Source organism: Scyliorhinus canicula, chromosome 11 (assembly GCF_902713615.1).
Source record: "Scyliorhinus canicula chromosome 11, sScyCan1.1, whole genome shotgun sequence".
In the NCBI taxonomy this organism is placed as follows: Eukaryota; Metazoa; Chordata; class Chondrichthyes; order Carcharhiniformes; family Scyliorhinidae; genus Scyliorhinus; species Scyliorhinus canicula.
Genome location: NC_052156.1, coordinates 151,415,259 through 151,668,221, shown reverse-complemented (window position 1 = coordinate 151,668,221; position 252,963 = coordinate 151,415,259). Strand labels below are relative to the sequence as shown.

Genomic DNA, 252,963 nt, shown 5'->3' with positions numbered 1-252,963 from the left:
GTGGAGACAGTCAGTGAGTAGAGACACAGGGTTGATTCAATATCACTCCCACCACGTGGATTGTAGCAGACTGGGTAGCTATAGAAGGATTAACAATAGTGTCGAACCCGAGTAATAGAAGTGTAAATAGTTTAATAAACGTGTTGAAGTTATCTCCACATCTGAACCTTCCTTTGTCAAGTGCACCACAAGGAAGCCGCTTATGCTACACCTAGAGCAAAGCAAGACACACCCCACCCCCAACTTCCACACCACCCTCCCGCACTTCTACGCAACCCCCCCCCCCCCCCCCCCCCCACACACACACACACACCCTCTTCCTTGTCTGCCGCATGTTTTTCTTTTGAAGACAGCATTTTATGTTTTTGTTTCTCCAAAATATTTGCTTGTGCCTGCTTTTTCAAAAAGAAATAAAAATTCTGTGTGATTCAAAAGAATTATACTCAGTGTTTAACTCTCCTACCTGTTTCAGGGTTTTCACACTATTGTGGATGGGTCTGGGCAAACCCACCAGGGTTTCAGTGTCACTGAAAACAAAGCGGAAGAATATTTTAAACAATCATTTGGTCGGTCAAAGAGAGAGCAGGCACAGGGGAGAATCACAACCACTGAAAGAAACAGGCCATTTGGCCCATCTCACACATGAATGCTCTTTTCGCTCGAGTTTCTATTCCAATAAAATCCAATTTTACATTTTTTAATATCTGGGGAACGACGTTCTGCTAACTTTCCCATCGTTCCGTTCCTGCTGATCCACAGCCTGTACCTCCCTGTAATCAGCTTTCAAAGCAGAGTAATCAATCTCATTGTCTACCTTTGTAAAGTCTGCCTTTATAAAGCTAAGAAAAGCTCAGTTTGAATCACTAATCTTCTCCGTTCCAGTTTAAAAATACACTCAATTTAATAGTCCTTTCTTTGTTACTATGTCCTCCCCTCCTTCCGGATTTATTTTTAAAGTATCTTAATAATAATAATAATAAAAATAAAATAATAATCGCTTATTGTCACGAGTAGGCTTCAGTGATGTTACTGTGAAAACCCCTAGTCGCCACATTCCGGCACCTGCTCGGGGAGGTTGGTACTGGTACTGTGCTGCTGCCTTGTTCTGCATTACAAGCCAGCTATTTAGCCCACTGTGCTAAACCAGCCCCAGTCCCTTTCCACGGTTCTAATATCCTCCCTATCATGGAGTCTCCAGAACCCATGTCTTGTACAAACAAGTGCTACTTCAATTGCCTTTGTGTTCAGCGGCCTTTTACACAAAAGACAGGGACCCAGTTGCTATTTTTAATGGTCTTTTTCTGTCTGCATTCCCTATGCATCTGCAGCCACTGATCCCTGCATTCCCTACCCATTTTAGAATCTTATCACTTCTGGTGTACTGTTGTTGATCCCAGCCTGACAATCTGCTGAACTAACTACCAGCAGTATTCGGTCATCTCTCTTGGGCTTGTGTCCAAAGCATTATATCAATGATGGACAGAACAGGAGGTAGGAACTCCTCTCCCCCACCCCCCCCCCACAGTGACGGGCAGGCCAGGAGGCAGGAACCAGGGAACCCCCCCCCCCCCCCCTCAGTGACGGTCAGGCCAGGAGGCAGGACCCCCCACCCCCCCCCCCCCCCCAGTGGTAGACAGGTCAGGAGGCAGGAACCAGGGAATCACCCACCACCACCCCCCCCCCCGGTAACAGACAGGCCAGGACCCCCACCCCAGTGACGGTGAGGCCAGGAGGCAGGAACCAGGAACCTCCCCCCCATCCCCCTGTGACAGACAGGCCAGGAGGCAGGAACCCCCCCCACCACCAAAACTCTCCCGGTGACGGACAGGCCAGGAACCCCCCCCCCCCACCCCCCAACTCTCCCGGTGATGGACAGGCCAGGAGCAGGTGTCAACTCACATTTGCAGTCGGCCCCATCGTCACTGCTGTGTTGACGGACAGACAGACAGACGGACACATAGATATGTATAATTCACAGGTACACAAACCCAGGGTGGGATTATTCGGTCGCCGACGGCAAAATCACATTCGGCGATAGGCCGGAGAATACCTATTCCGACCAAATCGGGGTCGGCGCTTTCACAATGCTCTGCCCCCAATGCTCCGCCCCCTCCAAAGCGACATACGCTCGGAGCCCGTATCGACGGCCTCAGGACATTGTCTGAGGCCCGTTCCCCGATGTTGCGCCCCCGACTGGCCGAGTTCTGAACGGCGTGGGACACGTGTGGTCTCATCAGTCGGGATCTTGGCATGGTGGCTGCGGACTCAATCCAGCACCGCCAGAGTCAGGGGAGGGCCCATCCGCGGGCAGGGGGAGACATTATTCGGGATTGGGGGCACTGTGGGAGGAGGGGGATGGGGGGGATGGTCAGGGGCGCGCCTGCCGACCGAAGGGTGGGACTATTTCGCGGGTTGGGACGGCAAGCGGCCTTCGCCATGTAGCACGGTGCGTCCGTTGCATGCCGCCTCTGTGCGCATGCGCGGCCACAGACCCGGCAATTCTCTGGTGCACATCAGCAGCTAGAGCCGGGTGCTCTATGCTGCCAGAATACTAAACCCCAGCAGAACTGGGAATCGCTGGCCGTTTTGCGCTATTTGTTTTGGCGTAAAACGCCACCGTTGCTACGCCGGCACGGGGACATAGGCCCAGAATCGGAGAATCCAGCCCCCAATATATAGAACATCACATATATACATTGAACACCAGGTATACATAAAATCCGCACACAGACACGCAACGCCACTTTCTCACTCACTTTCCCAGAGTGAATCCAATGAACTTGCACCTACTGACTTCCAGAAACTCTTCAATGTCCTTCTCTCTGCAGAAGTGAGTAAACAGAACTGAGAGTTACATTCACATTGGAGGTGATGAGACTTTAAGTTTTTTTTTTAAATTTAGAGTACCCAATTAATTTTTTCCAATTAAGGGGCAATTTAGCGTGGCCAATCAACCTACCCTGCACATCTTTGGGTTGTGGGGGTAAAACCCATGCAGACACGGGGAGAATGTGCAAACTCCACACAGACAGTGACCCAGAGCCGGGGTCGAACCTGGGACCCTGGCGCCGTGAGGCATCAGGGCTAACCACTGTGCCACCGTGCTGCCCGATGAGACTTTAAGTTGAGAATGTACAAACACATTCCTATGGAAACAAATCTTCAGGGTATTGGGGAGGTTAGGGTGTGGTCACCTGGGGACGAGGGGGAAAGTGACGGATGTGGGATGATCCCCTGGAATACTGTGGTGCTCAGCCAGTTAAATGGTCTGTGATGACCAGGAACCAGTGATCAGCCCTTGTTGCTGTGGGACATGTCCTCCAGGGAACTACCGACCAGTGAGGAGGGGGCTGGGTAGGGAAGGGTAAAGATGAATGTTCTTCACAGAAAAGATACATAACCAGACAAAAATTTTTTTTTAAGGAAAAGTCTGATATATGCTGTCAATAACTAACTGTCATTAAACACACCTGACTTTGGTAGCCCAGGGCAGGCAGCGAGGGAATAACCATCTCTCTGGCACCAGTCCAGGGGGAGGCAGCTCCTGAATCAGTGCCTCTCTCTCCAGTGGGTCCACTTCTCCCTCAATCCCACCGTCTCCATCATCTGCCTCGTCTTCTTCTTCCCGAGTCTCATCCCTCTCACAGTAGATGTCCAGGCTGTCCTGTTTCACCAGAACCTGCCAGTCAGACCAGATGGTTAACATTCCCCAGCTGACCATCGCCCCCGCCCCCACATCCACCATCACTGTAGGTGTCCCACCCACCCCAAGCTCATCCGTTAGTTCATTCCCCCGACCTTTCTTTCCAAACTGAGTGCGATCGACATGGGCCCAAGACAGGCAAATGGAGTTAAGATATTGATCAGCTGTAATCTAACTGAATGGACCACACTGGCTTGAAGGAGCTGAATGGCCTCCTCGTGGTTCCCCGATAAGAACAGAAGGGGATCAGTGGCTCTGAAGATGATCTTACCCTCCTGCCCCTGCGACCTCTCTTCTGCTGCTGCTCCAGGATGTCCATGGCAGATGCTGGTGGAGAGGTGGCTCGCAAAGTCCGCATCACCTGGATACTGTTCTCCAACAGCGGAGGGAGACCCAGCTTCGCCCGCTTTTCCACCTTCAGCTCCTGAAGTTTTTCAAAGCCTCCGAAACAGAACTGGGAACAAATGGAAACGGTTAACCAAATGACCCCACACATTCAATGGTGTCAGGTGCAACTGGAGCACCGAGGAAGCGAATGGTAAATGCAACAATCACAAAGCAGAGAACGATACGAAGATTTTGGTGCGAATGCAGGAGATTTACTAGAATGATACCAGGGATAAGAGAGGGAGAGACTTGAGTTGCTGGGATTGATCTCCTTAGAACAGAGGTGATTAGGGGATGAAATGTTAGGGGTGTTTGAAAGTATCATGGGGTCGGACCAAAGCGAGATTGCATTATTTTCACCCGTGGGAGGGTTGCCAACCAGCGGACACAGATTTCAGTTAATTGTCAAAAAGCACCAGAGAGGTGATGAGGAGGAATGCATTTTTAGGGAGCAGGTTCTAAAAAAAAAAACTTGTCTGAAAGGGTGAAGGCAGCAGATTCAATAAGGAACTTTCAAAAGGGAAATGAATAAAAATTTGGAAGAAAAAAAAAAGTCCACAGGGTTATAGGGAAAAATCAGGAGGGAGTGGGACTAATCGAATAGCTCTGCCAAAGGGCTAGCACAGGTTTGAAGGGCTGTAAAGAAGCACAACATTTTTTTTTTACTGGTTGTAACCCGCAGATACAAGTGTTTGGTTTATTCATCTACGTCACCATGAAGAGTTACATTAATACCTGGAACTGAATCATTAACACACTTGCTCTTAGTATGTACAAACTTTATATTAAAAGGTACAATTCATCTGTGACCATTTTTCTGCCCCCACAAGATCTCCCTTTGCACATCCTACATGGCCACTGAGGGAGAGAGAGGTGCATGGTCTGGATTGTTGATGGCAGATGGAATAGGTTAGATTCAGAGTCCTATCTGGTCAGTTACGATCGACATATCAAAGGAACACCGAAGGAGAGAGGGTTTTTGAAGGCAATGAAAAGAGAAATAGTGAGGGAGGTGTGGAGGGCAGAAACAGCCAGCCACTAACTGATGGAGTGAGAAATCAATGAGTGACCCAGTGTAGAGGGTGCATGTAGATTCAGGGAGGGCGGGGAGGGACCAGCCAGGGATTTAAAGGAGCACCTTCACTCCCTTCACACGCGGGATTCCAGATTAGAGACACCAGTCTGTGCTGTTAGCCAATCTCGACAGGGCTGGAGGTGGTGATGGACATTGGCCTCAGGGCCCCTGTGAGGGTAGGAAAAATCAGCCATGGTTCCCATTCCTGACAGTTAACCTGATGGGAGGTCCTTGCAAACGGATTTCGGACAAGAATAAGACCAGGGTTAGATTTGGTTAGAAGGCTCTCCACGGGGAGTTTGCACATTCTCCCCGTGTCTGCGTAGGTCTCACCCCCACAACCCAAAGATCTGCAGGGTAGGTGAATTGGCCAGGCTAAATTGCCCCTTAATTGGAAAAAAAAGAATTGGGTATTGTAAATTTATATAAAAAAAAAATAAAGCGCTCCACAGGCAAGTGTCTGTCTGAACCGCAGAGAACAGAGGGCTGGTGGGGCTGAGACACCCCATCTTCCAGCAAGGGGCATCACCCGAGGCAAAGGGGAGGGGAGTCAACTGGGTGGGGGAATGGAGATGTCGGGGAGAATACTCGTCTGTAGCATGCACCATCTATAGGACACACCGCAGCAACTCCTTAAGAGTTGCTCAGCTGCTCTCAAACCTGTCACCTTACCACCTAAAATGACAAAGGCACTCCCTGGGAACACCACCGCCCTGCAAGTTTCCCAAGTCGTGCTGCATCTTGACTTGGACACACAATCGGGTTCTTCCTTCACTGTCGCTGGACGAAAATCCCGGAACCGCCTCACTGACTGAGTGCACCACGCACACTGCAGTGGCTCAAGGCAGCTCATTACCACTTTCTCAAGAGCAACGAAGGATAGACTTTAAATGCTGGCCTTGCCTTATCCAGAGATGGAACAAATCTGAATAAACAGAAAGCACAATGGAAAGAGCACGAAAACCTACCAGAATTGTTTTCCAAAGCAGCAGCAAGACCTTCTTAATGGGGCAATGTGGAATGTGCCCATTACAGTATTTATTAACCAGGGAGAAGAGAAGAACTGCAAAGGGCTCACCATTATACACCAAGGAACCTAAGAAACATGATACAATTCATCAACACAAGATACACTTAACCTATCACGTGAACGCTCTGAGAAACCGTCTGAGCCAGCTAGGGCTAAATCCATTTTAATTACAAACTCCATTCATATAACTGTAACAAACCTCTGGATTATCTGCAAATTCACAAGACAGTGGGTCTGGGGGTGGATGGGGGGGGGGGGGGGGGGGGGGGGGGGGGTATTTCAGAAGGACAGAGGGAGTGAATCCCGTTTAAATTCACACCGGAATCATCCTAAATATTTGGTTCTATCCTGCGCGATCGGCAAGAAGCAACAGCAGCGATGGAAGGTACCTTCAAACCTTTTTACAAACCAGCGGCCTAACTTGGACTAGGCAGCCATGGAAATGGCCTGGTGTGGGGTAGGGTAGAGGGAAATATCGTCTCAGCACCCCGGGATGCCTGCTGGAAGAGTGGATCACAATGAGGACATGGCAGGACTCAGCTGACAAGAATTCTGCAGTCGAATAGCTTGCCAATCAACACCAAGTCTTAATCATGCTGTGCTTCAGTTCTGAGCATGTCAGTTAACTTCCAGCATTCATTGGCAGCACGGTGGCGCAGTGGTTAGCGCTGCTGCCTTCGGTGCTGGGGACCCGGGTTCAATCCCAGCCCCAGTTCACTGTCCGTGTGGAGCTTGAATATTCTCCCCATGTTTGCATGGGTTTCACCCCCACAACCCAAAGATGTGCAGTTTAGGGGGATTGGCCACACTAAACTGCCCCTTAATTGGAAAAAAAATGATTGGGTTCTCTAAATTATTTATTTTTTTAAATTCCAGCATTCAGAAGTGGTCAATCTTCCTGCGTGCGAGCCCAGCAACAAGCTATTCAATGTCAGGGTGCATCACAGACAAGCCAGACTCCCACCCTAACTTGATGATCAGCCGAGGTCACTGGATAGCAATCGGGGCAAGACATTAGCTGACCTTTGCCATCCCTAACCCAGGGACACAAGAACCAACTGTACTTCTTAACAACAAAATCACACCACAGTTGTAAAATTAAAATTTTTAAAGCTAATGATTCACAGGAACACATTTAAAGCGACATTGGAGCATTTACAGCACAGAGACAGACTAAGTGGTCAAACAGATTCATGCATCACATGAACCTCCTCCGACTCCCCATCAGCATATCTGTCAATTCCTCGATTCAGTTCCTCCATGGGTTTTCTACGGGTGCTCCGGTTTCCTCCCACACGTCCCGAAAGACGTGCTGTTAGGTGAATTGGACATTCTGAATTCTCCCTCTGTGTACCCAAACAGGTGACGGAATGTGGCGACTAGGGGCTTTTCAAAGTAACTTCATTGCAGTATTAATGTAAGCTTACTTGTGACAATAACTTATTTAGCTTCTCCTTACAAATATCGGTGCTCTTTACTTCAATGCGGTAATGAGCTCTGCTCAATTCTGGAAAGCAAGTTGCTGAAGGAAAGTACTGGAAGCCAATCTTTTACTGCAACCTTTACATTTATTTACAGAGTGGAACATAACAAGCATACCTCTCCTAACTCAACAACACCACAGTTTCAGTAAGTGTCTCTTGACAATGTTATTTCCTCCTGATTTATTGGGATGTGGGCATTGCTGGCTGGGCCAGTCTTTGTCGTCAATCCCAAATTGCCCTTGAACTCAGGGACTTGCTGGGTCATTTCAGAGGGCATTTAGGAGTCAATCACATTCCCGTAGATCAGGAGTCACATGTAGGTCAGATTCTCTCCCCCCCCCCCGCCGCTTAAAGGACATTAGTGAACAATGTCAACAATGGTTATCGTTAAACTTTCAATTCCAGATTACTAATTGAAATTTCACCATCTGCCATTATACTGGGTCTCTGGATTACTAGTCCAGTGACACACCACCTTCCCCATGTGCTCAAGTGAAACCCCAATTAATGCCCTTCTCCTGCATAAAATTAAAATCAATTGGTTTACACCTAACGAGTTCTGCATTCTTAAACACTCAGCAAAGACATTTTTACTCAATTCCTCGTTAGATTTATTAGATATGATGCACAGGTGCTAGTTTTGGTCTCAACACCGTGTCCTGGTTATGTCTTCCCAAATTCTGTATACAATTTTCTGGGTCAATACCTTAGAGAATACAACTTTTATCAGATATAAAATCCAGGACATTACTTGTTTTATAATTGGTGAAACTGGACTAAATCCCCGTAGTGGGCACCTTACATTTATTTTTAACCAGTTAACACAGTTTCTCGTCTCTCTATTTCTTTCCTCCACTCCTCCCCTCATCCCAACCAGCCACGGTGCCTGGGAAAACATCAAGACAAACAGCGAATACTGGAAATTTGAAATTAAAGTAAAAACGAAATGTTGGAAACAGAGATGTATAGTCAGCACCCATATGCAGTGAAATGTTGGACATTGATGATTTAGATGCATACCCCTTCGTCAGAACTCCCAAGGGGTCAGATGAAGGGTCTACATCCAGGTCATCAATAAGCTGCCCTCTGTAATCGCTGCTGACTGACCCGCTGCACATTGGCAGTCATTTCTAGATCTCAGGGAAAACGTTAAAGTTACATCAACTGTGAATAAATGTGGGGCGGCACAGTGGTTAGCACTGCTGTCCCATGGCGCTGAGGACTCGGGTTCGATCCCGGCCCAGGGTCACTGTCCGTGTGGAGTTTGCGCATTCTCCCCTTGTCTGCTTGTGTCTCGCCCCCACAACACAAAAAGATGTGCAGGGTAGGTGAATTGGCCATGCTAGATTCCAGGCCTGTCTCCACAGTAAAATGAAACTAGGCCCAAGTTTTGCTTTTTTAACCGACAAATAAAGAGTATAAATTAAACTTAAACTTCTTAATACCCATAATACAATCTCTAATTGCTAACACTGCACTTCAAAAGTACTTCATTCCTGGGGCGGGATTCTCCGACCCCCCGCCAGGTGGGAGAATCGCTGGGGGTCGGCGTGAATCCCGCCCCCGCCGTCCTCCCAATTCTCTCGCCCCCCCCAAAAACCGGCCCGCCGTGAGTTGCGCCGCCCGCCTGGGAGAATGGCGGGGTCCGGCGCGACTCAATGGGCGCCGGGGCTGCCCGAATTCTCCGGCCCGCAATGGGCCGAAGTCCCGCCTGTTCTATGCCGGTCCCGCCGGTGTAAATTGGAGTTGGTCCCTTACCGGCAAGACCTGGCAGCACGGTCGGGCTCCGTGGTTCTTTGGGGGATCTGGTCCCGGGAGGTGCCCCCACGGTGGCCTGGCCCGCGGTCGGGGCCCACCGATCCACGGGCAGGCCTGTGCCATGGGGGCACTCTATTCCTTCCGCAACGGAGGCTGTGGTCCTCCGCCATTCCCGGTGTGGAAGTGACTCCATGTGCGCATGCGCGGGGATGATGCCACCACGCGCTGGCACTCCCGTGTATGCGCCAACTCGCGCCGGTCGGTGGAGACCCTTCGGCGCTGGTTGGCATGGCGCCAGGCCCCTACCTCGCCGACCGGCGGGGCGCCAACCCCTCCGTGGCGGGCCCAGCCCCTGAAGATGCGGAGGATTCCGCACCTTTGGGGCAGCCCGACGCCAGAGTGGTTCACACCACTCCGTCCAATCGGGATCCCCCGCCCCGCCGGGTACAGGAGAATCCAGCCCCTGAAGTCTGAACATCATTGTATAGGAGCTGGCACCATAGTGGTGATATCAGTGAACCAGCAATCCAGAGGCCCAGACTATTGCTCTGGGGACTCAGGTTCAAACCCCACCAAAGCAGCTGTGGAATTTAAAACCTGGAATTGACAGTTAGTCTCAGTAATGGCGCCATTGGGAGCAGCATGGTGGCGCAGTGGTTAGCCCTGCTGCCTCACGGCGCGGAGGTCACAGGTTCGATCCCGGCTCTGGGTCACTGTCCGTGTGGGGTTTGCACATTCTCCCAGTGTTTGCGTGGGTTTCACCCCCACAACCCAAAGTTGTGCAGGCTAGGTGGGTTGGCCACACTAAATTGCCCCTTAATTGGAAAAAATGAATTGGGTACTCTAAATTTTAAAAATAAATAATGGTGCCATGAATGGCCTTTGGTTGACCAATGTCCTTTAGAGAAGGAAATCTGCTGTCCGTTTCTGGTTTGGCCTATATGTAACTCCAGACAAACAGTAATATGGCTGACCCTAGACTGACCTCTGAAAAAGCCTAGCAACCAGTTATACCAAATCACTTTAGCAAAGTCAAAAAGGAATAAAACCTGATGGATCAACTACCATCGACTTTGTTGAAAATGACAAAGGCACATTGAGTGCTGTTGACCCTGTAATGTTCACCTTCGCTTGTGTAAAATTGGGAGAACTATCCCACAGACCTGCCAACCAGCAACAACCTGGTATAATGATACCTGACAGGCAGTGTCCCGACTGACTGACAGGCAGTGTCCCGACTGACTGACAGGCAGTGTCCCGACTGACTGACAGGCAGTGTCCCGACTGACTGACAGGCAGTGTCCCGACTGACTGACAGGCAGTGTCCCGACTGACTGACAGGCAGTGTCCCGACTGACTGACAGGCAGTGTCCCGACTGACTGACAGGCAGTGTCCCGACTGACTGACAGGCAGTGTCCCGACTGACTGACAGGCAGTGTCCCGACTGACTGACAGGCAGTGTCCCGACTGACTGACAGGCAGTGTCCCGACTGACTGACAGGCAGTGTCCCGACTGACTGACAGGCAGTGTCCCGACTGACTGACAGGCAGTGTCCCGACTGACTGACAGGCAGTGTCCCGACTGACTGACAGGCAGTGTCCCGACTGACTGACAGGCAGTGTCCCGACTGACTGACAGGCAGTGTCCCGACTGACTGACAGGCAGTGTCCCGACTGACTGACAGGCAGTGTCCCGACTGACTGACAGGCAGTGTCCCGACTGACTGACAGGCAGTGTCCCGACTGACTGACAGGCAGTGTCCCGACTGACTGACAGGCAGTGTCCCGACTGACTGACAGGCAGTGTCCCGACTGACTGACAGGCAGTGTCCCGACTGACTGACAGGCAGTGTCCCGACTGACTGACAGGCAGTGTCCCGACTGACTGACAGGCAGTGTCCCGACTGACTGACAGGCAGTGTCCCGACTGACTGACAGGCAGTGTCCCGACTGACTGACAGGCAGTGTCCCGACTGACTGACAGGCAGTGTCCCGACTGACTGACTGTGTCCCGACTGACTGACTGTGTCCTGACTGACTGACTGTGTCCTGACTGACTGACTGTGTCCTGACTGACTGACTGTGTCCTGACTGACTGTGTCCCTGCCGTCACCATTACTGTTCCTGGTACGGACTCAGCAGAGGCTGTGGTATACAGTCAGGATGGAGTTACCTGGGGAGTCCCCAACATTGACTCTGGACTCTATGAAGTCTTGTGGCATCAGGACAAACAAGGGCATGGAAACATCATGCTGATTATCACCTTCCCTCGACTGATGAAGCCGCACTCCTCAAACGTTGAACGCCACTTGAGGATAGGAAGAGCACAAAATGTACTTGAAGTGGGGGACTTCAATATCCATCACCAACAATATCTTAATAGCACCACTACTAACCAAGCTGGGCAGGTCCTGAAGAACATAGACTCGGGTTCTCAGCAGGTTGTGAAAAAACCAAAGAGAGGGAAAAACATACTAGACCTTATCCTCAACAATGTCCCTGTCGCAGATGCATCTTCCCATGATTATATAATAATAATCGCTGATTGTCACAAGTACATAGAACATACAGTGCAGAAGGAAGCCATTCGGCCCATTGAGTCTGCACCGACCCACTTAAGCCCTCATTTCCACCGTATCCCCGGAGCCCAATAACCTCTCCTAATATTTTTGGTCACTAAGGGGCAATTTAGCACGGCCAATCCACCACACCTGCACTTCTTTGGACTGTGGGAGGAAACTGGAGCACCCGGAGGAAACCCACACAGACATGGGGACCCAGCGGGGAATCGAACCTGGACCCTTGGTGCTGTGAAGCCACAGTGCTACCCACTTGTGCTACCGTGCTGCCCCAAGAAGTAGGCTTCAGTGAAGTTACTGTGAAAAGCCCCTAGTCGCCACATTCCGGTGCCTGTTCGCGGAGGCCGGTACGGGAATTGAACTCGCGCTGCTGCCTTGTTCTGCATTACAAGCCAGCTGTTTAGTCCACTGTGCTAAACCAGCCCCTGACAGGAGTAGCAGGAGCAACCACCCTACCAGCACCGTGGGTGTACCTGCATCAGATGGACTGCAGTAGCTCAAGAAGGTGGCTCACCTCAACCTTTTCAAGAGCAATTGGGGATGGGCACCAAATGTTGGCCTTGCTAGTGACACTGTTGCTGGAGGAGGTGCTGATGACAAGGGGATTGGAGAAGGGGGTAGTGTCAGCGGTGTATGGAGCTATTTTGGAAGAGGATAAGGCACCACTGGAAGGGATCAAACCAAAGTGGAGGAAGAATTGGGAGAGGTTACAGAGGAGGGGGTCTGGTGTGAGGTGCTCCGGAGAGTAAATGCCTCCACCTCATGTGCGAGGTTGGGGCTGATACAGCTGAAGGTGGTATACAGAGCACATCTCACGGGGGCGAGGATGAGCCAATTCTTTGAAGGAGTAGAAGATGTGTGTGAGCGTTTGGGGGGGCGGGGGGGGGGGGGGGGGGGGGGGGGGGGGGGGGGGGGGGGCTACTCACATTCATATGTTTTGGTCCTGTCCAAAGCTAGAGGAGTATTGGAAGGAGGTGTTTAGGGTAATTTCCAAGGTGGTGCATGTGAAACTGGACCCGGGTCCCCGGGAGGCCATATTCGGGGTGTCGGACCAGCCAGGGTTGGAAACTTGTGCGGAGGCAGATATTGTAGCCTTCGCCTCGTTGATCGCCCGAAGGCGGATCCTGCTGGGATGGAGAGCAGCCTCTCCACCCTGTGCCCTGGCGTGGCGAGGGGACCTGTTGGAATACTTGACCCTTGAGAAGGTTAAGTTTGAACTGAGGGGAAGGACGGAGGGGTTCTACAAGTCATGGGCATTATTCATTATGCACTTTCAAGAACTGGATAACATCGAACATTAGTTGGGGGGGGGGGGGGGAGGGGGGCTGTGTGTATTAAGGGTGACTATGGGTAATCCCTGATTCCTTTTTGTCATTTGTTTATGTAAACATGCGGGCTGATGTTTGGGGTTTGGTGGGAGGATGGGGTCGTTGTTATTGTTATGGGGATTGACATATCTGTTGCTGATTATTGTTTATTGTTGGTGGGTGTAAATTCGGGAGAAAATGTGAAAAAGGAGAATAAAAATATTTTAAAAAATAAATAAATAAATAGCAATTTGTTTCAATTTACAAACTGTTGACTGTAATTATAGGGCAGCTAAGGGCCAAAGACTTTGGGTGTATTTCCAAGAATTATTTATTAATTCCAATTGTGTTGCGACTCCTGGTCATGTGGGGCTGGAATTGACTGCGCACAAGCCCAGAGGGTCACATCAGCCACATCTGATAAAATAAAACAAAATGCATGTCTGTCTATATAAAAAATGGCGAGTCACTTGGTGTTAGTTGATCAATTCTCACCAGGAAGGTTAGCAACCGTACTCACTTAGTTCAGTACGGAATCCATCTCTCACTAAACTCCACTCTGGTCTGTCATCTTCCCCCTCTCGGCGCATGATCTCCACCATCAGGTACATAATATTGAGCAGCACCCTAAAATGTCAGCCACGCACAAAAGTCAGGGTTTGGTAAAACTGGAGTCATACAAACACCAAATGGCAGAGTACTAACGGAGATGGCTGGGGAGGAAACCTTCTCTCGATAGCCAGCAGGCAAATGCAGGATGGAGGGCCGAAGGGCCTGTTCCTGTGCTGTACTTTTCGTTGTTCTTTGAAAGCTCTTCCTTTATTGGGTCATATCAATCAGTATACAAGTACAGCAGTCAGACTGCGTCAGCCGGAGCAGGGTGTTTGACCCCGGTCAGTTAGCGGAAATGCCACAAAAACTGACCTCAAACATCTGTCTTTAGAGGAAGAAAAAGGAAATGGAGTCAGCAACCACTTGCCCATTGTTCGATTGCTGTCCACCCATTCCTGCAGGATTCTGGGCACGTGCGGATGTCTGGATTATGCCTAGCTGGATCAAACAGCCTGGCACCACTCATGTTCCAAGGGCACACCTGTCAGAAGTGGATTTGGGAAAGGTACCAGATGGTGACTGCCAGCACAATGTGAGCCAGTGCCTCCTGGACAGGAGATGGATCCGGGATTAGGAACAGGCGTGGGCAATAGCTGAAACATGCCTCCATGGTACTCAAAAAGTATCGGGCGTATTCTATGACACATGCTATCGTTTCTTGTGTGGATCCAATGCAATAAGAAACAGGTGTGTAATCCTCTTACCTCAGCTCAGTGCTGTCCGCCAGGGAGATGGCTGGTTTTCTCAGGGAACTGCTGCACGCCTGGCTGTGACTGCATTTAAAGAGAGTTACATTTACATCCAACTGTAAGCTTCCATTAGCAAGATGACAGTCATAAACCCTACAGGGTATACAGGGATCAGTCTAGGTGTTGATCACTCCTTTGGACAAATGCTTCCTGACATCATTAGGTCTATCAGCAACTTATATTTGTGACTCCTTGATCCTGGTTTAATGTGAAGCTGTGCTCAGGGTTAACCTTTAGAGTCACCTTCCTATCTTGTGCAGTTCCTCAAGATTCCTCTCCTTGCCAATCACCTATTATCAAAGCTGAGGGATTTTCCAAATTTTCCTCATGACTCAATCCACAGACACCAGGGATGAGCTCCATGGCCCTTCTCTGCATGGTTTCAAGGTCTTGAGCGTTTTCCTTGTGCCCGACTAACTGGAATTAAATACCTTGTTCGAATTCTGGCCTGAACATCACACAGAGCATCAAACATAAACTCGGGGCCCAATTTCGAATTTCCCTTGTTAATGGCTGTTCTGGAGTGATTGGATACGATTACTGTTGAGTCCACTATCACTACAGATCTTTTTGCCCGAGTCAAGCCAGTAACATTACCTGCCGGAAACGTCTCTTCCAGTTATTAGGCCTTACAAAGGTTTAAAATTCCTGTCTTGGCTCTGTACATTTGCAAATGTTGTCCAGGTGCATCTGTACTTCCCTGTTTCACCAGATCTATGGTTTAATGAATCCGGACAATTTACGTAAATCAGAAACAGTACAGGCCCCAGAATCAAGGATATATGATTAGTACTTTTCCTTATCCCAAAATCACGTCCCTAATTGACACTTGCTTATTTCACCCTCTTCCAGCCATATCCTTATTCACCGCAAGACTTTTGAGTGGAACTTTTATGAAAACCTCCCTGGTATCTAGGAATAATATATTGCTCAGCTTTTCAACATCCACGTAGGATGTCGCTTACTTTAACAAAAGGTCAGGCAGGGTGAGTTATTCCTGGCTACCATTAGCTGGACAATGGGGTCCAATTTGATTCCAAAAATGCTCAGTTACGTTACTTTGCCAGTTATAATAATAATCTTTATTATTGTCACAAGAAGTCTTACATCAACACTGCAATGAAGTTACTGTGAAAATCCCCTAGTCACCACATTCCGGCACCTGTTCGCGTACACAGAGGGAGAATTCAGAATGTCCAAATTACCTAACAGCATGTCTTTCGGGACTTGTGGGAGGAAACCGGAGCAGCTGGAGGAAACCCACGGAGACATGGGGAGAACGTGCAGATTCCGCTCAGACAATGACCCAAGCGGGAATCGAACCTGGGACCCAAGCGCTGTGAAGCAATAGTGCTAAGCACTGTGCTATCATGCCTTCCCGTGCCGTTACTGATGAAAGATTAATGAGCCGGCAGTTATTTTATCATTTTACTTAAAAATAGGTATCATGTTGTCTTGTTGCTAATTCAGAGTCAACACCACCCTGGGTCTCCCACCCGTCTCACTGTATTCAATGACTCCATCATATTGGTGGCCATCACTTTGCAGATTCCATCTGTAGCCTCACATTTCCCTTTCGGGATAGACAATTATCATCTGGAGGTCTACCGCTCGAGTGCCAGTCTGTGGTTTTAGTGGGCCCCAGCTGAATTCCACTGGGCCTACAAATCTAATCGTACTTCATGTGGAAAGGTAATCCACAGGCAGACCATTACCACTGCAACCAGTCCCCTCCTTCACTCACTCGACCTCCATATTGAGGAGCTCCACCAATGCTCCAAACATGCCCATTTCATAGAGAAGGAAGACATTGTGCCGGGCCCAATGCACCACTTCAGTCTCCGTGTAGCAGTCTTCAAACACACCTATAGGGATCATCAAAACCGAGGGGTCAGGTACAGCAAGCAGGAGGAAAAGAAAAACCATACATTTTATTTTTTACTTCTTGTCGGGAAGATGATTGCAATGAGTCCTCTAATTTTATTTTAGGTTTCTCTGTGGCTTGTTCATACCATGAGCAGTGCCGTCAAATTTTATTGCAAGGTATCTTAACGGCAACAGTTTGTGGGTGGCCTGCAAGTGCGGCACCTTCTGGACCTCTGTCTGCAGCTTACCAGGAACACAGGAAGAAGGTGCAGTTTTCTCTTCATTATGAAGTTATGCCAGCACAGTGGGGGTGGAAAGTTGTGTAATTCTAGTGCCGAGAGTCAGTGAAAATGTTTTCAAGTCATTGGCAAACCAGACAAGTATCCACCGCCACTAATTCAGGAAAACATCTGACACCACTAGTGGACTGTCTGCAGTAAATTGGCATTTTCTGACACCGAGTCATTTTATGTTATGGTCCCAACTGCCCACTGGCAACAGTGTTCACGGTGTTCCAAACTGTTTCAACTGATCTCCTCTGGCACTTCACTAGCCGACAAGGAGGTGGTGGATGGGTGCCTGGGTGTGAAAAGGGGGAGAGGTGCACAATCTCCACTGGAATAATTTCATAAAGAAGTTTGTAAGTGGCTATTAAGTAATTGCCGGTTAATTATTTCCAGGAAATCTTCCCCTCTGTAGGCACATAAAAATAGATCGCACATAAGGCAATATGTTTCCACTTCTACAGGGGAGAAAATCCTCATCATTACTGGCCACCTAAACAGCAGTTTGGTTCAGTTTATGTCAGAACATTGTAGGCTCATAACACAAGGCAGGACATCAGTGCATGATCTAAATTGACACTCCTGTGCTATACCAAGGAAGGACACTTTTGTCAGAGATACAGTAATCTAGCTGTGATGGGCAGCAATGAGATTAATGATTAGGATTCTGGCCAGGGCCTTTTGGGGAGTACTCCCTACTCACTGACTTCTACAATGGGATCAAATATTTGTTATAGGCCAGTGTTTAGAAAACTCCAAAGTATATAATGGAATTCACCTGACCTATAACTGTTTATTGATTTTGGTCATGATGGGCACAAGAGCCTGCCTTTCAGGTTTTATTCAACAGTTCTTAGGCGCTTTTAATCAAAAAACAAGCTTTATTCTACAAATGTAATTAACATTTCTATAAACACACACTTAATCAACTATAAACGTAAAGATGTCACATAGCTACAGTAATCTATGTATAGCACTTAATGAATCCCCCCTTAACTGTTCCAATTCAATAACAAAATCCAAGTAAAACCTGAAACCCCTTTTCAAAGGTGTGGCCCAGAACACGGTATTCTTACTGGTATAAGACTTGTTATTGGTACTCTGTTCTCCTTTTCAAACAGCAGGAAATTCCAGAAAGCAATTATCTCTTTTTAAGTTATCAAGCAGTCTAGAAACAGTTGTTCAAATGAAGAGACGCACTTCTTTCAACCAGTTTGTGCAGTTCAGAACTAGTCCAAACTCAAACCGAAATTAAAAACTCTCAGAGAGGGGGCAGCACGGTGGCACAATGGTTAGCATTGCTGCCTACGGCGCTGAGGAACCGGGTTCGAATCCCGGCCCTGGGTCACTGTCCGTGTGGAGTTTGCACATTCTCCCCGTGTCTGCGTGGGTTTCACCCCCACAACCCAAAATATGTGCAGGATAGGTGGATTGGCCTCGCTAAATTGCCCCTTAATTGGAAAAAATAATTGGGTACTCTAAATTTTTTTTAAAAACTCAGAGCCACAGCCCAGCTCCACCCACAGAATGACATAATTGAAGCCATGTGATCAGACAAAAACATTTCTTAAAGGGACACTCCCACGGCAAAAGGATGGAGAACCTTCCCTGTCATTGATTTCAGAGATTTGAAAAATGAAAAAATTAAAATCGCTAATTGTCACGAGTAGGCTTCAATGAAGTTACTGTGAAAAGCCCCTAGTCGCCACATTCCGGCGCCTGTCCGGGGAGGCTGGTACGGGTATCGAACCGTGCTGCTGGCCTGCTTTAAAAGCCAGCGATTTAGCCGAGTGAGCTAAACAAGCCCCTTTGTTGAACTAAATCATTTTTTCATTAAAAGAATGCGAACAATATGAAGTGTTGACTAGTTAGGATGATAAGACATCCTTGTGCAGAGCTAAGGCTGCATATGTTTGCGTTTTAACTTTAATTGAATCCATTCTGTTAGCTTAACTTTCCCCACTAGATTTACATAACAGAACACTGCCCATGGAGGAAGGCAGTTCAGAAAAGTAAGGAGTTATATTGTCACTTGCTAATTACCTTGGGCCAGGTAAAGAATTGCTCTGGCAAATTTGAGTCTCCTCTCCCTGCTTATTACTTCCAATCCATCCAGTAACCTCATTAAGTAGGATTTATGTTCATCCTCTTCCAGTTCAACCCATTTCTTGCCCTTCCCTGTGAGAGACAAAAAGTGTTAAATTATACTGATGCCAACATTCACGTTCCTCACCTCTCCCAACACGCAACAGGTTGAACAAAGCTCTCTGGGTCCCTGCTGGTTTTTAAACCCAATTCAATCCATTCCCCGGAGAACAATTTGACCCCCATGCCGGAACTGGAGACACGTTATAAGCAAAGTAAAAACAAAATAATAACGAGAGAGAAACCTCTGTTGAACATATTACTCTGCAAAAAAGAAAGCCGTATTTATTACCTAACTGGAACCTGCCACTGTGGTCTCTTTCTTCTCAGCCAGGAGGGAAATGTTAATTCACCTGGCTTTAACTGGGCTCTTGCAGTCTGTGCTTGTTTATTACCACATGTCGAGACCAACAGAAACCAGCCAATTGAACCAATGTGGGCTAGGAGCACTGCACTGATATTGCTGTCAGAGCTAATCCTACTGAATGTGCCACTCTCAGCACCTTTCTTAGCCTTGATCACCACCATTTACATTCCCTTTGTCTTTCAGTCCACAATATCTTTGCCAATCTCCCCTACTGCTGGCCCTCTATCCAACCCCACTGGAAATAGGGTGAGATTTATACTGTTGCTGGGAGGCTGGGGGGTGGCCAACAATAGGGGAGACTGACAAAAGGGGGAGGGGGGTAACAATAGTCAGGGGAAAACAGATCGATGGAAGAAATTGCTAGAAATAAAAATGAGCTGAAGGTGGAGGAGATTTCACAGCCTGAAGTTGTTCAATTCATGTTAAGTCCGGAAGGCTGTAACGTGCCTAAATCGGAAGATGAGGTGCTGTCCCTCCAGTTTGTGTTGGGTTTCACTGGAATACTGCAGCAGGCCAAGGACGGACATGTGGACGTGAGAGTAGGATGGTGTTGAAATGGCGACAGGGAGGTCTGGAATTTGCTGTGGACGAAGAGAAGGTGTTCTGCAAAACGGTTACCCAGTCTGCGTTTAGTCTCTCCAATGTAGACTACACCGCGTTGGGTGAAGCGAATGCAATAGAACAGATTGAAGAAGGTGCACGTGAAAAGAGTGTTTCGGCCCTTGGATGGTGAGCAGGGAGGAAGGGGCAGGTGTTGCACCTTCTACGATTGCATGGGAAGGTGTTGTGGGAAGAGGGTGAGGTGTTGGGGGTAATGGAGGAGTGACCAGTGTATCCCAGAGGGAACGGTCCCTGCAGAGTGCTGACCGGAGCGTGAGGGGAATAAGTGTTTGGTGGTGACATCAAGCTGGAGTTGGTGGAACAGACAGAGGGCAATTTATCGAATGCGGAGGCTGGTGGGCTAAAACATCAGGACAAGGGGGACCCTATCCTGGTTCTGGGAGGGAGGGGAAGGGGTGAGAGCAGAGTTGCAGGAATGAGGTCAGACACAGTTGAGAGCCCTGACCGGCAGGGAAACCATGATGGAGGAAGAATGAAGACTTTTCAAAATATAAATTTGAAGTGCCCAATTCGTTTTTTCAAATTAAGGGGCAATTTTGCTTGGCCAATCCACCTACCCTGCGCATCTTTGGGTTTGTGGGGGCGAGGCCCCACCAGGGAGAATGTACAAACTCCACATGGACAGTGACCCGGGGACGGGATCGAACCCGGGTCCTTGGCGTCATGAGGCAGCCGTGCTATCCACTCGAAAGAATGAAGACATGTCAGCCGCACTGTTTTGGAAAGTGGCATTGATTGGGCCTGTATTCACTGGAATTTAGAAGAATGAGAGGGGATCTAATTGAAAGGTATAACATTCTGACAGGCTGGAAAGACCACAGCATGGTGTTGATTCCCCCGGCTGGAAATCTGGAAGAAGAGTCACAGTTTCAGAATACGATGACAGCCATATTGGACTGAGAAGAGGAGGAACCTCTTCACTCAGAGGGTAGAGAACCTGTGGGCATAGCCTAATCTGGGCGGGGAACACAGGGCCCGTGGGTGAGGGAATGATCGCTGACACCAAAGTGCATAAAATGGTTGGTGTCTTAGTTATTTTCTTGCCTGCATCTCTGCTGTTTGAACTCCATCCGTTCAAAAGGATTCCCTCACCCACCGCTGCACCCCCAATTTTCACTCTGGCGTCGCACCAAGTGTGAAGTATTAAAATGGGGTCATAGCAGAAAATGCTTGGGAATCACTAGTTTACAGCTGATCTCCAGGGCTCAGCTTCCTCCCTCCAAATCTGGGATATCAGCTTCATCAAAACCCTGCTCAAACTTCAGAAAACGTGCTGAGGCTTTTACCGACCCCTCTCACTGTTCTTCAAGATTGTCCATTACCATGAATCGCAAAATCCTCTTCAAAGCAATCCCTGTTAGCAGCAAATTCAGGTTCTTCCGTGTAACTGTACAGCTCTGTGGGAAGGGAAGAGGAAAGATTGTTTGACATTGTGCAGCGTGACGGCTCATAAGCTTAAAACAAGACCAGTGTATGTGCGTATAGTGTGCTGGATGTCTAGAACTCCGCTCACACATACCATCTACTTCCAGGAAGAACCCACTCATCCTGGTCAGATGTGCATCATGCACCACCTTGAACTGAATCAGGCTGAGCCGAGCGCACGAGGAAGTGGAGTTGACTCGGTGTAGAACCTCACAGCCCCCCCCCCCCCCGGACCCTGTCCTCCAACCCCTGGCCCAGCTCCCCCTCCTCTTAATCTCATCCAGTGGAACCTGCTCCATCGATACGAGCCAACTATAAATGTCCGATGTCTTCCCCTTCCTCTACATCCACCACTGAAAGAACCCTATCCATCAACGAGGGCGGAGGTGCCAAGAGGATGAGTTCTCCTTGCATCCAGAGGCAGGTACCTGAAAATACCGAAACAGGTGAGCTCTCGAGAACTGGTACCTACCCACCCACTCCTTAAAATCAGCCAACTTCCCATCTATAACCAAATCTCCAAACTGCTCCAACCACTCCTCCCTCCATGTCCCAAACACCGAGTCCGAGGCTGCCGGTACAAAACTATGATTCTCAACAGACTGGGGCCAACAATGACATAGCACCCAGACTAAACGCTGCCTAAACGGTCTCCATTTTTGCAAGATGGCCACCACCACCGGATTGGAAATCCATTTAGCCGGTGAGAATGGAACAGGAGTCGTCACCAAGGTTCTCAAATTGGAGCCCCTTCAGGCACTTCCTTCCATCCATCGTAGGTTTGGAAGATGCTGTCTAAGGAACCTTGGTGAGTTATCGCAATGCGTCTTGTAGATGGTACACACGGCTGCCACTGTTCGTTGGTGGTGAAGGATTTGAATGTTTGTGGAAGGGGTAGCAATCAAGCGGGGCTGCTTTGGCCTGGATGGTGTTGAGCTTCTTGAGTGTTGGAGCTGCATTCATCCAGGCAAGTGGAGAGTATTCCATTGCACTCCTGACTTGTGCTTTGGCCACTCTTCCCACGTCCCCACTGCTCCAAAATACTCAACTACTCCTCATTAGACTCATGCTTCACACGTTCAGCTATTATACACCCTGCTCCTAAACAGGTCCGCAGCTATCCTCCGCAATGACTACTCCATCTTAAATCTACCCTTCTTAAGGTTCTGAAAAGTATCCTCAATCAACCACCATGTCCACCTTTCTTTGTTCAAATATTTTCAGTTCAGTTTCTGTCCTTCTTATGACACAACATGACCGTCAACATGGAAAGTGACAATGGCTATTGCGTCTATATTTCATTTGTGGCTTTGAACTCCTCCATGTTCCACATGTGTGATACACAGGCCCTATAGGCTTCCATTCCACCTTTCCCATTGCAGTCTGCACACTTCTTGCAACTGTGTGTCCTCACACCTGGAGGGTCACCTGTGGTTTGTTGCAAGGTGCCATTCTAGGCCTCCTCTCATTTCTAAGTTGGCATCCCATCAATATTACCAACAGGCAAGGGGGCTGCGCCTCCGTATATATACACACCAACAATTCCTCACCACTATGAAGGATTTAAGGTTGCCTTTTGGAGGAGAGGTTCTGTCCACTTCATATACAAGCATAAACAATTTCTACTACCTCGATCAATGCCCTAAGCTCTGGAAAATCTGCTCCCCTCCCTCCCCCAAAATTTATCTCTTTCTTCCTCTACAATTATCCTTAAGACCTCTCTCTATGACCAAAGTTTAGGTCACTTCTAATACTTCCACACGTGGCTCTGTGTCAGATAACCATACCCTTGAATCAGCTCGAGATAAATACTAAAACGGAGTATATAAATGTAAGTTTATCTAATCATTTGATCACATTGCTGTTTGTGGAATCTTGCTGTGTACAAATTAACTACTGCGTTTGCCCTATTACAATGGTGACTATATTTCAGAGGTCCTTCGTTGACTGAAGCATATCGGGACATCTCGAGGCCATGCAAAACGTTGTACGAATAAAAATTCTTCCAAGGTGGAACACAGACACAAATTATTTATTCTCCCCATCAAGCACGTTCATTGTAGCCAACTGCATCAGTCTCTGTGAGCAACATTTCAGTGGAATTTTAAAAATACCAGGCTTGCTCCAGCTACTCGCTAAAGGGCACACTAATTAAGAGAGGACTAAAATATAGAGTATTCGAGGTGAAATTCACCTTACCTGACAGTTCTGCAACAATACTGTCTGAATCTCCATATTCAAACTCTAGGTTAGGAAAATCCAGAGAACCCTAAAAATTGGCGAGAGGAGCATTCTGTTGGTCTCAACTTTGTCATCACCACTTTAAGTCTTAAAAGTATCGTAACCACAAACAATGCATTAAACACACTTTTCATTCATGGGAGTAAAATCCTGGCCAAATTGAACTTGGCCAAACAGAGATTAATTGCTACCTACTTTTGGGATGAGAACTTTAAAATGGGAACCATTGGCCCATTTGGTGCCCTGGTTTGGGATCTGTGCAGGAGGAACTCTTGCAATAAACCAATGGCTTGATCATGTATGATTCATTCTACGTAGTTCATGGTGTTTTCACGAGGCAGGTTCTGAAGAGTTGCCTCGAGGACCCCAAGTAAACAGGTTTAGGATTACTATAGACCATGTACCTAACCGTACATCCTCCATTGCACAACCTTGTTGCTTAATCTGTTTAGCAATATTGGATCAATTGAAAAGGAAGCAGAGATTCTTCATCAAAGGTGGCACATCATCACTCAATTGTACTTTAACAGGCATCAGTTCAGAGACTGACAGTACCATTGACGTTAAGCTAAATCAACACCTTTTTTTGTTGGATAAAGGCATTAAGGAATTATGAGCAAATGGAGATGAGGTACAGATAATCTGTGATCTAACTGAATGGGAAAACAGTTGGAGTGACCTCCTCCTGCTCCCATGTTATCAAAACATGGGCACAACGCACCGTGGCATGGCACTGATGGAATAACAATGAAAGCTGGGAAATAAGCATTATATAATTTTCCTTTTCTTCATGAAGCAAACCGTCTAAATTTAACAGCCATGTCACAATCTTCATATGAGGAACGGTTGAGGACTCTGGGTCTATACTCGTTGGAGTTTAGAAGGGTGAGGGGGGATCTTATTGAAACTTACAGGGTACTGCGAGGCCTGGATAGAGTGGACGTGGAGAGGATGTTTCCACTCGTAGGAAAAACTAGAAGCAGAGGACACTATCTCAGACTAAAGGGACGATCCTTCAAAACCGAGATGAGGAGGAATTTCTTCAGCCAGAGGGTGGTAATTCTGTGGAACACTTTACTGCAGAAGGCTGTGGAGGCCAAATCACAGTGTCTTTAAAACAGAGATAGATAGGTTGTTGATTAATAAGGGGATCAGGGGTTACGGGGAGGAGGCAGGAGAATGGGGATGAGAAAAATATCAGCCATGATTGAATGGCGGAGCAAACTCGATGAGCCGAGTGGCCTAATTCTGCTTCTATGTCTTATGGTCTTATGTCAGCCCTTGTTGTCCACTTCCCAGCCACCCCCTGGAACCCTTTATGAATGCAAAGTGGATCAAAGAGATACAGGCTAGCACCCACCTTAATCCAAACAATATCAGATGAGCAATCTTTCCTCAACCAACTCTTCACTTCTCCTCTGTGCTATGGTGATAACAAGGGGCAAATGAAAAGTGACACCAACTTGGCTGACACGAACACAAACCTTCACGCATTAAGGGCAGCATGGTAGCACAGTGGTTAGCACCGTTGCTTCACAGCTCCAGGGTCCTAGGTTCGATTCCCGGCTTGGGTCACTGTCTGTGCGGAGTCTGCACGTTCTCCCTGTGTCTGTGTGGTTTTCCTCCGGATGCTCCGGTTTCCTCCCACAGTCCAAAGATGTGCAGATTAGGTGGATTGGCCGTGCTAAATTGCCCTCAGTGTCCAAAAAGGTTGAGTGGGGTTACTGGGTTATGGGGCTACCGGGGAGGTGTGGGCTTAAATTAGGTGCTCTTTCCAAGGGCCGATGCAGACTTGACGGGCCGAATGGCCTCCTTCTGCACTGTAAATTCTATGTAAACTATTACTGGCTCTCTCTGCAGGAAACAAGTCACAGTAGTTCCTCCAGCGATGATGCATTTTAACAACACACATTCAACCGGCAAGCTACAATTGTTCCACAATCTGGCAGGTTGACATTGCAGGTCTGCACTCAGGATGCAAATGGAATGCAAAGTGGATCAAAAAGATACAGGCTAACACCCACCTTCATCCAAACAATATCAGATGAGCAATCTTTCCTCAACCAACTCTTCACCTCTCCTCTGTGCTATGGTGATAACAAGGGACAGCTTCCCAAAAGGTCAGCTGCCGATCGCATGTTAAACAGGGACAGTGAAGGCAGAGTGGGGGGGGGGGGGGGGGGGGGGGGGGGGGAAGGAAGTGTGAGAGAGACAGTGGAATGGAAGAGCGAGGTAAGAGGGTGTGGGACAGAAGAGGAGGAAAATTAATGATGGTTGAGGAAAAGAGACAGACGAGGCAAGAAAGAACCACAAAAAAGGGAGAGATATTAGATTAAGAAATACAAAGCGGGAATGAGAGAGTTAGGGCAGGATAGACTATCCAGATAAGGATACAATCCTGATTTCAAGATGTCAGTTAACTGGCTTGGTTTCAACACAAGTCATACATTTTTAAAAATAAATTTAGAGTACCCAATTATTTTGTTTTAATTTTTTTTTTTTCCAATCAAGGGGCAATTTAGCGTGGCCAATCCACCTAACCTGCACATCTTTTGGGTTGTGGGGGTCAAATCCACGCAAACTCAGGGAAAATGTGCAAACTCCACATGGACAGTGACTCGGGGCTGGGATTCGAACCCGGGCCCTCAGCACTGCAGTCCCAGTGCTAACCACTGCGCCACATGCCACCCTTACAATTCATAAATTAAACATTAGTTACAATGAGCAAGTTTTCCAAAACACTATATTTCAAACCTGAGGCTTTATTGATGTGTTAGTGTGAAGCACTACTGTCCTGGAGTCACAAGGTTCAAGACCCACTCCAGGGCTAGCACTGAGGGAGCGCTGCACCGTCTGAGGTTTGTGAAATGGGGGGGGGGGGGGGGGGGGGGGTTCCCATCCTCTTTGGGTGGATGTAAAGGATCCCATGTTATTATTTTGAAGAGGAGGGAGTTGGGCCCAGTGTGTCAGCCAATATTTATCCCTCAATCAACATCATGAAAAACCTGTTTTATAAAAACAGGTTACCTGGCCTACAGTGTGACTGTTTGTGGGTGTTCATTCTGCACAAGTTGGCTGTCACATTTCCTACATTAACAAAAGGCATTTTTTAAATGTTATAACCTTCCCGGATCCTGTTGGCTAGGGACAATTGGTTTCAGGCAGGTTATAACAATACCGCACATCAGACTTCAGTAGAGTTTTAACTCGTGGAATAAAATGGACAATATTGACACGGATGTGAAATTGGCTGAGTGACAGGCAACCGAGCGTAGCAGTCAACGGATGTGTTTTGGACTGGAGGAAGGTTTGTAGTGGAATTCTCCAGGAGTCAAGGTAAAAGTAGTCGCCACAGTCCCAGATGACCATAGGCCGTTTTCCCCTTTTGAGTGGGAGAGCCGACTGGTGCCGATTTAACCCAAGGATCACCACACCTCAAGCAAGGCTGTGAAGGCGGTCTTCCACGAATAACCTCAGCCGGTACAGGAATTGAACCCACACTGCTGGCCTCGCTCTGCATCACAAAACTGTCTAGCCAAGTGAGCTAACCTGGGTGCATATGTGCTCCGTCATCAGAGGAGGAAGGGCAGGTTAAGAGGTTAAAGTAAGTAGTATTTTGTTAATGGGGCACAGAGTACAAGGTTATGTTGAACTTTACAGCACTGGCTCGATCTCAACTAGGATACTATGTCTAGCTCTGCGCACCAAACATTAGGAAAGACGCAAAGGCATTAGAGAGAGTACAGAAAAAATTCAGGAGAATGGTTCCAGGGATGAAGAACTTCCGTTACATTGACAGATTGGAAAAGTTCGGTCTGTTTCCTTGGTGAAAAGAAGGTTGTGTGGAGATCTGATAGAGGTATTCAGAATCAGAGGATATTGGGGGAAACCTGTTCACATTGGTGGAAGGATTGAGAACGAGAGGACACAGAATTAAAGTAATGACCAAAAGGATTAAGGTTTGATGAAAAACTTTTTTCATGCAGTGGATGGTTGGGGTCTGGGATGCACTGCCTGTATGTGTGGTGGAGGCAGACGTTTGAGAAAGAATTGAATGATCTGCAAAGGAAGAATGTGGAGAGCTGAAGGCAGGGGAGTAGCACTGGGTAAACTGCTCCTTGGGAGAGCCAGTGCCCTAACCATTCTGCCACTGCAACAGTGACTACACTTCAAAAGTACTTCACCGCCTGGAAAGTGCTCTCAGACGTCGCCTGCTCAACTAAAGGGCAACATAAAAAAGGCAAGCCTGTTTTTCAGTGCAAATCTTGAAAAGTTGGGTCAAACCTGGTTCTGTTGCTTAAAAGCAAAGAGAAAACTTGGGCTTCTGACAGAGTTGTATTTTGGGGAAGTTGTCCGGATCCATTCTCACCGCCCCGTGAGGGACAGGGACGGGCTGCCTGCCTGCTGCCCTGGCCGGCCACTGTCACCCGGCGGTGCCGGCCGTGCCCGGGCTTCACACTCACCTCCGAGTCCCTGCGCTGGTTTCCGAAGAGCTCCTTGGCCCGGGAAGCGGCGCTCCCGCCGGCCGCCTCCATCCTCCGGCACTCACTCCGGGGACACTCTGCAACCAGGCGCCCGCCCGCAGAACCCGCCCACCCACTTCCCATTGGACAGCCCACCTACGGGGGGGCGGGGCCTGGAAGCTGGCTAGGCACCTGATTGGATGGATGGGACGTCAGTCAGCTCCCATTGCCCGCCCCCTTCAGCTTTAGAATCGGAGCAGCAGAGGCCGTTCGGCCCCTTTGTGTCGATGCCTGCCCTCTGCCAGGTCAATTTGGTTAATCCCACTCCCCCCACCTGCGACTGTCATCACAGTGGGTTATGGCTGGTTTAGTACCTGTGTTGGAGGAATGTGGAATGTTGGGGGCACAACTAAAGCAGAAGCTTACCCAATTCCTTTCCGAAATCCAGACTGGTATCTTCCTCCACATCGTTCTCTGGCAGGGCATTCCAAATCCCAACCAGGCGCTACAGGAAAAGTATTCCTCGTACAACTGTTGGTTCATTTGCCTGATCGCAGCTTTGCTTTTACTGGGCGGCACAGTAGCACAGTTGCTTCACAGCACAAGGGACCCAAGTTCGATTCCCGGCTCGGGTCACTGTCTGTGCGGAGTCTACATGTTTTCCCATGTCTGCGTGGGTTTCCTCCAGGTGCTCCGGTTTCCTCCCACATGTCCTGAAAGATGTGACGTTAGGTGAATTGGACATTCTGAATTCTCCCTGTGTGTACCCGAACAAGCGCCGGAGTACGGCGACCAGGGGATTTTCACAGTAATTTCATTGCAGTGTTAATATGAGACTACTTATGACACTAATAAAGACTATTGTTATTGTGCTGCCATATCTAGTCGTAAATGGTGATGGACAATTGAACAACTCACTGGAGGAGGCGGCTCCACAAATACCCCAACTCGCTACCAAAAGTGAAATACTGCAGATGCTGGAAATCTAAATTCAAACAGAAAATGCTGGATAAACTCAGGTCCAGCAGCATGTGGAATATTATGATCCCAGAGCAGACCCCAACAGTTGCTTGGATACCGGATAGAAATCCCAATATTTAAATTTAATTTGTAAGACTGTGAGGAAAGGGCACTTTGCTACAGGAGTGATGACATGCATAAATATATTAAAACAAACTTTATTACCAACAAAGTATTAACTTTATCATAAAAACAATAGCTTACAACGACCAGTTCAACAATGTTTAACTATACAATGAAGCAAGACCCTACTTTGAGAAATAGATATCATTCAGGAACTAGCTTGAAGATTCTCTTCCCCGTCTCAAACTACTGTTTAACCTGCCAGCCTTTGAGAAACTGCTCCTCTCCATTCACAGGCAAGCCATTATCTCACTTTTTTTTTAGAGAAAATGCTCCTGTTCACAGATCTAAACTCAACTGTTTTCAGCGAAGCTGCTTGACTCTCCACATCCCAATCTAAAACTGAATTTCAAATTTCAAACAGTGGCGTTAATGCATTTCGGAATGCATGTACAGTAGACACCGTTTGCATATCATTAGTGGGCCCGACCCAGTATTCTCTGGGGCCTCCACGATTCTCCATCTCTGATGGGCCGAGTTCCCGATAGCGTGCTTCACTTGTACTTTTAAAAATCATGAATCCGGCATGGTAGCTGCTAAGGGGGAGAGAGGGGGTACAAAATGTGTCCAACAACACCATAGTTGGCTGACTGCTGTGCTGCTGGCCAGGGGGTTCTACCAGGGCTGGGGTGGAGTAGTGGGGGGTGGTCAGGAGGTGGGCTGTGCGGTCAGGGTGGACAGGCACAGAGCACCATTGCCACAGCTGGCAAGGCAGCCATGCAGCTGTGCACAGTGCTAACAGCCCACTTTGAACCTAGTGTCACGGGTCATATAAGTGTCCCACCAGCCCCAGCCGACCCATCAGCTGTATGGGCGCACTCCGCACAACCAATGCCACCTTTTTGGCTGGGATAAGTTTGTGTAGGGAGTGTAATGTGAATGTGCGGCTGCAGCTTGTCAGCCTCCCGTGTGTCGATCACGTACCCTGCGAATTCCACACAGTTTTTCCATTGGAATTGATTGTGTACCAAGCAGCACCGGTGCTAGCCCCTCAATGGTTGTGGAATCAGTCTAGGTGCGGCGCCAGATTTACTGTCGTAAAAGTCCACGGATTCTGTGTTGGTGTCAACACTTAGTCTGAGAAATGGAGAACCCTGCTCAATGTCTCTAATTATCAAGTCCCCAGAGAACCCTCTTTATATAAACAAAATTCTATTGGCCCAACTTTTACGATGATTTAATTGTACCCGTCTCCAAAAAGCCTGGTGCCTTTCAAACCAGGATTTTAAAAAGAAAAACATGACTGCAGCAGTCACACACTAAACCAGGCTTTTAACCCTTACTGCACCAACTACCTACAATACAAGATATCTGAAATTCCTACATTCATCACAGTAGAGAACAAGAGTTAACCGTTTGAGTCCATATGACCCTTCCGCAGAACCTATACCTGTAACTAAACTGTTCCAGTATAGCTAAAAGACTGGCATCTACCTGGTAGTTTGGAAAATTGCAGATACATGTCCTGTCCACAAAGAGCAGGGTAAATCCAACTGGCCTATTGCCACCCCAAAGTCTACTCTCAATCATCAGCACAGTGATGGAAGGTATTGTCAACAGTACTATCAAGCAGCCCTTGCTTCGCAATAACCTGCTCACATATTCTCAATTTGGATTCTGCCAGGGTCACTCGTCTCCTGAACTCATTGATCCAAACATGGGCAAAAGAGCTGAAATCTAGAGGTGAGGTGAAAGTGACTGTTCTTGACATCAAGGCAGCATTTGACTGAGCGCGAACAAACCTGGAGTCAATGGGAATCGGGGAAAACTTTCCACTTGTTAGGGTCATATGTAATACAAAGGAAGAGTGATGCGGTTGTTGATAATCAATTATTTTACGTTCTGGAATATTGCTGCAAGAGTTCCTCAGGGTGGTGTCCTCTGCCTAATCATCTTCAGCTGCTTCATCAATAACCTTCCCTCCATCAAAAGGTCAGAAGTACAGATTTTTGCCAAAGATTATACAATGTTTTGCAACATTGATGACTGCTCAGATACTGAAGCAGTGTCCGTATGCAGCACAGTCAGGACAATATTCAGGCTTGGGCTGATAAGTGGGAAGTGAGAGAATCTTCCCATGACATTCAATTACATTAACATGGTTGAATCCCCCACTATCAACATCCTTGGGGTTACCATTGACCAGAAACTGAACTGGATCAGCCATATAAATCCTGTGGCTGCAAGAGCAGGTCAGAGGCTGGGAATATGGTGGAGAGTAACTAACCTCCTTCCTCCCCAACGTCTGTCCACCATCTACAAGGCACAAGCCAGGAGTGTGATGGAATGCTCTCTATTTGTTTGTATGAGCACAGCTCCAACAACACAAGAAGCTTGACACCATCAGGGGAAAGCAGCTTGCTTGGTTGGCATTTTATCGACCACCTTAAACATTCACTCCCTCCATTGCCAATATACAGTTGCAGCAGTCTGTACTATTTACAAGATAGAGTGAACGTGGAGAGGATGTTTCCACTAGTAGGTGAAACTAAACCCAAGGGCACAGCCTCAGACTGAAGAGACAATCCTTTAAAACAGAGATGAGGAGGAATTTCTTCAGCCAAAGGGTGGTGAATCTGCAGAACTCTTTGCCGCAGAAGGCTGTGGAGGCCAAGTCACTGAGTATCTTTCAGACAGAGATAGATAGGTTCTTGATTAATTAGGGGATCAGGGGTTATGGTGAGAAGACAGGAGAGTGGAAATGCAAACCCTATCAGCCATGATTGAATGGCAGAACATACTCAACGGGCTGAATGGCTTATTTCTGCTTCTATGTCTTATGGTCTTATTATGCATTACAGCAACTCACCAAGATTCCTTTGACAGCACCTTCCAAAATTACAATCTCTACCATCTAGGACAAGGATAGCATCTGCATATTCCTCGCCACGCACATCCCATTCTGACTTGGAACCAGTAACCTCTGGTTGTGAATCTTTCAGTCAATAGAAACAGTTCCCCTCTACTCTGTCACCATCCCTTTAAGGTTAATGAGGTGATGGTATGTTACAGTTCCCTCAGCAAGTTCCAGTTTCTGTGGCAACACACATTATTACATGCACATTGTAAGCTGGAGCTATGAACAGCAATGACATAAGATCCAATATTCTTTCCATCACATGGCTACCCAGGAATCTCTCCCATTCTTACCGCCCGCCATTGGCATTTTTTTTGTAAAATATTTTTATTCTCCATTTTCACATTTTCTTCAGAATTTACACCCCACCAACAAACAGTAAACGGTAACAAATACAAAGTCAATTCCCTTATCAACAACAGCGATCCCATCCTCCCACCACTCCAAACAACACCCCACCTGACAATATAAGCATCAAATAAAACAAACCCTCGCAAAGGAAAAAAAAAAGAAAAGGAATCAGGAATCGCCTATGGTCTCCATTGACCTAGAGAGTCCAACCCCCACTTACATTCAATGCCATCCAATCCCCGAAAGAGTACCGTAAATGACACTCATGAATTGTAACCTCCCCCCTCCCCGACTCCTCCCCTCCACTTCCTCTTATAAAACTCCTCCCCAACCTCTGTTCCTTCCCCCAACTTTCCACCCCGGCTAGACTCATCGGAACCTATTCTGCCAGGATCCGATGGCCGCAGCCCCTCCCTCCACCTCACTCCCGCTCACTGGCCAGTTTAAACCGGCCAATGTGGAAGCCCCCGCCCGGGTCTCTTTCCCCCTTGCCCGGTCCCAGGAAAACCAAGAAATCCCCTTTAGCACACAAACCCTGCATACACACCCAAGCTCCAAAGAACCATCATTGCAAGTGAAAGTCCCATCTCTTCCCTTGTCCAAATATATACAACGTTGGCCCATTTAGCACATACACCAGCACGCAGTGATAAAATACAGTTACATGAGGCTACATCAGTACATGACCATTTCTCAATTCAACCACAGTCCTTCTGCCTTCGCAAACTCCTCCGTTGCTTCCGCCGTCCCAAAATAAAAGTCCTTGGATTTGTAGGTCACCCTCAACTTAGCTGGGTATACTATGTCGCACTGCACCTTACTGATGAACAGTGCCTTCTTCACCTGGCTGAAGGCAGCCCGCCTCCTCGACAGCTCCACCGTAAACTCTTGATATATGCGTATACCAGCTCCAGCCCATTGCACCTCCCGCTTCTGCTTTGCCCAGCACAGGACCTTCTCCTTCACACCGTACCTACGAAAACACAGAGTCACTACTCTTGGCAGCTCACTCTCCTTTGGTACAGGCTTCCACGACCGATGAGCCCGATCCAGTTCATATCGGGAGGGATCATCCCCCTCTCCCAATAGCTTTGCCAACATCGTGGAAAAATACTCAGTCAGCCTCGGGTCTTCCACTACTTTGGGCAGACCCAAATTCCTCAGATTCTGTCGCCTGGATCTGTTTTCCAAGTCGTCCATTTTGGCTCGCAGACCCTTGTTGATCTCTATCACCTTCCGCATCCCCTTCCCCATCAAGGTGAGTTGATCACTGTGCTGCGATAATACTTCTTCCACCTCCTTTAGCGTCTCGCCTTGCTCCCGCACCTCCGCCACTGCGCTCAATATCGCCGCCCTCACCGGGGCAATCACCTCCTCCAGCAGCACTTTCAATACCGCCCCATCGCCTCCATGTGTTTTGTGAACAGCCTTTCGAGTTCCACGGCCATCACCTTAGTCATTTCTTCAGCCGTGGACAATGCGGCCTCCCCTGGTGCCCCAGCCTCCACTTTTCTTGCCATCCCCACAGTGACCTTTCCACTCCCCGACGGACTTTCAGCCGCTTTTTTTCACGGCCGTTTTAAAATTGTCGACATTTCCTTTCACTGTGCCTTCTCCCTCCTTTTGCCGCCTCCGTTGCCCCAGGGACCAGGCCGGCTGGTTTAGCTCACTGAGCTAAATCACTGGCTTTTAAAGCAGACCAAGCAGGCCAGCAGCACGGTTCGATTCCCGTACCAGCCTCCCCAGACAGGTGCCGGAATGTGGCGACTAGGGGATTTTCACAGTAACTTCATTGAAGTCTACTCGTGACAATAAGCGATTTTCATTTCATTCCATTTTCAACCCTAAAAATGCCGTTCCCGAACGGGAACCCTCCAATGTGAGGCCGCCTCCCGCCCGCCGTCACCGGAAGTCCCATTGGCATGTTTTGGATGTTTTTAAGGTTGATACTCAACCTGCTTGGCTGCGTTGTGAACACGCCTTCCCTGACCAACAAGTCCTCGGGTGGAACTTAACATAGAACACATAGTGCAGAATGAGGCCATTCGGCCCATCGAGTCTGCACCAACCCACTTAAGCCCTCACTTCCACCCTATACCTATACCCCCTCCATCCTTTTTGGTCACTAAGGGAATTTTATCATGGCCAATCCACCTTACCTGCACATCTTTGGACTGTGGGAGGAAACCGGAGGAAACCCACGCAGACACGGGGGGAACATGCAGACTCCGCACAGTGACCCAGCGGGGAATCGAAACTGGGACCCTGGCGCTGTGAAGCCACAGTGCTATCCACTTGTGCTATCGTGCTGCCCGAGCTTTTGCTTTAGAGGCAGTGATATTGCCCACTGCACCACAAGACCTCTTGAGTTAGTGTACAGAGCTGGAAAATCAATGGGTTTAATTCATTTTGGGCTATTGTTGTCATCTGTGGGGTATAGCTTTGACCAGACTGACCTTCCAACCATGCCACGTTGTTTTCCCAATATTAGGACTTTTACCAAGTTTGGGGCTTGGGAGTAGTGCTGTATGTTCATATACAGAAAGCCAAATTTCCTGATTTTTTGCAATGTAACAGTAAGGTGATCAATTGTGAGGCATCATAGCCAAGCTAAATTCTACTTTCACAGGCATCTGTGCCCCAAAAATATTACAGCTGCTGGAAATGAAAGCAGAAAAATACTGTTGTAAGTAACATGTCAGGCAGGTTCTGTAGAGACAGGGTTCAACGTTTCAGGTCTAAGTAACCTTCCTCAGGACAGTCTGCACAATCTCCCCCAACTCCACAGCCATTTGCTCTCCAAAATCTAGTGGTGCCAAGGACAATTATTTCCTAATGTGATACAAATCAGCTAATTCAGTGCACAGGCTGGGCTCTGAACCTTCCACTTTGCTCATCTGTATTATTGGGTTAATCATCAGAAAGATCACAGGAGAGTGGAGATAATGAAAGATGCAGAGTGAAGAGCGCAGAGGCTGGAAGTCACGGGGAGTCCGCATAAAGTGGAGTGGATGGACAGGCGTCACAACCTTAAAATTAGAAGTTGTAACCTACCTTAATAATTTTTTATACTTCTACAGTGCTAGTAGCCTTGGACTGAATTATATTTTCAAAGTGCAAGGTTTCCTGGTGGGAAGAAAGTACCGTGAATATCCAACCTGTCCAAAACTTACTTACAACTGCTGATCTTCCACAGTGAATATTTCACACATGCCTCAGTTTTGGTCTCCTAATTTGAGGGGGGATGTAGTTGCATTAGAGGCAGTTCAGAGGTTCTCCAAATTGATTTCAGAAATGAGGAGTTTGTCTTCTGAAGAGATATCGCATAGTTTAGGCCTATAATCTCAAGTTAGAAGAATAAAAGGCGATCTAATTGAGGTATATACGATGATAAAAAGTATTGAAAGTGTCCTTCCCGTTCATTCCCTTATTTCCACTTTATTTTGCCATTATCATTTTAGACCCATTGATGCTTAATGGCCATGTATCTTTAAGTCAAACACAGTAAGAAGTCTTACAACACCAGGTTAAAGTCCGACAGGTTTGTTTTGAATCACTAGCTTTCGGAGCACAGCTCCTTCCTCAGGTGAATGAAGAGGTGGGTTCCAGAAACATATATATGGACAAAAGTCAAAGATACAAGACGATACTTTGAATGCGAGTCTTTAAGTCAAGCAGCAGAGAGAAAGCGGAATTCAAGAAGTTGCAACACAGTATATGGTGCTGCTAGCTTTGGACAACAGAACCCAGACTTTGTGGCTCCTGAGAGATGGGATGGGACTCAGTTTGATTGGTTGACTGGTGGCCAATGAATTGGTCAAAAGGCCATATTCTGCCTGGTAACAGGTGGTGATTGGATCCCATTTGAGTGGCATGGCTTCCAGAGACCTCAAGAAAGCAGAGTTGAGATCAGGGTCAAAGACCTGCTCCCTCTCTCCTCTCTCCAGAAACGGTGTGTTAAATGTATTTCTGAACTGACAGAGAACCTGAAGGAATTAATCGACCATGAAAACCATTACAGGCTGCAAAGAGGCCTGGATCAGAAAGCTTACTTTCATAAGCAGAAAGACAAACATCTGAAACAAAGACTCTTTTTCCTTTTACTCATTATTTTCACCCCTCTCCTGTCTGTCTTGTGTGTGTGTGTGTGTGTGATAGCATGGGGATTAGGAATTAGTTGATAGTTAACCTGCTTGCTGCATATTTCATTATAGTTCTTGTTATAAGTAAAAAGTAATTGTGTTTAAATTTACAAACCAGGTGACTGCAATTATTGGGCAGTCAAGGTCCAAGGGCGTTGGGTATTGTTCCAAGAATTATTGGTTAATTCAATTATTATGACTCTGGGGAAGTGGGGCTGGAATTGACCGCGCCCTAGCCCAGGTTTCCTAACAGTACTGACAAAGTAGATGCAGAGTAGATGCTTCCTCTTACAGGGCAATCAAGATGGGGGGGGGGGGGGGGGGGGGGGGGCATAGTTTTAGGATAAAGAGTAGCAGATTTAAAACAAGAGCCAAGGAGAAACTACTTTGCTCAAAGTGTCATGAATCGGTGGAATTCGCTACCCCAGAGTGAAGTGGATGCTGAGATATTGAGTAAATTTGAGGAGTTAAGACAGGTTTTTAATTCCTAATGGGTTGAGGGCTATGGAGAGCCGGTGGGAAAGTGAAGTTGAGGCAGAGATGAGATCAGCCATGAATGCCAGAGCCGGGCTTGAGGGGCTGAATTGCCTACTCCTAGTTCTTATGTAACCAGGGGTCTGCCTGAGAAGCAGTCACACAAAAGGACAACATCCCACTTTAAATCTAGTTACCTCAAATTGTCTTTTCAGCACAGAACACTTTGTTCATTCTTTCTTGAATTCTTCTGAACAATATCTTGGTCTCTGTTCACTTAGCTCCAATCGTCTTAAGCATTCTTTCTATGGCAATTTCCTGGTTATCTGGCCTGTAACTTGTACTTTAGGAAGCCTGCCTCTTTGTGGTTTCTGTTCTGCCCAGTCTTTCTTCTGGCAGAGTTGAGAGATATTCTCTCCCAGAGGTCCTGCTTCCAACTGTCCTCAAATTCAGCTTAAACTAAAACTGAAAAGCTTTTTTAATCTTACAAGCATCTCCAGTTGCTAAGCAACCCCCATGAGTTCTACTTATTCTTCACGGCATAACCCTCTCTAAACAGAATCTAATCACAGTTGGAATTGAAGCTAACCCCCACACATACGAACACATTTGTCCAACGTGACTAAGTTTTACCCTACCAGGCACAGAAACATTAATCCCACTTAAAACTATGGGCGCGATTTTTTGGCTGTGTTGCGTTTGAGCGAGAAAACAATGCGGCCGGAGAATCCCAAGACAGACCTGGGGTGGCCACTGCCCAACACAAAATGGAAGATTGCAAGGAATGCAGGGAAAATGGACATGTTGTAAAGCAAGCAGCTTGCAAAGCGCTTGTATATTGGGATGGCTGCAGAAACCAGTTTTGACTGCTGCAGAAACCAGACAGCACCGTGAAAAGAAACCAGTTAACATACTAATGAGGCGATACCGGGCGATCCCCAGATACAATGGAAACAAGTTTAACACAGATCGATACATTGAATGGAAGGCCAGACCTTTCGGCGCCAGAGAAGCCCAAAACAATAAGTCCCAAGAACCGCCCCAGTGACCGAGGAACTGCCCCATGATTGGGGGGTTCAAACATATCGATTGGGAAGAGACCCAATCGATTCCAAGCAGGTAAGGGAGTCCGCCCAAAGGGGCGCGGATCCCCTGGGACCTATAAAAGACAGGTCCCACACATGGTTCAGTCTTCTTGTCCAGCCCTCCTCTCTCTTTGACCAACACTCCTCCGTGGACCAGCTTTTGCCAAGAAGATCTTGAACAAGAGAGGAGAGGGTTCAGACAGCAGCCTCCAACAAGTAAGTGCCTCATAACGATCGCTACCAGAGATAGGCACTCCTGACCCCTTTTAACTGATACCAACCTGAAGTCTGCAGACCAGAGCAGAGCAAGAGGCCTTGTTCCCTGACCCAGCAGTTCCTTCGAGATAAGTATTAGTTTATTTAGCGGTAGGAATAAGTTTAATCCTTTTAGTGTGTGCATGGGTAGTTATTATAATTGTATTATAATAAACTCAGTTGTTTGGACTTACTAATTGGTGCATGGTTTTATTGCTTTGAACTTCACCTTGAAGCTTGTGGCGGTGTCTTAACGACACCTGGCGACTCCAGAGCTAAGTAACGAAACAGAGCCAAATTGAGTGTTAAGCACACTCACCCAGAATGACCAACATTTAGTGGCAGACTCCGCCGGGACTCGATTAGAAGTGGCCCCCCCCACTCCGAGAGAACCCAGAAATTTGAATTGGAAATCCAATTGGGAAAAGGAAAAACCACAAGTGTTCAAGGAGTTCAAATCAATAGTCATAACTCGGAAGTGTGTTTTTGCATGCCTAACTAACAGGGTTGTAAGGTTAAACCGAGAGATTTTTGTTGCGTCAAACTGTCGTGAGTTTTATAATCGGAACATAGCGAAAGCCGTACCCGTATTTTAAAAGCATTATCTTATCATCCCTTGTTCCAAATTAAAGAGAGAAAGAGGAAATGGCCATGCAGGCAATGGAACGCCTCATGAACCCAGAGCAGTTCGTGGTCGCAGCGACCAACAGTAGCAGAGTAGGCCAGTGTCCCGTATGGGAGCTGGAACTCAGGAAATATCTCAAAGGGAAAGGATGGCCCCTTTGGAGTGAGTTTTGTGTGAATGAGGAGACAGGTCCCGAGAGTATAGGACATACTCGGTGGGAGAACCTTTCTCAAATTCACAAGAAGAATTTAAGTAAAGCACGCAAACCGATGGCAATTGTGTCCTGCTTGGCACAATTGCGAGGCACAGAGGAGGTCGTTCGGACGCTCCGCAAAGAATTAGAGGAAAGGAATAGGATGAGCAAAGTGGATGTCAGGGACATCGAAAAGGAAAACCTAGAGTTAAGAAGGAAGCTGGCAGAGAAGGATAGAGAGGTGGATGATGCCAAGAGGGCACATCAGTCTTGTCTAGCCCATCTGAGCAGTTCCCAAACCTAGTATGAGAAAGCCTATCAGAATGTGCAGCGAACAGTTCTGATAAGGGAAAACTCAGAGAAGCAGGTAGAGGCACTGCAAAGGCAATGCTCTGACCTAAAGGCAGCTTTATGAGCACTCCATGCTGCCACCACTGAGCAAAGGCAAAGCACAGTGGATCACGCGAAGTGCAGGAAGCAGATTGCGCAGCTGCAATCTCTGCTTTCTGTACAGAACGGGTTCCAAAGCACCTTTGGAACACAGTTAGATGAGGAAAATGCCCAAGATTGGCAAGAATTGAGCGAGACAGCGCAGCGCTATGTTCAGGGAACATGTGCGCCAGCAGCGCAACAGAAAAGGAAAGCGCCCCAACCCCCCACAGATCAGATAGCACCCGCACCTATGAACCCAGTCACCACCCAAAGAAAGGCAACCACAGAAAGCGCACCCGACATCACCTACACCACCCCCTTAACCGTAACACAACTAAGGGGCGCATGTGAGAAAATCACCCCGTTCCTCCCCACTGCAGACCCCCACCAATTTTTCGCAAAAGTGAAACAGCAGGCCACCATGTACGGCCTGGATGAGCGAGAGCAAGTGAAGCTCACAGTTTTGAGTTTAGACTCATCGGTTGTAGCAGCCCTCCCTGACCCACAGAACGTTGGAGGAGGCACACTAGAGGAGATGCATACATCTATTTTAGACGTGATAGGGTACAATAGAGGAGACCCAGTCGAAGGCCTAAATAAGTGTAGGCAGAAGAGGACAGAGCATCCCACAGCATTCGCAGGAAGGCTGTGGATTTATTTCACTGCCGTTTTTGGCGATTTAGACCGAGCGCATTTAACCCGCGATAATATGGTTAAATGGACCCGCACCATAATCTCCCATGCCACAGATGCAGGACAGAATGTCTGCAGTAGATATGACCCCTCAGAAGAGGCCCATAATGAAAAGTGGGTTTTGAAAAGATTGTCCCACGCTTGGGAACAATCCATCCAAGGCAAGGTTAAAGTAAAGACCCCAAAAGAAGCTCAGGCTGCAGCAGATATACAGGCAGTAAGAGCGCACCAAAACCCCGCATGGGTAAATGAAGGAAAGAACAGCCCCCCACAGAAGTCGCAGGAATGTGACAACTGCGGACAGTTAGGGCATTTTGCGAGGGAATGCAACGGCCCACAGAGATCTCAGAGAGATCAGCAGACAGGCACTCTGAACAGGAACAAAGCAAAGCCTATCCATAGTATAGGGACGCAGTCAGGACAGACCAATGTGGACGGAGCGGACTGACGGTGTTCGGGCTCCCCCACTTGGGTCTGTGACATCCTCTGGGACCGATCCGGAAGGCCGGTGGTCACAGCAAAGATTAGAGGGAAGCCCATAGAATTACTTTGGGACACAGGAGGGTCCCGCACAACCATTAACTCATCCACTACAGCACAGGCAGACACGTGGCCCACCACATCCACAATTACACTCAGCGGATTTACAGGTCACTCGCAGCAGGGACACATTACAGCCCGTGTATCAATTCAGCTAGGGAACATCTCCACCAGACACCCCATTGTTTTAGTTAATCTGCCCCGCACAGCAGAACACATACTGGGTATTGATTTTATGAATGCCCACAGCCTGTCGTTCGATCCAGTAAATCAGTGTGTCTGGAGAATGGCAAAATCAGACAGAGCACCCGCAACTCTCACAGTAGGAGAGTATGCAAACAGGATTAGCGCAGTAGGCGACTATTGTTTCGACCCAACCACACTTAGCACGGACAAACAGGTTAGGGCAGTTTTTAACTGACACAGGACAGCATTTGCCAGTCACCGGCACGACTGCGGCAGAATGACTGGACAAGTTCAAGTTACTGGACCTGACCCGAGACCACAGCGACAGTACCGATTTCCCCTAGAAGCAGAGGGAGAAATTGGAAAAGTTATAGAGAGCTTATTAGAGCAGGGTGTACTTAGGACAGTAGCCTCAACTAATAATGCACCTATTTGGCCAGTGAGGAAGCCCGACGGATCATGGCGTCTGACCATTGATTATCAGGAACTCAACAAAGTAACACCAGCAGTAGCCCCCACGGTAGCAACAAGTCCCGAAACCATGCTCAAGCAGGGACTCCACTCCAAATATTTCACGGTATTGGACATTAGCAATGGCTTCTGGTCAATCCCATTGGCAAAGGCGTGCCAGTACAAATTTGCCTTCACATTTAAAGGACAGCAGTATACGTGGACATGCCTCCCACAAGGATTCCACAATTCCCCCTCCATTTTCCACCGACAGCTGGCAAATGGATTAGCCAAATTTTCCCGACCCGAATGTCTGGTACAGTATGTGGACGACCTATTACTGCAGACAGACACCAAGGCAGAGCACATCACGCTTCTGACGTGCTCCTGGAAATTTTACAAGAGATTGGATGTAAAGTTAACCCCAGAAAGGCCCAAATATTAGAGAATCAAGTGATGTATTTGGGTACAGTCATCACGCACGGCAAACGCGAGATCGAGTTCAAAAGAATTGAATCGATTGTCAAATTGCCCCTTCCCCAGAATGTTTCAGCCCTCCGGTCGTTTTTAGGACTAGTTGGGTACTGTCGGAACCATATGGATGGTTTTGCGACAAAGGCAGCCCCACTCTCAGACCTCCTTAAGAAAGGAGCCCCTTGGGAATGGCTTCCGCAGCATACAGAGGCTGTGGAAGAGTTAAAAAAGGCAATAGAGGTAGCTAGCACCGATCTGCCTCACGACTTTTAGACCCTGTAGAACAGGGATTTTCAGCCTGCGAGAGGCACCTACTAGCAGTTTTTTGGGCAGTTCAGTACTTCTCGTACATTACCGGACTTAATCCCATCACCATTTTGACCGAGCACACCCCCCACACAGTTACTTTTAGACGGTCGACTGAAGGACGGTTCAGTGAGCCAGATAAGAGCAGCTAGGTGGACGTTACTGTTACAAGGACGGGACATAACAGTTAAACGGACCGAAACACACATTTTTAGCGGACAACCTCCAATATCCAGGACAACCCCATGAATGCGAGATTGTAGCACCCCTACACAACACAGGACCCTTCATTGCAAAGACGTCTCCCAGGAAGATAGGGAATTCAAGCCAGAGCCCCCAGCACACAGACACGTGTGCCCCATTGAAAATATATGTGGACGGTTCATCCACAGTTTTAGATGGAGAACGCATCACTGAATGCGGGATCTATGTTGAGGATGCACAGGGTCACGCACTAGAAGAGATTGCATTAAAATTACCAGGTCACTTCGGCGCGCAGGCAGCAGAGCTCGCGGCCATTGATTATATAGTGGACCACCCAGATTCGTTCCCCAGCCCAGCAGACATGTATTCGGACAGCTTATATGTCTGTAACAGCCTGACCGATTTTCTACCCCTGTGGAGGACAAGAGGCTTTGTCTCCGCAGACGGGAAGCCCCTTCCATCAGCCCCATTACTCCGCCATATCCTAGAGAAGGCAAAGGATAGGACGTATGGCATTATTAAAGTTAGAAGTCACCATAGGTAAAAGCCGATGCACTGGCAAAAGCAGGTTCCAGGCGAGGTCACCTTTGGACACCCCCAGCTAGCGCACTAGCTAGCGCCCCTGTGAGTGCAGTTCAGGTCTCACAGACAGAAATCAAAGATTTAGTACAGGCACAGAAGCAGGACGAAAATCTCTGGGAGATTTTTAAAGGAAACTTTGTGGCCCAGTACGATAGATTCAAACACGCTTTGACCACACATGAGGGTGTGATCATTAAAGATAAATTGTATGTGGTTCCTAAACAGGACAGGAATCAAATGATTGCCTTATTCCATGACAGTCATGGACACCAAGGGATCGACCCTACCACATGACACCTTAGACAACTCTGTTGGTGGCCCAATTTACGACAAGATGTGACCCACTATATTGAGAATTGTTTAATTTGTGCACAGAATAACCCGGAGAGGTATTCAAAGAAGGCACAGCTCAGCCACACTCGCCCAGTTAATGACCCCTGGACAAACCTCCAGATCGATTTTATAGGACCATTGCCCCCTTGCAGGAATGGCTATAAATATGTTCTGGTGGTCATAGATACCTTTACCAAATGGGTAGAGGCATTTCCTTCATGCACCAACACAACAAAGACAGCTGCAAAGATCCTGACCCACCACATCTTTACGAGATGATGTCTCCCCAGAAGTATAGAGTCAGATCAGGAATCTCACTTTACAGGACGGGTCATGAAGAACGTCCTGACCATATTCGGAATAAAACTGAATTTCCACACTGCGTATCACCCCCAGTCAAGCGGGATAGTAGAACGCATGAATCGGACCCTAAAATCGACCCTTAGGAAGATGGTACAGGAGAACAATTCGACTTGGGATTCAGTGCTCCCATTCGCACTAATGTTCATCCGAAATACAGTTTCATCATCTACAGGTTTCACCCCACACACACTCATGACCGGACGCCCTATGAAAGGATCAGAATTCCTTTTAGGACTGGACATGACCAGCCCAGAAGTGACGGCTCTCACACACGAGAAAGCAGTCAAAGAATTAGTTGAAACTGTGAGGTCTGCACAGTTAGCAGCCGCAGTAACATTGGGAAAACAACGGAAACAGAGCAGGGCCTGTTTCAACAAGAATGTACACCCCACAGAATTTTAGGTTGGGCAACAGGTTATGCTATCTGTTTATAACCCCAGCACGTTTTTGGCTCCTAAATTTTCCGGCCAGTACTCAATTTCGGACAAAATCAGCCCCTCAGTATATAGGATAAAGTACCCCAACGGTAAGACTGCGTGGTTTCATATTAACCAACTAAAGGCTTATGGAACGCAGTCAAACCACTCGCACCATGTCCTGCTGGATGTAGCAGAACATCTCGCCCTGCCCACAAGAGACACATTTCCACCCTCCCCCTCACAGACCAGTTCCTCATCGGACTCGACCTCGACTCCGCCCACTGACTCCAGACCACGCCCCGGAACGCCCACAAGCTGCCGCAGCAGAGACAGTGAAACTGAGGACAGCCACAGCACTCCACCCTACAGCCCCCACTTCAGCGACTACGACCCCGACTCCAGTGACCCCATGGAGATCACCTACATTAAAAATCCGGACCCACACCTACACCCCCCACCCAACACTGACGACCCCGACTACGCTCCTTCAATTTTAGACCCCACGATTTGGCACAGGGACAATTCTTGGCGACTTGTCCGCAATGGCGAGAGTGACCTCCGGTCACACAATGCGAAGATTGCATGCCTGATCCATACAAGGGTATGGGATCCAGGAGATGAGGATGACTTGATGTCTGACTCCCGACACGGCAACCCCTTTGTTTGCAGAGCATGAGGAGAAGTGAGGTGTCCAGATGATGTAAAAAGAGGAACCGCTTGAGAGAAGCGCTGTCCTTTCTGATGGAACCTGCACGGATGTTTGTTTGTTTGCATGTTAAATGTTTGATTTGGAGATTGGCCACTTACTTTTCAGCTGAAAAGCTTGTGACCACTTCACATGCACGTTAGTTTGTCCGCCGATATTTCTGAGAACTTCACTCAGTTGAAATGTCCTCTGCTGAACCGACAATGTTCACGACTGGTCTTCTGTTTACAGATGTTGGAGCATCTTGGCTCCTCCCCTTTTTATTTAGGTGCCCCTCTATTCTGGGAATAGAGGCTGCAATTCCATATGACTACATTCTTGCCCGTTCATTTCAGGTTGCTCAGGCAGTGGAGAAACGGCATTGAGGACCCGCCCTGTCTGAGGACCCCCCTTTGGTCAGCTAAGCTCGGGTACAGCACAGCACGCCCTACCCGGATTCCATACAACTCTTTCCCGTCGCGGCCCATTTGACCTTTTTGTTTCTAAACTTTGGTTTCATTTTTGTTTAAGGTAGCCCTTCGGCCGCCATCCCATATGCTATTTACATCCAGGAACATTCGGATGGTAAATCGCAAAACCTGCGAGACGACTCGCAGTGGCACAGTTGTTAGGTGTATGTCTGGTCCTAAATTCGCTTTTGAAAAAAAAATGAGGGGAGTCACAGGGTGTGACTTGGCCATTCATTTAAGGGACAATTAGAATGAGAGGACAGATACACTAACATTACAGGTATTAAACGAATTATTGACAGGTACTGTGCTTGATCCCATAGCCTTCGAACGTTCGAAGGAAGGATCAAAGCAAGATCAGCAATATAAAAGGACAGAAGGAAGAGAAGGAAGAAGACCACGATGAAGAACTACATGCTTTTAGTTACTGTTTTTGTATTTTTGCACGCGGACGCAAACCATTTTTCCCCTATGACCCCCGCCGTTAATGTTTCCCACACACCGACTTCTCAAAGCCCAGTAATGAACAGCAAGGACCAGACCTGGTGCACAAAATTCATGAACTGGTTCTCACTTTCGTACGTCATTGAATCACTTTTGGTGATTGCAGTTCTCTGCATCATAGTGCAGACCCTCCGGTTAATAAAATAGAGAAGGAGAGCCTCCCGCTCTTGTGCCTCAACCATTTACAGAGTACAATCCCCTATTTTCGGATTCCACCAATCCCCCCTACCCCATGATGTATAATAAAAGATTTAATTTTAATACGATCTGTAAATAAAGATTATTGCGGATGTATTATAATGTTCTGCGCTCGACTGCCGAGTCAGAAAACGAAATGTAAAGATGCTGTTGTATGATTGAGTAAGGGTTTAGAATGTTATAGGATGTTTTAAATGTGAGATGAAAATAGTTTATTGAGATAGTTAGAGGTTCCCGATTCGAATTGGTAATGCATGTCCCCTTTGACATAGCGCCAATCAGAAAATGTTAGTTAAATTTTTTTTTTGCCATAGTTGAGGAAAGAATAGAAGCCATGGAACTCGCTGAGGTCAGGGGACCCAAAGACACCGTACCTAGGTGATCCTTCATGATTTCTCATGAGGATCACAAGGAGGGAGTGTAGCCACCTGGGGTGGCCACTGCCCAACACAAAATGGAAGATTGCAAGGAATGCAGGGAAAATGGACATGTAGTAAAGCAAGCAGCTTGCAAAGCGCTTGTATATTGGGACGGCTGCAGAAACCAGTTTTGACTGCTGCAGAAACCAGACAGCACTGTGAAAAGAAACCAGTTAACATACTAATGAGGCGATACCGGGCGATCCCCAGACACAATGGAAACAAGTTTAACACAGATCGATACATTGAATGGAAGGCCAGACCTTTCGGCGCCAGAGAAGCCCAAAACAATAAGTCCCAAGAACCGCCCCAGTGACCGAGGAACTGCCCCATGATTGGGGAGTTCAAACATATCGATTGGGAAGAGACCCAATCGATTCCAAGCAGGTAAGGGAGTCCGCCCAAAGGGGCGCGGATCCCCTGGGACCTATAAAAGACAGGTCCCACACATGGTTCAGTTTTCTGATCCAGCCCTTCTCTCTCTTTGACCAACACTCCTCCGTGGACCAGCTTTTACCAAGAAGATCTTGAACAAGAGAGAGGAGAGGGTTCAGACAGCAGCCTCCAACAAGTAAGTGCCTCACACCGATCGCTACCAGAGATAGGCACTCCTGACCCCTTTTAACTGATACCAACCTGAAGTCTGCAGACCAGAGCAGAGCAAGAGGCCTTGTTCCCTGACCCAGCAGTTCCTTCGAGATAAATATTAGTTTATTTAACGGTAGGAATAAGTTAAATCCTTTTAGCGTGTGCATGGGTAGTTATTATAATTGTATTATAATAAACTCAGTTGTTTGGACTTACTAATTGGTGTATGGTTTTATTGCTTTGAACTTCACCTTGAAGCTTGTGCCGGTGTCTTAACGACATCTGGCGACTCCAGAGCTAAGTAACGAAACAGAGCCAAATTGAGTGTTAAGCACACTCACCCAGAACGACCAAAAACGGCATAACCCTCTCTAAACAGAATCTAATTACAGTTGGAATTGAAGCTAACCCCCACACATACGAATACGTTTGTCCAACATGACTAAGTTTTACCCTACCAGGCACAGAAACATTAATCCCACTTAAAACTATGGGCACGATTTTTTGGCTGTGTTGCGTTTGAGCGGTAAAACAATGCGGCCGGAGAATCCCAGGACAGCCCTCTCCCTGGCTTCCCGGCAGCTTCCGCTCCTTGCAGGATTCACCCAAATCCTGTGAGGCGTTGGAATCTGAACTCCGCCCAGAAGAGGTAGGGCCAAACAGCCTTCCTGGAAGTCTTCCTACTCAAGACCTACTCACCCAGGATAAACTGGCCTCCCTCGATTCAATGGCCTCTCCAGGGAGGCTGCAGCCAGGTGCCGATCAATGCTGGCCCACAAGAACGTGGACCAGGCGGAACGGCACCTTGGGGGCAGGGGGGTTCTTCCGGGCCTGAGGGAGTCCATGCCCATTACAAGAGGGTGGGGTGGGGGTTGAAGGGTGGCTGTGTGCAGGTCAGGGGTCCTGGGAGGGGTTGCTGTTCAGAGGGCGGCCCCCAGGTACCCCATCTCTGAGGGAATTTAAGAGTCAACCACATTGCTGTGGGTCTGGAGTCACATGTAGGCCAGACCAGGTAAGGACGACAGATTTCCTTCCCTAAAGAACATTAGTGAACCAGATGGATTTTTTGCGACAATTGGTTTCATGCTCATCATGAGACTTTTTAATTCAAGATTATATTTTTATTGAATTCACATTTCACCATCTGCCATGGCTGGATTTGAACCCGGTCCCAGAGCCTTACCTGGATCTTTGGATTACTAGCCCAACAACAATATCTCTACGCCACTGCGTTCCCAGGTCCTGTACTGAATTGATATGCCAATGTTATTTTATATTAAAAGAAAATTGGTTCTTCAAAAATAAAAATTAAACAAATAAAAGGCTTTGGGACTATTGGATTAATATTTTTAGCTTTTTCCTTTTCACGTTAAGCTTCTTTTCTATCTCACCTTTCCTGGGCCTATGCATCTGTTTATCAGTTGTGTCAAAGATTAACTGGTCTCCTTGTTTTCACTTGTCAGGGGTCAAAGGTAACAGTGGCAAAGGTGTCACAACTTCATGCTTACTCTTACTTGGAAATTAGTGCATGTCAGCAGTGTATGCATCTTGTAGGGCAACAAAAACACACAATCAAGGGACAGGTTTTCAGGAGACCTTTGAAAAGCAGATAAGCAAGGTAGAGGGATTTAAGGATATCATTTTTTAAAAATTTAGAAAACCCAATTGATTTTTTCCAATTAAGGGGCAATTTAACGTGGCCAATCCTGCACATCTGTGTGTTGTGGGGGCAAAACCCATGCAAACACGGGGAGAATGTGCAAACTCCACACGGACAGTGACCTGGAACCGGGACGAACCTGGGACCTCGGCGCTGTGAGACAGCAGTGCTAACCACTGCACCACCGTGCTGCCCAGATTCAAGGATATCATTGAGACAAAACGACTAAAGACTTTGCAAAAGTCCCGAAAGTCTTTGGGAATTCTGAATTTTTCCTCTGTGTACCCGAACAGACGCCAGAGTGTGGCGACTAGGGGATTTTCACGGTAACTTCATTGCAATGTTAATGTAAGCCTACTTGTGACAGTAATAAAGATTATTATGAAGGTGCAGCAGATATAGAATTGCAAAGTTAGCCAGAGTTGGAGTAAATCACGTTTGCATTTAGGGTTGGAGTATATTACAGACAGAGGGATGGCAAGGACATAGAGATTTGTAAACAAGGATAGAAGTTGTGTAATCAATGAGAGAGGAGAGAAACAAGGAGCCAGTGAAAGTTGGTGGGGACAGGGGTGAAAGGGAAGTGGGACAGGGTGTTGGCTGATGAATTTTTAAAAGTCCAGTGAAAATGCTGGCAAGATTCGGCCTCTTGCTGTTCAATTTACATAGAGATTCCCAGGCCTCTACTCAAAACGATTGTAGGCCACAAACTTACAACGTCTTAATGGAGCTTTAAGTCTTTAATTCACTTCTCATCATCAAACTTGCTCTTGAAGAGTTTGGAAAGCTTCAGCAAGTCAATGCTGAGGTTGGAGAAAGGTGCGACTTGCACTGCAAAGGCACAAACTCTAAGATGGATTGGCTAGAGATTGTATCCTGAAGAAAAATATCAGTGGGCTGATTTGTTTCTCTCCAAATATGGATCTGGGGGAGGATGGGGATGTGGAAAAGGAATTGAAATGATGGAAATCAATGCATGCTTCATTGAAAAATATGCACGATGCAACAGAAAAAAAAACAGAGAACGTAGTTTGAATTTATCAACACTTTATTTGGGTTTAGGATTACAGATTCATTATTGCTCATCTACTACAATACTTAACCATTAATACAGTACTTAAAATAGTTACCTCAATTTTGAAACTCAGTTTGTGCAGATAAACAAGTGATTTTTTTTCTTTTTAAAAGTTGATTTTTCTGCTCTTCTGAACAGGTTGCTGGTGTCCTTTTCCCCCTCAAACCTTTATTGGTTATATATGATAATTATTACATTCACTAGCACCCCTTCTTCACGATCAAAACAATTAAAAATCATAAATCACTAAAACTGGCTGGGAATTCAAATATGAGCATCAGTTTCGGGTGACCCCCCCCCACACACACAAATATAGCAGCTTGCAGAAATGCATAGGATCAAGATATTTGTTGGAATCCTAAAACAGATGTGATAAATGTTTAAATAAAACAGCACTTGCTTAACACACAAAATATATTTATGACAAATAATTAGACTGGTAGCCATCGATAGGGCAAGTGATTTGTCAGAGTACAAAATAGGAAAATGTAAAACAGGGAGAGGAATGGTGCAACGTATATAGATCAGAGAGCTGGTAGAGGGCCAATGGGCCAAATCTGTGTTGTAAAATTCCAAGGTTCTAACCAGTGATAAATTGCACAACATTTCTCCATTTACTTCCTGACCAGGAGATTTTCTGCAGCACAACATGAATGGAAATCCCCAAATCAGTGAAAATGCTGGTCTGAGAGAGGGCAAATCACAAGCCCTAGCCATCAGCTAACAGTTTGTAACAGCTAGTACCATTTGGAGCTTCTGAGGATGGTGGGAGAGTTAGAATAATAAATTAAATCAAAAACACACTGGCATCAAAGACACCAAAGTCTCTCTTTCATGGTGTTCCCACAATATAAATCCACTGTTATGCAAACAAATGCAGCTTCTCTTTTTAAAATAGCCGGCAATTCCCCTCTTCCATTTAAGAGCTGCCGAGCCAAATGCAACTTTATTCTGCTCTAATCCAAAACACAGAATAACTGTACAGCTCACTTTTTAAACAAGAATAAAGAAGGGTTTGCAGATTACCTGTGCAACATTCGGTGACCCAATCAGTCCCAACACACGTTCTAGTCTTCACGCGCTCCACCAACTCGAAGCTAATGCCCCTGCTGCGGGCAGAAGCTGATGTTCGCAACAGGTGAGACTGCCAGGGGCCTGAGCCAAGAACAGCAGTGCTGTCAAGGAGGAATTTTAAGTGCTACACTACCTGGCCAGTCAGACAGAACCTAGTCTGCCAGACACTGTTTTTTTTTGTAAAGATTAGAAAATGGAACATAAATGACAAGTTATAGTTTGCGAGTTCTCCAGCTTATGCCGCTGGGCTTTGTTTAGAAAAAATCCTTTGAGGAATTCCATAAAGATATTCTAATGATGAAGTATTTAGCCGTTCTTTTACTATACCCTATTACTCAAAATGTTTTTTAAAAAACAAAAAGAAAAAGACTGGAATATGTGCACCTTAAAACTTTTAAAACAGCTGACGGTTTGATTTTTCGTTTATGTATTTTATTTTCCACAGTTAATAGCTAGGATTTTCGAATTAATTATTTTAAAACACTAAGGCAATAGAAGAAAAAAAAAATCACATTTAGCAGAAACACTTTTTTCATCTTCTAGTGCAGTAAAAACCGTCCGGTGGGATTATACACATTCTATTTAAATAAATAAATGACTATATACCTAAAACTACTTAATCAAGGCCAGCTCTAAATCAGAGGTTTTGATCCTGTACAGTAGTGATGAAAGGCTCCACCTCTTGTTTGTTGTTCTTATTGTTTTGCATTTAATACCTAGGACAAAGAACATAAACAATGCATCAGCAATGCTTCACTAGGTTCTGCCCTCACTGACCTGCAAAATAGTTCAACACAAATTTCCTCATCCCACCTTTCGGCATTATTGAGCCTTTGCAAACCTTCTGGAGTTACAAACTAGATACTTCCTTTTCCTATTTTCCTTCTGTCATTATCTATAGTCACTTCCTTACCTATGCATACAAAGGTGCAGCTTTGTTGGATTTCAGGCCACATAATCAGGCAGTCCAGAAGTAGCTTTGCTGTGTACCGAACTCAAGCTGTTTATGACTTAAAGGTGCTTACTGAGCTACTACAGGAGATGCATTTTGTACAAGATCCATGCTGTACCTTAATGTTTATAGTGCAGCAGGAGTTTTACTTTAAATCCAACCTGTCCTATCTATCTAAAGGGCGTTTTATGCTGGCTCATGTGCAAAAATAATAAATTTTACACCTTGATCAATTCAACAATGTCACCAACCAATTGAATGGATATGATTTATAATTAGAAAATGCACAACACCATCATCTCAAAACTGATCTGAAACCTAACTGCTCTTTACTCTTCTAGATGTTTGCAATTCCTTGTCTCCCAAGGACTTGAAAAACAGCTTGCTTCATCCACAGTTCTAGTCAGAATGCCCAGACAAAAATCCTTTCTTTCACTATTTTCAAGCCTGCCACCTGTTAATAACTGAACTTAACATTGTTGCTATAGGTATTTTGCGCATCTTACCGATAATAGTTTGGCTTGAAAGGTCCATTCTTGTTCAAACCCAGGTATTTTGCCTGTTCGTCTGACAGTTCTGTGAGATGTGCATCAAATGTGGGCAGGTGAAGACTTGCTACATATTCATCTGAAAAACGTGAGTTAACAGCATGTTCAGCAGCAGAAATCCCATAAAACAAATACAATGGAACACTTTGTAAAATAACTGTTTTCTTAAAATCAAATTAAGTCTGAAAAGTTTGAATAACTTCTAAGTTGAGAGCAGCTCAATATGAATTCAATCTACAAAGCTGTTGGTTAAATTCTTCTGGTTGGCCTGTGGAATAACACTGGTCACAAATCACTAGAGGACTAGCTTCTGATATTCACAACGCCTGTCTCTGGTGCCTTTGTGAGTGCTTGTCTGTGTGGGTATCTGTCTCAGGTGCCCCGTTTCTCCACATGCGTCTGCATGTGTCAAGCAGTTTTCAAATAAGGATAAAGTAATTACCTCAGACCGTTTCTTATACAATCAATTAACAGTTGCAGAGCAGCACTAGCCGGGGAGCAATCTCTCTCCTTACCCTCCCAGCTGCCGCACAAGGGATGGGGAACTAAAAATGGATTATTTTTCCCTTGCAGTCAGTCAATGAGAACACACAATGTCGGCATTTCACAAATAAATTATTTCTTGCTTGTATGGTGTTCTATCATTCGATTGATTCTATTTTGTAAATTTATTTTAATATAGGGCAACATGTGGCGCAGTGGTTGGCAAGGAGACTGCGGCACTGAGGACCCGGATTTGAATCCCGGCCCTGGGTCACTGTCCATGTGGAGTTTGCACATTCTTCCCATGTCTGTGTGGGTTTCACTCCCACAACCTAAAGATGTGCTGGTTTGGCCAGGTGGATAGGCCACGCTAAATTGCCCCTTAATTGGAAAAAAATAATTGGGTACTCTAAATTTAAAAAAAAATTATTTTAATATACAGGTCACTTCATAAGAAGCTACACCATCTCCAAAGGATCCGATTTGCTGCATGTCCATCATCTTTGGCAGATGGGGGGTACCAATGTCAAGTCACTCAAAGCTTTTAAATGTTGGATTCAATCCTGAGATCTACTGTGCCAGGTCACCTTAAGAGCACGGAGTACAGCAAAAGCATACACACGTTCTGGAACGTACCCATTTTCTTAGGCAGCAAATAGACATCTTGCTTATACCGTCCCTCCGGGGCATTGTACAGCTCTATCATTGCCAGTGCCTGAGGACAACACAACAAATATTAATTTCTGTACTTTGTACAGACAGTGAAAATACAGGTACAACAAACTGACTAGGAGCCCAAATTACCTGACTTGAACCAGAGTAGCAGTTGAGACATAATACTGGCCACAGTGTCATGTTGGCTACAGGCATGGGTAATGAATTGACTAGGGCCCATGAGTAGGGCTATTGAGAAAAGTGTGTTGACATTAGACTAGAGCAGGATGGGCCTCAGCTACAATCCCTCCCTCTCCTTCAAAAAGCCTGGTCATTACCTCACCCCAAACAAGAAATGGGTAAGATTCCAGTGGGCTGCTATTGTCTACAGAACTATTCTTCAGCAAGAGTGAGAGAGTGAGCACCTTGAAGACAGCAGAGGAAAAATTTTAGGTAGAAAAAACAATTACAATTTATTGTAGTTCAGGTTAATGTGAGAAATCGGACAAGAATGCAGCAATAATTGTACTAAAGTTAAAACTTGGAAAAAAAGATCTGCATTAAACTGGGGCAGACATTTTCATTCAACTGCAGGATAATAGCCATGGGAATTGCAGCCTGTTTCAGCTCTGCCTGCTCCACTGTGTAGTCCTCCCTGACATACTCTGGGATAGAAAACTTTTAACAATTAGTCATTAGCACAAAGCTCATGGGTACTGGATACACTCAGGAAGCCCTTAATGTTTCCTTGAGAAAATAAAGAACTCAGAATTTGAGGTAAATGTTCAACCACTATTAACTCATTATTTTGCCCCGTACTCCAATACAATAATATAATACAAGTGTTGCATAAAATAATACAAAATGAAATTAAACCTAGAAGGAATATTCTTATTTATGTTTTCTTCCTCTATCATTGAAGGTACGAACTCGTATTTGGGTACTGTTGTCTGCTGTCCTGTAAAGGCTTCAATGCGGTAACCATTCTTCACATAGGAGCACAGATGGCAAGTGGTAGGATTTTTGACAGTGAAAGTGTTTATAGACAAGCCACAAGTACATTTTTCTGCAGGGGTCTACTAGAAAACAATCAGGAGTGGAAACTCTTGCTGAGATTTATTTTCTTTAGCACAGGGATAGTGATGCCACCTGTTGAATTCCTACTGCCATCAGCTGGCATCACAAAGACTGGCAATTAAACATATGCTCCAGGTAGAAGAAAATCACAATGGGCAGTGCATCTACTAACTGTATCATTGGCTCAACTGCCATCTGGGTGCAATCAGGTCTGTCAGATAAGTAAAATGAATCAAGCATCATACCGTGAACAATGCTGTGCCATGTGATTGGAAGTATATATTTAAACAAACTGATCTGTCAAACAGGATCAAATAGGTTTTATTGTTACAACTCCGGTGGATTTGTTCAGTAGCATTGCTGGCAGAAAGCTTGTTGACCCACATTTGGGAAACCCCGACTGATTACTCTTCACGCTGACATAATCAGACCTACTGCATAGAATGATAAATAGAGGTCTGGGTCTATCAATTCTGGAGAATCATATGGACCACAATTTAAAACAAGTTTATATAATGTCTCTAATGGAGAAAAACATCCTCAGGTGCGGCAGAGAACCATTATGAAACATAGTGAGGCTTGGAGGGAGCCTCTGCACAGGGTCAACTCCAGGTCCTCCCACGTGCCCGGTTGAGCTCAAATTGGTTCAAGGTGATACACAGGGCGCATTTGGCCAAAGCAAGAATGAGTGGATTTTTTCCAAACATTCAGGACAGACGTGATCGCTGTTCGCTTGCCATAGTTAGGCATACATAGATATTTTGGTCCTGCCCCAAACTCGCTAGCCTCTGTGCTTCCTTTTTTAGGAATATGTCGAAGATAATCTGGGTAAATTTAAACCCATGGTGGCCATATTTAGGATTTTGGATTCACCAGCATTTCACTCTGGGGTGGAGGCAGACGTTGTCGCCTTTGCCTCACTGATAGCCCGGTGGTGAACATTGCTCGGCTGGAGGTCTCCCATGCCACCCAGGTTAGGCGACTTAAAATCATTCCTACACTTAAGAGAAAATCAAATTTACCATTAGGGGGGTCAGTGGAGAGGTTTTACCTGAGATGGCAACCATTTATTTCCTTTTTTAAGGATCTGGACACTGTCAGCTGCTCGGGGGTTTAGTTATAGTGCTTAAGTTAATTATGTGTTCTTTTTTGCTTGTAATTTCTTGCACTCTTGCGTTCTCATTGGTTGTTTATTTCATGATGTTCCACACCAATCAAATTTATGCATGGCGTGGAATATGAGGGATTCCCAAAGAATCCAACCATCGGGCCATCAACTTGAGCCCACGGCCTGATAGCGAGATCCTGCAGCCGACCACTCCCAACCCCGCACTGGAAACCGGCCCTCCCCACCACGTAGCAGCCCCGACCACCGGCCCCCCCCCCCCCCCCCCCCCCCCCCCCCCCCCGACCCCCAGATTGCTTGGGTGCCCACCCCCAGAGGCAGAGGCAGCTAATTGGATGGTTTCAATTTGTTTAAAAAAAAATATTTTATTAAGGTATTTGAAAATTTTTATAACAGTAACATAAACAATGACATCAACATGATAAAATAAACATTTCCCCCCCAGCCCAATCTTCATGAACCTCAACCATGCAACAACAATCCGCCCGCACCCCCCTTTGGAATACTGCATCTGCTGACATTTTTAATTTTCCCCGAGAAAGTCGACGAACGGCTGCCAGCTCCGGGAGAACCCTAACATTGACCCTCTTAAGGCAAACCTGATTTTCTTGAGACCCAGCCATGTCACTAACCCAGGTCTCTACACTCGGGGGTTTAAGAGTCCCTCCACATTAACAAGATCCGTCTCCGGGCTACCAGGGAGGCAAAGGCCAAGACGTCGGCCTCTTTCGCCCCCTGAACCCCCGGATCTTCCGACACTCCAAAGATCGCTACCTCCGGACTCGGCACCACCCATGTTTTTAGTGCCGTGGACACTGCCTTAGCAAAAACCTACCAAGCTTCGTGCATGCCCAAAACATGTGGACATGATTTGATGGTTTCAATCTTAATGACAAAGATGGAGAGAAAGGTTTAAGAAGACAGTTTGCAGTCAAGGAAAGAAGCTGGCAGGAGTCTATATTTGCATTCAAGGTTGATTCCGGAATAGTGAGCAGTTTTAACAGATGAGAGCAGGTTGGGTGTGTGGCTGTGCAAACTGGTAGCTGTAGAAACATTGTGGGTGGTGGAGAGAGGGCCAAAGGTTAAGTTGCTTGGGATTTTCAAAGTGAAGTTGTATGTTAACTGGGGAGAGACTTTTCCAGGAGTGGATATAGGTGGTGGTAGGATCGGATGTAGAAGCGGGATGTGGGTTGAGAATGATAAAACAAAGTTGGCCTTTTCTGTGGTTGATACGATGGGACTAGCAAGACCACGAGATGGCAAGAACAAGGGGTGGCCGTGAATCTAGGTTAGGCTGTTTATTAAGACAATATACAACACAAACCATAACCACTTTCAAAAATACCGATTTGAGAATTTATCATTTTACACTTTGTAATAAAACAGTGATAACCCCCTTTCGAATCAGTTTTGGAATTTATTTACTAAGGCGTCCAGCGCTCCTGTGTCACAGGACACACCTCTATTCCACCGTTAACAATTCAACACTATAAAAGTTACCTTACCTGTGTGGTAGCAGTAATAGACAGCACAAATGTAGGGACTGTGGAACAGCTCAAGTTAAGCAATCGCCCCTAGATGAAAAAGTGGGACAGCCAGTTACTCATCTGCTAATATTTTATCCTGAAAGATAGAGTAGAGCACAGAGTACACCTCAAGAGCTAAGCTTCAACTGCACAGCGAGGTCACTTCTATTCAGTCCTCAGTTTTCATAACCAGATCATGCTGCCTAAAAGCACGATTTTGTATCACAAAGTTAGGTACAAGTGAAGGACGTCATTCTGCTCACCCTTGCCATCCATCTAGGAAGAATGTACCGACTCCATTACAGCTGCAACAACACCCGATCAGTCAACTCTTGAAGAGAACCAGGCTGATTTACTTGCCAAAACACCTTCTCAGCTGGGTGCATTATCCAACTAATTGTAGCCGAAGTATCACTTGCAATGGCTTCTCTTCCTGCTCCCGTAAGACTAGGTGGTGTTCTCCAAAAATCTATGCTTGGCTCCCTCCTCTTATCTACATGCTGTCCTTCAGCAACATAATCAAAAACACAATTTTTGCAGATATGTACACTGACAACACCCAGCTCAAATCTCACCTCCACCTTTCACAACTACTCCACTGTTACTAAACTGTCAGACCACTTGTCTGGCATCCAGTACTGGATGAGCAGAAACTTCATTCAACCAAACAATGAACTGTCTATGATCCCAGCCACAAACTCAGTTTGTTAGCTGTCTGCTCCATCCCTCTCCCTGGCAACCATCTGAGACGAAACCACACTATTTGTAACTATGGTGTCAGATCTGAAGCAGAGACCAGCTACTGACTACACATTCAAGGCTACGTATTTCCATCTCTGTAACCTGCATATCCCTATATCTGCGTGGGTAAGTGCTGCATAAAGTCTTTATAAACAACCTAACCCATATTCACAGCCTCCACCTTGATCCTGCCATCTTATTGGTTTTGCTAGTTCCATCGTATTAAATCACGGACAAGGTCATCTCTGATTGTTTGCATCACTCTCCACTCACATCTCCTCTTCAACTCTAACATCTCCGACATCCATCCCTGGAAAAATCTATCCCACAATTAATTGACAACTGTACTTTCAATTGTCCTAACTGACTAACCTTTGGCACACCCCACATTCACCACATTTCTACAGTTACTCATTTGCTCAACTGCACCCTCATCACCACCTTTGATGTCCTAGTCCCAAAACAATCGCCACTCTCTCCCCCGAGCCATTGCTCCTGTATGTCCCTCATATCTGCCCCCCCCCCACCGAGCCATTGCTCCTGTATGTCCCTCATATCTGCTCCCCCCCTCGAGCCATTGCTCCTGTATGTCCCTCATATCTGCCCCCCCCCACCGAGCCATTGCTCCTGTATGTCCCTCATATCTGCTCCCCCCCTCGAGCCATTGCTCCTGTATGTCCCTCATATCTGCCCCCCCCCCCCCGAGCCATTGCTCCTGTATGTCCCTCATATCTGCCCCCCCCCTCGAGCCATTGCTCCTGTATGTCCCTCATATCTGCCCCCCCCCCTCGAGCCATTGCTCCTGTATGTCCCTCATATCTGCCCCCCCCCTCGAGCCATTGCTCCTGTATGTCCCTCATATCTGCCCCCCCCCCGAGCCATTGCTCCTGTATGTCCCTCATATCTTCCCCCTCCCCCCGAGCCATTACTCCTGTATGTCCCTCATATCTGCCCCCCCCCCCGAGCCATTGCTCCTGTATGTCCCTCATATCTGCCCCCCCCCCCCGAGCCATTACTCCTGTATGTCCCTCATATCTGCTCCCTTAAGTCCAAGGGATGCAGACTTGAAAGAATGTGACGAAGAACTAGTTTAGCCACCAGTGTCAGACCTGGCTGGACCACGTTAAGCATCATCAGTCCTGGGTTTCAGGTGATGCACCTGTAGAAGGGTAGCGTGCAATTGGAGACTCTCCTTAGAGCTGCATTTTTGTTTTAAGCACAACGAATAGCCCAACTTATTTTTAAAAAACCAACAAATTTACATAAGAAAGGAGAAAAGCAAGGAGGTTTTGGGTCATAGTACGTCTTCAGACTCGGTGAATAGTAAGATGGCAGGGGTGAGCTTTCCTTCTCCCCTACCGACCACACCACTGATGGCCGGCGATCTTGGCCACATAATAAGAGCATAAGAACTAGGAGCAGGAGTAGGCCATCTGGCCCCTCGAGCCTGCTCCGCCATTCAATTAGATCATGGCTGATCTTTTGTGGACTCAGCTCCACTTTCCGGCCCGAACATCATAACCCTTAATCCCTTTATTCTTCAAAAAACTATCTATCTTTACCTTAAAAACATGTAATGAAGGAGCCTCAACTGCTTCACTGGGCAAGGAATTCCATAGATTCACAACCCTTTGGGTGAAGAAGTTCCTCCTAAACTCCTAAACTGGTGGCTAAACTAGTTCTATAATGGTGATAGAATTGGGAAAACATTGCCAAAGTCTGGCGATAGATCTAAAAGGATCACTGAACGGCATTGAAACAGCCCTAATGATCGGATCATATCTTTGGAAGCCGACCTAACCTCAGTGGTCGAGAGGAATAAAATTCTAACGGCCAAAATAAGTGATCTTGAAAACCAATCAAGAAGGCAAAGCATCATGGGATTGCTGGAGGGGATAGAGGGCCGCACCCTTACTGATTACTTTGCAGGCATGTTGTACAAAATGGTGGGTGGGGTGTATTCACATCCCACTCAGAGTTACACCGGGCACATAGCTCTCTGCGGACAAAGCCTCGAGCTGGAGAACCATCGTGTGTGGTCATCATTCATTTTCACAGCGTCGCTGGGCTAGGGAGCATCGGGATATAATATGGGAGGTCCACTCTGTCATGCTCTGTAGACTGGCCAAAATGAATGATGAGCTACAGAACAATTAAATAATTAATTGTGGAACAACTGCGTGATAAGAAAACTAGGATAAATAAAATACTAAACTAATAACACTAATCAACTATGGTAGCGCTACTGCCAAATATGTCTATCTTCCAGCAGGAACTACTCCCAACTCCCCAGCCACAGGGTCACGTGGTGGGTTTACACTGCCACCTAGTGGTTGGAGGTTGTGCATAACATTACGTACAAATTTGCTTTATGCATATCATCCCACACTCCTTTTGACTTTATCACGATCAGAGTGCAGACCTGGCAAAAAGAAGAGCTGCCTTCAACACGATAACTCCATCTCATACCAAAAAGGATTCAGGTTTATCATGATCTACCCAGTTCGTCCCGAGTGACTGTTGGGGAGAAAGACTGTCTTTTGGATTGGCGAAGCAAACTCGTTTATTCAAAAACTTAAACTTAAACTCTGTTTAAAACACGTTCATGTTTATTCTATTGTGTGACCGGGAATTTCATATTTGTTTTCATCATGCTTGGGATTTGTACTTGCTGTTAAGTTTGTAAGCGTTATTTTTATCATAAATTAAACAGGATTTTATTATAGTGGGGAGTCTCTTGGCTAATTAAATTAGCTAACGGACAGTGGGGGAGGATTTACTCCAGCTCTTCACAGTTTATGAATTATTGCATAATTAGTGGGGCTTTGTTAATTGGGGGTTCAGGGACAGGGTATTGTATCTTAGTGTTATAAAGGGTGTTATTTATGTAAAGAGGGGCAGCACGGTGGAGCATTGATTAGCACTGCTGCCACATGGCACTGAGAACCCGGGTTCGATCCCGGCCCTGGGTCACTGTCAGTGTTGAGTTTGCACATTCTCCCCATATCCTCATATCTGCGTGGGTCTCACCCCCACAAACAGTGTAGGTGGATTGGCAACGCTAAAGTGCCCCTTAATTGGAGAAAAAGAATTGGGCACTCTAAATTTTAAAAACATTGAGGTGGAGAGGGAAGGGCGGAGTTTTAACGTGAATTGGCTGGTGGTGTTTGAGTGTCCTTTTTTAAAAAAAATCAAGTCGTATGACTTGGCTCAGTGGCGGTCTTGGGTGGGTCTCTTCACTTTATCTTCCAGAGATCCCTTGCCTGGTATTCCTCCTTGGAAATGGAATGGCTCAATCTAGGCAATGGGGGGCCTCCAAATTGTTTGGTCACCTGGTATGTTCGGGCTCTGAATGGCCCAGTAAAAAGGTCTAAGGCTTTTGCCCATTTCAAGAATTTAAATTCTGACGTTTTCTTTTTTACAGGAAACCACTTGCGTGTAAAGGACCAGACAAGACTACGTAAGAATTGAGTGGGGCAGGTCTCCCACTCCAGTTTTAATGTCAGGGCCAGAGGCACAGCAATCTCAATTCATAAGAGAATACAATTCTCCACCACTCTGGTTATAGCTGACCCTAATGGCTGCTATATTATTGTTTGCAGCTCACTGGCAAACACTCCAGTAGTCCTGTCAACATCTGTGCCCCAACTGGGATGACGCAAACTTTATAAATTCTCGTGAATTCTCTCCCCAACCTTGATTCACACGGATGATTCTAGGAAGCATCTTGAACTGTGTCTTGGACCCTAAATTGGATTGTTCCAAACCAAAATCTCTTGTCCCATCTTGGATGGCCAGGGCTTTGTCCTCTTTATGGAGCAGATGGGTGGGGTAGATCCATGGTGTTTTCTGCACCCAAACAATAAAGAGGTTTCTTTTTTTCCCGCATGTCACTGTGCATGTTCTCAAATCAACTTTTTTATTTTTGTTGAGGCCTTCCTCTTCCCTTTGGTAGTTGCAGCTGTCTACTCAGTGATGGTCATCTCGGATCACACCCCACATTCTGCTGATTCCGGCCCTTCCCAATGCCCACCCTGGAGACTGACACCACTCTTGCTATCAGACGACTTTGTGAGCGTTTGTCTCCATTCACACAGGATTTGATTAAACTCAACAAATTAGATTCAATCTTTCCCTCGACATTTTGGGAGGGACTCAAGGCTGTTGTAAGGGGGGAATTATTTTATATAGGGCTTATACCCTGAAAATGGAACAGTTGGAGCAACAGAGGTTGGTGCATTTCATCTTGGAGATGGACTGCCGATACTCACTCGCCCCAACTCCAGGGCTATTGACACACAGAGAAGTTACAATTTCAATTTGACCCGGTGTCTACTAGTAAGGCTGTGTATCAGTTATGACAATCCAGGAGTACATTCTATGAGCATGGGGAGAAAGCCAGTCATCTTCTGGCACATCAACCCAAGTGGCAGACTGCCTCTCAAGAGATCCCAATGATTTGTAATAAAGGCGGCAATCTGGTTTCTGCTCCAGGTCAATGCAGCTTTCAGTTGATATTACCATGACCTGTAGGAGTCAGAACTACTTGGACAAGTCAAGTACGACTAGATTTCTGGACGTTTTTCAAATCCTGACTACCGAAGAGAGTAGGAGACAAGAATTGGATTCCCCTTTATGTCTGGGAGTGATTTTAAAGTGTATTAAGCTACTGCAATGTGGCATAGCCCCAGGTCCTGAGTTTTATAAAAAGTTCTCAAAACAGCTCATACTCTTCATAATGGATATGTTTAATGACTCACTGTCTCAGGGTTCATTGCCTCTGACTCTAACTTGGGCCAATTTTTTTGCTCCTTAAAGGGGATAAGGACCCAGTAGAGTGTGGTTCATATCGACCTATCTCACTTTTGAATACGGTTGGCAAGCTGCTGGCTCAGGTCCTGGCGCTCCAGCATAATATCAGAGGACCAAACGGCTTTTGTGAATTGCTGACATATGTCAACCAATATTCAACGCCTTCTGAACATCATCATTTTCTCCCTCCAGTGTTCCAGAACCTGAAGTGATAGTATCTTTGGACGCAGAAAAAGCATTTGATAGTCAGGGTGGAATGGGACTATCTACTTGAGATTCTCGGGAGATTTGGATTCGGCCCCAAATTTGCCTCCTGGGTTGTTCTGTTGTATAATACTCCCATGGCCAATTTTCACACAAACACTGTACACTCATTACTTTCCCTTGGGTAGGGGCACAAGGCAGGACTGTCCTCTCCTCCCTCTGCTCTTCGCCTTAGCTATTGAGCCCCAAGAGTTGATGGCCTCTGATCAGTGGAAGGGCATTTGCTGGAATGGAGTGGAGCAGTGGGTATCACTTTATGCAGCCGACCTATTTCTGTACTTACAGACCTGACATCCTCCATAGATAGCATAATGAGGACGATCACTACATTTGGTACCTTTTCCAACTATAAATTAAATGTAAGAGCGAGTGTTTTCCAGGGAATCAGCCTGCTTGAGGAACTCAATTTAGTTCATTGCCTCTTCATCTCTCTGACACCAGTTTCCGTTAATTGGGCTTCGCTATACGAATTAAATTACTCAAGCCTCATTAAGAATGTCAGAACGGATCTGTGGAGATGGGGTAGCCTCCATCTGTCCCTGGCAGGTAGAATCCAAATGATCAAAATTAATGTGCTTCCTAGATTTCTGTTTTTCTTTCAATGTATCCCTTTTCTTTTAAACCCAAATCATTTTCTTTATTACGATCAACAAACTGATTTCTGCTTTTATTTGGGCGGGTAAGTGTCCCAGAGTTCGCAATTCTGTGCGTCAGGGAGACAGAGAGTCAAAGGATTGGGACGGTTGGAATTCCTGCATTTTTTGTTTTACTGTTGGGCTGCCAACATTCAAAAAATCCTGCAGTGGCTTAGCGACCCTGACTCGATTTGGGGCAAAATGGAGGCACGGTCATGTATCACCTCCTTTCTCCACACTACAATTACTGCTTTTCTCCCCAAAGCGATTTTTTTTACAAATCCTGTGGTGATTTCTTCCCTAAGGATTTGGAAACCGTTTCAGCAGCATTTCAAACTTCTCTCCAAGTCTGCTTTATCCCCCATTTGTAATAATCATCTCTTTTTGTCATTGGGCCTGGACCCTTCATTTAAGTCTTGGAAGGCAAAGGGACTTGTGCATTTTGGGGATCAATTCGTAGAAGGGATATTTGCCAGTTTTGAGGAGCTGACTGACACATTCTAGTTGCCCAGTTCTAACCTCTTTTGTTACTTTCAAATACCGGTATGTGTTTTTTCTCACGAGATGTTTCCTTCTTTTCCCTTAGCCCCGCCCCCTCCTTGCAGAGGAGGATTTTGTCCTTGGCGCAGCCTGGCAAGGGGTCTATTTCAGATCTGTATGGCCTTACTCTTTCGTCCGATCCCACTCCTTTAGATGGGGTATGGGAGAGGTGAGGGGGGGAACTGGGTCCTTTGCTTACAGATGAAGATTGGAGAAGCCCTCTACAGGATAAACTCCACTTCTTCCTGCGCCCGACTGAGTTTAATTCAGTTTCAAGTATTACACTAAACACATTGGACCAAGGATGAGTGGGTTTTTCCAGGATGTGGAACACAAGTGTGATTGTTGCTCATTTGCACCAGCTAACCACACTCACGTTTTTGGTCTTGTCCCAAACTTGCTAGCTTTTGAGTTTCCTTTTTTAAAATACCATTACCGTGATTCTTCAGGTGGTTCTAGACCCACGTCCACTCGTAGCTATATTTGCGTCTCGGACTCACCAGCATTTCACTCTGGGCTAGGGGAGGATGTTCTCGCTTTTGCCTCTTTAGCGGCCAGGAGGCAAATATTGCTTAACTGGACATCTCCCACATCGCCCAGTACATCTGCCTGGTTAGACAATTTAATATCATTTCTGCACTTGGAAAAAATTAAGTATACCATCAGGAGGTCGGTGGGGAGGTTCTACCCGAGATGCCAACCATTTATCTTCTTTTTTAAAGATTTAGCCATCGTCAGTTGTTAGGAGGTTTAGTTTATAGGGAGGGGTTAAGTTTTATGTTGCAATTTTGATGAAAGATTTATGTATAACCTTTTGACATTGCACTTTTACATCTTTGCTGGTTGTGTTTGGTTATAAAATTTCAATTGATATATTTACAAAAAAAAACACAAATCAGGTCCTGCTCTCTTCTGTTAAAACTGCTCACTATTCCCAGATCACGCTGGAATGCAAAAATATACCACCTCCCCCTGCTGCTTTCCTGCAAGAAGACTGCAAATCATCCTCTTAAACCACACTGTCTCCTTCATCATCACCTCTACCAGCAAATGCGAGAAGCTCATGGGCTTCTATGTCATTAGGATTGAAAGCATCTGATCAGTTGCCTCTGCTGCTTCCATTTATCAGCTGCTTAAATCCTCACCTACGCACGATATCTCCAGACCACTCTATTCAAATGCACTCCTAGTCAGTGTCCAAACTTTTGCCCTCCACAAACTTGAGGTAATCCAAAACTCGGTTGCCCATTTCCTTACTTGAGTCAAGTTCCAATCACCCATCCCACCTGTTCTCATTGACCTACACTGATTCCTAGTCAAGCAACTCATCAATTCTAAACTTTTAATCCTTATTTTCACGACTCTTCATGGTCTAGCTGTACCTATCTCTGTCATCTCCTCCAGTAACACACAAACTGTACAAAGAAGCAGAAAACTGAACAGTTTGCTAAAGGCACAATTACCTCAGCTAGCAACACAATCCTCTTCCCATCCGGCCAAATAACGTGATCCACTTGTGACCGAACACGCTCCCACGTGAGCTCTGGAGTTCGAAGGCTCGCCTGAAAGGACAGAGGGGAAAACAATAGAATTTTTGAGGCAGCAACATATAGTAGCTGTTCTCTCTGAAAAACATTTGGCTGTTGGGAGGCTACATTGGCAACAAGTCTGGGTATTCAAATTAAACAAACACCTGATATGCCAAAAGAATACTGGTATCCATAAAACTATTGACAGCAGGGTCAGTGACACATCTGGCTGGAGCGTGGAAAGTAATTATGGAAAAGTAATAAGCATTAGGAATTTGTTCAACAGCTAGGTTGACGGGTTACGGGTATAGGGTAGATACGTGGGTTTGAGTAGGGTGATCATGGCTCGGCACAACATTGAGGGCCGAAGGGCCTGTTCTGTGCTGTACTGTTCTATGTTCTAGCTTATTGGTTTGAGTTCTTATTAAACTGAAATGTTGAGTTATTTTACACTTGGTATGCGTCACATGGGTTTCGATATTGGAATAATTTGGTTCAGTTATTTCACATCTTGTTAAATTCCACATTGATCAAAGTATTGGAATATTGTACGTTGAGTTACATACCACATCAATCTCAGTATTGGAATGTCCCATATTGCAGACGATGCAGCCATTCTTCATGCGATCCAAGTGTTCTCTGGTCACTACATTTTTGTTACCTAAAAGCATGGTATATATCCAGCATTAAAACTCACAAGACAGGTGCTTTATCAAGATATAGTTATGGAGTTGTAGATGAGTAACATTGTGGATGTGCTCTGGATGTTGAACTGATTACAAGAAGGCCAAGTTCTAGGTGACTCAAGTAGTGAGCTACTGTATACAGATTGCTTTTTGGCAACTTTGGTTATTTCAGAATGGGAAACGAAACAGGTGAAGATTTGTAAAATTTTCCTCGTTTCATGTTGAAGCACAGAACCCAAGAAATTTACTACAACCATATTCCTGCACCACAGTTCAGCCAAAATTACAGATTTCCTTAGGATTCTTCTAAATTTAGTTTAAAATTTTCTTTGCCGGTCGTTATGGTGGAAGATACTTTGACCATCCTATTAATACTAAATAATACATGGAAGAAATTAAATACCATCACCATCACTAGAGAAGTAGTATTAGACAAACAAATGGGGCTAAAGGCAGATAAGTCCCGGGCCCTGATGGCTTGCATCCTAGGATCCAAAAAGAAACAAGGACAGAGGAAATTGATGCATTGACTGTAATTTTCCAAAATCCTTGAATTTTGGAGAAGCACTGGAGGATTGGAAAACTGCCACGGTGACATTCCTGTTCAAAAAGGGAGAGGGGTAAAAAGTGGGCAGCTGAAGGCCGATTAGCCTAACATCTATTGTTACGAATCAATAAAAAACTAATGGCAGCAGATTTGGAAAATCATAATCTAGCAGAGTCAGCATGGCTTCATGAAAGGGAAATCATGTCTGACAATTTTTTTTAGAAGAAGTCTCAACCAGAGTGGATAGAGGGGAACCAGTAGATGTGATGCATTTGGACTTCCAGAAGGCGTTCGACAAGGTACCTCACAAAAGGTTAAGCTGCAAGATAAGAGGCCATGACGTTGGAGGCTGTATATTGGCATTGTTGGAGAAATGGCTAATGGACAGGAAACAGAAAGTGGGGATAAGGGGTTATTTTTCAGGTTGCTAACTTGTAACCAGTGGGGTTCCACAGGGATCAGTGCTGGGACCGCAACTGTTTACAATATATTAATGACTTGGAGGAAGGAAGCAAATGTACAGTAGCCAAATTTGCAGATGGCACAAAAATAGGTGGAAAGGCCAAGTTGCAAGAGGAATACAAACAGTTTGCAAAGAGATAATGATAGGTTAAGTAAGTGGGCAAAAAAATGGCAAATAGAGTACAATGTGGGAAAAGGTGAAGTTGTTCATTTTGGAAGGGAGAACAAAAGAACAGAGTATTATTTAAATGGAGAAAAACTGCAGAAAGCTGCAACACAAAGGGACTTGGGGATACTTTTGCATGAAACACAGAAAGCTAGCACACATTTGCAGCAGGTAATTAGGAAGGCTGATGGAATGTTGGTCCATATTTCAGGGGGGGGGTGATCTCTGGAATGGAGGGATTGTTGGATTGTTTTATAAACAAAGGTCAAACCAGTTGGGACTCAACTCATAGGAATTTAGAAGATTAAGAGGTGATTTAATTGAAACTTAGAATTCTTAAGGGGCTTGACCGGATAAATGTTGAGAGGATGTTTCCCCTCATGGAAGAGTCTAATACCAGAGAGCATAGTCACAGAATAAAGGGTGACAATTTAAGACTGAGATGGGGATAAATTGCTTTTCTCAAGAGGGTTGAGAGTCTTTGGAACTCTTTACCACAGAGCTGTGGGGGCAGAGTCCTTCTGTACATTTAAAGTGGAGATAGATTCTTGACCGGGAATGGAATCAAGGATTACAGGGAAAGGGCAGGAATATTGGATTAGCCTTGATCCTATTGAATGGCAGAGCAGGCTCAAGGGGCCAAACAGCCTACTCCTGTTCCTATTCCTTACGGTCTTTCGGTATCTAAGATTAAAGCATCAAAAATAAATCAATCCAGCAAAGTAGACTTTAATCTGAGTGGTTAACTGTAATTCCAACTTGAACTTCTGTTCGTTATATTGAACCTATACCAACATTAACCTATGTTATTAATACTTCACCTGTGCAAGTAATGACAACATCCACCTGTCTGATGACTTCATTTAATTTGACAAGTCTGAATCCATCCATACTGCGAAAGAAAGGTAGAACTGCGTCAATGTGTACACGAGCTGAGTCACATTCAGAAGGGACAGAGTTCGTAAATAAGTCTGCCTGATTTGGTATTTTTGCTTTGAAACCATCACAGTCCGTTTGTTTTAGTAGTGTCAGAACACAGAACACTATTGGCCAAACAATGAGCTGTGCCTGGGGGTGGGGGGATATAGGTGGGTTATAGGGATAGGGGCGGGGGATTGGGCCTAGGTAGGGTGCTCTATCGGAAGCAATGGCCAGTGCAGAATCGATGGTCGAATGGTCTCTCTCTGCACTGCAGGGATTCTATGATTCTAGGAAGATTTTCAAGTGAAGATGAGATGCTTGACGTCAATTTCACTGGGAGACAGGTTAATCAGTATAGCTCAGCACAAACCAACAATAGTGATGTGGATGAGGACCCAAGCTGCAATATCCTGAATCAGTTAAATGACTTGGACATGTTTAATTTCAATGTACCTAATTTCCAGGCTTCGGGTCAAAGAACAATACAGCACAGGAACAGGCCCTTCGGCCGCCAAGCCTGCGCCGGCCACGTGGCCTATCTAGACCAACCGTCTGTATCCTTCTATACCCTGTCTGTTTATGTGCCTCCAGAAAAGTCTTAAAGGTCGCTAGCATATCTGCCTCAACCACCTCATTTGGCAGTGCATTCCAGGCCATCACCACCCTCTGTGTAAAAAAAACTCCCCCCGCACACCTCCACTGAACATTTTCCCCCTCACCTTGAACTTGTGCTCCCTTGTAATTGCCATTTCCGCCCTGGGAAAATGCCTCCAACTGTTCGCCCTATCTAACCCCTTCTATCAGGTCCCTATGTGTTGAGGCGACCTGATAGAAGGTCGGATCCCTGGAATCTATCAAATCCAAGAGACCCTAAAAGTGCTGTGCTATCATCGTCCCTCCATAAACATGTCAAACTGATGAAAAACATATTAGGCCTGTCCCTATTTAATAAAGCAACAGGCAAATGGTTTAAAATCTACCCTGCAAGGTTTAAATTTCAGAAATTACTGTACTTTCTTATCCTGGCCCTGCTGAGAGAACCCTGTACAGTATCAAAATACCCGTCAAATTGTTAATTGAAGTTTTATTCAGGCTAGCTACAGCCATGAGCTATTCAATCATTTGCAATTAAACATTAGGACAAATTCTCCTTAATCTGCAAGTTTTCTCAATAAGAATACAATTGTCTGTAATCATGTTACTACAAAAGACACTGGTTGCAGTGAATGTTATTCAAGTCATTGGTGTCAGGTTAACACCAGCTGCCATCTATATTACAGACATGCACAGACATGGACTAAAGTGACTTAACCATGACAGAATGCATTGTCTGAAGAAACCAAATGTGGGATTCTCCCAGTCATGAGTAAGCAAATTAAACCACAAGTCCCTGCATGTCTCCATGAACAAACCGGTGTACAAATATACTCAACATTCTAATTCGAGGTACTTACCAGGCTTGCAGAGCACAAATTGGATCAATCTCTGTGACATACACTATGGACCCCATCGCCTTTAAAGCGGCACAACAGCCCTTTCCAACCTGGAAAGCAACATCGGAAAAGTCTGCATGGCAATGAAATGGTCAGAATAAACAGAGCATCATTTCCCACTCAAAATTACTGTAGGATGATGCCCTTAATGATCAAACTGTGTACGTTGCACCAATTTGGTAGTTTCAAGGTGATACAAACAAAACCTCCATGCTGCAAAGTCAACATTGTTACGCTTAGTTTTAGTTTGTAAATCCATTTGGAAGCGGAAATTGAATTATCTCCTCAGACACTGCCTGACTTGCTGAATATTTCCAATTTTAAATAATTCTAGCACCAGCAGTTATTTCTTTCGAGCCCCCAATTTTCACTGCTCATGCTCTCCCTTTAAGTTTTACTATTCAGTCATTTGGTAGGATGGAACTCGATTACTGCTGAAAAAGAAACATGCTGTTGAAGCTTTTGTCTGACACTCATCAGGACAATTCTCAAGAATACCACAGAATAAGGGCAACACGGTGGTGCAGTGGGTTAGCCCTGCTGCCTCACATTGCCGAGGGTCCCAAGGTTTGATTCCGTCTCTGGGTCACTGACCATGTGGAGTTTGCACATTCTCCCAGGTTTGCGTGGGTTTCACCCACCCACAACCCAAAGATGTGTAGGGTAGGTGGATTGGGCATGATAAATAGTCCCTTAATTGGAAAAATGAATTGGGTACTCTAAATTTATTTAAAAAAAGATACCATAGAATTTACAGTGCAGAAGGAGGCCTCTCGGCCAATCGAGTCTGCACTGGCCCTCGGAAAGAGCACTCTACGTAAGCCCACACCTCCACCCTACCCCCGTAACCCCACCTAAGCTTTTTTGAACACTAAGGGAAATTTAGCATGACCAATCCACCTAACCTGCACATCTTTGGACTGTGGGAGGAAACCGGAGCACCCGGAGGAAACCCACGCAGACACGGGTAGAATGTGCAGATTCCACACAGACAGTGACCCAAACTGGGAATCGAACCTGGGACCCCTGGAGCTATGAAGCCACAGTGCTAACTACGGTTGCCTACCGTGCCACCCCTGTGCTATTGTGCCGCTCAATAGTAAAGGGAACAACAATTTATATTGTGCGAGACGAGAGTGTTGTTTGGTTGGCAAGTGAAAATGGATTGGTCAGGGCATTGCCATGAGGAATGAACCAGAGAATTGCAGCTCCCCAAGATGTGGCTTACTTGCGTATGCCAGAAGCTACATATGTTTACACACATAGGACCTTGTCCGTTGCAGACAGAAGGAGCAGATCCACGCATTGCACCTTTCTCAACTAAACAAAAGCTTGGGGTCAGGTATTCCCTGGTACATGGCAAAATTCTAGAATCCATCGTTAAGGATGAGATTTCTAAATTCTTGGAAGTGCAGGGTCGGATTAGGACAAGTCAGCATGGATTTAGTAAGGGGAGGTCGTGCCTGACAAACCTGTTATAGTTCTTTGAAGAGATAACAAATAGGTTAGACCAAGGAGAGCCAATGGATGTTATCTATTCTTGACTTCCAAAAGGCCTTTGACAAGGTGCCTCACGGGAGACTGCTGAGTAAAATAAGGGCCCATGGTATTCGAGGCAATGGTACTAACATGGATTGACGATTGGCTGTTCAGACAGAAGGCAGAGAGTTGGGATAAAAGGTTCTTTTTCGGAATGGCAACCGGTGACAAGTGGTGTCCCGCAGGGTTCAGTGTTGGGCCACAGCTGTCCTCTTTATATATAACGATCTAGATGACCAGGACTGGGGCATTCCTGGCCAAGTTTGCTGATGATACAAAGAAGGTGGAGGGGAAGGTAGTATTGAGGAGGTGGGGAGGCATTGCAGAAAGATTTAGACAGTTTAGGAGAATGGTCAAGGAAGTGGCTGATGAAATTCAACGTGGGCAAGTGCGAGGTCTTGCACTTTGGGAAAAAATAATAGAGGCATGGACTATTTTTCTAAACGGTGACAAAATTCATAATGCTAAAGTGCCAAAGGGACTTGGGAGTCCTAGTCCAGGATTCTCTAAAGGTAAACTTGCAGGTTGAGTCCGTAATTAAGAAAGCAAATGTAATTGTTGTCATTTATCTCAAGAGGCTTGGAATATAAAAGCAGGATGTACTTCTGAGGCTTTATAAAGCACTAGTTAGGCCCCATTTAGAATACTGTGAGCAATTTTGGGCCCCACACCTCAGGAAGGACATACTGGCACTGGAGCGGGTTCCAGCGGAGATTCACAACGGATGATCCCAGGAATGGTAAGGCCTAACATACGTATTGAAGTCTGAGGATCGTGGGATTATATTCATTGGAGTTTAGGAGGTTGAGGGGAGATCTAATAGAAACTTACAAGATAATGAATGGCTGGATAGGATGGAAGTTGTTTCATTAGCAGGGGAGACTAGGACGCGGGGGCACAGCCTTAGAATAAAAGGGAGTCACTTTAGAACAGAGATGAGGAGAAATTTCTTCAGCCAGAGAGTGGTAGGTCTGTGGAATTCATTGCCACAGAGGGCGGTGGAGGCCGAGTGTCTTTAAGACAGAAATTGATAAATTCTTGATTTCTCGAGGAATTAAGGGCTATGGGGAGAGAGCGGGTAAATGGAGTTGAAATCAACCATGATTGAATGGTGGAGTGGACTCGATAGGCCAAATGGCCTTACTTCCGCTCCTATGTCTTATGGTCTTATTTCCCATGGCAATTCTTTTTTTAATTATTTTATTATTTTTATTTTTAAATGAACATTTTATTGAGGTATTTTTTGGTATCATTTTTTGGCAACACAATAAACAACGTACGTGAAACTATAAACATAGTGTAAAAGCCGTCTCCCTCCCTTACAGGTCCCACCTTCATTAACCCCATATTCTAAGTTAAACTACCCCCCACCCCACCCCTTCTGCTGGCGATTAATTTTCTGCGAAGACATCTCCAGGCGAACCCAAACAGTGACCCTCTCAAGGCGAACTTACTTTTCTCCAAACAGAGAAAGCTAGCCATGTCCGATAGCCAGGTCTCCGACTTCAGGGGCTTTGAGTCTCTCCAAGCTAATACTATCAGTCTCCGGGCTACCAGGGAAGCGAAGGCCAGAATGTCTGCCTCTTTCTCCTCCAGGATCTTCCGACACCCCGAAAATTGCCACCTCTGGACTCAGCGTCGCCCTTGTTTTTAACACCGTGGACATGACATTTGTAAACCCCTTCCAAAATCCCTAAGCTTCGGACGTGCCCAGAACATGTGGACATGGATCGCTGGTCCTCCCGCACATTTTGCACACCTGTCTTCCACCCCAAAGAATCTACTCATCCGGGCCACTGTCATGTGTGCCCGGTGAACGACCTTAAATTGTATCAGGCTGAGCCTGGCATGTTGCAGACGCGTTGACTGTACTCAACATGACCGCCCATAGACCATCCTCTATCTCTCCTCCCAGCTCCTCCTCCCGCGTCTCCTCTGACCCCATAAGTTTCTTGTAAATATCCGAGATGCTCCCCTCTCCTACCCACTCTCTGGAAATTACCCTGTCCTGAATGCCCCTTAGCTGTAGGAGCGGAAAGGCTGACACCTGTCTACGTAGGAAGTCCCGCACCTGCAGATACCTGAATTTGTTTCCCCTTGCTAACCCAAACTTCTCCTCCAGTACCCTCACACTTGGAAAGTTACCCTCTTATAAACATATCCCTCATCCTCTCAATCCCTGCTCTCCGTCATATCCGGAACCCCCCCAATCCATATTTCCTGGGGCAAACTGGTGAACCGGTGATTATTACAGATTGGGGACCAGACCGATGCTCCCTCTGCTCCCACATGTCTCCTCCATTGCCCCCAGACTCTCAGGGCTGTCACCACTGCGGGGCTGGTGGAGTACAATGCCGGTGGGAACGGCAGAGGCGCAGTTACCAACGCCCCAAGACTGGTGCCCTTGCATGAAGCCGGCCCCATATGCTCCCATGCCGACATCCCCACTACCACTACCCACTTCCTGATCACGGCTATATTCGCCGCCCAGTAATAGTTACTCAAATTTGGCAGTGTCAGCCCACCCTCTCCCCGACTCCGCTCAAGCATTACCTTCCTTACCCTTGAGGCTCTCAAAGCAATTGCCAACAGCTCCATAGCTAGCACAATCAACAGTGGGGAGAGGGGGCATCACTGCCTTGTCCCCCGGTGCAGTCTAAAATGGTCCGATATTGTCCTATTTGTCCGTATCCCATGGCAAGTCCTTGACCAGAGCTGACCTTTTTGGTTTGAATTTGAACAAAAGCTTGGAAACTAGCTGTTTTTGCATGCACTCTCTTTGGCAATGCCTCTACCAATCAGAATCCATCTGCCAACCAATCAGCACTCTCTTCTCATGCAGTATAAATTGTTGTTCCCTTTACTATTGGTATTATTGTGAACTATCCAGATGAGTGCAAGATGAAGTTTCAACAGCATATCTCTTTTTCAGCAATATTAAATGATTTTCTCTCATTTTTCATTTCAAAATGCATTATTTTTCTCTGCATCAGATTATAAGTGAAATCTTTCGAACAATCTGCCAATGTCTGTTCCCCACTGATGTTGTTGATAGTCAGCTTCCCAGTTAACCATGCTCTCCACTTTTGTGTCATTGTGTCCATATCCAGACTATTTGAATACTGGGTAAGTGGCAAGAGCAGAGGAATAAATAAAAACTCCAGCATTCATCAGTGCTCAAGTGCATTGTTCAGATAATCGTTCTCCAAATTTGAATATTACCGGACACATTTTAAGCCCAATGTTGGGCTGAATTGAATATAACCTGCTACTTGATGTAGGCTCTGCTGAAAGATGCTCCAGACTCGGAGATAGGTTTAATGTATTTATTGAACGATTAACAATGCTCCTAAATAAGTTCGACACTCTGCTAATCTCTCTCTCTAGTAACTCAGTCTATTCTGCTAACTATAAAAGCTTGCTCTTGACCACGTGCGAGGGTGTGATGTTGCTGTAATCAACCCTATCCTACTCTCTAGATCTCTTGACGGTGGAAGAGGCAGAGCCTGTGTGCCGTATCCTTTTTATATGGGTCATGTAGTGCCCCCTTGTGGTAATGCCATCTCTGGGTGTCCTGATTACCCACTGATTGTGTCCTGTTCTAATGACCCATTGGTTGCATGTCTGCATATCATGACATGTCTGGTGCTCCCTCTAGTGGTTACTTAGTTGTAGAGTATTTACATTAACCCCTTGTGTATATAGTGATGCATATCGCTACATAGAGTTTTTTTTTTGGCCAAATACCATTATCTCAGCCCATGCTTACTGTGAGAGTGTAAATCATTTTAAAACCTATTTCAGAACGAAAGAAATTGTATAACACAGACAAACATCAAAATACAATTTAGAACAATGTTTCAGATGTTGAACATACTAAAATTTGTTTACATCGGTTATATTTCTTTCTACTTGCAGCAGTGAAAACGTCCAAGATAAACGGACACTATGGCCTGTTGAAAATACATGGGGAGCACTGGTTGATGCCAACACACCATCATTCTGAAGTACCATCAAACATGGACAAACACCATCAAAATCACCGAATCTCTGTGGCTGCTTTCTTTTCTGAACTTGCACATAAAATCTGAAAGACTGATGATTTGATCAGAACACCTGTTACTTTAATGCGGGAAGTGATCATAAAATGGTGTTTAAAATTCACTGAAGCTTAGTAATTGTGAAGAAACAGACTTCAGCGTGGTCTACCAAACAAACGTCAGCAAACATATCAACTAAAATAGCAGAGATGGGAAGCAGAAGCCACTGACATCACAGCCCACTGTGTAAAGAAAAAGAAAGCCAGTTTGAGGCTGGGAGGGAAACTCCGGTTGAGGAAGTTCACATGGACAACAAGGGTCTCAACAGTTGAGAACAGCAGGTTGGAGACTAGTCCGAGAACCCCCTCCCACCCAAAAAAGGGAATATTTACCTCCCCATATCCACAGACGACAACTTGTTTTCCTCCAAACATCACATCTGTAGTCCTCTTGAGTCTTTTGTTAAAGATGTAAAATTCACACAATTAGCTCTCAAATTAATGTAACACACTGAGCAAAAATGTATTATAATCACTCACTGTTATGACAATAGAAGCGATGATGTGGAGATGCCGGCGTTGGACTGGGGTGAGCACAGTAAGAAGTCTTCACCTGAGGAAGGAGCAGTGCTCCAAAAGCTAGTGATTTGAAACAAATCTTTTGGACTTTAACCTGGTGTTGTATAACTTCTTACTATGACAATAGAAAGCATCCTATCTGGCTGAATCACAGCCTGGTATGGGAACTGCTTGACCCAAGAAACTACAGCGAGTCGTGAACACAGCCCAGTCCATCACTCAAACCTGCCTCCCATTCACTGACTCTGTCTACACCTCCTGCTGCTTTGGGAAAGCGTGCAGCATAATCAAAGATCCCTCCTACCCAGCTTATTCACTGTTCCAACCTCTTCCATCGGGCAGGAGATACAAAAGTCTGAGAACACGCACTAACAGAATCAAAAACAGCTTCTTCCCCGCTCATAGAACAGTACAGCACAGAACAGGCCCTTCGGCCCTCGATGTTGTGCCGAGCAATGATCACCCTACTTAAACCCACGTAACCTGTATACCCGTAACCCAACAATCCCCCATTAACCTTACACTACAGGCAATTTAGCATGGCCAATCCACCTAACCCGCACATCTTTGGACTGTGGGAGGAAACCGGAGCACCCGGAGGAAACCCACGCACACACAGGGAGGACGTGCAGACTCCACACAGACAGTGACCCAGCCGGGAATCAAACCTGGGACCCTGGAGCTGTGAAGCATTGATGCTAACCACCATGCTACCGTGAGGCCCCCAGACTCCTAAATGATCCTCTTATGGACTGAACTGATCTCTCCACAGATCTTCCCTACTGCATAGTACTGCACTCCTGTATGCTTCACCCAATGTCTGTCTATGTATTTACATTGTGTACTTATGTATGCCCAATGTTTTTCCTGTATGGAGTGATCTATCTCGGTTGTACGCAGAGCAATACTTTTCACTGTACCCCAGTACGCGTGACAAATCTAAATCCAAATCATCTGTGTTTTTCAAAGGTGAACTAATTCCCCCCCCCGGATAAAAAAAAAGTGTTTCCTCAATCCCCTGCCTCTTACCTTAAATCTATGCTCCCGGTTATCGACAACTCCTATCTCCCCTATCTATATTCTTCATAATTTTGTACACCTCAATCAGGTTCCTCCTCAGCCCTCTCTGCTTTAAGTAGAACAACCCCAGCCTAACCAGCTTCTCTTCATAGCTGAAATGCTCCAACCCAGGCAACATCCTGGTGAATTTCCTTTGCACCCTCTCTAGTGCAATCACTTCCTTCCTACAGTGTGGCGACCAGAACTCTAGCTGTGGCCCAACCAGTGTTTTAAACAACTTCCTCATAACCTCCCTGCTCTTATATTCTATGCCTCGGCTAAAAAAGGCAAGTACCCCATATTCCTTCTTAACCACTTATCCCAAACTCTGCAGCTCTATCCAGGACTAATCATATGGTGAAAGGGGTATGGTAGGGAAGCAAAGAAGTATCATATCTCTCCACAATAAGAACCACTTCCAAACATCTTGCTGAACCCAAAAAGAGTAGATGGTGGCACATGTACACCTGGTTGAGAGTTAAGATCGGTTAGCGAGATCAGAGATTGCAAAACACATACAATGCATGTAGTTAGGGGAACAATGTGATCTCTTAAAATAAATAGAAAACCCAACATTATACCGTCACTCTATGCCAGGTCAAGTGAAGGATTTAGTAAGAGAAACTGGAAATAAAATATATTACAGAGCAAACCTTATCCATTTGAAACTAGAATAACTTGTTGGGATTCAAATTTTCTTAGAAAGGGTCAGTCACTCATTGGCAAAGTAACTTTTCACAACTTCAGTTCTATTGGCTTTCTGCTCATTTCCATGGGCCCCTCCCACTTTGCTTAATCCCAGTAAAAACACAAAGCCCAGGGACACTATCCCAGATCATCAGGAGATGCTGGATACAGTTCTCCGGAAAGCTTCCACTTCCTTTGGGAAACTATTTGGCTCCACCTGGGATCTTCCCACAGATATACAGCAAAAAACAGTGAAGGCACAAATTAGCTTCCTACCACTTTGTGAGGCTGAATGATTAGTGTTTGATATCCTTACTTGGTCAGGATGAGGACTTGAGAGCATTAAAATCTCTGGATATACACATTGCCATTTATTGGATCATCATTACTTCACCATCAAATGGATGAACATTACTGATCACCTTAATTTAAAGCTGGTTCACAGCCAGTAAACTTGAATTACATACCCATCGAGTATGGACTCTCTACAACAATAGAGATTATCAAACTTTTGCTTGGTTACGGAGTCGTTTACATTCATGGCTGGGACACAGAGCTTACCAGCTTTAGACAACTGGTAAAGTCTAAAAAAGAAACAGAGAAATAGTGCAAGTCAAATACCAAGAGCTCCAAAATTGGTTTGCAATATATCAACTGAGCCTGATAGAAAGCTTTTTTAAATTGTTCACGTATCTACTTTATTCTGCTCGATAACATGGGACTGGAAATTCTTCCAGATACTTTCAACAGACTACCTGTCATCACTCCCACATCGATTAAAGGTGCAATGTGACCTGATTTGGTGCCTGCTAGTCTTCCACCATATTAACATTCTGCATTGGACTTTTTATAACTCAACACCAGGATATATGCCTTAATTGCAAGACCAGATAACTGCAAGAGAGCTATAATGGAATCAGCTGACATAAACAAGACAGAAGAATTAATTACGTAGTACAATGAAGCCCAATAAAAACCTGAAGACTTGAGGCATGAATGGCATGTGCTGAAGGACCTTTCACCCAACTATGAAAGCAGAACTTTATTTTTTAGCCAGAATGAATCAGGTTGAAACGCTCGCAAATCAATCCCCACTTATTTGACAACTTTGCAAGAGTCCCCTAACTTTGGGATGGTATAATCATCCCAATTATATTCTGGAATTGTCCTCAAGGCAAATACAAAATTCAACTAATCAAAACCAATGAAAGACATACTTCAAAACTTTTAATGGGTTAATTTCAATATGACACCAGGAGATGCAGTGTAACATAAAGAGGTGAGAAATCCTGATCAATGCAAGATGAAATGCTTCAAAAGTCTCTTGTTTCAGCAATGCTCAAGTTCTGTACCGCCAAGTGACTATTTGAATAACAAATATGCTTGTAAGGTTTAATTAGGTAGTCTAGAGGCAGGGCTGCTGCATAGATTGATAGGTCAGTCATGCTTCCTGTAATCTCTTGCAGTGGTGTTAAGAACTCTGGAATGTTGGGAGGTGGGAGAAGAGAAGCACCCAGAACTGACAGTGTCATATATTATTGCTCAAAACGGTTGTGTGTGCGGTGTGAGGGGGAGGAGGATTCAGCAAAGAGGAAGCATATAGAATGACACCTAAAATGTTAGACGGAATCAGAGAACTCTAGTTAGATCAATAAAACAGGGATAAAGAAGGCTGGCTAAGTCTTGTGTATACTAGAGTAATACTCACCGGTGAACACCAGTCACACTTTCTTCCACTATGCCCTTTATCTTCTTGAACATATTAGGATATTTCTTGTAAATCCAGTGGGTGAGGTCTCCACCATCATCTAGGATCTATATCAAAACACAAATTAGCAAAGGCAATTCGATAGCCAGCATAATATGTGGTAGAACCAGACCAGAGCTCAGTGATACAGGGGCCACAGGAAATCACTGCAAGTCTAGACCCCAGTGTCAAAAGTCAAGCCTTTGAAGAAAAGCACAGAAGAAACAGCAGCTGTTCCCAATCCTCAGAACTCAATCATTGCACAGGTTTGTATATCCCATCCACTATGGAATCTACCTAATCTGGGTAATCTCTTCAAGTGAAATTCTACAAAGATGCTCCAGACACCACCCGTCCAAACAAGATAAAGAGAGATCAATATCTACTCTGCCAGTATGATCTACCTAGAGTGTCATGGAAATGTCACTTTAAGAAATGTTTGTCTTCTCAAGCAGCTGCATTGATGTTATTGTGTGGGTGGAGCTGGGCTCTGGCTCTGCTTTTTACTTTTCATTTTGAGCTGGAAGCTGTTTTTGGCTCTGGGTTTTAGTTTAGTTTTCAGTTGGAGAGCTGCATTCAAACCAAGGTGGTGTATTTTGGTCTCTCTCTGCATGCTAAAGAATGGCTCCAAATCACTTGATGATTTCAAAGTAATACCTGTTTCTGTAAGGAATGCAAGCCTACTGACTTTGTTAAAAAGGGTCTTTGACTGATGGATGTTGTTAGGAAAGTTACTAAGTGTTACCTATAGAGTACTGTATTTTTGGGGAGGGTATCAGTGTTGGTAGTTGATGAGATGCTTACTGTGTGTTTATAAATGTTAATTGGATTCATAGAACAAACATTGTTTTATTTTAAAATACTTTAGATATCTGTTGCATCACACCTATAAAGTGGGCCCTTGTGCTCCCCATAACCAAAATCTATTCAAAGTTGTAGGTCAGGTGAACTCCATGATATACTTTGGTGTTCTCTAAACCCTGGCCCATAATAAGAGACACAAAAGCAAAGATTTAGTTTGCCTTTTTATGGCCATACCCATTTCTACTACCACCTGTATTGGCTTGTGATTCAGTACACCAAGATCATAGAATTCCTACACTGCAGAACGAAGCCATTCAGTCCATCGAGACTGCATCAACCCGCTGAAAGAGCACCTTATCTAGACCCCTCTCCCATCTTATCCATGTAACCTCATCTAACCTGCACATCTTTGGACTGTGGGAGGAAAACTGAGCACCCGGAGGAAACCCACGCAGGGAAAAGTGCAAATTCTACACAGTCACCCAAGGTCGGAATTGAACCCGGGTCAATGGTGCCGTGAGGCAGCAGTGCTAACCACCGTGCAATCTACTTCTCTAAAATTTTGCTAAAGTTTCCAGTATTCTTTCTTCCATTTCACATTTTCCGACATTGAATCTATCTTTGCATCATGCTAACTCTTCAATATCCTTTCCATCTTTCAGTCCTTGTGAAAATGTGTTATTCCTTGCCTACAATTCCCAAATCAATTTTAATATTTTTATATTGTCAGCAGGTTTCTTCGAGAATGCCTAACAGGAGTCGCTGAGAACTGGGGTCAGTGTCAAAAGTATGTAAGATAGGCTAGGGGCAGGCACTGGAGGCTTCAGTCACTTCCCATTGTGTAAATCAGGCATTGTCAAACTCAGGGGCGAGACCCGCGGGCGGGTGTCGGGAGGGCTGCGGAGCCGTCCGTCGTGGTGCTCCCAATCGTGCAAATCCGTGCGCAACAGCCGGTTTTTAACTATGCCGGCTGCGAGCGGCCTTCAAAATGGCCATGAACCTTTTTTAAAAATGCTGCACTGCGCATGCGTGCCTGATCATCGAAGCCCATGCGGAAAAATACGTGCATGCGCACCGATGATCGGGCACGCATTGCAGTGGGGCCGCATTTCTTTTTTATAAAGGTCACAGCCTTTTACAAGTTCGGGGAGGTCAAAGGGACCATTGGGGCCAAGAGGACCCAAAACCATTTCCTATATTTCATTAGCACAAACAAGGCAGAGAAAATGGTTGGGTCGCGCAGGTCAGCCGGCGTGGGCCATTAAGGTCTGCCGGCGTGGGTCCCGAAGATTGGCCGGTTGGTAAAATGGGTCCCCGGAAAAAAAGTTTGAAAAACACTGGTGTGAATGATCTCTCAAACACGATGAGCATCAAGACCCAAAGGAAATATATTTAATTTTTAACTGAAATCACAAGCCATCCAAAAAAAACAGTAAAAAGAGACCACCTACTCAGCTTTGAATAGAGTCATCAATTTTAATTTAATCATGCAAACTGATCTAACTCTGAATGATCACATTACAGAGTCGCTCTTCATCTACCAACATTCAAAATGGGTGAAGAGCAACAACCGGTCTTTACCATGTTTGGCTGCCATCCTTCCACATTCACACAGCGATCAATGCACCACCAGAAATCGTCTTCGGATTCTCCCTTCCAAGCAAAAACTGGATAACCTGCCACGGGGGAATAAAGAGGCAAAATTTTCAGTTACTACATGGAAAAACAATTATAAATCACCTCTACTCACTTGAAGTTTAAACATTTATGAGGCCAGACGCTAATCAGGAATTCACCAAAATTGCTTTCTTGTAGGATCAAAATGTAAACAGAGAAGGGTGGCATGTGGTGCAGTGGTTAGCACTGGCACTGCAGCGCTGAGGACCTGGGTTCGATACCCGGCCCTGGGTCACTGTCCGTGTGGAGTTTGCACATTCTCTCCATGTCTGCGTGGGTTTCACCCCCACAACCCAAAGATGTGCAGGTTAGGTGGATTGGCCACGCTAAGTTGCTCCTTAATTGGAGAAAGAAAATGAATTTGGTACTTTAAATTTATAAAACAAAAACATACAGGCACCTGAACCAAACGGAGGTCATCTACCCTTTTAAATGCAGAACTATAAAATTAAATTTACTTAAAACTATGCCTTATTTGTAATACCCACAGATACATAAACAGATTATTCTGTTTCCCGAGACTGAAGGATTCACTGTTTTGAATGATACTCAAATAATTTTAAATGGATTTCAGCTACTATTATGAACTCGGGAGTGAAGCTCAAATGGTCTGTATTCAACATCTAAAACCCACAGTTATTGCTCTGTAGTATGATTCATTTTCAAGTTATTTTGGAGATTCCTAGTCTGGGAACTTTCACTCTATTTATATTTAATCTTGTCAGAAGCAAGAACCATAACAGAATGAACAGGGACTCCAAAGAGGTAATTCATAATTCAGAGGGATTGTTCAATCACAGCACAGATATTCTTCAAAGACTTGCACTATTGGCAATGAGACAAGCTCAAAATGGCACCATACACTCACGTATTGAAAACAAAAATTCACCATCACCTGCCATTTAAAAAAAACAACACATGCCCCACAGTGACATCAATATGAATGCCAACTCAGCACTGAGTGAATTAGTTTGCAGGGTAAGGTCATTCATTCTCTTCACTTCTGATTCCATTATGGCAGCAGATCAGAGATTTCCCTCGTGTGGTGTTGACTGAAGTACACATTTATCAGCTACATTTGTCACTTACGTCAAACAATTTACCAGACTACAGAGCACCTGACATCCTTAAAACACCATGATAAATATGAAGCCTGCAATATAAAACTTTCCTCACAACCTTCATGGTAATTTGTCACATCCAATCACAGAGTAGATTATGGTCAAGTGATCTGTAAGATAGACTCCAGCCAACGTTAATGTTTGTTGGATATTGTGTCTCCAACAGGTAAGGCTGACTCAAGAGTTTACAGTGATTCCAGCTCAGCATTGTAGCCAGTAGCTCTCAATTTTATAATAGAACTGGCTCATTGTACTGAAACTAGATGCAGTGGAAGCAGAGTCTGTGAAGTCTTCCTTTTTTTTAAAAAAATGACCCAAATAAATCTGTAATACAGCATAACTATTCAGGAAGAGTGTAGATCAGTTGCAAAAGGATCCTGTGCAGGCTGGAAGTTTAGGCCACAAAAATATCATCTGCTATTCAACGCAAAGCTGAGGAAATGAAGTGAAGTAAGCGTGAGAATGAAAAATGGAAACAATCTGCAGGATAGGATTCTTGAGGATCTGGGGCTTTAGTGAAAAATACCCCATAGCTGGCGCAGCAGAGCAAAACTCCACCGTCACCAGTCCAGAAAGTGATTGTCAGTACAAACCATTGGTCTTCCTTTCTCTTTAATACTGTGTATGGTTCCGGACATTGCCCCACAGAAGGCCATCTTGGCTCTGGAGAGGAGAACCAAGCTAATTTTCACCATCTTGCAAGTAGATTCCACAACCTCACTTGTCACACCTCAGAGTGGCAACCAAGTGAAATGGCTGGGGGAGTGATAGGTGGATGTCAAGGCAACCAAACTTTTCACCCCCTGTTGCATAGATGCTGCTCGTGGTATTCTGGCACATATCATTACCTCAAAGGAATTCAGATTATGTGCAGAACAGCTTTCAAATTAAATGCGGTTTCAATACTATTTTTATATTTAACATTTTCCACCACTAGCACAGAAGTATATTCAGTGCCCAATCAACTTAATTAAATGCAGCATATTTTTTCAACTTTGTAAAGTTTGAAAGTGAAGAACTGTTCTTGAACTGACACATGACTGGATCTTTGGAAAGGCTCATTTCTAACATGAGGTTGTCAGTTATAGTATCTTGATTGGTAATCAAGCAACAAAACCATGTCTCATTATATTAATGTACAGCAACAACATGCATTTATACTGCACCTTTAATGCAGAATCCATCACAAGGCGCATCACAAGCCTTAAATCTATCCATGGTCGTTTTTTAAAGCAGGGAGAAAGTAGCAAGGTCAAAGGGGATAGTTTACAGGAATAAGGCCAAGACTGTTGAAGGATTTGCTACTGATTAAAAATCTGTTTCTTAGCCAGATTTTTGTGTTCAAATTCACCAGAAAATTACACCTTAGTAGGTTAGCTTCACTCTCCAAGATGTTCAAAAATGCTGCCTGCTTAATGCAGTGAATGCTCATCACACAGCAGCTAGCCTTGGTTCTGTGTTGAGGGTGATGATGCATACTGAATGTCTTCCTTCAGTGTTATTCTTAAGTGCTGAAATCCTCTGCAATTGAGCACTGAACAATAATATTTGTAAATGGTCTGCTGAATCAGAAAGTTAACAGAAGATTATAAAAATAAACAAGATATTTTTGGAAAGGCTCAATGAAATTGACAACTGGATTAATTCTTTAAATGGATTTATTTTGGTGCTAACAGTTTCTGTGAAAGGTTTTTTAAAAAAAACATATATAAATAGGAGGAAATAATATATCAAAATAACACGAAGCCCAATTAACCTCACCATTATTTACATGGAAATAGCGCAGTAACTTCAGGCACAGCAGATGCCAGAATTAAGATACAACTGAGATGTGCTGCTGTGATGTTTGCTTTGAAAAAGTGGCATCTCACCACCTGGCTCACCACTGAAATGCATACTTGCAAGATAGATCTGAACTAACTTGTGACAAGGTCTGAAATGACACCAGGAGCCTATTTTGGAGGCATTTTAAAGTCCGCACGTATTTAATTAAGCCTCGATTAGCTATCAGAGATTTGTTTGAGAATGTTCTAATTTTAGTTGTTGCCAATGAAACCACTCTGGAACTGAAAATCACCTTCCACAAATGTTGTGTCCTATTCTCAGTATTTAGTTGTTGTTGGATGTTAGAAATGTTAATTTTTTAATACATTCTTTATTTGGCTCTTTTCTCTCCTTCTCTTAATCCAATCTTGTTTATCTTCAAACTTTATTTCTCTCTTTGCACTTGACTGGCTTTCTAATTTCAGCCACTCGAATTTATGCTTCTTTCTCAGTCCTTGCACTGTTTATTCAACAATCGATAAGGAGATACACAGGCACAAGCATAATTCACTCGGGTCCCAAGCGCCCGGTTTCCCTGGTTATACGTTTTTCAGTTGTACTTTAGCAATTTAGATTAAATGAGCACAGGTAAACCTGCCTCATGGCAGGTGCCATTAGATTCACCCCCACAACAAATTATGACCCCATTGTGTACCATTTTTTAGTTGTACCACTAAATCACTCACAACATAACACTTTACTTAAAGGAAGGGTACATTATGTACTTGTAGAACAATAGAATAACTGGAGGGGGAATCACTTGCACATGGCCCGTAGTCCACCCTCTGAGCTAAGGCATGTTGTGTTGACTGAGAGAAAAAGGGAGAGAGACAAAAGGCAGGGAAAAAGGCATGAACAGATGCAGAAAACGGACCACTTGAATACGGCAATTATTTTAAATAATTTCTCCTTTACCGTTCTCAGCCAAAGCAGCAGCTACTTCATTCTGGGTGGAATAAATGTTGCAGGCTGCCCATCTACATTGTGCTCCAAGGGCAGCGAGTGTCTCCATCAGCACCTACAGCAGCAGGAATTAAAACAGGCAGAGTGGTCACCATAAATTGTCACTCCCAACTACTTAGCTAAAGAAGAATATTTAAACCCCAGGATCAGTATATGCATAACTTTGTGCATTAAAGTTTACAATTCCTTTCACTCCCAAATAAACACAATTATTCAACAAACTGCACAGTCTGCCTCTGGAAAGCATACTTCAACATCTCTTTTTAAACCGGAGATAACTCACTTACAAGCATTTCAGTCAGTCTGGTGTAACAGACTGGAGTAAAGGCAATTCAGCCCATCACATTAGCCTCAGTGATCTCCCCACATATTAACCCCAAATGTGCAGTCATTGTATTTACTGTCAACAAAAATTCTGGTTAGAAAAGGTAACTGCATATGTTTCGGTTAAATCAGGTTTAAGGAAAGGCATTACTGTTTATATTAGCGGTTTGTTACACAAGGTCCAAAAAAATCATACTAATCATATTAGCCAATTATGCAAGGAAGTCACTAAAAGATCATGCTGCTAGAGAACTATAAACTTTACCATCAAAATACAAAGAACCACTTGGGATACCAGTTAAGTCGGATCCCACAAGATCACAAATCCCCATCCAGTGACTCGTGCTGGAAAGGAATGGGGGCATAGACATCTGGGGCACACAGTCTGGCTTGTTTGTTTGTTTGACCATTGCAGGTAATATAGTCTGCCTATACTGTCCAGGGTCAAACTTAGACATAGACATAGAATTTACAGTGCAGGAGGCCATTCAGCCCATCCTGTCTGCACCAGCTCTTGGAAAGAGCATCCTATCCAAGGTCAACACCTCCACCCTATCCCCATAACCCAGTAACCCCACCCAACACTAAGGGCAATTTTGGTCACTACGGGCAATTTATCATGGCCAATCCACCTAACCTGCACATCTTTGGACTGTGGGAGGAAACCGGAGCACCCAGAGGAAACCCACGCAGACACGGGGAGGATGTGCAGACTCCGCACAGACAGTGACCCAAGCCGGAATCGAACCTGGGACCCTGGAGCTGTGAAGCGATTGTGCTATCCACAATGCTACCGTGCTGCCCACAACATGGAAGAATAGTCAATTGAGTGAGCTTTTCAAGGGCCACTGACAATCGGCCACAACCACCAACCATCCCCACCCCCACCTCTTATAGGCTAGAAATGTACCCAGCATATATTATCAGCTTGATAAAGTATGAAAAAGAAAGAAAAGGATCACAGAGTTGGTGGTAGTTTAAGAACAAAAGCCAGTCTATTATTGCGGGCAACCATAGAGTGCTTAAATGGTTGTATAGACTCTGCTGTAACAGCGAGGGGATATGCGAGCACTACTAACCCAAATGCTGTCAAAAAGAAAAAAATCGAATGCTAGATGAAATAAAGGGAACTGTGGATGCAGTACACAATTAATTGTCTGCTGGTGGTGCTGTTTCTGATAGCTCAGTAGTGCCACCTGCAGGAAATGCTGTGATACTGCGGTTTGCCACATAGCTCTTGAAATTATTTTTATTTTTTTAAAAACTAAATATAAAGTACCCAATTCTTTTTTTTCCAATTAAAGGGCAACTTCGCGTGGCCAATCCATCTACCCTGTGCATCTTTCGGTTATGTGGGTGCCGTGAGGCAGCAGTGCTAACCACTGCTCCACCATGCAGCTCTTAAAATTAAAAGTGGAATAGTTGCAAGTGAAAAGTATTGAACTGCAACAGTCTGGAGATGAATGCAGCCTCATAGGAATAATCACGGCACACCTTCACAGCATGGGGTAAATGACACAACATTCATTTTACCTAGTAAATCAGTTAAAGGTGCTGTGGCTGAATGCAGAACAGATGGCACATGAACCTGGTGAGGAACATTATGTTGGCAGTTGTTGAATGTACTGCTGGTTCCTGCCTTTACTTCAGCTCCCTATTTCTGACTCTAAACATAAGAGGTTCCAGTAGAGGAAATATTCGATAGTTAAAAGGAAGGAAAATAAAGATTTATAATTAAATGAGGAAATTACATTTTAAAGAGCGGAGAGATAATTTCTAGTCATGATGGTGCTACAATTGAGAGGTTAATCAGATTCTTATGTTTTGGGACTGTGTCTTCAATTTAGGGCAAATGAAGGGGGTCAAGTGACCTGTGCTGAAGTCTGCCTGACAACAGACCTGGGTGATGGGGCTGTTAAGATGAAAGGTACAGAGAATGAGGAAGTTTTTTTGGGGTAGAAGACAGTTGTACGAGGTGCAAGGGTAGCCCTGCAAACCATGTCCACATGTTTTGGGCATGCCCGGAGCTTAGAGAGTTCTGGCAAGGGTTCGTGAGGGCAATGTCGAAGGCACTTAATACACGGGTGGTATTAAGTCCAGAGATAGCGATCTTTGGAATGTCAGAAAACCCGGGAGTTCAGGGGGCAAAAGAGGCCGACGTCTTGGTCTTTGCCTCCCTAGTAGCTTGGAGACGGATTTTATTAATGTGGAGGGACTCGAAGCCCCCCCGAGTGTAGAGACTTGGGTCAACGACATGGCTGGGTTTCTCAGCCTCGAGAAAATAAAGTTTACCTTAAGAGGGTTTACGCTAGGGTTCTCTCGGAGGTGGCAGCAGTTTGTCGACTTTCTCGGGGAAAATTAAAATGTCAGCAGCAGCAATCCGTGGGGGGCGAGTGCTTCATTGGGATGGTGTGGGAAGACTGGGTCGTGTGGGGTAATGTCTATTTAATTGTTATTGTATATTCTCTTTTTACGCTACATTAATATTCACTCTAGTTTGTTTTGTTATTATTGTTACTACTGTTTTATTATGAAAGATTCTGCGAAACCTTAATAAAAATACTTTTTTTTAAAAAGATGAAAGGTACAGACCGTTTTACTGGGATGTTGTAGGACTTTCGCAGTAGGAATCAACTGCAGAAACATCTGTGTTAACAGTGTTCAGACTGCTTGTTTCCAAGCTCCCAGGGAGGTTTAAAATATCATGTTGTGTTTTAAACAGTCCATTTGATTGCACAATAAAACAGAGTTGGGGTCTAAACAATCAGCATTTCTACCTGCGTAAAAGGTCTATGCGATTCATGTTGCTGTTGTGCTGGACTTTGAGAGGGGAACGGCACAGAGAAAATCATTGTGATGCCGGGTTACAGGATTTCGTAAAATATCCCTGAATATCACAGAAAGGTTGGGTAGTCTGCTAGGTTGAATGTGAGAAAGAGCCTTTATGGGTAATCGCACAGCAAAGTAGGTGAGAGCTCGTGTTTGGATTGGAAAGACCAAATTTATGAGGAGTTAGAATGAGGCTGGAAGATTTACCCCATCTTAGAAGAGTCTCCGTGGGGTGGGATTGAGAAAGAGAGAAAAGAGACCTCACTGTGGAAGACAGTCCTGAGGTTAAAAGTTACCAGACTGAGAAATCAAAAGAACAGAAGAAACAGGAGCTAGAAATCTCTTTAGACTGTTTACAGGAGAATTGCAAGGACCATGTAAAGTATAACTGTGAAGTATATTCTTTCCATTTGTGCTAAAAGTAAAAAAGGAGAAAGTTCTGTTATATGATACAAGATACGCAAGTTGCCTACAAAGCTAGTCCTTAGTCAAAAGTTTTTTTTGTTACAGTAAAGATCTTAAAATGAGAAATCAGCTATCAGCTGGAAGTTCAAATTTCTTTTTCAAAGTTATATTTTAACAATGGCAACAGTCATCAGTACAGAAGAAGGATTTTTTTTCTACTTGCATCACTAAATAAGGTGCAACTGATGGTTAAAGCTCTCCAAACAATGCCCCTCCATTCTAACCTCAGAAGAGTATATTCTGCTGTACCACTATTTTTTCCTAGTTATTCCATCTAAGAGTTGGGTGTGACAATCAAAATCTGATTCATACAGTAACCTACATAAAAGTTTCATCAGGTTGGGCTGGATTGGAACAGGGGATCTGAACATTGCATTGCGTTAATTAAGTCACTCACCATTCACCCCTTGGATTTTAATAACTAGGGATTTAATGTTGGACACTCACCGCAGTCTGAGCTGTAATATGAGTGCAGCCAACTATCTTGGCTCCAGCTAATGGCTTTTCTCCTTGGGCTCGTTTTCGAAGAGCCATGAGGGCTGGCATCTCTGCATTAAAACAACAGTAAGCACAAAATGAGTGTTAAGGACTTTTATTACAACACATAATGCTTGGTTAAATCACGAAATTACAAAAAATCACGAAAAGACAGAGCTCAGGAGAGGTTACGATAGTCCCCATCTCACAAAATATGACACAGTGTATGGAAAGGCTCAGTAAACCAAGGTCCACCACACTAAGAAAACAAAAAGGGACAGTCAATAGGGAATTAAAGGTGCTATATTTAAATGCCCGCAGTGTACGGAACAAGGTAGATGAGCTTGTGGCCCAGATTGTGACTGGCAGGTATGATGTGGTAGGCATCACAGAAACATGGTTGCAGGGGGTTCAGGACTGGCAGTTAAACATCCAGGGATTTACAACCTATCGAAAAGACAGAGGTGGGTAGAGGGGGCGGGGTTGCCTTGTTAATTAGAAATGAAATTAAATCAATAGCACTAAACGACATAGGGTCAGACGATGTGGAGTCTGTGTGGGTAGAGTTGAGGAACCACAAAGGCAAAAAAACCATAATGGGAGTTATGTACAGGCCTCCTGACAGTGGTCAGGACCAGGGGCACAAAATGCACCACGAAATAGAAAGGGCATGTCAGAAAGGCAAGGTCACAGTGATCATGGGGGACTTCAATATGCAGGTGGACTGGGTAAATAATGTTGCCAGTGGACCCAAAGAAAGGGGATTCATTGAATGTTTACAGGATGGCTTTTTGGAACAGCTTGTGATGGAGCCCACGAGGGAACAGGCTATTCTGGACTTAGTGTTATGTAATGAGCCAGAATTGATAAAAGATCTTAAAGTAAGGGAACACTTAGGAAGCAGTGATCATAATATGGTAGAATTCAGTCTGCAATTTGAAAGAAGGAAGGTAGAATCAGATGTAAAGGTTTTACAGTTAAATAAAGGTAATTACAGGCGCATGAGGGAGGAACTGACGAAAATCGACTGGAAGCAGAGCCTAGTGGGAAAGACAGTAGAACAGCAATGGCAGGAGTTTCTGGGAGTAATTGAGGACACAGTGCAGAGGTTCATCCCAAAGAAAAGAAAGGTTATCAGAGGGAGGATTAGGCAGCCATGGCTGACAAAGGAAGTCAGGGAATGCATCAACGCAAAAGAGAGAGCCTATAATGTGGCAAAGAGTAGTGGGAAGTCAGAAGATTGGGAAGGCTACAAAAACAAACAGAGGATAACAAAGAGAGAAATAAGGAAGGAGAGGATCAAATATGAAGGTAGGCTAGCCAGTAACATTAGGAATGATAGTAAAAGTTTCTTTAAATACATTAAAACAAACGGGAGGCAAAAGTAGACATTGGGCCGCTCCAAAATGACGCTGGTAATCTAGTGATGGGAGACAAGGAAATAGCTGAGGAACTTAATAAGTACTTTGCGTCAGTCTTCACAGTAGAAGACATGAGTAATATCCCAACAATTCAGGAAAGTCAGGGGGAAGAGTTGAATATGGTTGCCATCACAAAGGAGAAGGTGCTAGAGAAACTAAAAGGTCTGAAAATTGATAAATCTCCGGGCCCAGATGGGCTACATCCTAGAGTTCTAAAGGAGATAGCTGAAGAAATAGTGGAGGCGTTAGTTATGATCTTTCAAAAGTCACTGGAATCAGGGAAAGTCCCAGAGGATTGGAAAATCGCTGTTGTAACCCCCCGGTTCAAGAAGGGAACAAGAAAAAAGATGGAAAATTATAGGCCAATTACCCTAACCTCGGTTGTTGGCAAAATTCTAGAATCCATCGTTAAGGATGAGATTTCTAAATTCTTGGAAGTGCAGGGTCGGATTAGGACAAGTCAGCATGGATTTAGTAAGGGGAGGTCGTGCCTGACAAACCTGTTAGAGTTCTTTGAAGAGATAACAAATAGGTTAGACCAAGGAGAGCCAATGGATGTTATCTATCTTGACTTCCAAAAGGCCTTTGACAAGGTGCCTCACGGGAGACTCCTGAGTAAAATAAGGGCCCATGGTATCCGAGGCAAGGTACTAACATGGATTGACGATTGGCTGTCAGACAGAAGGCAGAGAGTTGGGATAAAAGGTTCTTTTTCGGAATGGCAACCGGTGACAAGTGGTGTCCCGCAGGGTTCAGTGTTGGGGCCACAGCTGTTCTCTTTATATATTAACGATCTAGATGACGGGACTGGGGGCATTCTGGCCAAGTTTGCCGATGATACAAAGATAGGTGGAGGGGCAGGTAGTATTGAGGAGGTGGGGAGGCTGCAGAAAGATTTAGACAGTTTAGGAGAATGGTCCAAAAAGTGGCTGATGGAATTCAACGTGGGCAAGTGCGAGGTCTTGCACTTTGGAAAAAAGAATAGAGGCATGGACTATTTTCTAAACGGTGACAAAATTCATAATGCTAAAGTGCAAAGGGACTTGGGAGTCCTAGTCCAGGATTCTCTAAAGGTAAACTTGCAGGTTGAGTCCGTAATTAAGAAAGCAAATGTAATGTTGTCATTTATCTCAAGAGGCTTGGAATATAAAAGCAGGGATGTACTTCTGAGGCTTTATAAAGCACTAGTTAGGCCCCATTTAGAATACTGTGAGCAATTTTGGGCCCCATACCTCAGGAAGGACATACTGGCACTGGAGCGGGTCCAGCGGAGATTCACACGGATGATCCCAGGAATGGTAGGCCTAACATACGATGAACGTCTGAGGATCGTGGGATTATATTCATTGGAGTTTAGGAGGTTGAGGGGAGATCTAATAGAAACGTACAAGATAATGAATGGCTTGGATAGGATGGACGTAGGGAAGTTGTTTCCATTAGCAGGGGAGACTAGGACGCGGGGGCACAGCCTTAGAATAAAAGGGAGTTACTTTAGAACAGAGATGAGGAGAAATTTCTTCAGCCAGAGAGTGGTAGGTCTGTGGAATTCATTGCCACAGAGGGCGGTGGAGGCCGGGACATTGAGTGTCTTTAAGACAGAAATTGATAAATTCTTGATTTCTCGAGGAATTAAGGGCTATGGGGAGAGAGCGGGTAAATGGAGTTGAAATCAACCATGATTGAATGGTGGAGTGGACTCGATGGGCCGAATGGCCTTACTTCCGCTCCTATGTCTTATGGTTAACATGATGCGTTTACTCTAGGAATTTCATGTTCTGCTTTAATCTACAACTGACAATAAAACGGAAAAGACTGAGAGGTATAGTTAGATCACAAGTGAAAGTCTAAAAATGTTGGCACGTAGGAAATATTTGGATTTTGTACAAAGCGGAATTTGGAGAGAACACGGAGTAATTCTGAGAAAATAACCTCATACTCCCCTCTGCCATTACTGAACCAAAAGGAGCATCTCCAGCAAGAATTATGTACACAGGTTGCTAGTTTTAATGTTAAAATTGCCTAATCCAACCGGAAGAGACCAGCTGGCCATCAGGTTTGCCCCACACGGATGAGTATCAATGGCCAGACACAAGATACCTAATGTCCAAGGAGAGACAGAAGAATAAAACAGCCAAGGGAGAAATCCTATAGAAAATTCCTCTCCAATATCTTGAGGCAATCAAAACCAGTTCAGAAGTTCAACTGGCCAGGTCTTGCGTTAATTCACTTACCTCCTCTATGATGCAATCTCTGCCCCAGTTAAGAACCAGTCGAGCTCCCTATTGAAGGCATACAGCGTGTCAGCACCCACCGCACCAGTCAGAAATGCATTCCAAAGGCTCACTATTCTCTGGGAAAAGAACCATCTAAAATCCAGATCTAGTCCTATTTTTGCTCAGTTAAAATGTATGCATTTGGTCCTTGACAAGCTGTTAAATTAGAGTAAATTAGAAATCTGTACACAGTGTAGTCCTTTCATCATTCTATACATTTGAATACCATACCAAATACTCCAATACTCTGTCTCAGCTGACATTGCCAGTTGTTACTCACAGCAACCTGGAAGACTCATGGAGATAAGCAGTGAACCCCAATAAACTCAGTTTGTGCTGTGGTCAGTATAGTTCAGTCAGTAGTTCATTCCATAGTAGTTAGTATAGAGTGAGGTTGTGTTTTGGGCGATAGTCTCTCACAACAAAGCGATTATCTGTGAGACATGCTACCAACAAACACCAGCTTTCATTATCCTGTTAAAGTCTGAACTCTCTGATTGCCACTAAACAATCATTTTTTAAAAATCGAATCCTCAAGAGAAAATATTCACATATTTTTATGAAGTTATTATACCTATTGACTGCATGGTACTTTGCATGAGGTGTGTATTGTTGCACACAGATTTCTTGGTAAACCTTTTTGAACAGCATGAAGCAAGGGACTGGGCAATTGCTTTGGTCTTACTTTCTACGTCAAGTTATATCTGGGATGAAGAGCAGTTGGGAGTTCCTGCTTGTTACTATACTGCTTGGAGTTGTTTGCCTTCGCGGCAAATCACTGTGCTGGGAATGGCAGAGCAGTTTATTCCCACCGAGCTTCCAAGAATAGCTCTCAGATTTCTTGATACCTCTTGGTTCCCAGGTGAAGATTGAAAATTACTCGTTTTGATTAGAGTAGAATAACTGGATTTTACATAAAACATACAACACAGAAACATGCCATTCAGCCAAACTGGTCTACTCTTGTGTCAAAAAGCATCCACAGCATTACCCTAATGTTTTTGCACGTTCCTCCAGTCTTGTGCCCCGCAACACATAATTTGTTTCTCTGACTCTGCTCCCTTCCTTCACCCCAGCACTGGCAGCAGTCTCCAGAATACCTCAACCCAATTCACTGGAACTCTTAAATTTCTATATTTCTTCACTTTCTCGTCTCCTTTTTAACCATCTCAAAATCCTTTCAACCAAACTTTTGACTCACCCCTCATAATCCCACCTTCCATGGCTCAGCTTGCTTTTCTCTATCAGTATTTGTGAAAAACCTTAGAGATGTTGAAGGTTGCATTTGAACTCAAGCTATTGCTTTACTTGTATCTTATCACAATGTAGTGTTGGATGCATTGGATGGATCAGTGAATGAGCTGACGTGCATTAATGAAATTACTAGTTGAACCAAAGCCCTTACTTGCTCCCGTTCCAAATAAAACTCAGGTTTCCTATTCCAGTCAGGTCATCAGGGGAAAGATCCTTCATTAGACCCAACAGAAGCCAGCTAGCCTGCTTATTTCAGGGAACCCTGGCTTGTCAATGATGGTCAAGTATGATTTGTCATGAAAAACAAAATTAAGTGAAAATGAAATGAAAATCGCTTATTGTCACAAGTCGGCTTCAAATGAAGTTACTGTGAAAAGCCCCTAGTTGCCACATTCCGGCGCCTGTTCGGGGAGGCTGGTATGGGAATTGAACCGTGCTGCTGGCCTGCCTGGTCTGCTTTAAAAGCCAGCGATTTAGCCCTGTGCTCAACCAGCCCCATGGATTTACTGCATTACAAGAAACCAGCTCAGAATGCTGCAAATGGGCAAAATGTACTAGAATTGATGACCGCATAGTATGATTTCTCACCTTGTTCTGCAATTTCAATCTCCCTGCGCCCAAAGTCTGCCTGTTTGATATTTTTGATGCAAAAGTCACTGCTGGCTTTCGAATTTTTCTGCTGCTTGTCACGTGGTGATGTTTCATCATCTGAGCTATCTGTGTAAGATGCCGCTAGGGACAAATGAAAAACAGTGAATAATCAATGCAATAGATAAATATTAACACCTTAATACCATGCCCTATTCAGTGTTAATCTGGGAAAGAAGACACTGGGCAGTGAACCCCTCCGCACCTTCATTAATGGGATGGTTCATATACACAAAAAAACAAAGAACATTTTGAATGGTACAAATTGCTTAAGCAGTTAGCCCTGATTAGGGAGGCCACGTTGCAAGGCCAGACTGCATAGGTGGGTGTCTAGTATTTTGATCTTTAGGCTATTAGCACCAGCTCATAGCTGAGACTCTGTCAATTAATGTGGACACAGGTCATCGAGTGTCACCATTGGATTCTCAAAAATATTTGAAACAATGCACTTCTACGCAACAGAGAGCACGTGGCTAAAAGAAAAACGAGGAGTAAACTGACTAAAGCTCAGGTGAATGACTATAGGGTTGACCACACTTAGCAGCATCTCTCAGTCACCTTCTGTTACTGCTTTTTATGTCTTGACACCTTTCCTTTGAGACAACATAAAGAAATTTTGCACTTAACTGGAATGGAGGTCTGTGGACAATATCCCCGTTACTCCTACACACCTCAACATATGGAAATCAGCATCTAAACACAGTCAACCCTTGTTGCTCTTTGCTTCCTCATAACCACCAGGATATGAATACTGCTTGCAACTCTCACTAACAAAGAAACCTTAGAAAATAAGTATCAAAGCTAGCTTTATAAGGTGGTTTGATACAGTACACTGTTTAGGACAGATACCTCATATGCTGGTGTTATGCTCAGTCAGAATGGTCTCTGGGGGTCATGAAAGGTTCATCCTCCAATATAAAAAGTTAGACATTATGAATTGGGCTGGCTCCGTACGTTTCCATTATAGAAACTAGGGCAGCAGGGTAGCATGGTGGTTAGCATAAATGCTTCACAGCTCCAGGGTCCCAGGTTCGATTCCCGGCTGGGTCACTGTCTGTGTGGAGTCTGCACGTCCTCCCCCTGTGTGCGTGGGTTTCCTCCGGGTGCTCCGGTTTCCTCCCACAGTCCAAAGATGTGCGGGTTAGGTGGATTGGCCATGCTAAATTGCCCGTAGTGTAAAGTAAGGTTAAGGGGGGGGGGGGGGTTGTTGGGTTACGGGTATAGGGTAGATACGTGGGTTTGAGTAGGGTGATCATGGCTCGGCACAACATTGAGGGCCGAAGGGCCTGTTCTGTGCTGTACTGTTCTATGTTCTAAACTGGTTCCTTTATTGAAACAGAATTTGAAGGCTCACAATACCTTGATGTTCTGGAATCTTGTTTTTAAAATAATGCAATGCAGCCAACAGGGAGATACATCTGCACTCCGTGTAGAAGCACTTATTGTTGGATTGGGTCGAGTGATCAGAGATAGTGGAAAATTATCCCAATGTTTCAGTCAAGTCTTGAAACATACAGGGTTAATTTCACACAATTACAAAGCCTCAAATACCAATAAGGATCAGAAATGTTTCAAAACTTGCAAGGCGATCACTGTACTTGTGCTGTGTTGAAGATGGTTGTTGATTTTGTTTTGCACATGGTCACATTGATTATCCATTCCCAGTTACCCCAAGATGATGGGCTTTCTTCAGTTACTGCAATCACACATTTCTGGTTTGGAACACTGTCAACTTTCCTTCCATCACCATCACGGATTCCAGATTGTGGCAACACCCCCCCCCCCCCCCCCCCCCCCAAAGAGTATTATGGGTGTACCTACACTATACAGACTGCAGTGGGTCAAGGAGGCATTTCACCTTCACTTCCTCAAGGGCAATGAGAGATGGAAAATAAAACTCTCATCCCATGAAAGAATACTAAATGCCCTCATGGTGACATTGCTCCCATGAAGGTGGTGTGTGGAGGATTCCAGAATATTAACCTAGCAACAATAAAGGAACAGCAATGTGACCAAGATAAAATAGTGCTTGGCTTGAAAGGGAATTTAGAAGTGACAGATGTTCTCATGACATTTCTGCTCTCATCCTTCTTTATGGTAGAGATTGTATACTGTCAAACTAACATTTTTTATTATAAATTTAGAGTACCCAATTATTTTCACCCAATTAAGGGGCAATTTAACATGGCCAATCCACCTAACCTGCACATCTGTGGGTTGTGGAGCTGAAACCCACGCAGACATGGGGAGAATGTGCAAACTCCACACGGACAGTGACCCTCAGCGCTGTAGGCAACAGTGCTAACCACTGGGCCACCATGCTACCCACTGTTAAACTAACCTTGATATGTCCTATAGATTGGGGTTTTTCAAACTGGGAGTCACGAGTGGGTAGCGGGAGGTTCATGGAGCAATCGGTTGTGGCGTTCCCGATCACGGGGGAAGCGCCCAATGGCTGCAACCAGCTTTTAAGTTGAGAATGCCGGCCGCGACCAGCCTTTAAAATGTGAACTTTGGTGTCTTCCTGCCAGAAGTGGCAGCAGGGCAGGTTCTCCACCCGCACTGACGGGTACCTGTACCTCCGTGCTTTGGGCGCAAAAATCGCAGTGGAGAGATTCCACTATTTTGGAGCTGCCAGAATGCAAGCAATAGGACTGTGAAGAGCTGCGATGGGTCATTTTGTAATGAGGAAGAGGGCCAGAGACACAAACGGGTCAGGATCTCACAACTGAAATGCTGGAGACAGCTGCTCAGGAAAGTCCACATAGAACAAAGGAATGCTGGCATGAGCCAGAGACAGAGCGAGCTCCAGGGCCTCTGGTGAACTTCCCAATAAGAAAAAACTGAAATCAGGAACAAAGCAATATAAAGATGATTTCTGGAGCTATGTCTTTGTTAATTGTGCCAATGCAAATCAGGATGTGTATTAAATACAGGGAAGCACTGGCAAATGAGAGTTGTATGCAAATTATACCTTACCTTTCAGATATATTTTAAATTCTAAACAAACTGAACCTCAAATTACAAGGGAAGGATAATGCTTGCTTTCAGCACTGAAGAAATAGATGCTTTCCAAAAATCATTGAACGTTTGGCAAGTGCAAGTTCAAAGCCAAAAATATTACATGTTCCCCACACTGCTACGACACCTCGAAGAAAACAATGTTAGAAAGGGAACTGTCAATAGACTGGCAAGCCTTATTCAGTCACTTCTGGCTGTGTTGAAAAAGTTTTGTCGCTACTTTCCAGAGAAATTTCAGGTTGCGAAACTGAAGAGGTGGGTGAAAAATCCTCAAGACCCCAGAGTCAATTATTAATTTACAGCTGACTCCAAATGTGCCTTAGCTGTGACAGCGCATTAAAAACACGCCACAAGTCCATGAGGTTGTTCACATTCTGGAATAGGATCTCCAAGGAATATCCAGTGCTGAGTAAAACATGCATTTTGTTGTTATTGCCCTTCACAACAATCTACATGAGAGGTTGGACTTTCTGTCCTCAAAGATGAAGGCAGCACAATGGAACTGTCTGAACTCCACATCTGATATACGCATTGCCCTCTCCTACTGTGAATCTGATTGGAGTGAGATCGTAAGGACCAGCCGCATTAAAGGTAAGCGAAAATGGTGTGTTGCGAAGGTCAACTGGCGTGGGTCATAAAGTTCAGCCGGCTGGTAAAAGTGTGTCCCGGGAAAAAAAGTTTGAAAAATATTGCTTAGATCATACATAGCAAGCCATGATGGTGGAGGTGGTACATATCAAATCCAGTGACAGGAACATTGATCAATGAACTGCTCTCATATAGGTGTGGGGCAAGTATCCCATTAAACTACTGACTGGTGCGGGCGAAACAAGCATCTGGAGGCAGTAACCACCACCACCCGAGGCAGTGGGTGGCACCCCGAGGCAGTGGGCGGCACCCCGAGGCAGTCAGCAGCACCCCGAGGCAGTCAGCAGCACCCCGAGGCAGTCAGCAGCACCATCCCGATGAGCTATCTGATCCAAAGCATCCACACTCTGATAAATCAAAGTGTGACATCACAGGAAAACAAATAATATTGGTTGATGAATATTTTGGTAATTTATTAAAACGGATGTAATTTATTAATTGTAAGGTTTTATTAGTTGTAGCAAGGTTGCCAGCAGTAGTAAAGATTATTGGGAGTAGTAATGTTTATTACTTTTCAATTAACAAATAAATCAGATTTTACGGTGCAGGAACCCATTCGACCCATCAAGTCTGTACCTGCCCTTGGAAAGAGCACCCTACTTAAGCCCACACCTCCATCCTACCCCTGTAACCCCCACCTAACCTTTTGGACACTAAGGGGCAATTTATCATGGCCAATCTACCCAACCTGCACAACCTGGAACGTGGGAGGAAACCCACGCAGACACTGGGAGAAAGTGCAATGAACACATAATGAAGGTGGCAGTTGAAATGCTGGTACCGAGAATCTGCAAGTTCCTGGACACCAGGGTGATCCAGGCAGTCACATTTACAGTAATTGTCTGCGGATCGAGGAGCTTCGGCTCAGAGTCATTGAGCTGGAGGCTGAGCTGCAGTCACTGCAACGCATCGAGGGGTAAAGTTCCCCGGCCACTTGTACCAGAAGGCAGTCACAGCCGATAGAATAGGGCCTTCTGATTTGGTCAGTGGTCGAGGACAAGAGGGTGCAACTGTGAGCAAGGCAGATATGGAGACCTAGAAGTGGAGGAGCCTGAATTGACCAACAAGTTTGAAGCTCTTGCAACCTGTATGGATGGAAGTGGTGGCTGCAGGGTGGCACAGGAAGCCCTTGAAGCAGAGAGTTGACAGGAATGCGGTGGTAATTGTGGACAGTACACTCAAGAGGTTAGACCCAATTTTCTGCAGCCAGGATCAGGAGTGCAGACGACAGTGTTGCTTACTAGGGTTCAGGGGATCTGCTCAGGGCTAGAGAGGAACTTGCAGTGGGAGGGGGAGGATATAGTGGTCATGCTCCACGTAGTACCAGGCATAGGTGCAACCTGGATAGAGGTTCTGCTGAGGGAGTATGAGCAGCTAGAGGTTAAATTAAAAAGCTAATATAACCACTGGATTACTACCTGAGCTCCAAGAAAACTGGCCGAGGGTAAATCAGATTAGATTGTTAAGGATTGATTTGGGAGGAATGGATTTTGATTCACCGGGCACTAGCACCAATACAGGTTAGTGCAAGCTGGACTGTTGGGACACTCAACACTTGAATTGTGCTGCCGCAAGTGTCTTCTTCTTTTGCAATCAGTCGCTAACGATTATTACTGTCCACCTAAGAAACTCCATGTCACTGGTCCTGGGGTTCGTGGGTCTTTGCGTGGCCGATGAACCCAATCCTAGAGCCACATCTTCGACCGCACATTTGGCAGGTGTTTCTTGGAGGTGGGATTGGTCCATGGACTCGAGATCACTGGTATTGCTTTCTCAGGCTTCTTTTTTTGACCTCCTCTTGCTAGGTGTTCTTGAAGGATTGTGTCCCTTCAATCAGGAGGTTCTCCAAGTAGGTCTCTTCTGATCAATGGTCTCCCAGGCATTGACGTCTATGTTGCATTTCTTGAGATGATGCCTTCAAGATGTCTTTCAAGTGCCTTCTTTGTCCTCCTCTTGTTGAGAAGCTTTCCTGGAGCAGTGCGAAGATGATTTGCTTTGGCACTCGTGACTAAGGCATCCTGAGCATCTGACTGATCAAACGGATGCTGAGAATCCATCTCAGACAGCATTGATAATACCTCTCCAGAGGCTTGAGGTGGCATGTGTATGTAGTCAAGCTTCTGAGCCGTATAGAAGAGTTGGGAGGATGACTGACTTGTACACGAGGATCTTGGTATCAGCACTGATGCAGCAATCATTAAAGACTCTTATCCTTAGGTGTCTAAAGGCCGTGCTCAGGGATTGAATACGATGTTGGATTGATGTTAGCCTTAGATGAAAGGTTGCTCCCAGGTAGGGGAAATGTTCCACATTTGAGAGTGTTTGTCCGTTGATATTGGAGGTTGAGATTGATTCTTGGGTATGCTTCCGCAAAGGTAGCAAGCATGATTTGGAGATTCTCATTGGAGGGAATTTAGAAGTTTAAGGGGTGATCTAATCGAGGCATTAGACAGGATAGATAAAGTAAAACTAGGAAGTATAGTCTAAAAATTAGGGCTAGACAGTTCAGCAGAGATGTTAGGAACCACGTCTCTCAAAGGGTGGTAGAGGTTTGGAACTTTTTCCCACATACAGCAGCGAAACAGTTATTAATGTTAAATCTGAAACAGATTTTTGTTAAGCAAAGATAAGGGATATAGGCCAAAGCGATATGGAGTTAGGTCACAAATCAGCCATGATCTCATTAAATGGTGTGACAGGCTTGAGGAGCTGAATGGCCTACTCCTGTTTCTATATTCCTATGAGAGAGCGTTGTCATCTGCAGACTGAAGTTCCACAAGTGATGTCAGAATAGTTTTTTCTTAGATTTCAATGGATTGAGATTGATAAGTTTTATGTCCATCCTGTAGACGATGCCCCCTCCACCTGGAAGCTTGTTGTTGATGAGGTGAAGGATAGTGGCGATGCGGATGGAGAAAAGGGTGGGAGCAATGACACACCCCTGCTTGACCTCAAAAGGTTTCTGTCTGATTTCCGCTGGCGAGGACAATTGTTGATATCGTCATGGAGGACCCGGGAGGATGTTGATGGATTTCTCTTGACTGCGGACATTTGATAGGGTCTTCCACAGCATGTTTTTAAAGTTTTACGACGGTGCGGAAAGGTCGATTCGTTCCAGGAGTGATAATACAAGAAATAGGGCTTGGCTATTTTATAAACCAACTTTATTAAAAAGAAAAAACAATGTTTCAACTTTTAAACTTTTGTAACTTTAACACTCCAGTTCCCATTAAACACCACTTTAAATAAACATGCAGCACTTCTTCAACTTACAGATAGGCAAAGGCAATACTTGTATTTAAGAATCAATTTTTCTTCTATTGAGGACATTTGTTCTGAACCCTTTTTCAAAGTCTGCCTTGGTTTCAGCTTTCATGACCTCACTCGGTTGATTTCCAAAGCCTGCTCCTATGTAACTGTTCAGAACAGCATTCTTTCTCTCCCTCTCTTAAGCTCTGCCCAGCCCCTCAAACAAAGGTTCTGTGCTGGGGTTTCCAGGCTTGAACCCATCGGCGTTATCTTGGCTGTTTGATTGCCCACAAAAGAACAGAAATGAAATTCGCTTATTGTCACAAATAGGCTTCAAATGAAGTTACTGTGAAAAGCCCCTAGTCGCCACATTCCGGCACCTGTTCGGGGAGGCTGGTACAGGAATTGAACCGTGCTGCTAGCCTGCATTGGTCTGCTTTCAAAGCCAGCGATTTAGCCCTGTGCTAAACAGCTCCTAATTTAGAGCCATGCTATTTATATGCAGCTAACCTCCCATTAACGGACAGAGGGCTAATAGCTGGTCGGACAAGAGTGACCCGAAGAACAATGGGTCTGAAGCATCTTCTGTATCCCCACTAGCGAGTTTAAGTCTGGCTGGGACAATGTAACTTGGACAGGTGCAGGCATATCCCTTGGACACTGTGCTTGGAGATTTTAGCAACTGCCTAGAAAGAATATCATCTGAGAATTTGGTCCTGATCTAGCGCGAGTCAGTAGGCTGAAGTAGACTATTTCCAGTTGTGGAGGCATCTCAAGTGAGGGGACATAACATTGAATGCAAGAGATTTTGGAGAGAGCGCAGGACAAACTTCTTTATACAAGAGTTATGAGGTTGTGAAATACACTTCTGAGGTTAATGGTCGCGACAGACACTGTCAACATTCAAGATTAGATTCAATAGGTAAATTATGGAAAAAGGGTTGAATGGATAAGGCAACTGGTTACATAAATGTTTATTTGGATTATTTGTTTTGTGGAAGGTAAATGCCAACATAGACTAGTATAGCTGAATGACCCATTTCATTTTTGACTTGTGACTTTTTAAATATCAAAGTACATTACACATTTACGCACAGTGAACAACAAGGATAGTGTTGCACTTTTTTGGCTAGGATAGTGGAACAAAACTGATGTAATGAGCTGAACTGTGAAGGATAAATGAGTGATGCAATCAATGGGTTTTATAAACTGATACGCCTACTGCTGATTTTCTGGGGGAAATAGCCAGTGCTTTTATTTACCCAGTGTCCAAATGTACTGATCACATTCTGCCATTCTTACTGAACTGTCAATTTTTTTTATAAAGTATTTTTATTTACGTTTTTAATATTTACAAAACAAAATAAAGCACAACCCCCCCCCCACCCCCCCCTCTCCAGTTGACAGTAACCAGCTCCCTGAAATGCAGTATAAACAAACCCCATCTCTTGTGCAACCTCTCATTTGCCCCTCTTAGGACAAACTTCCTGCTTTAAATGCAGGAACGCCATTAGAGCCCCAGCCACGCCAAGGCACATGGTGGAGAAGCTGACCTCTACCCCGACAGAACCCACCTACGAGCGATCAGCGAGGCGAAGGCTAAAACATCTGCCCCCACTTCCGCCTGCAACTCCAGCAGGTCTGACTTACAGAATATTTGTTTTTTTCAATTAAGGGGCAATTTAGCGTGGGCAATTCACCTGCACATCTTTGGGTTATGGGGGTGAGACCCACGCAGAAACGGGGAGAATCTGCAAACTCCACACGGACAGTAACCAAGGGCCGGGATCGAGCCCAGGTCATCGGCGCCGTGAGGCAGCATTGCCTGACACCCAGAATATAAGGCCCAGGGCTCCAGGTTCCAAATCCACTTGCAAGACAGCAGACATGGAGCTGAAGAACGACCTCCAAAATTTCTCCAATATTGGGCAGGACCAGACATATGTACATGATTAACTGGTCCCCTCCCACACCACTGCACTGTCAATTTAAAACTCAGCTCTAGGGCAGCACGGTGATGCAGTGGTTAGCACTGCTGTCTGTCTCAGTTCGATCCCGATCCCAAATCACTGCCCGTGTGGAGTTTGCACATTCTCCCCAGTACCTGCGTGGGTCTCACTTCCACAACCCAAAGATGTGCAGGGCAGGTGAATTAGCCATCCTAAATTGTCCCTTAATTGGAAAAATAAAAACTCTACTCTGTTCAAAGATAGGCTGATCAAAAAATAAAGCAAACAAAAACTTTTTAAAAAATTTTTTTTATTAAAGTCTTTATGCTAGGGAGGAAAAATAGCGGAAAGGTTTGATATAATTTTTAAAAAAAAAATAAATTTAGAGTACCCACTTTAGGGGCAATTTTAGACTGGCCAATTAACCTAACCTGCACATCTTTGGGTTGTGGGGGTGAAACCCAAGCAGTCACGGAGAATATGCAAACTCCACACAGACAGTGACCCAAAGCCGGGATTCGAACCCGGGTCCTCAGCGCTGTAGGCAGCATTGCTAACCACTGTGCCACATACCGCTCCAAATAGGTGGATATCATATACATTTGACATGTTCTGACAAGGTTTTCATAGAACATAGAACAGTACAGCACAGAACAGGCCCTTCGGCCCTCGATGTTGTGCCGAGCAATGATCACCCTACTCAAACCCACGTATCTACCCTATACCCGTAACCCAACAACTCCCCCTTAACCTTACTTTTTAGGACACTACGGGCAATTTAGCATGGCCAATCCACCTAACCCGCACATCTTTGGACTGTGGGAGGAAACCGGAGCACCCGGAGGAAACCCACGCACACACGGGGAGGACGTGCAGACTCCACACAGACAGTGACCCAACCGGTAATCGAACCTGGGACCCTGGAGCTGTGAAGCATTTATGCTAACCACCATGCTACCGTGCTGCCCACAAATCATCTGTGGTGTTTATGTGGCGATCACATGAAAAATGTCTGAACACCATCAAGATAGGTTCACCGTAACTAAATTTCCTATCTAGTCTCCAAAAGATCACCTGCGGTTAACACCAGGGTCAAGATTTATCCTCAACAATCCCACGGTTCAAAGCAATGGAATAACTGATTATTAACAAGAGGCAAAATGAATTAACTAGTGAACACCTCCCTGTTTAGGACAAAGAGAGGAGGTAGCAAGGTTTTTGTAGATTGCCATGTTTGTATGTAAACCAAAAAAAAAAAATCAACTAATTTCATACTTAAATGCCCGGTTATGACTTGTTAACCGTGGATCAATTGTCTTAGTTTATAAACCCTCGGCAACCTTCCAATCCGGAGGAATAACCTAACACAATGAATCTGGATTTTAACAAAGGAACCCATCTGGAGTATAGGACATAATTTTCCAAGGATCAACTGAAATGGTTGGAAAGCAGAGCGCGCAACCCCCCCCCCCCCCATATTACTATAATATGGGGGGGGGGGGGTTGCGTGCTCTGCTTTCCAACCACTCTGGATGGGCACTCTCACTCCCAGAGTAACAAAGTAGGAAAAGTATGCCTATATCTTCCTCCCTGCGTATGGGGCATAAAGCCCAAATGCTGTGTCTTTTTGTTTCTACAACAGCTCCTGGTTTTAACATTTCAACCCAGCAAACATCCTCAGGCCACTGGGAGGACAGGTGAAAGGCTGCCTAGATCCTACTCATAGCCTTCTCTACTACTGTTAGCAAACTGGACAAATAGGGACCAGCAATGGAAAATTTATAACGGTGCAGCAGATGACCCTGCTGTGAAGTTGGAATTAAGGTGCATTATCTGTATTGTACCTGAGTTAGAAATTATCACCTCCAACACTGGTTGCAAAGTGAAGCCTAAATTCCATTCACTAGCACTGGCAGTCCTTAAAACTGTTCATTGTACAATTCAGATATTTCACATTTAAGAGCATCAATGTCATATCTTATGAAACACTTAATTTGGGATTGGTCAGATCCCAAAGGATGGCAACATTCAAGCTAACCAGTCTGAGTTACTGTCTTGCTTTATCCAAGCCTAAAAACAAAGTAACTTCCCAGGTTACAACCAACATATTCCCTGCTTATCCCAATACTTCATAGTTTGCCTTCTGAGTATTGGGTTGTTACTGCCTTGCCTTCCCAGTTTGCATCGAAGGTTACAAGATCCTGGTTAAATACAAGATAAAGGAATAATTAATTTAAACAAGTTCAAATAATGTGCTTTCAGATAAAGGATAGCAGTCACGAATGTAGTTGTTTCTACTGTCCTTGCCCTGTAGATTAATATGTACAGTTATGGCGGCATTCAACTTCTGATACACATTTCACGGTCAAATCAAACGATGGATGGGAGGGCAAGAGAAAGAACAACTAGAAGGTCTCACAATCTTGAGATTACACCTATAATCAAAGTTTAGAGGAGATGTGCTATGCAGGTGTTTACGCAGAGAGTGGTGAGTGCCTGGAACGCGTTGCCAGGGGAGGTTGTGGAAGCAGATACATTAATGGCGTTCAAAAGGCATCTTGACAAAGACATGAATAGGATGGGTATAGAGGGATACGACACAAGGAAGTGCTGAGGGTATTGGCAAAGGTTGGTATCATGAACGTAACAGGCTTGGGAGGGCCAACGGGCCTGTTCCTGTGCAGTATTGTTCTTTGTACCTCAGCAATAACTTTATAGACCACAAAAGTGTAGATAAAATAAAAGTAAATCAGTTTCTTTAAGGAGTGACTTTACTTGGTTTCAAGAGCCTTATGGTGTATTATGTATATAATTATACATTTGATAATGAACTCTCCTTTCTCAATTATTTCTGATGGTTTTATATCTGATCCTGTTACATGCATGATCCAGGTTTTTGTCTTGCATGTGCTGGTTGAGGTAATTAAATGTTGCAATGCTTTCTTACAACATACAGGATATTAAATAGACCAGTTTACTTAAGGTAAACATTTTTTAAAAATCAAATGCGTTTTTTCCTTTAAGTTACTTCAACAAATCCACCCTTCCACATAATACACAACAAAACTGCATGAATTGCAACTGTCAAAAGGATTTTCTTTGAAACACAAGCTGTAAGGAATGTGCCATGGTTGGGCCTGGATGAGAAAATTAAAATGAGACAGAATTTTAAATAATTTAAATAAACAGTGCCTTCTTGGAAACAAGATAGCTAGCAATGATGGGGACTAAAATAAGCTATTTGGCATTTCTTGATCCAGAGTCAAACTCATCAGGCCAATGATTTAGCATAAGAGACGCTAATTCCAGGAATATAGTTCATGCAGAATAAGTGCTCATCATAATGATCAATCCCAACACATTATTTTAGGATATACTCCAAATACATCAGGACCTCTCACAACTGTGTCTAAAATCTTACCTATTGATATCATTAAGACTAGACAATAGTCAATGGGTCCCAATGACTTAGTGCACGTTTCCCCTGTTGAATACAACACTCCATGTAAAGTAGCTAATAGTCATAGCATTTAGGATAGAATTTCCTACTCTCCCACAGCCCATGAAGTTATTAAAAGGTGTGTTTTAGAATGGCAAGGAGCTATGCAAACTATAAGTAACAGGGTTTGTCCCTTGGTCTATGCGGAGTCAACTGATCAGTCAAGCAATGGTAGAAGTCCTACAATTGGTCATTTTGTAAAGATTGAGGAATTTTCTTTTAATTACTATCCAGCAGCTTCTGTTGCAAAATTTGTCAATGACAACATCTGTTTTGACTATGCAGCTCCTCTCTCCACATGGTGAGCAGCAACCTGACAACACTCACCATCTTAAATTCACAAATGGCAAATGGTCATGTCGGTGACATAGTGGAAGGCTGCTGGTGCCCACTGGACTATAGCCCAGAATTGTTCAACTTCAGGCGGAAAAAAATGAAGGGGAAATACCCCAAACATTTGGATCTAGATTCACATTTAACCTGTTATTTAAAATGGGTTAACGCTGTCACCAGAAAAAACAAAAGTGTGTCATGTGGATGTATTGTCTTCTAATATTTCTGTCAGTAATTAACAGTTTTATTCACAACAGCCTCTTGTCCCCAAAAAGGAACACAATGGGAAAGTGGTAGCATAGTGGTATTGTCACTGTACTAGTAATCCAGAGACCCAATGTAATGCTCTGAGGACCTGGGTTCGAATCCCACCACGTGGTGGAATTAGAATTCAATATTTTAAAAATCTGGAATTACAAATCTAATGATGACCATGAAACCACAGTTGATTATTGCAAAAACCCATCTAGTTCATTATTGCCCTTTATGGTCAGAAATCTACTGTCCTTCCTGATCTGGTCTACATACAGGCCCGCAGCAATGTGGTTGACTCTTAAATGCCTGAGAAGCCACTTAGTTGAAGGGCAATTAGGGATGGGCTATAAATACTGGCCCTGTCAGTGACGCCCACATCCTTTTTAAAAAAAAACATGTTAATTGTAACAGGGCACTATGTCACGTTTGGTCATCTTCCCAGTTTCCTCTGCCTGTTCTTTTTGACATGAGATGCAATTGCCACAGGTGAGTATACACTGGGACAAGTGATCATTTTCCTCATACCTGTCTCTACAAACAGCTTGATTTTTCCAAACTATTTCTACCATCTGCTTACCATTATTTTGATTAGACATACCCATCAGTTCTGGAGAGAAGAAAAAAAAGAAGCTGGTTAGTGGCTAGTTCCATCACTGAATATAGAACAATGGTGAGTTGTTGGCAGATTCGAAGCAAACAGCAAGCAATCACTTGGAAGTTAATGCAGTTCAGTGCAAGGCTGTGAATAGCTTCCAGTAATAATTTCAGTGTGATAAATCCTTAATAATTCACGAATAAAGCTGTTAATTGTGCAGGCGGGGGGGGGGGGGGGGGGGGTAGTTAAACCTAGACTTTGCTCTCAATAGTGTAACATTAATACAAAGCACAGATCTCTTTGGATTAATCCTTTGCACAGGCAACATGCATTGCTGAACATTTTTCAGATTCTTGCATTTACAACAGAATCATTTATTTAGAGGATAAAATGAAAAAGGCCAAAGTCATGGCAATTAGGAAAAATTTCAGAGCAATGCTGGGAATGATTTGTTCCAACCTGAAGTCATATTGCACAGTTCCACTGCAATCTGCAGCAGTACCAAAAAATCATGACTGTCATGGGTGAAAACAACAAGTAGCTGTGGTGGTTAGAAGCAGAAGAAGCACTCTTGCCAGACTCATGAACATTTATATAGCTCCTGTAGTGTAAAAAAAAAGTCTCCTAAAGTGCTTCACAACAACAGAAAGCAAGAAATGGATACCTAGCCATGGAGAAAGCTCAAATATTTTTGGCAAAAAGATGGATTGCCAGCAATTATTTTAAAACAAAAGTGAAGAGAGAAGTGCTTGGAATAGCAAAAACTTTTAGATGAGGGCTGGGAGAGATGCAAACGGCTGATCTGCAAAATAAAATATGTGGCACCCATCCATCGAAAAGAAGCAGGTTGAAGAGGGGCACAACATATTGGGTTTTGACTGACTGTTCTCTCCATTTTGTCTCTGTATGCCCGTAGTCGTACACCTGGATACCCCCCAGGGTTCTAATCCAACTTCCTTAGGATAGTATGACATTCCATTCTCATGATGACTTTAGAATATAATTATATGAATAAGTGCTAGTGAACCAATGAACCTGTAGATGCCTAGCCGTATCACCCCAGTTGCATCTTGTGCCTTACTGTTGATTGACACTACAGAATAATCTGGATAGTGCCAACTGGTAGCTTGTGCATTTATTTTGATACTTTTGCTCTGCTTTTGATGAGGTGTGAAATTGACCAATTCATACTCCCAGGACAAAATTACTGAATGAACTGGCAACCTATCATCAGGTCTCCAGCAATGTTGGCCCAAAAGACCAATTTTTCCCCTCACTCCACCAGTTCTGCAAAGGGACCCTTGAATGCCATGCGCCAACTCCACCCCAGCAAAGTAGCTGAGAGCATAAAACTCAAATGGGGCAAGGCAACTGAACTTGCACTGCATCATGCACTGATGCCCAGCATGCTGTGCCTCCACTATATTTTCACCATCTGAAAATTACATAACAAACCCATTTTGACTCAAATACGCAACTCTGTCACAGTTAATACTGGGATCAGTTTTTTTTAAACTAACTACAGGTTAGATCAAACAGCGTATAAGTTTTTGCACTGCTGCCATTATAGATCTATTGAGACACTGCAAACAAAACAAAATATACAGCATACAATTATTGAAATATTCTTATGAAATTTGTACACAAACAAACCTGTGTGTATATTTTTATGAATGGTACATCACCTTTATTGCAGCAGCAGAGGCAGGAAGAGGTTGCCCTATTGCTGGACGTAGTATTGAGAAACTCAATCTGGGGTACTGTGTGCTGTTCTCGTTACAGGACAGTGATTATTGCCCAAGAGGATATATAGGTGAGCAATTAGGATTGACAAACGAGGAATGGGATTTGGAGAACTGAAATTGGGGATTTGATGAGTAACTGGAAGGTGATGTTGATCCATGAAGAAGGGATGATATCATTGGGATTGATGACTCTATCCTATCCTAAATGTTCTCATATTTCCATGTGCAGATATACAGGGGATCTTACTGAAGCCCTGGAAGCGCCTACCTGAGCTGTAGCTGTCCGTTGAGGATTGGGAGATTGATCGAGAAAGCGAACGACGTCCTATTTTTGTTGGACGTTTGTTGAACTCTTGCTTCTGGTCAGCAAACTGGATCTGCTATTCGTAAGAAAAATGGAAAGGGTATTTACTGTAGATTGATTTCAATAATCTGGGATTAGCATGTTTAGGATATCCATAAACAATTTAACTGGATAGCACAGTGTATTGGCTCAACCAATGCACCATGCCACATGATGTGTGAATGGGAGATTCAGTAGGCACTTCCCAAACAAGGCAAGTTCACACTAATGTGGTTACCTTTGGATGGGGATGGAGTGATAGCAGTAGGTTAGGTGGTAGATTGCATCTCATTATAACGGAGTAATTTTTAAAAAAATTAACAGGGCAGTGATCACCTCCTATTCTTTTATACCTGCTCACAAGTTAAACCACTGACTTCCTTAACAGTGAATAAACAAGAAAACCCAGATGTCAGTGATGGTGTTGAATCATGAGGAATCCATATGTTACCAAGTCAAAACATGCGTTTTTGTCTTTCAGAGTAACAACGCAAATACTGAAATCGATTCGTTTTTATAAATAATTTTCAGATTTCAGCCATTTTATATGTCCCCTCTTATAAAGCAAAATACTGCGGATTCCCAAAATTTGTAATATAAACAAAGTTCTCCAGAAGTTCTGTTAATGAGGAAAAGCTCTCTTAATACAAGGAATCCTCCCCGCCCACACAAAACTCAGGATCAGCTGGTTAACCTTTTTGAAGAAGGATTTGGGGAGGAAGATTGGGAAATGCTGGAATATAAACAGGAATTTCAGTAGGTCCACCATTTTTATTATCTGTACTCACCCACCAGGGTCAGCAGCAACATATTCCATCTTTTAAAGTCCCTTTTCATCCCCTCCACTACTCTTGCCAAATGCAACTTCTGAAGCTGGGTCCAATCCCAAGCCACATCGGGATCCCCCGATGTCAAAAGCTCGATCTAGCCAAGCGGGTAGGAAGCTCATTCAAACAACCCCCCTGTTCCACCGGTGCTGATCAGGAATACCACTTTTTGTTGAGTTGAGGTTATAAATCAGAGAAGGTGCCGAACTCACTTAGAATCTCCAGTATCTTACTGAGACAACAGGAGGTTGTCTGCATACAGAGACACCCAATACTCTACCCCCCTCAATTCCCTAGAGTGTGCCATGCCATATGCCATCAGGGGCTGGTTTAGCACAGGGCTAAATAGGTGGCTTTGAAAGCAGACCAAGGCAGGCCAGCAGCAGGGTTCAAGTCCCATACCAGCCTCCCGAACAGTCGGCAGAATGTGGCGACTAAGGGCTTTTCACAGTAACTTCATTTGAAGCCTACTTGTGACAATAAGCGATTTTCATTTTCATTTCATTTGATGTGTGAACGAGAGATTCAGTATGCATTTCCCCAAACAAGGCAAGCTCACACCAACAAGGAGGAAGAAAACTCCCTGGTCCTCAGTCTCTCAAAGCGCCACAGATCAACGCCCTCCCATGAACTGCATAAACCTCGAGAGCTCCCCAGCCATCGCCGATATCTTCCCTGATACAGAACACGAGTGGACCAGCTCCGGGTCCAGGACTTTGTTGAAGTTAAGAGTCCGTGGTGTTAAGGGAAAGAGACTGGCATGGATAGAGGGTTGGCTGACTGGCAGAAGGGAGAGCGTGGGGATAAAGGGGGCTTTTTCAGGTTGGCAACCTGTGTCTAAGCGGTGTGCCTCAGGGGTCGGTGTTGGGACCATAACTTTTCACAACATACATCAATTATCTGGAAGAAGGAATTGAGGGACCTTTTGCTAAGTTTGCAGATGGTACAAAGATATGCAGAGGGACAGGTAGTATTGAGGAAGCAGAGGGGCTGCAGAAGGTCTTGCTAGGAGAGTGGGGAAAGAAGTGGCAGATGGAATACAATGTGGAAAAGTGTGAGGTTATGCACTTTGGTTGGAAGAATGGAGGCATAGACTATTTTCTATATGGGAAAAGGCTTCGGAAATCTGAAGCACAAAGGGACTTAGGAGTCCTAGTTCAAGATTCTGTTAAGGTTAATGTGCAGGTTCAGTCAGCAGTTAGGAAGGCAAGTACAATGTTAGCATTCATGTCAAGAGAGAATACAAGAGCAGGGATTTACTTCTGAGGCTGTATAAGGCTCTAGCCAGACCCCATTTGGAGTATTGTGAGCAGTTTTGGGCCCCGTATCTAAGGAAGGATGTGCTGGCCTTGGAAAGGGACAAGAGGAGATTGACAAGAACGATTCCTGGAATGAAGAACTTGTCATATGAGGAGCGGTTGAGGACTCTGGGTCTGTACTCGTTGGAAGGGAAATCTTATTGAAACTTACAGGATACTGAGGCCAAAATAGCGTGGACATGGAGAGGATGTTTCCACGAGTAGGAAAAACTAGAACCCAAGGCCACAGCATCAGACTGAAGGAACAATCCTTTAAAACAGAGATTTTAAAAAAAAAAAATTTAGAGTGTTCATTTTTTCACAATTAAAGGGCACATCTTTGGATTGTGGGATGAAACCCACGCAGACATGGGGAGAATTTGCAAACTTCACACAAACAGTGAGCCAGGGCCGTGATCGAACCTGGGTCCTCGATGCCGTGAGGCAGCAGTGCTAACCAGTACACCACCATGCCATCCCTGTTACCTTTATTCAATTGTAATACTATTACAGCTGATTCCAGCTTCTCCTTCTCAAACTGCAGGGTAAATTCTATTATATTGTGGTCACTGTCCCCTAAGGGTTCGATCACCTTAAGTTCCCTAATCAAGTCTGCCGCATTACACTTCACCAAAACCAGAATTTCCTGTTCCCTAGTGGGCTCTGCCACAAGCTGCTCCAAAAAAAACCATCTCGTAGATATTTCTCAGCCCTGGCAGGTGGCAAAGACTCGTCGTATTCGGCTGCCTCCAGTCCTTCTCAATGAACATGGAGGACAAGACAACGCAAGGCCAGTGGTCAGGGTCTTCGACTGACACCAGGCCTTGAAGACCAGATACAATTTGTTCCATCAAATTCAAAAGGTCAAGCCTTTGGTGCAGATACTCCTTCTCTGGCCGCATCTCCCCGAATCATAGCATGCAGCAGAATTTCCCAGGACCAAAGGAGAGTTCCCACCAAGGAAACTGCCCTATCGACCAACAGGATTCTCTTCTCCGTTTCATCAATTTTCTTTAGGATATCTCACAGTTCATCAATATGTGAACCAATAATCTGCCGGGAAGCTGAGACCGTCATCCATAATGGCAGCCATCATCTCAATGCCAATGGCACTGCCGATGTAGGCCCGTTCACCAGCGAAACCACCACTACAAACTGCCCGCCTCCATCAACCAAGGATTTTCTTGACTTAATTCAGCTTCCCACCGCCAAAATGTTACCAGGGCCTTTCTGGAACATAGCACAGATCATACATATTTGGATCAAATAATCATGGGTTGTGCATCAGGATTAAAAACAAGGATTCAAAAGATGAGTAGCGCCTGAGCTCGCAAAAACACAGCTGCTCCTGCGCTCACATTACGTGACCCCCATCCTCAGTTGTTCCATTTTTAAAAGCTGCCTGTAGGTCTGTGGATGTTCAGGTGCCTACATTGAAAATAGGTTTTTAAACGGCCCGAAAGAAAACTCAGGGCATGAAAAAGCTGTCTTTTGCTGATCAACCAGGGCCCCATATAGAAAAGCAGAAGCAGTTAGTTCAGCTGAGATAAGATCAGTGTAGTTGGAAGCAAGATTCCCTAGACACTGCCTGCAACAGGCAGGACAATACACAGGGATAGAAAGCCAGCCCCAGAAACTAAAGACGAAACCTAAACCCAGGAAGAAGGACAAAAGCAAGTTCCAAGAAGAGCGCCTGGTCAAAGTAACAAAGAACAGGAACCTGGGAAAAGGGTTCTGTTCAGTAAAGTCGTGAATGAGGAGCGGAGGGACTCCCAGTTAAAGTCCAGGCTGCAAGGTGCAAACCTGGGACCATTGGCTTGAAAGAAGCCAGAGATCCAAACTGGTCAGAAAGTTGGCGACTTCTTCCTACAGGCCTGTGAAGTTGTGGTGCTATGTGTGAAAGGCAAAACTTCAACACACTGGGTGATCCAGGGGAGGAACATTGGAAGGAAATGTTGAAACTGGAGGTGGATCCTTGGGGAAGACATCCAAGAGAAAATGTAATTTGAGAGAAGACTCCAATGCATTTCTTTGAGTGGAGATTGGAAATCTTGGTTTTGGAAAGTGGTGTGTCTAACCACCGGCTGTCTATTGGTTTGCCTGAACCGACGACATTGGAGTACAAGATTGATTTTGTAACTAGGGTTATCCTTACAAATCTATAAAGATATAGTTGGGGTAAAGGAGTAGTGAGTTTGGTTATTTTTTTTGTTGAATAAATATTTTATTACTTTGTTAAAAGTTCATTAGCTGGCTCCTGTGTCTGCCTTCCAGGTGTCTAAACAAAAAATAAAAGTTAAAATCTACCCTGGCATCTAACTTGTCCAGCAGTAACATCAGCTGGGACCGTAACAACAGCACATCATAAGGAGGGGAGAGGGGAAATCAGGAAATAATGCATTCAGGAGGAAGGTCAAAAATCAAATTGTTTTGGGAAGAGTCCTGCAAAACAGGAGATGATCAACAATCTGGGACAAGGCAGGTAGAGTTTATGGTGTGAGATGTGCAGCTGAAAAACTGAATTCCCATATATATGGTGAAATGAGACCTTTGAGAGATCCGAAAAATTGATCTTGAAGCTAATCTGATAGAGCACATGGAGTCAGTCAGTGAAGTTTGGTGATAATTTGGTGGTGGTCTGGAGGCTTTGTGAAGGTGACTACTCAGGGAGCACAGCCTTAGATTAGCCAGTATTTGTGGGCAACTATTTCAGTGGGGGGGGGGGGGGGGGGGAAGAGAGAGAGAGAGTGGAGGGAATAAGAAAGGATAGTCAGTGGGTTGTACTCTGCAATTCCAACAAAACTACCGTGATAATGGAACAGCCCAGGGTTAAACAGTGTGATGAGGCTGCATACCATATTACTCAGCCCGAGTGAGCAGACAGCAATCTTAACAAGCTTGGCATCAGAGTACTAATGCAATTCAAACAGGATGGCTTCAATTTATCTACATTGCACTCTTAAAGGTGGAGAGACTTATATTGTCAGGCCAGCAATCAGTTAACATTCCAAGATCAGAACTTGGTCACTGCTAACTTTGATGACTGGTAAATTGCATCTGCCATTAGAGACACTCAGCAAAACAGTGAAAAGATTACACACCAATTTAACCGCATTGAAATATACAAATTGCAAGTACACAAGTTATTCAGAGTTCCAAATCTGTAATATGTTTCATTGTAGACCAGTGAAGAGGTTTGCCAAATCTCAGGGCAGCCCACTAAGATTGAGATGTACACATTTACTATTCAAACACAATTTCACTGTTGAACAATTTTTGCAGCATACAGAAAAAGCATGATGTATTAATCCATGGAAAAAAAAGAGAAACATATCATCTTATGATCGAATGGCGGAGCAGACTCGATGGGCCGAATGGCCCAATTCTGTTCCTATCTGATATAGACTGACATTGTACTGCACTGACAAGTCATAATTCTTTAACTGTGATGTTAAACCACATAATAAGTTGACCAAGTGTTGGAAGAAGGGATCATACAAGGAGAATTTGCAAACTAAATCTGGAGGGAAAAAAATGAATACATTCGTCTGTCCAAGCCCTGCAGCCAAACAAAACAGGGAACGTGGACATCCAAGAACGACTCCAGCCTGGTACAGTGGCATGGATACAAGCCAATGTTCTGTCTGGTACAGACGCATCCAACAATGCATAAAAAAATATTCTGCTGCTTTTCCTGTTTTGTGTTTTGGTCATGGAAAACCAGTATGGTCTTAGTCAGTGAAAGTAAAGATGAATTGTTGTTGACTAAAACTAAATTTAGGACAGAAAATTTAAAACAGAATAAAACTGAAAAAAACACTCAGATAGAGACATGTAACTAAGTATTTCCAGTACCATTAATCAATCAACCACCTTTTGGAACAGACATTGAAACAGGTGGATAAACTAAATTACAACACAGCTTTAATGGTTTGTACTTTTTTGTAACTTGTGTTTCAAGTCGAACAGTTAATATGTTTTGAAATATATATTAAAGAAATCCTGATAATGCTATGACAAAAGTAAAAATAAATGTTCTGACCAAAATATTTTCCTGGACTAATAGAACATTTATGAGCAAAATATATTTTAAACTAAAGGTCTTGTTTACGCTATAAATATACCAAGACTAAAATTCCATATCCAGAAGTCTAAAACGACAATCAAAATAGACTCTGGGGACAAAAACAGCATTGTTGTAAATCACAAGTAATTAGAAAGCTCAGTAAAAAAAAAAACTTTTCACGCCCTAAGTTTGGATAGATACTACTTTATCTCTGCATTGCACATCACAACACTGGACGTAATCAAAACAGATGACACTAAAATAATTCCTCAACCCATCTAGGCAATTTTAGCTAAACCATGTGGCTTCACGCTCCATACCTGCTTGGGAGTAGGGTTAGAGCAGGACGCATTGTTCTTCCCTTTGTTGGTTAACGTCTTGCAGCTGGACATTGTTGTGTATAAGGGGTGCTCGGTTACGTGTGCTCTGCTTACGAAAAATCAGTACATTGCATACACTTGTGCCTCTGTCCTGTCCAGTCCTCACTCAGCCTCAATTGCACTTTTTAAACTTGCAAATGTTTTTTGGACTTGGATTAGAGCAGTTTTTTTTTCCAGAAAGTGAACTCCCAGACCAATTAACAATGCTTATCACCAAAGAATTAATGACGCAATTGTTTAGCTGTTAAATGGTTTTCAGTCTAAACAACTAATGACATTGTCAACCAGCATCCATGAAATCTTAATTGGAGAGAAACTTGCAAGATGCTGATCATACTATAACTAGAAATTGGTGGTGCAATTTTATTAGTTTTAATCAGAATTATTTGAAAACCAGTAGGTATTGTCGAACATGTCAACAAACAACTAATTTTAAAGACAATAATAAAGAAAGGTTTGTGTATTGAGGAATTTCCCTCTCAAATACAAAAATAAACCTCAATTAAATAGCCTTGTAACAAATTTAGGGACCACAAGCCCAGGGACTTTACAGGATGCACAGGAAGAAAATGGTCCCCAAAGGGACAGACATCTTTAAATAATGTTGGAACAATGGTTAAGCAAGTGGGAACTGGAAGGTAACAAACATTAGGGCTCGAACTAATGTCAGAGCAAGTGTTAAGATTTTTAAAATACATTTAGAGTAGCCAATTAATTTTTTCAAATTAAGGGGCAATTTAGCATGGCCAATCCTAGTCTGCACATCTTTGGGTTGTGGGGGTGAAACCCACGCAAACACGGGAATAATGCGCAAACTCTACATGGACAGTGACCCAGAGCCGGGATCGAACCTGGGACCTCGGCGCCGTAAGGCGGCAGTGCTGACCACTGCGCCAATGTGCTGCCCAGACCTAGTGCCAAGTTGATTAATCAGATGAATTTGCTCTTTTACTATACTCCAAAAGAAAGAAAAATTTGCTTTAAGTAACAGTATCCAGATGTATGAAGGCAATGAACTTGTATATAGGACAGTGGTAGTGTATATAATACAGAGACTACAACCTGGTGATAGGTTAGAGGTAAAAATATTTGATTGCAGCACCATTTTCTATCAACAGAGATCAACAGTGTATTCCAGAGCTTGCAAGAGGAGCTATGAACAAAAAAAACAGGGGGGGGGGGGGGGGGGGGGGGGGGGGGGGAGAGAAGAGAGAAAAGAGATTCATTGATTGATTATTAACATTTGATTTTGTCCTCATATAATTTGTGCTTTCATACTTAAATTAAGGAATTTATTACTTGGGGGGAAAATTCCAATCATACTGACTCAACAACAAAAACATATACCTTTCTTAACTAGAACTGGGCATGCCAGTGGATAAACCGCACAACCAATATCCCGTCTCTCTGTAAAGCACAGATCCTTGCAGGACTACAGCCCCACGGATATCAACATCCCCCTTTCGCGCTTCCAGCCATTCTTTATACTGGAGTGCAGTCAGCAAATACCAATGGACAACTCAACGGCAGAGGGCATCACAGCTGAACTCCTCCGGAGCTGGACTATTAGGGTAAAAATCAGGGTTGCAGTTAATATCTCTCCGTTTATTACATGATCTAGTGGTGAACCATAGGTTCCTAATTGCTGAAACAGCTGATATCAGCAAACTCAGCATAGACCAGAGAGCAAATATTGCAGCTGTTGGTCTGTGTATTATAATACCACACAGTTCACCCTATATGGATATGTGGGAGGAAAAGAAAATGATTGTGCCCATTGATTCACCTTCTTCCTTCCATGGAGATCACAGTTTACATCAGACCCCTCTATTCCAAAAGATGAATAAACAGACAGAGGTTTAAAAAGTATTACAAAAATATCTGCAGGTGGACAGGTAGTATTGAGGAAGCAAGGGGGCTGCAGAAGGATTTGGACAAGCTAGGAGAGTGGGCAATGAAGTAGCAAATTAAATACAATGTGGAAAAGTGTGACGTTATGCACTTTGGAAGGAGGAATTCAGGCGTAGATTATTTTCTAAATGGGGAAATGCTTAGGAAATCAGAAGCACAAAGGGACTTAGGAGTCCTTGTTCACGATTCTCTTGAGGTTAACGTGCAGGTTCAGTCGGCAGTTAAGAAGGCAAATGCAATATCAACATTCATGTCAAGAGGGCTAGAATACAAGACCAGGGAGGTACTTCTGAGGCTGTATAAGGCTCTGGTCAGACCCCATTTGGAGTATCGTGAGCAGTTTTGGGCCCCGTATCTAAGGAAGAATGTGCTGGCCTTGGAAAGGGTCCAGAGGAGGTTTACAAGAATGATCCCTGGAATTAAGAACTTGTCGTATGAGGAACGGTTGAGGACTGTCTCTGTACTCGTTGGAGTTTAGAAGGATGAGGGGGGATCTTATTGAAACTTACAGGATACTGCACGGCCTGGATAGAGTAGACGTGGAGAGGATGTTTCCACTTGTAGGAAAAACTAGAACCAGAGGACACCATCTCAGACTAAAGGGACGATCGTTTAAAACAGAGATGAGGAGGAATTTCTTCAGCCAGAGGGTGGTGAATCTGTGGGAACTCTTTGCTGCAGAAGGATGTGGAGGCCAAATCAGTGAGCATCTTTAAGACAGAGATAGATAGGTTCTTGATTAATAAGGGGATCAGGGGTTATAGGGAGAAGGCAGGAGAATTGGGATGAGGAAATATCTGCCATGATTGAATGGTGGAGCAGACTTGATGGGGCGAATGGCCTAATTCTGCTCCTACGTCTTATGGTCATTTATATTCCACTCTGGTTAACACAGGCTGCCGTGTGTTTTTAGTATTCAGGATCGATAGCACCCAGCATTCGGGTCAATGAGTTTTGTCATGATCAGCCTTTGTCCCTGGTCTTAAACTCCTCCTCATGATTACATTCTAGCAAATCCTGCTAAAAGTGTGCAGATTTGTGCAGGATCAAATTCAGCGGTGATGTTCACAGTATTTGAATAATCCAACATAGACCATTGGTTCAAAGTACAAAGGGTTGGTGGAAAAACCTAGCCCTCAAAATCTCCAAAATAGAATCACAGCAAATACAGTGAAGAGGCCGTTTGGCCCATCAAGTCTGCACCGACACATGAAAAACACCTGACCTACCTACCTAATTCCATTTGCCAGCACTGGGCCCATAGCCTTGAATGTTATGATGTGTCAAGTGCTCATCCAGGTACTTTTTAAAGAATATGAAGCAACCTGCCTCAGCCAGCGCATTCCAACCATCACCACCATCTGGGTTAAAACATTTTCCCTCACATTTCCCCCTAAACCTCCTGCCGTTAGCCAAGTATCACCTTGAACTCATGCCCCCTCATGACTGACCCTTCAACTAACCGGAACAACTGCTCCCTATCCACCCTGTCCATGCCCCTCAATTTTGTAAACATCGATCAGGTCGCTCCTCGGTCTTCTTTGCTCTAGCGAAAGCAACCCAAAGCCTATCCAACCGCTTTTCATAACTTAAATGTTCCATCCCAGGCAACATCCTGGTGAAACGCCTCTGCACCCCTCTGCAATCACATCCTTCCTATAATGTGGCAACCAGAATTACACACAGTACTCTAGCTGTGGCCTCACCAAAGTTTTATACAGCTCCAACATGACCTCCCTGCTTTTGTTATCTATGCCTCGATTGATAACGGCAACTGTCCCATGTGCCTTTTTCCACCACCCTATTAACCTGCCCTTTCACCTTCAGAGATCTATGGACAAACATGCCAAGGTCCCTTTGTACCTCAAGAGCTTTGCAGTGTCATACCATTCATTGAACACTTCGTTGTCAAATTTCTCTTTCAAAAGTGTATCACCTCTCACTTTTCAGGGTTAAATTCCATCTGCCACTTATCGCCCATTTGACCATCCCGTCTATATCTTCCTGTAACCCAAGATACTCAACCTCACAGAAACCTGCTGTAACTATGCATGTTCAATGTTTAGCATATTCTTTAAATACTTTCCTCCACTTCGCTCGCCATGGCTATTGCGCCACTGCGACCACCACCAAACCACAGCCCCCTTGTTCATTCCCGGTCCTGATCCACACCAGCTTACAGACCCTTCTGACCTCCCAACCTCCCTCATGTTCTCTGGGACTCCTGATTTGCTCCCGCCTATCCTCTTCCAGCCCCTCCTTTCCTCAATGAGGTCTCAGTAGAAGGGCAACGAGCAAGGCACAGAGAAGGCTGGTGCACAGGAAGCAACAAGCGAGTTGGTAAGCGAATTGGGGTGGGGAGGAACAGTGAGCAGAAACCAGTAAAATTTTCCAAGCGGGAAGCTTGGAACAGGATGTGTGCTCATTTGGAGATTTTACAGATATTTGATCCTAGGCCGAGCATATACTTATGATACACAAGTTTTTTTAAAAAAGAATAAAATTCAAATTTGTAATTGAAACAAATAAGATCTTGTGGGGATTTGACAGGGTAAATGCTGAGAGATGTTTTCCTCTTTGTGGGACAGGCTAAAACGAGGGTGCGTAGTTTAAAAATAAGGGTTCTGCCATTTAAGATGGAGCTGAATTTTTCTTTTCTGAGGGTCTTTAGTCTGTGGGATTCTCTTCCCTAGAGTGCAGTAGTCATTGAATCTTTTTAAGGCCGAGTTAAATTGACTCACCTGTCAATCAAGAGTATACAGTTTCAGGAGGTAGGCAGGAAAGAAGAGTTGAGGCCACAATCAGATCAGCCAAGATCGTATCAAATGGTGGAGCAGTTTCAATGGGGCTGATTGGCCTACTCCTGCTCTTAATTCACATGTTTCTTTGTTCGTATATGTTCTCATCCTCAGGTTACTAGAATTCTTTGCAGCATTATAAGCTTCTTTTATTCTAATACTACCGTTAACATCTTGGGTAAGGTACGGAGGGAGCTTTCTTGCTGGGTTTTTGTTTCTATTTAATGGAGTGCATTTTTGTTGGAACAAAAATAGTTTCTTTAACTGTTTTCCACTATTTATTTACTGCCATAGTTTTTAAACTTATTTATCCAATCAACCGTAGATAGCTCTCCCCTTATACTTAAGTAATTGACTTTGTTTAAGATGCTTGTTTGGAACTGGAGCATGTTACTTTCAAACTTAATAAGGAATTTAATTGCATTATGGTCACGTTTTCCCAGAGGATGTTTTATTAGGAGATCACAGAGACAAGAAAACAACCTCATCCAGACTTGCTCCCTCCCAAATCAACCCACAACCATTTGGCTCGCAGGGCAATATCTTAGAAAAGCTCTATAATAATCAGTTACAGTTGCTCTTTCAGAATACACGTTTCAAATGTGTGAGTTATAATGACTTGCACACAAGTGAAAAGAGAGCACAAAGCCCAATGCTGCTGCTGAGATCAAGAAGTCAATGTGGTATGTGCTATAACATTGTAATCTACAACTGCTGAGCATCTGATATTTCTCAAAGAGAAAAATTAAATTAATAAGTACTTATTTATCATATGCTCTGCACAATTACTCAACAGAAAGCAGTGGAAAACCAATTCATTTGGGAGGCAGTCCCCTATTGGAGTTAACTGCACTAATCATCGTCTAAGTCAGGAGAGCTCAATAACGCAGACTTGTAAAAATAAAATGCTGTATGAGCTTCATAGAATCACAACAGCAAAATGGAGGCTAAGACAAAAGGATAGCTTGGTCAGATAGGCTTGTCTTTAAAGTTTTAAGGAGGGTTTTAAAGAAGTGTGTGTGTGTGTGTGTGTGTGTGTGTGTGTGTGTGTGGGGGGGGGGGGGGGTTGAGTGTTCAGGGAAATGTGAATCTGGGGAGTAAAGAGATAGATGGGGCCATGAAAAGATTTTAACAGCGACATTTTAAATTTGAAGTGTTAGGGGACCACGAGTCAACAAGAGCAGATGTAATGGTTGAGCGGGATAGGATAAAGCAGGAGAATTTTAGATGAGCTGACGTTTTCAGAGGGTGAAGGGGGCCAGCCAGAAGAACGATGGAACAGTCAAATCTGAAAATGACAAAAGCATTGGTCATGATTTCAACAGATGGGCTGAAGTACGAGCAGAAACAGGATGAAATGGAGGAAGATGTAGGCACTCTTTGTGATGGACAGAATATGGGATTGAAATTGCAACTCTGGATCAAAAAGGATGCCAAGGCTGCAAAAGTCTGGTCAACCCGAATGTGGCTTGTTATATGGACAGGCTTAGTTATATGGGTAGAGAGTGCAATAGAAACTAAAGACTTTAACTTTGGCCTTCAGAATGTTTAGCTAGAAGAAACAAACAGTCATTCAGCTAAAAAAGGCTGTCAGGCAAGCAATTTGACAGCATGGGATAGTGAGAGAGGAGGGTGTCATAAACATGTAAAATGAATTCCCAAACCGACACTGCAAAAGGGGAAAGTCAGAGGGGGCCTGGCTCTACCGAACCTACAATACTACCACTGGGCAGCAATGGCAGAAAAAGTGAGGGGATGGGTACAAGAACCTGACATAGATTGGGTACAAATGGAGGAGACATCCTGTAAAGGAACAACCCTCCGGGCCCTGGCCACAGCAGCACTCCCACCCTCCTCAACAAGGTACACAACGAGCCCATTGGTAGCGGCCATGCCGAGAATGTGGACCCAGTTGCGACAGCACTTCGGTATAACCAAAATGTCCCTTATGGCCCCCATCAGCGGCAATCACAGATTCCCCCCAGGCAAGCTTGATACCACCTTCAAAAGATGGAGGCGGGACGGGGGCACACTGACGGTCGGGGACTTCGACGCAGGACACAGACTGGCGACACTGGACGAACTGACAAGGAAGTGGAAACTAGCAAGAGGACAGGAACTGAGACACCTTCAAATAAAGCACTTCCTCCGCAAAGAGACAGTAGGGTACCCTGGGTCCCAGAAAGCACACTACGAGAGGACCTGACAGGCACAAGCAGCGAGAAGGGCGGGGCTATGTGGGAAAATATATGGACAGCTACTGGACAGAGCCTAACACCACTGGACGGGACCAGACAAAAATGGGGCGACGAACTGGGGACAGGGGTAGGATGGGGACACCGGACAGTGAAGCATTGAGCAGGGTGTGCTCCACCTCCTCCTGTGCAAAGCTAAGCCTAATGCAGCTCAAAGTGGTGCATAGAGCGCACCTGACCAGAACTCGAATGAGCAGGTTCTTCCCGGAGGTGGAGGACAAATGTGAACGGGGCCAGAGGGGCCCGGCAAACCACACCCACATGTTTTGGGCTTGCCCCAAGCTTGCTGGGTTCTGGACAGCCTTCTCCGAGGCAATGTCCAAGGTTGTGGGGGTGAGGGTGAAGCCATGCCCACGAATGGCAATCTTCGGGGTATCGGAGCAGCCAGAGCTACACATAGAGAAGAGGGCCAACGCCCTTGCTTTCGCTTCCCTAATCCCACGCTGGAGAATCCAGCTCGGCTGGCGATCGGCAGCACCACCCAAAGCTGCAGAGTGGCTGGCTGACCTCTCGGAATTTATCCACCTGGAGAAGATTAAGTACGCCATCCGAGGGTCAGAGGAAGGCTTCCTGGATACTTGGGGGCAGTTTGTCGGCCTGTTCCAAAACCTGTTCGAGGACAGCAGCGAGGAGTAATCCAGGGAAGAAGAAGGACAAAATAAACCTCTCTGTTAAATAAAGCAAATTAGCGCGGGCAAGAAAAATGTGATGTATATAAGTTACAACTGTTAATAAATATGAGAAAAACCAATAAAAAGACTTTCAAAAAAAATATTTGGAACCGGACCTCATGGCTAAATAAAATGTCGCCGGGGAAACAGTCAAATGAGAAAAAGCACGTCTTCTCAAAACCAAAAAAATCCCATTTAAGCCAACGGGCAACTGTCTCTAGATAATCATCTATTGCAGGTTATATGTAATCAATTCTATAAATGGTTGGGTGGTACGGTGGTGCAGTGGTTAGCACAGCTGCATCATGGCATCGAGGACCCGGTTTCGATCCTGGCTCCGGGTCACTGTCCATGTGGAGTTTGTACATTCTCCACATTTTTGCATGAGTCTCATCCCCACAACCCATGATGTGCAGGTGGATTGGCCACGCTAAAATTCCCCTTTAATAAAAAAAATAAAAAGATTCTACAAATGGTTGGCTATCTCACACGAATATGCAAGAGGTAATAACACTTGTAAAGAACTACTTGCGTGATATGGCACATAACAATTGCAAAAAGTATTTCAATTACAATACATGGCCCAAACAGAAAGCAGGTGTCTCACTTCTGAAATAGGTTTTCGTTTTCACGGTGTGAATGTTACCCATGTGTGAAAGAGCAACTCACCTGATGAAGGAGCTACGCTCCGAAAGTTAGTGATTCCAAACAGACCTGTTGGACTTCAACCTGGTGTTGTAAGACTTCTTACTATATACACTATCTGGTGTAATGTCCTTAATTTATCACAACAAACTGGTCTCACCTCAGAGGTGACAAGGCCATGACCATTTGAGGCAAAGTCTATTGTCATATAGTTTGAAATACAACCCAAAATCTACAAATTCATGCTGGGTGATCTTCATAGCACAAGTGGATATAGTGCAAAAATTTCACCAACCTTATAAGTCCGAGGAACACTGCAAAATTTGATGCTGACAATTTATTGCCCTCTAACAGTGGGTCATCTTGGATAATCCATCGACATCACAGAATAAAATACGTACAGTGGAAAGATTTTACATCACTCACCCTCCAGTGAGGGACTTCAAAAGTGGCAATGGTTGATTTCCAATCTTCCATCTCTCAGATTTGACTCAAGTACAGAATTAACACCTTCAATGGTCAAAACTAAACTATCAAGACAAATTTTGCAAGGTTTTTAAAATAAAATTAAAAGATTTTTCCTAACAAAATGTCAGGCCATTTAAAGCTGGGTTTTAAGACCCCATTAAGTTTGCAAGTTTGCTTCTACAACAACAGTAGCCAGCTCTAAGAAGCTTGGTATACTTTCAGAGCTACTTAGAAACACAAGTAACAAAGAATGCTATCCATTTTAGAGAAAAGCCAAGTTCTACCTATGATTGGCAATATCAAATTTATAACAAATAAAGATCTGTCCTCAATTTACTGAACCAGGATTAATCGACTCTCTCCAATAGAATTGGATTTACTCCCTACACCAAAACTTTCTTCAAGTAGCTTTGTAAAAATCAGGCAGGCTCAAATAAAAATATTCCACAAGTTGTTGTACTTAAAACTCTGTCTCCCTAACCACAAATATTCTTTGCGTGGAGATGCCAGCGTTGGACTGGAGAGGGCATAGTAAGAAGCCTTACAACACCAGGTTAAAGTCCAACATGTTTGTTTCAAACACTAGCTTTCGGAGCACTGCTCCTTCCTCAGGTGAATGAAGAGGCCTCTCAAATCCTATATCTCAATAAGGTCACCTCTCCTTCTTCTAAACTCCAATGAGTACAGCCCAATCTACTCAACCTCTTCTCATGAGAAAATCCCTCCATACCCGGGATCAACCTGGAGAACCTTCTCCAGACTGCCTCCAATGTCAGTATATCTTGGGACCTAAACTATTCACAGTATTCCAGGTGCGGTCTAACTAGTGCCTTGTCTAGTTTTAGTACTAGTATTTTTATACTCCATTGCCTTTGAAATAAACAACAGCATTCCATTTGCCTTCCCAATTACCTGCTAAACATGCAGGCTAGCTTTTTGTAATTTATGAATAAAGACCTCCAAATTCCTGTGTGCTGCAGCTTTTTGAAGTCTTTCTCCATTTAAATAATATTCAGCTCCTTTATTATTCCTGCCAAAGTGCACTACGTCACATTTTCCTACATTATATTATATTCCATTTGCTAAGTTTTTGCCCACTCACCTAACCAATCTATATCCCATGTAGACTGTGTTACCCTTACCACTTGCCTGCCCACCAATTTTTGTATCACCCACAAACTTGGCAATAGGGTATTCACTCCCCTCGTCCAAATCATTCATATAGCATGGATCCCTGTGGCACTACACATGTTGTCATCTTGAAAATGCTCCTCTTATCCCAACTCTGTCTTCTATCAATTAGCCAATCCTCTATCCATGTTAACATACTACCCCCAACACCATAGGAGCCTTTTGTATGGTACCTTATCAAACGCTTTATGGAAGTCCAAGCATATTACATCTACTGGTTCCCCTTCATCTGCCCTGCTTGTTACCATCTCAAAAGAATTCCAATAAATTTGCCAGGCATGATTTCCCCTTTATGAAGCCATGCTGTCTCTGCTTGATCATATTATGCATTTCTAAAAGTTTTGCCTTGCCCATGCATATGGCCCAAAAGAGCATAGCAAATCACATCAGTTAAGTTATTTCAATGCCACCCAGCAGTCACATGTAGACATGCATGGAACTCCAGGCTGATTCCCCTTCCAGAAAACAGCCTCCCCTGCATTTTGGTAAACACAGTAGAAACAGTTCCAAAAATAATTATTATAATCTTTATTAATCATAATCTTTATTATCGTTACAAGTAGGCTTATGTTAACCCTGCAATGAAGTTACTGTGAAAATCCCCTAGACGCCATTATCCAGCGTCTGTTCGGGTATACTGGAGGGATCATTCAGAATTTCCAATTCACCCAACAAGCACATCTTTCGGGACTTGTGGGAGGAAACCGGAGCACCCGGAGCAAACCCATAGACACGGGGAGAACTTGCAGACAGTGACCCAAGCAGGAATCGAACCTGGGACCCTGACGTTGTGAAGCAACAGTGCTAACCACTGTGCTACAGTGCCGCACGGAAATTAAATCTACCATCAACTTCTGAAAGATGCACCAGGGACCCTGGTTCGATTCTAACCTTGGGTAACTGTGTAGGTGGAGTTTTCATGTGCCCCCAGCGTCTGCGTGGGTTTCCTCAGGGTGTCCCGGTTTCTAAATTGTTGCTAAATTGCCCCTTAGTCCAAAGATGTGTGCGCTCAGTTACGGGGTTGGAGTGATGGGGCAGGTGACTGGGCCTAGGTGGAGTGCTCTTTTAGAGGGGCAGTGCAGACTCAACAGCCTTTTTTTGCACTGAAGGGATTCTATGAATTGTATGGTGATATTGTGATAATAGCCTTGCGTGTCCAATCTACACATTATCATTTAGCCCACAACTGTTGTGTGTGCAACAGTGAGTCTGGGTTCAAATCAATAGCCTTGTAGCAGTATAACAGAGCACACCAACATTCAGACATGCAAGACTCCCAAATCCCACCTTGGAGTTCCTAAAGTACACAAGAGAAATCTAGCCAAAGATTCATTTACTCAATGTGCTGGAAACTTAACACAGAAAGAGCACATTGCCCATAATGAAAAACCTGAGCTACAGGCCAACATGGACTTGAAGAGCTCAGGCACAAGTTAATAAGCAGAGTGGTGTTGATGCATGAATCAATGACTTGATCTTCCAAGCATTTTTCAAGTATCTGGGCAGTACAGAGCATGACAGTTCCAATCGGTTGCATCTGGAGCTCTTATTTGGCAGAAATAGATTGTGTACATACTCTGAACATGTACTCCTGGTCCAGAAGGCTAATCTTTACTTTGCCCAAGTTGTGCTTGGTAAGAACGTAACAGGGTCAAACCATAATGGTCAGGAGCTGAAAAATTGCTTTGATGAGATCCAATTTGAAGATTGGTGCTTACATGGATTGAGAATAAACTTTCACATGCTGGGAAATTAAAAAAATAATCCTAGTAACATCAACGTCTGAAAGATGAGGGAGTTGTTAAACAAATAACATGGGCAGCACGGTGGCGCAGTGGGATAGCCCTATTGCCTCAGGGCTAAGTCCCAGGTTCAATCCCGGCTCTGGGTCACTGTCCGTGTGGAGTTTGCACATTCTCCCCGTGTTTGCGTGGGTTTCACCCCCACAACCCAAAAGATGTGCAGGCTAAGTGGATTGGCCACGCTAAATTGCCCCTTAATTGGAAAGAAAAAAAATGAATTGGGTACTCTAAACTTATTTTTAAAAAACAAATAACATTGGGGTTAGCACTGCTGCCTCTCAGCACCAGGGACCTGGGTTCAATGGGTGACTGTCTATGTGGAGTTTGCACATTCTCCCAGTGTTTCAAAGGTAAGTGGAGACAAACACAAGCTGAAGATAGTGAAAAGCAACCACTGGTACAGAAAAGAACTTGAAAACTAGGAATCAGTCCGTGCCTCATGCTTTTGACAAACTATGCACAATCCTCTAAAAGCATCCAAAAAGATTCCCCGAAACCCCATTAGTAAGAAGGCAGCATGGTTAATTAATTTAAAATAACCAATATCTGGATTCTATTCTGGGGTCTAGGTCACAATCACAGTCTGAACCCACAGTCCTCTAAATTATGCCATTTGGCAGTCTGGTACTGCCAATGCTTCTAACTCTAAGAGGCCTAAACATTGGAAGGCCACATTTGAGTTTCAATGGCCTCATTACAAGGATCCCAGGATGAAAGCACCGCTGGACAACCCATGTCGGTACTAGGGGGAGAAAGATTTAAGATTCTGGACAAGAGATGAGGAAGAACATTTTACACAGGGAGTGGTAATGACCCAGAACTCACTGCCCACAAGGGTGGTAGAAGCAGAAACATCCAATGATTTCAATAGGAAATTGGATGGGCACTTGAAGGGAACTGCAGGATCAAGCAGGGTTCAGACTTACTAGGTTGCTGTGCCAACATGGACTCGATGGTCTGAAAGGCCCCCTTGTTTGCCGTAAATTTTCCAAGAAAATTTAACTCATGAAATACAACTCTAGGTCATCCAGTTTTTGGACTTCATACGGTTTCAATTTTTCAATCAAACATAGGTCTTGTCACAATTTTGTTTATGCCAACTGATCATGCTACTGATACATAGGAGTGCTTATTGAATCCAGGACCCCAAAGCACTCATTTTACTATTTAATTTTAAAATGTTTCTTGTTCTCGTCCCAGTTGGCAAAACAAAATTGTTACATGACCTATGCTGGATGATTCATGTTAGTTCCCCGCGGAGAAGTCTAGTAAATCAGAATAATCTCAGACTACCTAGCCATTTCAGTATATCAAAGTCTAATGAAACAGCTAGTTTATACAGCTGTGCCAAAAGAAATGCAGGTCTTCTGGTTCAGTTACAATCCTTAAGAGCATTCTAAGCCTTTGCTGCATTTTATTTAAGTAGTAAATCCCTTGCATTGAAACGGTTTTAAAAATAAATCATAAGAGACACTGCAAGAATAGCGCTGAGTTTCCTACATTTCACGTTATTTATTTCAAGCTTGCATTGACCAATTCAAACGAACAAAACAAATCTCACGCCCAGAACCCAAAGATGGTGAAGGTAGGTGGATTGGCCATGCTAAATTGCCCCTGAATTGGAAAAGAAAATTGGGTACTCTAAATTTATTTTAAGAAACAAAAAGATCAGGGCAGCATGTGATGCAGTGGTTAGCACTGAGACTGCAGCCCCGAGGACCCAGGTTCGAATCCCAGCCCTGGGTCACTGTCCGTGTGCAGATTGTACATTCTCCCCATGTCTGCGTGGGCTTCACTCCCACAACCCAAAGATGTGCAGGTTAGGTGGATTGGTGACGCTAAATTGCCCCTTAATTGGAAAAAAAATAATTGGGTTCTCTAAATTTAAAAGAAAAACCCCCCAAAAATTAAAACAAATAATTTAAGATATCATTAAAATAATACACTTTGTTCACTTCAAGCTTTTCTGGTGGGTGGGACAAAGGAAAACGGGATATTTCAGATCATAATGCTTTCTTATTTAAATAAGATCTAATACTCTTCAAAATTTATATCCACCTCAATTAATGATCCAGGCTATAAATACCTGCTCAATGTTGTATTGCCCACGCATTGATGGGCCAAAGAAGGAGCGAACCTTCCTCATCCTTCTTACGGCAGGCAACTATTGAGATGGGCTGTTCAGCTGCAGCAATATCAGGATACTGGAAAAGAATGCAAATACTCCACCTCTTTACAAATAGGTGCACCACCTTAATACAACAGCAACAGTTGAAGTCATAAACTGAACACTCTTTAAACAGTGCAGAAGCTCTGAAACATACAATTTTTTAAATTGGTAGATTTTCTTTGCTATTTGTTCACGGAAGAATATATCGGTATAATGGACGGGTTGCTAAAAAGAAACACCGAATGTGATTCACCTTTGTAATGAACAGTTTACTCTGTGAAAGTTTAATCTCCAAAGACATCATGAACTCACTTGTGAAAATACCTTTTAACGTCAAACTGACCCCAAAGGACATTATATTTGATGACTTAGGATGTGTGGGTCAAGATGCATCACTGAGCTCGGGCTGAAAAGTCTAAACAAGTCCTATTTTATGCATTATATACACAACATTTAAGTTTTGACGTAATGCTGCCAGTTCATGATTAGATTATGGATTAAAATAAGGAATTTTGCCATAATAGCAATGCTTTTCCAAAGATTTCAATAGCACTCAGATAAATTGTTTTAGTGCTGATGCAGGAATATTCAACGCAAGTATTTATTTCCTAATGCAACAAAGCAGGTTCAAGTCAGCTGATTGATTAAAACTTTCAGAAATTGAAGACAATGAAAACTCTGTGCAAAACCCAGACACCTTAACAGTGAGGGAGGCAAGCCCAGCATCCCAGAGTCAGTCCATGCAGCTCTGGGTGGCTGACTGGAGGCAGGAAAATAGGGAGGGTAAAGGGTGTTTTCTTCACACTGGTTTCTTTTTATAGCTCAGTACATTTATCTCTCGTGATTAGCTGAATTTATGTATTCCTCCTGTCCTAAGTCTGTGACATGGATATTCTGATCTACCCAAATTCGGCTGGTCTTCCAGTGCAAAGAGTTCCAGTCCATGACCCCACGTCATAGTCTGGTACATTTCAAGGTGCAGGTCTATGGACTGAGTGATGAACTAAAGCTTGGGGGCAGCCACTGTAAATGCACAGTGGTGGTTTGGGGGGGGAAAGAGGCCACTGTCTAATGCTGTGCAGCCATAGCACACCCAGGGGCTGGAAATTGTGGGGAAACCCCTTGGGGTCATTCATAGAAAATTTGATCCCACCAAAACAGTGTGATTGGGAAATACAAAGAAGGAAACAAATCAAAACACCTTTCTGTTTTCAAAAAAGGAGAGAGGAAAATGTGCTCCTCAAATTAACCCACCTCCTGTCCATTGGGAGCTCAAATCTGGGGTCACCCACTTGAATTTGAGCAGAGTCCAAGTAAAACACAAAGGTGGGGGGGGGGGGGGGGGGGTGAACTGTGAGGAGGATGCAGAAATCCTTCAGTGTTATTGGACAAGTTGAGCAAGTAGGCCAATGAATGGCAGATGTAGTACAATTTGGATAAGTGCAAAAACGGGAAGGCAGACTATGATCTGAATGGACATAAATTAGGAGAGGGGGATGTGCAATGAGACCTGGATGCCCTCGTACACTAGTTGCTGATAGTAAGCATGCAGGTAAAGCAGGTGGTAAAGAAGGCAAATGGTATGCTGGCCTTCATTGCCAGAGGATTAGAGTACAGGAGCAGGGATGCTGCAATTATACTGGGCCTTCATGAGACTACACCTGGAATATCGTGTGCAGTTTCACTCTCCTTATCTGAGGAAGGATTTTCTTGCTCTAGTGGGAGTGCAGAGAAGGTTTACCAGACTGATTCCTGGGATGGTGGGACTTACGCACAAGGAGAGATTGAATCAGTTAGGACTGTATTCCCTGGAGCTCAGAAGAATGAAGAGGGAGCTGGTGTTCAGAAGAATGAGGGGGGAATCTCATAGAAACCCAGGAAATTCTTACAGGACTAGGCACGGTAGATGAAAGGATGTTCCCGACGGTGGGTGTCCTGAACCAGGATATCACAGTCAGAGGATATGGGGTAGACCAATTAGGATAAAGATGAGGAGCAATTTCTTCACCCAGAGAGTGGTGAGCCTGTGGAATCTGTTTCCACAGGAATTAGTTGGGGCCAAAACATTGTATGTTTTCAAGAAGCAGTTTGGGCAACATAGCACTTGGGGCGAAGGGGATCAAAGGATATGGAGGGGGGGGGGGGGGGGGGGGGGGGAGGGGGAGTGGCTGGATTAAGACAATTAGTTGGATGATCAGCTTCAATCATAATGAATGGCAGAGCAGACTCGAGCCAAATTGAAACTGCTTTAAAAATAAATCATAAGAGACACTGCAAGAATAGCGCTGAGCTTTCTACATTTCACGTTATTTATTTCAAGCTTGCACTGACCAATTCAAACGAACAAAACAAATCTCACACCCGTAACACAAAGATGGTGAGGGTAGGTGGATTGGCCATGCTAAATTGCCCCTTAATTGGAAAAGAAAATTGGGTACTCTAAATTTATTTAAAGAAAACAAAAAATGGAGGCGGCATGTGGCACAGTGGTTAGCACTGGGACTGCAATTCAAACAACCAATTCAAATGAGGGCAGCACGTTAGCACAAGTGGATAGCACTGTGGCTTCACAGCTCCAGGGTCCCAAGTTCGATTCCCCGCTGGGTCACTGTCTGTGCGGAGTCTGCACGTTCTCCCCGTGTCTGCGTGGGTTTCCTCCCACAGTCCAAAGAAGTGCAGGTAAGGTAGATTGGCCGTGATAAATTGCCCTTAGTGACCAAAAAAGGTTGGGAGGGTTTATTGGGTTACAAGGATAGGGTGGAAGTGAGGACTTAAGTGGGTCGGTGCAGACTCGATGGGCCGAATGGCCTCGTTCTGCACTGTATGTTCTATGAATGGCCTCCTGCTTCTTTTTCCATGTACAGGCTAGCTTCAGACTCTTTCTTCCTCAACATATAATTATTGGAATTAACATCTCTCTCCTCACAATGTGAATACAAGGGGGGCATTGTGAGTGTGTGAGAATACAGTTCATCCTATCTCATGTTTGTTCTGGGTTATTAATAGAAAATTGGATCATACCAGAACAGAGGGGTTGAGAAACATGCCATCATTTATAAAGAGGGAAACACATCAAACTACCGTTCTGTTTAGGGATGGGTTGTAAGAGGAAAAATTAGTGTTGTTTAAATTAACCTTTAAATTAACCTTGTGGGCAGCACGGTAGCACACGTGATTAGCACTGTGGCTTTACAGCTCCAGGGTCCCAGGTTCGATTCCCTGCTGGGTCCTGTCTGTGCGGAGTCTGCACGATCTCCCAGTGTCTGCGTTTGTTTCCTCCGGAGCTCCGGTTTCCTCCCACAGTCCAAAGAACTACAGTTAAGGTGGATTGGCCATGATAAATTGCCCTTTGTGACCAAAAAAGGTTAGGTTAGGAGGGGTTATTGGGTTACAAGGATAGGGTGGAAGTGAGGGCTTAAGTGGGTCGGTGCAGACCCGATGGGCCGAATGGCCTCCTTCTGCACTGTTATGTTCTATGTTCTGTGCTCTTCCTCCTGTCCGTAACAAGACTCATTCAACCCATCTTCACAAATTCCATAACAAGTTACTGTCAAGGGCAGCACGGTGGCCTAGTGGTTAGCACAGCTGCCTCACGGCGCTGAGGTCAAGGCACTCTCATCATGCATCATTATTCTTTACAGTGGTTTGATATAATCGATTGAGTGGCTTGCTGCCACTTCAGGGACAATTAAGTGTGAAGAATGTTGGTGTGGAAATGCAGTCACAATTAGGCCAGAATGGGAAGGACACCAGGATCCCTTCTAAAGGTTACTAATGAACCAGCTTGGTTTTTGCACAATCTAGCAGTTTCATGCTCACCTCTCTGGACAGCAGATTTTTACTTCTGGATTAGCTGCACAGAATTCAAATCTTCAAATTGCGATTATAGGATTTGAATTCTCATTCACTGGTTTATTAATCCAAGTCTCTGAATTGCTAGTCCATAATCATTATATTACTTTATTTCATCAAACATTATTTGCACAATTAAAATTAGCATCAAGTCTGGATCCAAGTAGGAAAACTATGCCAACTTTCATTTATCCTGGCTGATTTTGGTTGAAACACCCAACTCTCAAAGCTGTCTGCATGGTGCAGCTGGTCAGTGCCACAGTCTAGGCTTTTTTCCAGGCACATTTTTCCTAAGTGTTGATGAACTAACTGAATACCTTGTGAATCAAATCTGCAGATTTATCCTGTGAAGTATATGGGTAACAAAGACTGTCACTTGGTAATACAGAAACTGAATACTGCTGAAAACAGAGACATGTTACCAATGTTCTTTGACTTGCACTCATCAGGACAAACCCAAGAATACCAATTTCAGGGCAGCACGGTGGCACAGTGGTTAGCATTGCTGCCTACGGCACTGAGGACCCGGGTTCGAATCCCGGCCCTGGGTCACTGTCCGTGAGGAGTTTGCACATTCTCCCTGTGTCTGCGTGGGTTTCACCCCCACAACCCAAAAAGATGTGCCCGGTAGGTGGATTGGCCATGCTAAATTGCCCCTTAATTGGAAAAAATAATTGGGTACTCCAAAATTTAAAAAAAAACAAAAAAAAAAAGAATACCAATTTCAAACAAGCATATCAATTAATACTACAGGAGAAAAGGGTGCGGAGTGGTTGGCTAGTCAACTCTGGCTGATGTGTTGCCATGGAGAAAGCAATGGGGAAACCACAGGTTCCCTAAACTCACAGGTCATTCAAAAAGACACAAGGTTTATCCAGGAGCCTCAGGAGTCTATAGTTGCTCAATGCATCCTCCATGGCAACAACTTAGCTAGGATCAACTTGCCAACCAATCAACACCCTTTCCACCTGTGGTTAGCAAGTTTTGGCATTTTTGCATTTGCCCCGATGAGTGCACTACAAAAAGCTTCAGCAACATGTTTCTGTTTTCGGGAGAAAACAAGAATATTGATTTCCATTCTAACCATAAATTTCAGTGAACTACTTACTCGAGGATAAATGAGGTTAGATAAACTAATCGTCTTGATCTATCTTCATCAGAACAAAAACATACAATAAGTCACAATAATCAAAAATAACTCCACAGGTCTATTCCAGTCCCTACTTTGAACATTTTTCAAGTTTTGCATTCATATTTCCCATTAACCGTTTGAAGTTAAGTCACACTACTGTTTCAGCCCTTCAAATCACTCGTGGCTCCCAACATCCAGTATCACAACTCACCAACAACACAAGTCTTTTGGACCTGCTGCAGCCATTGCTTTTGTAATTAATTGAAGGTATCTCTAACTTTAATGTTAATTTTCCTGCCTGTTGTACTCCCAAGACTTGCTTGCCCTGTTTACATCTCTGCCCAGCTGCTGACCGCTGTGTTTCAATAACCCTCTCCCGTAATCCTACCCACCAGTAGACCGTAGCTTCTCCTGCTCACTGATCTTTCTGACCTTTTTGTGGTCATCACCTTTCATTATTAGCTAAATATATTTTGGTAAATGTTATTTTTTATACATACCGTAATGGTGTAATTGGAAGTCTGCTGTCTCCTAAGCACTTTCTGCAAGCTATTGTTACCTAGCCAGTATCTGGTCCATTGGACAATGATTCCCAGTCCCACGTATTCAACTATTCCCTGGGCAATTTGTAGTCCCCTTTAATTTTATTACCTTGCCACTCATATGACATTTGCTGATGCACACACTAATTCACCACACTACTCTCCCAGCCAGTGGAATTTATAACCTGTGATTGGTGCAGGCCTCATCAGGGAGTAACGCTGCAATACATAAATACTTGTTGGGTAGGCTGAAAGATGGTAGTGACATTGCTTGCCTTTGCATTCAAGAGTGGGTGGTCACACTTCTCAGTCAAATTGGCCTCAACTCAAGATGGCGCCAGAGCATGGCGACTCCCTGTGAGCTCTCTCAAACAAATGCTCTTTTTACATCACCTATAACCATACTAATCTCTTAAAATTTAATTCTAATACTAACGCTATCACAAACCTTTCTCTTTTATTCTCCTAAATGACCCTCTTATGGATTGACCTGATTAATACTGAACTCCTATATGCTTCACCTGATGCCGGTGTCTAGGTAGTTACATTGTGTACATTGTGTTGCCCTATTATGTATTTTCTTTTCATGTACTAAATCAGTGCTTCTCAAAGTGTGGTACGCATACCGGTGCCGGTACGCGAGCCATCGTCTGCTGGTACTTGGAGTGTTTCCAGAAAAGAAAGAGACAGTAATCCTGGATTGGCTTGTTTCGCTCACCGGTCCCTGGCACATTGAAAAAAAAACTGCCGGTCCCCCACATCAGATAGTTTGCGATGCACTGTACTAAAATGATCTGTTTGAGCTGCATGCAGAAAAATACTTTCACTGTACCTCAGTACATGTGACAATAAACAAATCCAATCCAATCGCTCAAGCCACTTTTTATTTTGTTCCACCTTAAACTCTGATATTGTCATAATTATTTGCAATTTTAAAGTTGCAATTACTCAGAAATTATGGTTCGTAGAAATGTTTGAAAATGCTGAAATTATTAGCAATTTCATTGGTTTCCTTTGCTAAAATTGCAGGAATCCTGCATTTCTTTACATAACTGCATTTGTTGCCATCCTGAGATTAGATCAATATATTATCGACATTGCTAGAAATATTGGAAATGGAAGGATTCTTTATTTATATTTTGTTGGAACATTAAATTGTTATTATCATTCATGAGATGTGGACGTCACTGGCAATGTCAGCATTTATTACCAACAGGTGGTGGTAGTGAGCCATCTTTTTGAATGACTGCAATCTGTGTGATTAGATTACCAGGGAAGTTTGATAGTGAATTCCAGGATTAGAAATGAAAAATGAAAATCGCTTATTGTCACAAGTAGGCTTCAATGAAGTTACTGTGAAAAGCCCCTAGTCACCACATTCCGGCGCCATTTGAACCCAATGACGATTAAGGAAAGGTGACATATTTCCAAGCTCACATGGTTTGTGACTGAGGGGGAAACTTGGAGGTGATGCTGCCCTTAGGTTTCTAGGTGGTAGAAGTTGCAGGCTCGGAAGGTGCCAATGAAGCCTTGCCAAGTTGTTTGTGTTAAATACTGCAAAAGAGTGCATCATCGTGGAGGGGATTAATTTTTCTGGTGGTGAAGGATCGAGAAGGTTGTTTTGTCCTTCGTGAGTGTTACACTCATTCTAGCAAGCAAGACATATTCCATCAGGCTTTGCTTGTAGTAGATGGAAAGGCTTTGGGGCAAGTCACCTGCTGCAGAATATCAAATGGCTGACCTGTTCAGCCACAATATCAAGTCCCGAAAGACGTGCTGTTAGGTCATTTGGTAATCTGAATTCTCCCTCTGTGTACCAGAACAGGTGCCGGAATGTGGTAACTCAGGACTTTTCACAGGAACTTCATTGCAGTGTTAATGTAACGATAAAGGTTTTTTTTCTCCCCTCTTCAGCAGGAAGTTTTGTATTCCAGAACATCTCTATATTCCAGAACATAACTCTACCTTATCTTTACTGTCCGTAAAGTTACTTTATTATGATGCTAAATGCCATGAAAAGCTGGACAATCAGTGAGCCACAATTACAAATAGCACATGATCCAGCAAATAGCTATTTCCTGCTTAATGAATGTCAGTCAGCCATCTATCTTTAGTAGGAGGCACTTTGCTTAACAACAGTAAATTAACATAGCAACCTTCCAATCCCAGAATAGCTAACAATGTTCCCAAACTGAAGCAAACAGCACATTGCAGGGTATATAATTGGGAACAAAATATTAAAATACTTAATTTATCACTGAGTATGTTTACCAAATGCAAGGTCAAGTGAAGATGATGCACTACTCACAGGCAGAGCTGAATGAGAATAGCGACATAGGCAGACGAGCCTCGTCATCTAAATGACGGCCAACACTGTCACCACCTATGGTCAATTCCGTTGTGACTAATTCATTTATAATTTACATAACTGCAATCAGGGATTATTATCACGGGCATATTATGCAACAAATTCAGGGTCCCCAGTAGCGGAATGGGATTAAGTATTGACACCATATCTACGCAGTCTCAGAATAATTTTGATTTAAAGATTTTATATTGCATGACTGGAAACATACTTGCCTCATATTAGCAGCAGTGTGACGTGGAGCTTTAAAATTGTCTTAAGTCTAAGAACTAAACTCGGGGAAAATTGGACAGCACGGTAGCGCAGTGGTTAGCACTGCTGCCTCTGTGCCGAGGACATGGGTTTGATCCCAGCCCCGGGTCACTGTCTGTGTGGAGTTTGCACATTCTCACCGTGTCTGCGTGGGTTTCACCCCCACAACCCAAAGATGTTCAACGGAGGTGGACTGGCCGCGCTAAATTGCCCCTTAATTGGGGGAAAAGAAAGAATTGGGTACGCTAAATTATTTTTTAATTTGTGGAAAATTATAAACAGTATCAATGGTCAAATTCAACCTTTTTTTTTTAAATTTAGATTAGCCAATTATTTTTTCTAATTAAGGGGCAATTTAGCGTGGCCAATCCACCTACTCTGCACATTTTTGGGTTGTGGGGGCGAAACCCACGCAGACACGGGGAGAATGTGCAAACTCCACACGGACAGTGACCCAGAGCCGGGATCGAACCTGGGACCTCAGCGCCGTGAGGCGATTGTGCTAACCACTAGGCCACCGTGCTGCCCCCAAATTCAACCTTTTAAGTCACCAACACTTCTTGACTTACGAATACCTCAGTCTGCAGATTACAGGAGACAAGCCAGAAGAAAGTTTCTTACCAATTCTGAGAAGTGTTTAGAGGCGAGAGCCTCTGATGCCAAATCCCTCACTTCCCATTGTACAAGGCGATGCGGCTTCAGGCAGCTCCTATTCACGGAACAATTAATTTACGAACAATCCTTGATAAATTAGCAATTTTACCTAAGGATGTCAGTAATGGACCAACAAAAGCAACCATAAAAGTCAAAGTCTTATAAACAGTTAATCATTTACAGCACAAGTTCTCCCCAAATGCCTTTTGCATAGAGATGCCATGGCTAAAATAATTGAGATATAATTCACCATAAATATTAGCTGTAGATGATTCTACAAGCCTGCAGAGACAGCCCTAAATCCTTCCACCAATTATCTTAAAACCAATCTGATATGAGAATAGATGTGACGTGGTGATGCTGTATGCAGATCAAGGAGTTCTGAGCTCAATGAATACCCAGTTAACATATTTCAACCAAGGTTATAGACAGAGAACTAAGGTTAGCCTTAATACCCTTTGCTGTGGTCAGACGTTTTACACCCAGCAAAATGTCAGTTCAGGCACCTTGAACTAACTTCTTTAACAAATAACCAAATTTTCTAATTGTATCCGATTTCAGAGTGAACTTGGTGGACAGCCTTGTTAGCAGCTAAATCAAAATGTATTTCCATAATTCGGTCAGCAACACCGCACACTACTCAAAATTAAGACCATAACAAAATTAAGTGCACAATACTGTATAATCCCTGTTAATTTGTATCTGATCTTTTTGTGAGATCTCCTGGAATTATCCACAATAAATCTTTCCTGTTTCATTTAGACCCCCCCCTCCCCCCCAACCCCTCTCCCAGACATCATCATACTCACCAAATCATACCTTCCAACCAATGTCCCAACCACCTCCATCACTGTCCCTAGGTACGTCCTGACCCACTGGCAGGACAGGCCCACCAATAATGTACATAGGCCTCAGGAGTCCTCAACACTGATTCTAGACCCTGAAACAATAGCTGAAACAATTTCATGGCATCAGGTTAAATATGGCTGAATTCCTGAGGTGAGGTAAAAATTATTCTCAAAGAGATCTGACTGATTGCGGCATCAAGGAGCACTAGCAAAATTGAAGTCAGTGGGAATCGGGGGGGGGGGAAACTCGCCTCTGGTTGGAGTCATACCTAACATAAAAGGGAGATGGCTGCAATTATTGGGTCCAATCATCTCAACCCCAGTATACTGCGGCAGGCATTCCTCAGGATAGTGTCTTGGGCCCAACCATTTTCATCATCATTAACCTTCCTTCCATACTAAAGTCAGAGGGACTAACTAAAGTTAGGGACGTTCGCTGATGATTGTAGTGTTTAGTATCATTCACAACTCCTCAAATACTGAAGCAGTCTGTGTCGACATGCAGAAAAACTGATAACATTTAAAGCTTGAGATGATCAGTGGGAAAATATTTATGCTACACAAGTGTCAGGCAATGACCATCTCTAACAAGAGAGAATCTGACCATCACCCCTTGCCATTCAATGGCATTACCACTGTTGAATCCCCCACTATTAACACCCTAGGGGTTATCATTAACCAGGAGCTCAACTGAATCAGACTGTGGCTACAAGGAAGTCATTAACTGGGAATTTTGCTGTGAGTAACTCATTTCCTGATTCCCCAAAACCTGTCCACTATCTACAAAGCACAAGTCAGGAATGTGGTGTATTATGCTCCAGCTTCCTGGAGAGGCGCAGCACCTCATTACTCAAGAAGCTCAATGCCATCTGGGACAAAGCAACCCATGTGACTGAAAATCCATCCATCACCTTAAACATTCACTCCCTCCAACACTGCCGCACAGTGGCAGCAGAGTGTATCATCACAAGATGCATTGCAACAGGACTCCAAGCCTCCTTTGACAGCACCTTCCAAACCCACGACTTCTGCACCTTAGCACAAAAGCAGCAGATGCAAAGGAACACCACCATCTGCATGTTCCCCTCCAAGCTACACACTATCCTGACCTGGAACCACATCATTGCTCGTTCACTAACGCTGGGTCAAAATCCAGGAAGCCCCATTCTAACAGCACTATGGGAATACTGACTGTGGCGGCTCAAGTTATTGGCTCAGACCCAGCATCTCAAATGCAGTTAAAGATGGGCAATAAATGCTGGCATTTCCGATAATGCCTGTGAATGAATTTTAAAAAAAGATGCAGATGAACTTTACATTCAGAAATGTACATGTGCAAAGAGTTTATAGTATTAAAATTTAAATGGGAGTCTTTATTACAGATCCATTTGAAAAGGAATCCTTCAACCAAAAAATTTGGGGAATCACTTTTTTGACAGACTGCTTCATTATAACCCACGAGAATTAATTAGAAGGAAAAAAAAATCTCAATTTATACAGATCAATTTTTAAAACATAATAGGCGGAATTCTCCGATGTCGCGCCGGAATGACCTCGCTGTCGTGAACTCCCGTTGAGTTCCACGATGGTGTCGGAAGCCGTTCCTTGCCCCCTATTCTCCCACCCCTGGGGGACTAGGAGCGGCGCCGCATAATTTACGCGCGCCAGGCCTTGGCGCCACGTGAAAGCGGCGCCGCATAAATTATGACATCATCTGCGCATGCGCAGGTTGGCTGGCGCCAACCTGTGCATGCGCGGTTACCGTCCTCCCCGCAGGCACCCCGCAAGACATGCAGGATTGATCTTGCGGGGTGGCGGAGTAAAAGAGTGCGTCCTTTAGAGACGCCGGCCCGCCGATCGGTGGGCACCGATCGCGGGCCAGACCCCTACTGAGCACCCCCTGGTGCTCGATCCTCCCTCCCACCCTCCACAGGCTGCCCACGCAGCGTTCGCGCGCTGTTCACGCTGGCCGCGACCAGGTGTGGTTGGCGCTGGCGTGAACCCGTCGTATTGGCCGCTCGGCCATCAGGGCCAGAGAATCGCCGCTCGCCTGCTACAAACGGCGAGCAGCGATTCTCCAAGCGGCCTGTCGTGAAACGCGGCACGCCGTTTTGAGGGGGGGGGGGAGAAGAGAATCGCATACGGGTGCCGGGGCGGCGTGGCGAGAATCACTCGGCACCCCCGCGATTCTCCCATCCGGCGTGGGGGTCGGAGAATTGCGCCCAATAAGTGAGTAACTGTACAAATTGTTCAGCTCTTTATGCAAACACTAAACAATCTATTATTCCATTCCCTGGGGCAAATCCCTATACCTTGGGTGTAAAACAGGAATTAGAACTGACACTTTGTTTTGGCTATCATGTGTACAAAGTAACTTTTCCAGCAAATTGGTTTAAACTTAATTGTGTTTGTCGACAATATTGCCAATGGAGTGAAACCTGGGCCTAGGTCAGCTAATCGGGGCAAATGTACTAGGGTAGACCTTGAACAGTAGGTTATTTGTTGCTGCTAAATCCATTCCTCTATGTAAAGAAATGGTTGACATTTTGGAAGTTTAGTTATTATGCAATAAAAGCGGAAAATTGGTACTCTACATGATTAAGTGATTCATGTAAGAGTGACTTTGAGACTGAAGGTTATGCGTATAAGCACATTTTTGTTTTATAGAACATACAGTGCCGAAGGAGGCCATTGTAGCAAATAGGAGTTTCTCTTCATGTGTACAAAGACATGAAAGAAAAAACATCTTCCTGGTCCACAATTTGAGGAAGAGGTAAGAATATGGGGAAAAATTAGGTCCGTCCTTTTTTTTAAAAAAGTAAAAATGAAATGGAAATAATTGAAAAGTAATTCATTGGTCACCAAATTTATAGGAACATCAACAATAAGTTTGTAAATAATCGAGCTTGCAATTTGTAGCCCTAAATCAGTAATCCAGCAAATAAAAACAATTGAACTCTTTCCAAGCTTATACTATCAAGCAGATGTTTCAGTAAGAAGCTGATCAGACTGTTCCCTCCTCCCATTATGTTAGAGAGGCCCTGGGGTAACAAAAAATGGAACAAAGGATGGTGAACTGCGCCAAGTTGCTGTTGGAATTCACTGCCCTTTAAACAGAAGCATTGTAATTAAGATTGAAATTCTAATCTGGAGTCTCATTGAAATTTCAGAATGCATCACGTGGACCACTTGCGAAAGCATCCTGGCAAGCATGCTTGCGATTATTAAATTCCTGCATCATTTAAATTTTAAACTGTCATTCATCAAAATTAACATTCTGCAAATTACAATAGTTGGCCCCTGGAAAAATGTTCAATTAACTTCTGCAAAAATGATTATTGAGAATTCTTAAATTGACATTTGCCTCTTGGTTGAATAGAAGATGAGGAGAGCTGAAACAAGAGGCATACTATTGAAGCTTTTCACCTTGCACTCATCAGAACAGATTCGCAAGAATACCAAATCTCAAAGGGAACAACAATTTATACTGCATGAGAAGAGGGTGCCAATTGGTTTGCAAGCAGATCAGCAAGATGAAAAGCTTTGACAGCCTGTCCCTTTTTCCAGCAATTTACTGAAGTGAAAAAATGGCTTTCGCCTTTTTAGTTTTGTACCGCTTTCACCCTTATGCTAGAAATTTCAAAGAGTTATTTTGTATTGCACTTCATGTAACTGATCCTCCCTCTCAGTGACTTCCTATTCTCAGCTGAGAGAACAAGGGGTACACCATATAAAGAACAAGAACAAGGAGGTTATGCTGAACATATACGAGACACTAGTTAGACCTCATCTGGAGCATTGTGTACAGTTCTGTGCGTTACACTACAGCAAGGATTTGAATGCATTGAAGAGCGAATTTACAGGAATGGTTCAAGGGACGAGAAACTTTGGTTATGAGGATAGATTGGAGAGATTGGGATTGTTCTCCTTGGGGTGGGGAGGAGAAGACAAGGCTTAGAGGAGATTTGACAGGGATGTTCAACATCGTGAGGGGACTGGACAGAGTAGATAAGGAAAAACTGTTCCTGCTTGTAAAAGGATCATGAATGAAAGGGCAGAGATTTTTAAATGATTTGCAGAAGAAGCAAATGTGATGCGACAAAAAATGCTTTCATAAAAGTGATTTGGGTCCAGAATCCACTGCCTGGAAGTAATGTGGAGGATCAATCGAGGGAATTGATCATTCAAGAGGGAATTAGGAACAATGTGCAGGGGTAAGGGGAAAGAGCAGGTGTTGCACAAAGCCACGATGCTCATTCAGAGAGCTGGTACAAACGCGATGGGCCAAATGGCCTCCTTCTGCACCATAACAATTCTGTGATGTGGTTGGACATGACAAATAACCCAAACCCAATCAATCATTCTATCATACAATTGGATAAAAGGGACCATGGCAATAGCTTGGTTATTTTCATTACAACCTGTATATAGTGTATGTGACACCAAGCAAAGGAAAGCAACATTAAAATGGCAGGGAGAGAGATGGAATTGATGGTCATTTATTCCTGGTTATTTATAGGCAAGCACTAGATTCCTTCTTGGGGTGGGGGGGGGGGGGGGGGGCTAAGATCGTGGTTCAAACTGGAAATGTTCAGAATATGTGCTGCTTTAGTTTCTGCAAACTATAGATTTATTCAATTCTTAATCTCATCTCTTTACATAATTTGTGTTCAGTAAAAAGGCCTGTGGCTACTTTTGGGGAGAGGTGGGATTGTTTTCCACAGTTATACCTGGCCAATGGCAAGTCTCTTTTTCTAAATGATTACTTGTTTTAGATATTGAAGCTTAGATGGGCGGCGCTTCATAGCGCCACAGACCCAGGTTTGATTCCCGGCTTGGGTCACTGTCTGTGCAGAGTCTGCATGTTCTCCCCATGTCTGTGTGGGTTTCCTCCGGGTGCCTCCCACAAGTCCCAAAAGACGTGCTTGTTAGGTGAATTGGACATTCTGAATTCTCCCTCTGTGTACCTAAACAGGCGCAGGAGTGTGGCAACTAGGGGATTTTCACAGTAGCTTCATTGCAGAGTTACTGTAAGCCTACTTGTGACACTAATAAAGATTATATATGGGAGCTCTGTGCTTCTTTCTCAAATGGTACTAGTTGGAGGGCAGCACGGTAGCATAGTGGTTAGCACAGTTGCTTCACAGCTCCAGAGTACCAGGTTTGATTCCCGGCTGGGTCACTGTCTGTGCGGACTCTGCACGGTCTCCCCGTGTCTGCCTGGGTTTCCTCCGGGTGCTCCGGTTTCCTCCCACATTCCAAAGATGTGCGGGTTAGGTGGATTGGCCATGCTAAATTGCCCTTAGTGTCCAAAAAATGTTAAGTAGGGGTTATGGGGATAGGGTAGATACGTGGGCTTCAGTAGAGTGCTCTTTGTAAGGGCCGGTGCAGACTCAAATGGGCCAAATGGCCTCCTTCTGCACTGTAAATTCTATGATTCTATGAAGGATCTTTATTCAAATGCTATATGTGAACAACTATTGTAACCTACATTGAGATGCAGAATTCACTGTTCCCTTAGCATTTATGCAGTACCATTAATGCAGTACAACATTTTGAGGCATTTCACAGGAGCGTTATCAAACAAAACGCTCTTTTGGTTCACTGTTGGTTAGCTGAGTCGCTAAGGCATTCAGACCAGTGGCATTTCAGATATCTGCTGAGTTAGGACAGCAATAACGTGCCACAATTATCCTCCGTGTTTATTCGCTAGGACTGTGGTGTAATAATGAGCTCTGCAGCAGTGTTGATGGAACCCAAACTGAAAATCAATGATCAGGTTGTTGCTGAATAGATGCTGCTTGATAGCACTGTTGACAACACCACCATTATTTTGCTGCCGATTGAGAGTAGACAGAGGGGGCAGTAAATAAACAGTTGGGATTTGTCCTGCTTTTTGTGGATAAACATAGAACATTACAGCGCAGTACGGGCCCTTCGGCCCTCGATGTTGCGCCGACCTGTGAAACCATCTGAAGCCTATCTGACCATTGAACCTGCGTAATATTCCACTGTTGGGTGGATGTCAGCGTTGCAGCTGTACCCAAACTCGACCTGTAGCTCAGTATCATGTTTTGTTTGATCACGCTCCTGTGAAATGCCTCAAAATGTTGTACTGCATTAACGGTACTGCATAAATGCTAAGGGAACAGTGAATTCTGCATCTCAATTTTCCTAGAGCTGTCCGATGTACTGACTCATGATGTGAAAACTTCCATCTTCCCTCCAGCTTAAACATTCAGTTGAATACTTGACTACACAGTTTCTCTCTGTTCTTCCATGATTAGGACTGGTGATTCCTTCTGGGAACACTGGTGCATTTAAGTGAAACACTTCATTATCATCCTACTCACTGGACATCTGCTGTTTCGGAGTTTGCTTCCTCTCCCTGTGTTGTTTACTTGTCTGTATTGTAAGATCACTGACACCATCTGATGTGCAATATTGCTGCAACTGGTTCCTGCAGTGTCCGCTGGTACACCTGGCGGTGTGTCAGGCGGGTGGGATCGCAGGTTTTATTCAATTTGCTAGTATTCCTTTCATATAATTTGGCCGTTTATTTGTTGCATTCCTCTAAAAAGGGGCCATTTTAAAATCGGATTATTAGGTTGCTGTAGGCCGAGGTAACTAGTGTCTTTTTACAGGCCAACTAATGAGCACACCGAGTAATGGAGCAGTCCAGAATGGTGCTCCATGCACATCTCATCAATGCATGTTCCTGATCTGAACAGGCATTATCTTTTTTTAAAAATAATTTTTATTGAAAAATTTTGAATTTATACAACAACATCAAACCATACTAAAATACCAACGATAACAGTAATGACAACAATCATGAACCTTCGCCCCTCCTCAATGAACAACCCAACATGTTAACAACTTAAGTTAACACAGTGTAAAGTTACATAACCGTAGCGAAAAATAAAATAAAAACTATAGTAAGGAACACCCCCCCACTCTCTCTCTCTCTCCTCTCTTCCCCCCCCCCCCCCCCCCCCCCCCCCCACCCCCAACCAAGATACCTATCTTTGAGCCAGGAAGTCCAGAAAAGGCTGCCACCGTTCATAGAACCCTTGTACTGATCCTCTCAGGGCAAATTTAACCCTTTCCAACTTTATAAATCCCGCCATGTCATTGACCCAGGTTTCCACACTTGGGGGCCTCGCATCCTTCCACTGCAGCAAGATCCTCCGCCGGGCTACTAGGGACGCAAAGGCCAGGACACCGGCCTCTTTCGCCTCCTGCACTCCCGGCTCCACCGCAACTCCGAAAATCGCGAGTCCCCACCCTGGTTTGACCCTGGATCCAACCACCCTTGACACCGTCCCCGCCACCCCCTTCCAGAATTCTTCCAGTGCCGGGCATGCCCAGAACATATGGGCATGATTTGCTGGATTCCCCGAACACCTGGTGCACCTGTCCTCACCCCCCCTGTACTCATCCTAGTCCCGGACATGTGGGCCCGGTGCAGCACCTTAAATTGGATGAGACTAAGCCTCGCACATGAAGAGGAAGAGTTGACTCTCTCCAAAGCACTGAACAGGCATTATCAACACACAATATTTTTTTAAATAGCCAGACTAAAGGAACCACGAGGAAGCAATGGTGAATAAGAACAAAGGTTTTATTTAACTTACTCACTACACACTCTACTTCCCAAATGGTCTCCCTTGCCCCGACCCACAATTGGGCTGGGGTATTCATGTCCCAGGGCACCCTTGGTTAAGGGTGTAAGCCCCCCCACTTCATCTGGGAAGATCATACTGTCCATAGTGAGGCTATGGGGAACCTAATGGTAAACCGTAGGGTTATAACACCCTCCCCCCCTCACGCCTGGAGGGGTCTAGTCTCCTTAGACTGCTTTGCCCGAGCCTGCCTTGAGTGGCCGCCACGTTGGGTCCAGTGGCATGTAATGGACCAGGGAGCAGTATTTGAGATGCCCATTGGGGTGGCACTACCTCACTGGGGCCAGCGAACTTCAGTGGATCCATGATCCATGGCGACCTCGGTTGGTTGAGTCTCCATGTCGGACTCCAGGACCAAGGTATTAGGATCCCACATTTCCAAGTTGTGGGCCAAGTCCCCCTCAACAGATGGAAGCGGCAGCTGCTCCAGACGACAAGGCACCGCCATCCTGGGTTCTCCAGGCAGTCCTAGAGGGGTTTCTGGGTCCGGCTCCGGAGGTAGCCCACATGCCTGTATGACTCGCTCCCTTATGCTTGCACTGTGTAAGAGACCAGTCTGACCTTTCACCACAAACCCCAAAATCCAGAAGGTCCCATCTACTAAATTCTGCACATAGACTGAGTCGCCAGCGGCAAATTCCTGGTTGGGTCTGGGTCGAGTCATCTTGAGTCAGGGTGTTCCTGCCTATCACAGACTTTCAACCCAATGTCAGGCAGGACTGGACTCAGCCGTGTGCATAACCGACATCCCATCATCAGCTCGGAAGGTGCTACTCTGGTCATGGTGTGCGGTGCGGTACGGTTATAAAATAAAAACTGGGCCAAAACCAGGAACCGGAGGTGTGCTTCCACATGCCCATCTTGAAAGTCTGCATTGCCCACTGGGCCAACCCGTGATAAGGTGTGGTCCTCCTACAGCGGACGCTTTTTGTGCACAGGAAATCTTTCAACTCCGAGCTGGTAAATGCCGTGCCGTTATTTGACACTAAAACCTCTGGAATCTGTGGATGCTAAAAATCTGGTGGAGTTTCTCTTTTTTTTAAATTTATTTTTGTTCAAAATTTTGTCAAAAACATAATTTTTGCAAAACCATGCACAACCATTAACATAAACCCCCCCCCCCCCCCCCCCCCCGGGGATGCTGCTGCTGCTAAACATTACTGCTCTCCTAGAAAGTCGAGGAACGGCTGCCACCTCCGTGAGAACCCAGCCATGGACCGTCTCAAGGCAAACATTATTTTCCCGAGACTGAGAAACCCAGCCATGTCACTAACCCAGGTCTCTACACTCGGGGGCTTCGAGTCCCTCCACATTAAAAGGATCCGTCTCCAGGTTACCAGGGAGGCAAAGGCCAGTACGTCGGCCTCTTTCACCCCCTGAACGCCCGGATCTTCTGACACACCAAAGATCGCTATCTCTGGACTCGGCACCACCCGTGTGTCCAAGATCTTGGACAATGCCTTAGCAAATCCCTGCCAGAATCCTTTAAGAGCCGGGCATGCCCAGAACATATGGACGTGGTCTGCAGGGCTTCCCGCACACCTCGCACACTTATCCTCAACCCCAAAGAGCTTGTTCATCCTGGTTGCCATCATGTGTGCCCGGTGGACCACCTTAAACTGGATTAGGCTAAGCCTGGCACATGATGAGCAGGAATTGACCCTGTTTCGGGCCTCTGCCTACAGGCCCGCATCTAGCTCCCCACCCAGCTCCTCCTCCCATTTGCCCTCAAGTTCTTCCACTGGGGCTTCCTCCGCCTCCTGAAGTTCCTGGTAGATGTCTGACACCTTCCCCTCCCCTACTCAGGTGCCGGAGACCACCCTATCCTGTATGAGGCTGCCTCTAACCGCTCCCACGTCGACCCTTCCCCCAACCATTTCCTAATCATGGCTATGTTAGCAGCGGAAATGACACCACCTGTTTTTTCAGAAAGGCACGTACCTGAATGTATCTGAAAGCATTTCCAGGGGGCAAACTGAATTTCTCCTACAGCGGTTTCAGGCTGGGAAAGGTCCCGTCTATGAACAGGTCCCCCATTCTTTTAATGCCTGCCCTATGTCAGCTTTGAAAACCTCTGTCTATCTTGCCGGGACAAATCTGTGATTGTTGCATATCGGGGTCCAGACCGAGGCTCCCTCCACCCCCCACCTGTGCCATCTCCACTGATCCCAGATCTTTAATGCCGCCACCACCGGACTGAAGTAGCAGCAGGCCGGCGAGAACGGCAGAGGTGCCGTTACCAGTGCCCCTAGGCTGATACCTTTACATGAGGCTGCCTCTAACCGCTCCCACATCGACCCCTCCCCCAATACCCATTTCCTAATCGTGTCTATGTTAGCCGCCCAATAGTAGCTGTAAAAGTTCGGCAGCGCCAGCCCACCCCCTCCGACTGCGCTCTGGATACAGTCTTTTTACTCGCGGAGTCTTATTTGCCCATACGAATCCCGAGATGATCTTGTTCACCCGCTTAAAGAAGGACTTAGGGATGAGGATGGGAAGGCACTGGAAGACGAACAGCAATCTGGGGAGAACCGTCATCTTAATGGTCTGCACCCTCCCCACTAAAGATAGCGGGAGTGTGTCCCACCTTTTGAAGTCCCCCTCTATCTGCACTACCAGCCGAGATAGATTAAGCTTGGGGAGGGCATCCCACTTTAGAGCTACCCATATCCCTAGGTACCGAAAGCTCTTCTCGACCATCTTCAGCGGAAGCTCTCCCAGTCCCTTTTCCGGCCGCTTAGCTTGGATCACAAACATCTCTCTTTTCTTCTCATTTAGCTTGTACCCCAAGAAATTGCCAAAGTCCCTCAGAATCTGCATGATCTTCATTCCCTCTAGTGGGTCTGAGATGTACAGAAGCAGATCATCTGCATAAAGCGATGCTTCCCCCCCCCCCCCCCCCCCCCAACCACCAGTCCCTTGACGTCCACAGCGCTATAGCCAACGGCTCTATCGCAAGGGCGAATAGTAACGGGGAGAGGGGGCACCCCTGCCTCGTCCCCCGGTGGAGCCTAAAGTATTCCGACCTCACCCTGTTCGTGCACACACTTGCCACGGGGGCCTGGTATAGTAGCTGGACCCAACCCATGAACCCCTCACCGAACCCAAACCTTCTTAGCGCCTCCCACAAGCACTCCCATTCCACCCGGTCAAAGGCTTTCTCTGCGTCCATCGCCGTCACTACTTCTACCTCCCCTCCCTCTGAGGGCATCACGTTGATGTTTAGGAACCTCCGTACGTTAGAATTCAATTGCCTGCCCTTGATGAACATAGAACATTACAGCGCAGTACAGGCTCGATGTTGCGCCGTCCTGTGAAACCCCTCTAAAGTCCCTCTACACTATTCCCTTATCGTCCATATGCCTATCCAATGACCATTTGAATGCGTTTAGTGTTGGCGAGTCCACTACTGTTGCAGGCAGGGCATTCCACGCGCTTACTACTCTCTGAGTAAAGAACCTACCTCTGACATCTGTCCTATATCTATCTCCCCTCAATTTAAAGCTATGTCCCCCGGTGGATTTGAGTAGGGTGATCATGGCTCGGCAACAACATCGAGGGCCGAAGGGCCTGTTCTGTGCTGTACTGTTCTATGTTCTATGTCCCCTATCACCCCAGGGACACAGTCCTCAATTCCTGCAGCCAAGATCTTGGCCAACAGTTTGGCGTTTACGTTCAGGAGCGATATCGGTCTATAAGGTCCACACTGTAGCGGGTCTTTCTCTCATTTGAGGATGAGTGAAATCGAAGCCTGTGACATTGTTTGGGGGGGGGGGGGGGGGGGGCAGGAGGAGGAGGAGGGTCCCTCGCTCTTTGGGTTCATTAAGGGTCCTTAGTAGGAGTGGGCACGTCAATTCCAAAAATTTCTTGTAGAATTCTACAGGGTAACCATCCAGCCCCGGGGCCTTGCCCGACTGCATGTTCCCTAGCCCCTTTACCATCTCCTCCAGCTCTATCGGGGCCCCCAGTTCCTCTTCCAGCTTTGGAAACCCCAGTTGGTCCATGAATTGCTTCATCCCCTCCCCTCCCGGCGGGGGCTCTGATTCATACAATTTACCATAGAACTCCCTAAAAACTTTGTTCACCCCCTCTGGGTCTATGACCGTGTTGCCCTCCTTATCCTGTATTTCCTCAATTTCCTTGGCTGCCTCCCTCTTGCGAGTAGAATGCTGGGGCACGAACTTCGCTTTCTCCCCGTACTCGTACACAGCCCCTTTGGCCTTCCTCAGCTGTGCGACCACCTTCCCTGTGGTCAGCTGGTCGAATTCAGCCTGAAGCCTCCGGCACTCTTTCAGTAGCCCCATCACGGGGGTCTCCGCGTAACTCCTGTCTACTCTGAGCATCTCCTCAACTAGCTTTTCTCCCTCCGCTCTTTCCTTCTTCTCTCTATGGGATCTGATAGAGATCAACTCCCCTCTGATAATTGCCTTCAGGGCCTCCCACACCGTGGATGCCACTACCTCCCTCGTGTCATTAGTTTCCAGGTAGTTTTTAAATGTTCCTCCTTATCCGTCCAGAAACCTCGTCATCTGCGAGCAGCCCCACATCTAGCCTCCATAGTGGGGGCTGACCTCCCTCCACCCAAGACGCAAATCCACCTAGTGTGGAGCATGATCGTAGACTGCAATGGCCGAATATTCTGTCCCCTCCACACTGTGGATTAGCGCCCTGCTCATCACAAAGAAATCTATACGGGAGTAAACCTTGTGGACATGGGAAAAGAAAGAGAACTCCTTCTCCCTCGGTCAGGCGAATCTCCACAGGTCTACGCCCCCCCCCCCCCCCCCCACCCCACCTGTTCCATGATTCCACTCAGTTCTTTAGCCGCCGCTGGTCACTTCCCCGACCTGGGGTTTGACCGGTCCAATACAGGGTCTATGACTGTGTTGAAATCACCCCCCATAATCAGATAGTGCAAGTCTAAGACCGGAATTTTATCCAGCCTGCGTCTCATAAATTCTACGTCATCCCAGTTCGGGGTGCAAACGTTCACTAGCACCACCCGGGTCCCCTGCAGCTTCCCGCTAACCATTATGTATCTGCCCCCCTTTTCAGCCACAATATTCCCTGCCTCAAAAGCCACCTGTTTGCTGACCAGGATTGCTACTCCTCTGGTCTTTGAATCCAGCCCTAAATGGAACACCTGGCCCATCCACCCTTTTCTCAATCTTGTTTGGTCCGCAAGTTTTAAGTGCGTCTCCTGTAGCATGGCTATGTCTGCCTTTAACCCCTTTAGGTGCGAGAACACGCGAGCCCTCTTGACCGGCCCATTTAGGCCCCACACATTCCACGTGATCAGCCCTCCCACTGCCCTCCCCCCCACTCTCCCTCTGTTCCCCCATGTTGGCTCCTTTTCTGTCAGCAAAGCAGCATCCCACCCCCCACCACAGCAGCCCCGTGATCCCAAACCCCCAAGTCAAGCACCCGCTTGACACTGGCTCTCCCCCCATTACGCTTCCGTGCGTCAGGTGACTCATGCTGACCCCAGCCACTCCCGCCTCTGTCTCCAATTATTCAGGTGCCTCGTTTTTTCGGGCCCCTTCCTCCCTGTGGAGAGCCCAACCTATCTGCTTCAACAGCCCTCAAAGTTGGTGGAGTTTCTCGATCGTGGCTGCGACATCATCATCATATGGTGGGCGTCCACTTTTTGCAGAAATATGGATCCTTGGAAAGGCCCCACAAAATAAATGGGCAGTCGTGACCACAGCCACCCTGGTCATTCTCATGGTTGGAGGGGCGCCGCAGGCTGAAGCTTCTGGTGTCCTTGGCACCGCATGCATTGTCTTGCTAGAGCCTTAATGTCTGTGTCGATCACTGGCCACCAGGCGTCTCAAAAACTGAAGATATTGCCCCATAGTTAAGGTCCTATAGAATGGTCCTACGACCTCTTTCCGTTACAACCACACGTGAACCCCACAACAGAATAGCATCCACTATGCTGAGCTCAGCTACGTTCGTGGAGAACGTCTTCAGGTCATCCAGGAGTGCCTGATATCGAGTCCCGTATAGCTTGATGTGACGGACTTGTGCCAATACCAGGTCAGTCTGCACATACCCTAATCTGGGTTGCCGTGACCAGCAATGAGTCCATGAAGCGCAAATCCGCAACTACTTAGACCGATGCGGCGGACGGCCTGGTCAGCAATGGAAACTGGCCGAGGGTGTCCCCTTGCGGTACCTTTGCCCCTGGCTGGTGCTCCAGGACATATTCATAGGCTGCCAAAAGTAATGCCCCGCCTGGCGGAGGCTACAGGCGGGACGGCCCTGTCCTCCTTGAACAACCCCAGGAGGGATTTGTGGTCCATAAGGATTGTGAAAGGGTGACCAATGGTAACTTGTGGTAGATCCTAGGTGGACTTCAGAGATGGTGATGCAGGGAGAGGAACCATTGTAGGTGATTTGACTACAGTTGGACAAGACAAAGCCAGCCCACGCAAAAAGCTGGACAACTAGTACAATGTTCTATCTTAATACCATTTAATTCAGGTGTGCTAAACACAAAACACTTGACCGAACAAGTTTGAAAAACATTTCTAAATGTGCTTTGCCAGTCAGTCTCCCAAGTCACCTGATTGAACTGAATCAGCAACAAATCAAATTCTAATGTGTATTATTTCATTGCAGTTGCAAGTAATTGGTCCTACACTGTTTTCATTAAACAACCCAAGTTCAATAAAGCAGAATGATCTGAGATAACAGCATCACATTCCCATTCTGGTTGAAAACATATTCTCTGGAGGTTTCCCAATGGCTCAGCAGAGTTACAAATCATACAGCTGAGCTCTGCAGAACAGGAAGCTGAGAGATCCGATCCTTAATCTAAGCTGAGTTGTTTAATATCTGCTGAGGTTAAATATGGCACCATAACTGGGCTTGCAATGCAAAATCTAAAAGTGTAACCCTCCCTGACCGCTCCACGTTGAGGGAAGGGCAAGATCACGTTAAGCTTATTGTAGTTGCTTTAATAATTTGGTTTCCTTTTTCAATTTTTTATTTGCTTTTCCGCTTTCTATTCTGTCTCCTTTCATTTCTCCTCCCATTGCCCAGAAGAGGTTTCCACACACACACATATATGCACACACACACATATATATATATATATATATATATATATATAAAAAATTGTATTAACAATTTTCAATTTATAAAACACAAAATAGAAAAAGCAAATTTACATACACCAGCTATAAAAAATAGAAAAAACCCTCACAAAACCCAAATCCCTCCCCCCTCTAACAACGAATGGTGACCAATTCTGAGAAATAATCAAGAAAAGGCTGCCATCTCCGACAGAACCCCTCAATTGCTACCCTCACAATGTACTTAACTTTTTCGAGGTACAAGAAGTCCATCAGATTCCTCAGGCACGGTGAGGCACAGAGTGGAGACAGAGCATTCCAACCCAGCAGTACTTTCCTCCGAGCAATCAGCGAGGGGAAGGCCAGGGCATCAGCCCCTGTGCCCGTGCAACTCCGGCGAGTCTGACACCCCAAACATGGTTACTAAAGGACAAGGCTCCAGTTCATTCTTCAGAATCACCAACATGGTGCCAAAGAAGCAGATCCAGAAACCCAGAAGCTTGGGACAGGACCGGAACATGTGCGCGTGGTTAGCCAGACCGCTGAACAGCACTCGCACCGGCCCTCAATCCTTAAAAAGCGACTCATTCTGGGCTTGGTCATGTGTACCTGAAGAACTACCTTACGTTGGATCATATCAAATCTTGTGCAAGAGGACATAGGAGTTCACCCTGCGAAGGGCCTCACTCCACACGTCATCCGATATGGGCCCAACTCCTCCTCCCACCTAGCCTCAACCACCTCCACCAAAACCAAGTCTTCAGACAATCCATCCATAAATCCTGGCAGTACCCCATTCCTCCGACCCAGCGAGCGATGGATCCTATCCATGAGAGACGTTGGCAGCATCCCAGATAATGTCAGGAAAATCCGTCTGGCAAAGTTGCCAAATTGGAGAAAGCTGAATGAATTTGAACCAGAAAGGCAAAGCTCGGGCAGCAGTGTGGCACAGTAGTTAGCACTGTGACTGCGGCGCTGAGGACCTGGGTTCGAATCCCAGCCCTGGGTCACTGTCCATGTGGAGTTTGGTTATATTTCCATATTTTGGTGTATTTCCAAATTATTTGGAAATAATTTGGTTTCACCCCCACAACCCAAAAGATGTGCAGGATAGGTGGATTGGTCATGCTAAATGGCGCCTTAATTGGAAAAAGAATAAATAATTGGGTACGCCAAATTTATTTTAAAAGCCCAAACTCTTCCATCAATTCCATTAGGCTGCCAAATCGCCCCTCTAGGAACAAATCATCCACTCGCTCCAGTCCCTTCACTTCCCGCCCCCTGAATGCGGTATCTAATCTCGCCAGCTCGAACAGATGGTTGGCATAGATGGGAGCCAGCTTCGACACTGACCCCAGTTAAAAATGTTGTAGACATTGAGACAAAGTGGAAAAAAAAACACTAGATTTGACGAGTACTTTGTCAGTGAGCATGGGAGTAAAGCGGTCACTAATGCCCCCAGACCAGACCCCCCACACAAGCTCAATTCTATCTGCAGCCAACATGCCCCGGATCACTATGATCAATGCCCGGGTGGAACACCTGGTTCATCCAACCCTTCTGGTGCCTAAGCTGATCCCTCATCCAGGAGGTGGGTTTTCTGCAAAAGCACCACATTGGCCCTCAAGTTCTTCAGCTAAAAGAAAACTCTCGACCTTTTCACTGGGCCCCCCAGACTTCTAACGTTCCAAGAGACTAGTCTGGTCTGAGATTTTTTTGGGGGGGGCTCTCACATCCCCCCTCAAATCTGCCATTTCCACAGTTAGGAATTATCCCATCTTACTCCAAATTCCTAGACTCAAGGCCCATCCAAGATTTTTTAAAAATAAATTTAGAGTACCCAACTTTCTTTTTTTTCCCAATTAAGGGGCAACCCACCCGCCCTGCACATCCTAGGGTCATGGGGGCGAAACCCACGCAAACACGGGGAGAACGCGCAAACTCCACACAGGCAGCGACCCAGAGCTGGGATCAAACCCGGGACCTCGGCGCCGTGAGGCAGCAGTGCTAATCACTACGCCGCCGTGCCGACCCTGAGGGGTAGGCCCATCCAAGATTGCCACCAATCCCACCCATAAGGTGAGACAAAGAAAACCCCTGATCACCGTCGGTACTCTATCCCAACCCTCCTCCTCTTCCAACTGCCCCTCTTCGCCAGGCCCTCCCTCACCAAACAAAGACGCTAGGCTCATTGAAACCCATCTAAACAGGTCCAATAGGGCACAGTCCCTCCCCCCACTTAATTCCCATTCACTAGTCAAGACTTTTTAAAAAAAAATATCTTTTATTCAAATTTTCACAAGAAAACAATAACAGAAAATTCTAAGAACAAAAAAAAGAACCCCCCCCGCCGTAAATACAAAAGGGAAACAATAAATTAACGCCCGTCATTGGCAAAAAAGATATTCAACCCAAAACTTCTCCAATTTAATAAACCCCGCCATATAATTTATCCAGGCTTCCACGCTTGGGGGCCTCACATCCGTCCATTGAAGCAAGATCCTCCGCCGGGCTACTAGGGATGCAAAGGCCAGAACACCGGCCTCTTTCGCCTCTTGCACTCCCGGCTCCACTACAACCCGAAATATTGAGAGTCCCCAGCCTGGATTGACCCTGGATCCTACCATCCTCGATACCGTCCTTGCTACACCCTTCCAAAATTCCCCCAGTGCTGGGCATGCCCAGAACATGTGGACATGGTTTGCTAGGCTCCCTGAGCATCTAATACACCTGTCCTCGGTCCCAAAAATCCGGCTCATCCTTGTCCCGGTCATATGAGCCCTATGCAGTACCTTAAATTCTATGAGGCTAAGCCTCGCACACGAAGAGGAGGAGTTCACCCTTTCTAGGGCATCCGCCTCAATCTCCTCACCCAGCTCCTCCTCCCATTTATCTTTCAGCTCCTGCACCGAGGCCTCGTCTACCTCCTGCATCACCTGGTACACTTCCGAGATCCTCCCCTCTCTAACCCATACCCCCGAGAGCACCCTGTCCCGGACCCCACGCGGCGGCAGCAGGGGGAACCCCGCCACCTGACAAACGCCCTTACTTGCATGTACCTAAAGGTGTTCCCCGGGGGGAGCCTAAACTTCCCTTCCAGCTCACCCAGGCTCGCAAACTTCCCGTCTATGAACAGGTCCCCCAGCCTCCTGACACCTGCCCTGCGCCAACTCAGGAACCCGCCATCAATCCTTCCCGGAACAAACCAGTGCTTTCCCTGTATCGGGGACCCCACCTCCCCCCTGTGCCGCCTCCATTGCCCCCAAATCTTGAGGGTAGCTGCCACCACCGGGCTCGTGGTATACCTCGTCGGAGGGAGTGGCAGCGGCGCCGTTGCAAGCGCTTCCAGGCTTGTACCCACACACGATGCCATCTCCAGCCTCTTCCATGCCTCCCCCTCCATTACCCACTTACGCACCATCGCTGCGTTGGCAGCCCAATAATACCCACAGAGGTTGGGCAACGCCAGCCCCCCTATCCCTGCCCCGCTCCGAGAACACCCGTCTCACCCTTGGGGTCCCGTGTGCCCACACAAACCCCGTAATGCTCCTGTTAACCCGCCTGAAAAAGGCCTTCGGGATAAGGATGGGGAGGCACTGGAACAGAAACCTCGGGAGCACCGTCATCTTGACTGACTGCACCCTACCCGCCAAAGACAGCGGCAGCATGTCCCACCTCTTAAACTCCTCCTCCATTTGCTCCACCAGCCTTGAGGTTTAGCTTATGCAAGGCCCCCCAGCTCCTGGCCACCTGAACCCCCAAGTACCTGAAGCTCCTATCTGCCCTTTTCAGTGGGAGCCTCCCAATCCCCCCCTCCTGGTCCCCCGGGTGTACCACAAACAGCTCGCCTTTCGCAAAGTTAAACTTATACCCTGAGAAATCCCCAAATTCCCAGAGAATCCCCATCACCACCGGCATTCTCCCCACCGGGTCCGCCACATACAACAATAGGTCATCCACATAGAGCGACACTCGGTGCTCCTCCCCACCCCAGACCAGCCCCCTCCAATCCCCCGGCGCCATAGCCAGGGGTTCAATTGCCAGCGCAAAAAGTAGAGGGGGGATAGGGGACACCCCTGCCTCGTCCCTCGGTATAGTCGAAAATACTCCGACCTCCTCCTATTCGTGGCTACACTCGCCATTGGGGCCTCATACAACAGCCTCACCCAACTGACAAACCCCTCCCCAAACCTGAACCTTTCCAGCACCTCCCACAAGTACCCCCCACTCGACCCTATCAAAGGCCTTCTCCGCATCTAGCGCCACCACTATCTCCGCCTCCCCTTCCACCGCCGGCATCATAATAATGTTCAAGAGCCTCCGTATATTAGTGTTCAGCTGCCTCCCCTTCACAAACCCCGTTTGATCCTCGTGGATAACCTGCAGCACACAATCTTCTATCCTCCACTAGTCAAGACTTAACTGCTAGAGGTAGCCCCCACAAGGACCCACGCATAAAGAACAAGGAAGAAAAGAGAAGCTTCTCCGTCCCCCTCCGCTGCAAAGGAATAACCCCAAAATCAAAGCCCTTGCAATTCTCAACATCCTACCAATGGACATTTATTATCCATATTGCTGCCTTAACCATTACCCCTAACTACACTGGATCCCCCAAACAACACATACACTGGACACTTCCCGCCGGACACTTCTCGCCCTCTCCAATACAGAACAAGAAACCCTACAACCAGAAATATTTATAGAATACTGAAACATTCCCAAGAAAATCCTTCCCCATCAGACCCATTAAAGTCCCATTCAAAACCTTTCAATTAAGTCCAATTCCTTGACAAAAGCCTCCACCTCCTCCGATGTATTGAAAAAATATTTTGAGTTGTACGTAACTCTCAACTTAACCAGGTACACCATTCCAAAACGTTCTCCTCTCTTATAGTGCCGACTTCACTCTATTAAAAGGCTGCATGCCTCTTCATTAGCTCTGCTCCAACATCCTGGCAAATCCGGATGTTGCTCCCTTCCCATCTCACCTCCCGGTTCTCTGACCCATTTCGGACCCGCTCCTTTTTCTGGAAGCTATGAAAATGAACCATCACCCCCTGCGGTGGCTCATTCGTACCCAAGGCCTCTGCCAGAATGGGCCCTAGCCAGCTCAGGAGGGACACCTGCTCATCTCCCTGCAGCTTCGCAAACATTTGGAAAAATACTCGGTTGGCCTTGGGCCCTCCACTCCCTCATGATGCTGAGGTTCTTTTTCCTCAACCTGTTCTCCAGGTCCTCGACCGTTGTCCTCACTCATGTTTCTCTCCTCCACCAGCAGCATCTCAAGTTTCCAATGAGGCAATTTGGTTGCTGTGCCGCAACAAGATCCCCTTGCAAGATCCCTTCCTTGCCATTCAAAATGTTTCTCAAATTCAGGTGCCATTACTGCAGTCAGCATTTCCACTTATCTGGTTCTAAATACAGTGGTCAATATGGTCGCCTTCCTTAATCCTGATATCTTTCGATACCGCCACAAGGTTCAAACCCAAATACTGATCAAAGAACCAATGCACCAGTTAGTTAGTTCAAAGTTAATACTATTTATTTACACACACAGTAATATCTATTCATGCACAAAATACCATAAACTAAACTATCTCTCACGCGAACGCCTATACTTAACTTCGGGTGCCCACTCAGTCAGAGGAACAATGGCCGTCGTTCGGATCTGAGGCTGTTGGGTACGAAGGTGTAACAGGACAACAGCTAATGTCGTCTGTCTGGTGGCGAGCGCTGACTAAAATGTATCCACAAGCGTCCAGCAAAGGCTGTGGGGTGCTCGGTCTTCTTTTGCCTACACTTGTTTAAGCCTTCTACGGAGTCTCCTTTGTTATAGCCGATCGCATCTAGGGTCGATGTGTGCATTTCTTGAAGTGTGCCTCCTCCTACATTATGTAGGTCGGGAAGGGCTGCTACAACTGAAGGGTCGAGGCTCAAAACTGTGAGCTTCACTTGCTCCTTCTCATCCAGGCCATACATGGTAATCTGCTGTTTTACTCTTGCAAAGAACTGGTGGGGGTCCGATATGGGTAGGAACGGTGTAATCTTCTCACATGCGTCCCTTAATTGAGTGACGGTTAATGGGGTCGTGTACAGGAAATCTGGGTCTCCGTCTGTTATGGTCCTGTGCTGTGTGGTTACAGGGTTCATAGGGGTGTGTTCTGCCTGTGCAGTCGGGGGTTGGGGTGCTTTTCGTTTCTGGGTTTTTTCCTGTGTACATGTGCCATGTACATATCTGTGGGCAGTCTCATTTAACTCCTGCCAGTCAGAGCCATTTTCTTGGTCTAACTGGGGTCCAAACGTGCTCTGGAACCCATTCTGGACAGAAAGCAGGGATTGCAGTTCTGCAATTTGCTTCCGGCACTTTGCGTGATCTACCAAGTTCTGCCTTTGTTCCGTCGTGGAAGTGTGGAGTGCTCGTAGGGCTGCTTTTAAGTCGTTACACTGTTTCTGCAACTGCTCAACTTGTTGTTCTGTTTCCTGTTTTACCAAGACCATGCGTTGCGTGTCTTGGTAGGCTTTGTCATATTAGGACTGAAAACTACTCAAACAGGCGAGACAAGATTGGTGTGCCCGCTTGGCATCAGCCACCTCTTTGTCCCTAACCGCTAACTGCCCTCTCAGTTCCCTGTTTTCTCTCTCATATTCGTTCACATCTCCTTCACTATTCCTGTCTCTCTCCTCAATCTCTCTACGGAACGTCCTCACGACCTCCTCTGTGCCTCGCAATTGTGCCAAGCAGGACACGATTGCCATCGGCTTGTGAGCTTTCCCCAAGCTCTTCTTGTGAATCTCTGACAGGTTCTCCCACTAAGTATGCCCTATACTTCCGGGACCTGTTTCATCATTCGCGCAGAATTCGCTCCAAAAGGAGCCATCCTTTCCTTTTGAGGTACTTTCTGATTTCATCTTCCCATACGGGACACTGTCCTACTCTACTGGTCGCTGCGACCTCGAATTCCTGGGGGTTCATAAGGCATTCCATTGCCATTGTCTACTGAATTTGGAACAGGGGGTGATAAAGTGGTGATGTAGACACGGGTACAGATTACGCTAATTTCCGGCCTACAAAACCCCCGACAGTTTTACGCAACAAAATCTCTCAGGTTTACCTTATATCCCTGTTAGTACACATGCAAGAAACACACTTCCGAATCTTGATGGTTTAATCAGTATTGGTCTTACACATGTGGTTTTTCTTTTTCCAATTGGATTCCAATTCAAATTTGGGTTCTCTCGGAGTGACTAGGCCACTTCTAGGTAGAGTCCCACCCAGAGACGCCAGTAAATGTTGCTCTGTTTATCTGCTTCTATATACAGCGGTCAATATATTTGCCTTCCTTAATCCTAATTATGTTTGCTCTAGAGTCGCCAGGTATCTTTCGATACCGCCACAAGGTTCAAACCCGAATACTGATCAAAGAGCCAATGCACCAGTTAGTTAGTTCAAAGTCAATACTATTTGTTTACGCACACAGTAATATGTACTCTTGCACAAAATACCATAAACTAAACTATCTCGAACGCTAACACCTATACTTAACTTCGGGTGCGCACTCAGTCAGAGGAACAATGGCCGTTGTTCGGATCTGAGACTGTTGTATACGAAGAGGTAACATGAGAACAGCCAAGGTCGTCCATCTGATGGCGAGCGTTGACCTTGGACTTACTTGCTTCTGGTGCAGCTGGTGGACGGGTCTCTCCGCTTCGAGAGCCGAGTCCAAGAGAGTGATTCTCTCTCAGGAGCTTCTTTTTATACCCGAAGGGGCTTCGCGCGCTTTTGGGCGGGCCTTGAACTTGGCCCCGATTAATTGGGCCGTATCTAGATCACTCGTATTGATCTTGACCAATAAAGGGATGGGTGCCCTGATGGCTGGGCGTGTCTCAGGTGGCCGTTGGCCTTACTTTGTTTGCCTCTTTCTGGGGCCGGGATGTCTGCTATAGTATTGGCTACTTGAGTGTCATTCCTTTGTTCCCAGAGATGGGCCATCAATATGCTAATTGCCTTACAGTTTCAGTCTCGGCTGGGGGCTGAGGTGTTGGGCGGGGTTACTGGGTATGGGGATAGGGCGGAGGTATTGACCTTGGGTAGGGTGCTCTTTCCAAGAGCCGGTGCAGACTCGATGGGCCGAATGGCCTCCTTCTGCACTGTAAATTCTATGAATATCACACAGCAGTTTTGAGAGAAATATTGAAGGTCTGCTAACAGTTCATCAATCTGTACAGGCACAGATACTATTTGGAGGCCTAGTGTTGGGAGGCAAAACCTAAATACACGTGTCGCTCTCAGGATTTCTTTAAAATAGATGTTGAGATTTCTGCTTTCAAAAGAGCAAGGCAGTCTGCGAGTCTGGAGTGCTTCCCATTAATGTTGGACACTTATTTTATACTGGTTACAGTGGATAAAAATAGTCACTTTGTATTTTAAATTTAATCAAAGCAGAAACAATGTCTGACACAAAATCATCAGAATATTAAATTATAAATGCATATGAATTATAAATTAACTACAAAAATATAATCAATGACCCATATCAATGCTATGGTAAATAAAATGTTGCCAGTATCCGTATGACAGACAGAAGAGAATTATTGCACATGTCCAAATCAGAGCAGAACACAAGTCTTATAACACTGTCAAAGATTCTAAATAAACACATATTGCCATTTCACCAAATTAAGGCAATACATAAATAACAGCATATTATATTGAACTGAAGGTATTTGATACTGTTTTAAGGACCTACACAACAGAATCCTGTACGAGAGGACGGCATTAAGAAAGTAATGTCACAGCCCCCGAAGCAGAAAGCTCTCTCTCTCTCTCTAGAGAGAGAGAGAGAGAGAGAGAGAGCTCTACATCTATTGCGGCACCATGCTCCGAATGATGTGTCCCACCTAAACCACAAGAAAATCTGCCTGCTACTTCATGAATCAAGAGTTTCCCTACAGGCAGAACAGGAAGGTCGCCACCTACGCTGTAATGTCACAATGTATTATAGTCAGAGCAGCATGTGGCTAAGATTGCAAAAGTAGCACTAAAATTTGGCACACGAACATAAGAATGTGAGAAATAGGAGGGGTAGATATTATACCCTCCCGAGTATGTTCTGCCTTCAATATTATGGCTGTTTGATGTTGGCCTCTACTCCATCTTTATACTTATTCTCCTTAACCCTCGATTCCCCTGTAGTTCAAAATGTTTTGAATATATTCAATGTCTCTGCCCCCATTGTCTGGAGTATAGAATTCCAAAGATTCACATTCCTCAACTCTTTCTTAAAACGGGTGATCTCTTAGCTTGAACTGTACCCCCTAGTTCAAGATTCCCCCCATGAGGGGAAACTCCTCTCAGCGCCTACTCTGTAAAACCTCCTCAGAATCTTATATGTTCAATAATATGGGACGAAACGGTGGCGTACTGGTTAGCACTGCTGCTTCTCGGTGGCGAGGACCCGGGTTCGATCCTGGCCCCGGGTCACTGTCCATGTGGAGTTTGCACATTCACCCCGTGTCTGCATGGATCTCACCCCCACAACCCAAAGATGTACAGGCTAGGTGGACTGGCCAGGCTAAATTGCCCCTTAATTGGAAAAAATAATTGGGTATTCTTATAAATTTAATTTTTTTTTAAATGTTTCAATAAGATCACCTCACGTTCTTCTCAACTCCATCACCTCACGTTCTTCTCAACTCCATCACCTCATGTTCTCTCAATTCCAATCAGTACAAGCCTAATCCACTCAACCGTTTATCCTACATCCAATCAATTTCTCATTGATTCAATCAATCGATTGAACCTTTTCTGAACTGCCTCCAATGCAAGTTTATTCCTCCTTAAATAAGGAGATCAAAACTAATGCAGGATCTAAGTAATACTCGAGTTTTAGCAACAACTCCCTATTTCTATACGTCATCGCTCTAATTTAAATAAATATCAGGATAACCAGACCAACAATGTACTGAAACTTGTTCATAAACACAACTCCCAGGCTATATATTCTGAACATGCTATTGATTGAAGTAGAACTCAGCCCCAGGATTCCTGATCCAGGTACAAAACGCATTAGCATGTGCTATCTTGCCCACAAAGAAAGCTTTTGATATATGCTAAGTCAGCAAAAAAGTTTGCTTAAGTTGTCAGATCAGACATTCTTTCATTGGTTGACCCTTGTGACCTTTTTAAACAGGTTCAACTCCAATTGTAGTCTTGGTATTCTCCTGAAATGACCACCAGGCAGCTACACCCTTTATCTAGCATATCTCCAAGACAGACACAACCCTCCTGTTCATGCCCCGATATCTTGCATGCCTTTGGGCTTGCACATAGCAAGAATCTCAAACATTGGTTAATGTATTGATGCGACATGTGAAAATAAGTTTTAGTGACTCCGAAAGCTTAAATATTGCAAACAATCCCATTTTAAAAACTCAAAAGACAATAATACCAGTTGTTTTTACTTAAATTAATGATCAGCTTAGTGACTGAAAATATAATTTGGAAACGGATTTAAAGCTGCCATTGCTGTTCAGAAAGAACATACGTTCTTTGAATTTCAGCTTAATTCAGACAAAGTGCTTATTCCAGTTATTACCACGAGGCATTTTTCACATCACACCTAACATTGCCTTTTCACATAGAAAATCTGGCTATTCACACAGAAAATCTGTTATTCAGCAGAGAGGATAATAAACCGGGGCATGATGAATTTATACAATAAGTTAACTTTAGGAACAATGTTATGATTTCAGATTTAGCTTTCATGATTGCTCTTATTCCAAAACTTCATGCCAATGCTGTGAAGCAATAAAATTACATATTACTCCTTGAAATAAACTTTTTAATCCAGGTTACTTTCAATGGAAGAAAATCCTATGACAAGAAGTGTTTGTAACTGATTGATATGTATCCAACAAATACTGTTATCCAAAGGAGTTTTGAAGCACATATTTTATATCGTTTCACACAGTCACGCAGCTTGTACTCCATGCTCCATCGCAAAACTTTCTTAATTCACATCAGCACACTGAACACAAAGGTAAACTGAATTTCCATTTAGTAGCGTTACTTTCCCATCCCACATCTTTGACCAGCTGCTACCATTAGTTCATTCCCACGCCAGGACTTTCATAGCACTAAGGAATAAAACATTTTTGAATTCAGAACAAAACAGGATCAATTGGATTACAGAGCACTCAAACAAGCTATTGGGGGCAGGCTTCTGCTCCTTAAATAAAAGCAATCTGACAGCGAGCAAGCTATGAAATCAAGTACAGTGCCAGCTCATTCAGCCCAATCACTTCCAAGAACAAATTGTGATTAGCTTGGGATGAAGAGTGACCAATTAAGAGTATGAACAAAAATGCTTGCAATACCCAAGGAGGCCTGGCCAACCACACCCACATGTTCTGGTCTTGCCCCAGACTTGCGGGATACTGGACAGCTGTCTTTGAGGCAATGTCCAAAGTGGTGGGGACGAGGGTGGAGCCATGCCCGAAAGTGGCGGTCTTTGTGGTATCAGACCAGCCAGATCTATTCCTGGGGAGGAGGGCAGACGCCCTTGCCTTTGCCTCCCTGATCGCCCGCCGTAGAATCCTGTTCGGCTGGCGGTCAGCAGCACCACCCAAAGCTGCACACTGGCTGTCCGACCTCTCAGAATCTCTCCAAATGGAGAAAATCAAATTCGCCATCTGAGGGTCAGACGGCGGCTTCCAAAGAATGTGGGAGCCATTCACCCAATTGTTCCGGGACCAGTTTGTGGCCAACGAACAAGCCGAAGAATAGCCAGGTAGCCAAGAATCAGGGGAAAGTAGCCAAGGTGGGGGAGGGAGGGATAGACTGGGGGGTAGCAGCTAAACATAAAAGAAAAGAAAGGCAAACCACAGGGGGGGGGGGGGGGGGAACAATAGAGGAGAACCAGTGAGGTGGGGGGAGGCAAGGGAATGACAGTCGGAATGAGGGCACGGGAAACAATAACAAACTTGGCATCTACAGGAGCAGAGAACAAGGAAAATCCGTGCAAAAGACGGGACGAACGGCTGAAGCGGAGGTGATCGCGTGACGACAACGAAAACCATCCAGGAGATGTAAGCGACAACACCAACACCAGATCCATTTGCGTATTGCCCTCTGTAATTGTTCTGTATTTGTTTCCCCGATGCCCAAATATATATGTACCCCCCCCCAAACAGATGCCTACTTATGTGCCAAAACAATACTGCCAATTGTACAGAGCGGCTGTTGTTGAGCTAACACATAATACCCTACCAGTTATTTTGTTCTAATTTTTTTGTTTTTGTTTTTTGTGCGTTCCCTTCTCTTCTATGTGTGTATATATATTATATATATATATATATGTATTCTATTTTGTGTACATAACAGTAAATATACTTTATTCAAAAACCCAACAAAAAACATTTATGTAAAAATGCTTGTAATACTTTCCTTGGACAGACAGTTGATCATTAGGTGAGGGCTAACATTTGATCTTGTAAAGTTAGAGTACCCAATTAATTTTTTCCAATTAAGGGGCAATTTAGCGTGGCCAATCCACCTACCCTGCACATCTTAGGGTTGTGGGGACGAAGCCCACGCAAACACGGGGAGAATGTGCAAACTCCACATGGGCAGTGACCCAGAGCCAGGATCAAACCTGGGACCTTGGCGCCGTGAGGCAGCAATGCTACCCACTGTGCCACCTTGCTGCCCAAGTGAGGGCTAAAATAATCAAATAAAACAAAACTACAAATTTGACATCTGCTGCATTTTTGTAGGAGACCATTCAATCCATTTGAAAGACCCATCCAATTTACTGCACTTCCTCAATTGACCCCCAGCCCTGCACATTATCCTCATCAAATATACATCCAATTCCATTTTGAAAACTTTTAGTCAAATCTGTTTCCATCATCCTTTCAAATGGTGGAATTCAGATTTTGTACCAACACATTGTGAAAAGTCTCACTACCCAAACCCCTGGTCTTTGTCAATTATAAAATCTATGTACTCCGATTATCCTTCTGTCCAATGGCTTAGCTGCTTAAGTAGCCAGTGAGGCCAGAGTTCTGTGGTGTCACTGAACCGGATGAAAATGAAGAGTAGTGTTCCATGTGGAGGATGAAATTGTTTCTGCTCTCAAGCTTTCACACACCAAAGATGACAGAGGTCACCAGACTATGGCAAGCCTGTGGCCACATTGCACAATGGCACATTTCCAAACAAGTGGGACGAATAACTAAAGGGAATCCCGCCCTCACGTGTGGGGAGGCTAGAAATGTTAGGGCCTCAGTTTATAAGCCAAGGATTTGAAATGCCATAGCATTCAAAGGCTATGGACAGTGCTGGAAAATGAGATTCGAATAGATCGGCCGGCACAGACACGATAGGCCGAAGATCCTCTTTGTGCTGTAAAAACAGTATGATTCTATGCAACAATGAACTCAAGAGGATGCGCATTTTCCTTTTCCACAGGAAGGGGGCTAGTAGGTATGATGGGCAGAATGGCTGCTTCCTCCTGCATTGGATCATTCTGGGGGAGGGAGGCGGATTGATACGTGTGATGTCACCGCCACGCGTCGCCCCCTCCAAACCCCGCCCTCTTTGGCGCGCGGGGGCCCCAGCACTTGTCCAATTCAACCAGAGCCGGCGGTTAACCTTCCGCCACGGAGGCAAGAAAGAGCCTTATCGACAACACTCAGCCCCCGTGTCCCCGACAATACATATTCGCCGCCATCCCCCTCCCTTTCCAATTACTGTAAATATCGAAGCGCAAAGCTGGAAAGATCACTGAATGAGGTAGGTGGCTCAGGGAGGGTTTGCCAAACAGGCTCAGTTCCTCTCACCTTCTTCACGGTACGCGGTGCTTCCATGACGGTGCCGTCCGCGTTGAAAGTGTCCCCGTTCTGCGCGGCCTCGATGCTTTTCATCGCCGACTTGGAGTCCTTCGGGGTGGCGTTGAGCGGAGGCAGCTGATGCCGTTTGATTTCCTCCGCTGAGCTCATCGCCGTGGGCTCCCCGTCTTTTGTCTGAACGCTATTGCCCTCAGCATTCACCTTATCCAAGGCCACTACGGCCTCCTTCAGTTCCACCTCGGCCATCTTTGCTGTGACCACCTGGAGCGACATTTATTTATTTTGCTTCCCCACGCGCCTTCTCGCCCTCGCCAACTGCAACCACTGCTTTCAAACTCCAGCTTTGCCTATGTCTCCACACACTCGCCGCACCAGCAGACCTGACTCTGCGCATGCCCCGCCCTCTACACTCTTGACGGCCTTGTAGTTCCTCTCCGCCGCCAGTGCCGCTGACTCCGCGGCTGAAGCGGGGGCAGGGGCACTACATGTCCCACAATACACCTCACCGATAGGCTCCCCGCGTCGCAAAGACTCGGATGCTGTAGTTCTTTTCCATCAGAATCGTGACAAAAAGAAGAGGGAGTGAAACTACACATCCCAGCATTCCCTTTGGTGGCCTATGTGCGCATGCGTGTAGTATCACTTGTTCTCGGATGGGAATTGTAATCTGATGTCTCCCCGCCCCTCCTGCAGAGGGGAAGGCAGGCTATGGTCATCTGGGACTGTGGCGACTTTACTTACTTTATTTTTCTTTCTCAATTTGGAGTACCGAATTCATTTTTTCCAATTAAAGGGCAATTCAGCATGGCGAATCCACCTACCCTGCTCATCTTTGGATTGTGGGGGCTCAACCCACACAAACACCTGGGGGGAACGACGTGCAAACGCCACATGGACAGTGACTCAGAACCAAGATCGAACTTGGGACCTCGGTGCTGTGAGGGAGCAATGTTAAACACTGTGCCATCATGCTGCCCTTACTTTACTTACTTTCTTGGTCTGTGCTTTAGGATTGCCCAGGTGGTACGAGCTACCTGCAACCTGTGTCTGTACATCTATACATTGAGCGGTTGGCGGGGGAGCATTATCCTATTTGATTTTCAAAATATAAAATCAACAAAGTAGTTAGAATTCCTTTTAAGTCAATGATTTCCAGTGGTGGCATGTAGGGACTAGTCATACACGGGGGTGTCTCTCACCGGGGTATTTTTGTTTTTGGCCCTTTCCGCCCAGTTTATGCGGGGTTGTTTGGGGTAAAGCCTGAATAATTTGATGGGATAAGTGTCGCACATGAAAAAAATGCCCAGGCAGTCTAGGTCCAAGAAGCCAGGAAACAAAGAATCATCATCTAATTTCGAAGCCTCTTGAGGCTCCTCTGTCGAGGCGCTACCGGGACTCGATGGAGATGCTTACAGACACCTTGGCAGCGGAATTCAAGAAACAACGGAAGACTGTCTCCGAAGATATCCATAGTTCAATTGAGGTGGCCTTGGCTCCAATTCGTTCAACGCTGGTGGAAACAGGCAAAATGGTAAGGCGCATTGCACAGTGCTACAGAGTGTGGAGGTGGCTGTTCGGACCAGAGTGACTAGACCGTTTCACTGGAGGCTGACATGGCAATGCATTTGAAATGCCATAGCATACAAAGGCTATGGACAGTATTAACAAAACAAAGTGTGCCAAGGCGGATAGTTTGGAGAATCGTTCCAGGAGGCAGAACCTTAGGATCGTGGAGCTATATATCGAATATATCGTAGAATATATATCGAAGATGTTTGGGAAGATGGTGGGGGAGGGTGGAGTGTCGTCTCCTCCTAAGCTGGATCGGGCCCACCGGTCACTCCGGCAGAAGTCTCGTTCAGATGAACCATCATGGGCTGTCATTGTCTAGTTCCACGACCACCAGGAAAAGGAACGAGTCCTGAGATGGGCGAAGGAGCACCGGGACTACAATAGGGAGGGCCACGTCACCAGGCTCTATTAAGGACAGGAGCTGGCTAAAAGGCAGGCAGTCTTTAACAAGACTTTAACAAACGAAGGCTGCATTATACAAGAGTGGAGTGTGGTTTGGGGTGGTATACCCTGCATGCCTCCAAGTGACTTGTGACTCGAAAGACTACTATTTTGATGTGCCGGAGAAGGCTGATGCTGGTGTAAAGTAAAATAATCTTTATTGTCGCAAGTAGGCTTACATTAACACTGCAATGAAGGTACTGTGCAAAGCCCCTAGTCGCCTCATTCCAGCGCCTGTTCGAGTACACAGAGTGAATTTAGAACGTCCAAATTACGTAACAGCATGTCTTTCGGGACTTGTGGGAGGAAACCAGAGCGCCCGGAGGAAACCTACACAGACACCAGGAGAACGTGCAGACTCCACACGGACAGTGACCCAAGCCGAAAATCGAACCTGGGATCCTGGAGCTGTGAAGCTGCATGTTGTGAAGTTACATGGGCTGGGGGAGAGTTAACTGTTATTTGTATGGGGATGACTTGATGTTGGAAAGAACATGTGTTAAGGGGACTTGTGGGATTTCTTGTTCCAGTTTGTTTGTGTTTTGTTCTTGTGTGGGGTGGATGTGTTACTTTTGCTGTTTATTAAAGTTGGATGTGGGGGGCAGCACGATGGCGCAGTGGTTAGCACTGCTGCCTCACGGCGCTGAGATCTCAGGTTCGATCCCGGCTCTGAGTCACTGTCCGTGTGGAGTTTGCACATTCTCCCCGTGTTTGTGTGGGTTTTGCCCCCACAACTCAAAGATGTGCAGGCTAGGTGGATTGGCCACACTAAATTGCTCCTGAATAGGAAAAAATGAATTGGGTACTCTAAATTTATTTTTTAAAAGTTGGATGATGTGGCTTTTATTAACAAGCTACTGGCTTCTACTCCGGACTTGGACTCCCACGAGCTAATTTTGATTCCATCAAGGGTGGTAAAAGCATTGCCGGCTTTTATGGAGCAGATGGGGTGGGGCCAGACCCTTGGCGAGTTTTACATCCAAAGGATAAGGACTTTTCGTTCGTCTCCCATGTACATCAGGTGTATTCCCGGATTGACTTTTTTTGTGCTGAATAGGTTCCCTCTTCCAGGGTGACGAGGGCAGTATACTCAGCAATTGTTATCTCCCATCAGAGTCCACATTTTGTGGATTTGATGTTTGAGCTGGATCCCCCTCCGCCATTAGAGAGTACATTACATTCCACGTGACTCTATTTCTGTTCTACGTTGTGGGAGGCCCTCAAGCTGGTCATTAGGGGAGAGAGAATTTCTTAAAAGTCACACAGGGACAGGACAGGGGAGGGTGCAGTGGCAGAGGCTGGTGGACCCCATCCTAGAGGTGAACCGCCAATACTTCATTGCCTGCACCGGAGTTCTTAGCGAGTAGGAAGGAGTTACAGATGGAATTTGACCTACTCAATGGGTAGGGCAGTAGGCCAGCTGTGATACTTGAGGGGGACCTTTTATGAGCACGGGGCGAAGGCCAGTTGCCTTTTAGAGCACCAGCTGAGGCGGAAAGTGGCCTCTCAGGAGAAAGGGACTAGTGTAGCAGGTTGGTCTCCGCCCTAGCAAGTTAATGCAGCATTTGAAGAGTATGATCAAAGCCTGTGAATATCAGAACCCCTCAAGGAGAGATTGCCCGTGATGCAGTTTTTGGAAGGATTGTGCTTCCCGAAGGTGGGGGGGAGAGCGAAAGGAGGAGTTATGAAGTGTATGGATTCAATGCAGTCGAGTAAAGCTCTGGGCCCGGTTGGGTTTCCCATTGAATTTTATAGAAATTTTCGGGGCAGTTGCTCCCATTGATAATGGATATGTTTTAACGATTCCTTGGCCGGGGGGGGGGGGGGGGGCATTGCCAGCTACATTCGCACAGGTCTCCATTTCCCTGATTCAGAATCAGGATAATGACTCGACAGAGTGCGGGTTGTAACGATTAATTTCGTTGTTAAAGTGTTGGTAATGTGGTTGGAACCCTACCTTCCAGAGGTGATTTTGGAGGAACAGACGGGTTTTTGTTAAGGGTCAGCAGCTGTCAACCAACGGACGCCGATTACTAAATATTATCCTATCCCCCACTCTAGCGCCCAAAACAGAGGTGAATGTTTCAGCGGATGCCGAGAAAGGGGTTGATAGGGTCGAGTGGGGGTACCTATTTGAGACTTTTTATTTTATTTTTTTAAATTCCAGTTAAGGGACAATTTAGCGTGGCCAATCCACCTACTCTGCACATCTTTGGGATGTGGGGGTGAGACCCACGCAGACACGGGGAGAATCTGCAAATTCTACACGGACAGTGACCCATGGCATGGATTGAACCCTGTCTTCGGTGCTGTGAGGCAGCAGTGCTAACCACCGTGCCGCCCTCTATTTGAGATTGTTGGGCGGTTCAGTTTCAGACCAAAGTTCATCCTGGATCTGTTTGTTGTATAGGGCTCCCACCGCTGTTGTCCACATAAATGACTTGAGCTCAGGCTACTTTCAGTTGTATAGGGTACAAAGCAGGGTTGCCCACCGTCTCCGCTTCTGTTTGCTTTGGCAATTGAACCACTGGCTATTGTGTTGAGGTCTTCTGTGGAGTTGTCAGCCCAAACCTGGATATTTTCCATGTCATGCAGCATCTGACATGGACTGCTTCAGTTTCTGAGCAATTGTGAATGGTGCTGGACGTTGTGCAGTCATCAGCAAACATTCCTGATGTGTTAGGCAGGTTGGTTCGACGTTGACTGCAACTGGATGCAGGGAAGCTAGAAACAAATGTCTGACACCGGAGATGGTCCAACACTGTTTTATTTAACTATGAACTGCTGTACATGTTCAGCTGTGGGTTGACACACTACTAATCCTACTGATGACCTCTTACTGGCTCGACCAGACTTACTAGCTACCACATGGCAGTAGTGCCCACTAACTTGTGCACTCTGTCTCAGTTACTGGGTCCCGAGAGAGCGGGAGTCTTAATGCCCTGTGGGCTTTATAGTGGTGGTGTCCTGTCTGGTGATTGGTTGTTCTATGTTGTGTATTCAATGGTCATCCTGTGTGTCAATCACTGCCTATCTGCATCTCATTATATACATGAGTGGATATTATGACAATTCCCACTTTTAACCTTATGATGGAAGGAAGGTAATTGACACAGCTGAAGATCGTTGGGCCCAGGACACTACCCTGAGAATCTCCCGTGGTGATGTCCGAGAATTAAGATGATTGATTTCCAACTACCCCAACAATGTTGCTTTGTGCCAGGTATGACCCCAACCAGCAGAGTTTCCCCTCTGATTCCCATTGACTCCAACTTTTCCAGGGCTCCTTGATATCACACTCAGTCAGGGCAGCACGGTGGCCTAGTGGTTAGCACAACCGCCTCACGGCGCTGAGGTCCCAGGTTCGATCCCGGCTCTGGGTCACTGTCCGTGTGGAGTTTGCACGTTCTCCCCGTGTCTGCGTGGGTTTCGCCCCCACAACCCAAAAATGTGCAGAGTAGGTGGATTGGCCATGCTAAATTGCCCCTTAATTGGAAAAAATAATTGGCTAATCTAAATTTAAAAAAAAAAGATATCACACTCAGTCAAGTGCTGCTTTGATGTCAAGGATCGGCAATCTCACCTCACCTCTGGAATTCATCTCTTTTGTCCATGATTGGACCAAGGCTGAAATTAAGCCAAGAGCTGAGTGACCCTGGCAGAACCCAAACTGAGTGTCAGTGAGCAGGTTATTGCTGAGCAAGTGCTGCTTGATAGCATATTAATGACCCATTCCATCGCTTTACTGAAGAACAAGAGTAGACAGTAATTGGCTGGGTTGGATTTGTTCTGCTTTTCGTGTACAGGACACACCTGGGCCATTTTCCAATTGCCAGGTAGATGCCAGTGTTGTGATTGGACTCGAACAGCTTGGCTAGGAGCCCAACAAGTTTTGGAGCACGTCTTCAATACTATTTCCGGAATATTGTCAGGACCCATAGCGTTTGCAATGCCTCCGGCCATTTCTTGATATCATATGGAGTGAATTGAATTCGCTGAAGACTAACATCTGTGATGCTGGGGACCTCCGGAGGAGGCCAAGATGGATCATCCACTCGGCAGTTATGGTTGAAGATTGGGGGGCAGCACGGTGGCACAGTGGTTAGCATTGCTGCCTACGGCGCTGAGGACCCGGGTTTGAATCCCGGCCCTGGGTCACTGTCTGTGTGGAGTTTGCACGTTCTTCCCGTGTCTGCGTGGGTTTCGCCCCCACAACCCAAAGATGTGCAGGTTAGGTGGATTGGCCACGCTAAATTGCCCCTTAATTGGAAAATTAAAAAAAAAAATGGTTGAAGATTGTAACAAACGTTTCAGCCTCATCATTTGCACTGATGTTCTGGAGATGTAGAGTTGCCCCTCCAGTGAGTTGTTTAATTGCCCACCAGCATTTATGACTAGATGTGGCAGGACTGCAGAGTTTTAGATCTGATCCATTTAGAACAAAGAAAGGTACGGCACAGGAACAGACCCTTCGGCTCTCTAAGCCTGCGCCGATCATGATGCCCTAACTAAAAACAAACCTGCTCTTACTCAATCCGTATCCCTCTATTTCCACCCTATTCATGTACCCATCCAGGTGCCTCTTCAATGTTGCTAATGTGTCTGTTTCCACCGTATATTCTGGCAGAGCATTCCAGGCACCCACCACTCTCTTAACCCGCACATCTCCTTTAAACTTTCCCCCGCTCATCTTGAACCTATGCCTCCTTATAATTGACACTTCAACCCTTGGGAAAAAGCCTCTGACTATCCACCCTGCCTATGCCTCTCATAATTTCGTGGACCTCTATCAGGTCTCCCTTCAGCCTCCATCTTTCCAGCGAAAACAATCCTAGTTTATTCAACCTCTCCTCATTGCCAACACCCTTGAGACCAGGCAACACCCTGGAGAACCTTCTTTGCACTCTCTCCAAAGCGTCCACGTCCTTCTGATAATGCGGTGACCAGAACTGCACACAATACTCCAAATGCGACCTAACCAAGGTTTTCTGTAGCTGCAACATGATTTCCCAACTCCTGTACTCAGTGTCCCGGCTGATGAATGCAAGTATGCTATATGCCTTCTTGATCACCTTGGCCACCTGTGTTGCCACTTTTGGGGAACTGTGGACCTGCACATCCAGATCCCTCTGTATGTTTAATGTTCGTAAGGGTTCTGCCATTTACAGTGTAATTCATACCTAGATTTGATCCTCCAAAATGCACCCCCTCACATTGTCCGGATTAAACTCCATCTGCTATTTCTGTGCCCAAGTCTCCAATCTATTTCAGAGGAACAAGATTCATCACGCAGATCTCAAAATCTCTACAGTGCAGAAGGAGAACATTTGGCCCATTGAGTTTCACCGATTCACTCCACCCCATACCCATAATCCCCTAATTTAATCTGTACATCCCTGAACACCAAGGGGCAATTTATCATGACCAATCCACCTAACCTGCACATCTTTGGAATTTGGGAAGAAACTAGAATTTGGGAAGAAACTAGCACCCGGAGGAAACCCACACGGAGAGAACGTACAAACTCCACACAGTCACCAAAGGCTGAAATTAAACTCGGGTCCCTGGCGCTTTGATGCAACAATGCTAACCATCGTGCCACCATGCCGCCTCATGTGAAGGAGTCACATCTGCTGTGGATGAAGGGGAACCGTTGGATGCCCTGTCCTTGGATTTCCAGAAGGCATTTGATAAGGTACCGCATCAAAGAGGATTGTGGAAAATAAAAGCTCATGGTTCCAGGGGTAACATATTGGCATGGATAGAAGATTGGAAAGCTAACAGGAAGTAGAGTAGACCTAAATGAGTCTTTTTCTGGTTAGCAAGATTCAGATAACACCAGACACGCAGACAGATCACCAGTCATGGCAAGTCTGACCATGTGACACTGCAGGATAAGTAATGGATGATACGCTCACCACATTTCTCCCTGATCTCGTCAACAATGCAAATGATGGGTTCTGAGAGCTGAAATTAAAACACTTCACTGTCAGAAAAGGGGTCCTGGGGCTATGCCAATCACTGCCATACCAAGTGTTTGAGAGAGACACTACCAGCCAAACGAGATGCTTATCCCAGACTTCCCTTGGGATAAGTATCTAGTTTGTCTGGTAGTGTCTCTCTCAAAAACTTGGCATGGCATTGATAAGCATAGCCCCAGGGCCCCATTTCAGACAGTGAGGTGTTTTCATTTTAGCTCTCAGAACCTATGCTGTTGTATCCTGACAATCCTCGGCACTATCATTTGTTCTGGAATTGCTTAACTCTGTATTACTTGCTGGTTGTGCTGTTTGACATGCAACTAGTCCTGTATTATAGCTTCACCATGAATGTCAACTTATTTTTAGGTATGTCTGATGCTCCCCCCTGCACTCTTCATTGAACTAGGATTGATCCCTGGCTTAGCGGTAATGGTAGAGTGGGAGATATGCCCAGCAATGAGTTACAGATTGTGGTTGAGTGCAATTCTGCTGCTACTGATGATCCATAGCGCCTCATGGATGTCCAGTCTCGAGTTGTTCCATCTTTTTGAAGTCTATCCCATTTTGCACGATGGTAGAACCACAGAGCATGAAGGAGGACATCCTCAATGTGGAAAGAGAACTTTGTCTCCATGAGAACTGTGTGGTGGTCACTTCCAAATGTATCTGCGGCAGGAAGGTGAGGATAAGGTCAAGTATGTTTTTCCCTCTTGTTGGTTCCCCCACCACCTTCTGCAGTCCCAGGCTAGCAGCTATGTCCTTTAGAGCTCTGTCTGTGGTGGTGCTACTCTAGGACATTGAAGTCCACCACCTAGAGTACTTTCTATGCCTTTGTTACTCTCAGTGCTTCCTCCAAGAGGTGTTCTTTGTGGGGGGGGGCCACATAATTGAGCAAGATTTTGTTTTCATTTTAATGCCAGTGTGATTAGATGATCTGTTCTTTGATGTTGACAGCTAAATATTAGACAGCATAACTCCCCTGCTCTTTATTGGGATCTTTACGTCCACTTGAAAGTTTATTATTGTGTATAAAAGATGAAACCTCACAACAGTGTAGAACTCCCTCAGTACCGCACTGGAGTGAGAACCAGGATTATTTGCTCCAGTGTCTGGAGTAATCCACACCTCTCTGACTCAGAGGCAAGAGAACTATCTATCCACTGAGCCAAGGCTGATATAGCAGATCTTACCTCAACCAGGAATTCTGATGACGGTAAGACAGCCTGAGGGAACAAAACACAGGTGGTTTTGAAAGATCATCTGAAACCTAAGGAAATATTACAGCCTTCAAACAACTTCTCAGTCTGCAGTGTTTTGCTTTTGTTACAATTTTCTCTACCCCACAGATGACTTTCTCCTCCGCTTGGCCTTATGGAAAAATTACATTGACACGGGATCCCCATTCAGAGGGGAGGTGTATTGATGTTTGTGGTGAAGAATCTTTACCAGATCACAGTGCTATTGAAATCCAATTTCTCTGGTGCGGGCCTGTTTATATTATTAGTCCATTTTTTTTTCCTTTTAATGCCTCAGCCCATTACTACATTGATTATTCCTTAGATCTTCACGCAGCTTTCTATTAAAAAGGGTTTTGATTTTTCATTACACACCCTCTCACCATTGTCTCTCCCTAGTTTGTCCTAGTGTTTTCCAACTTTATCAAATGTGTGTCCTGTGTCAGTTTTCAGTTCCGATGAAACATCACACACCCGAAATGTCACAATCTGTCCGTTTTCCTGTTGACTGTCAATGTTGTGTACTTTCAGCATTTTCTGTTTTTACTGCATAATTGTTGGTAATTTAAAACCCTCGTTGGGTTGGACAATTTTTTTTAAAAATTGCAACCACAGGCAAAAAAAAGAGTGGATAACTGCCTAAATTCATTTTACCAGAAAGAAATAACATATAATTAGATAGAGTCTTTCACAACCTCAGGATGTTCCAAACGCTTCACGCCCAAGGAAATAGTTTTGAAGTGGAGCCACTGTTGTAATATAGGAAATCTGGCAGCCACCTTTCTCACAGCTGATACCAGACATCTTTACAATTGGCATAGAGAACTTTTTACTGTTCATTTTTACAGATTAAGTTTTTCCATTGAAGTTCAGGCATCAAGTTTTTTGTGCAGACTAAAATTTAAATTTATAGAATAATAGGTAATTGCAGCCTGTAATGAGCTATTGAGCTCTACCAACCTAGTAGATTCCAGATTCGGACATAATGCAATGCGTTTAAAAAACAACTCCGGGAGAATCCTTCAAGACTGGGAAGATTGCATTGTCTTCTATTTCTCCTTTCCTGAAGACAATGTTGTCAGGAGATGTTCCGTAGGCACCGACAGCCTTCTGGTACCTCACTAAAGTTTCCTTTCTTTGTGAGTACGGTAAATGTCACGAAGAACATCATAGACCCAGCATCTCACACACATGCACACTTCCAACAGTAGTTACATGTGAGATTTAATCGTCGGCCAGATCATTGAGCAGCAGTGATAAAAGTTATAGCAACCGACCAGAAATTCCTTGCTGGCACGTTTCTGACAGAACTGGGGAGTCATCCGTACATGGCCTATCACCAGCTGGTATTGACCTGGATTTTGCTACAGTGATTTTTTTTTAAAAGGTTTTTCCAATTAAATTGTAATTTAGCGTGGCCAATCCACCTAACCTGCACCTCTTTCGGTAATTGGGGGGTGAGATCCATCAGACACGGAGAATGTGCAAACTTCACATGGACAGTGACCCAGGCCCACTATCGAACCCGGTTCTTTGGCGCCGTGAGGCAGCAGTGCCACCATGTCGCCCCTGATTTTGCTGCAGCGATGATGGTCAACCTGTTGATGGTCACCATCATTACTCCACTGAAACTGAGTCCGCGCACGTGCAGGATAATGCAGGAATTAAGAAATTGCTGTCTGTGAGTCTATGCTCCATCATATGGTGTACTGCAGAGGTGCTCTGCAATTTCTTTTGCAATCGTGTTTTGATGAAATCTTCACTTCTACTGTGTCCAGAGGTGTACAGGTTAGGTTACATGGGTTACGGGGTGGATGGGAGAGTGAACTTGGGTAGAGTGATCATTCAAAGGGTTGGTACAGACTTGATGGGCCAAATGGCTTCCTTCTGTACTGTAGGAATTCTATGATTCTAACTGTTAGTCTTGCCATAAAAGTGTTGCAAAAATGATTTACGCCTTGTTGAATGAGGTGTAACCTTTTAATAGTGTTCTAAATTTTATAATTGCTCTAAATGGAATAAGCAAAAAACGAATCTGAAATTTGGAATGTCAAATTTCTCCATAATATTAAAAAATCCACATTTTAAAAAACTTATTTTAAAGGTTTGTTAATTTTTATTTTTAGCTTCTATCTTAATCCAATAATCTTTTATTTTGCCTTCTGAAAATTTCAATTGAAAGTGATGGAGTTTGTGATTTTAATTCCTTGGAGTGCAGTGTGTTAATACTTTAATGTGATTTATTCCTTGCTTGCTGACATCATTACTGCTGTACGTCAAGAAATCACTCAACCTGAGACTAGATTTAAACAAACTTTGAGACAGGGGAAAACAACGAGTCAGCAGTGAGCAGCCTTGCTTCATCGTTTACCACAACATACGAGTCACTACCTGAATAATCAGGGCCAATAGAAGCCAATCCACTCAATCTGTATGTCTTTGGACACTAAGGGACAATCCAGAATGGCCAACCCAGACATCTTTGGACACTAAGGAGCAAGTTAACATAGCCAACCCACCTAACCTATACATCTTTGGACTGTGGGAGGAAACCAGAGCACCCGGAGGAAACCCACGCAGACACTGGGAGGATATGCAAACTCCAGACTGATAGTTACCCAACCCCTGGTCCCTGAAGCTGTGAGGCAGCAGTGCTAACCACTGTGCCACCATGCCACCCATGTTATTAGATGACTATGCACACGTTACACAATCAAAAATAATTGCGATAGAGTGGGCTAGATTAAATTATGTTCTTTATTATTTACTTGTTCACAATCTTAGAACAATGATGTACATGATTAGGTGAATTGGGCATTCAGAATTTTCTGTGTACCCGAACAAGTGCTGGAGTGTGGCGACTAGGAGATTTTCTCAGTAACTTCATTGCAGTCTTTTTTTTTTAATTTAGAGAACCCAATTCATTTTCTCCAATTTTAAGGGGGAATTTAGCGTGGCCAATCCACCTACCCTGCACATCTTTTGGGTTGTGGGGGCGAAACCCACGCAAACACTGGGAGAATGTGCAAAATTCACACGGGCAGTGACCCAGAAACGGGATTGAACCTGAGACCTCGGTGCCGTGAGGCAGCAGGGCTAACCCACTGCGCCACTGTGCTGCCCCATTGCAGTCTTAATGTAAGCCTATTTATGACACTAATTATACAACTGATTATACAAATTTATAAAATTGTTTCATAAACAGTGAAGAACATAATATGACATTTTGGGAAAGATTGCAATGTAAACATATGTAAATCTATATGTATGTTATATGTGGACACGTCAGTATAAATGTGGATGTATACCAGTAGATCTAGACCTTTCATTCTCCATTCTCACAGCTAAAGCCTGCTTATTAACGTAAGTAGTTTCATGAATAGTTAATGCAGTTTTTGCCATCCACAATTTTTGCCATTCTTCAGATAGGAGATAAACAGTGCTAGTAATGGGAAGTGAAAAAGTAATATGTGAATATAGAAGACAGCAGAAACAAACTCCAGCATTAAATCAAGTCGAAATACAGAATACTGTTAAAAAGGTAAAATAAAGACACTCTATCTGAACGCACACAGCATTGCAACAAGGGAGATGAACTGATGGCAAAAATAGAAGTAAATTATCTAAATATCATTATGAAGATGTGGCTGCACGGTGACCAAGGCTGGGAATTGAATATTCAAGGATATTTAACATTAGTAAAGACGGAAAAGGAGGTAGTATCACACTGATAATAAGGGATCAGATCAGCATTAGTGAGAGAAGATCTTGGATCGGAAGAACAAGATGAAGGGCACGATTTGACCAAATGGGAATGGAGTCCCATAGCAAGTGCGTTTAGACGTGTATCTCCTTATGTTTGCACTGCTGAGAAACATAACGGTATTGAACGTCACTTGGGTTAGATATGCGACCTCAGTGGGGAATGCGCAGCCGAGGTTACTCTTAGTCCTGCACTGTGGAGCCCACTCGCTGAAACTCCACTTCGGTAGCAAAGTTAGGAAGGCAGATCAGTTTTTTAAAAATCTTTTTATTGGCATTTTCAATATTATATACATTGCCGTTCGTTTTTGTTTATTGTGTAGTACAAAAGGTTTTTTCTTAAGTTTCTTTGTTTCCAGTTTGTCACTGTCTGACCCGGCGTGCAACCCCCCCCCCCCCCCCCCGACCCCCCTCTTCCTAACCCCCACCTCCTATGATGCCCTCACTGCTTGTTCTGGGGGTTGTTCGCCCTGGAAGGCAGATTATTATTGGAATTGGTGTAAATTAAGAGAGGTGGATACTCAGCGAGACCTTGGTGTCCTTGTGCATCAATCGCTTAAAGTAAGCGCACAGATATAGCAGGCAGGAAAGAAGGCAAATAGTATGTCGGCCTTCATAGCGAGAGGATTTGAGTACAGGAATACGGATGTTTTACGACAATTGTATCGGGCATTGATGAGGCCACAGCTGGAGTATTGTGTGTGGTTTTGGTGTCCTTATCTGAGGGAGGGAGTGCAGCGAAGGTTTACCAGGCTGATTCCTGGGATGGCAGGACTGTCACATGAAGAAAGACAAAAGTCAGTTAGGATTATATTCATTGGAGTTTAGAAGAGTTAGAGAGGATCTCATAGAAACTATTAAAAATTGAACGGGATTAGACCGGGTAGATTCATAAAGAATGTACTCAATGGTGGGGGAGTCTAGAACAAGGGGTGATGGTGTGAGGAGAAGGGGTAAACCTTTTAGGACCGAAGTGAGGAGAAATGTCTTCACCCAGAGTGGTAAATCTGTGGAATTCACTACCACAAAAAAGTAATTGAGGCCGCAAAATTGTGTCATTTCATAAAGGAGTTAGATGTAATTCTTGTGGCTAAAGGGATCAATGGATATGGGGGGAAGCCGGGATCAGGATATAGAACTCCTTGATCAACCATGATCATAATGAATGGCCGAGCAGGTGCGAATGACCTCCTCCTGTTTCTATTTTGTATTTCACTGCTTAACGTAGGTGCTAAGCTATTAGCTGAGGTTCTAGCATTGAGGCTGGAACCTTGTGTCCTGGAGAGGGGGGGAGGACTGACGGAATTTATTAAAGGCCAACAAATGTACGCCGACTGTTGAATGTGGTCCTTACCCCAGTGGCCGGGCTGGAGTCGGCGATCATTGTGGCGATAGATGCGGAAAAGGTGTTTGATAGGGTGAAGTAAAGGTACCTTTTTGTGGTGTTGGAGAAGTTTGGGTTGGGTCCTGGGTTTGTGTCGTGTGTGCATTTGATCTACAAGGCTCCTTTAGCAAGTATTCATACAAATACCATGACTTTTGGTTGTTTTCAGTTGCAAATGGGGACAAGACAGGGGTGCCCTCTAACTCCCCTCCTGTTTGCATTAGCAATTGACCATTGCCCTGAGGGCCTCGGACAAGTGGAAAGGGATAGGTAGGGGCGGGGTGGAACATAGGGAGTCCCTGCACGCCAATGATCTTTTGTTATATATAAAGGACCCGGTGCCCCCTATGGGGACATGATGATACTGAAGAGCTTTGGTTTATCTTCCGGGTACAAATTAAATCTGGAGAAGAGAGAGTATTTTCCGGTCGACACCTCGAGGACTGGTGCCAATCTTGGGGTACTTCCTTTTCGCTTGGCCAGGTCAAATTTCCGGTATCGGGGGTCCAGTTGGCTCGGGATTGGGCCCAACTCCATGTTGAATTATACCAGCCTAGTGAGGGACATCAAATCTGGCTTACAAAGGTGGGGCAATCTTCCTTTGACCATGGCGGATAGAGCCCAGTAAATTAAGATGAACATTTTGCCAAAATTTCTGTTTCTATTTCAGTGTCTTCCGGTCTTTCTTTTCAAATCATTCTTTGGGGGGATGGAATGGTTAATATCAGCCTTTATGTGGGCCAGCAAATCTCTGAGGATTCGGAGGACTGTCCTACGGAGGGATAGACAGAGGATCTCACGTTGCTGAATTTGATATTTTATTTCTGAGCGGCTAATCAGAGAAGGCGTTGGGATGGTTTGGGGACCCAGGGTCTACCTGGGTGTAGATGGAGTCTGGATCGTGCAGAGGTTCTAGTTTGGGTGCACTAGTGACGGCTTCTCCTTCAGTTTGCAACAACAATGCCCTCGTCGGACCCAGTGGTTATCTCCACTTTAAAATATGGAGGCAACTCCGTCAGCATTTTAAACCGATCAGTATCAAGGCTAGCTCCTTTTTGTGCTAACCACCTATTTGAACCGGCGAGACTGGATGCCACATTTGGGGCGTGAAAGGAGAATGCGCTGGAGAGATTATGTGATCTATTCCTAGAGGGGCAGTTTGCCAGCCTGGAGGAACTGAACAGGAAGTTTGGGCGAAGTTTTAAAGTTTTTTTTTATAGCTCATTCTGAAACTAGGGTCTTAAATCTAAACAAAGAAAACAAGGAAGATATGAGAGCCATTTTGACTGTGGTGAATTGGGAAAACACATTAAAGGCATGATGGCAGACAGTATTTAAAGAATTGTACATGGTGTACACATATATATATTTGTGCCTTTTTAAGGTACAATATAGCACAACAGGAAAAGTGAGTCAACCATGGCTAACAAAGGAAGTTAAAGTTTATATTAGCTCAAAGGAAGACATTTATAAATATGCCAAGAAATTAGTAAAACTGAGGATTGGGAGTATTTTAGAATTCAGCAAAGGAAGACAAATAAACTGATAAAGGGTGAATAGAATATGAATGTAAACTAACAAGAAACATAAAACAGACTCTAAAAGCTTCTTTAGGTATGTATTTTCTTTTATAAATTTAGAGTACCCAATTATTTTTTTCTAATTAAGGGGCAATTTAGCATGGCCAATTGACCTAACCTGCACATCTTTGGGTTGTAGGGGTGAAACTCACACAAACACGGGGAGAATGTGTAAACTCCACACGGACGGTGACTCAGGGCCGGGATCGAACCTGGGACCTCGGCGCCGTGAGGCAGCAGTGCTAAACCATTGGGACACCGTCCTGCCCTTTTGGGTACTCTAAATTTATTTTTAAAAAGGTATGTATAATGGAAAAGACAAATGTGTGTCAATTACAGGCAGAGGCAGGAGAGTTTATAATGGGGAATAGACACAGCTGAGAAGCTAAGTAGTTACTTTGCACCTGTCTTCATAGAGGAAGATGCAAAATAATAGAAAACCAATGGACAAGCAGGAATGAGGAACTGAAATAAATTGGTATTAGTGAAAAAGCGGTGCTGGAGAAATTAATGGGACTGAAAGTTGAGAAATTCTCAGGACCCAATGATCTACATTCCAGAGTGTGGATACATTGGTGGTCATCTTTCAAAATTCAGTAGATTCTAGAATGGTGTCTGAAGGTTGAAAAGTTACAAATGTAACCTCATTATTTAAGTATGGAGGGAAAGAGAAAACAGGAACTACAGACATGATGGTTTGATATATGTGTTGGAGAAAATGTTGGAATCTATTATAAAGGATGTGATAACTGGACACTTAGAAAATGGCTATCTGATTGGACCAAGTTAACATGGGATTTTGAAAGGGAAAGCATGTTTGATAAACTTGATGGAGTTTTTGAGGATATTATTAGTGGAATAAGGGCAGCACGGTGGCACAGTGGTAGCACTGCAGCCTCACAGCACCGAGGTCCCAGGTTCGATCCCAGCTCTGGGTCACTGTCTGTGTGGGGTTTGCACATTCTCCCTGTGTTTGCGTGGGTTTCACCCCCACAACCCAAAGATGTGCAGGCTAGGTGGATTGGCCACGCTAAATTTCCCCTTAATTGGAAAAAATTAATTGGATACTCTAAACTTATAAAAACAAAATTATTGGTGGAATAGATAAGGGGAACCAGTGGATGTGGAATATCTGGATTTTGTGAACGCTTTCGATAAGGCCCCAGGCTGGAGGTTTATGAGCGAAATTAGAGGACATGGAATAGGGGGTAATATATCAGCATGGATTAAGGATTGATTAATGGACAGAAAACAGAGAGTAGGAATAAATGGATCATTCTCAGGTTGGCAGGCTATGAGTAGTAGGGCAAGGGTACTGCAAGATCAGTAAATAGTTGAGCCCAGCTATTCACAATCAAATTCAATGATTTGGATATGGGGGCCAAATGTAACATTTTTGAGTTTGTGAATGACACAGACTAGGTGGGAATGTGTGGTGTGAGGAGGATACAAAAGGCTTCAAGGGGATCTGGGCAGGCTTAGTGAATGGACAAGAACATGACAGATGGAATATAATATGGATACGTGTGAGGTTATCCAATTTGGGAGAAGGAACAGAGGTACAGAGTATTTCTTAAGTGTTGAGAAATTGGGAAGTGTTGGTCCCCTTTTTCATAAGTCACTGAAAGCAAGCAAGTAGGAAGTCAAATGGAATGTTGGCCTTTATCACAAGACGATTTGAGTAGAGGAACAAAGATGCCTTGTTTTAATTGTATAAAACCTTGGTTCGACCGCACCTGGAGTAAACTGTACAGTTTTGGTCCCCTTACCTAAGGAAGGATATACTTGTTATTGAGGGAGTGCAGCGGAGATTCATCAGACTAATTCCTGGAATGGCAGAATATCCTGTGAGGAGACTGGGCCTCTATTCGCTAGCATGTACAAGAATGAACAGTGATCTCATTGAAACTTTAAAAATTCTTAAAAGGCTAGTAATGCAAAAAATATATTTTCCCTGGATTAGGGTCTAGAACTAAGTGACATTGTTTCAGAATAAGGGGAAAGCCATTTTAGGACTGAGATGAGGAGGAATTTATTCACTCAGATTGGCGAATCTTTGGAATTCTCTACCTCAGAGGGCTGTGAAAGCTTAGTCATTTAGTATGTTCAAGACAGATCGATAGATTTCTAGATACTAATGACATCAAGGGATGGAAATAGCTTGGGAAAATAGTGTTGAGGTTGATGATCTGCCATGATCTAGTTGAATGGTTGAGCAGGCTCAAGGGGCTGAATGGTCTCCGCCTGCCCCCATGTTCCCCTAGGCGACCGCTTAGCTTGTCCAGTGGTTGCAAAGCCCCTGGGGATAGTGTGGATGTTGGAAATCAAAAATGAAAACAGAAAATGCTGCCAGCACCCAGGAGATCATCCAGCTTTGGCAGAGAGAAAAACGGAGCTGATGTCAACTTTTGTGAGCCAGATTTTTATCGGCCTTAGCAAGTCACCTCTGAAGCAATAACAACACACGGTCTCCTTAGTGGACTTTGTAAGAGGGCTTTGATGTGTCTGGTATTGTATCACTGGATCAGACTGTTCCTTTGTACAAACCATTGTGTGAATATTGGCAGCATTTAAAATTCCCAGTGTCAAGAATGACCTTTCAGTACGTTTGTTGTGACTCTCACAGTCCTGGATATTTCAGTCAGCACCTACTATGTTTTATTTATTTAAAGGTGGAACATATTTTATTTTAAAAGCTGATGTTTTTTTCTCTCTGTTTTGTTCCTTCCCTCTTTAAGACAATGACCTCTTACTGAAGTCTAACTTTGTAGAAAATCTGATCATTCATAATGTGTCAGCCCAGACAATGAGTGTTGTTGGCAAAGTATTCAACACAAATCTTGTCCATTGACACAAACAAATGAGTATTAAACCTTGCTGATTTTCCCCTCACTGAAAGACGTGCCTTTATATAGTGCCTTTCACAATCTGCCAAAGTGCTTTATAGACAATTAAGTACTTTTTGAAATGTAGTCACTTATGCAAAGTAAGAAAAGCAGCAGCCAATATATACAGAGCAAGATCTCGCAACAGCAATGCAATAATGTCTAGATAATCTGTTTTTAGTGATGCTGATAGAGGGATAAATATTGAACTCGGAATCTGACTCAGGTGTGAATGCTACTGCTGAGGCACAGTTAACAATGAGGCTAATTATAGACGTGGCTCAGTCAGTAGAGTCCCTGCCTCAGAGTCAGAAATCGGTGTTCAAACCTTATTCCAGGGTGTTAGCACATAATCTAGATTAGTCCCACAGTACTGTAGGCAATGTTCCCTTTAAAATGATGTTGTTGTGCCTGGCCACCTTTTGAATGTACTGCCCATCTGGCAGCTGTGCATGCACGGTATTTATCACAGGGCATGACCAGCACGGTACATTCCAGGCTCCTACATGACTGTGCACCGTGCAACAGAATAGGAGCATTGATTGTAAGCACCACCAGTTAGGTGTGCTGTTAGTCTGCAGCCCTATCTATCAGTTCTGGTGGCTGTGATAGATTCCTGACCATGTGCAAGGAAGCATTTGGAGTTCCTTGTTTGTCCTGGCCAACATTCTTCCCTTGGCCAGCAACATCAAAAGCTGATTATTCATCTGATTGTGGGACATCATCTTTGGGAGTTAGGCAATCGCATTCATTAGGCTGCAGCCAGTTTGCACCATCTAAGTGTAGGTTGTATTCATAAAGTGCCCTTCCTATCAAAATGCCTGAAAACAGTATTTCATTAAATTAGAATTTGCAGGGCTATCGGGAAAGGGGGCTTTCCTATGTTGTTATAATCCCCATGGTGTCTAATAACTTTAAATATATATTTAAATGTCCAGTGACTGACTGAAAAGATCACATTGCAGTGTTTTAAGACTTTTACTAAAACAAACAAACCAAAAGCAACATTACGTAAACAGTAGGCAACTTATACTTTCAACTACAGACAATAAATTCCACATTAGATTTTAGCACAACCAATACTTCACAATGTCCCTTAAATTGAAACTTCATTCTCCCAAGAACCGGTCCAAAATTACACTCAGCTCCTGATGGCCTACTTTCTTTTTCCTTTCCCAGTCAGGTAGCTTCTAATCCCAGAACTGATTTTTACTGTGAAGGTTACACTGACAATTCCTCCATTTAACTGAAGCTAGGCAAATCTTCCAACCTCCTTTAATTCCATACGAACTCGGCCTCTCTAATCTCGCACATATGCTTTGCGTAGTGACCAATAATTGGCATTTCCCTTCTTTAGCGCAGGCCTGGCTGCCTTTGCCTCTCTGTATTTTAGGTTCTTGCAGACTGGCATATGTCTGAGAATTTCAGGGATATATTTCAAAAGCTGCAGACTGATACTACAATAGCTTTCAGTGGACTTTTCCTTTTCTAAAGCTTATCTACATGGCAACATGAATATCATGGACCTTGTATCAAGTAAGAGATGTTGATTAGTAATCTGCTAGCCCCCCCCCCCCCCCCACTCCAATTTATCTTGGAATTAAACTGACTTTAAAATATAAATATTACCAACACCTCCCTATGAGATATGGAGACTAATATTTTACCCATAGTCAGAACAGCTGCTCTTGCCATTGTCTGTAGGTGTGATTATCTTGAATCTTCTTCCCAATAATTCAACCTGGGTCCATAGCAACCAAGGCACCCAGACTTGTTGGCAGGCAGAATTCAGAGCAGGTCACATGACGCCCTTCACTACTTCATTTTCCTATAAGGACAAAACAATCTTATATACTTCATATTCGTAGCACTAGCTGTACAATTCTATATATAAATGCAAAATATTGTCATTATACCATCAAAGAACGATTAGGATTTGGAATGTATTATCTGAGAGGGTGATGGTTTCAGATTTAATTGGAGCCTTCGAATGGGAATTGGATAAATACTTGAAGGAGAAAGAAATTGCACAAATATGTGGAAAGAGTGGTGAAGTGAGTCTAATTGGGTAGCTCTTCATAAGCACAGGTGCAGACTTACAGGTTTGTTCTCACTGGAACAACAGAGGTTGAGGGGCGACCTGATAGCGGTCTACAAAATTATATGGGGCATAGACAGAGTGGATAGTCAGAGGCTTTTTCCCAGGGTAGAGGGGTCAATTACTAGGGGGCATAGGTTTAAGGTGCGAGGGGCAAGGTTTAGAGGAGATGTACGAGGCAAGTTTGTTTACACAGAGGGTAGTGGGTGCCTGGAAATCGCTGCCAGAGGACGTGGTGGAAGCACGGATGATAGTGACATTTAAGGGGCATCTTGACAAATACATGAATAGGATGGGAATAGAGGGATATGGACCCAGGAAGTGTAGAAGATTTTAGTTTAGATGGGCAGCATGGTCGGCACAGGCTTGGAGGGCCGATGGGCCTGTTCCTGTGCTGTACTTTTCTTTGTTCTTTGTTTGATCGATGTCCTGCTGGTTTATTCTATGATTCGATGATATCATGTCTACCACCACATGGGATCTGCAAATTTGCCACAGAGGGCCTTTTGATCTGTGTGGTTAAGTTCTGAAGTGGATAAACATGCTGTGCTTCTGAGGGAGGGGCCTGTTTTTCTTATGTAAATGGTTGATGCATTTTATTTCAAATGAGTTTTTTAAAACTCTCATTGTCTCATCTCTTTCCCCGATGAATGATTCAATTCTTCAGATAATTACAGCCTTCTGGTAACTCTAAACAGTAGGAGTGATTCTGTGTTTCCAGCATATGGATTAGAGATGGGCAAACATTGCTCTCCCACTACTGCAGGTGTCCACGTACACACAGGTGTGCAAATACACGCATGTGTACACAATGCAAATACAGGTCCATGCGCGCAAGTACACATGCATACACACGAACACAAATGCATGTGCGTGCACACAAACATGCATACATGCACACAGGTGCACACATACCATGAGCACATGCACTCACATATTTATGTTCAGGCCCATGACCATACACCCACGCAGAGACACACACATACTTGCACATAAACATGCACATCTGTATTCATGCATGCACATACTGCTATCCAGGGACGCAAGCTGAAAAATAACCCAGGTGATTTCCCTCCCTGTCCTTCTTAGGTAAAGATCACTGAAAGTAATTATGGTAATACTACTGGAACCAGCTTCAAGAAGCACAGATCGAAGATCAAAGCTGGGCATACCTCAATAAAACAGTTGACGGTGCATTTACCGACAGCCATCGGTGTGGTGGCGAAGTAGACACAGGAAGATTTGAAAATCTGAAGCAACTGGTGGGCATTTTCCTGAATATGTTGGTGCTGAGGGCATTGTAAACACAATCTGTCTACCTGTACCTTAAAGACACTTAACAGGCAGCGCAGTTGGTGCAGTGTTTAGCACTGCTGCCTCACGTTGCTGAGGCCCCAGGTTCGATCCTGACTCTGGGTCACTATCCATGTGGAGTTTGCACATTCTCCCCATGTTTGCGTCGGTTTCACCCCCCACAACACAAAAGATGTGTAGGTAGGTGGATTGACCACGCTAAATTGCCCCTTAATTGGAAAAAATTAATTGGGTACTCTAAATTTAAAAAAAAGACACCAATGCTACCTTAGAGTGTGGTGCATTCTGGGACAGTGAGTAAATTTAAGGAGGAGTTAGCTAGATTTTTAATTGGTAATGGTTGAAAGGTTATGGAGAACGGGCAGGACGGTGGAGTTCAGGCCATGATGAGATCAGCCATGATGGTATTGAACGGTGGAGCAGGCTCAAGAGGCTAAACTGCCGACTCCAGCTCCTAGATCTTACATTCTAAGAAATGATTATTCTGTCTAATTCCACCTTCCAGCTCTTGGTCTGTAGCCCTGTAGGTAACAGCACCTCAAACACAAATTTGGTGTCTTTGATTAATAAGGGAATCAGGGATTATGGGGAGAAGGTAGGATCATAGAATTTACAGTGCAGAAGGAGGCCATTCGGCCTATCGAGTCTGCACTGGCCCTTGGAAAGAGCACCCTACTTAAGCCCACACTTCCGCCCTAACCCAGTAACCCCACCTAATCTTTTTGGACACAAAGGGCAATTTATCATGGCCAATCCACTTAACCTGCACATCTTTGAACTGCGGGGGGAAACCGGAGCACCCGAGAAAACCCACGCAGACACGGGGAGAACGTGCAGACTCCACACAGACAGTGACCCAAGCCAGGAATCAAACCTGGGGCCCTGGATTTGTGAAGAATCAGTGCTAGCTACTGTGCCGCCCAGAAGAATGGGGAAGAGGAACTTAACAGTAATGATCGAATGGAGGAGTAGACTTGATGGGCCAAATGGCCTAATTCTGCTCCTATATCTTATGATCTTACAGCTAACAGCATTATTTTAACAACAAAGAATTCCCTTCCTTCATATTGTCCAGAATCATATTCCCTTTTACTGAACAAATTTTGCCCTCTCTTTATCTGGGGTCAAACGTTGCTTGATTCATAGGACTTGGAGCTGCCAAAAACTGTTTGATTAACAGAGGCACACCTGTTCATTGATGTCTGTGCTGTCAAATGGGCTTTTCCCAACTGGATTAAATAATATGCTGTGTAACCATCATACATTCATCTGGTAAAGAAGCCATTTTTCACATCCGGTCTGCTGGACAATGTAGATTCTCTTTCCTCACCTGTTCTAACACTCGAGTGAACATTCAATCTAAAACTCTCAGATTCCCAAACAAAATTCAAGAATATCCATCCCCACATCTCCAAGACAACCCCAGTCTTGCAGCCCATTGTTGTCCAGATAACAGCCAATCCCAGATGACAGAAGGAGCTGTGTATCTTGTAGAGGTTGTGAATGTCTCGGTCTTTAGCTATTTCTAGTCAGATATTAATCTAGTTTCCCAGCAAACCCGCACATCGAGTAACTCCCACACATTACTGACATACCCAAATTGGGAGATCACATGTCAGTTTCCCTTTGACACCTCACAGGGCCATCCACATGGTCAATCACCCACTTGTGCCTCTGCTACCCATCTGTCTCATTGACTTCTATTAAGTTCCAGTCAGTCATGTTCTGCCCCAGTAATAAAATTTAACTCCAGAATATTTCCCCAATCTTCCAGCCTCCTCTTACTTGTCCTCCATGCATTGACTCTTCAAAGGTCACATCAGGTCAAGAGCTATTAATGTTTGTGATATGCTTAAATCTGTTCCTGACTAGATATTTATGTACAGTTTCTGCATTTTAAAGGACCTAAAAGATTATCCAGCTATAAAATGTGGCCCCAAAGAATGTTATAAATTTGAGTGTTTGCCTGTGAATTATTTTATATCATAGAGCAGGCATTGTCAGACGCGGCGGAGTGACCCGTGGGTGGGTGTTGGGAGGGTTATAGAGCCGTCTGTCACGGCGCTCCCGATCGCGCAAATCTGCACGCAGCAGCCAGCTGTTGATAACGCCGGCTGCAAGCGGCCTTCAAAATGGCCGCGAACATGTAAAAACTATGCACGTGCGCGTCTATGATCGGGCACGCATGCGCAGTGCGGCTGCTTTTTTTAAATGGTCGCAGCTTTTTGTTTTAAAAGTTCGGGGGGGGGGTTTATTCATTTTTTTTTTCATTATTTTATTCATTTTTTTTACAAGTGCGGGGGGGATTTTATTTGATAACATTTCACAGGAAAGAAATGCAGAACTTTGGACAGATGGAGACTCCATACTTTCCGACACCGGAAGGCTTCACCTTCCTCCAATTTTGTCAGCAGCAAACAAGGTAAGAGAAAATGGTGGGTCGCGCAGGTCGGCTGACGTAGGTCACGAAGGTCGGCCGGGTTGGGTCCCGAAGGTTGGCCGGTTGGTAAAAATGGGTCCCCGGAAAAAAAGTTTGAAGAACACTGTCATAGAGCACCTGTGAGGTAAGACTTTTGCAGTATAATGAATCAAACAGAAGACAAGCTGTGTTCCCTTCATGTATGCACTTCACAAAATCCCACATCACACGTTCCCCTAGCAACCACCCTACCACTAATGAACTGGAAATGAAATCAACTAATTAAATTAGGTCCCTGTACTCTTGGTCAGGAAAACAAACTAATGTTTGCTCTTTCGAAACAGGTTGCTATGTGTCACGTCACTTTAATCAGTGGTCAGCCTGGGGCTAAGTAATTAGCATTCTTGCCTCTGTGCCTGAAGGTCATGGGTTCAAGTCAAACTCCAAAGCATTTGTGCAGATAATCCAGGCCAACACTCCTTTGGAATACTGAGGGAGTGCTGCACCGTTGTTCGGCTGAGACGTTAAACTCTGCCCTCCCAGGCCCATAGCACTATTTCAAATAGAAAGAAGTGATTTTCTCCAGTGTCCCAACCAATACTTAGCCCTCAACTGACATTAAATTACAGGTGATCTGGTAATTATCCCATTGTTACCACCAGCTGCGGAAGCAGGCTGCATCCAGGGAAATATTGAAGATACGGACTGGGGCTGGGATTTGGTGTCGGAACCAGGGAAGACAAATGAGGCGTTTAGGGAGTACTACCAGGGACTTTCCCAGGCAGATCCTGGGGGGAGAGGAGTGAGACATGGGGTGGTTTCTGGGCGAGCTGGAATTTTCCCAGGTGGAGGAAGCAAAGAGGCAGGCGTTGGAGGAGCCCCTGGGGGCTGATGGAAGTGCTGGATAATATCAGGGGTATGAAGTCGGGGAAGGCCCCTGGGCCGGATGGGTAGCGGAAGTTTATACGGTATTTGTGACGGACCTGGCACCACACCTGTTGGGGGCGTTTAATGAAGCACTGGAGAAGGGGGAGTTGCCGGAGACGATGACTCAGGCACTAATCCCATAAAACGGAAGGACCCTGTGGAATGTGGGTCGTATCGGCCCAAATCACTATTGAACACGGATGTGAAAGTATTGGCTAAGTTGTTGGCGGGGAGGATGAAGGACTGTATGCCGGGGTGGTTGCAGAAGATCAAACAGACTTTGTGAAGGACAGGCAGCTCACAAGTAATATAAGACAGCTGTTGAATGTGGTGATGAATCAGTTGGGGACTCTGGTACCGGAGGTGGTGGTGTCCATGGACACGGAGAAGGCATTTCATCGGATGGATTGGTACTTGTCCGAAGTTTTGGGAAGGTTTGGGTTTGGACCGAGATTTGTGGCATGGGTGTGGTTGCTGTATGTGGCACCAAGGGCGAGGGTGAATGATATGAGCTCACAAAGCTTTGACTTATACAGGGGTACAAGGCAGGGGTGCCGAGTGCCGCCATTGCTGTTTGTGCTGGCCATAGAGCCATTGCCGATGACTCACGGAATCGGGGGATTATGAGGGGACAGAGGGAGCATCACATGTCGCTCTATTCCGATCGCCACTTGCTGTATGTTTCAGATCCATTGGAGAGTATGGGAAGGATTATGGGCTTGCTGGGGAGGTTTGGAGGGTTCTTGGGGTACAAACTGAATGTAGGGAAAAGCGAGGACAATGAGCCGGTAAATGAGCTGGGACAGCGGGCTAATTTAGGGGGGATGCCATTTACGAGCGAGGAATAGATTTAGGTATTTGGAGATTCAGATAGCGAGAGAATGGACGGGGTTCCATAAGTGGAACTTAATGAAGCTGGTGGAGGAGGCCAGGGAGGATCTTAGGAGGTGGGATACACTTCACTTAACGTTGGTGGGGAGGGTCCAGGTGGTGAAAATGAATATTCTGCCGAGGTTCTTGTTTATCTTTCAGGCTTTCCTGATCTTTGTCCAAAGGCCTTTTTTTGGAAAGTGGACACGATTATCTCGGACACTGTATGGGCGGGGAAGGTGCCGAGGGTGGGAGGACCCTGCTACAGAGGCAGCAGGGCGGGGTTGGCATAACCGAACTTGCTTCATTATTATTGGGCGGCGAATGTGGACAAGGTGCAGTGATGGTGGAAAGGAGAAGGGGTAGAGAGTGGGTTGGGATGGAGGAGGAATTTTGTAAGGGGTCTAGTTTGCGGGCTATGGTGACTGCAACATTGCCAATGACTCCGAGTAGGTATTCAGGGAGCCCAGTTGTACAGTCCACGGGGAAGATATGGAATCAGCTGAAGAGGCATTTAGAATAGAAGGGATATCAGTGCTAACGGCGCTGTGCGAGAATCATGGGTTTGAGCCGGGGGGATGGATAGTGTATACAGGAGGTGGAGGGAAGTGGGGCTGTTCAAGGTGACAGATTTGTATTTGAAGGAAGGATTCGCCAGTCTGGAGGAGCTAAGGGAGACGGTAGAGCTGCCGAGGAGTTATGAGTTCAGGTATCTTCAGGTTAGGGATTTTGTGCGAAAGGTTTGGAGGGGGATCCCTAAGTTGTCGGGATACACCTTGCTGGAGCGACTGCTGCTTCCGAATGTGGAAGGGGAGGGAAGAATTGGGGATATATACACATGGCTGGGTGAGTGGGTGGTGAAGATCAAGGAGAAATGGGAAGCGGAGTTGGGAGGGGTGGTCAATTGGAGAGTATGGAGTGAGGCCCTGCGAAGGGTAAACAGGACCTCCTCTTGTGCAAGGATGATCCTAATACAGTTTAAGGTGGTGCACATGACTCGGGTGAGAATGAGTGGGTTTTTCCAAGGGGTAGGTGATGAGGCGGGGGCCAGCGAATCACACGCACATATTTTAGGATTGCAGAAAATTGGGAAGATTCTGGGTGGGAGTGTTTGTGGTCTTGGGTAGTGGAGGAGGTAGTGAACATAAATGGCGGAGGATGATCCATTGAATATTGAGGCTGGTGAAGTGGAAGGTGAGGACAAGGGGAACTTTATTGTGATGCTGGAAGGGAGGCAAAGGTGTTAGCGCAGATGTGTGGGAAATAGATATGACCAAAATCACAGTGGTGGTGGGGGGGGGGGGGGGGGGGGGGGTACTCACTTAAGGAAAAGGAAATACTAAAAAAGGAAGCACTAGTATGGAAGGTGGCATTTTCAGAAACTGATGTAACGGAGATGGAATAGTGTCCTTGCATTTCTTCACACATGGCTTCCTATAATCAAGAATTAGAAAGCAATGGAAGTCAGTGAGCTTACAGGAGATATTGATGTACAACCTATCCCCAAAAATGATATAGAGAAATTGAGGAAGGAAAGGGAAGAGTCAGAAATGAACCATATAATAGCGAGAGATGGGTGGAACTGTGAAGTATTTAGAGTACCCAATTATTTTTTTTCCAATTAAGGGGCAATTTAGTGTGGCCAATCCACCTACCATACACATCTTTTGGGTTGTGGGAGTGAGACCCACGCAGACACGGGGAGAACGTGCAAACTCCACACGGGCAGTGACCTGGGGCTGGGATTGAACACGGGTCCTCGGTGCTGAGGCAGCAGTGCTAACCATTGCACCACCATGCCGCTCTATGTGAAGTAAAGTTGACATTTTCAAGACGCAAGTTGGAAGCAGCACTGATACAATCATCAATATGCCAGATAAAGGAAATAGTGGCAATGTGGTTAAGTAACTGGGCTAGTAATTGAGAGATCTGGACCAACAAATCCAAAGACATGAATTTAAATCCCACCATGATACCTGGAGAATTTAAATTAATTAAATAAATTGGAAACTAATATTGGTAATGGTGACCATATTGGTTGCGCGATGCCGTCAATCATTGCCCGGGCATTGTGAGGTGTCAGGTGAGAGGTCAGTGTCACGGGGCGGGGTTTACAAACCCCAGTGCGGCCCCAGAACTGAACAATGAACATTCTCCACTCTCACTGTCCGTCACTTCCGGCTTCTCTCCACAAACAACCTCATAGAGACCAGGGGGGGGGAGACATGACCCAGTGACAATGTCACTGCATTAGTCACCCAAAGAGGGGCAGCACGGTAGCATTGTGGATAGCACAATCGCTTCACAGCTCCAGGGTCCCAGGTTCGATTCCGGCTTGGGTTACAGTCTGTGCGGAGTCTGCACATCCTCCCCGTGTGTGCGTGGGTTTCCTCCCACAGTCCAAAGACTCGCCAACACTAAATGCATTCAAATGGTCATTGGATAGGCATATGGATGATAAGGGAATAGTGTAGATGGCTTTAGAGGGTTTCACAGGTCGGTGCAACATCGAGGGCCGAAGGGCCTGTACTGCGCTGTAATGTTCTATGTGCAGGTTAGGTGGATTGGCTATGATAAATTGCCCTTAGTGTCCAAAATTGCCATTAGTGTTGGGTGGGGTTACTGGGTTATGGGGATAGGGTGGAGGTGTTGACCTTGGGTAGGGTGCTCTTTCCAAGAGCCGGTGCAGACTCGATGGGCTGAATGGCCTCCTTCTGCACTGTAAATTCTATGATTCATATAGCCAATACCATAGAATGCCTAAAGTGCAGAACGCCATTCAGCCCCTCTGTTCTGCATCATATAGCCAATACCATAGAATGCCTAAAGTGCAGAACGCCATTCAGCCCCTCTGATCTGCACCAACCCTCTGAAACCATCTAGGCCCAACCGCCCCATCCTATCCCTGTAACCCCACCGAGGAACAATTTAGCATATCCAATCAACCTACCCTGCACATCTTTGGGGGCGAAACGCATGCAAACACGGGGAGAATGTTCAAACTTCACACGGACAGTGACCCAGAGCCGGGATTGAACCTGGAATCTCGGCACCGTAAGGCAGCAGTGCACCACCTCTTAAGGGCAATTTTGTATGGGCAATAATTGCTGGTCTTGCCAGAGATGCCCAATCCTGAGAATGAATTTTAAATAAAAGAGATGTGCAAAGAGATCTGTGTAAGACTGGAATAAAGAATGTTCCATGTATCCTACCAAAAGGCGTGGGTAACTAGGACCCATATAAATTCCCACAGCAACACTTTTAGGAGGTGGCGAGTGGAGTTGAAGGAGTATTTGTTCAATGTAAGAACAAGTTCAGTCAGGTGGAAGAGGCTGTTATCATCACATTGCTGTTTGTGAGGGCTTGCTGTGTGCAATTTGGTTGCCAAATTTCTTACAGTAACTACACTTCAAAAGTATTTTAGAACATCCTTTAGAAATTACTTAGAAAATCCTGAGGTTGTGAAAGGTTTTGTATAAATGCATGTATTTTTTCCTTTTAGCTGGTTTAAGCCCTGGTTTGCTAAGGTAGGTAACATATACTCTTTAATCACAAAAATCCTGCTTTAGGATTCTTGCGAATTATAGCACAATAGACTAGTTCACTGTTCGTAATGCATGAATCCCATGGTGTACGGTTAGCAACGGAAGCCTCTTTACTTGCGTTTATATTCTACAACAGCACCATCTCCTGGTCCCTTGCTGAATGTGTTTCAGGATTGTCACTGGAATTTTTCTGGAATGTTTAGTTTTGCTATTAATAGTTCAGGCAGTCACCTGGGAGAAATAACTAAACATCTTCCTCACAGTATTTCTATAAAATAAGCAACTGAACAAACACTCTTTTGCAAAGGTTACTGATATAATTCTGGTGAGTTTGCTGGTATATCTTAATCAGCATTGCTGTTATTTTGGTGAATTTTGCTGGTTTGCCTTTGTTTTGATTACGTTTTCTCGTTGTATTTGAAGCTTACTGGCGTATCTTTGAAGGTTTACTGCTTTTTAGTGAGGGTGTTGCTATTTTGGTGAATTTTGCTGGTGGCATTTTCTGATGTATTACTGGTGAAGTTTGCTGGTATGTAGATGAGATTGGTGTATTTTCAATGAGGTTTGCTGCTATTTTGATGAATTTTGCCGTTACATTTTGGTGAGGTGTGCTGGGTTACCTTGTATATCCTGACAACATTGTGAAGAAGTTATACAGACTGGAAACATTAACTCTGTTTCTCTCTCCACAGATGCTGCCAGACCTGCTAAGTTTTTCCAGCGTTTTTGGTTTTCATTCCAGAACCTTGTGGGTTCATTGTTGATGTAACTTAATGTGGTTTTTGGTGTTTTGCTGAATAAAATGCTTCCGTTCGTAACTACTGCAGGTGATTTCAATTAAATAGGCAGACAAGGATCCAAGAGATAGTTTGGCAATGGGTATCAGCATGGGTCCCAGTTTTGCCTGTCTCTTTATAGGATATGTGGAACATTTCTGTTCTAGTCCTACTCCAGCTTCATCCCACAACTCTTTTATTGGTACATTGACAACTGTTTTTAGTGCCACTTCATGTTCCCGTCTGGACCTGAAAAAATGTATTAATTTTGCTTCCAATTTCCAGCCGGTTACGGGAATAAGGTGGAGGAGTGGGCTTAGGTACGGTTCTCTTTCCAAGGGCCGGTGCAGACTCGATGGGCCGAATAGCTGCCTTCTGCACTGTAAATTCTATTGATTCTATAAATTGAACAATCCGCACAATCACTGAGGTAAGATTCTGACATTGTAAAGCAGGAGAATGTAACTACCAATGCCACAAGAGCACTGTGAGAAATTCTACAAAGCCACAAACTGAGAGGCTGATGAACTTGTGGGATTAATGAGAAACCTGCATCTTCAGAGGGACAGTAGTGATTCCCAGGGATTCATTAGGTAGTGAGAAACTGCAAGTTATAAATGGTCAATTGGAGATAAGAGGGTAGCAGACCAGGAACATCTCAAATCCTTTGTTCTGGGCAAAATGGTGGGGCACGGAATCAGTTCCGGGCACTGATCATTCATCCTGCTGGAACACAAAAGTAAGGATGTTGGGTGAAGTATAAGATGAAGTTTGACCAAGATGTCTCTCTGGTAGAACACACAGACTCACCATAAGGACTTGTGTGCCTGCAATGGATGGTCAAGGACAAAGGACGGGGCAGCATGTGGGGAGCAGAGTTGCCCGTGGAACAGATAGCTTAGCAGAAATTAGCTTCTTCAGTAGACAGAGAGAAAATTAGCAGAATAACTTATAAAGAAAACAATTTGATAAACTGCTGGTTTTAAAAAAACATGTTTATTGTAAAATTATCAGGTGTAAAACATTTTGTCAAGTGGATGTCATACTAAGAAATTAAGGAAATATTAAAATGACCTTCTTTCCCTGCCTGTCTGCACAAAATATGTAACCATTCTACGGATCTCTATGTACACTGATTACATTAAATTTAAAATGGCTATATATTGTACAAAAATAACCATTATATTTCTATAAAAAAATATCAAGTCTTCAATATTTTACCGAACCAGACACTCGGTGGAGGAAGTGATGAAGATTTACAGGGTCTTCATATGCTGGCTGTTTGTGAGGTTCATATACAGATACACGTTAATCTCTCGTGGGTTACTTTGACTTTGTGAGTTAGCATAACAAATTAGCAACTGAGAAATAAAACTGGAGAGAGATGTAATCTGGGCTGCCAAATCACTATCACTCATTTTACACCATCGCTCAAATTGAACATGGTGCTTAGAGAGTGCACTTCACATTTCAAACTAAAAAAGTTTGAATCTTCCATGCCTCCCTTTCCGAGTAATGAAGGTAAGATAGAGAAGCAATGAACTTGAAAATGCAGAATGCATTTAAGAGCAAGTGGAGCAAGACCAGGAGTTATACTGGCCTTGCACTGTGTGACCCACACTCGTCACCAATTTCCTGGAGGGGCAGTGAAAGGGAGCCTCAACTACTGGAAAATCACAAGACCTCTCACTGGTACAGCAAGCTTGGGAAATTTCCTGCCGCACCCTTATGACCAGAGATTTTGTATTTGAAACAGAGATAACGAGCCAGAGGCACAATTGTGGATTCCTTCTGTTCAAACGTAGTTTGTGCTTGGAGACAGCACTTTAAATTGTTCCAACATCAAAATCAGCAAGTTCTTGCATGACCTTGGAGGGCACAAAGGACATCTTGGGCCTTTGGTGGGAAAGGCCCACCTTTCCAATTTACATCAAGCCCATCTTTACCTTGGTCAATATGCTGACTGCTGCCCTCTGGATGTTAAATAGAGACGGCCACACTGTGCCATGAAGCTGTTCCACTGCCTTTACCGATAAGAGCATAGTGCTCAGAGTGAGAGGGTGAAACAGTGCGATAACCAAAGGAGTATGGAGCAGACTACGTAATAACATCAAGTTATGTGTTTGGACCAAATCGCCTCATTGCTAGGCGAAGATAGACCTGGCTATAATTTGGCACAAAATGTCACTAGCAGGGAAGGAAAATGCCTGGCATTTCAGGAAGTGGTTAGTGCAGGACTTCATAGAGAGTTGTCCTCTACATTTGCAACCTCTCACCCTGACTCGAGAATGGGCAATGGTGACTCTGGGCAAATACACACCTTCCTCAGCACTGACATCTGATTAAAGCAAAACATTGAAATAAAATTTAACCGCATGATTGTGATAATCAATTGCTTTGCTACACCTAGGAGTTTATCCATTTGAAATCAATGGATTGATACCTCTGTTAAAATGGCAAATGGAGGAATTTCTTTTTAAAATTTTCCAATTAAGGGGCAATTTAGCATGGCCAATCCACCTACCCTGAACATCTTTGGGTTGTGGGGGTAAGAACCACGCATACCCATGGAGAAAGTGCAAACTCCACACAGACAGTGACCCAGGGCTATAATACTATAATTCCTAATGTGCTCCAGGTAGCATTACTAGGTACTGGAAGTGTAATTCCGAGACCTTGACTACTCATTTTTTTCCTGCACAATGGGACCTTGTACTGCCAACCTGGACACTTCCAATGCCATCTTCTGGTTCTTGTAGAAATGTTGCTTATGTTTTAATGTATATGTTACAAAGTGTTTTTCTTAACACAAAAATAATTGTTCTCTATCAATACACTTTCAGAATTAACTGCAATTCTGATACATAATCTGGTCAATCAAAAATTCAAATACACAACCACAGAAACTGCACTGCAGTGTTCATAATTAAACAAATTATTTATGCACGTTGTTTTTGCCACAGAAAGCCCTTTTAACAAGCTTTGAACAACATTTTGTCTTTCCTCTCTGTCCTTTTTTGAACATCATTCTGCTACTTGTCTCCTGAAGTCTACAGGGTTTTAACATCCCTCTATCCTTTCCAGCCATATCCAACTGATTATTTACAACAGCAAAGCACAAAAGGCCATATTTAGCCCGCCATGTCTCTGGTCGGCAAAGGTGGATGGGACAGGTAAGCCCCTTGGCCATGTTGTGGGGTTGATGCTTGTTGAGTCAAAGAGACAGAGTTAAGAGACAGATCTGACAACGTGATTAGCTGCAAACAGGCCACATTTGTAACTGGGTCAGAACCGTTTCAAAGAGTATAGTACCCTGGGTGTAAGGAGATCAAAGACAACAGGCAGCATGTCTAAGCTGCTGTGACACTGATCATCCTTCAGAGTTGTTGAATTGGAGCCCTGACTTTGGTTTAAAGTCTGCAGCAGTCTTTGTACTGCCTCTGTATGCAACTGAGTCTGATGATACAGAAGAACAATTCTAAACATTCCCCCCTCCAAGGTCTTCTTACGTAGTCCTAGATTCCAATTCAATGGTAATTTGCTGCCAACTCGAATGAGCAAAATGCCCCAAGGTGCTTCACAGGAGCATGAGCAGGCAGAAAACACATTGAGCCAAAAAAAGATATTCAGGAGGGGTAACCACAAACATGGTCAAAGGGATGGGTCATAAGGATTAAGGGAGAAAAGAGAGGTGGAGGTGTTCAGAGACTTGGGGAGGGTTATAGGGCGGAGAGAGGTTACAGAGGTATAGAGGGGTGATGCCATCAAGGAATTTAAGGACAAAGTTGAGGATTTTAAATGAGATATTGTGGGACCAGGAGTCAATATAGATGAGTACTAGATGAGCAAAATTTGATGTTGGATAGGATATGAGCTGTAGGGCTTTTTTTTTTTTTGCTTTTTAAAAAAATTTAGAGTACTCAATTTATTTTTTCCAATTAAAAGGCAATTTAGCGTGGCCAATTCACCTAACCTGCACATCTTTGGGTTGTGGGGGCGAAACCCACGCAGACACGGGGAGAATGTGCAAACTCCACACGGACAGTGACCCAGGGCCGGGATTCGAACCCGGGTCCTCAGCGCCGTAGGCAGCAATGCTAACCACTGTGCTACCGTGCTGCCCTGGCTGTAGGGCTTTTGATGAAAGGTTGAGGATGAGAAAATGGACAGTAGAATAATATAAAAGTAGAGTTGAATAGATCACAGTAAAAATAGATTAAATAGACTCAGGAGACATGTCCAATGTGTGCTGTATAGTCAGTTTTAAACATGTAAGTTGGGCTACGAGCACCCAACGTTAGAGGTGGAGGATTCTTAAGCAGCAAAGGAAAGATTGGGGGAGCAAATGGCAATGGATAGAGTTGCAAAGGACAGGAGTTCATTATTGAATGACCAGCTTGAGCAGGAAAAAGGCAAGATTGATCTTATTCACTTTACCATTCTAGCAGGGATGGTCAACAGCAAATGACTATATCCAGTGAACACTGTAATCATTTTGATATCCCCCACATTCAGACACACAGCTAGGCAGCACCACAACAGACCTTCATTTAACTTGGGCACAACAACGTAATAAATTTGTGACCCGGTATCTTGGACTCATCAGTGCTGATCTCAGCGCTCCAGACAGGTTTGGGGACACCTTGGTTCTATTAACACTTGCAGTTTTCATGACTAACATTTCCCTTCCCTTCAGAGTACAGAATTGACCGAGTCAATCCCTGACACGTTGTTTCCTCGATTTTATTTTTTTTTAAATGGGCCATTCTTAACCTTACATTTTTTTTCTCCTTTGCTTTTTATATACATTCAGGGAACAAGAAGTTATATCTTTGTAAAATAAAACGCACCAACCCTTGTGACTGATGCTAGGCGAAGATTAAAAGTTTGGAGGTGGAACTCGGTAGCACAGGGTGAAGTTATTAAAACCAGCAGTTCAACAGTTATTCAACTGGTTGGTGAGTTAGTGACAAAGAATCCTTCATTTTGGTTTTTCACTCCGAGGAAAGCAATCATGAGATATATTGTTTGTAAAGAGGATTGCTTTATCATCAGAGTGGTTGAGTTGCATGTTTTAAAGAGAAATTGGATAATTATTGGAAGCTGGGACAAGATTTGATTGCTATGGAAAAGGGTCAGCAGAGGCACGATGGACCAAGTGGCCTCCTTCTGTAAACTTCAATGATATAACTTGTTGGGTTTGTACAAAATCCAACTGAAGGCAAGGCGTGGCCACATATATTTAATCTTCCGCCAAAGATAAATGAATCATCCTGGTCTAGTAGAATGCAAGGCTAGTCGTGGAAGTTACTTGCATTCCCATTCCTGACCAATTCACTGAGCTTCAGATCCAAAATGGTCTTCGGTAACTTTACCAAATTGGTGCTTTAGGATGGTTTATGATGCTCTACACGGCCTTGTGCATTATTGTGGAAGGCCTCTTCTTGGTAGATGGCTCCTAATGCCATGGGGCACTGCAATCGTTCAGGAGTGTATTAAAGCACTTCCTACAGATTCCATGTCCATTTGAACATAAAGTTACTTGCAGTTGCTAGCCATTTACATTCATTAGAGTTTGGTGAAATACCTCCCATGGTTTCCATGAACTCATTTGAACTGTAGCAACTAAAGTCCCGAGTTGCAGTTGGATGTGCTACATCTCGTGTGGATGATGCCTGAAACAAAACCAATATTGGCTCAAGGTTCAAAAATCAGAGCTGGCATCCATTAACTCTGCATCCACTAGATTTGTTCTGGAATGTACAGGTGCAATAGCAGTCCTTCTGCCCTGGGATCTTGGTACTTGGGGGATATTAATTACAGGGAGTCTTCCAGGCTCCATGTTGGTCGAGGAATGAGGGAATAGGTGATTGCATGGTCTCTGCGGGGGCCGGAATCGATCTCCTCGGGAAAATCCCAGCTCATCCTGCAGGACATCATCATTTAAGAGAGGGTTTGCAATTAAATTCAGAGGAGCATTCCACCTGTACCCGGAGGAGACGTTGGGTGCTCCTCTGAGAAACCTCCCATTGTTGGATCTAGGGTCGATTCCAGACTCCAGGAGAGTGCCTGGTAAATTATCCTGAATGTCAGCCGATTCCACCAAGTTTTTTTGCCCAGGCAACTTGGGTAAGCGTGGGACGGTGCTGGATGCCCTCTCTGTGCAGTAGCCCATGTCATGCATCTCCTCAGTGGGCCCCAGGGGTCTGATGCCTTTCTTTCTCTTTTTCTTTTTCTTCTTCCCAGCTTTCTTCTGGAGTTCAGGGGGAATCTCAGCTTCAATGATCCAGAGATTCCTCTTGTTCTCCTCCGGAGGCACTGAAATGAGCCAAAACAAAGTCAGACAGGAATTCCAAAGCTCTCGCTATCTCTGTTTCAAGCACTTCAGGCAACTCAACCCACTTAAAATAAGATGGCCCCTAGCTTTCGGAAATAGCATGATACCTGTATATTATGGCAGAGGCTGTGTGGGAATTTTAATTCATCAAGTGAACTGAAATAGAATACTGCAATTAATTGGCTCCTCCATTGAGGCCAGCAGGACCAAGACTTGTACAGTAATTACAACTGTCTACCCCACTGGATCATGGCCTTATTAATAATCTTTATTATTGTCACATTAAATTCAGAGGTGCATTCCACCTGTACCCGGAGGAGACGTTGGATGCTCCTCTGAGAAACCTCCCATTGTTGGATCTAGGGTCTAGGTATTGTATTAGACAGCACGGTAGCATTGTGGGTAGCACAAATGCTTCACAGCTCCAGGGTCCCAGGTTAGATTCCGGCTTGGGTCACTGTCTGTGCTGAGTCTGCACATCCTCCCCGTGTGTGCGTGGGTATCCTCCGGGTGCTCCGGTTTCCTCCCACAGTCCAAAGATGTACAGGTTAGGTGGATTGGCCATGATAAATTGCCCTTTGTGTCCAAAATTGTCCTTCATGTTGGGTGGGGTTACTGGGTTATGGGGATAGGGTGGAGGTGTTGACCTTGGGTAGGGTGCTCTTTCCAAGAGCCGGTGCAGACTAGATGGGCCGAATGGCCTCCTTCTGCACTGTCAATTCTATGAAACAAGTAGGCTTACATTAACACTACAATGAATTTGCTGTGAAAATCCCCTATAAGGAGGTGGCCAAAATACTCCAGCACGGTTTGCTTTGGGTGTTATTGCTGATGTGGTACACATTTTATATAGATTAGTTTCTGCCTCAAAACAGATGACCATACCAACTCAAGGCATCAACAGACTTCTGGGCTGTTATCTGAACTGCTGCTGTAAGGAGGCTTTTGGGGCCCAAGCTGAGATTGAAACCCAAACAAAAATCAGAGGGTTGCAAGAAAGCTCAACTGATTTATTGGCAGACCAATTGTTTATCTCACCTGGTGTCCCTACTGGAGTGACAGAAATGTCCTGAGGTAAAATGGCTCCCCTTCTAGCCACCATCTTTGTTACGTGTTGAGCCCAGGCAGACGAGAGATCAGCGGATGGTTCATTCAGGTCAAAGTTGATTCCAGCTGAAAATGTAGGATGATTTTTAAACATTGATTTCTCTCTTCGTCCTTTCCTTCCTTCCCTTCCCCCAAGATGTGTTTCAAGTAAAACTTTGCCACCAAACCATCTGCCTTACTGTAATTATAAAACAGAATTAGTTCTGCTTTATAGAATTAGTACAGAATTAGTTGTCTTTTGAGGGCTGGTTGGGGGGGGTGCGGGGTGGAGGCAGATTACAAGAGGGCAGGAAAGCAAATTGCAGGGGGAGTATGTTCAAATATAAATAGGGTTAGGAAGACAGCTTTTGGGGAGGGCAATGGCTGGAGGAGAAGACGGTAGATTGATGTTACAGTGAAATGTCACTTGGCGTTTCACGGAACAGTAATCAAAGAAAAATCTAGGCAACAGAATTCAAAATCATTAAATCAAAGCACAGGCACTTAGCCAGGTTAGCCTGTTCCAGCCTGTAGAGTAAGTTCTGTGACTCAATCACTTGTTTTATCAGTAAATTGTATACAGTCTAATCTCTTTAATAAAAACTCCTGGCGTCTGAATCAGCCTTGGCCTCCCTGATCACGATAATTTACTTTTCAACTGGGACCGGGAAACATTAATTTTTTTTAACAAGAGCTACGTTTCAACAAGTAATGCCATTTTGCTTCCTCCCTTCCATCGTCCAGGACCTTAAACACACCCTCCAGATGAAAGAGTGATTTACTTGTACTTCTTTCAATTTAGCATACTGTATTCACTGCCTACCACACTGTCTCCTATAGACTGGTGAGACTACTTTGTTGAACATCTCTGTTCAGACCTGAGCTTTTGGTCACTTATCATTTCTAATTCTCCATGTCACTTCCATTCTAACCTCTCTGTCTTTGGCACCCACTGAAGTGCACGGAAGCTCGAGAACTGGCATCTATTCTTTTGATTAAGCACTTTACAACTTACCAGACTCAACACTGAGGTCAACAATTTCAGATCATAACAACTGCTCCCATTTTAGCAGATACCAGCTGCTGATTCTGCTATTCCTATTTATTACACCTCCTTTGACCTCATTTTAAATTCCTTTTACTTGCCCCATTGCAACTATTTTTGCCTTACCATCATTTCATTTGTCATTTAATCGCTTCTGTTTTCCAATCAATCACAAACATTTTTCTTTTGCTCTCTCCTCCTTCTCACCCCTTCACTTACGGTACTTAAAATCTGTTACATTTCTATCCTATCCCAGTTATGATGAAGGGTCATCATCTTGAAACACCCACTCTTTCTCCGTCTACAGATGCTGCCAGACCTGCTGAGCACTTCCAGCATTTTCTGTTTTTATTTCAACAAGTACGCAAACGTATACAATCCCCACACTGAATAAGACCGGGCCCTTGACAATAGGAACTCACCCACTGGCCCTTCGTGAGACACAGTCTGCATACTGAATGATAGCTTTTTGTCTGGGTTTTTCAGCAACTCCTTTCGCTTTGAAAAAGCTTTGGCGATCATTCTACTCTTCTTAATTCGTTTTGGCTCATCATCGCTTCGACCAATAATTCTGAAAATATAGAAGACATTCAGTTTCCATTGAACAGGGGAGGATGGGGGTGGGGGTGAGGGTGAGGGAGAGAGTGGGATTCCTGGCTCTCCTAACAATGAGTATGACAGAGATATAACTTGTTTCAAATTGTCTCTTGGGATCCAAATTCAGACTGAACTACCTGTAATGTCACTGTGGAAACAGCAAGAGCACTCTGAAGACTGATGACTGCCCAGACTCTTCGTGTGCTCCAATAGCCAGTACTTTACTGCCTTTTAATCATTTGCTGAAAGCTACACTGACTGCTGAGTACGTCCAGCATATTTTGTTTTAATTTCAACAAGTACACAAACATATACAATCCCCACACTGAAGACCGGCCCCTTGACAATAGGAACTCACCCACTGGCCCTTCATAAGACACAGTCTGCATACTGAATGATAGCTCTTTGTCTGGGTTTTTCAGCAACTCCTTTTGCTTTGAAAAAGCTTTGCCGATCATTCTACTCTTCTTAATTCGCTTTGGCTCTTTACCAACCTTTACCAATTCTTGTTATTCGTTCATGTCATTGTATTTCGGTCCACCCATTTAAGTCCAGGTCAAAGCCATGCCACAAATCAAACCAATCTCCACTCGCTCTGCTGGGCCCCAACCTCCAACTCTGCTCAAAATATTTCCAATGAATGGGAGCACCCGTACTGGGGAAAGTTCCAATACGAGGGCGTTACTAGCCACGTTACACCACACTTATAATTTACTGGAATTGTTATCGAAGCCTCTCAATAGCCTCGATTTTAACTTAACCTATCAGGTGGGAATGTGAAAGGGACAAACTCAATCGTGTAAATCTGGCCATGTGTAATATAGGCCCCTGACCCTGTTCTTGCTGGGCACGTTTCTCTACATGCACCTTACTGATTCACTGGGGTCTCTCTGCTCCAATACGTTTGATAATAGGAACAAATTGAACTCGCATTTCCAAGCCCTTGCTTCATAGATTCATGGGTGGAGACCTTTCTTGTTGTCTTTAATTCCATTTGATTACAGGGTTGGCACAGAGCGGGCATCAGACAGCTGAGGGACCTGTTTATTGATGGGAGGTTTGCGACCCTGGGGGAGTTGGAGGAGAAATTTGGGCTCCCCCCGGGGAAAATGTTCAGGTATCTGCAGGTAAAGGCATTTGCTAGGCGGCAGGTGGAGGGATTCCCTTTGCTTCCCGCGAGGGGGGTGAGCGACAGGGTGCTTTCGGGGGTCTGGGTCGGAGAGGGGAAGATATCTGATATCTACAAGGTTATGCAGGAGGCGGAGGAGGCGTCAGTAGAGGAGCTGAAAGCTAAGTGGGAGGGGGAACTGGGGGAACAGATCGAAGACGGGACATGGCTGATGCCCTGGAGAGGGTTAATTCTTCCTCCTCGTGTGCACGGCTTAGCCTCATCCAATTCAAGTTGCTGCACCGGGCCCACATGACTGGGACGAGGATGAATAGGTTCTTTGGGGGTGAAGACAGGTGTGACAGGTGCTCGGAGAGTCCAGCGAACCATGCCCATATGTTCTGGGCATGCCCGGCACTGGAGGAGTTCTGGAAGGGGGTGTCGAGGGTGGTGGGATCCAGGGTCAAGCCAGGATGGGGACTCGCAATTTTTGTGGTTGGGGTGGAGCCGGGAGTGCAGGAGGCGAAAGAGGCCGGTGTGCTGGCCTTTGCGTCCCTAGTAGCCCGGCGAAGGATCTTGCTACAATGGAAGGATGCGAGGCCCCCAAGCGTGGAGACCTGGATCAATGACATGGCGGGTTTTATTAAGCTAGAGAAGACAAATTCGCCCTGAGAGGGTCGGTACAAGGGTTCTTTAGGCGGTGGCAACCTTTTCTCGACTTTCTGGCTCAACGATAGGGTACGGGGACAGTAGCAGCAGCAACCCGGGGGGAAGGGGGAGGGAAAAGGGGGGAAGGGGGAGGGAAAAGGGGGGAAGGGGGAGGGAAAAGGGGGGAAGGGGGAGGGAAAAGGGGGGAAGGGGGAGGGAAAAGGGGGGGGGGGGCGGACGATGACTATGTTTGTTTATTTAATTTAAATTTATTTTTAAGTTCTTTTGTTGTTCATTGGGGTTGGGGGGGTGGGGGATGTGATACATGCGTCGATACGGTCTGGGGGTGTTACAGTTATTATGGATTATTTTGTTGCATTTCATTGTTTGTCATGTTTTATATTTTCTGTAAAAAATTCCAATAAAAATTATATTAAAAAAAAAAAAATTCCATTTGATTCATTCTTTGGCAAAGTTTAGTCTTGATAACATATGTTTTCACCAACCCAACACAAAGGGCGCGATTCTCCGCTCCCCACGCCGGGTGGGAGAATCGCGGGAGGGCCCCCCGACTAATTTCACGACCCCCTGGCGCCCCCCCGCGATTCTCCGACCCGGATGGGCCGAGCGGCCTGCCGTTCGCGACCGTTTCACGACGGTGGCAATCACACCTGGTCACTGCCGTCGTGAAATTGCCGTGAGATGCCCATTTTGGGGCTTGTAGGGGGCCTGGTGGGGAATGTGGACCACGACTGTTCGGGAGGGGACAGGTCCGCGATCGGTGCCCACCGATCATCGGGCCGGCGTCTCAATCGGACGCACTATTTCCCCTCCGCAAGATCAAGCCGCCACGTCTTGCGGGGTGGCTGAGGGGAAAGACGGCCACCACCCATGCGCGGGTTCAAGCTGTCAGCCGTCATGACGTCAGCCGCGCATGCGCGGGTTGGAGCTGGCCAACCTGCGAATGCGCGGCTGACGTCACATAGGCGCAGCCGTCGCTTCACTCTCGACGCGCCGCCCGGCGGCCAAGAGTTACGGAGCGCCGCTCCTAGCCCCACCGGGAGGGGAGAATAGGGGACGCGGAACGGCCACCGAGGCCGTCGTGAAACTCGGCCTAGTTCACGACAGCCCTCCCGATTTTACACGGGAGCGGAGAATTCCGCCCAAAGCATCTCAAATACTGCAATAGGTTTTCCTTCCGTGGATCTACTCTAATAACTGTAGTTGCCTAGGCATACAAGGTATGGCCTACTTCTGCTCCTACATCTTATGGTATGACTTTAGTGTTTCACGAAGAAGCACACCCTCTAACCCCTCATTGTATTTAATGCCATATTCTCACTGTGATCACATTTATTATTCTCTGCACTGATCTAGCATTCTCATTAACTGGCATTTTCGTTTCATCTGAATTAGTAAACCCTGGATCGCAATTTTATTGGATTCCTTACCTACTTAAGAGTTCCCAATCTCCCTACGATCCAAATAACCTTTCAAATTGAAGCTCAACATCACCTAATCGTTGTTTTAATTTACCTAGTGCATCTCCTTTCAACCTTAATGACATAATACATTATGGATTCGACCTTGAATCATAGGGTTTCTCAAGAGCTGTAGAGGCTGGGTCGTTGAGTATGTTGAAGGCTAAGATAGGAGCAGAAGTAGGCAACTCGGCCCATCGAGTCTGCTCTGCCATTCAATGAGGTCATGATTGACCTGATATGATAATCCTCAACTCCACTTTGCCTGCCTTATCCCCGATGGGTTGTAGGGATAAGGCAGGCAAAGTGGAGTTGAAGATTATCGTATCAGGTCAATCACGATCTCATTGAATGGCAGAGCAGACTTGATGGACCGAATGGCCTACTTCTGCTCCTACATCGTATGGTCTCAATAATATTTTGAAAAATCTCCATGGCCCATCGATCTTTGGCTGGGAGGTGTTAGAAATGTTTAAGGAGGGCAGCACGGTGGCCTAGTGGTTAGCACAACCGCCTCACGGCGCTGAGGTCCCAGGTTCGATCCCGGCTCTGGGTCACTGTCCGTGTGGAGTTTGCACATTCTCCCCGTGTCTGCGTGGGTTTCGCCCCCACAACCCAAAAATGTGCAGAGTAGGTGGATTGGCCATGCTAAATTGCCACTTAATTGGAAAAAATAATTGGCTAATCTAAATTTAAAAAAAAAAGAAATGTTTAAGGGCAGCACGGTGGCGCAGTGGGTTAGCCCTGCTGCCTCACGGCGCCGAGGTCCCAGGTTCGATCCCGGCTCTGGGTCACTGTCTGTGTGGAGTTTGCACATTCTCCCCGTGTTTGCATGGATTTCGCCCCCACAACCCAAAGATATGCAAGCTAGATGGATTAACCATGCTAAATTGTCCCTTAATTGAAAAAAGTGAATTGGGTACGCTAAATTAATTTTTAAAATAAATGTTTAAAACAGAGATGATCTGGTCGTTATCACATTGCAGTTTTTGGGAGTTTGCTGGGTGGAAACAGATTGTCGCATTTCCTCCATTACAACAGTGACTAGAAAATAAAGCACTTTATATAAATAAAGGTCGAGAAGCCCTGTGGAAAAGGTTCAAATCCACAGTCCTTAAGGTTGAAAGGAAATGGGCTAGGTAAATTAAAACATAGCGATTAGGTGCTGTTGATTGTCTGTATGACGATGATGATGATTTCTACTATTGATATCAAGTATTAAGAGCAGAGTGCCCTGATTGTATAGCCTTAAACACAATGCTTCTATTCAGATCATTGACTCTTGGCTGGTTAATGACATGGGGCTTTGGAACTGTAATGCAATGTGCCATGCCAGTAGGTGTGTACATTCAACCCTTCATATCTCTGAGGTCCTGATATAAGACAGCCTGCTGCAGAGAGCCAGTTAATGGGAGGAATTTTCCATTTTGCAAAAGGGTTAAAAAGGACAGGTTGCACAGACTAGGCTTATTCTCCCATTCTCTGCCCCCCCCCCCCCCCCCCCCAAAAGTATGGGAGATCACGGAGGCTGGGAGGCGATTGAAATTTTTAGAGATTGATTAATCTTTGTCCAGTAAATGTACTGTTACAGAGTCACGGCAGGCAGATGGAGTTAGGATACTAATCAACCATGATCAAATGGTTGAACAGGCTGGAGGGACTGAGTGGCCTAGTCCAGGGTCTTTACCTATCAAAGAAAAACTTGCATTTACAGAGAACTATTCATGACTTGCAAATGTTTTGAAAGCGTTTTACAGCCATTGAAACATATTTGAACTGTAGTCACTGTTGTAATAGAGGAAATGCGGCAGTCAATTTGCATACAGCAAACTCCCAAAATTAGCAATGGGGTAACGACCAGATCATCTGTTTCTGTGATGTGTATCGAAGAATAAGTATGAGCCAGGACACTGACTCCTCTGCTATTCTTCAAAAGAGTACCATGGGATATTTTACATCCACCTGCAAGCGGATGGGGGCTCAGTTTAACATCCCATGTGAAAAATGGCACTTTTTAATAGTGCCGCACTCCCTCAGTACTGCATTTTCAGCCTTGACTTTGTGCTCTGGAGTGGGACTTGAACCTGGCACCTTGTGATTCAGAAGCAAGAGTGTTACCAACTGAGCCCCGGCTGACACATAGACTTGGATTCTCTGTTTCTTCATGCCAGTGAGACTCTTCGATCCCATTGGCAGTGAATGGAGATTTGGCTGAGCGTCAAATTCTCCATCCTCGCTGGCAGTGGTAGCAGGCAGACCAGCAATGGAGATGCCCGCCCATAGGCTTAGAAAGGTTGGGCCTACCTACTATTAAAGGCCTCTGCATGACAGAGGGCATCACAGGAAACACTGAAAGTAGCTTGCGTCCTTGTTCACTTATTGAAGGAGGCCATTCAGCTCATTGTGCCTGTGTAAGCTATGTGAAAGAGCTATTCAATTCACTGCACTCTCCCAGTTTCCCCCAGCCCTACACGTTATTCATTAAGAATACACCCAATTCCCTTTTCAATTTTTTAAGCAATTCTGTTTCCACCATCCTTTGAAACAGTGGATTTCAGATTATAACAACTGACTATGCCAAACCCCAGTTATTTCGCCAGTTGTGAAATCTTCGTATTCTGGTTATTACCCCAGAGTACGGTTTAGCTACTTATTAAACGAGTGAGGCCAGAGCTCAGTGATATCACTGAATTGGATGAAAATGAAAAGCAGTGTACCGTATGGAGGATGAAATAGTTTCTGCTCACAGGCCTTTATAGATCAAGAATGACAGAGGTCTCAAGACTATGACAAGCCTGTGCATCCGAGGTGACTTGTGACCTTGAAGATGGGATTGGGGCGTGGTGAAATACCTGAGACATCACAGACGAAATGGCAAGGATACATTTTGGTAATTCTAACTTTTCCATTATCCCTGATCCCAGAGTGACCCGTGATACCTGAACCACGTCCTTTTCCAGATCAAGATTGTAGCTTTGGTCCAGACCCAGGTACTCATTGCAATGCCTGTCCCAAACATGGCAAAGATGTTTATCTTTTCCACCAGGAGACTGGGCCGATTCTTGATGCTGCATTCGGGGATGGGAGTGTTGGTTTGTTCAGCAATGGACACATTAGCCTCACACCTGAGGGATAAAACACAAAGACTCTGTTTAACTATACACAAAGGTGTACAGGTGCAAGTTGGTTAAAAAAAATGCAAACAAATCTACACACAGGCACCCACAGCATAACAAATAACCAAATATATTACGAGGTACCCTGGTATGACCAATATCCCAATGCATCCATACCTGGTAATAAAGCAAACTATCGCCTATTCCTGACTCATGGCACATCCTATCCCATTCTGCATGGTGACTTCCTTGTGTCAGGCTGAGAATTAATGTTGAATATATGGAAAGATTTTGCATTTATTGAGCTCTTTTCATGACCTCTTATGTCCCAAGGTGCTTTCCAGTCAACATAATACTATTACAATGGAGTGAAGCACAGCTTAGGGATCTCACAGTCAAATAACTATCTGTTCCTTTGTGATGTTGGTTGAGGGATACAATGTTGTTCAGGGTGTTGGAGAGAAATCTCCTCTCCATCAATTAGTACTGTGGGATCTTTTCACCTGCCTGGGAGGATAGTTTGGGCCTCAATTTAACAACTCATCCAAAAGGTGGCAGCTCCAAAGGTGCAGAATTCCTTCAGTACTGCCCTGGAGTGTGAGCTGAGATTATGTGCTCAAGACTCTGGAGTGAGCTTCAACACACACACTTCTATCACAGAGGAAACAATGCTTATCACTAAGCCAAGTCTGACACCTGATGTATAAATTATATACAAATTCAAAAATAGGCGGTCCAGAATCATTTTCTGGGTCACTCTGCCTTCTTTTGTCAATCTGATATTTCTCTCCAGCAAGCACAGCACTGTCTCCATGGCACTATTTCAAAGACGGGCTGGGGAGTTAATCCTGGTTTCCTGGTGGTTAGTTATCCCTCAATCAACATTGCAGTAAAAATGGGCAGCTCGGTGGCGCAGTGGGTTAGCCCTGCTGCCTCACGGCGCCAATGGTCCCAGGTTCGATCCCGGCTCTGGGTCACTGTCCGTGTGGAGTTTGCACATTCTCCCCGTGTTTGCGTGGGTTTCGCCCCCACAACACAATGATGTGCAGGGTAGGTGGATTGGCCACGCTAAATTCCCCCTTAATTGTAAAAAATTGTGTAATCTAAATTTATACAAAAAACCTTGCCGTAAAAGCAGATTACCTGGTCATTATTACATTGTTGTTTTTGCTGTGTGCAAAATGGACTGCTGCATTTCCTACTTTTCAACAGTGACGACACTCTTAACATACTGTAAAGCACTCTGAGATGGCCTGCAGTCATGAAAAGGGCTGTATAAATTCAAGTCTTCTTTTTTGTTCACAGAACGAACCTTTGCGCTAAACTGGATTCAAACCCAGATCTAAGAATTGAATGATGCTTCACAAACTCCTCATTTATATTGTGTCTGCATTCAATCTGTCCTCTATTTTATATCCAATTGCTGATTTTCATGGGGAGGAGGAGGTTGCAAGGGATACTGGAAAGTATGTCCAATATGGCGACCTAAAGATAACCTCAGGAGCTTGGTTAAACTGAACAGGATTTGGAAATTCCAGACTTCTAGAATTTTACTGTAGGTCTTCACTGAATAGATAGCCCGAAAGCTAACATATTCTACTCTAGAGCCTGGAACATGCTGAAAGAGCCACGGTCACTTACAGAACATAGTCACGGAAACTCCTCTCCCAGTCAGCCTGGTTAAAGAAGTCATAAAAATGGCAGCCAAATGTGATGAAGACAAAACCAAATGCTAGGAATCCGAAAATGCCTGAAAAAGAAAACTCAAACCATTAAAATGACACACAATAATAATAATAACATTTCATTGTCACCAGTATGAAGTTACTGTGAAAAGCCCCTAGTCGCCACATTCGCCTGTTCGGGTAAGCTGGTACGGGAATTGAACCCACGCTGATGGCCTTGTTCTGCATCACAAACCAGCTGTCTAGCCCACTGAGCTAAACCAGCTGTATACAAACACGCGCTCACACACACGCACAGACACACGTGCACACTGACAAGATAGGAGCAGCTGATCCTAATTCCATGGCAATGAAGCACAGTTTCTTCCACAGAGTTAGTCATCCCAAATTCCTCCCCCCTATCTGCAATTATGTAGTTGGAGAAACAGAAAATGATAAAGAGGTTTAACCTTGTTTTCTTTCATTTTAATTTCTGGGTCTAAATAGGACAAACGAAAAGGGAGGAAGGTTAGGCCACACATACACTCCAGAGCATGGCTTCTACCCAACTTCTGTGGAAGGATCCTACAAACATGCATTCACGCCATTCCAAATAAAATCACAACCAAACATTCATCAAGTAACATCCTGGACCAGTTGCTTCTCGGTAATCACACAGGGTTCCCACTCTGGTTTGGATATATTCCGAGTGGTTTCATCACATGACCTCAGCCCCACAATGCTGCCATTGGTCCATCCTCCATTGCTTCCCCATGGGTGACTGGAAAGCAAATAAACTCTCCATGCACTAATTTGATCAACCAGTGATTGATTTGCCAGTTAAGCAGCCTTTCCTTTCCATTTCCCATATTTTTTTTACAATTAAAAAATTAAAATGTTCAAAAAAGATTTTAAAAATATATATTTTAATGTCCTTCTGTTTGCGCCATCGCGGTTTTGTTCCCAGCATTGTGCTGCAGATTCATCTTTAATCCCTGGAGAGTTGACAAACTTATCGTCACATCCTGAATTGCCAACTCGAGTTACACAGCAGAGAACTGAAGCTGTTTTTGAACATAAAGAGGCGAGTTCTTATCCTGCCAGGTTCCTTACCCAGACGCAGCATTGTTTCATTGATTTTACTGGCTGCTTTCTCACTCAGGAGCCCAGGGTGGTTACTTTTAATTGAAAACAGGGTCATGACACCTGTAAAAGAAACAACAAGCAACTGAAATGTGTCCGCAATGTTAAAAATAGAAGAAAACTACAATGACTAGAAACTGGAAATCAAAAACAGGCTCACTCTCTGGTCGAAGACATTGTTCTGTCATCTCTGTCCTAAATGGTCTACTCCGTATCCTCAGACTATGGCCCTCTAGTTCTGCATACACCTGCCATTGGGAACATCCTTCCTGCATCTACCCTGTCTAGTCCTGCTAGAATTTTATAGGTTTCTATGAGATCCCCTCTCATTCTTCTGAACTCCAGCAAATATAATCCTAACTGACTCAATCTCTCCTCATACGTCCATCCCAAGAATCAGTCTGGTAAACCTTTGCTGCACTTCCTCTATAGCAAGAACATCCTTCCTCAAATAAGGAGAGCAAAACTGCACACAATATTCCAAGTGTGGCCTCACCAAGGCCCTGTATAATTGCAGCAAAACACCCCTGCTCCTGTACTGAAGGCCAGCATACCATTTGCCTTCTTTACCGCCTGCTGTACCTGCATTCTTCCCTTCAGTGACTGATGTACGAGGACACCCAGGTCCCATTGCACATTCCCCTCCTAATTTATGGCCATTCAGACAATAGTCTGCCGTCTCATTTTTGCTACCAAATTGGATAACCTTGCATTTCTCCAAATTATAATTGCACCTGCATTTAATTTGCCAACTCACTCAACTTGTCCAAATCATCCCGACTGATCTCTGCATCCTCCTCACAGCTCACCCTCCCACACAACTTGGTGTCATCTGCAAATTTGGAGATATTACATTTTGTTCCTTCATCTAAATCATTAATATGTGTTATGAATAGCTGGGGTCCCAGCACCAATCCCTGCGGTACCTCACTGGTCATTGGCTGCCAATTTGAAAAAGACCCGTTAATTCCTACTCCTTGTTTCCTGTCTGCCAACCAGTTTTCTATCCATCTCAATACAATACCTCTAATGCTATGCGATTTAATTTTCCATTCTAATCTTTTATGTGAGATTTTGTCAAAAGCCTTCTGAAAGTCTAAATAAACCTCATCCACTGGCTTCCCCTCATCAACTCTAATAGATACATTCTCGAAGGATTCCTGTAATAATAATAATCTTTATTGTCACAAGTAGGCATACATTAACACTGCCATGAAGTTACTGTGAAAGTCCCTAGTCACCACACTCTGGCGCCTGTTTGGGTACAGAGGGAGAATTCAGAATATCAAAATTACCTAACAGCGCATCTTTCAGGACTTGCGGGAGGAAACCGGAGCACCCGGAGGAAACCCACACAGACAGGAGAGAACGTGCAGACTCCACACAGTGACCCAAGTCGGGAATCGAACCTGGGACCATGGAGCTGTGAAGCAATTGTGCTAACCACTGTGCTGCCGTGCCGCCCAAATCGTTAGATTTGTCAAGCATGATTTCCTCTTCATAAATCTAAGCTGACTCTGTCCAATCTTGCTATTGTTTTGTAAATACTCTGCTATAAAATCTTTGATAATGGATTCTAGAATCAGGCTACTGGTCTATAATTCCTTGTTTTCTCTTTACCTCCCTTTTTAAATAGTGGAGATACATTAGCTACCCTCCATTCTGCAGGAACTGTTCCAGAGTCTATAGGATCCTGGAAGATGACCACCAATGCATCCACTAATTTTAGAGCCACTTCATTAAGTACACTGGGATGTAGATGTTCAGCCCCTGGGGATTCATCTGCCTTCAATCCCATCAATTTTCCCAGCACCATTTCTCTACTAATATTCATCTCCTTCAGTTCCTCCCTCTCATTAAACCCTGCGTTACCCAACATTTCTGGTGTCTTATTTGTGTCCTCATTTTGAAGACGGAACCAAAGTATGGATTTAGTTGTACACCATTTCTTTCTCTCCTATTATATATACCCCTGATTCTGACTGTAAGGGACCTACATTTATCTTCACAAATCTCTTTCTCTTCACCTACTTATAGAAACTTTTACAGTCAGTTTTTTATGTTCCCTGCGAGCTTACTTTCGTATTCTATTTTTCCCTTCTTAATCAGCCCTTGGCCCTTCTTTGCTGAATTCTAAACTGCTCTGAATCCTCTTTTTTCTTTTTTTTTTAAATATAAATTTTGTGTACCCAATTAATATTTTCCAATTGAGGAGCAATTTAGCGCGGCCAATCCACAGCCTGCACATCTTTGGGTTGTGGGGACGAAACCCACGCAAACACGGGGAGAATGTGCAAACTCCACACGAACAGTGACCCAGAGCCGGGATCCAACCTGGGACATCGGTGCAGTGAGGCAGCAGGGCTAACCCACCGTCCCACCATGGTTCAATGAGTCAGATTGTAAGATGAATCTCTGCAGTTCTGTAACAATATGTGAGGGGGCTGGTTTAGCTCAGTTGACAGGACAAATGGTTCGTGTTGCAGAACACGGCCAACAGCAGGGGTTCATTTTTATTACCGTACCACCCAAGGTTATTCTCAACCTTGTCCTTCGCCTGAGGTGTAATGATCCTCAGGTTAAATCATCACCAGTCTGGGTGGCATGGTAGCGGAGTGGGTAGCACTGCTGCCTCAGAGCACCAAGGACCCGGGTTTGATCCTGGCCCCGGGTCACTGTATGTGTGGAGTTTGCACATTCTCCCCGTGTCTTCGTGGGCCTCACCCCCACAACCCAAAAATGTGCAGGCTAGGTGGATTGGCCACGCTAAATTGCCCCTTAATTGGAAAAAATAATTGGGTACTCTAAATTTATTTTTAAAATAAATTAAATAAATCATCACCAGTCAGCTCTCCTCCTCATAAGGGGAAAGCAGCCTGTATGGGGAACTGGAACTCTGGTTGAGGCTATGGTGAATTTACTTTTATTTTGTCATGTGAGAGTGCCTTTGAGAATTGAATGTTTAAGAAATGTACCGTTAAGAAATAAAGCTGATCATATTACTGAAGTGATGTCACGGGGGCGGGGGGGGGGGGGGGGGGGGGGGGGGGAGCTGAGTTCACTTCTGCTTTTTGGGAGTTTTAGTTTCAGTTTGAAGAAAGCTTGTGAGCTGCATTGCTGGTGATCTCTTCCATGAAGAACTATCTCTTAATCCTTTGGTGAAATCGGAATTGTAAAAAGGTCTCAGTATTGAATATAAATCTAATGTGCTTCTGTTTGAAGGATTTGTCAAGTCTTTTGCACGTGTAAAGGAACAGTTTGCAGGATTGGGTAGTGTATTATTTTCGGGGTTATCTTTGAAGTAAGGGGTGTTAAGAGATCCAATGTTTATTTAAAAGGTTAATTTGAGTTCGTGGAATAAACATTGTTTTGTTTTCAAAACCACGTGTCCATAATTGTAATACTACACCTGGGGAACAAGCCGTGTGCTTCAAAAGCAACAATCCATTAAAGGTGGGGGTTGGTTGAACTCCATGATACATTTTGGGGTTCTGAAAACACCTCTCCCACAACAATTTACAATATGTGAGTGGCAAGGACAGCCACAAGAGGTAATGCTGAGGGAAGAGGCTGGGAAATTGGAAAATTGTCTAATGTGAATCTTTGCCTTGAAACTCTCGGATTCAGTGCACTACAATTCAAATTTGCCATGAGGGACCATATACCTGACGCTTATAAGGGCAACTGCACATATGGTCACGGCTGATTCCAATTGTGCCAGTGTTGGACCCCACCCCATGATGGAGTTGGATGATAATCAGAGGGGCAGTCACCACAAACCAAAATTGGGAGCCAATTTAAGGGAGAGAAATCTGGCTGCGAACAGACACTGCATCGATTACTGCTACACTGCAGATGTCCAAACCACACTGACTAAAACACACAAAAGTATCACAGACTGGTACTGCAGAGTCTGACATTGTCATTCACACAATAAGAAGTCAATGCTACCTACCCCTTATAAGGAAATAGCCACCAACCAGCAGAACCAGTCCGATTGGAGCCAGGACAAACCCTGCCCGGAAGTGATAATTCTTATATCCAACAAAGCAGATCCCACTCACGGAGTCTCCATCCACCTTTGGAACAAAATAATCATAGTGCCATGATCATCCCAATGGAAATGTTTCACCGGAAGATGTGGATCACGCACACATTAAGGATCAGAATAAGTATGATACATGTTAAACAAGCAAAATACTAAGCCAGAGAAAGCTTTTTTTACTTTATATACTAGGATTAGCTAGTCACTCGTAATTTTAATCAATAACTCAGTAGCATCCTCACCCTAAATCAATCATCTACTGACCCAGTCATGAAGTTAACACAATTCTCCCCTCGGCTACCATTCTGAACTCTGCCACCATTCTAAATCTGATGTGTCTTCCAAATCTTATTTCAATACCCATCATCTCCCTGACCCTCATTACCTGTTCTCCCAAAATTAAAAAAACAGCGGCTAATTCACATTTTCCATCCCAGATTCCAGTCACTATTGTCCTTCTGCCCATCCCATTGAAAACCTCCCAGTTTCCGGACAGCACAATATGGATTACCTGAGCCAAAGCCAATATGACGACTGTCAGTATAAATGGGATCGACCAGGTGACAAGGTGGAAGTAGGACGTCTTGCCAGAGAGAGGCTGATAGGTGGTGCCCAGAGCCTTGAATGACATGTGCCAGGCATAAGTCAGCATCACAAACCAGATCACCCCAGACATGAGAGAGTAGTAGACGATAACGAATATTATAACGCAGGAGAGCGTTTCATTGGACCTGTGGGAGAAACAGCAGTTCGGAGTGTGATCTTTCTATCTGTACACGGCCACTGTATGACTCTTGCATCAGGAAACCTGCAATGTACTTAAACAAAATCACTTCAAACCATGGTGTATGTTTTTCTAAGTATAAAGAAAAAAAAATTGCATTTATATAGCTCGCTTCAAGACCTCCGGCACCCCTAAACACTTAACGGCCAATTAAATGTATTCGATGTTTAGTCACTGTTATGAAATAGGAAATGTAATAGCCAATTTTACAAAAAGAGTGAGCTCCCACAAACAGTAATATGAATTTAGTTACAAAGATGATGGTTGAAGAATAAGGCTTGAGCATCAGGTAGGCTAGGACATCAGGGAAGATTTCCTGTTTCTCTTTGAAATTGGGATCTTTTATATTCACCCAAGAGGGTAGATGAGGTCTCATCTTAATGTCTCAACAGAAAGATTGCACCTCAGACAGGGCAGCACTCCCTCAGTATTGCAATGAGTGTGTCAGCCTATAATACGTGTACAAGCGTCTGGAGTGAGACTTATCCATCTGACTCAGAGGTGACACTGTTTCTCAAACCTAGGGTAGGGGACATTCTCCAGATGCCTGGTGTCTTACTGATCCCTGTACAGACCAAAATGGTTCTGCTTTGATTCCTGGACTCTGTCGAGCTATCCCAACACCAGAAGGAACAACAGCCAGAGAATTTGTCCACGCTTTTCAAAAGTTATTTTCACGGAATGTGCTGGCTAGGCCAGTATTTTTATTGCCCACCATCTCACCTTGAACCATAGCAGTCCATGTGATGTAGGTACACCCACAGTGCTGTTAGGGAGGGAGTTCCAGGATTTTTACCCAGCGACAGTGAAGAAACGGTGACATTGTTCCAAGTCAGGATGGTGAGTGATTTGGAGGAAAACTTGCAGCTATGACCCCTTATGCTTAAATTCTTTTTTATAAACAGTTGTTCTTTTCTCATATTCTTAACGATTCTAGGACTGTCTGGCCTGACTAGTTTCCTTTCAAATTTTCCTCCCTCCCAAATGAAACAGTCCACCACATAAATATTCCTGAAAAAGTTACAAGGCCCAGATTTTCCGGTCCCCAGATTGTCAACGACCAGATGCATGACCCAAGAATACGCATCAGGGCTCTGCGGACACCTCGACGTTGTGATCCCATGGGAACTGCCTGGATAGTTTGAGCTTCCAATGGGCAATTCCACTGCAAGGTTCTGTTGAATTTACCTCAATAGTTATCCAGGAAATGGTAGATTAAATCTTAGTCTAGTTCCTGGGTAACTGTGGAACTGCACTCCCATCCTCCACAAACCCTCCAGCTCCCCATCAACCTCTCCCCTCCCCACCCCCTGGAAGATCCATGCCTTTAATTTTGTTGTAAAGCACTACTGCCTCACGGCGCCAAGGTCCCAGGGTTCGATCCCGGCCCTGGGTCACTGTCTGTGTGGAGTTTCCACATTCTCCCTATGTCTGCGTGGGTCTCACCCCCACAACCCAAAAGATGTGCAGGGTAGGTGGATTGGCCACACTAAATTGCCCCTTAATTGTGAAAAGAAATAATTGGAAATTCTGAATTTAAGGGAAAAAAATGTCTTTGAAAGTTTGAATAACATTTGATTAAATTGAAGAGTAGTTGCCAATTGTGCATATGACTGAACAAGTGGCTCAGCTGCAGGTGTACAAATTACATGGCTCGGGTTTCCCATCCTCAAACCAAAGGAATGATGAAACAAAGTGACTTATGATATCTGTGTGACGTTAAGTCCAGACATTGGTTCTGAACGCAGTTAGTTACCAATACAATAGCCCTTGTGTATTGTGACTGGGTTACAGGAAAAAAAGATTGGGGTGCAATTCATCGGCCTTGATGCACTCTTGCTTAAGCGGAACGAGGCCGGTAAAGAGCGGGAGGCGCTAAAAACGAGAACCGTGCCACGTGCCAGTTTGGGATGCAGCCGGCCCGCTCCCAAAGGCAAAATCAGGATCTCGTTGCACAATTACGTGAGCCATCCCATATCCAACGGCCTCCCATGATTCAGCGGCCTCCCCAGCAAGTGGTGATACTGGCGCCGATTAGTACTCCTTCTGAAAAACGTGAACCTGGCAGAAGGGCTTCTGGGGGGAGGCGAGGATATGAGTAGCCATCTTTGCTCACAAGCAAAGAGACACAGGGGCTCTGGGCCTGCCACCCAGGGCTTTGGGGGGTGGGGGGGGTACCCTCGGCTGGGGATGAGAGGACCCCACGCATGGCACCACCATGCCAACCCCTAGATCATGTCAACCCATTTGGGGGTCAATAAGGCAATAACAACTCACGTTTGACAGGTCCTCCGGGTGGGGCCCAGTGGTTCCTCATCTCTGTGGCATTTGCCAGCCTCCACATTGGTGACTGCTCTGTCCTCGTCCACCCCTTTCCCCTCCAGGGCCCGCTCCTCGAAGGAGGTGAGGATTCTTATGTCCGGCACATTACCGCCAAACAGAGAGATGGCATCCTTAGCCACACGCATGGTTCACAGTGGTGGGAGGTGGGTGGGAAGGAAGGGTTGGTGGAGTTGAAGGAAGAGGGGGAGTGGAGGGAGGGTTGTGGTCGCATGGAGAGTTGGGGAGTGGATGATCGCATGGGGGCGGATAGGTCTTTGAGGGGGGGGGGGGAGGGGGGAGGCATTGTTCTCTACTCACCCGTGCTGCCCGGTATAGATCCTTAACCTTTTTCCGGCCAATCATCCTGGTCACGCTCCCGGCCACCACCACCTCATCCCAGGCAGCATTGGCTGCCCTGTGGCTGACCCTCCGGGTCAGTCGGGGGAACAGGACATCCTTGCCGGCCTCCACTGCATCTAACAGCCTCCCCAAATCTGCATTGCTGAATCTTGGAGCCAGTCTCCGGGCACCATTGCTGTGAGTTGGCTGGTGTTGGCTGAGCAAGTGCAGCTTAAGTGCTGCTTGACCTCGTTAGCGGGGGGCTGGCGAGCGCGGTGCCAGCGAATCAGCGGGTGAACCTTAATTTGCGGCAAGAAGCCTGTGGGGCCTCGTTAAGTGGGCCAATTAATGTTGAACAGCGTCGCCGGCCTCGCTGGGCCGAGCGACGAGAAGCTTGCGGCAAGTTCCCGCTCACTACCACACTTAGAAATCTTTCTGGTATGGGCAGCACGGTATGCAGTGGTTAGCACTGCAGCCTCACGGCGCCGAGGTCCCAGGTTCGATCCCGGCTCTGGGTCACTGTCCGTGTGGAGTTTGCACATTCTCCCCGTGTTTGTGTGGGTTTTGCCCCCACAACCCAAAGATGTGCAGGGTAGGTGGACTGGCCACGCTAAATTGCCCTAGATTGGAAAAAATGAATTGGGTACTCTAAATTTATTTTGAAAAGAAATAAATCTTTCTGGAGAATCGTGCCCTTGTATTTATCTTCCACAGTCACTGACAATATCAGAATGTACCAAAGTACCTTTGAAGTATAGTCACTGTTGTTATGCCAGAATATCAGGAATATCTAACACAAATTATTTGTTTTTGTTACAGGAACGGGCTGCCAATCCTCCAGGATTGCTCAACAGAAATGATTTTCTTGGACACAGCTATGAGGAATGCAGGAGGCAAATCATAGCAACGCAAAAAAAAACTGATTTTTTTTCATATTCTTTGGACATATCTTATTATAGGAATATTGTAAAGAAGTTAGTTATGCAGGACTTAAATCATTTGGAGATACGGTGATGAAATCTCACCGAATACATCCAACCAGAGATGACAACCCTATATACAAACCATAACCTTTTACTGAGTTTGGGACACTCATTGTGTATCAGGTCTGTTGAGATATTTATCACTCCCATTGTTACTGTCTCTCACCCAATGAGACCTAAAGGCCACAAACAATGAGATTGCTTCAGTCTGAGCGACAAGAAAATTTCCTTTCAGGTGAAATGAATGGCTGGAGCTCTCTGTTCATAGATTTTGTGTTTGTCTGTGTCCATCAATTGCTAAAACTCGTATTTTCAACAGTACATGTCTCTTCCAGGGGTCCTAAGTAATGTCATAAACCATGAGCAGCAATCTTTCTATTCTCATCTTCACCTGCAACTTTTACGGAGCTGTCGTCTCTTCTAGAATATAACCCGTTAGATACTAACCTTGCAGCTGACTGTATGGCAACCACTAATTGGTTTGCAGTAGGATAACATAGTATTTTCAGCATAAAGACAGGCCATTTACCAGTATATATGTTCCACATGAACCTCCTCCCACCAAACCTCATCATTTTTTTATTATAACTTTGGAGTATCCAATTATTTTTTTCCAAAGGGCAATTTAGCGTGGCCAGTCCACCTACCCTGCACATTTTTGGGTTGTGGGGGCGAAACCCACGCAAACACGGGGAGAACGTGCAAACTCCACACGGACAGTGACCCAGAGCTGGGATCGAACCTGGGACCTCGGCACCGCGAGGCAGCAGGGCTAACCCACTGCGCCACCCTGCTACCCTCACCAAACCTCATCTAACCCTATCAGCATAACCTTCCATTCCTTTCTCCCTCATATGTTTATTGAGTTTCCCTATAAATGCATCAAATGTTATTCACGTCAACTAATCCTTGTGGCAGTGAATTCCATCTTCTAAGCACTTTCTAAGGAAAGACATTGCTCTTGAATTTCCAGTTGGATTTACTAGTGACTATTTTCTCCACATGGCTCCTAGTTTTAGACTCTCAGACATATGGAAATATCTTCTCTATGTCTACCCTATCAAACAGTTTCATAATTCTAAAACCTTGATAGGTCACCCCTCAGCCTCTTCTTTTTCAGAGAATAGAACCCCACCCTTTGACACTTATAGTCTCTCAGTTCTACTACGGATCCATCCTTTACGAAGGGAACGTGGAAGCAAGACTGATGAAAAAAACCACAGAAAGACTAAAATCACTTTCAAGAGAGCCACACACAAGGAAAGAAACAATGTAAAATGAACGTACGTTGGCTCTCCAAGTCGCATGGTTCCGTCGGCCTTGCACACAATCTCTTTCCGTGCTCCATCCATGAACTGCGCGAGCCAGCCGATGCTTCCAATGAAGAAACAAGCATTTACATAAAACAAGATGACAGCGGGGTAACGGTTAGAGTTCTTCCAGTCAGCAACAAATGTGGCCTGAAAACAAAGAAGCAAGGTTTAATTATAAAATACCAGGAGGTAGGCTCAGAACAAAGCCTCAAACAACACAAAACCCTTCCTTCAATCACTACAGGGTACCAACATGCTTTGCAAATAAATACACCGGCAATGTCAAATGGAAAAACAACATTGCTACTTCATTGACTTCAAAATGAGGGAATGCTGGTGCTGGGAACTGGACCATCTTTGAATGTCAGGGTAGACCAGTCATGTTAGATACAGCAGGGGAAGCACGGTGGCGCAGTGCTAACTCACTGCGCCTCATGGCGCCGAGGTCCCAGGTTCAATTCTCCCTGTGTTTTTGTGGGTTTCGGCCCCACAACCCAAAGATGTGCTGATTGGGTGGATTGGCCACGTTAAATTGCCCCTTAATTGGAAAAAATGAATTGGGTACTCTAAATTTATTTTTTAAAACGTTAGATACAACACTGGTTCGATAGAAAGTGAAGCTCCTCCTACTCTACTTTAGCTTCTAATCCCACCACCACATTCTCATAGTCTAATAAGGATGGCAGGGGTAAGAAATGGAACTATCGTCATTCTGATTTGTGCCAAGTAATGAGTAATCGTACACTATGGGCACATTCCCAATTGGAACTGAGTCAAGATTCTCCAATATTTTGGACTCTTACAGCCAATATACCATGTGCTCAAAGGTCAAACATGTCACTCTGCCCTGTTCAATACCATTACACACGGTGATGTACAGACTGGAGTGAATTCAAGTGGGGCACAAACCCTGACCAGAACCAAGCTCTTATTGTGCAGGCTTACTTGAAGAAACTTCAGTACAGCCCTGCTGTAAATGAGCATAGAGTTATAGAACAGTACAGCACAGAACAGGCCCTTCGGCCCTCGATGCTGTGCCGAGTTTTATCCGAAACGAAGATCAAGCTAACCCACTCCCTGTCATTCTGGTGTGCTCCATGTGCCTATCCAATAACCGCTTGAAAGTTCCTAAATGGAGCACAGAAAGAGGCCCTTTGGCCCATCGTGTCTGTGCCTATCTATTCTAATCCCATTTTCCAGCACTTGGTCCATAGCCTTGTATGGTATGGTGTTTCAAATGCTCATTCAAATGCTTGTGAGGGTTCCCACCTCTTCGACCCTTTCAGGCAGCGAGTTCCAGATTCCCGTTACCCACTGGGTGAAAACGTTTTCCCTCAAATCCGTTTAAATCTATGCCCTCTAGTTATTGACCCCTCTACTCGGGGGAAAGGTTTCTTCCTATCTACCCTTTCTATGTCCTACATAATTTTGTATACGTCAATCACACCCCTCCTCTGTCTTCTCAGCTCTAAGGAGAGCAATCCACCCTAACCAGCCTCTCTTCATAGCTGAAATGCTCCATCCTGGGGAATCTCTGCACCACTTCTCGTGCAATCACATCCTTGGTGACCCAGAACTGCACATAGTACTCTAGCTGTGGCCAAACAAGCATTTTATACAGCTCCATCAGAACCTCTCATAAAGTCATCGGGGTTTACAGCACGGAAAGAGGCCCTTTGGCCCATTACGTCTGTGCCGACTATCAAGCACCTAACTATTCTAATCCCATTTCCCAGAATTTGGTCCATAGACTTGTATGCTATGATATTTCAAGTGCTCATCTAAATACTTCTTAAACGTGGTGAGGGTTCCCGCCACTATCACCCTTTCAGCCATTGAGTTCCAGATTCCAACCACCCTCTGGGTGAATAATATTTTCATCGCATCTCCTCTGAACCTTCTTCCTATTACCTTAAATCTATGCCCCCTAGTTATTGACCCCTCCACTAAGGGGAAAAGTACCTTCCTATCCACCCTATCTATGTCCCTCATAATTTTATACATCTCAATCAGGTCACAGCCTCTGCTCCAGAGAAAACAACCCCAGCCTATCCAACCTCTCGAGATAGCTGAAACGCTCCAGCACCGGCAACATCCTGGTGAATCTCCTCTGCACCCTCTCCAGTGCAATCACTTCCTTTCTATAGTGTGGTGACCAGAACTGCACACAGTACTGCAGCTGGGGCCTAACCAGTGTTTTATACAGCTCCAGCATAACTTCCCTACTCTTATTAATGCCTTGGTTAATAAAGGCAAGAATCCCATAGGCCTTCTTAACCACCTTATCCACCTGCCTACAGCCTTCGGGGTCCGATGGTCATGCACCACAAGGTCCCTCTCGTATTTTTGCCATCATTCTGCCCATCCGACCAGCCCATCTATATACCCCTTTTGCTATTGACCACACCAGCAATTTATTTTGTAATCTGTGAACTTGATCATACCCCCCCACCCCCGCAATCCCATCTAGATCAGTTTTTTTTAAAGGTATTTTATTACAAATGTGTATCAAAACAGGTTACAGCGAATAACACCCCGGGAAACATGCTTCCCTACAATCAACTATAAAATCTGTACAGATTTTTCCTCTTTTTCATCCCCCACGATGAACAGCCCCTCAGACACGGTCACAAACATCCCCCACCTTTCCTCAAACCCCCCCTGAAGAGCCCCTTAACTCATACTTTATCTTCTCTAATCGCAGGAAGTCGTACAGGTCACCCAACCAAGCCGCTACCCCCCGGTGGCGATGCCGATCGCCACTCCAGCAAAATTCACCACTGTGCAATCAGAGAGGCGAAGGCCAAGACATCGGCCTTCCTCCTCTCCATGAGCTCCGGCTTCTCTGAAACCCCAAATATCGCCACCAAAGGGTCCGGGTCCACCTCCTCCTCCACTACCCTGGCTGCGACCGCAAACACTCCCGCCCAGAATCTTCCCAGTTTTTCGCAACCCCAAAACATGTGCGCGTGATTCGCTGGCCCCCGCCCACACCTCTCACACTCATCTGCTACCCCCTGAAAGAACCCATTCATTCTCGCCTGAGTCATATGCACCCTGTGCACCATCGTAAGCTGTATCAGGCTCATCCTTGCACATGAGGAGGTCCCGTTTACCCTATGCAGTGCCTCACTCCATACTCCCCAATTAATCTCCCCTCCCAACTCTTCTCATTTCTCTTTGATCTTCACCACCCCTCAGCTACCTGCTCCCCCAGCCACTTGTATATATCCCCAATTCTTCCCTCCCCTTCCACATCCAGGAGCAACCCACCTAGATCATTAATTTACACTACAAACAGCAAGGGACCCAGCACCAATCCATGTGGTACACCACTGGACACGAACTTCCAGTCAAAATAAAACAATCGACCAACAGCCTCTGCCTCTTGCCACTAAGCCAATTTTGGTTCCATTTGCCAAATTGCCCTGGACCCCATTGGCTCTTGAGCAGTCTTGTCAAAAGCCTTACTGAAGTCCATGTAGATTACATCAATTGCATTGCCCTCATCTACACAACTAGTCCCCTCCTCGAAAAATCTATCAAATATGTTAACACTCAACAAATCCATCCTGAAAAATGGGTGCAAAAGCAAAATACTAGGGCTGCTAGAAATATGGATTAAAAACAGGAACTGTTGGGAATATTCAGCAGGTCAGTCAGCATCTGGGAGACAGAAACAGGATTAATATTTCAGAGTAGCATTTTCTGTTTTTAGTTCTGAATAATAGATACTTGGGAGTGAGTTACAGGTGGAAATCCAATAAAGGGTTTTGGGTGGATTTTTATGTAGAGGAGGTAACCCAGAGAGAGTTACAGGCTGCAATCTTATTGAAGGGTTTGCGTGGTTTGTAAGTAAAAGAATGGATATCCAACAGTGAGTTCCAGGCTGGGTTCTGAATTGAGGGGTCCATTTGAACTCTGATTTAGGATTTTTGCCTTGGAATCACTGTGTTTTACAATTCCTATTGCAGAACTCAGTCGGCTGAATATCATCTCTTTTCTAAGAACACAATTTTATTTTGAAACAACCCCAACTATGCAGACAGTACTGGAGAAGTCAAATAGTCTCTCTCCGCTGCCCCACTCTAAAACACATCCCAGAGGAGGTCCCCAGCCTCTTTGCCTGCTAGCATCCCAAAACCCAGGAAAGAAAATACCTTCCTACCCCATGCCTACTGACCCCATGGTGATAAGGTCACCCTGGTGGGCATAACGGATGCCCATCTATTTTGGATGGTCAGGCCTTTAAATTTGTAAAGTGAGGAACCAAGTAGGGTTGTGACTTCCATTTTAGGACACTCTTGGACAGGACGTGTGCCATGTAGGCTCTGTCCAGTTTCATCTGACAGTGCAGTCCAAGGCATAAGAAAATGACAAACTTTATTAACAGTTATTTTTCTGGGGCGAGGAGTCAGCTCTGGGCTCCCTGACACGAATACAGAGATCCTCCTTATTGGACTCCCTCTCCACACCAGGACCTATTTTTCCAACAGTCAGGCCACTCTCAAAATGGAGCAAGCTTCCCAGTGGTGTTATCAGGCTCCATGGACACTGCCCAATCTACCCCTGTTTGTTTGTGAAATTCTACTTTACTGGCGGAGGGTCGTCATTCTTCCTTTGTGTAACAAGGTGCCAATGGGCTCAGGCTGCTTCGGTGGTCATTGCCAATGAAAGGCCAGCCATGGCATTGCTTACCAATGTGAAGAATGTGCAGAGAATGGCAATGGAACCAAAAATGGCGATGTAGACATGCATGGCATCATGCTCGCTGTCTGTGAAGAGCGGGTTCTGACACTGAATTCCACATCCCTCCACATCCTCGTACCAGCTTTTGGGATTCTCCGTGCGCACCAGCGGGGATTCGCAGCGGCCGGAGCTGTTAAACTTGATATTCTGAACTTCATTCTGAAAGGAAGACAAGAGTTTCAAATATACAGTTAATTCTCTCCCCCCCCCCCCCCCCCAACTGTATTTCCATCCTCTCTGGTGGCACGCCCATTGGTATTCTCATACCAACTGTGGGCAAGATGGCAGCTTGGCAACCTGTTATCAAGATCTGGCTCACCAAACCAACTCATTGTCAATCCAATCTCTAAAACTCAGGTACTATTAGTTTGACCTCCAGTGACTCCTATTGGAGAAAGAATGTGCCTGTGTGTGGATAGGATCAGGCCCCAGTGTGATATCGCTACCTCCACCCACCCATTTCCCAAGATGGAGTCATCTCTTGATGCTCACACAAGTCTCATGGCTCACACATGAAGAGCAGCCACTTGGAGGGAGTATGAGCAAGGAAGTCTTAGGGGGTGCTGGAATACAACCCCTGTATGGGTTATTTTTTGCTTTATCCAACGTTCACCAAACTCACCAGGCATCCTTCAGGAAAGCGGTCAATTGAACACTTCAGGAAGTCAGGCCAGCCTCTATCCCGCTCTACAATAGCACAGGGACGTCTTGTGATCTGACACATCACCTGACCAGGCAGTTCCACTTTGCCATTTTCACATTTTGGCATGTAGACAGCACACAGAAGTTGTTGAATCACACTCCAACAGCCTGGAGCATTCCGCAGCCCTGGAAAAGAAGGATAGCAGGAGATGAATGAGACCCTCTAGCAAAGCATCTGGGAAGAGATTTTATAACCAACGATGCAAGATCACAGGAACTGGAAGTTTATCCAGCTTCCTACTTATTTAGGGAATTTGAATAAGAGCTTTACAGAGCAACCCCTTCCCTCCATGCGGTCAGGAATTTGGGATGTTCATTATATTCTGGAAAAATAAAAGGAATTATTGCTCTGCTCTGCATGAGGTAGTTTTAAAAATACTGTTAACATTATTCACCACCTTCAAATCTCTGACCTGATCCATGAAGCAACCGATGGAGAAAAGAAGAAGATTTAAGATAAGACAAATCTTCAGGTCCAGATGGTTTCCACTCTAGACTATAAAAAGATGTGTTTGTCATAATTTTGCAAAGCTCTCAAATTTTATGAATTGTGCCTCTAGATTGGAAAATTGTAAATGACACTCCTTTACTTTAGAACAGAGAGAGGAAGAAAAAGAAAAATTACTGACCTACCAATTTAATGTCACTTTCAAAAGGAAACTAGATAATTACATGCGAGAAAAGGGAACAGAAAGTTATGCAGAGAGGTTGAGATGATGCAGATGGAATGGGAGGAGATACATGTGGAATATAAACACCGCCACAAAGTAGTTAGTCGTAAACAACCCCTTTCTTTTTATTTTTTTTAAGGAGAAATTTCACGTGGCCAATCCACCTACCCTGCACATCTTTTTGGGGGGAGACATGGGGAGAGTGTGCAAATTCCACACGGACAGTGACCCAGGGCCGAGATCGAACCCGGATCCTCGACACCATGAGGCAGCAGTGCTAACCACTGCGCCACCGTGCTGCCCTAAACAACACCTTTCTGTGCTGAAAAGTCTATGTAATTTACTTGTGGGAAAGTTATTGGAATATATTTTCTGGGACAAGACTTCTTAAGCACTTGAACAAGTATGAGTTGATCAAAGTAGTGACGGGTAAATCATGTCTGACTAATGTAGTTGAAGTTTTTGAGGGGGTCACTATAGTGGTGAACAAGAATTCTAGACGGGATTGACGAGTGTAATGATGCAGCAGATTGCCTTTCCGATAAGAAGTTAAACTGAGACCCTAAGTACCCTCTCAGTTGGCCCAAAAATCCCCCATCTCACAATTTCCAAGAAGGGTAGGGGAATTCTCTCTGGAGTCCTGGCCAATATTTAACCCTCAACAAACATCAGTACAACAGATTATCAGGTTATCACCTTGCAGGAACCAAGCTGCCCACAAATTGGCTGCCATGTTTACCATATTGGTACAGTGACTACATTTCAAAAATGATTTAATTGACTGTAAAATGCTTTAGACTTCCTGAAATGGTAAATGTTGGCATACAAATGGAAGTGTTTCTATCCTCGATCCTTTCCCCTTGCTCACTTAAATATTTCCTCTCAATGTCATCATCCAAAAACATAGCATTGGGTTCCACATGTATGCTGACAACAGTCAGCTCTACCTCACCCCCAACTCTCTCCATCTCTCCTGCTTCCATGTTGCTAAGACTGGCTCTCTGCCATTCAATTCTTGAAACGCTGCAATTTAATTCAGTTAAACATTGAGAAGTTCAAAACTATTGCTTTTGCTACCCTCCTCCCCACCGACCACCCGGACACATCACAAAGTCCATGTCCTCATTACCCCTTATCGGGCCATTGTTTCATTCTGAACCAAACTGTTCGGAAGGACAGTTAAAAAGTGTATTGTATTGTATTTTACCCTGAGCTAGTTTTACAAATCCTCTACATCACAAAGACCAACTCTTTCATGACCATCGTATCTCTGTTCCTCGCCTTGGCAATTTGCTGTTAAAACCCTCAGGGAGGGCTTTGTCAGTTCCAGACGCTATTCCAATACTTTCTTAACTGGATTCCACCTCTTAAGCTTGTCCAAAGCTTTGCTGGCCATGTCCTAAGTCACACCATGTCCAAATCAGCCATCATTGACATTGACTCCAAGTTACCCAATGCCTCTATTTTAAAATCCTCTTTCTCGTGTTCAAATCCCTCCACGGTCTCATGCTTTTTAAAAAATCTCGTAGCCTCCTTCAGTGTTACGTCCCACTGAGAACTCTGCATTACTCCAACTCTGACATCCTGTGTGTACCCCACTATTTTACCACAACTTTGGCAGCTGAACCTTCAGTCGTCTAGGCCCCAAGCTCTAGAATACCCTCTCTAAACTTCTCTGCCCCTCTTTCCTCCTTTAACACCCACCTTTTAGACCAACACGTCAGCCATTTGCCCTCATATCACCTCCTTTGGCTCAGTATTGGATTACTTTCCTTTGCTATTGGACTATATTAAACGGTGCTTTGCAAATACAAACTGCAGTTGTGAATGAACGGGGAGCAGAGATTTAGAATCGACTTTCATTAACTTTTTTTTTAAATTAAGAGTACCCAATTCATTTTTTCCATTAAGGGGCAATTTGGCGTGGTCAATCCACCTACCCTGCACATCTTTTGGGTTGTGGGGGCAAAACCCACGCAAACATGGGGAGAATGTGCAAACTCCACACGGACAGTGACCCAGAGCCGGGATCGAACCTGGGACCTTGGCGCCGTGAGGCAGCAGTGCTAACCACTGTGCCACCATGCTGCCTATTTCATTGACAATAAAACAAACAACACCCAGCCATGGGACCATACCACCCTGATGTGCCGGTAGGATGTCCCTCATCCGTGCTTTGGGCTTGCCATATGAATTTAAGATTGGAGTTATACTGCCTCAGGCTTGAACTAAAGTCAGCGTGAAACAACGTCTTTGAGTTTTTATTTGTACAGTACCTTTAGCACTGTAATATCCAGGGCACTTCATTAGAGTGTAATTAATTGTAGATTTGACACCAAGCCACATAAGAAGATATTTTAAAAGGTGGCCATAAACTTGGTAAAGGAGGCAAATATTAAGGAATTTTAAAGAAGCAGAGGGAGGAGGGAGGGAAATCCAGAATTCCTGGCAGCTGAAGACTGTCCGGGAGGGGGAGGGGGGTCCTCAGGACTTCACTGTGCCTCCAATCCTATTGTGGCTTTAGTACTGATGCACAACCCAAGCCATCATACACTGACTGAGAGGTATAGCTCCAATCCACCCATCTCTCTCTCTCCCCTCATGAGACCATCTTGCTGGAAGGGCATCGGCTTTCCTGAAGTTTTGCATTCCGCTAACATGCTGTAAACTAAAGGGGGGGGGGGGGGGTGGAGAGGGAGGGAGAAGAAGCAATTCTGGGACCGAAAAGGTCCAGGGGGGAGCGCGTTTCTTGGAACGCAAGGGGTTTGAATGCAATACCTGACCACAGGACCAGATTGTTGTGAGCCTCCTCCTGGGTGCTGGAGTCTTCGGCCAGGGCCAGCGAGGTGTGGGTGTAAGGCAGAGCCGAGCCCATGCATGTGTTGTACCTCAGGGGCTCGCAGTCCGACACTTTCTTGCAGCGATCCTGGGGAAATGTGTGGTTGGTGCCGCTCAGCTCCAGCCAGGTCCCGAGTAAAAGCAAAGAGGCTGCAGCCGCCTTAACAAAAGACTGGCAGCCGGTAGACATCTTGGTTCGTCCAGACTTCCAGTTCCAAAGTTAAAGAAATCCAGCCCCCTCCCCTCCTCCTCCTTTCTCGTCACTCTGAAAACAGTTGGCTCCTGGCCTCTCTCCCTCTCTTCTCCCCACTAAAATGTGTCCGTCTCCCAGTTTGCAGCGTCAGTAAAGTTTCAACTCATTGCAAACTCCGCTGCTGCAAACTGGGATGTGGCACCCCCCCCCCCCCATTCTCTGCCCGACCCCCCCTCCTCTGCCCAATCCCCCCCTCCTCTCCCTCTGCCCAATCCCCCCCCCCTCCTCTGCCCAATCCCCCCCCCTCCTCTGCCCAATCCCCCCCCCTCCTCTGCCCAATCCCCCCCTCCTCTCCCTCTGCCCAATCCCCCCCCTCCTCTGCCCAACCCCCCTCCTCAACACTGTCACAACACAAAGCCCAAGGGGACAAATGCAAACCATTGGATTTACTAAGAACGTGCGTGATCTCCAAGAATTTGCCTGCACACTCCCACTTTTCCAGGCAGGAGAAGTGACAGGGAAAAAGGGGATTGTAATTTGATACCCAGTCCAGCTCCCCCCCCCCCCCCTTCCCCTCACTCCCACTTCCCTCCTCGTAACTTTCCCAATACGGGATGGATCTCCAATTCACTAGATTTCTACAGCTCCATTCACATTTTAAAAACTTTTTTTGAACTCACTTTGTGTCTGGTTCACCGCCAGCTGTTTGTATTGATGGGGGGGGGGGGGGGGGGTGCACAGTAAGGATAAGCTGAACCCACCCTTCCTGTGTGAAAGCTCACTGCTCACAGCTCAATGCAGAGAGAGTGCCCCTTTCCTGGCCCCAGCCTGCCTTCCCATGCCAGTGAACAGACCCTCCCCCCACCCACACACCTCCCCCCATTCCCCATACACACACACACAACCCCCCCCCCCACACACACACACACACAACCCCCTACACACACCCACCTCCCATACACATACACAAACCCCCCCCCACACACACCTCCCCCCCATTCCCCATACACACACACACAAACCCCCCCCCACACACACACCCATACACACACACACAACCCACCCCACCCCCCCCACACACACACACACCCATACACACACACACACACACAACCCCCCCACACACACCCACCTCCCATACACACACACAACCCCCCCCCCCCACACACACACAACCCCCCACACACACCCATCTCCCATACACACACACAACCCCCCCCACACACACACCCATACGCACACACACACCCCCATACACACACAAACCCCCCCACACACAACCCCACACCTCCCCCCAACCCCCCATACACACACAAACCCCTCCACACACCCATACGCACACACACACCCCCATACACACACACACCCCCCCCACACACACACCCCACACTCACACACCCACACTCACACAACCCCCCCACACACACACACCCCCACACTCACACACATCCCCCCCCACACTCACACCCCCCCCACACTCACACACACCCCCCACACTCACACACCCCCCCCACACTCACACACATCCCCCCCCCACACTCACACCCCCCTCCCACACACACACACCCATACACACACACACACACAACCCACCCCACCCCCCCCCCCACACACACACACACACACCCATACACACACACACACACACAACCCCCCCACACACACCCACCTCCCATACACACACACAACCCCCCCCCACACACACACAACCCCCCCACACACACCCACCTCCCATACACACACACAACCCCCCCCCCACACACACACCCATACGCACACACACACCCCCATACACACACAAACCCCCCCACACACAACCCCACACCTCCCCCCAACCCCCCATACACACACAAACCCCTCCACACACCCATACGCACACACACACCCCCATACACACCCCCCCCCCACACACACACCCCACACTCACACACGCACACTCACACAACCCCCCCACACTCACACACACCCCCACACTCACACACATCCCCCCCCACACTCACACCCCCCCACACTCACACCCCCCCCCACACTCACACACATCCCCCCCCCACACTCACACCCCCCCCCACACTCACACACCCCCCCCACACTCACACACCCCCCCCCACACTCACACACCCCCCCCACACTCACACACCCCCCCCCCACACTCACACCCCCCCCCACACTCACCCCCCCCCACACTCACACACACCCCCCACACTCACACCCCCCCCACACTCACACCCCCCCACACTCACACACCCCCCCCCCACACTCACACACCCCCCCCACACTCACACCCCCCCCCACACTCACCCCCCCCCCACACTCACACACACACCCCCCCCACTCACACACACACCCCCCCCACTCACACACACACCCCCCCCACTCACACCCCCCCCCACTCACACCCCCCCCCCACTCACACCCCCCCCCACTCACACACCCCTCACTCACACACCCCCCCCACTCACACCCCCCCCCACTCACACACCCCCCCCCCCCCCCCACTCACACACCACCCCCCCACTCACACACCCCCCCCACACTCACACCCCCCCCACTCACACCCCCCCCCACTCACACACCCCCCCCACTCACACACCCCCCCCACTCACACACCCCCCCTCACACACCCCCCCCCCACTCACACACACCCCCCCACTCACACACCCCCACCCTCACACACCCCCCCCCCACTCACACACCCCCCCCACTCACACACCCCCCCCACACTCACACCCCCCCCCACTCACATCCCCCCCCACTCACACACCCCCCCCCCCACTCACACACATACACACACCCCCCCCCACTCACACACACCCCCCCCCACTCACACACACACACCCCCCCCCACCCACTCCCCCCCCACCCCCCACCCACTCCCTCCCCCACCCACCCCCCCCACCCACTCTCCCCCCACCCACTCCCCCCCACCCCCCACCCACTCCCCCCCACCCCCACCCACTCCCCCCCCCCCACCCACTCCCCCCCACCCACTCCCCCCCACCCACTCCCCCCCCACCCACTCCCCCCCCCACCCACTCCCCCCCACCCACTCCCCCCCCATCCACTCCCCCCCACCCCCCCCCACCCACTCCCCCCCACCCACTCCCCCCCCACCCACTCCCCCCCCACTCACACACCCCCCCCCTCACACACCCCCCCCCACTCACACACACACACCCCCCACCCCCCACCCACTCCCCCCCCACCCCCCACCCACTCCCCCCTCCACCCACCCCCCCCACCCACTCCCCCCACCCACTCCCCCCCCACTCCCCCCCCACCCACTCCCCCCCCACCCACTCCCCCCCACCCACTCCCCCCCCACCCACTCCCCCCCCCACCCACTCCCCCCCCACCCACTCCCCCCCACCCACTCCCCCCCCACCCACTCCCCCCCCACCCACTCCCCCCACCCACTCCCCCCCCACTCCCCCCCACCCACTCCCCCCCCACCCACTCCCCCCCCACCCACTCCCCCCCCACCCACTCCCCCCACCCACTCCCCCCCACCCACTCCCCCCCCCCCCCCCCACCCCACCCACTCCCCCCCCACCCCACCCACTCCCCCCCCCACCCACTCCCCCCCCACCCACTCCCCCCCCCCCACTCCCCCCCCCACCCACTCCCCCCCCCCACCCACTCCCCCCCACTCCCCCCCCCCCACCCACTCCCCCCCCCCCCCACCCACTCCCCCCCCCCCCCCCCCCCCACCCACTCCCCCCACTCACACAATTTACAAACCTCCAACTCGACATCAACTGAGATCCCCGACCCCATATTACAAAAGCTAAACTCCCTGACTCTGGAGCGTAATTGGCAACATGTTTCCGTCCCCTCCCCCACCGGCATAAAGGAGCCCATCAGACTGTATCCTTAGTGATCTGCAGGAGCCAAGGAACTGTATAGCCGGCCCTGGGAGCTCAGGGAAGGGGCCCCTAGCTTTTCAAGTGAGACCCCCCAGTTCCAGTCCCTGCTTGTCTACCCTCCCTCCAGGTAGAGGTCAAAAGATCCCACAGCTCGAAAGGTACTTTGAAGACAAGAAGGGGCAGTTCTCCCGGTGTCCTGGCCAATATATCATCCCTCAATCAATATCACCAACAGATTAGGTGGCCATGAAATTGCTCTTTATGGGATCTCGCTGTGCGCAAACGTGTCTCCTGCATGGCGGATCTGGCTGGAAACGCTTTGGGACGTCCTGAGGCTGTGACAGGTGCTATTGAAATGCAACTTTCACCTGCCCACTTTCAAGTGTCCCTTGCCAGGACAGTAAGTGGGAGGCACATTGGCTAGCACAGTTGCTTCACAGCTTTAGGGTCCCAGATTCGATTCCCAGCTTGGGTCACTGTGCAGAGTCTGCACGTTCTCCCCGTGTCTGTGTGGGTTTCCTCCCACAGTCCAAAGATGTGCAGGTTAGGTGGATTGGCCATGCTAAATTGCCTTTAGGTTGGGTGGGATCACTGGGTTGCGCGGATAGTGTGGTTTGGGCTTAAGTGGGATTCTCTTTCCAAGAGCCTGTGCAGACTTGATGGCCCGAGTGGCCTCCTTCTGCACTGTAAATTCTATGATGATTCAATGAAGTAGGGAGTGTGCTTAGGTAGGGTGCACTTTCAGAGGGGTCGGTGCAGAGGCTCGATGGGCCGAACGGTCTCCTGCATGGTAGGTACTCTATGGTTTCTAAGAAGTGAGGGGAGGACTAGGCTTGTCTATGATGCCATCTCCACCAGGGAAAGAATAACATTGTTTAGTCCCACTTAACAAGAATGGCCTCATTACAAGATTACTGTGGGTTTGTACCCAGCAAGGACAAAGAGGAATATATTTCTCAAAGAGTCTGATAAATACAGAAATGTCCCAGGGTACAGTGCCCTACAGTACTGTGTATCTCAGTGTGGTGTCCTGCATTGCAGGGTCCCACTGCAGACTGTCCCTCACCGTTCTGTCTTTCACATTCTGCAGTGTTAATTGTATTGTCAATCACTAATTGTAGTTACAAAAAACACATCAGAAAAGAACCGTCAGCATCGAAGGGTATGAAGATTATCCAAACACGCCAGAGACCCAGCAGTATCTGGGAACTGGATCCCAGATAAGTCAGCAGCATTAGGGAGAAAAAAGGAAATATTCATATAGGTCAAAAAATTTACATTTTCCTGGGAATGTCAATTGTTTTTGTATTCTTATTGTATCCTCCCAGTCACAGCTGCCATAATCACACTCCTCCGTCACACTTTGTTAATAGGCCAGATTGTTGTAGAGGAGCATATCCTCTGACTCTATCAATAGGAAGTAGCACAAAATGATATTATACCCGGCAGAATATCAGTGTATACTGGCACAGCATATTTAATATCGATGTTTACCGAGAAGAGACAGATTTATTAGTGTATGCTGGGGAGGGCAGATTCAATATCATGTCTCCAAGGGAGGGGGTCTTGGTGATGTGTTCAGTGTTCCACATTGGCAATCATTCACTGTTCCATTTTTTATTTTTTAAATATAAATTTAGAGTACCCAATTATTTTTTTTCCTATTAAGGGGCAATTTAGCATGGCCAATCCACCTACACTGCACATCTTTGGGTTGTGGGGGTGAGACCCACGCAGACATGGAGAGAATGTGATCATTCACTGTTCAAACAAGCTGATTCAACAGAAGGAAGTTGAACAGGAGATGGCAATACAGCCCTGGATGCTGGAGCCAGAACTATGGCAGCCATGCAAAATGCCATACAAGAGAAGGCCAATCCTATGTGGAGCTGGTTGTCACCGACCGTCTCATCTATCTACACATCTGGAATGGGCGGTCTGTCTATCCTCTCACTCAAGGAAATGGCACCTTGGCCCAAATGCACCTGAGAGGGGTGGACGGAGAGCAGACAATAAAGTGACGAAGAGAAAGCAGGGAGTAAAAGTGCTACTCTACCTGGTGTTGAGCCACAGAGGGATTAGGAAGATCCTGGGGTCAATCCATGATCTGCACACAGCTGCCCAATACCAAAAGAAGGGTGTACTGCAATTGGTCTCATAAGGGTAAAATTCACCTTGGCAATGGCACAAAGTGGGCCCAACACTAGATGCCCCTCTGTGCTGTCACCCAAGGGGAATGTCAAGTATTCCAATACTGATGGCTAACTAGGAGCTTCCTCCTCCTTGTTTTCCACACAAGCCTCCTCCCACACTACTTCATTTAACCGATCAGCATATCCTTCTATTCCTTTCTCCTTCATGTGTTCGTCTATTTTTCCCTTAAATCCATCTGTGCTAGGGCAGCACGGTGGCACAGTGGGTTAGCCCTGCAGCCTCACGGCACCAAGGTCCCAGGTTCGATTCTGGGTCACTGTCCATGTGGAGTTTGCACGTTCTCCCTGTGTTTGCGAGGGTTTCGCCCCCACAACCCAAAGATGTGCAGGGTAGGTGGATTGTCCACACTAAATTGCCCCTTAATTGGAACAAATGAATTGGGTATTCTAAATTTATATAAAAGAAAAAATCCATCTGTGCTATTCACCTCAGCTATTCCTTGTGGTCGCGAGTTCTACATTTTTACAACTCATCCTAAATTTCCAATTGGATTTATTAGCAACTATCGTATATTTTTAGCCCTGGACTATCATCTCCCCCCTTAATTGGAAACATTTTCTCCACATTCTCCCTCTTGAACCCCTTGATAACATTAAGACTTCTACCAGAGAAATGTCTTACTCCTGTTCCTATTTCCTATTTTTCAATGTCGCTTCTCAGCCTCCTCCCCCAACCTGTTCAATATTTCCTGATAGTTTGAAATTCTCAGTTCCGATATCATCCTTGTAAATCATTTTTGCACCTTCTCTAGTACCTTTTGTGCCATTTCTGTAATATGGAGGCCAGAACTGTCGGAGATAATGAAATAATTGAAGTAAAACACTATTAGCCCACGCATTTCAAACCTAACACTAATTGTATCATAATGCCCCTACAGTAATTAACCTTAGCTAGACTTACTCAGCCGCTACACTCACTGCCACATAACCGAACTCCCCTGCAACTTCTTTTGAGTCGCCTTTCATAAGCCTGAGCTGCAACCTCTTACATTATTTATATAGTTCCATCAATCCACTTCCTCCACATAGAGGGTAAACTGCATAGTTAAAATCAACTCCAAAAAATAACCCAATATCACTAATGCCATTCCACCATCTCAAATTAACCAGTATAGATTAAGAGTTGGTTTATAAATTCAGTGGTGGCCCTCTAGTGGTGGCTATGGAGTCAGTGGTCACACAGAAGGTGGCTCCTGCCTGAGGTCAGATTTTTTGGCCCTCTCTGCCCATTGTATGAGGATGTTGCAGTTGGATAAAGTGGGAATACTAAAGAGTAAGGTATTCCCCTTTGCTGGGGAATGTCAAAGGAGTACCAGGCGAGGAGTGTGTCAAATAAGGGTCACTCTTCAGGAGGATACACATGGCACAGCAGGGGAAAAGATGGCGGAGGGACCTCTGGCGCTGTTGCCCGCACAATGGTCGATGGAACAATTGGCCGAATTCCTTGCGGCCGGGTTTTTTTAAAAGAGGTAGGCAGCCTCAAAGGACCTGGCGAGGGTGGCAAAGCCGAGTCGGGCTGCTCTGGAGAGAGTGGAGTAGAGGCTGGAGGTGGAGAATGCACACGTCCAAAAGATGGAGGAGACAGTGGCTGACCACGACGATCGGATTGCCACGTTGAAGGCAGAAATGCGATGATGGCGGATGGTCAGAAAACATTGAGGGAGAAAGTCGATGACTTGGAGAACCGTTCAAGAAGGCAGAGCCTGAGGATCGTGGGGCTACCTGAAGGTACTGAGGGAACGAGGACCACGGAATACTTTTTAGAAGCTGGTGGGGGAGGGGGTCTTCAACCGGCATACCAAATAATAATAATAATCTTTATTAGTGCCACAAGTAGGCTTACATTAACACTGCAATGAATTTACAGTGAAAGGCCCCTAGTCGCCACACTCTGGCACCTGTTCAGGTACACAGAGGGAGAATTCATAATGTCCAATTTACCTAACAAACATGTCTTTCGGGGCATGTGGGAGGAAACCGGAGCACCAGGAGGAAACCCACGCAGACACGGGGAGAACGTGCAGACTCCACACAAACAGTGACCCAAGTCGAAAATCAAACCCGGGTCCCTGGCTCTGTTACTAACCACTGTGGTATCGTGCAAGGACTGTACTGGTCGTAACCCCAGTGAGGGGGAGGGGGGGGGGGGAGGGATCTTGGACAGCTTGGATTTCTCAGTGTTGGAGGAGGGGAAGGTTCAAGGGTTGGGTGTTCCAGTTGGGCTGGAGAATGTGATGAGGTGTATAGGATCAATGCAGTCTGGGAAGGCTCCGGGTCCGGATAGATTCCCAGCGGATCATTGTATAAAGTTCGCTACTGAGTTGGGGCCTCTCCTAGTGGAAATGTTTAACAATTTGGTTAAAAAGAGGGATCTTTCACACACGCTGACACAAACATCAATTTCACTTATTTTAAAGAAGGATTAGGATCCAGAGGAGTGTGTGCTTATTGTCAGATATTGCTTTTTAAAAACATTTTTAAAATTTAGAGTACCCAATTCATTATTTCCAATTAAGGGGCAATTTAACGTGGCCAATCCACCTACCCTGCACATCTTTGGGTTGTGGGGGTGAAACCCACGCAAACACAGGGAGAATGTGCAAACTCCACATGGACGGTGACCCAGAGCCGGGATCAAACCTGGGACCTTGGCGCCGCGAGGCAGCAGTGCTAACCACTGCACCACCGTGCTGCCATATCTGATATCGCTGTTGAATGTAGAAAAGTGCTGGCAATGCACTTGGAGGACTGTGTGCTGGGAGCGATCGGTGGGGACCAAATGGAGTTCATGAAGGGGTGACAACTATCGTCTAATATTAGGTTATTAAATGTGGTGATGACACCCTTAAGGTACAAGAAACAGGGGTGATAATATTTATGGATGTGGAGAAGGTGTTTGGTTAGGTTGAGTGGGAATACTTGTTTGAAGTGTTGATGCGGTTTGGTTTTGGGCCGGGATGGTGGGTTGTACATTAGCCCATTGTACCAATGTTGTCAGTTTTCAGCATCAGCTCCGCCAACCATTCCCCAAAGACCACCCCCTCCTTCAGCGAGGAAGACAGAACTTTCATTTATTTTTCTTTTATATAAATTTAGAGTACCCAATTCATTTTTTCCAATTAAGGGGCAATTTAGTTTGGCCAATCCACCTACCCTGCGCATCTTTGGGTTGTGGGAGTGAAACCCACGCAAACACGGGGCGAATGTGCAAACTCCACACGGATGGTGATCCAGAGAGGGACCGAACCTGGGACCTCGGTGCCATGAGGCAGCAGGGCTAACCCACTGCGCCACCGTGCTGTCCTAGAACTTTCATTTATGAAGCATCTTTCACGACCTAGGGGCATTCCAAAGAGTTTTACACATTTACTTGGGCTTTACTTGAGTTAGCATTGCTGCCTCACAGCTTCAGGGTCCGGGGTGACTGTGAGGAGTTTGCACTTTCTCCCCCTGTCGAAGTGTAGTCACTGGTTTAATAGAGAAATTGTGACAGCCAATTTGCAGTGATTATCATGTGATCACTGCTGGATAATCTGTTGTGGTGAGGTTAGCTGAGGGATAAATGTTGGTCAGCACCCCAGGATAACTTTCCTGCTCTTCAAAATCGTGTCATGGAAGCGTTTGCACACATCTGAGCGGACAGACAAGGCCTCAGTTCAACATGTGTAAAGCACAGCATCTCCAGTAGTGTAGCACACCGTCAGTACTGCGCTGGGCGGGCCAACCTGGATATTGTGCTCGTGTCTCTGCAGTGGGACCTGGAGGCAAAGGTGAACCCAATAAAGTGAAGCTAAGTGAGGTCAGAGTTGCTTCTGCACCATCTTTAAAGCAGTGATACAATATCAGAGACATCGTAACTCTAGTGAATTGATTGTCGGAGACAATTTCTGGGTAAAATTATGCATCGCGAGAGAGAGAGAGAGAAAAGGCTGCAAAATCTTGGGATTTTGTGTGCACTATTGCTGAAAGGTGAGATTTGTGAGCTTAATTGCCGCTTCTTAAGCTATGCTTTGATCTGTGATGAATGATCATTTGGAGCACCTAAATTGCAAATTGTAACATGTATGCAAACTGGTACATAGCAAATTTCTGCCTTTTTATAATTTTATTTTCTGAGTACCTTGACAAAGAGTTGACTCATTTATTTGCTAAAGTTTAGCAGGGATGTGAAAGTGGTGGTGTCTGCACATGAGGCCCAAGGAAATGTAGCGTATTGGCCAGTAGTGTGAGATCTCAATGGTAGCGGTGTTGAAGTTGATCAGTTGTGGGGTTGGTTGGGGCGGGGGGGGGGGGGGGGGGGGTTGAGGTCAGTGCTGCTGTGTCAGTTGTTAATGGATTATTCAGCTGTCCAGCACACAGGGGCCTTGGATTCTGCTCCATGTCCTTGTCTCAGTTTGCTGGGTCTCGGCATGGCGCAAGGAGCCCCAGTTGCCTTTTTTGTCCTGTGAGGTAAGGACAGGGTAAACATAGAATTTACAGTGCAAAAGGAGGTTATTCGGGCCATAAAGTCCACACCGGTCCCTGATAGAGCACCCTACCTAAGCCCATACCTCCACCCTATCCCTGGAACCTGGAGCACCCGGAGGAAACTCACGCAGAAATGGGGAGAACGTGCAGACTCTGCACAGTGACCCAAGCCGGGAATCGTACCTGGGACTCTGGCGCTGTGAAGCAACAGTGCTAAACACTGTGCTACCGTGCCACCCCAGATGCAGCTTCTGCTCCTGAATCGCTGTCTAGTGATCTCGACTAGGAATGCACGCGGCCACAGGATTGTGTGTGGATATTGAGTGATAACAAGATTGGGCTCAGCTCTGATGCCCTTCCTGATGAAATTGCCGACTGAATTAGGTGTGCTCCAGCAAGATTTGGCCCTAAAACTGGAAGGGAGGAAATGGTAAAAGTGGGTTAGCCCTGCTGCCTCATGGCACCGAGGTCCCAGGTTCGATCCCTCTCTGGATCACCATCCGTGTGGAGTTTGCACATTCTCCCCGTGTTTGCGTGGGTTTCACTCCCACAACCCAAAGATGCGCAGGGTAGGTGGATTGGCCAAACTAAATTGCCCCTTAATTGGAAAAAATGAATTGGGTACTCTAAATTTATATAAAAGAAAAATAAATGAAAGTTCTGTCTTCCTCGCTGAAGGAGGGGGTGGTCTTTGGGGAATGGTTGGCGGAGCTGATGCTGAAAACTGACAACATTGGTCATTTGACCCAACCTTCCTGTGGCAGCATTTTGAAAGAGCTATTCAATTAGCTCACTCAATCGCTTCCATGCCCACTCTGAAAGTTATTATTGAATTTGCTTCGAGCACCCTTTCAGGAATTGCATTCCAGATCATAACACCACACTACATAAAATAATTCTCATCTCTCCCCTGGCTGTCAATTATTTTAAATCTGTTGCCACATGTCACTGATCATCCTACAAACGGAATTAGTTTCTATCAACCGTTGGCTCCCTTCATGATTTTGACCATGTCAAATCTGACCTTCGCCATGTTTTCCCAAGCAGGACAATCCCAGTCTCACTACCTTTTACATTTGCCTCCCTGATGCCAACCTAGTAAGTCACCTCCGCACCGATTCCTAGCCCTTGATTTCCTAAAGACGCGATGCTCCAGCAGAGGCTAAACCAGTATTTATAAAGGATTAGAAACATTCCCTGGCTAAGCAAAATTCACCCACTATGAGAGATTCTTGAATGATATGCCAGTCAAAACAAACTGGATGATTTCCCCCATTACTCTGCATTACAGTACTGGGTGTGGAACTGAGATGTACATGAAGTAACCTTGCCCCAGCCACAACAGCTTTGCATAGGACAGACCGACCTCACCGGGCAAGAGGAAGATAAAAATGCCATTGCCTCAATACCCCTCACTGTGGGTAGAGGTGGGAGAGAAGAGGGAATGTGGGGGGGGGGGGGGTAACAAACTGCTATTGTTCATAAGCACTGCAATGCATGTGGCTGGCTGAGATTGGGTGACGACCCCCGCAGCCGATTAGCTTGATATTGGACTGAAAATCTGCCGACACGTATGCACACAGAGGGGAACAGTGAGAGGTCCGGTACAGGCACTGTCACAGCAGAGAATTGCACCAATTTCAAGGCCCCTTCACGACAGGTCATATTGTAGAATGGTTCCTCCCCCTCAAAGAATCCGAGCCTTCAGTAAAGCAAAGACGTGGGTGGGGCAGAGAAACAATAAAAACATGAGAGCTTTAAGGCAGGAAGCTGCTCTCAGGCAGACTTAAAAACTGAGCAGTGCATCATGCTGCTGGGAGTGCCTGTTGTTGGCAAGACTTTAGGACCACACACACAGGCAGGCAAGGCCCTCCACCCTGAGAAAGAGCAGCCCAGGAGGCCTTGCACAGACAAACAGGCTCATTTTAAATTTAATTGCCAGTTCATCTCCTGTGGTATCAATCGTGAACAGACAGATTTAAACAAGAACTGGTTCGGAATATTTTGTGGCGGCCCTGAACAGTTTGTGTCACGGATGAAGGAATGCCAACGGATAAACATTAGGTTGTGTTTTGAAAGAGCTGGAGAAGGAGACTCAAACTCGAAAGTGCTGTTAGGTGAATCCTTAACTCCCAAACTTGTTCCCTTTTATTCATGTGATCAGTCCAACCCTTCTTGCCATCACCCAATTCCAGAAACAGCTGGTGTTGGGTTTCAGGAAAGCAATGAGAGGAATAAGAGACCCACACACTCGAGTCATTGAAGGAAAGGTTGGATGCTCCAATGAGAGGACGGCAGGGACTTACTTGATCAGGAACAAATATGGGCCGAATGGCTTTCCTAACCTGTAGTTATTGCCATTGCCTGCAAGCTTTCCGCCACAAGATGCAGAGTCATCTCGACCTCTGATCGATCCATCACAGACTCTCAATGATTACAACACAAGAGGTGGCTATTTGGCCCATCCTGTCTGTGCCAGCTCTCCAAAGGATCAAATCACCTCATGCCACTCGCCCACATTCTTCCTACTCGGGTAATAATTGAATTTGGTCTTGAATGAATCGACTGAACTGGCCTCCACCTCACACACCGAGGCTGCACGCGCCAGAACTTCACAATTTTTCATGTTGCTTCTTTTGCCAATTACCATAAATCTCTATTCTCTTGTACTCAATCCTTCACCAATGGGAACAGTTTTTTTCCATCTATTCTGTTCAGTCCCCCTCATACCCTTTATCAAATCTCCTTTCAACCTTTGCCTTCCTGAAGGAAAACAGTCCCAACTTCTCCCATCTATCTTCCCAACTGACGTTCCTCATCCCCTGGGGACCATTCTCAGGTATCTTTTCTGCACTCAAATGCCTCCACATTCTCCCTAGAGTGGTGCCAATAGGCCAACGGTGGACAATAATCAGTTGGGGCCCAGCTATTGACCATTGCTTCACAGCACCAGGGTTCCAGGTTCGATTCCCGGCTTGGGTCACTGTCTGTGCGGAGTCTGCACGTTCTTCCTGTGTCTGCGTGGGTTTCCTCCGGGTGCTCCAGTTTCCTCCCACAGGTCCTGAAAGACATGCTGTTAGGTGAATTGGACATTCTGAATTCTCCCTGTGTACCCAAACAGGCGCCGGAGTGTGGTAACTAGGGGATTTTCACAGTAACTTCATTGCAGTGTTAATGTAAGCCTACCTGTGACAATAATAAAGATTAACATTAAACCCCCTCACTTTTGTACTCTGTGCCCCTATTAATAAAGCATACAGCTTCCTAGACTTAACCACTAACTTAACCTGTCCTACCAATTTCACTGATTTATGCACATACATACCCAGGTTCCTCTGCTCCTGAATTGCACCATTTATTATATATTGTCTCTCTGCATTCTTCCTACCAAGATGAATCACTTCTGGGGCAGCAATGGCTAGCATTGCTGCCTCATGGCACCGAGGTCCCAGGTTCGATCCCGGCTCTGGGTCACTGTCCGTGTGGAGTTTGCACATTCTCCCCATGTTTGACTGGGTTTCACCTCCACAACCCCACAACTGCAATGTGCAGGGTAGGTCAATTGGCCATGCTAAATTGCCCTTTAGTTGGGGGGGGTGGGGGGGGGGGGATGAATTGGGAACTCTAAACTTATTCGCTTCACCCTTCTCTCCATTAAAATTCATCTGCCACTTGTCCATCCACCCATCAACCTTTTTAGGTCCCTTTGAAGTTCTACACTATCCTCCTCATCGTTCACAATACTGAAAACCAATATGGGTTTCCTCCGGGTGCTCCGGTTTCCTCCCACAGTCCAAAGATGTGCGGGTTAGGTGGATTGGCCATGCTAAATTGCCCGTAGTGTCCTTAAAAGTAAGGTTGGGGGGGGGGGGTTGTTGGGTTACGGGTATAGGGTGGCTACGTGGGTTTGAGTAGGGTGATCATTGCTCGGCACAACATCGAGGGCCGAAGGGCCTGTTCTGTGCTATACTGTTCTATGTTCTATGGTTGCCCAGTATTTCCTCATTTGGAGAGGGTGTGTTCCATCGCTGGCCATTGGGGCAATTCCATATTCCACCCAGGTTTACAGTGCAGAAGGAGACCATTCGGCCCATTGAGTCTGCATTGACCCTCTGAAAGAGCATCCTACCTAGGCCCACTCCCCTGTCCCATCCCCATAACCCCACCTAACCTGCACATCCCGGGACACTAAGGGGCAATTTGGCATGGCCTAACTTGCACACCTTTGGACTGCGGGAGGAACTGGAGCACCCGGAGGAAACACATGCAAACATGGGGAGAAATTGCAAAGTCCAGTCACCAGAGGCCGGAATTGAGCC

The 252,963-nt window shown here is 45.4% G+C and overlaps 3 protein-coding genes across 19 annotated transcripts in view; all 3 read right to left on the bottom strand.

Moving 5' to 3' along the window:
* The window catches only part of LOC119973511 (striatin-interacting protein 2-like), a 52,172-nt gene extending 23,968 nt beyond the window's left edge, over nucleotides 1-28,204 (bottom strand). The window contains exons 1-12 of the mRNA XM_038811767.1: nucleotides 28,098-28,204; nucleotides 23,593-23,662; nucleotides 21,291-21,365; nucleotides 18,879-19,013; nucleotides 16,430-16,550; nucleotides 14,641-14,709; nucleotides 13,845-13,951; nucleotides 6,134-6,261; nucleotides 3,975-4,157; nucleotides 3,471-3,679; nucleotides 2,757-2,822; nucleotides 464-527 (exon numbers count right to left, since the gene is read on the bottom strand). Coding sequence (XP_038667695.1) covers nucleotides 464-527; nucleotides 2,757-2,822; nucleotides 3,471-3,679; nucleotides 3,975-4,157; nucleotides 6,134-6,261; nucleotides 13,845-13,951; nucleotides 14,641-14,709; nucleotides 16,430-16,550; nucleotides 18,879-19,013; nucleotides 21,291-21,365; nucleotides 23,593-23,662; nucleotides 28,098-28,169 — 1,299 coding nt within the window. The 5' untranslated portion in view covers nucleotides 28,170-28,204. The remainder of the gene's footprint in view (nucleotides 1-463; nucleotides 528-2,756; nucleotides 2,823-3,470; nucleotides 3,680-3,974; nucleotides 4,158-6,133; nucleotides 6,262-13,844; nucleotides 13,952-14,640; nucleotides 14,710-16,429; nucleotides 16,551-18,878; nucleotides 19,014-21,290; nucleotides 21,366-23,592; nucleotides 23,663-28,097) is intronic.
* Nucleotides 28,205-49,758: 21,554 nt separating this feature from the next.
* LOC119973509 (putative adenosylhomocysteinase 3) lies at nucleotides 49,759-170,544 on the bottom strand. 16 transcript variants are annotated; one of them, XM_038811751.1, is made up of 18 exons: nucleotides 170,140-170,544; nucleotides 111,332-111,440; nucleotides 109,301-109,330; nucleotides 95,710-95,853; nucleotides 90,144-90,244; nucleotides 86,031-86,133; nucleotides 82,075-82,169; nucleotides 79,651-79,757; nucleotides 78,410-78,526; nucleotides 76,011-76,074; nucleotides 70,001-70,089; nucleotides 68,447-68,517; nucleotides 66,331-66,425; nucleotides 65,699-65,797; nucleotides 57,223-57,291; nucleotides 53,497-53,575; nucleotides 52,336-52,456; nucleotides 49,759-51,593 (listed from the first exon to the last, which is right to left on the bottom strand). In XM_038811751.1, exons 1-18 carry the CDS (start codon nucleotides 170,419-170,421, stop codon nucleotides 51,587-51,589), a joined length of 1,782 nt encoding a protein of 593 aa, XP_038667679.1. In that variant the 5' UTR covers nucleotides 170,422-170,544; the 3' UTR covers nucleotides 49,759-51,586. The 16 variants fall into 16 exon arrangements, with proteins under 16 accessions (XP_038667679.1, XP_038667678.1, XP_038667682.1 ...); XM_038811750.1 differs by having other exon boundaries at nucleotides 111,332-111,443; nucleotides 170,140-170,543; XM_038811754.1 differs by having other exon boundaries at nucleotides 109,322-109,330; nucleotides 111,332-111,443; nucleotides 170,140-170,543.
* Nucleotides 170,545-205,683: 35,139 nt separating this feature from the next.
* Nucleotides 205,684-238,296, bottom strand: smo (smoothened, frizzled class receptor). 2 transcript variants are annotated; one of them, XM_038811748.1, is made up of 12 exons: nucleotides 237,849-238,296; nucleotides 234,320-234,525; nucleotides 233,647-233,856; nucleotides 228,923-229,095; nucleotides 223,719-223,938; nucleotides 223,118-223,241; nucleotides 219,133-219,225; nucleotides 217,997-218,105; nucleotides 216,179-216,364; nucleotides 209,828-209,976; nucleotides 208,313-208,447; nucleotides 205,684-207,255 (listed from the first exon to the last, which is right to left on the bottom strand). In XM_038811748.1, the coding sequence occupies exons 1-12, from the start codon at nucleotides 238,096-238,098 to the stop codon at nucleotides 206,642-206,644; spliced, it is 2,469 nt and encodes an 822-aa protein (XP_038667676.1). In that variant the 5' UTR covers nucleotides 238,099-238,296; the 3' UTR covers nucleotides 205,684-206,641. The 2 variants fall into 2 exon arrangements, with proteins under 2 accessions (XP_038667676.1, XP_038667677.1); XM_038811749.1 differs by having other exon boundaries at nucleotides 237,959-238,079.
* Between the last annotated feature and the right edge of the window lie 14,667 nt (nucleotides 238,297-252,963).

Coding starts and splice junctions, on each gene's coding strand:
- LOC119973509 (XM_038811750.1), bottom strand. CDS start 170,421: ATGTCGCTCCAGGTGGTCACAGCAAAGATGGCCGAGGTGGAACTGAAG. Junction 111,444..170,139: donor CACCGCGTACCGTGAAGAAG/GTGAGAGGAACT, acceptor TCTTACGAATAG/CAGATCCAGTTTGCTGACCA. Junction 66,426..68,446: donor TGTTGTCATTACTTGCACAG/GTGAAGTATTAA, acceptor CCATGCTTTTAG/GTAACAAAAATGTAGTGACC.
- smo (XM_038811748.1), bottom strand. CDS start 238,098: ATGTCTACCGGCTGCCAGTCTTTTGTTAAGGCGGCTGCAGCCTCTTTG. Junction 229,096..233,646: donor TCTGCACATTCTTCACATTG/GTAAGCAATGCC, acceptor CTTTGTTTTCAG/GCCACATTTGTTGCTGACTG. Junction 218,106..219,132: donor TGAAACAATGCTGCGTCTGG/GTAAGGAACCTG, acceptor TTTCTTTTTCAG/GCATTTTCGGATTCCTAGCA.